Source organism: Odontesthes bonariensis, chromosome 9, assembly GCF_027942865.1.
Source record: "Odontesthes bonariensis isolate fOdoBon6 chromosome 9, fOdoBon6.hap1, whole genome shotgun sequence".
Classification (NCBI taxonomy): domain Eukaryota; kingdom Metazoa; phylum Chordata; class Actinopteri; order Atheriniformes; family Atherinopsidae; genus Odontesthes; species Odontesthes bonariensis.
In genome coordinates, this window is record NC_134514.1 from 2,354,918 (window position 1) to 2,643,275 (window position 288,358).

Below are 288,358 nucleotides of genomic sequence, written 5' to 3' on the forward strand. Positions count from 1 at the left end.
CTTCCTGCTCTCTGCTGGATTCCCCTTCCTCCCATTCTCCCGCAGAGCACGACAGTGTGGGCGGATAAACGTCCACAGACAATTTTAGCCTCGTAAATTCTGCAGCAGCAGGACTGATGCAGCTAAAGTTGGTGTTTTATTATCAAAATAAAGTTGTGTTTAATCAGTCTGCTGCCACCAAACGTGAAAGACATGCACAGCGTGAGGAAGAGGATGGCCAAACACATCATTTTCTTAACCTGTCTGGTTATACCTGGAGACAGGAAGGGCCTACGGTGGGGGTGCAAGGCTAAATGTGGAGAGATGGGAGCTAAAATAGAGCAAGAATCAGTCTGAAGCGCATCCTGTTATCTCCCACACCTCCATTATAACTCACAGCTTGGTGGAGAAATAAGTGTGAACCCATAGAGACCCTCTGAAAGAGTCTAACTCCAGAATCTACTGTGTGGAGGTAAAGGGAAACACTCAAATAGAAAATATATTTAATACCAAGTTTCAGTTTCCAGTGCTGTGGGAACCTTAGAAATGTGCTCATTACTATCATCTAATGCTGAAGTAACTTTTGAGAATTTGGTCATTTTTTCCTTTGGCTCCCCCTACAATTGTGAAACGTAACATCACTGTAATAAAAACTAGAACATTTTTGAAGAAATTTTGATGGGTGCCAATCTACTGCCCGCCCTATCAACAAACCCTTTAGTTCAGTTAAAGCTGAGAGTCTCCTGTCACATATAAACTTTGAATGAGGTCTCTGTGATGTCGTATGGCTGAGTTATAAGGCCTCAAAAATAGGGCAGTTTTTTTTTTTTTTGGCTTAAGTGCTTTTCAATACATTTTCCCATTGCATTGTGGGTATTTTCAAACTTCCCCTCACTATCAGTTTAAAGGAGAAAAGCAGATCAGATTTCTAACATGAAGCTGTTATAACAGGGCAGCCATCTTGGCTCTGCCCTCATAAGCAGTCTTAGAACAGAGCAGGCTAACAAGGCGTTGCCCCGGTAACAGGAGCAGGTGCGGCTCGTCTGTGTCTCTGACATGTACGCTCACTATGGCTTCTTAAAATCGCACTATAATTTTGACTGTAGCCTACTGTCTCGGACAAACGGTCGCTGTTCGAAAAGTAAAAGTCGTATCCGAATAATTCTTGAACTGTCAGCGCCCCAAGAGACGGCAGAAGCCAGCGGTGTAATTTTCATTCGGCTACTATGTGTGGCTCGTTTTTTATGGCAGTTTTAAAATCATTTGGGCAGTTTTAAAATATCTTGGGTTTCTGACCTTGGGGTGACCTTGCTGGGACGTCCACTCCTGGGAAGGTTGACAGCTGTCCTGAATGTTTTCCACCTGTGAATAATCTTTCTCTCTGTAGAACGATGGACTCCAGATTATTAGTATTATGTTTGATAAAAATGTTATTTTCACATCCCAAATGGTGAGATGTAGATATGAGATATAGTTAGTTATAATTATAACAGTTATAAACAGTAAATAAGGAACTTATTCAGATGTCAGGAGTAAAATCTGCATCGTTATCATACCTGCAGATTTCCCAATGATGAAAAGCACAAACAACAAGTTGTAACTTTTTTTTTTTAAACATATAACATATCATGTCAATATAACAACCAAAACACATGGCAGAAAATAAAATAATAGTCAAATGACCAAAAAAGATACAACAAACCACAGTAATTAGCACCAAGTCATTGTGAAATGAATATGAAACGATGAAAACAATAAAAAATAAATAAGTAAATAAACACATATAAATGAAAATAATTATAATAAATAAAAAATACATTTTAAAAAAAGTATTCAAAATGTAGGCTGCAGCCTGTACTCCCAACAACCAACTAAATACTTTTCATTTTCTCATTCTCCCTCCCTCAACAGCTCCAGAAACATCCTCCATATGTCATAGAATTCAGAAGCCCTCTTTTTAACGATATACGTCAGTTTCTCAAGAGCCAAACTTGACGTTAAGTTGTTTAACCAGAGGGTAAAAGATATAAAAACCAACAGTTTTCCAGTAAAGTGCAATATAGCGTTTGACCTGCAATAAACAAATGTCAACCATTTTTCTTTCCTTACAGGATAAAGGCAAGGCAAGCCAAGGCAATTTTATTTATAGAGCACAATTCATACACAGGGCAATTCAAAGTGCTTCACAGCTACATAAAATCACAAGAAGGCAATAAAATCATTCAAAATAAATAAATAATAATAATAATAATAATAATAATAATAATAACAAAAATTAAAATTAAAAATTAAAATAAAAAAAACATTAAAAATAATCATTAATTAATCAATTTAAAAGTGAAGAGTGCAGATAAAATACTTTCAGGTGTCATTGCACAGCTAAATAGAACTGTTTTCAGTCTGGATTTAAACTTTGTCAGAGTTGAGGCCTGTCTCACATCTTCTGGAAGATGTGAGCACAAACAACAAGTTGTAACTCTTATTTACTTCCACTCAGCTGTTTGTTTAGAGTGAACAGAGGAGAGAGAGGGCAGGATGAAAAGTAAAGGAAGTGCAGTCAGACTGAAACAGAGCCAGCTGAACTCCAGCACAGCTGACATCGTACGGAGCTCAGGGCCCAGCTGAGGGAAACATCTGGATGGGCAGCTGAGCGCACAGCTGGCTGTACGCGGTGAGTACGACACCTCCATTAAAACATCAAACAGCTAACAGATAGACAGTCAGAAATGTCAGAAACAAGGGAAAGAAAAGGAAATGTTGAGGGCAGAAACAGGAAATAAACATTATAAGTTGAACAGGAATGTGACTGTAAATGCGGATCAAACCCAGGGAAATATAAAAGTTAAACATCATCACACTTAAACAAACGTAAATGAGAGTAAAAACCTTTAAAGACAAACATTTGGCTCCAGATTTCTGCGGTGGCGTTGCTTCTGTCGGTCTGACTCGTTGTTTACGGGATGTTTTCCTCTTAAATGTGGGCGAATGGGTTTTAAACATGTGCAGAATGCTGCAGGAATCCTGTTTACAGCAACAGCATCTGCGTTAAATCAAGAGGAAATGTGTTCCGTTTGGTTTATTCTGACCTGAAAATGTAAGGAAATAGGACTGTAAAAGAAAAATTAATGTTGTCAGAATAGAGACGCACAGCTGCCTCAGATGACTTTATTCTGTTTGAACTGTTAAAGGTATTAAATTAGACGTAAAAGAATAGGAAAAGCTGTCTTTAATAGCTGAAATGAAGTTTCCTTTCAGCTGAAATGAGGTTTCAGTGGGAGGTGATGATAAAGTGGTCGGTTTTCAGTCATTCTGAGAAATAAGCTTTAACCACAGCAGAGGGTTTGTGTGCCATCAGAACCCGGGCCATCATGCTATCTTTGGACATCACATTTAGTTCCTTTGGTGGTTACTTTTCAGTGCAGACCAGTAAAACTAACCACCAGATACCCAAAGATGTTTTGATAAATAAACACATTTGTGGTTATTTATGAGTTTGAGACCAGCTGGCATGTTATTTATTTCCCCCTTTTATGATTTTCAGTTCAGTTCAGTTTTATTTATAAAGACGTCATCTCAAAGATACGGTCCAATTCAAGCTAAGCTAAAAAACTCCATCAGAACCAGAACCAGGAAGGTTAGCTGGTAAATTAGACCCGTTTACGGGTGTATGAACACACAGATGGAAGAGCTAATCAATCCGTCGGCCAAAAACTGACTGAACCCCTCAAGGTCAAGTCTTTGGATCTGTTAGCAGCTCGGTGGTCCTGGATTTTGGACCACCTGCAGATGGCTAAGACATGTAAAAACGGACCAAACTGGTGCTGGTCCAGGCTCAAAGCCCGACCCAGGTGGGTTTTATTTCTTCATGCTTTTATTATTTCTGTTTCCAGAGAAAGTCACAGAGAGTTGAAACCGGCTTCATGATGCTGAGGATCCAGAACTGAACCTGAAGTGACCTCGAACAGAAGGATCCAGCCTCCCGAATCAAACCGAACCGACCAGCGAGTGCAAACAGAGCGGTAAGCAGATGCGTGTCGCGGTCAGCAGGGGGCGCCGCAGCTCACGTTCAACATGGAGGCGATAAACAGAAACTGTTATCTGCTGTTTGTCATGTTTACTCTCTAAAAGCAGAAACAGCTGATTGATTACGTCATCAGTCACGTGATGAGTCATGTTCACAGCAAGACTAAACCACCGTGGTCACCTGACCGGCACAAACGTTTGGTTTAATTTACAATTTTGGAGCAGAAGCCGGTCCTGTGACCTTTTCCCCAAGTCAGCGCCTCTTTTTGGTTGATTAGTTCGGTTTCTTTGCATTTAAAGACAACCAACATCATCTAATCCATTAAATTTAGGGCTGGGCAACGATTAAAATGTTTAATCTAATTAATCGCATGATTTCCCTGATTAATCACGATTAATCGCATTTGTACGCAGAATCCAAAAATGAATCCAAAAGTAGCGTATAGCTTTTAGCATTTAGCTTTATTTTAAATGTGCTGCCATATGAATGAAAGTGCCATAACATTTGTTGTGCAAACACACTTTTAACATCAGTATCTTTCTGTAGTTTTTATGTAGAAGCCTCGCTCCACTGTCTGTTTCCTTGAATGACTTGCTGCTATCAGTTGTGTGTTTTGCCTTTAAGTGATATTTTAGACTGGAACTACTACGCTGAGAAGACAATTCAACTTGGCAGTGTTTACAGATGACTTTGGTTCTGTCGACTCCGCCGTCTGGAAGAACTTTAAAATGAAAATGGCCGAGTAAAAGTTCCGTACCCTTCTCCATGTTTGGTGGATCCGCCGATTACTTTCTTTTACAAAATAAAAGCCTGTGAGCAACAGACTTTTACAAAATAAAAGCCTGTGAGCAACAGACTTTTACAAAATAAAAGCCTGTAAGCAACAGACTTTTACAAAATAAAAGCCTGTGAGCAGCAGACTTTTACAAAATAAAAGCCTGTGAGCATCTGCTGAGACAGCTTTTATTCTGTAAAAGTCTGTTGCTCACAGGCTTTTATTCTGTAAAAGTCTGCTGCTCACAGGCTTTTATTCTGTAAAAGTCTGCTGCTGTCTGCTGTGGAACTGGAAAAGAAAGTAATCGGCGGATCCACCAAACATGGAGAAGGGTACGGAACTTTTACTCGGCCATTTTCATTTTAAAGTTCTTCCAGACGGCGGAGTGGACAGAACCAAAGTCATCTGTAAACACTGCCAAGTTGAATTGTCTTCTCAGCGTAGTAGTTCCAGTCTAAAATATCACTTAAAGGCAAAACACACAACTGATAGCAGCAAGTCATTCAAGGAAACAGACAGTGGAGCGAGGCTTCTACATAAAAACTACAGAAAGATGCTGATGTTAAAAGTGTGTTTGCACAACAAATGTTATGGCACTTTCATTCATATGGCAGCACATTTAAAATAAAGCTAAATGCTAAAAGCTATACACTACTTTTGGAGTGCAATTAATTGTGATTAATCAGGGCAATCCTGTGATTAATTAGATTAAAAATTTTAATCGTTGCCCAGTCCTACAAATAATTTTATGTGGCTAAAAGATGCTAATCGGTCAGCTTCATCGCTAAGATGCACCAGGTGCATGATGGGAAATAATCTTAGAACAATCTGACCCTGTAAGATCTGCAGTTTGTGACTCAGAGACTTTAGAGGTGTCAGTTAAAGCTCTGTTTCCTGTTTTTTTCAAAGTTGTCTCATCTTTGGGAAGCTTGAGACGACTTTCCAGCCAATTTCAAACCAAAGAGGAATCAATCTACAGTCACTTTTGATGTTTAACATTTAAAAAAAGTGTAAAATGAAGATTTAAACACATTCAACGCAGCTAAATTTAGATTTCATGTTTGTTTCGTGTCTCAAAGAAACTTTGGTGCAAGAATTTATAGCAGAACTCAGATTTTATGTCTGTTTTCAAGTCTTCAGCCACAAAGTAAAGTTAGCCTCCCTGGAAAGCTGAAGAACGAGAGAAACCCGACCACACTCAAACGTTTTCTGTAGGTGGAGGAGTTTGGTGTTTCTGTGTCCTGTTATCTGCCTCAAAGGGAAGGAAGCAGGGGAGATTTGTGATGTGATTTGTGATTTGTGAAAATGTGATGTGCAGCTGTTTGAAATGATGAAAAAATACTGAAAATCAAGCGTTTTATTTTCTGAATTCACATAAAATCCCAAGTCTTATTAAAGACTCGATGGGATCTCTTTAATGAGATGTCAGCTTGGTTTGGTTTGGATCTCTGTGGTGACAAAAGAAGGAAAAACAACCATCAGAAACAGCGTTTAAACAGAAGCTTAAAATAACTGCTTCAGGGCAGGAAAACAAAAGGCAGCCGGGTGTCGTCCTGTTTTTTTAGAGTGGATGAAGGAGGAATGAAGTCGGGCCTCGGTGTGTGTTGGACCGGCTTGAATCGCCTCGGAGGGAAGTGAGCGTTGCACTTATTTGTGCACGTGGCCCAGAGTCAACAGAGCGCCGTGTGTTCATGAACATAAACATAAACATAAAAGGCTTTTTTCAGCAGAGCTGCACAAATAGAAACGGCTTCGGTGATTTATTTGTTTAAATGTAAATAAAGAGGAACTAAAGCTGGAATAGGATTCAATGTACAATGGGGCACCAAAAGCCTGCTTTGGGTTTATCACTCATTTCATAATACAGGGACACACTGAGCTCCACACAACAAGTCAGAGCCCCAAAGATGCTTTAAAAAGATCTTTGTGTTGTGTTTTTTATTGTTCGAGCTGACCACTGCTCTGGTCAGAGCTGGTAAAACAATGAGTAAGAAACTCTTAATAACTACAAACTCCCTCAAACCTGACGATAAATAACTACAAGAGACTAAATAACTACCTCAAAGAGAGTAAAAACAACTTCAAAAAGAGTAAAAACAACATCAAAAAGAGTAAAAACAACCTCAAAAAGAGTAAAAACAACCTCAAAAAGAGTAAAAACAACATCAAAAAGAGTAAAAACAACCTCAAAAAGAGCTGAAAACAACCTCAAAAAGAGTAAAAACAACATCAAAAAGAGTAAAAACAACCTCAAAAAGAGTAAAAACAACATCAAAAAGAGTAAAAACAACCTCAAAAAGAGTAAAAACAACCTCAAAAAGAGTAAAAACAACATCAAAAAGAGTAAAAACAACCTCAAAAAGAGCTGAAAACAACATCAAAAAGAGTAAAAACAACCTCAAAAAGAGTAAAAACAACCTCAAAAAGAGTAAAAACAACATCAAAAAGAGTAAAAACAACCTCAACAACCTTTTGTGTTTGTGTTTCCAGGGTTAGGGTATATGTGTTTGAGCGCATGTTGTGTTTGTGTTTCCAGGGTTAGGGTATATGTGTTTGAGCGCATGTTGTGTTTGTGTTTCCAGGGTTAGGGTATATGTGTTTGAGCGCATGTTGTGTTTGTGTTTCCAGGGTTAGGGTATATGTGTTTGAGCGCATGTTGTGTTTGTGCTTCCAGGGATGGATCTCCTCAACTCGACCCAGCTCCCCTCCAACCAAACAGACCTCAGCAGCGTCTTCACGAGGCTGGTCCTCCCCCCGCTGTACCTCCTCATCTTCGTGGTGGGCGTGTCCCTGAACGGCGTGGCGGCCTGGATCTTCTTCAGGGTTCCCGGGGACTCGGGCCTGGTGGTCTACCTGAAGAACATGGTGATGGCCGACCTCCTCATGCTGTCCACCTTCCCCTTCAAGTTCGCGGTCGACCTGAATCTGGCCAGCTGGCACCTTCGGGCCATCATCTGCCGCTACACCGCCGTGCTCTTCTACTCCTCCATGTACGTGGGGATCCTCTTCATAGGGTTCATCGGCCTCGAGCGCTACGTAAAGGTCTGCCACACCCCCTCCTCCACCTCCTCCTGCAGGTGCAGTTTGGCGTCCTGGTTGCAGCACCTGAGGAGCGCCCCATTCGCCCGGGTGTTGGCGCTCTTCTCCTGGGGGCTCCTCCTCCTTTCCGTCCTGCCCAACGTCGTGCTAACGAGCCGGCCGGCTGACGAGGAAACGTCCCGCCACTGCATGAGGCTGAAGACGCCGCTGGGCGTGCAGTGGCACAAGGCGTCCGCCTTCTTCAACTTGTCGCTGTTCTGGGTGACGCTGGTGGCGCTCGCCTTCTGCTACGCCTCCATCGCCCGCCAGGTGTGCAAGTCGTACCGCCGCGTGCGGCGCGACAGCGGCCACGTGTGCCGCCGGTCCAACCGCAGCATCTTCAGCGTGCTGGCGGTGTTCTTCGTCTGCTTCGTGCCGTACCACGTCTGCCGCGTGCCGTACACGCTGAGCCAGACAGGCGCGGGCTTCGGCGGGGACGCCGCCCGCTTCGTGCTGTTCCAGCTGAAGGAGGCCACGCTGTTCCTGTCGGCGCTCAACGTCTGCCTCGACCCCGTCGTCTACTTCCTGATGTGCCGCACCTTCAGGGAGTCGCTGCTCAGGACGCTGTCGGGACGGGAGAAGAGGAGGAGGCGGTCCCTGACCACCGCCGGGCCCACCCAGAGTCAGAGCAACATCTAGGGGGGGGGCAGAGGGAAGGAGGCAAGGAGACAGGAGGCAAGGAGACAGGAGGCAAGGAGAGAGGAGAGAGGAGGCAAGGAAAGAGGAGACAAGGAGAGAGGAAGCAAAGAGACCGGAGGCAAGGAGGCAGGAGAGAGGAGGCAAGGAGGCAGGAGGCAAGGAGACAGGAGGCAAGGAGACAGGAGGCAAGGAGGCAGGAGAGAGGAGGCAAGGAAAGAGGAGACAAGGAGAGAGGAGGCAAGGAGACAGGAGGAAAGGAGGCAGGAGAGAGGAGGCAAGGAAAGAGGAGACAAGGAGAGAGGAGGCAAGGAGACAGGAGGCAAGGAGGCAGGAGAGAGGAGGCAAGGAAAGAGGAGGCAAGAAGACAGGAGGCAAGGAGACAGGAGGCAAGGAGGCAGGAGGCAAGGAGACAGGAGGCAAGGAGGCAGGAGAGAGGAGGCAAGGAGACAGGAGGCAAGGAGGCAGGAGAGAGGAGGCAAGGAGACAGGAGGCAAGGAGACAGGAGGCAAGGAGGCAGGAGAGAGGAGGCAAGGAGAGAGGAGACAGGAAGCAAGGAGAGAGGAGGCAAGGAGAGAGGAAACATAAAGACATGGAGAGGGGAGGGCCGAGGAAAGGAGGCAAGGAGACAGGAGGCAGAGAGAGAGGAGACTTTATTGCACACCATCATCAGATGATCCAGATCAGTTGCCATGGAGACTCTTTTCACTGTCGAAGCTAAATGTGATTTAAAGACTTTTGATGTTTTCCAGACGTGTGTAAATGTGAAGTTGTCATGTTTAATAAAGCTGAACGTGTTGTTGTTGTTCTGTTCACACGTCTCACACAGTTTTACTTTTGTTTTATTTATTTTAGAGGAAAGAAGGGAAGTGAAACCGGACTCTTTAACTTCTCTGTTAGCTCAGCTGATTTGTTTTTGTTGCCACATGATGATCGTGATCTTCTGTTTTCTGAAACTCGACCGCAGGAAAAACAAAGTCTGCCCACAATCATGTCCCAGTACATCCTGGCATCGTGATAAAATGTTGATATCAGAAGAGAAAATACTGTTTACACTTAATAAATCTTTTGCTTACAGGCTGTGTCCTTTCTGCTTAAAAGGCTAATTCTGCTCCCTGCAAACAAGGTTTTATTGTAACTCTGCTGCCACCCGGTGGTCAAAATATGCAATTACTTCTGTTTCTTTGTCGTTACACACTATGACCTCTGGGGGGCAGCATAGAGACATCATCTTAAGACTTCTTCTTGGTTCTTGAAGCTGCTGAAAAGATAAAAAAAGTGTTGATTTTTAATCAATATTTTTTGTTCTATAAAAAGCATGAAGCCAATCCACAAAGTCAATTCAGAAATATTCTTTTAATGAACAGTAGTACTTTTGAATTGATTAAATATGAACACGCAGCAGTCTCTCGTTGGATAAGAAATACTTTTGAGTTTAACTAACCTATTTGAATTTAACCCGAAGGTTTCCATTTCCACACCCAAAGGAAATTGAGATGTTCTCGAACTCAAAGTTCAATGGATCAGGGGGAACAAGTGGACCCAGCTGCAGACCAGGCAGATATAGAACTTATTGAAGAACTTAAACTTTTTGTTTTTTTACTTAAAGGCGGGGTAGGGGATCTTTTTCTGGAACATTTTTTACATATTGCTTGAAATACTCTTCACACCCCCATTGCAACCAATTAATTAAAAGTTTTGACACAAATATGAAAAGTTTTAGTGGCCTCTAGAACGTACAATCTAGGAAAAACAGTATCCAATCATACTGAACGGACCGTTAACAATGATTGGATTCTGATACGTCTATCAAACTGTAATCTGCTCCTCCCTCCCCCTCCTTCCCCCTGTGCACGTACCCTGCTCCGTGAACGAATTACGCCTCCAGAAGCTTGGCAGGAAGCGAAACTAGAGCCAGCTTGGCTAGCACCTAGCATTATTAAACGTATAGTTAGCATATACTAAATACTAAATACTAAATACGGCAACGATCGATGCTTGCTGTCAGAACAGCGCTCGTGCACCTTCGTGCTCGTGCGCGTTCATGTACTCTAGAGGCGTGGCTTCGGGGGGAAAGTGAAGAAAAGGGTTGGGACTTTTTACCTGTGTATTTTCAAAATGCAGCTTCGCTGGACTCAAAATCCAGGAGATCCTACCCTACCTTTAATTAAACTACATGAGGGATAAATTAGGGACATTTGTCACTGTGTGGAAGCCGGCTGGTTAGAAACACGGTGTTGAGGGGGGCGGTCGGTGGCGTAGTGGGTTGAGCAGCCGCCCCATGTGCAGAGGCTACAGTCCTCGCTGCAGCGGGCCCAGGTTCGACTCCCGCACCGAGTGGCCCTTTGCTGCATGTCTTCCCCCTCTCTCTGCCCCCTGCTTCCTGTCTCTCTCCAGCTGTCCTAACATTAAAGGCATAAAAAGCCCCAAAAAATACTTTAAAAAAGAAACACTGTGTTGAGGCTTGGGTCAATGGATGGATGCCTCATATGCTTCATTTGCTCATATCTAGTAAAAGCAAATCCAATACGTGATAACTAGAACCAGGAACGAAAAAATTCAATCAAATTAATTAGATTCTAAATGTGTCCAAGATAAAAACAAAAGAAGTATAACTAAGGACACTTCTCTCTGATCCAATCCCCCGTCCTGAGCGAGCACGGGGCGACAGTGGAGAGAAAAAAACTCCCTTTGAACAGGAATATGTCTGCTTTTAAAATAAACATTAGTGCAGTACCACCAAGAAAACGCTAGAGGGCAAACACACAATTAAAAAATCCCGGTAAATAAAATAAGCATACAGGTGTAATAACAACACATGAGGGAGTAAAGTTTATATATATATATGTGATGTTTTGGGTGATTCTTGTTTTTAAGGAATGTTCTTTATTTAACTGATAAATTAAATCACATGTACTTCATAAATCTCTTTAAAATATGGACTATTCTCACATTAAAGCTCTCCGATGTGCAGCTGATTTCAAACGTTTATCGCAGACTTGGATGTAATGTAAGGATGTCACCACCAGAGGGCAGCGCACCACCTCAACCCTGACAGCAGCCATTACAGTCTGCCACCATCAGAGGTCCGTTTCACGTAGCAGGTTTAGTGAAAACTCTGAGTAGGTTAACCCTGAAATGAGGGAAACCCTGAGTTTTCCGTTTCACAAAGGGAGGTAACTCAACCCCGAGAAAGAGGGGTAACTCTAGTCTGTTTCACAAAGAGAGGTAACTTAACCTCACGGTCAGTTACCGGAGTAACAGACTCTCTGAACCTAACCTGGTCGGGACCAGGTTTTATTCAAGAAACCTCGAGTTTCTTTCTGTCTCCGCCCTCTTTCAGCCACACACGCCATTTGATTTCCTCATTCATTCAGTCAGCAGAGCGAGTTCTTCTACTTCTAGAAGCCCATTCGGTACAGTAGGAGGCGACTTTTTTACGAACATGTCCTTTGACAACGATCCCGTGGATGAAGGAGCAGCATTATTGTGCAGAGAAATAAATATTCGTCAGAGATGGTTATCAGACCGCGCACAGATTTTTGCATTGACAGACAATTATCTTTTTGAGCGGCACCATCAGAATGTGTTGGGACAAAAGAAAAAAAGACATAAAAGACAAATAAATATTTGTATGAATGGGCTTAAAAAAGATATATAAAGGCCTATTATATTTTATAAAGGCACTCGTGTCTTGGGGGTGGACTCCCTCAGCCACTGGCCTCCCGTTAGAGGTGGTGGTGCTGGGCAGCACCCGTTTTACGGGCATCGGCCTTCTTTCTGTTGGCTCAGTAGAAGTCTGTGTTAGTTTAAATAGGCTTAATTATTTAACAGAACATGATATAGATGATGACTCTAAATTGTCCTTCTGAGTGACTGTGAGTGTGTATGGTTGTTTGTCTCGTTTGTCTCTATGGGGCCCTGTGATGGACTGGCGGCCTGTCCAGGGTGCACCCCGCCTCTCGCCCATTGACCGCTGGGATAGGCTCCAGCCCCCCCGCGACCCGGCTGACGGATTCAGCGGTGTATAGATAATGGATGGATGGATGGTATAGATGAGAAGACATAGTTTATGTGTGTGAAAACAGCATTATGTTGGGAATAAAATAACTGCACAGTCAAATAGCCACTTAATATTTACTTTACAGTGTAAAACATGATCAAAATGAGGTACCTCCATGCCGAGGTCTCACCTGTTTGAACAATGTTTTTATATTTCATCTTAAGCTGCTGCCAAGAGCGCTTCTCTCCTGCGGGATTGCACCTAAATTAAATAAATGAATGGGCTACCATTCAAGCAGTTTCCCTGTAATATTATTGGGATTGCAAAGGATTACATTTAAACTTTTGCTGCTGCAGCGGTGTTGCACTTATTTCTAAAAACGTATTGAAACTCGCCGTATGAGCGCATTAAGATTTCCAATTCGAGGTTGGTGAAAAACGTAGCCCCTCCTCTTCCCCGTTGCCAAGGTGACTTCATTGATGCTGGCTTTTTAAAGTTGTGGCGCACGCGCTAAACTCAAGGTGAACCTACTCAGAGTTGATTAACCTCACTCAAATCAGCGTTTCTGGAACCGAAAACTCAGAGTTTTCTATCTCAGAGTAGATCAACTCAGAGATCAGGAATAGACTCAGAGTTGGTTGAACCTGCTACGTGAAACGGACCCCTGGACTTTATCAGTAACTCACAGACACCTGAACATATCAACACCTGCTTTCCTTTTCCTGCTCAGACGGGGAATCCCTGCACAGAAGCTTCCTCGTACAGAAAAATGTTGCTGCTAAAACTGGCTCTGACAGTTTTCCTGCCAGCACAGAGGAGCATCAGCCAAGAACAACTCGGATAATCACTTGAGTTTAGTGTCGATATTAAACATGCATTAATGTTTAAATCCTCCTGAACCACGCCGGGTACCTCAGGGCCACAGTTAGCACAGAGTTCATTTCTTTCAGGACTCGTGCATCTAGTTAGAATTAGAAGTAGAGTTAGAATGGGACGGCCCTGTGCTGCGTGTCGTTCCCCCTCTCTCTGAACTTTCCATTAAAGGCACAAAACCCCCAAAATAACAAGATTTACAGTTAGAATAACCACAAGCAAACACGAACATGATCTCTGCCTAATGTTTCATAATGTACAGAGAATGTTTGTATTTCTATTAACACGATGAGCTATAAAGTGACAGCCAAGAGTTTAAAGGGACAGTTCGCCTCTTTTGACATGAAGCTGTATGACATCCCATATTAGCAATATCATTTATGAACATTTTCTTACCCCCTGCTGCGTCCTGTGAGCAGAGTTCCAGCCTCGTTTTGGTGTTTGCTGCTCGGTCTGCACAGCAGGCAGTGATACGAAGGGAGAGAAAATAGGGCCAAGAGATTGTGAGAATGACTTTTTCCTGGAGAACCATTTTGTGATGCAAATGTATTACTCTGTTGAACGCATATTGTTTTGAGAAGCAAAACACTTTATTTTTTAACTGAACTATCCCTTTAATATATAAATAAACACAACTTTTATCCTGTTAGATATTTGCTGCCAGCGTAGCTTAAACTGCCGCCAGAGGACGTCCTCTGAATCTATAAATCACATTTTCTGCCCGACTAAAGGCTGAATTAGATCCTGCAGTTTAAATGGGCCGGTTTGGGTACGGTCTGTTTCAAGACCAACGGTGAGGTTTTCCTGAACTTAACCGAGTAGTTTTAAACTCTGAAGCCAGCCAGAGAGTTTAGTTGATCTTTACTTTACCTGAAACTCCTTCCAGGCTAAATAAATCTGTCCTTTTTTCTCCTTTTAAAACCGGTAGATCAGTTTTAAAAGGAGAAAACGTCATTCATATGGCAGCACATTTAAAATAAAACTAAATGCTAAAAGCTATACGCTACTTTTGGATTCATTTTTGGATTCTGCGTACAAATGCGATTAATCGCGATTAATCAAGGAAATCATGCGATTAATCAGTGAAATCATGCGATTAATCGCGATTAATTGCGGTTAATCAGGGATATCACGTGATTAATTAGATTAAAGATTCAATATAAACACAAGAAACTTGTGCTAAAGAAAATAAAAAAATAAAATAAAATAAAGGACCAGATTCAGTGAATGATTCCCTATTATATAGATCAGTGAGCAGTGCTGACCAACATGTCATTGGGGTCATCAGGACACCCCACGACACCTCCAGGAGGCTAGAGAGTGATCACTGGCGTCCAGGAGTCACCCCCCTAATGCCAGCCAACACTGCCCCTCACATCACAACAACCTTAATCTACTTCAGCCTCTCACCAACTGCACACCAGTCACAGCGGGGTGGGGATGCAAACCCTGGTTCGGGTAGGGGAAGAAATAAAAGAACCGGTATACAGCTCTTTCCAACTAAGCTTTTTCTTCTCTACACCTTCCCAATTCAACCACCGTCCCTGCTTAGCCTGAGCCACTGCCTTTGCACCCCTTAACATTTCCTCCTGTCTACGAACCTGCTCAACAGCTAGCTTTCTCTTCTCCTTGGGACCTGCTCTACTCCACATCGGTTTGCCTGGGCCAAGCCCCAAGCCTCCCCGGCCTATTTGCACATTACCCACAATCTCTGCATGTCTAAAGGCTCGTGTATACTTCGCAGCAGTGTGTCGCAGTGAGCTTGTTGCAGACACGACGCAGTTATTTTTGATTTATGCCTTGAAGCGCTGTCTGCGCTATGTTAATCCCACGCCATAACGCAAGAGGGACAATCACGAACAAGCTAGGATTGTGGGTGTTACGGTTACGGAGGTCATTCAGCAACAATGGCGACTGGACGAATGCGCACTTTGATTGAGATGCAGCTGATCGATCTAGAAACAGAAGAAATATTGCTACTACTGGAGCTGGCAGAGAGGCGAAAGAATCGTCACGGTTAGCACGGTTAGCACGGTTAGCGTCAGCCGGTTAGCAAACCGGAAATACGCATAGTGTAGAGCGGATGTAGAGTTGACCAATCAGAGGCCTCCTTTCTCTCCTCCCTGCGGCACTGTCTGCGGCGAGTTACAATTTTGAGGAGGTGCACCAGAGTGTCTGCGTAGTGTCTGCGTAGTGTCTGCGTAGTGTCTGCGTAGTGTCTGCGTAGTGTCTGCGTTAACTGCGACACACACGCAGACGACCTGGTTTCCGAGTATAAATCAGGCTTAAGAGTTGCTTCTGCCTCCTGAGCTGCCATTCTTGGTTTCCACTTCCTCCCCTTGGTTGGGTTTGGAACCACCTTACTAACTCCCACATCTTTACTCCCAGCTAACAGGAGCTCTGTCCCAACTTTAGGACATTTAAACTCCTCTACTAGACTAGATACTGGGAGCTGGAGTATGCCTTTCCCATACAGTGCCACAGTACTTTAGCATCTAGGAACACCCAGCCACTTCCTAATATAAAAACTGACTAATCTTTCCATTTTTTCAGCAACAGATAATGGAATCTCATACACAGACAGTGGCCACATCAACCTAGGCCACTTAACTCTAGCTTTCTGCTCCATATCTCTCTCTCTAACTGGCCTGTTCACCTCAGTATCAGCTGCATCCCTCTTAGAACCTCCTCCTCCCCCTCCGTAGCTGTGTTATTGATATCCTTCGGACTGTGGTTTTCTACCTGCCGCTGGACTCCATCCGACTTACTCGATTCTTAAAAAGTACTGATCGATGCGGCCACACTGCCCTTCCTTTACCACACATCTCTTTCTTCCCTGATGCATTTTAAGGCCTCTAACTGACGTTACTTTCTGCCACAAACCTGGAGCTTACTTCCCTCTAGTCTACCACTTTTATTTTGTCCAACTACGCTCTATTTCCTATTCTACTATTCTGCCCAGTTCTAGCCCTGGAGAACAGGTCCGTGCTCCTATCCTTCACTGAGTCATGTCTCCAGCTCTTAGTCATGTTCGTTCCAGTGTCAGCTGCCATGTAGTCTGCCTGTGAGCCATCTTCCGCCCCTGCTCTCGCTGACCCTAGGGGTTTTCTCTTTAATCTGTTTGTAGCTTATTTTGGTTGTAACAAAGCGGCTAGGCCTCGCTACCGCTACCATGGATTGCGAGCCCATGGCAGCACCTTTGGGGTCTTTGCCTCCTGTCTTTCCAATCTGTCTCATGGTCTTTCCCTTGTTGTCAGCTGCCCTGTTCACAGCAGTCACTAGCTAGGCTAGATTTGGATTCAATATAAACACAAGAAACTTGTGCTAAAGAAAATAAAAAAATAAAATAAAACTAGAAATGCACTCAGAGAGTGCAGATCTCCGCCAATGAAGCTTTGTTTTATAAGCGCATTTTTTTTATCCACCCATATATCGTAGTGAATGGTCTGAAACGATTAACGTCGTAATCCACCACGTCCGAGAGAAAGCGATGCGTCTGCTTAAACTTGTGCATAGATTCAGCTGGCTCGTGTTCCGATTGAAAAGGTTTACAAAGTTAAGATGCTATCTTTCAGATGCGACTTCTCAGAAACGGCAAAGCCGGCTTCCATTTGTGTTTACCTTCCCCCCTGCGCAGTTAGTGAAAGCTTTCCCCCTGCGCACCCCCTCCTACCCCTCCCTCAACGACAACGAAACAACCAAGCCCCGCCACCTTGTGGCAGGTCGCAAGATTGCAGCGAACAGACAAACCAACAGACTCGGGCGATCACATAACCTCCTTGGCGGAGGTAATAAAGGACCAGACTCAGTGAATAATTCCCTACACTCCCTATTATATAGATCAGTGAGCAGTGCTGACTAATCGTTGCCCAGCCCTAATAATAACACATGCAAAGACCCTTCAGAGCTGATTTTTCTGCTCAGAGTCTGTTTTCAGCATCTTATAACCAGCGGATGAACGAACAAGGACGTTCCTCTGAGGCTTTTTGTGTTTCATAAAGACTGTTCTGTCTGGTCTGTCTGGTGTTTTTGAGGAAAAGAGGAACACATGTTTAGTTTTAGACTTGCAAATGTTGAGTGGTGCTGCACCGCAGCAGGTTTTTCTGCTTCCTCCTCCCCACCCGCCCATGTGCATTCAGTCCTTCCTCAAGTGAGCGCCGTGCAGCAGCAAGTCTTTAATCACCAGATTCACCCTGACAGGCGCACACAGGTGAGTCCTGCTTTAACTCTGCTTCTCTTTGCTTTAAAAGTGTCTTTAAAAGAGGGAAAACCTTCAGCTGGTCTGAATCAAAGGTCCTCTGACCTGTTCTGGTCCAGTTATTCTCAGTCAAACCTGTAACTGCAGCATTAAAAAGGTCTTCAAGGCGAGACACTACAGGTGAATAGGGTAATATTTTAAAATAATAGATATCACCATGAAACTTCCTCAGTTGATTACTTATACAAGTGTGAAAAAAAAATGTATTACAAGTTTTAGAAATTTGTATGTTTAATTATGCAAACGATGCATTATCTCATTAAAAAACTGTTTTTACCTCAGTAGAAAGTGATCTCCTACGAATAGTTAACAGCTCACTGGCATCAGGCGTTTTTCCCAAGTCACTAAAGACAGCTGCCATTAAGCCACTCCTAAAGAAGAGAACTCTAGACGCCTCTATGATGAACAACTACAGACCTGTCTCTAATCTCTCTTTTATATCCAAGATTATTGAGAAAGTTGTATTTAACCAGCTCAACGACTTTCTGAATGAAAGTGGAAGTCTTGATAACTTTCAATCAGGCTTCAGACGTCATCACAGCACTGAAACAGCTCTGGTCAAAGTGTTAAACGACATCAGGTTGAATACTGATTCTGGTAATGTTTCAGTCCTGGTTCTGTTGGACCTCAGCGCTGCGTTTGATACTGTAGATCACAGAATCCTGTTGCACAGGCTGGAAAACTGGGTTGGACTTTCTGGAGCGGTCCTTAACTGGTTCAGGTCCTGCTTAGAAGGCCGGAGTTATTTTGTTACAGTTGGCAGCTGTGAATCTGAGCGAGTGGCCATGACTTGTGGAGTCCCCCAGGGGTCCATTCTTGGACCTCTTCTGTTTAACTTGTATATGCTCCCTTTGGGTCAGATATTGCAGAACTTTAACATCAATTATCACAGTTATGCAGACGATACACAACTTTATGTGTCTCTGTCACCATGGCGACTGCAGCCCAGCAGACGTACTGTGTCAGTGTCTGGAGGAAGTAAACACCTGGATGAGAGAGAATTTTCTACAATTAAATGAAGACCAAACTGAGATCATTCTGTTTGGTAGCAAAGAGAAGAGGGTCAGCGTTGGTAAATATCTTGAGACTCGGGACCTTATAATCACTGAGCGAGTTGGTAACCTCGGAGTGTTGATAGACTCAGATCTGACTTTCAGCAGCCACATCAAAGCTGTCACCAAGGCAGCTTTTTACCATCTCAGAAACATCAACAGAATTAAAGGTTTCCAGGAGAAACTCATCCATGCATTCATCTCCAGCAGACTCCATCACTGTAACGCTCTTTTAACTGGACTTCCCACAAAGAGCATTAAACATCTGCAGCTCATCCAGAACGCTGCTGCTGGAGTTTTAACCCGGACTAAGAGATCTGAACACATCACAGCAGCTTTAAAATCTTTACTCTGGCTTCCAGTCAGTCACAGAATAGATTTTAAAAGCCTGCTGATGGTTTACAATCTGTGATGTGTTCAGAGAATATAAAGCCAGCAGAGCTCTGAGATCCAAGGACTCAGGTCAGCTGGTCCAGTCCAGAGTCCAGACTAAACATGGAGAAGCAGCATTTAGCTGTTATGCTGCAAACAAGTGGAACAAACTGCCAGTGGAGATTAAACTTTCACCAAATGGAGACATTTTTAAATCCAGGTTAAAGACATTTCTGTTCTCATGTGTCTATGCATGAAATCTGCACGATATCTTTGAACTTATCTGGACTGTTGCTGGTTTTTAATCATTTAAATGATTTTATTTGTTTCTCTTTATATTCTTTTATGTATTTTAATGCTTCTTCCACTCCCTGCTGCAATGCTTTTATTTGATGTAAAGCACTTTGAATTGTTTTGTACATGAAATGTGCTATATAAATAAATTTGATTTGATTTGATTTAAATATGCACACATTTGCATATATTTCCGGAAGATAGATCTGAACATGTGATAAAGCCAGATGCAAAATTCTTTTTTCATTTTGTTTACACAGAAAATGAAAATAATATTACAGAGGGATTTCAGGATATCTGCTTTCATTTCCTAGGAAATCAAAATATACTGTCCATAGCATAAAAAACATTGATTTTCGCCATAATTGTTTTATTATAATGTCACATAAATCAAGCCAGGAATGATTTATCAACAAATCCTTCAGTAAATATCTTCAGAATACCATTAAGTGTACAACTGGAAAGTTTGGTGTTAGTAGGTGCTATTGATACTGGAAAAATACAAAAAAACTGATTTTGAGAAAACAGCATTTAAAGATTTAAATAGGTGGAATTCGTTTTGGTCAATTTGGGCGAAACGTACTGCCGCGATTAAACAAAATGTGATGAAATAAACATTTTAATTTATGTTTCGAAAGAACACATATTGAAGTTGATTGGCCCAAAATCTAAAAATTGACCACTGCATGAAAAATGTTTTTGTCTCGCCTTAAAAGAGGGAAAACCTTCATTTAGTCTGGATCAAAGGTCCTCTGACCTGTTCTGGTCCAGTTATTCTCAGTCTAACCTGTAACTGCAGCATTAAAAGTGTCTTTTTTCCACGTAATATTTCTGATTGTTGATCATTTCTGCAGCAGAAGGGAAGAAAAACAAACCCAGACAGCAGACAAATGCTTAAACAATCCAAATATTTATGATTATTGAACCAAGCCATCGTGCCTTCCTAATTTATTCACTCAAGACTTTGCTCTTCTTTCAGTTTTGAATTATTTCTCTACTGTAGTTTGAATCTTTACATGTTAAATATGTATTTTAAATGTTCTATAGAGAAATCTGGGCGTATTCAGCCTGATTGTCAGCTCAAGTTAAGCTAAAAAACACTCAGAAACTCACACAGTGACCTTCCTTTGGACAAAGTGTTCATGTGTGACGGTACACAGCTGATAGTTACTGTCTTAATGCATATCGTTGCCGTGGCAACGAGGCACAAAAACGTCCGGTTCAGCTGGACCGTGCAAAGGAGGAAACTAGAAACTGCATGATGGAAATGAACGTCTCATTTTAACAATGCAGCCGTGGCTGAAAGCCGTCGATCGCTCCACTTCATTGTTGTTAAGAATTTAACACCAGGTGCATGATGGGAAATAATCTCTCTTTAGTCTGAGACTTAAAACTCAGGGAGGTGTTACCTTTAGATGTTAGAGGAGTTGGTCTGTTTATCAAAAGTTTGTCTGGTGGATGACGAGCTTCAGGAAAAACGTTGATGTTCATCCTGGAAAAGCTACTTTAAAGGGACAGTTCGCCTCTTTAAAGGGACAGTTTGCCTCTTTAAAGGGACAGTTCGCCTCTTTAAAGGGACAGTTTGCCTCTTTAAAGGGACAGTTCGCCTCTTTAAAGGGACAGTTCGCCTCTTTAAAGGGACAGTTCTCCTCTTTAAAGGGACAGTTCGCCTCTTTAAAGGGACAGTTCTCCTCTTTAAAGGGACAGTTCGCCTCTTTAAAGGGACAGTTCACCTCTTTAAAGGGACAGTTCGCCTCTTTAAAGGGACAGTTCACCTCTTTAAAGGGACAGTTTGCCTCTTTAAAGGGACAGTTTGCCTCTTTAAAGGGACAGTTTGCCTCTTTAAAGGGACAGTTCGCCTCTTTAAAGGGACAGTTTGCCTCTTTAAAGGGACAGTTCACCTCTTTAAAGGGACAGTTTGCCTCTTTAAAGGGACAGTTCGCCTCTTTAAAGGGACAGTTTGCCTCTTTAAAGGGACAGTTCACCTCTTTAAAGGGACAGTTTGCCTCTTTAAAGGGATAGTTCGCCTCTTCTGACATGAAGCTGTGTAACATCCCATATCAGCAACATCATTTCTGAACATCTTCTTACCCCCTGCTGCGTCCTGTGAGCAGAGTTCCAGCAAAAATAAAGCGTTTTCTCCTTTTAAAACTGATCTACCGATTTTAAAAGGAGAAAAAAGGACAGATTTATTTAGCCTGGAAGGAGTTTCAGGTAAAGTAAAGATCAACTAAACTCTCTGGCTGGCTTCAGAGTTTAAAACTACTCGGTTAAGTTCAGGAAAACCTCACCGTTGGTCTTGAAACAGACCGTACCCAAACCGGCCCAATTTAAACTGCAGGATCTAATTCAGCCTTTAGTCGGGCAGAAAATGTGATTTATAGATTCAGAGGACGTCCTCTGGCGGCAGTTTAAGCTACGCTGGCAGCAAATATCTAACGTCTTTCGTCTCAAACGTCCCAGGTTAGGTAAAACGTCCTCTAATGATATTAGTGACATACTGTAGGAATAATCTCCATCTGATGGGGATCAAGGAAATGAAAGTGTTACTGCAGCCAAAGCCGTTCCTGCTACATACAACTGGATGAGAATCGATCAGCGACATCGATAATGGAACGGGAATTGCTGAATTCTTGAAAATTCCCATCCCTATTCCCACATCAGGCTGGAGTGAGATGTCCACTTGGCTGTTTATGGGAGTAAAATCAGGTTATTAACTGATGTTTGAGGCTGTGGAAACCTTCCAGACTTCCTGCTGCCTCTGACCTCTGACCTCTGTGGGAGGTCCTGGTCCATGTGAGTCCAGCTGAGTTCTCTGCTACTCTAACGGTGATTCTGCGGTCATAAAATCAGGATTTTATTAGAGCAGAGCGACAGTCTGGAGACGCTTTCAGTGAGCTGACTCGTCCCCAGTTTCTGACAGAAGAACCAGAAAAATCTGTGAATGAGAGCAGCTTTATGGGGAGTTCAGCTGGATTAATCAACACTTCAGTGTTTTTACTGAAAGATGCAGAAAGATGGAAGTTTGGAGCCTGAACAGAGCAGCTGGGAGTGTTTCCATGCAGGAGGGATTCAAACCCAGCTGCATATATCTGCGTTGTGAGGCTTGATTTCAGTCAGACTAACATGTTTACGTGCATTTTAAAACCCCAAATTTGGTCAGACTAAGTCAACCAGTTGCTGGTTCAATATCTAAATATCTTTAAGCAAGATGTGAAGCAGCCCACCGTGACCACACCTCTCCTGTTGATGCTCGCTGGGTCGCATGTTTCTTTACAGATTACAGAAATATGCCTCAACATGTGACCAGTTTTCTGCTGAGAACATTATGCTTAATGCCTCTTTGTGGCATCCAGAGATCAGATCAATGATATTCAGAGGTTATAAAGGTTATGAAGTGGGTAACCCAGATTAGTTTGAGTTTTAAAACAGCTGCTCTGGTTCAGTGGATATAAAGTGGGTAACCCAGATTAGTTTGAGTTTTAAAACAGCTGCTCTGGTTCAGTGGATATAAAGTGGGTAACCCAGATTAGTTTGAGTTTTAAAACAGCTGCTCTGGTTCAGTGGATATAAAGTGGGTAACCCAGATTAGTTTGATAAGAAGCGTCTCGGTTGTTTGCAGACTGCGAGGAGAAATGCTGAAACAGCCAGAACATGAAGGCATGTGATCAGATGCCAGGAGCTGGCACAGATGGACAGCGTTAAAGTTATTAGAAATGAAAGTAATTGTGTAATTATGAGCCTGCTGACGGTTAGTTGGCTCAGAGATCGCTCCAAACATATTTGTAGAGACTCAGCGGGGTCACATGGCACTGAAAGGATCGGATTATTGGCTCAATTACAATCAGACTGAGTTATTAAGTGCATGTAGACACCTTAATCTGACTAAGAATTGGATCGGATCGGATTAAGACCCCGAGATAACTGGGCTGAAAGTCACTCTAAACCTGCTTGTAGACACTGAAGCACGTGGTGAATCAGACTTTGGGTGTGCTATAAACCGCATACTAAATACTACATACTACATACTGCATACTTACATACTACATACTGCATACTACATACTGCATACTGCATACTGCATACTACATACTGCATACTGCATACTGCATACTACATACTGCATACTGCATACTGCATACTACATACTGCATACTTACATACTACATACTGCATACTACATACTGCATACTGCATACTGCATACTACATACTGCATACTGCATACTGCATACTACATACTGCATACTACATACTGCATACTGCATACTTACATAATACATACTGCATACTACATACTGCATACTACATACTGCATACTGCATACTACATACTGCATACTGCATACTGCATACTACATACTGCATACTACATACGGCATACTGCATACTTACATGCTACATACTACATACTGCATACTACATACTACATACTGCATACTGCATACTACATACTGCATACTACATACTACATACTGCATACTGCATACTGCATATTGCATACTGCATACTACATACTGCATACTACATACTGCATACTACATACTACATACTGCATACTGCATACTACATGATACATACTGCATACTACATATGGCATACTGCATACTTACATACTACATACTCCATACTACATACTGCATACTACATACTGCATACTGCATACTGCATACTGCATACTACATACTGCATACTGCATACTGCATACTACATACTGCATACTACATACTGCATACTACATACTGCATACTGCATACTACATACTGCATACTGCATACTGCATTCTACATACTGCATACTACATACTGCATACTGCATACTTACATACTACATACTACATACTACATACTGCATACTACATACTGCATACTACATACTACATACTGCATACTTACATACTACATACTGCATACTGCATACTGCATACTACATACTACATACTGCATACTTACATACTACATATTCCATACTACATACTGCATACTACATACTGCATACTACATACTGCATACTGCATACTGCATACTGCATACTACATACTGCATACTGCATACTGCATACTGCATACTACATACTGCATACTGCATACTGCATACTACATACTGCATACTACATACTTCCATACTGCCTACTGCATACTTACATACTACATACTGCATAATGCATACTACATACTACATACTGCATACTACATACTACATACTGCATACTACACACTGCATACTACATACTGCATACTAAAAACTTCATACTACATACTTCCATTCTACATACTACACACTTCCTTACTGCATACTGCATACTACATACTGCATACTACATACTACATACTGCATACTACACACTGCATACTACATACTGCATACTACATACTGCATACTACATACTACATACTGCATGCTGCATGCTTACATACTGCATACTACATACTACATACTGCATACTACATACTGCATACTACATACTACATACTGCATACTTACATACTACATACTGCATACTACATACTGCATACTGCATACTGCATACTACATACTACATACTGCATACTTACATACTACATATTCCATACTACATACTGCATACTACATACTGCATACTACATACTGCATACTGCATACTGCATACTGCATACTGCATACTACATACTTCCATACTGCCTACTGCATACTTACATACTACATACTGCATAATGCATACTACATACTACATACTGCATACTACATACTACATACTGCATACTACACACTGCATACTACATACTGCATACTAAAAACTTCATACTACATACTTCCATTCTACATACTACACACTTCCATACTGCATTCTGCATACTACATACTGCATACTACATACTACATACTGCATACTACACACTGCATACTACATACTGCATACTACATACTGCATACTACATACTACATACTGCATACTAAAAACTACATACTTCCATTCTACATACTACACACTTCTATACTACATACTGCATACTACATACTACATACTGCATACTTACATACTGCATACTACATACTACATACTACATACTGCATACTACATACTGCATACTGCATACTGCATACTACATACTGCATACTACACACTACATACTGCATACTGCATACTACATACTACATACTGCATACTTCCATTCTACATACTACACACTTCCATACTGCATTCTGCATACTACACACTGTTACTACATACTACATACTGCATACTACACACTGCATACTACATACTGCATACTACATACTGCATACTACATACTACATACTGCATACTACATACTGCATACTAAAAACTACATACTTCCATTCTACATACTACACACTTCTATACTACATACTGCATACTACATACTACATACTGCATACTTACATACTGCATACTACATACTACATACTACATACTGCATACTACATACTGCATACTGCATACTGCATACTACATACTGCATACTACACACTACATACTGCATACTGCATACTACATACTACATACTGCATACTACATACTACATACTTCCATTTTACATACTACATACTTCCATACTGCATACTACATACTACATACTTCCATACTGCATACTACATACTTCCATACTGCATACTACATACTACATACTTCCATACTACATACTACATACTATATACTACATACTACATACTTCCATACTGCATACTACATACTGCATACTACATACTACATACTGCATACTTACATACTACATACTGCATACTTACATACTACATACTACATACTGCATACTACATACTGCATACTACATACTACATACTACATACTGCATACTTAAATACTACATACTGCATACTACATACTGCATACTGCATACTGCATACTACATACTACATACTGCATACTTACATACTACATATTGCATACTACATACTGCATACTACATACTGCATACTACATACTGCATACTGCATACTGCATACTACATACTGCATACTGCATACTGCATACTGCATACTACATACTGCATACTGCATATTGCATACTGCATACTACATACTGCATACTGCATACTGCATACTACAAACTGCATACTACATACTACATACTGCATACTGCATACTGCATACTGCATACTACATACTGCATACTACATATGGCATACTGCATACTTACATACTATATATTCCATACTACATACTGCATACTACATACTGCATACTGCATACTGCATACTACATACTGCATACTGCATACTACATACTGCATACTACATACTGCATACTGCATACTACATACTGCATACTGCATACTGCATACTACATACTGCATACTACATACTGCATACTGCATACTTACATACTACATACTACATACTACATACTGCATACTACATACTGCATACTACATACTACATACTGCATACTTACATACTACATACTGCATACTACATACTGCATACTGCATACTGCATACTACATACTACATACTGCATACTTACATACTACATATTCCATACTACATACTGCATACTACATACTGCATACTACATACTGCATACTGCATACTGCATACTACATACTGCATACTGCATACTGCATACTACATACTGCATACTACATACTTCCATACTGCCTACTGCATACTTACATACTACATACTGCATAATGCATACTACATACTACATACTGCATACTACATACTACATACTGCATACTACACACTGCATACTACATACTGCATACTAAAAACTTCATACTACATACTTCCATTCTACATACTACACACTTCCTTACTGCATACTGCATACTACATACTGCATACTACATACTACATACTGCATACTACACACTGCATACTACATACTGCATACTACATACTGCATACTACATACTACATACTGCATACTACATACTGCATACTAAAAACTACATACTTCCATTCTACATACTACACACTTCCATACTACATACTGCATACTACATACTGCATGCTTACATACTGCATACTACATACTACATACTGCATACTACATACTGCATACTACATACTACATACTGCATACTTACATACTACATACTGCATACTACATACTGCATACTGCATACTGCATACTGCATACTACATACTACATACTGCATACTTACATACTACATATTCCATACTACATACTGCATACTACATACTGCATACTACATACTGCATACTGCATACTGCATACTGCATACTACATACTGCATACTGCATACTGCATACTGCATACTACATACTGCATACTACATACTTCCATACTGCCTACTGCATACTTACATACTACATACTGCATAATGCATACTACATACTACATACTGCATACTACATACTACATACTGCATACTACACACTGCATACTACATACTGCATACTAAAAACTTCATACTACATACTTCCATTCTACATACTACACACTTCCATACTGCATACTGCATACTACATACTGCATACTACATACTACATACTGCATACTACACACTGCATACTACATACTGCATACTACATACTGCATACTACATACTACATACTGCATACTACATACTGCATACTAAAAACTACATACTTCCATTCTACATACTACACACTTCCATACTACATACTGCATACTACATACTACATACTGCATACTTACATACTACATACTACATACTACATACTATATACTGCATACTACATACTGCATACTGCATACTGCATACTACATACTACATACTGCATACTACATACTACATACTATATACTGCATACTACATACTGCATACTGCATACTGCATACTACATACTGCATACTACACACTACATACTACATACTGCATACTACATACTGCATACTACATACTGCATACTACATACTACATACTTCCATTTTACATACTACATACTTCCATACTGCATACTACATACTACATACTTCCATACTGCATACTACATACTACATACTTCCATACTACATACTACATACTACATACTACATACTATATACTACATACTACATACTTCCATACTGCATACTACATACTACATACTACATACTGCATACTACATACTGCATACTCATCGATCAGACAGTATGCAGAGCGTTTACCCACAATGCATTGCGCTCCTGCCCGAGCCGAAATCAGCCGGCCTGAAGCTGATTTCTCTTAAGCTCTAAACTCTGTAAACTTTAGCAACATTTGAAACATTTTCAGGTGAGAAAGTAGTCGTTTAGATCCCCAACATGTTGAAAACCTGACAAAATACTGGCTGTTTACAATTTTGTTCCCACGAATTCGGCGCTACTAAAGCTAGCCGCAGTGAGCAACGCACTTCCTGTTATTTTCACAAAATAAAATACCCGTTGCCTTTTATCATAGGGAAAGCCATTACGATACAATTGGTGCTTTTGTTTTGAAAACAGGGAGTGAACCTACCCTCGTTGTAGCTAGCTTGAAACTGCCGTTTTGACAGGAAATGACGATCGGCGACGTCACGTTACGTTGCATCTTGGGTAGTTTGAGTATGAGTAGTAACATCATGATGCATACCCAACATTTAGGAGAATCTAGTATGCATCCGGGAACTTCTGCTTACTCAAACTCGCATACTAACTCAGAAAGTTAGTAAGAGTAGTAGGAGAAGTGTGCGGTTTCGAACACAGACTTTGCGTTCTGCGCATGCTCCAGATGTTTTCCCGGGGTCGTGACCCGGAAGTCAAAGGAGACGATATTCCTGTTGTTGTCGCCGTCAGAAAGAAACAAACAACGCGATGGAGAATGCTCCGTTGGGCATCGAGTTTGTGCAACAAGCAGCTCATCACAGACCAAATGTAGAGGGACGTAGCTTCATCTGGCTCTGCGTTCTCCATCTTTCTCCAATGCCTGAGTTTGTTGCTGTTGTTGGTGGTGAAGAGGTCAACAGGAAGTGGCTCTATTAGCAACAGCTGGAATGGGTACAGCGCCACCTATCATACCGGGGTATGACACGCTTTGTGCCTCTGATCTCATTCATTCACCGCCAAATATCCAAGGAGAATTACCCTTACTAAGCTCAGTCTTATTGTAATTTAGCCAATAATCTGATCCTTTCAGTACCATGTGACCCCACTGAGTGAAAAAACATGATAAAGAGTTGGAGATCTTTCAGGGTGTTTGTTTGCTGTATTCAGACGGAAGCAACAATCAGCTGTTTGCATCTTCACGCCGAGCTTAGAAAAAGTACCAGGCGGCTAAATGCTAGCATTTCATCCATAGCAACAGGAGTCTAAGTCTGAAGGTCTTCATTAGAATAATGAGGTGGCATTTTTGTAGGTTTGACTTCCTCTGCAACAGTGTCTGTGGTCACAAACCATCGTGTTAAATTACTCAAAGGTCTGAAATAAAGTCTGCATGTCAAAGGAAAGACGGTTATCATGGAAACGCTTTCAGCTTACAGTATAAGTGCACCTGAGTGTCGGCCATATTTATTCCCCTGAAGCACCAACAGCTGATGTTCATGTTTTTAGTCAGATTTCCTTTCTAATAAGAGGCTGAATTAGAAATGAACTAGATACCTTTGTACATACATTTTTATTATTTTACATTTTATTATTATTATATTTTATTATTTCACATTTTGTTATTATTATATTTTATTATTTCACATTTTGTTATTATTATATTTTATTATTTTACATTTGATTATTTTACATTATATTATTTTACCTTTTATAATTATTATATTTTTTTGTTTTATTGCACCAAACAGACCAGACCAAAGTACTTTGGAATAAAATCTTTTCTGATTCTGATTCTGATAATAATAAATAATGCAAAAAGGCTTCAGACGGCTGCCTGTAAGGAGACTTTTAAAGTTTAAATGTGTCAAAACTCACTTAGTTTTAAAGTGAGTTTAAACCAAATTAACACAAAATTTAGGAGTTTAAAGTCTGAGAGGTTCTGCTGAAGTCTAAGACGATACCTTTAATGCTTAACTGACATCGTGGAGAAGAGAAAGAGTTCAGAAAAATGCTGGTTTGGACTGGTTTGGACTTAGAATACTGTGAGGCTTTATAAGTGACTTTGACACTTTTTTTGTATTTGCGACTGGTTTTACACAAGTGTTTATTGTGTCCACAGTTCTGATTGTATCTTGGATTGCCATATGTCATTGGAATCACAAGACCCTTAGCTTTCCAACGGTATATAACATATTTAGGTACATATGAAGGGGGGCTGAGGAAAACCCCAGATTTGCCCTGAAGTATGCAACGTCTTGCCCGCGGGACATAAAAACGTTAAGGGGTTAACTGACATCGTGGAGAAGAGAAAGAGTTTATAACAATGCTCCGAACAGCTCCAGTAAAGCTGGTTTGGACTGGTTTGGACTAGTTTGGACTGGTTTGGACTGGTTTGGACTGGTTTTGGACTGGTTTTGGACTGGCATTGACTGGTTTTGACTGGTTTTGACTGGTTTTGACTGGTATTGACTGGTTTTGTTGGGTTTGGACTGGTTTGGACTGGTTTGGACTGGTATTGACTGGTTTTGTTGGGTTTGGACTGGTTTGGACTGGTTTTGACTGGTATTGACTGGTTTTGACTAGTTTTGACTGGTATTGACTGGTATTGACTGGTATTGACTGGTATTGACTGGTTTGGACTGGTTTGGACTGGTTTTGACTGGTATTGACTGGTTTTGTTGGGTTTGGACTGGTTTGGACTGGTTTGGACTGGTTTTGACTGGTATTGACTGGTTTTGACTGGTTTTGGACTGGTTAGGACTGGTTTTGTTGGGTTTTGACTGGTTTTGTTGTGTTTGGACTGGTTTGGACTGGTTTTGGACTGGTTTTGGACTGGTTTTGGACTGGTTTGGACTGGTTTTGTTGGGTTTGGACTGGATTTGTTGGGTTTGGACTGGTTTGGACTGGTTTTGGACTGGTTTTGGACTGGTTTGGACTGGTTTTTGGACTGGTTTGGACTGGTTTTTGACTGGTTTGAACTGGTTTTGGACTGGTTTTGGACTGGTTTGGACTGGTTTTTGGACTGGTTTGGACTGGTTTTGAGTGGTTTGGACTGGTTTTGTTGGGTTTGGACTGGTTTGGACTGGTTTTTGACTGGTTTTGGACTGGTTTGGACTGGTTTTGTTGGGTTTTGACTGGTTTTGTTGTGTTTGGACTGGTTTGGACTGGTTTTGGACTGGTTTTGGACTGGTTTTGGACTGGTTTGGACTGGTTTTGTTGGGTTTGGACTGGATTTGTTGGGTTTGGACTGGTTTGGACTGGTTTTGGACTGGTTTTGGACTGGTTTGGACTGGTTTTTGGACTGGTTTGGACTGGTTTTTGACTGGTTTGAACTGGTTTTGGACTGGTTTTGGACTGGTTTGGACTGGTTTTTGGACTGGTTTGGACTGGTTTTGAGTGGTTTGGACTGGGTTTGGACTGGTTTGGACTGGTTTTTGACTGGTTTTGGACTGGTTTGGACTGGTTTTGTTGGGTTTGGACTGGTTTTGTTGGGTTTGGACTGGTTTGGACTGGTTTTTGACTGGTTTTGGACTGGTTTGGACTGGTTTTTGGACTGGTTTTGGACTGGTTTTTGACTGGTTTTGGACTGGTTTGGACTGGTTTTGGACTGGTTTGGACTGGTTTTTGGACTGGTTTTGACTGGTTTTGTTGGGTTTTGACTGGTTTTGACTGGTTTTGGACTGGTTTCGGACTGTTTGGACTGGTTTGAACTGGTTTTGGACTGGTTTTGGACTGTTTGGACTGTTTTGGACTGGTTTGAACTGGTTTTGGACTGGTTTTGGACTGGTTTGGACTGGTTTTTGGACTGGTTTGGACTGGTTTTGACTGGTTTGGACTGGTTTTGTTAGGGTTTATGTTGATTAGAGGTTCATTTGGTGTTGTGCTGGGCTGAAACTCTGCTGCTGCCGGCGTGCGTGCGGCCCAGATGTTTCCCTCAGCTGCTGTGGTTATGGACGCTTCCCTCAGAGCGTTCGCTGGTTCCTCTGTGCGGCTCAGACTCATGCAAACCATTTCCTGACTCGAGCTTTGCTCTTTCTGTGCAGCATCCACAGACATGAGTGACCTCGGATCGGACTGGACCCTGTCCTCGAACCACTCCAATAATAACAGCAGCTCGGCTTCCTGCGAGCCGGCCAACACCGCGGCCCACACCTTCTTCATGGTGGTCTACGGTCTGATGTTCCTGGTGAGTTAGCGTGAGCAGACGAATGCAACTCGGGCTAAAGGTTGTCAAAAATTGAATGTTCAGATTTGTACAGAGATGTGTGCAAAAACCAGTTCTTAATGAGTTCACAAATTCAACACCGAGCTCATTCAGAACTGCTTTTTGCACACATCTCTGCACAAATCTGAACATTAAATTTGCACTACTGTTTATATTTGCACTGCTCCAAATCCACTGCATACCATCATTTTAATCGTAAGAATATATCAAGGACCTTTACATTTACTTTGCACATATAAAAAAAATAAATAAAAATAAATAAAAACATAAACAAATACTTTGCACATATATATTTGCACATAAATATATTTATTTTACTTACTTCTGCATATGCCGCTTTACTTCTGATGTCGATGTCAGAGACTTTGTGTGTATATGTATATATATATGTATATATATATATCCACATTTGTACTGTCCTTCTGTTTACCGGTTACTATAGTGTATTTTTGCTGTGTATTAAAGTGTTAAGTTAAATGTTACCGCTGCACTATTGAGTCTGAGAGTAACGTGATTTAAATCCTGTGTATGTCCTGTACGTATACAGATTTGACATTAAAGTTGACTTTGACTTTGACTTTGATGCTGGTTCCTGACCCCCCCTCTCCTCCTCAGGTGGGCTTGTTTCTCAACGGTTTCACGCTGAGGGTCTACTTCTGCAGAGCTCAGCAGCAGATGTGCAGCAGCGTCACCGTCTACCTGAAGAACCTGGCGGCCGCCGACTTCCTCATCAGCCTCTGCCTGCCCATGAGAATCCTCAACTACTCCAGCGACTCCGTGTCCGTCCGCCGGGCCTACTGCAACTTCGGGGCCTCCGCCTTCTACCTGAACATGTACGCCAGCATCCTGTTCATGGGCTACATCGCTGCCAACAGGTAGGACTGAGCAGGAGCATAAAACCATAAAACATCTGCAGCAACTTCCTCCAGCCTCCATTTCAGCTGTCTGTTAAGACCATGTTAACACATTCGTGTTCACATTTGGCTACTTTAGGTGATTTCTGGACTATTCAACCCTTTAGCAAACAGCTGAGTGTCAATGCTGTGGGACTTTTACCATGTTTTTTTTTATTTATTGGTTTTTCATGTTAAAATAACAACATCCAACAATTTAAACATCCAAAACATATGGCAGTAAAGAAAATAATAGTTAAATGATTAAAAAAGATACAATAAACCGCAGTATTTAGACAGCAAATTACTGTGCAATTAATATGAAATAATGAAAATAATACAAATAAATAAGTAAATAAACACACATATATAAATAAAATATATAAATAAATAAATAATATAGAAATAAAAATAATAATAATGATAATAATAAATTAAAAAAGTATTCAAAATGTAGGTTACAGCTTGCACTCCCAAGAACAAATTAAATAATTTTCATTATCTCATTCTCCCTCCCTCAGCAGTTCCAGTTTTTATTTATTTATTATATATATATATATATATATATATAAAATAAAATATATATTAATATATAAATAAAAATAATGATAATGATAATAATAAATAAAAAAAGGTATTCAAAATGTAGGTTACAGCTTGCACTCCCAAGAACAAATTAAATAATTTTCATTATCTCATTCTCCCTCCCTCAACAGTTCCAGTTTTTATTTATTTATTATATATATATATATATATATATATATATATAAAATAAAATATATATTAATATATAAATAAAAATAATGATAATGATAATAATAAATTAAAAAAGTATTCAAAATGTAGGTTACAGCTTGCACTCCCAACAACAAATTAAATAATTTTCATTATCTCGTTCTCCCTCCCTCAACAGTTCCAGTTTTTATTGATTTATTATTATTATTATATTTATATATATATATAATAAAATATATATTAATATATAAATAAAAATATAAATAAATAATATATAAAAATAATTAATATATAAATAAAAATAATGATAATGATAATGATAATAATAAATAAAAAAGTATTCAAAATGTAGGTTACAGCTTGCACTCCCAACAACAAATTTAATACTTTGCATTATAATAATAATATTTTAATTATCTTATTCTCCCTCCCTCAAAAGTTCCAAAAATATCCTCCAAATAGCATAAAATTCAGAAGCCCTCTTTCTTTTTTCTGTTTTTTTTTTCAAATATATATTTATTGGTTTTTCATGATAATATAACAACATCCAACAATTTAAACATCCGAAACATATGGCAGTAAAGAAAATAATAATTAAATGATTTAAAAAGATACATTAAACCGCAGTAATTTGTCAGCAAATTACTGTGCAATGAATATGAAATAATGAAAATAATAAAATAAATAAGTAAATAAACATGTATATAAATAAAAATAATAATAATAATAATGATAATAATAAATAAAAAAGTATTTAAAATGTAGCTTACAGCTTGCACTCCCAACAACAAATTAAATCATTTTCATTATCTCGTTCTCCCTCCCTCAGCAGTTCCAGTTTTTATTGATTTATTATTATTATTATTATATATATAAATATATATAATAAAATATATATTAATATATAAATAAAAAATATAAATAAATAATATATAAAAATAAATGATATATAAATAAAAATAATGATAATGATAATAATAAATAAAAAAGTATTCAAAATGTAGCTTACAGCTTGCACTCCCAACAACAAATTAAATCATTTTCATTATCTCGTTCTCCCTCCCTCAGCAGTTCCAGTTTTTATTTATTATTATTATTAATTTAATTAATTAATTAATTAATTAATTTTATTATTTTCTTAATAAAATATCTGCAGCATCTCTAGTCAAAACATCCCAGAGACGCAGAACAAAAGCTCCTTTTTTTAAAACATCACAGAAGCTGGTGTCGCATGCAAACTTGGACACGAATTAGTTTGACTAAGCTTCAAGACGCACGCTATGACCACACCGGAGCAAACGGCGCCACCTCTGCCGGCTCAGATTAAAGCGCTTCTTCATAACTCCTGATGCGTATCTGCTGTTACTGATCTAAAGGTTCAGCTTGTTCCTTATCAGGGATCTTTAAAGTTTTAAAGTTCAGAGTCAAAGTTTCCATATTTATCATTTAGAACCCATTCAGCTCCGTGTCTTTGGTTAAAAACACAAAAGACAACGACGACGTGAGTCAGAACGTTGTGCTGCTGGTATTTGTTCATTCAGTTAATTGGAAAAAGAGAAGATTAGTGAAGAACGTCCCAGCATTTGGTCTTAAAGGTTTTCTGCTGGTCCTTTGTGAGTCCTTTCAGTTGAAGGTATAAAAGCCAGCTGGGTGATTCATCACTTCCTGAATGTTCTGAATACCTCAGAGGTGCCTCTACATGCAGTTTATTTATGGTGAGCCGGCAGTGTGGGTTTGACCACATTCAGGATTATACTGGCTGCTGATTGTTATCATTTGTTCTTTATGTGAAGATCCCACCACAGATTGTTGGGGTAAGAAATGTTTTCAGTCATTCCCAGGTTTTACCTCCTGTTCATGTTCTGCTGCTAATCTACAGCAAAGTTAATCAGCCTGCAGCCTCCATTTATCTGTATCTGCGAGGCCCAAAATTCCTAACACAGGTCTGCTGAAGACAGCTATGTCATTTTTATCAAGGTCCTTTTTAAAATACAGCTTTTATGGCATTTTCAAAATGGCCTCGGTAAGTGCTTTTCAATGCATTTTCCCATTGCATTATGGGTATTTTCAAACTTCCCCTCACTAAGGCTGTGTTCGAAACCGCATACTACATACTGCATACTGCATACTGCATACTGCATACTACATACTGCATACTACATACTACATACTACATACTGCATACTACATACTGCATACTGCATACTACATACTACATACTACATACTGCATACTGCATACTGCATACTACATACTGCATACTGCATACTACATACTACATACTACATACTACATACTGCATACTACATACTACATACTGCATACTACATACTGCATACTACATACTACATACTACATACTGCATACTGCATACTGCATACTACATACTGCATACTACATACTGCATACTGCATACTACATACTCATCGATCAGACAGTACTTAGAGCGTTTACCCACAATGCATTTCGCTCCTGCCCGAGCCGAAATCAGCCGGCCTGAAGCTGATTTCTCTTAAGCTCTAAACTCTGTAAACTTTAGCAACATTTGAAACATTTTCAGGTGAAAAGTAGTCGTTTAGATCCCCAACGTGGGAAAGAGGATAAAAATACCGGCTGTTTTGAAGTATAATTTGTCCAGATCGGGCAGATATTTTGGAAGATGAGAGACATTTGTTTGAGGAATTGGTGCAGTATCGAATTTAGAGTGAGAATCTGAGTGGGAGAGACACCTCAGCTGAGATGTAGTCTTCCTAAAACTTAAACTGCTGTTGTGTCAAAGCTGTATAATGTATCAACAAACCCTTTGGTTCAGTTAAAGCCGAGAGTCTAAAACCCACAAAGAGCTTCTAGATTATTCATTTCTGGTGGCATAAAACAGTTTAATCATTTCATTTATATGAATTGTTCCATAATTAGTCATTAGATTATATCTTATATTCCTTTTTTAAGCTTTAAATTTAATCTTATTTACTTTTTCTTGATGTTGAATAACATCTAATTCTTATTATTGTCTGTTTTTTTCCTACTTTTCTACTTTTAGACGTGATAACGTTCATTTTTTGGGGATTAGGATTTTTTTTTAAACTGAATTTCTTATATTAATTTGACTCTTTTAAAGATCCAGTTTAAAACGGCTTCTTTACTAAGTTGTCTGTTCTGTGTGGACACAACACTGGTTCATCCCTTGAGTTAGGAGCCTTTTTCCTGCCTGAACGGTTCACAGCTCAGAGTTAAGTGGCTGAACACAGATAATATCTGACTTCCCCTCTTGTCTGCAGCTGTGTGGCTGCATTTGCTGAAGGCCGTGCACACATTTACAGAAACAGAGTAACACTCTGTAACTGCAGTTTCCTCCCAGGTTCCCAGCTTTTGCACAATACGTGTCAGTGTGGTCTTCGTCTCTTTGGTGCTGTTTCTGTAGGGGAAGTGACATTCTCATGGTGAGATGCTTAAAAAGCACAAGGATGTGGTTTTAGAACACCGACAGACTGAGGGGCGGCTCAACATGAGCTTCCTTTAGCTCTCAGTCTGACCTGATTGGCAGTCGGAGCCTGTAACTCGCTGCTGGGACTCAGCATGCAGTTGCACCCTGTTATTACCTCCGCCCAGGAGGTTATGTGATCGCCCGAGTCTGTTGGTTTGTCTGGATGTTTGTCTGTTCGTGCTACAATCTTGTTTATCTATTCAACTCAATTCAATACATTTTTTATCATGTATTTTTTGTTACACAATACAAAAAGACAATCACCAGTTTTCAGGATTACACTTTTTTTTTTTTGGTCAGTTGGACCAACAGTTTTCTTGTTTTCTCAGTTTTCTTTTACATAATAAAGGTTTATTATTGCTATTATATAAATGTGAAGTAATTACTTCTGAATTAATTATATTGAAAGGGAAAAAAACAGTGAACTTTTTTCTGCTGTTTAAATGTTTTTATAATTCACGGGTCAAAAATGACCCATAAGACAATCTTTGTACCCTAGTGGTGTACAGCCCACATGGAAACATGAACAAAAATAAAGTCTGACTTTTTCTAATGATGGGGTCCTTTCAGGAAAAGTCAGACAATTTCAAGTTGGAAAAAGATAGTTTAAGGTGTTTTTTCTACAGATAAACATGGTGGTGGCTCACTTTGGACCCGCAGGACAACAGGAGGGTTAAAATGTGTCGGAGCTCTCAGAATTTAGATTTATCTTATATTATCTGCTGATTTTTTTGGTTGATCATTAGTATTTTTGTTTAATTTTAGTTTTTTTAGGATAAATTGGTTAATAATTAATTTAATTATTTTTTTGTTTGGGCGTTGGAAATGGGCGTTTCACACATAAATACTTTTTAGGTTTTAGGGGGGCTTTGAATGCACTTGGGTGGTCACATGGTTTTTTACCAGTCGTCAGTTAATCAGTGGGTGAACAGGTGAGGCAATCAGGTAGAAAGTGCTGGAATCAGAGCAGGAAGGGATCCTGGGAAGCTCGCCATGTTTGGTTTTGCCTGCAAACTTGGAATGAATCCATGATGAACTACATTTTTTGACATTGTGGACCTTTTTGTACCGCGTAAACCAGAAACCCTGAAGTGCGTCAAGTGACTATTTGAGTTATATTTATTTTTAGTTTGGTCACCTTTAAGTCAAAAGTTTTTTTTTATCATTTTCATAGACAAATGGTCACTACAAAAGGGTTAAGCACCCGTAAAATGCAGAATTCTAGATATTCAGCTTGTTCTGAAACACAAGAAGGGATGACACGGTGTCACATTCATAATCATAATACATAACAAGAGCATTAAATTCATTGGAAGTTAAGGACCACACCTCCATGACTCAGCTGTTATCGTTGCTGATCAAACTGCCTTCAACTCATGTGCAACGCTGATGGCTTTAAGCTTAGACCTGCATGTTCTGTCTGTGGAACACAAACTTTTGTGATTTCAGGAGTCCTCATTCCAGATTAAAGACATCTTAAAGGGACAGTTCGCCTCTTCTGACATGAAGCTGTGTGACATCCCATATCAGCAGCATCATTTCTGAACATCTTCTTACCCCCTGCTGCGTCCTGTGAGCAGAGTTCCAGCCTCGTTTTGGTGTTGATGAAGGTAGTCCGGCTAGTTGGCTGGGGTTTAAAAAATAAAGCGTTTTGCTTCTCAGAACAATATGCGTTCAACAGAGTAATACATTTGCATCACAAAATGGTTCTCCAGGAAAAAGTCAGACCTCACAATCTCTTGGCCCTATTTTCTCTCCCTCGTATCACTGCCTGCTGTGCAGACCGAGCAGCAAACACCGTGACAGGCGCGGCTGTCGGCAGGCGGCGAAAAAACCCCGACCACCGCTGCAGTGCATGGACATTATTTTATGTAAAGTTGGACGCTGTACACGTTGTAATTGTTTTCATGTGCATACATGATACCCCATGTATCTCACAGTGAGACCGAGACAGTCTTTCAAAGTGCAGATAATGCAGCTAAATTAGTTAAAAATACATTAAAAGTTGAAAACTTACCCTTGTTTTTGTTGGCTGTCTTCCAATGTTACAGCTCCTCCCTGCCGGGGGGGGGGGGCAATGCATGCGCTTCACGTGATCTCCAGCATCTCTACTGGAAGCTGCTGAATGTGCTAATTGAGATCGGCGAAAACGGCCAAATATCGGTCGACCTCCAGACGTTAGCTCTCAGATCTAAATGAGCACAAACTCAAATGAATCATTTACTTCAATAAGCTGCAAAGTCTTCATGAGGAGGGTGGAGGAGGCAGCAGTCCACAGCGCCTTTAAAGGGTGAACAGCAGTTCAAGCCTGGTCAGGGTCACGCCTTCTGGTTAGGTTTAGGTCCTGAAACTAACTGGTTAGGGTTAGTGAAAGGGGCTTTCATGTTGGAGGAAATTTAAAAGCCTTTCTGTCACGGGACTCTGCCATGTTTTTAGTTTTATGTTACATCATGTTTCAGATTTCAGGTCTTGCTTTTGAGTTGTTGTTTTTAGTTTTGCCATTGTTTTCCCCTCACTTCCATGTTCAGTTCATTAGCTTCACTCGTGTCACCTGTTCATTCCCAGGTCCCTATTTAGTTTCCAGTCTCCCCTATCTTTTTGTCAGATCTTTACCTTCGTTCCTTCCCATGTTACCCACTCACCTGTGATATCCCTCATGCCATGCCACGTTGTCTCACGAAGTTAAGTATCTATCCATGCCTTGTCAAGAGTTTTGTTTAACCACGTTTTCTTTTGTGAAATAAACCCAGTTTTCTTTTGAAAGTCCGCATCCGTGTCCTACCTCTCTTAGCCTGACTACGTCATACTCACGATTCTAGTCAGAATGTGAGTCTGATACCGCTCGGTAGAGATTTGAGTATGGGGCGTGTTTCAACCGAACCAGGAGAAAAAATGCCTCTTCGCTCAATCGGATAGACCTACAACCAATCAGAGCAACGTAGTGACGTAGATTAAGCGACACACACGGCAAAAACATCTTTTCTATCGATAAAAGCCTTTATCGCGTTCCTCTGTTCGTCTTTCAAAACGAATGCAATGTGGAGATCCTGTAGAACAGACTCGATGGCAGAATCTACACACCCTAGCTCTCCGGCGGCAGCCATGTTTGTTTCAAACGAATTCAAACCAAGCGCTCTTTAGTGACGTAGTTGATAGTGTCCCTGTTGATCATCTGTCCATCATCGTATAAAGCCCGCCCTGGCGATCTGATTGGGTCGACTGATTCCATGTCGAGCATAGAGATTTCCCAACTGAGCAGAGCCAGACCCAACTTCCCAAACAAAAACTTTATGGGCGGGGCTAAGGCTCTCCAACCCTCTCTGACACTTTCGTAACCATGAGGTTGTCGGGTTCATAAGGCCAGTTTGTCAGTGACGAATGTCTCTGTTCTCTCTGCAGGTACCTGAAGATCGTCCGTCCTTTAGGGACTCACGTCCTGCAGAGAGTCGGCCCCGCTCGCATCATCTCGGCAGCTACCTGGTGTTTCCTCCTGGCGGTGACGGGCTCCTACATCATCTTATCTCTGCTCACCCAGGAAGCCGCAGAGCACCTGCCCAACATGGTGAGCTGCGACAGCCTGCACAGCTACCAGCTGCGGATGCTCTACAAGGTCACCCACATCTGCTCCGCCGCCATCTTCCTCTCCGTCCTCGTCTCCCTGGTCTTCTTCTACTACAGCGTCTCCGGCCGGCTGTCGCTGGCGCAGCAGAAGCAGCCGGCGTCCTCCGGCTCCAGGACGCTCGCCAAGTCCCGCAGGAACATGCTGGTGCTGGTCGGCGTCTTCGCCGTCTGCTTCGTGCCCTACCACCTGGTCCGCCTGCCCTACGCCTTCCAGAAGAGCTGGTGGTGCAGGAGCCGGTGGCTCTTCTACCTGAAGGAGGTGACCATCGTGCTGTCGGCTCTCAACGTCTGCCTGGACCCGCTCATCTACTTCCTGTTCTGCAAGGCGTTCCGGACGCAGCTGAGCCTGAGGAGGGCGGTCAGCACCACGCAGATCCCAACAAAGGCCGCCATCACGGACAGGCGGAGCAGCGACGGGCTGACCTCCGTCAGAAACATCCGGAAGATGTCGCTGACCCCAATGCCCACCGGCGAGCTGTAGCTTCTGTGGGCCAAAAACAGTCCAGAGCTCAACCCAGGCTGGAAGCTTAAAGGGACAGTTCGGCTCTTTTGTCATGAAGCTGTGTGACATCCCATATCAGCAGCATCATTTATGAACATCTTCTTACCCCCTGCTGCGTCCTGTGAGCAGAGTTCCAGCCTCGTTTTGGTGTTGATGAAGGTAGTCCGGCTAGTTGGCTGGGGTTTAAAAAATAAAGCGTTTTGCTTCTCAAAACAATATGCGTTCAACAGAGTAATACATTTGCATCACAAAACGGTTCTCCAGGAAAAAGTCAGAGCTCACAATCTCTTGGCCCTATTTTCTCTCCCTTCGTATCACTGCCGACAGCCGACAGCCGCGCCTGTTACGCTGTTTGCTGCTCGGTCTGCGCAGCAGGCAGTGATACGAAGGGAGAGAAAATAGGGCCAAGCGATTGTGGCCAACCTAAAAACATAATATATTAATATTTTTATTGTTTTCATAAATCTTTTATTCCACTTCAGTTCTGATCATAACCAACAAGTTTTCAATTATTTTCAAAAAATGAACCCTTCAGATGCCAATTTGAACTTTTTAGCCCAAATTTTAAGCCTTTAGGTGCCAGTATTTTCCAAATACGGAATGCAAAGTGGAATTATTGAGAAGTGATAATTATGGTCTGGGATGTGTCATTGATCAGCAACAACATTGATTTTTTTTTTTTTTTTTTTTTTTTTTTTTTTTTAGGGATTTTAAATTTTTTTGCTGTCTGATTTAAAAAAAACAAACAAACAAAAAAAACCCTCAATTTCTTAAAAAGGGACATTTTTGTAGGGCCTTGCGATTGTGAAGTCTGATTTTTTCCTGGAGAACCATTTTGTGATGCAAATGTATTACTCTGTTGAACGCATATTGTTCTGAGAAGCAAGACGCTTTATTTTTTAAACCCCAGCCAACTAGCCGGACTACCTTCATCAACACCAAAACGAGGCTGGAACTCTGCTCACAGGACGCAGCAGGGGGTAAGAAGATGTTCAGAAATGATGCTGCTGATATGGGATGTTACACAGCTTCATGTCAAAAGAGGCGAACTGTCCCTTTAAATAAAGATGAGCCCTGCACCGACTTGTTAGATGGTTTTCTCTTTGACTTTGGCGACCCCTGGTGGTGGCAGCGGGTTCTGCAGAAGTTTCTGAAAGTGATGGACTCCATCACCAGCAGACCCTGCAAAGTGAAAACTGGAACTGGAAATAAACTTCCTCATTTATTTCTCCTTCACTGAAATGATCCCAACTCGCACCGAGGAGCTGGAATTATCCAAACTGAACCGACTAACGTTCATGGAAATAAACCGATAAAACCAGAAAAGAACGAGGTAACTTTGAAAGCTGGTGTTGGAACAATATAACACACAGAAGTTCAGACTGAAACTCAAATAATCGACCATGCAGTTTTCCCTGTTTCTGAAGTTGTGGCTGCTCATAAGCGGCCTGTTTTGGCATTAAGCTGAAGGATTTAAAGGCGGGGTAGGGGTTCTTTTTCTGGAGCATTTTTTTACATATTGCTTGAAATACTCTTCACACCCCCATTGCAACCAATTAATTAAAAGTTTTGACACAAAAATGAAAAGTGTGCACGTACCCTGCTCCGTGAACGTCCAGAAGCTTGGCAGGAAGCTAAACTAGAGCCAGCTTGGCTAGCACCTAGCATTATTAAACGGTTCATTATTTCTTACCTGTGAATCCGCCATGAGAAAAAGTTAGCAAAAGTTAGCCAAACCAATCGATGCTTGCTGTCAGAACAGCGCTCGTGCACCTTCGTGCTCGTGCGCGTTCATGTACTCTAGAGGCGTGCCTTCGGGGGGAAAGTGAAGAAAAGGGTTGGGACTTTTTACCGGTGTATTTTCAAAATGCAGCTTCGCTGGACTCAGAATCCAGGATCTCCTACCCTACCTTTAACACATAAACAGTAACACCTTGTTAACCCTTTGATACCCTGATCTACCGTTGGGTGGAGCCCCTTTTTAAAAGATTAGACCGTATCTTATGGAAAGTTTGTGGAAGTAAACCATCTCCACCACTTGGTCAAAGTATGTAATGTCAAAAGAAATGATATGATATTACTTTATATTACTAATGGCCTTCTAACACGACACAGCCTTAACTTTTGAACCTTGGAAGATCCCGGGATGGATACCCAGGAGCGATATTCTGAGCTTCTTGGGAATCTTCTAGGATGGCTTAAAGGGAAAAGAACGTCATTCCAAAATGGTCGAAGACCAGAAAACTCGTTGTTCTACGCCCGATGGTTTGTTTTCTAAAATGAGGTTTGATAAAGTAACGGATTAAACGCAAACTTTCTCCACCTTTCAGAGATGGTAGATGATTATTGTGTCTTAAGGCGAGACACGGCGGAAAAAAACAGGGATTTTTCATGCAGTGGTCACTTTTGAGATTTCTGGCCAGTCTGCTCCTTCAATATGTGTTCTTTCAACCTGCTATAAAGAATTCTTATTAAATATTAGTATTACTAAGGGCCTGAGCATTTATTCTGTTTTGAGCAATTGTTTCCAATACAAATGTATTGAATTCCCCTATTTAAATCTTTAAATGCCGTTTTCTCAAAATCAGTTTTTGGTATTTTTCCAGTATCAATATCTCAGCCTATGGAGCACCTACTAACACCAAACTTTCCAGTTATACACTTAGTAGTATTCTGAAGATATTTACAGAAGGATTTGTTGATAAATCATTCCTGGCCTGATTTATGTGACATTATAATAAAACAAATATGGCGAAAATCAATGTTTTTCAGGCTATGGGCAGTATATTTTGATTTCCTAGGAAATGAAAGCAGATATCCTGAAATCCCTCTGTAATTTTCTTTTCATTTTGTGTGTAAACAAAATGAAAAAAGAATTTTGCACCTGGCTTTATCATATGTTCAGATCTATCTTCCGGAAATATATGCAAATGTGCGCATATTTAATGAGATAATGCATAATTTGCATAATTATTTTTTTTCATACTTGTATAAGTAATCAACTGAGGAAGCTTCATGGTGATATCTATTATTTTAAAATATTACCCTGTTCACCTGTAGTGTCTCGCCTTAAACACTTTTATTTGCATGTTTTGGTTCCCTTAACTCCGTCCAGATGTTTTCCTAACAGCCTCCTAATGTCCATAACCTATGCAGAACGTTCCGCTTTAGCTGTGTTAACGTTATTAATAATAATAATAATAATGGATTCTATTTATAATGCACTTTACTTTCTTCCGAACCTCAAAGTGCTACAAGACAAAAAAATAACCAAAAAAGCAAGAAAACAAATATCAACTAAGGAAATAGAAATCAAGAAATTCCAGCTTTTTCAGTGCATCGACCCTCAGAAAACCTTACACTGTGCAACACTTAAACCTCTGTGCAATATTCTATTTTAAAAGATTGTTTTTGTGTATTTGGAAAAAATTAATAAACATTTTTTAAAAGCATTTTTTTTTCTTGCATTTTTGGGATTTTGATCGAAGGAGTCCAGCAGATGTGCAGTAAGTCCTTTCTTTACCTTCACTGTTCCGGGTTCACATTTTTATGGGGATGTAAGCTGTCTTTGGGTGGGATCCAGTCCATTTCCACAGAAGCATAATATCAAGGTGCATGAAGTATGTCCACTAAGGTGAACCCATGACTAAGGACAATAAAAGTGCTGCATCCAGCAGCAGCCTAGAAACCATCTAGAAACTGTTTAAAATACAGCTTTTTTGGCATTTTCAAAATGCATTTTGGGGCTCATTAAGTGCTTTTCAATTGATTTTCCCATTGAATTTTGCACCTCTGCGAGTCCCAAAATGGAGAAGACAGATCTGCTGTAAACAGCGATGTCATTTTTATCAAGATCCTGTTTAAAATACAGCTTTTATGGAATTTTCAATATGGCCTCGGTAAGTGCTTTTCAATGCATTTTTCCATTGCATTGTGGGTATTTTCAAACTTCCCCTCACTATGGCTGTGTTCGAAACCGCCTACTACATACTCATCGATCAAACAGTATGCAGAGTGTTTACCCACAATGCATTGCGCTCCTGCCCGAGCAGAAATCAGCCGGCCTGAAGCTGATTTCTCTTAAGCTCTAAACTCTGTAAACTTTAGCAACATTTGAAACATTTTCAGGAGAGAAAGTAGTCGTTTAGATCCCCAACGTGTTGAAAACCTGACAAAATACCGGCTGTTTACCATTTTGTTCCCACGAATTCAGCGCTACTAAAGCTAGCCGCAGTGAGCTAACGCACTTCCTGTTATTTTCACAAAATAAAATACCCGTTGCCTTTTATCATAGGGAAAGCCATTACCATACAATTGGTGCTTTTGTTTTGAAAACAGGAAGTGAACCTACCCTCGTTGTAGCTAGCTTGAAACTGCCGTTTTGACAGGAAATGACGATCGGCGACGTCACGTTACGTTGCATCTTGGGTAGTTTGAGTATGAGTAGTAACCTCATGATGCATACCCAACATTTAGGAGAATCTAGTATGCATCCGGGAACTTCTCGCTTACTCAAACTCGCATACTAACTCATAAAGTTAGTAGGAGAAGTAGGAGAAGTATGCGGTTTGGAACACAGACTGTGGATGTGCAGCAGCCACTTTTCATCCCACTGTTTTAACAACTTGCTCCAGTTCAACGCTGGACTGAAGAAACTGAGTCACAAAGAGGGATCAGTTCCAACTCTCAGAGCCTGAACTTCAGAGATTTTCAAGGAAAGATTGGAAGGAACTTTTTTTCCGTTTGCATATACCGTCCTGTACAGTGCCAAATATAGTTAGACCAAAGATCACCGATACCCACGATCCATCATCTGGTAGACCTGCAGTAAACTAGCCGAGTCCTGTTAACAAAAGGTTTCTGGATCACAGTCAGGACTAAACAAGCTGAGGCTGCGTTTCAGTTTTATGCTCCTAACATCTGGAACAGTCTTCAGAAGATGTGAGACAGGCCTCAACTCTGACAATGTTTAAATCCAGGCTGAGAACAGTTCTGTTCAGCTGTGCATATGACACCTGAAAGTATTTATCTGCACTCTTCACTTTTAAATTAATTAATTAATGATTGTTTTTAATGGGTTTTTTACATTTTTTAAAATTTTTATTATTATTATTATTTATTTAAAAAAAAAACTAAAAAAAAAATTTTTATTTAAAAAAAAAAAATTATTTCTTTTTAATGGTTTCATTGCCTTCTTGTGATTTTATGTAGCTGTGAAGCACTTTGAATTGCCTTGTGTACGAATTGTGCTCTATAAATAAAATTACCTTGTCTTGCCTTCTGGATCAGTCCAGGGGGTTTTCTGCCTCCTGCCCACCAGGATGGGTCGATAAATGAATTAATGATCTCCTCAGTTAACTGTTCATGCTCACTAACTAAACTAACTAACTAACTAAACCAAAAACAGTCGAGACGTGCAATCTTGCAACAGTTACGGTCAAATATGCTTCTTTTGTCACTTATCACCCGAGTCGTCGGCACCTTTGTCCTTTTTGTTTTTTAAAACGCTTTTCCCGAAAATAAACGAGCCCAGCTGCTTTCTCGTAAAGATAACTTATCAGAAAAGGTCATAAAAGGTCACCGCTGACCAAACACATGAATCACTGCTGACACTCACCTCTGGCCCTGAGGGGCGCAGATCAGGTCTGCGGCTTTCGTGGGTTCAGAAAGTAGAAAAGAAAAATAACTTATTGTTCAAGTTTGGAGATCGGCTCCGAGTGATGGTTGAACATTCGTGGATTTCCACATGTTCGGGTACGATTTGTTTTACCGACAGTTTACATAAGAGATGCATTAGATAGGAAACAACAACAGAAATATCTGTTTTCTGATCGTTTTAAGGACATTTGAATGGCTTTAGTTCCACTCTGTGGAAGTTAAAACGGTCTCAGAAGTAAATTATTTAAAAGCGGCTGTTTTTTTTACTGATGAACATGTTTCCCTTGTGTGGAGTATCTCCAGATAAAGTTTTTTTTTTACTGACTGGAGTGAAGGTCTACTTTTTGTTTGGTCTTCGTAAAGAGGTCAGCTGCTGTTTGCATTTCTCAATCAAACATCCCAGCGTTTAAAGGGCAGTTACAGGACTTTACTCCACCAGCTCTCGCCTGTTATTACAGATTGTTCACACCATACGGTGAAATTAAAGCTGCAGTCTGCAGGATTTGTTGTTGTCATGCGTAAAGTCCTAATTTTTGGCATTTTAAGAGTTTACATGATCTATCAGAACGCTTGAAGTTGAAAACGGTGACCTCCGTAGTCGCAAAATGCAAGAAATGCTTATTTTTTAACCGAAAAATAAAAAGTTATTCAACTTCCTGTCCCGCCCCATCAAACTGAACTCGTGCACGTCTACGTGCACGCCAGATGCGCGTACACGACTCCTCATTCATCAACTCACCTGTCATTTGCGATCATGGAAGACACAGTAAGTAGACTAGCCCGTAATGAAGTTCAATAGTCCAGATAAATAAGCGTGGGGACGAGCCTACCTTGTATCGCGCGTGCACAATCGGTGATTGACAGGCAGCAGAGCCCAGCTCGTAACCTGATTGGTTACCTTTTACCGGTCCGGTCTGCAATTTTGTAAACAAACCTGCTGGCTTTGGAGGGACCTAGCGGGACATATAGGGGACCTAGAGAACTCTTTTTTTTTGTATTGGGGTATTTAATGTACTACTTTCAGAATCCCCGGACAGTTCCAGGCATTATGCTTGAAAAAGAGTTGCAGACTGCAGCTTTAAGGGGCAGAAGCACAATATGAACACCTCCTGCCCAGAGGTGGGTAGTAACGAGTTACATTTACTTGAGTAAGTTTTATAAAACATTGTACTTCTAGGAGTAGTTTTAAATCTCTATACTTTTTACTTTTCCTTGAGTAGATGTGTGCAGCAGAAGCTGTCCTCTTACTCCGCTACATTAGGCTACAATGAGCTCGTTACTTCTCTTCTTACCTCTTTGGTATTCTACGCCTCATTATTTTTATCCCCCGCGTACGCCTCATTTTAATGTTTTATTCTGACAGCGAGAGAGACTTCCGCCAAAGGCTCTACCACCTGACTGTGTTCCACCAATCAGACGCAGCCGTGCAGTCTGGTCACGTGACCGTACTCGATCTCAGCGGCGGGACGGGTTAGCTTTAGCATTAGCAGTCGTAGCAAACAAACAAAGAAACGGATGAAAAATGTCAGAACCAACGGTGGGAAATGAAGACGCAGACGAGGCCTCATACTGAAAGCATGTTTACCTTACAAAGAGTGAGAAACAGCAGCTACATTATGTGTCTTCTGTGGCAACCAAAACAAACGCACATTTCAGCAGAAACTCAACATCTAACTTGAGGAAACATGTAGCGCTAAGTTTCCTAAACTCGTTTTTCCCCCCACGGATAGGTGAATGTTTGTTTTTTAGGTTACATATGGGTTACATATGTTTTAAACATTTCCTAAGACTCTTTTATTTTTTATTGAAGTTCTTGAATTTACCTGGATTATTTTAATTTAAGATAATTTGTAATTAATTAATTCATTTTAATTTATTTGATCAATTGGATGAACTCTAATTTGCCTAAAGATGATTATTTAGTATTTTTGTCTGTCTGATTGAATGCTTGTGTTAACAAATAAATCAGACGTTACTCAACAGTTACTCAGTACTTGAGTAGTTTTTTCACCTTTTTTACTCTTACTCAAGTAATTATTTGGATGAATACTTTTTTACTTTTACTTGAGTCATATTATTCTGAAGTTACAGTACTTTTACTTGAGGACAGTTTTTGGCTGCTCCACCCACCTCTGGTCCTGCCCTGCGGAACTCCTTCACCGCTTCAGTCCGGTCTTCGGTTCCAACCTTCTACAGCTGCTTCTCAGGACCGAGCACATTCTGCAAACAGAATTTATCATCATTATTGTGCAAAATGATGTATGTACAGCAGGAACCATTGTGCAAATAAAGAGTGGGAGGAGGATTGGAACAGGGTTAACAACGGAAGCTCCTTCTGTCAAACTTTGGGAATATTTTACACCTTCTCTTTACTATAGATTCATTTCACTCTGCACTCGGTCCTTAAAATCCTTTAATTTAAATGGAATATAATAGATAAAACAACGGATATTTCTTCCTGTGAGGTTTAGACTGCAGACAGAGTCTGAACGGTTCTGACCTTTGCTCTCCCCATCAGGGTAAACACAAAGCCAGCTGATCTGATCTAACTTTAGGCTCAAATTAACTTCCTTTAGTACAGCTTAAATTGTTAAAAAAAAACGGATTACGACTGCAGCGGGTTCGTACTCTAATCACGCAATGTGTCAATATTTGAGTTGCGAGATGTATTGAAGCCTAATATAATCGAAGAGAGTGCTGACCAATGAGCTGTTTAGGGTGAAAGTGGGAGGGGCTTCTGTTCCCTGCAGCCTGTTAACAGCTGCTGAGTCTGAGGATTATCACAGTCAGCCATGGCTCATCCTGGGGTGCCGACATGGCCGCTCTATGTCTTCCTGTGCCTGGTGTGCGTGGATGACCTGCTGGCCGAGCCGTAAGTCAGAGCTGTCTGAAGAAACGTAGAGTTTGTGTTGTGTTTGGTTGTGTTTCAGCACCACCGAGGCTCTGGAATAACCTTCCCTGGCACATTCCAGGCTTTTAAATCCTCCTTAACACACCTTTTCTCCCTGGCTTTTAATCATATTTAAGTAGACTCTTGGCTGATAACCTTGATTTGTTTATATATCTTTATTTTATTTATTTTAATGTATTTTATTTGAACTTTTTTATTTTATTCTATTTTATTGCATTGTGTTTTAGTATCTATTGATTTTAACTGCTTGGAATGGGAGCATTATCAAATCAAATCAAATCAAATTTATTTGTATAGCACATTTCATGTACAAACAGTTCAAAGTGCTTTACATAAAATAAAAGCATTGCAGCAGGGAGTGCAAGAAGCATTAAAAATACATAAAAGAATATAAAGAGAAACAAATATAATCATTTAAATAAATTTAAAAACAAGCAACAGTCCAGATAAGTTCAAAGATATCGTGCATATTTCATGCATAGACACATGAGAACAGAAATTTTTTTAACCTGGATTTAAAATGTCTCCATTTGGTGAAAGTTTAATCTCCTCTGGCAGTTTGTTCCACTTGTTTGCAGCATAACAGCTAAATGCTGCTTCTCCATGTTTAGTCTGGACTCTGGACTGGACCAGCTGACCTTTTAGATAAAGTTTGAGTTGTGTTTCAGCACCATAACTCCTGTATTATGTCTGAATGTGTAGACATTATATGGTGGCCATACCTGCCGTCCTCGAATCCGGAGCTGAGACCAAATTCTGTGCGAGTCTCCTGGAGCCCGACGAGCCTCTGGTCATGACGGTCACTATGAGGTCCCCAAAGAGGGACATGACTCTGCTGGAAAAGACGTTCAGCACAGAGTTTCACGAGTGTTTTCAGTTCCAGGTCAAATCTTTGATTCTGTTGGTCGTTTTTTAGGAGTGTTTCATTTAGATGTTTCATTATTTAAGCTGGAGAATACCTCCATGCACAACTCAACAGTTAATATAATATAATATAATATAATATAATATAATATAATATAATATAATATAATATAATATAATATAGTATAATATAATATAATATAATATAATGTGTCTGTTACAGGCTCCTTCAGTGAAGAATGAAAAGGTGGAGGTGTTTGAGGTGGAGGTCCGAGGAAACACATTTTATTCTAAAGAAGTCAGGAAAGTGATGATCAAACATCGTCAGCCAGCAACGTTCATTCAAACGGATAAACCGATCTACCTTCCTGGGCAGACGGGTGAGTATGAGCCCATCATCGATCATGTTGATCGATCACACACAGAATTCCCTTTGGATGGTTGCAGATAAGGACGAAACTTGAATGTTTCATTTTTATAATAGACAATTCTCATTATTATACCACTTACTTGTATACTTTAAAAGTGATCCATCTGATCTAACGTACAGTTAAAAGTGATCCATTTGATCTAACGTACAGCTAAAAGTGATCCATTTGATCTAACGTACAGCTAAAAGTGATCCATTTGATCTAACGTCCAGTTAAAAGTGATCCATTTGATCTAACGTACAGCTAAAATTGATCCATTTGATCTAACGTACAATTAAAAGTGATCCATTTGATCTAATATGTGTGAATATCAGTTAAAAGTGATCAATTTGATCTAACGTACAGTTAAAAGTGATCGATTTGATCTAACGTACAGCTAAAAGTGATCGATTTGATCTAACGTACAGTTAAAAGTGATCCATTTGATCTAATATGTGTGAATATCAGTTAAAAGTGATCAATTTGATCTAACGTACAGTTAAAAGTGATCGATTTGATCTAACGTACAGCTAAAAGTGATCGATTTGATCTAACGTACAGTTAAAAGTGATCCATTTGATCTAATATGTGTGAATATCAGTTAAAAGTGATCAATTTGATCTAACGTACAGTTAAAAGTGATCCATTTGATCTAACGTACAGCTAAAAGTGATCCATTTGATCTAACGTACAGCTAAAAGTGATCCATTTGATCTAACGTACAGTTGAAAGTGATCCATCTGATCTAATATGTGTGAATATCAGTTAAAAGTGATTGATTTGATCTAACGTCCAGTTAAAAGTGATCCATTTGATCTAACGTACAGCTAAAATTGATCCATTTGATCTAACGTACAATTAAAAGTGATCCATTTGATCTAATATGTGTGAATATCAGTTAAAAGTGATCAATTTGATCTAACGTACAGTTAAAAGTGATCGATTTGATCTAACGTACAGCTAAAAGTGATCGATTTGATCTAACGTACAGTTAAAAGTGATCCATTTGATCTAATATGTGTGAATATCAGTTAAAAGTGATCAATTTGATCTAACGTACAGTTAAAAGTGATCCATTTGATCTAACGTACAGCTAAAAGTGATCCATTTGATCGAACGTCCAGTTAAATGGGATCCATCTGATCGAACATACAGTTAAAAGTGATCCATTTGATCGAACGTCCAGTTAAAAGTGATCCATCTGATCTAACGTACTGTTAAAAGTGATCAATTTGATCTAACGTACAGCTAAAAGTGATCCATTTGATCTAATATGTGTGAATATCAGTTAAAAGTGATCAATTTGATCGAACGTACAGTTAAAAGTGATCCATTTGAACTAACGTACAGTTAAAAGGGATCCATCTGATCGAACGTACAGTTAAAAGTGATCCATCTGATCTAATGTTCAGTTAAAAGTGATCCATCTGATCTAACGTACAGTTAAAAGTGATCCATCTGATCGAACGTACAGTTAAAAGTGATCCATCTGATCGAACGTCCAGTTAAAAGTGATCCATCTGATCTAACGTACAGTTAAAAGTGATCCATTTGATCTAACGTACAGTTAAAAGTGATACATCTGATCTAACGTACTGTTAAAAGTGATCAATTTGATCGAACGTACAGTTAAAAGTGATCCATTTGAACTAACGTACAGTTAAAAGGGATCCATCTGATCGAACATACAGTTAAAAGTGATCCATCTGATCTAATGTTCAGTTAAAAGTGATCCATCTGATCTAACGTACAGTTAAAAGTGATCCATCTGATCGAACGTACAGTTAAAAGTGATCCATCTGATCGAACGTCCAGTTAAAAGTGATCCATCTGATCTAACGTACAGTTAAAAGTGATCCATTTGATCTAACGTACAGTTAAAAGTGATCCATTTGATCTAACGTACAGTTAAAAGTGATCCATCTGATCGAACGTACAGTTAAAAGTGATCCATCTGATCTAATGTTCAGTTAAAAGTGATCGATTTGAACTAACGTACAGTTAAAAGTGATACATCTGATCTAACGTACAGTTAAAAGTGATCCATTTGATCTAACGTACAGTTAAAAGTGATCCATCTGATCTTACATACAGTTAAAAGTGATCCATTTGATCTAACGTACAGCTAAAAGTGATCAATTTGATCTAACGTACAGTTGAAAGTGATCCATCTGATCTAACGTGCAGTTAAAAGTGATCGATTTGATCTAACATACATTTAAAAGTGATCAATTTGATCTAATATGTGTGAATATCAGCTAAAAGTGATCCATTTGATCTAACGTCTAGTTAAAAGTGATCGATTTGATCTAACGTACAGCTAAAAGTGATCGATTTGATCTAACGTACAGTTAAAAGTGATCCATTTGATCTAATATGTGTGAATATCAGTTAAAAGTGATCAATTTGATCTAACGTACAGTTAAAAGTGATCGATTTGATCTAACGTACAGCTAAAAGTGATCGATTTGATCTAACGTACAGTTAAAAGTGATCCATTTGATCTAATATGTGTGAATATCAGTTAAAAGTGATCAATTTGATCTAACGTACAGTTAAAAGTGATCCATTTGATCTAACGTACAGCTAAAAGTGATCCATTTGATCTAACGTACAGTTGAAAGTGATCCATCTGATCTAATATGTGTGAATATCAGTTAAAAGTGATTGATTTGATCTAACGTCCAGTTAAAAGTGATCCATTTGATCTAACGTACAGCTAAAATTGATCCATTTGATCTAACGTACAATTAAAAGTGATCCATTTGATCTAATATGTGTGAATATCAGTTAAAAGTGATCAATTTGATCTAACGTACAGTTAAAAGTGATCGATTTGATCTAACGTACAGCTAAAAGTGATCGATTTGATCTAACGTACAGTTAAAAGTGATCCATTTGATCTAATATGTGTGAATATCAGTTAAAAGTGATCAATTTGATCTAACGTACAGTTAAAAGTGATCCATTTGATCTAACGTACAGCTAAAAGTGATCCATTTGATCGAACGTCCAGTTAAATGGGATCCATCTGATCGAACATACAGTTAAAAGTGATCCATTTGATCGAACGTCCAGTTAAAAGTGATCCATCTGATCTAACGTACTGTTAAAAGTGATCAATTTGATCTAACGTACAGCTAAAAGTGATCCAAATGATCTAATATGTGTGAATATCAGTTAAAAGTGATCAATTTGATCGAACGTACAGTTAAAAGTGATCCATTTGAACTAACGTACAGTTAAAAGGGATCCATCTGATCGAACGTACAGTTAAAAGTGATCCATCTGATCTAATGTTCAGTTAAAAGTGATCCATCTGATCTAACGTACAGTTAAAAGTGATCCATCTGATCGAACGTACAGTTAAAAGTGATCCATCTGATCGAACGTCCAGTTAAAAGTGATCCATCTGATCTAATGTTCAGTTAAAAGTGATCCATCTGATCTAACGTACAGTTAAAAGTGATCCATCTGATCTAACGCACAGTTAAAAGTGATCCATTTGATCTAACGTACAGTTAAAAGTGATACATCTGATCTAACGTACTGTTAAAAGTGATCAATTTGATCGAACGTACAGTTAAAAGTGATCCATTTGAACTAACGTACAGTTAAAAGGGATCCATCTGATCTAACGTACAGTTAAAAGTGATCCATCTGATCGAACGTCCAGTTAAAAGTGATCCATCTGATCTAACGTACAGTTAAAAGTGATCCATTTGATCTAACGTACAGTTAAAAGTGATCCATCTGATCGAACGTACAGTTAAAAGTGATCCATCTGATCTAATGTTCAGTTAAAAGTGATCGATTTGAACTAACGTACAGTTAAAAGTGATACATCTGATCTAACGTACAGTTAAAAGTGATCCATTTGATCTAACGTACAGTTAAAAGTGATCCATCTGATCTTACATACAGTTAAAAGTGATCCATTTGATCTAACGTACAGCTAAAAGTGATCAATTTGATCTAACGTACAGTTGAAAGTGATCCATCTGATCTAACGTGCAGTTAAAAGTGATCGATTTGATCTAACATACATTTAAAAGTGATCAATTTGATCTAATATGTGTGAATATCAGCTAAAAGTGATCCATTTGATCTAACGTCTAGTTAAAAGTGATCCATTTGATCTAACGTACAGTTAAAAGTGATCCATTTGATCTAACATACAGCTAAAAGTGATCCATTTGATCTAACGTACAGTTAAAAGTGATCCATTTGATCTAATATGTGTGAATATCAGTTAAAAGTGATCAATTTGATCTAACGTACAGTTAAAAGTGATCCATTTGATCTAACGTACAGTTAAAAGTGATCCATCTGATCTAACGTACAGTTAAAAGTGATCCATCTGATCTAACGTACAGCTAAAAGTGATCCATTTGATCGAACGTCCAGTTAAAAGGGATCCATCTGATCGAACATACAGTTAAAAGTGATCCATTTGATCGAACGTCCAGTTAAAAGTGATCCATCTGATCTAACGTACAGTTAAAAGTGATCCATCTGATCTAACGTACAGTTAAAAGTGATCCATCTGATCTAATGTTCAGTTAAAAGTGATCCATCTGATCAAACGTCCAGTTAAAAGTGATCCATCTGATCTAACGTACAGCTAAAAGTGATCCATCTGATCGAACGTCCAGTTAAAAGGGATCCATCTGATCTATTATCCAGTTAAAAGTGATCCATCTGATCCAACGTACAGCTAAAAGTGATCCATTTGATCTAACGTACAGTTAAAAGTGATCGATTTGATCTAACGTACAGCTAAAAGTGATCGATTTGATCTAACGTACAGTTAAAAGTGATCCATTTGATCTAATATGTGTGAATATCAGTTAAAAGTGATCAATTTGATCTAACGTACAGTTAAAAGTGATCCATTTGATCTAACGTACAGCTAAAAGTGATCCATTTGATCTAACGTACAGCTAAAAGTGATCCATTTGATCTAACGTACAGTTGAAAGTGATCCATCTGATCTAATATGTGTGAATATCAGTTAAAAGTGATTGATTTGATCTAACGTCCAGTTAAAAGTGATCCATTTGATCTAACGTACAGCTAAAATTGATCCATTTGATCTAACGTACAATTAAAAGTGATCCATTTGATCTAATATGTGTGAATATCAGTTAAAAGTGATCAATTTGATCTAACGTACAGTTAAAAGTGATCGATTTGATCTAACGTACAGCTAAAAGTGATCGATTTGATCTAACGTACAGTTAAAAGTGATCCATTTGATCTAATATGTGTGAATATCAGTTAAAAGTGATCAATTTGATCTAACGTACAGTTAAAAGTGATCCATTTGATCTAACGTACAGCTAAAAGTGATCCATTTGATCGAACGTCCAGTTAAATGGGATCCATCTGATCGAACATACAGTTAAAAGTGATCCATTTGATCGAACGTCCAGTTAAAAGTGATCCATCTGATCTAACGTACTGTTAAAAGTGATCAATTTGATCTAACGTACAGCTAAAAGTGATCCATCTGATCTAATGTTCAGTTAAAAGTGATCCATCTGATCTAACGTACTGTTAAAAGTGATCAATTTGATCGAACGTACAGTTAAAAGTGATCCATTTGAACTAACGTACAGTTAAAAGGGATCCATCTGATCGAACGTACAGTTAAAAGTGATCCATCTGATCTAATGTTCAGTTAAAAGTGATCCATCTGATCTAACGTACAGTTAAAAGTGATCCATCTGATCGAACGTACAGTTAAAAGTGATCCATCTGATCGAACGTCCAGTTAAAAGTGATCCATCTGATCTAACGTACAGTTAAAAGTGATCCATTTGATCTAACGTACAGTTAAAAGTGATACATCTGATCTAACGTACTGTTAAAAGTGATCAATTTGATCGAACGTACAGTTAAAAGTGATCCATTTGAACTAACGTACAGTTAAAAGGGATCCATCTGATCGAACATACAGTTAAAAGTGATCCATCTGATCTAATGTTCAGTTAAAAGTGATCCATCTGATCTAACGTACAGTTAAAAGTGATCCATCTGATCGAACGTACAGTTAAAAGTGATCCATCTGATCGAACGTCCAGTTAAAAGTGATCCATCTGATCTAACGTACAGTTAAAAGTGATCCATTTGATCTAACGTACAGTTAAAAGTGATCCATTTGATCTAACGTACAGTTAAAAGTGATCCATCTGATCGAACGTACAGTTAAAAGTGATCCATCTGATCTAATGTTCAGTTAAAAGTGATCGATTTGAACTAACGTACAGTTAAAAGTGATACATCTGATCTAACGTACAGTTAAAAGTGATCCATTTGATCTAACGTACAGTTAAAAGTGATCCATCTGATCTTACATACAGTTAAAAGTGATCCATTTGATCTAACGTACAGCTAAAAGTGATCAATTTGATCTAACGTACAGTTGAAAGTGATCCATCTGATCTAACGTGCAGTTAAAAGTGATCGATTTGATCTAACATACATTTAAAAGTGATCAATTTGATCTAATATGTGTGAATATCAGCTAAAAGTGATCCATTTGATCTAACGTCTAGTTAAAAGTGATCGATTTGATCTAACGTACAGCTAAAAGTGATCGATTTGATCTAACGTACAGTTAAAAGTGATCCATTTGATCTAATATGTGTGAATATCAGTTAAAAGTGATCAATTTGATCTAACGTACAGTTAAAAGTGATCGATTTGATCTAACGTACAGCTAAAAGTGATCGATTTGATCTAACGTACAGTTAAAAGTGATCCATTTGATCTAATATGTGTGAATATCAGTTAAAAGTGATCAATTTGATCTAACGTACAGTTAAAAGTGATCCATTTGATCTAACATACAGCTAAAAGTGATCCATTTGATCTAACGTACAGTTAAAAGTGATCCATTTGATCTAATATGTGTGAATATCAGTTAAAAGTGATCAATTTGATCTAACGTACAGTTAAAAGTGATCCATTTGATCTAACGTACAGTTAAAAGTGATCCATCTGATCTAACGTACAGTTAAAAGTGATCCATCTGATCTAACGTACAGCTAAAAGTGATCCATTTGATCGAACGTCCAGTTAAAAGGGATCCATCTGATCGAACATACAGTTAAAAGTGATCCATTTGATCGAACGTCCAGTTAAAAGTGATCCATCTGATCTAACGTACAGTTAAAAGTGATCCATCTGATCTAACGTACAGTTAAAAGTGATCCATCTGATCTAATGTTCAGTTAAAAGTGATCCATCTGATCAAACGTCCAGTTAAAAGTGATCCATCTGATCTAACGTACAGCTAAAAGTGATCCATCTGATCGAACGTCCAGTTAAAAGGGATCCATCTGATCTATTATCCAGTTAAAAGTGATCCATCTGATCCAACGTACAGCTAAAAGTGATCCATTTGATCTAACGTACAGTTAAAAGTGATCGATTTGATCTAACGTACAGCTAAAAGTGATCGATTTGATCTAACGTACAGTTAAAAGTGATCCATCTTATCTAACGTCCAGTTAAAAGGGATCCATCTGATCTAACGTATAGTTAAAAGTGATCCATTTGATCTAACGTACAGTTAAAAGTGATCCATCTGATCTTACATACAGTTAAAAGTGATACATCTGATCTAACGTACAGTTAAAAGTGATCCATTTGATCTAACGTACAGCTAAAAGTGATCCATTTGATCTAACGTACAGTTAAAAGTGATCCATTTGATCTAACGTACAGCTAAAAGTGATACATCTGATCTAACGTACAGTTAAAAGTGATCCATTTGATCTAACGTACAGCTAAAAGTGATCGATTTGATCTAACGTACAGTTAAAAGTGATCCATTTGATCTAACGTACAGTTAAAAGTGATCCATTTGATCTAATATGTGTGAATATCAGTTAAAAGTGATCGATTTGATCTAACGTACAGTTAAAAGTGATCGATTTGATCTAACGTACAGCTAAAAGTGATCGATTTGATCTAACGTACAGTTAAAAGTGATCGATTTGATCTAACGTACAGTTAAAAGTGATAGATCTGATCTTACATACAGTTAAAAGTGATACATCTGATCGAACGTACAGTTAAAAGTGATCGATTTGATCTAACGTACAGCTAAAAGTGATCGATTTGATCTAACGTACAGTTAAAAGTGATCCATTTGATCTAACGTACAGTTAAAAGTGATCCATTTGATCTAACGTACAGTTAAAAGTGATCCATTTGATCTAATGTACAGTTAAAAGTGATCCATCTGATCTAACGTCCAGTTAAAAGTGATCCATCTGATCTAACGTACAGTTAAAAGTGATCCATTTGATCTAACGTACAGCTAAAAGTGATCAATTTGATCTAACGTACAGTTGAAAGTGATCCATCTGATCTAGCGTGCAGTTAAAAGTGATCGATTTGATCTAACGTACAGTTAAAAGTGATCCATTTGATCTAATATGTGTGAATATCAGCTAAAAGTGATCCATTTGATCTAACGTCCAGTTAAAAGTGATCCATTTGATCTAACGTACAGCTAAAATTGATCCATTTGATCTAACGTACAATTAAAAGTGATCCATTTGATCTAATATGTGTGAATATCAGTTAAAAGTGATCAATTTGATCTAACGTACAGTTAAAAGTGATCGATTTGATCTAACGTACAGCTAAAAGTGATCGATTTGATCTAACGTACAGTTAAAAGTGATCCATTTGATCTAATATGTGTGAATATCAGTTAAAAGTGATCAATTTGATCTAACGTACAGTTAAAAGTGATCCATTTGATCTAACGTACAGCTAACAGTGATCCATTTGATCGAACGTCCAGTTAAATGGGATCCATCTGATCGAACATACAGTTAAAAGTGATCCATTTGATCGAACGTCCAGTTAAAAGTGATCCATCTGATCTAACGTACTGTTAAAAGTGATCAATTTGATCTAACGTACAGCTAAAAGTGATCCATTTGATCTAATATGTGTGAATATCAGTTAAAAGTGATCAATTTGATCGAACGTACAGTTAAAAGTGATCCATTTGAACTAATGTACAGTTAAAAGGGATCCATCTGATCGAACGTACAGTTAAAAGTGATCCATCTGATCTAATGTTCAGTTAAAAGTGATCCATCTGATCTAACGTACAGTTAAAAGTGATCCATCTGATCGAACGTACAGTTAAAAGTGATCCATCTGATCTAATGTTCAGTTAAAAGTGATCGATTTGAACTAACGTACAGTTAAAAGTGATACATCTGATCTAACGTACAGTTAAAAGTGATCCATTTGATCTAACGTACAGTTAAAAGTGATCCATCTGATCTTACATACAGTTAAAAGTGATCCATTTGATCTAACGTACAGCTAAAAGTGATCAATTTGATCTAACGTACAGTTGAAAGTGATCCATCTGATCTAACGTGCAGTTAAAAGTGATCGATTTGATCTAACATACATTTAAAAGTGATCAATTTGATCTAATATGTGTGAATATCAGCTAAAAGTGATCCATTTGATCTAACGTCTAGTTAAAAGTGATCCATTTGATCTAACGTACAGTTAAAAGTGATCCATTTGATCTAACGTACAGCTAAAAGTGATCCATCTGATCGAACGTCCAGTTAAAAGGGATCCATCTGATCTATTATCCAGTTAAAAGTGATCCATCTGATCCAACGTACAGCTAAAGGTGATCCATTTGATCTATTATCCAGTTAAAAGTGATCCATCTGATCCAACGTACAGCTAAAAGTGATCCATTTGATCGAATGTCCAGTTAAAAGTGATCCATTTGATCGAACGTCCAGTTAAAAGTGATCCATCTGATCTAACGTACAGTTAAAAGTGATCCATTTGATCTAACGTACAGTTAAAAGTGATACATCTGATCTAACGTACTGTTAAAAGTGATCAATTTGATCGAACGTACAGTTAAAAGTGATCCATTTGAACTAACGTACAGTTAAAAGGGATCCATCTGATCGAACATACAGTTAAAAGTGATCCATCTGATCTAATGTTCAGTTAAAAGTGATCCATCTGATCTAACGTACAGTTAAAAGTGATCCATCTGATCGAACGTACAGTTAAAAGTGATCCATCTGATCGAACGTCCAGTTAAAAGTGATCCATCTGATCTAACGTACAGTTAAAAGTGATCCATTTGATCTAACGTACAGTTAAAAGTGATCCATTTGATCTAACGTACAGTTAAAAGTGATCCATCTGATCGAACGTACAGTTAAAAGTGATCCATCTGATCTAATGTTCAGTTAAAAGTGATCGATTTGAACTAACGTACAGTTAAAAGTGATACATCTGATCTAACGTACAGTTAAAAGTGATCCATTTGATCTAACGTACAGTTAAAAGTGATCCATCTGATCTTACATACAGTTAAAAGTGATCCATTTGATCTAACGTACAGCTAAAAGTGATCAATTTGATCTAACGTACAGTTGAAAGTGATCCATCTGATCTAACGTGCAGTTAAAAGTGATCGATTTGATCTAACATACATTTAAAAGTGATCAATTTGATCTAATATGTGTGAATATCAGCTAAAAGTGATCCATTTGATCTAACGTCTAGTTAAAAGTGATCGATTTGATCTAACGTACAGCTAAAAGTGATCGATTTGATCTAACGTACAGTTAAAAGTGATCCATTTGATCTAATATGTGTGAATATCAGTTAAAAGTGATCAATTTGATCTAACGTACAGTTAAAAGTGATCGATTTGATCTAACGTACAGCTAAAAGTGATCGATTTGATCTAACGTACAGTTAAAAGTGATCCATTTGATCTAATATGTGTGAATATCAGTTAAAAGTGATCAATTTGATCTAACGTACAGTTAAAAGTGATCCATTTGATCTAACATACAGCTAAAAGTGATCCATTTGATCTAACGTACAGTTAAAAGTGATCCATTTGATCTAATATGTGTGAATATCAGTTAAAAGTGATCAATTTGATCTAACGTACAGTTAAAAGTGATCCATTTGATCTAACGTACAGTTAAAAGTGATCCATCTGATCTAACGTACAGTTAAAAGTGATCCATCTGATCTAACGTACAGCTAAAAGTGATCCATTTGATCGAACGTCCAGTTAAAAGGGATCCATCTGATCGAACATACAGTTAAAAGTGATCCATTTGATCGAACGTCCAGTTAAAAGTGATCCATCTGATCTAACGTACAGTTAAAAGTGATCCATCTGATCTAACGTACAGTTAAAAGTGATCCATCTGATCTAATGTTCAGTTAAAAGTGATCCATCTGATCAAACGTCCAGTTAAAAGTGATCCATCTGATCTAACGTACAGCTAAAAGTGATCCATCTGATCGAACGTCCAGTTAAAAGGGATCCATCTGATCTATTATCCAGTTAAAAGTGATCCATCTGATCCAACGTACAGCTAAAAGTGATCCATTTGATCTAACGTACAGTTAAAAGTGATCGATTTGATCTAACGTACAGCTAAAAGTGATCGATTTGATCTAACGTACAGTTAAAAGTGATCCATCTTATCTAACGTCCAGTTAAAAGGGATCCATCTGATCTAACGTATAGTTAAAAGTGATCCATTTGATCTAACGTACAGTTAAAAGTGATCCATCTGATCTTACATACAGTTAAAAGTGATACATCTGATCTAACGTACAGTTAAAAGTGATCCATTTGATCTAACGTACAGCTAAAAGTGATCCATTTGATCTAACGTACAGTTAAAAGTGATCCATTTGATCTAACGTACAGCTAAAAGTGATACATCTGATCTAACGTACAGTTAAAAGTGATCCATTTGATCTAACGTACAGCTAAAAGTGATCGATTTGATCTAACGTACAGTTAAAAGTGATCCATTTGATCTAACGTACAGTTAAAAGTGATCCATTTGATCTAATATGTGTGAATATCAGTTAAAAGTGATCGATTTGATCTAACGTACAGTTAAAAGTGATCGATTTGATCTAACGTACAGCTAAAAGTGATCGATTTGATCTAACGTACAGTTAAAAGTGATCGATTTGATCTAACGTACAGTTAAAAGTGATAGATCTGATCTTACATACAGTTAAAAGTGATACATCTGATCGAACGTACAGTTAAAAGTGATCGATTTGATCTAACGTACAGCTAAAAGTGATCGATTTGATCTAACGTACAGTTAAAAGTGATCCATTTGATCTAACGTACAGTTAAAAGTGATCCATTTGATCTAACGTACAGTTAAAAGTGATCCATTTGATCTAATGTACAGTTAAAAGTGATCCATCTGATCTAACGTCCAGTTAAAAGTGATCCATCTGATCTAACGTACAGTTAAAAGTGATCCATTTGATCTAACGTACAGCTAAAAGTGATCAATTTGATCTAACGTACAGTTGAAAGTGATCCATCTGATCTAGCGTGCAGTTAAAAGTGATCGATTTGATCTAACGTACAGTTAAAAGTGATCCATTTGATCTAATATGTGTGAATATCAGCTAAAAGTGATCCATTTGATCTAACGTCCAGTTAAAAGTGATCCATTTGATCTAACGTACAGCTAAAATTGATCCATTTGATCTAACGTACAATTAAAAGTGATCCATTTGATCTAATATGTGTGAATATCAGTTAAAAGTGATCAATTTGATCTAACGTACAGTTAAAAGTGATCGATTTGATCTAACGTACAGCTAAAAGTGATCGATTTGATCTAACGTACAGTTAAAAGTGATCCATTTGATCTAATATGTGTGAATATCAGTTAAAAGTGATCAATTTGATCTAACGTACAGTTAAAAGTGATCCATTTGATCTAACGTACAGCTAACAGTGATCCATTTGATCGAACGTCCAGTTAAATGGGATCCATCTGATCGAACATACAGTTAAAAGTGATCCATTTGATCGAACGTCCAGTTAAAAGTGATCCATCTGATCTAACGTACTGTTAAAAGTGATCAATTTGATCTAACGTACAGCTAAAAGTGATCCATTTGATCTAATATGTGTGAATATCAGTTAAAAGTGATCAATTTGATCGAACGTACAGTTAAAAGTGATCCATTTGAACTAATGTACAGTTAAAAGGGATCCATCTGATCGAACGTACAGTTAAAAGTGATCCATCTGATCTAATGTTCAGTTAAAAGTGATCCATCTGATCTAACGTACAGTTAAAAGTGATCCATCTGATCGAACGTACAGTTAAAAGTGATCCATCTGATCTAATGTTCAGTTAAAAGTGATCGATTTGAACTAACGTACAGTTAAAAGTGATACATCTGATCTAACGTACAGTTAAAAGTGATCCATTTGATCTAACGTACAGTTAAAAGTGATCCATCTGATCTTACATACAGTTAAAAGTGATCCATTTGATCTAACGTACAGCTAAAAGTGATCAATTTGATCTAACGTACAGTTGAAAGTGATCCATCTGATCTAACGTGCAGTTAAAAGTGATCGATTTGATCTAACATACATTTAAAAGTGATCAATTTGATCTAATATGTGTGAATATCAGCTAAAAGTGATCCATTTGATCTAACGTCTAGTTAAAAGTGATCCATTTGATCTAACGTACAGTTAAAAGTGATCCATTTGATCTAACGTACAGCTAAAAGTGATCCATCTGATCGAACGTCCAGTTAAAAGGGATCCATCTGATCTATTATCCAGTTAAAAGTGATCCATCTGATCCAACGTAGAGCTAAAGGTGATCCATTTGATCTATTATCCAGTTAAAAGTGATCCATCTGATCCAACGTACAGCTAAAAGTGATCCATTTGATCGAATGTCCAGTTAAAAGTGATCCATCTTATCTAACGTCCAGTTAAAAGGGATCCATCTGATCTAACGTATAGTTAAAAGTGATCCATTTGATCTAACGTACAGTTAAAAGTGATCCATCTGATCTTACATACAGTTAAAAGTGATACATCTGATCTAACGTACAGTTAAAAGTGATCCATTTGATCTAACGTACAGCTAAAAGTGATCCATTTGATCTAACGTACAGTTAAAAGTGATCCATTTGATCTAACGTACAGCTAAAAGTGATACATCTGATCTAACGTACAGTTAAAAGTGATCCATTTGATCTAACGTACAGCTAAAAGTGATCCATTTGATCGAACGTCCAGTTAAAAGGGATCCATCTGATCGAACATACAGTTAAAAGTGATCCATTTGATCGAACGTCCAGTTAAAAGTGATCCATCTGATCTAACGTACAGTTAAAAGTGATCCATCTGATCTAACGTACAGTTAAAAGTGATCCATCTGATCTAATGTTCAGTTAAAAGTGATCCATCTGATCAAACGTCCAGTTAAAAGTGATCCATCTGATCTAACGTACAGCTAAAAGTGATCCATCTGATCGAACGTCCAGTTAAAAGGGATCCATCTGATCTATTATCCAGTTAAAAGTGATCCATCTGATCCAACGTACAGCTAAAAGTGATCCATTTGATCTATTATCCAGTTAAAAGTGATCCATCTGATCCAACGTACAGCTAAAAGTGATCCATTTGATCGAATGTCCAGTTAAAAGTGATCCATCTTATCTAACGTCCAGTTAAAAGGGATCCATCTGATCTAACGTATAGTTAAAAGTGATCCATTTGATCTAACGTACAGTTAAAAGTGATCCATCTGATCTTACATACAGTTAAAAGTGATACATCTGATCTAACGTACAGTTAAAAGTGATCCATTTGATCTAACGTACAGCTAAAAGTGATCCATTTGATCTAACGTACAGTTAAAAGTGATCCATTTGATCTAACGTACAGCTAAAAGTGATACATCTGATCTAACGTACAGTTAAAAGTGATCCATTTGATCTAACGTACAGCTAAAAGTGATCGATTTGATCTAACGTACAGTTAAAAGTGATCCATTTGATCTAATATGTGTGAATATCAGTTAAAAGTGATCGATTTGATCTAACGTACAGTTAAAAGTGATCGATTTGATCTAACGTACAGTTAAAAGTGATCGATTTGATCTAACGTACAGTTAAAAGTGATCGATTTGATCTAACGTACAGTTAAAAGTGATAGATCTGATCTTACATACAGTTAAAAGTGATACATCTGATCGAACGTACAGTTAAAAGTGATCGATCTGATCTAACGTACAGTTAAAAGTGATCGATTTGATCTAACGTACAGTTAAAAGTGATCGATTTGATCTAACGTACAATTAAAAGTGATCCATTTGATCTAACGTACAGTTAAAAGTGATCCATTTGATCTAATGTACAGTTAAAAGTGATCCATCTGATCTAACGTCCAGTTAAAAGTGATCCATCTGATCTAACGTACAGTTAAAAGTGATCCATTTGATCTAATGTACAGTTAAAAGTGATCCATTTGATCTAATATACAGTTAAAAGTGATCCATTTGATCGAACGTCCAGTTAAAAGTGATCCATCTGATCTAATGTTCAGTTAAAAGTGATCCATCTGATCAAACGTCCAGTTAAAAGTGATCCATCTGATCTAACGTACAGCTAAAAGTGATCCATCTGATCGAACGTCCAGTTAAAAGGGATCCATCTGATCTATTATCCAGTTAAAAGTGATCCATCTGATCCAACGTACAGCTAATTGTGATCCATTTGATCTATTATCCAGTTAAAAGTGATCCATCCGATCCAACGTACAGCTAAAAGTGATCCATTTGATCGAATGTCCAGTTAAAAGTGATCCATCTTATCTAACGTCCAGTTAAAAGGGATCCATCTGATCTAACGTACAGTTAAAAGTGATCCATCTGATCCAACGTACAGCTAAAAGTGATCCATTTGATCGAATGTCCAGTTAAAAGTGATCCATCTGATCGAACGTCCAGTTAAAAGTGATCCATCTGATCTAACGTACAGTTAAAAGTGATCCATTTGATCTAACGTACAGTTAAAAGTGATCCATTTGAACTAACGTACAGCTAAAAGTGATCCATCTGATCTAACGTACAGCTAAAAGTGATCCATCTGATCTAACGTACAGTTAAAAGTGATCCATCTGATCTAACGTACAGTTAAAAGTGATCCATCTGATCTAACGTACAGTTAAAAGTGATCCATTTGATCTAACGTACAGTTAAAAGTGATCCATTTGATCTAATGTACAGTTAAAAGTGATCCATCTGATCTAACGTACAGTTAAAAGTGATCCATCTGATCTAACATACAGTTAAAAGTGATCCATTTGATCTAACGTACAGTTAAAAGTGATCCATTTGATCTAATGTACAGTTAAAAGTGATCCATTTGATCTAACATCCAGTTAAAAGTGATCCATTTGAACTAACGTACAGCTAAAAGTGATCCATTTGATCTAACCTGTGATCTCTCTCAGTGCACTTCAGGGTGGTCACTCTGGACACCAAGCTGAGACCTGCCAGGCAGATGGTGAGTTTTTGAGCTGAAGACAAAGTGACAGAAATTATTGGTTTAATGTCTGATGAGGATTTTTGCATTTTAATTCAGTCTGTAAATGTTTCGGTTGAAATTACGACTGTGACATAGAACATGAAGGTTGGACCCTGATAACCAGTTTGTTAGGGTCCAAATTCAATCAGCTTTTACAGAAGGATCAATAGCACAACCAGGGCCTCTTTACCTGTTTATTTGTCTTTAGTTTCTCCTTTAGATGCTGTAATAATGTCTACTAATATAATATTATTATAAACCATAAAATTACAAAAAACAAGAGATTCTGGCCTGAGTTTCTGATTGTTTAAGAAGCAGTTTTTTAGGTCACAGTCTGGTTGCTGAACACCAATTCAGTAATCAAAGCATAGACTACTAAACTTTTCTGATTTATTAAGCAAAGAAAGATGGAAATGAAAGGCATTTTACATTTTCACTTTCTTTTTTCCCCACAGTATGACGACATCGAATTTGCGGTAAGAAAACACAGCAACACAACCAGTCTTTTGTTAGTTAACAACACAGAGTGAGCTCCTTAAAAGCTGTAAACGTCTCGATCCTTGGATCGTTTGGATCTCAGTGAGCGATAGATACTTATCTACTTATCATTTATCTATTTTCAGGGGTACACATAAGATTTTTGGTCTTGTTCTCAGGAGAGAACCTATAGAGTTGTTGCTTCATGCTCACATTTTAGATACATTTTTTAATTTAGTTTGTCTTTCCATTTGAGTGGACACTGGGTCTCTGGTCCTGACTACCTCTCTGCATGCTTATCAAAAGCTGCCGGACTAAAGTTTTTGGTACCTGTATAAAAGGTGCCATTGTTGGAGCATGCTTCTTTGACATTTCGACGACGTTCTAAAAGACTCAGTGGGGTCACATGGCCCTGAAAGGATCAGATTATTGGCTAAATTACAATCAGAATGAGCTGAGTAAGGGTAATTCTCCTTGGATATCTGGCGGTGAATGAATGGGATCAGAGGCACAAAGCGTGTCATACCCCGGTATGATAGGTGGCGCTGTACCCATTCCAGCTGTTGCTAACAGAGCCACTTCCTGTTGACCTCTTCACCACCAACAACAGCAACAAACTCAGGCATTGGAGAAAGATGGAGAACGCAGAGCCAGATGAAGCTACGTCCCTCTACATTTGGTCTGTGATGAGCTGCTTGTTGCACAAACTCGATGCCCAACGGAGCATTCTCCATCGCGTTGTTTGTTTCTTTCTGACGGCGACAACAACAGGAATATCGTCTCCTTTGACTTCCGGGTCACGACCCCGGGAAAACATCTGGAGCATGCGCAGAACGCAAAGTCTGATTCACCACGTGCTTCAGCGTCTACAAGCAGGTTTAGAGTGACTTTCAACCCAGTTATCTCGGGGTCTGAATCCCATCCGATCCAATTCTTAGTCAGATTAAGGTGTCTACATGCACTTAATAACTCAGTCTGTGTTGAAACCGCATACTTCTCCTACTTCTTCTACAACTCATTCTAACTTTCTGAGTTAGTATGCGAGTTTGAGTAAGCGAGAAGTTCCCGGATGCATACTAGATTCTCCTAAATGTTGGGTATGCATCATGAGGATGCAATGTAACGTGACGTCGCCGATCGTCACTTCCTGTCAAAACGGCAGTTTCAAGCTAGCTACAACGAGGGTAGGTTCACTTCCTGTTTTCAAAACAAAAGCACCAATTGTATGGTAATGGCTTTCCCTATGATAAAAGGCAACGGGTATTTTATTTTGGTGAAAATAACCGGAAGTGCGTTGCTCACTGCGGCTAGCTTTAGTAGCGCCGAATTCGTGGGAACAAAGTTGTAAACAGCCGGTATTTTGTCAGGTTTTCAACACGTTGGGGATCTAAACGACTACTTTCTCACCTGAAAATGTTTCAAATGTTGCTAAAGTTTACAGAGTTTAGAGCTTAAGAGAAATTAGCTTCAGGCCGGCTGATTTCGGCTCGGGCAGGAGCGAAATGCATTGTGGGTAAACGCTCTGCATACTGTCTGTTTATTTTTATTTATTTATTAGTTTATTTGACAGGGACAATACAATCGGACATAGCTACAAATCCAAGCTTGTAGCTGATGTGATGCATATAGAGTTTAGCAATAAGTGCTAATTTGCAACTCCCGTCCCTGGTTAGGCTTTTCTATGCTGACACAAAATTAAAATAGACATTAAAATAAACCTAAAATAGAAACCTAAAATAGACATTAATTTACATAAGAACCTTAATCTATAAATACAACAGTGCAGTTCAAACTTTCATCTCATTCATTTACTCTCTGATCGATGAGTATGTAGTATGCAGTATGCAGTATGTAGTATGCGGTTTCGAACAGTTTTATTATAATTTAGCCAATAATCCGATCATTTCAGTACCATGTGACCCCACTGAGTGTCTCATAGGCTGATCCTGCACTGCAGATCTCACATCTTTCATCAATGTGACACTGTTTATTCGTTGCCCAGTTTTATTGCCGTTGAAGGATTTAAGGCAGGGGTGTCAAACTCATTTTGGTTCAGGGGCCGCATACAACCCATGTGATCTCAAGTGGGCTGCACTAGTAACATCATCACAAAAAAAACTTAATGCATGCTGCAAAGATTTGTTACACAATGTATTCAGTACCACTTAATTTAAACAAGAGTTTTCATTGTTCTGAACTGTCTTTGGCTCACTATGTGTTTGTCGCCCACTAAAACATCAACAGGCAGATGAAAAAGAGAGGAGAATAGAATCATATGAACACTAATGGCCCATTTTTCCTTTTTAAACTTGTAACAACATGGAAATGTTTACTTATGGTACCAAAACACAATTCTTGTAATATCTTCTGAATAACTGTAGTAACATCTGAAAATACTCCAAACATGTCGTCTTATTCAAACGGGGCAGTAGGTGGGGTTTGGAGATAAATTGAGCCGTTTAAAAAAAACTGGATAAAAACTTTTGGCCTTCACCAGAGCATCAATATTAGGTTTCAAATCCTGTGTAGCAACACATTTCACGATGTCATTCAAGTGTGCGTTTGATAATCTTGACCTGTACTTTGTTTTCGCTTGTTCACAAACATAGGTAGTTCCAAACATGGACAAAACCTTTGCAGCCAAGGTTGTTCATCTTGGGTACCCTGGCAAGAGATATTGGTAAAACGTACCTAAGCCCACCGACGCAAATTTCTGCTTTAAATCGGAATCACATTGCAAGTCAATTAACTCAAGTTGAATGTCAGCGGGCATATCAGATGCACTTGACTGTAAATGGCGAGCGAAAAAAACGCAAATTCCTTCTCCAGCTCCCCGAAGACCTGAAATCTGCGCTCGAACTCCTGCAGCAGTTCTGTGATTTTATTTTTGTATTCAGCCAAATCAGGTTGGCTTTGCTGCGAGAAGTGGGAAATGAGAGACGTCACCTTTGGAGAGCTGCGTCTCCCACAGTGACAGCTTCAACTTGAAGGCGCATATGCTATCGCAAAACTGTGTGACGACGCTATGGCGACCCTGCAACGTTTTGTTAAGATTACTCAGGTGCTGTGTAATATCAACCATTAACACCAGATCCCTCACCCATTCCGGACATTTCAATTCTCCTACTGGCCTGCCCTTCTTCTCCATGAACTGCCCAATGTCCCCCCGTAATTCAAAGAAACGTTTGAGTACGGCACCTCGGCTTAACCACCGCACTTCAGTGTGGTATGGTAAACCAGCCGTAATATCATTATCACTGAGAAAACAGTCAAACTGACGGTGATTTAGACCTCGCGCTCGGATGAAATTCACATTTTTGACAACCACACTAATGACATGATCCATTTTTAGTGTTTTACAACACAGTGCTTCTTGGTGCAAAATACAATGAAATGTCCAAAAGTCACGCCCTCCGTTGGCTGCCTGCACCTTCTCCCTGAATTGTGTGGCAACACCTGCCTTTCTCCCGGCCATTGAAGGGGCGCCATCAGTGGCCAGACTGACAGCACGGGACCGGTCCACCCCGACTTTATCCAGTGCTGCAACGACAGAGCTGAATATCAGCTGCAGCATGCAGTATGCAGTTTTTCACCAGTTCACCATCCGAAAATGGTTTGGATGCTTGCACCAACTCGTTTGCAATAAGGTAGCTAGCTTTCACTGCTCCTTCACTGATGTCACGGCTGCGAGTAAATGCAGATGCTGTTTTTTCAGTCCTGCTAATAATTCGTTTGTCTTCTCTTTTCTTAACTCATTGGCTGCCAGCCATTTTCAGTTCAGAGCCACCCATACTGCCAAGTGTTTTTCAGTATTTTGACTGATTTTCCAAGACCCACAGAAAAGTGTGTCTTATGACTATGTACACACCGAAATTACCAAAAGAAAGAGTAGACTCTCTTCTTTGATAAGGAAAAAAAAGTTTGTTTCTACCATTTTCAGTCTTTTAGTAATAGACAGTAGAACATAGGTTGGTTTCACCAAAATCAGCTGTTTGACCCAAAAAATGGAGAAAACGAGCTCTTTTTTTTGTGTGTGCATAGTGGCACTGCTGCCACCTAGCGGGTAATTTTGCCAGTATATTCTCTGTTTAGTGTTTACAAGCCTAAGATTTAGTGACGAACTCCGCTAGATTGTCCCCCAGCCCGCTCCGTTAAAAAACGCAATTGACGTCTATAGACGTCTTTGGCACCGAAAGAGTTAATTGTCCCTGCAAATGATGAAACTTTTCCTTGTGTTGAGTCTCATAGTGGCGCCGAATGTTATATTCTTTGAGCACTGCAACCTGTTGATTACATACCAGGCACACTGGCTTTGCATTCACCTCTGCGAACAAATAATACCCTGTCCACTTCTCCTGGAAAGCTCGGCACTCTACATCAACCTTTCTTCTTTTAGATAGCAACATTTTGCTATGTCACCCCTCACAATTTCGATAGCAAGCAACTTTAACAGCGGCGATGCCCGTGGGAAAGCAGCATCTTTGCCAGGGCTGGGAGCGCTCGCAAAAACATGCTGTTTATTTCTTGATCTCTTGTCATGCCAGGTCTCGCTTTTGCTTTGCTGCCCTCAGTGGCGGAATTGAGCATTTCGGTTATTTTTTCTAAAAAGCATAGCTCGCCACAGGAATGGGCAAGAGATTTGATTTTTTTTCCTAGACACTCATAATTTTTTTCTCTCTACGTCCGGGCCGGATGAAACCCTCTCCGGCCCGCGGGCCATATGTTTGACACCCCTGATTTAAGGAAACATCTTCTGATTTATCTCACTGGACAGGATTCACAAAACAACCGGATCGGACAGTGGCTGAACCAAACCTCCCACAGCAGCATACTGCAGCTTTCTTACTCCTTGAACTCTGAGGCCCGACAGGGAACGTACCAAATCGCTGTGTCTGTGGGGGAAGTTAAATTCTATCATAATTTTAAAGTGGAGAAGTACGGTGAGTTGAGGCTGTATTTTCACACGAAGGTTCGGCCCATTTGTTTCCAAGTTTAAAAGGAAATATTTTCTGAGTTTTCTTTTTATTTTGTCTCCAGTTTTGCCTAAATTTGAAGTAAAAATAAAAGTAGCAGAAGAAGTGAGCGTTGCACAGGAGGAATTTGATGCTGAAGTATGTGGAAAGTAAGTAATGCAATCATTCAAAGCACTTTCAAATCTTCTATTTTTCTAGTTTTACTTTGAAAAATGAATGATTCTGAGATATTTCCCCCTTGTTCTTTGGTTTAATCAGGTACACATATGGACAGCCGGTGTCAGGAAGTGTCACAGTGAAGGTGTGCCGACCACAACAGCGTCATTATTTCACACTCGAAGAAATAACTGCTGCACCAAGCGCCTGCGACACAAAGACTAAACAGGTGGAGATTCTATATTTACAGCATCATCTTTCTACAATGTGCATTCAGAGGATGACTAATGTGTCCTTTCAGACCACGATCTGTTCCTATACTGTTCTAAAGTGTGTTAAACATATCAATCTGTAGCTATTTTAGAGATATTTTAATAATGCAGCAGTTTGATCCTGAAATGTTTGAAATAAGAAATGTACAAACACAGACAGTCTTATAAAAATGAGCCGAATAGGATAAAATACCATCAAAGAGAAATTAATTTCTTCCCTATAAGGTTAAGCTTAAATTTACATTGTTAATGTATTTATGGATTCTTCTTCTTAGAGATAAGTAAAGTGACTTTATTGACTTTAGATCAAAGTGACTCTGAGACTCTGAGACTCTAAGAACTCTAAGAACTCTGAGAACTCTGAGAACTCTGAGAACTCTGAGACTCTAAGAACTCTGAGGACTCTGAGACTCTAAGAACTCTGAGACTCTAAGAACTCTGAGGACTCTGAGACTCTGAGACTCTAAGAACTCTAAGAACTCTAAGAACTCTGAGAACTCTGAGAACTCTGAGACTCTAAGAACTCTGAGGACTCTGAGACTCTAAGAACTCTGAGGACTCTAAGAACTCTGAGAACTCTGAGAACTCTGAGACTCTAAGAACTCTGAGACTAAGAACTCTGAGAACTCTGAGAACTCTGAGACTCTAAGAACTCTGAGACTAAGAACTCTGAGACTCTAAGAACTCTGAGACTCTAAGAACTCTGAGAACTCTGAGAACTCTGAGACTCTAAGAACTCTGAGACTCTAAGAACTCTGAGAACTCTGAGAACTCTGAGACTCTAAGAACTCTGAGACTAAGAACTCTGAGACTCTAAGAACTCTGAGACTCTAAGAACTCTAAGAACTCTAAGAACTCTGAGAACTCTGAGAACTCTGAGAACTCTGAGAACTCTGAGACTCTAAGAACTCTGAGACTCTAAGAACTCTAAGAACTCTAAGAACTCTAAGAACTCTGAGAACTCTGAGAATCTAAGAACTCTGAGACTCTAAGAACTCTGAGGACTCTAAGAACTCTGAGAACTCTGAGAACTCTAAGAACTCTGAGGACTCTAAGAACTCTGAGAACTCTGAGAACTCTGAGACTCTAAGAACTCTAAGAACTCTGAGACTCTAAGAACTCTGAGACTCTAAGAACTCTGAGACTCTAAGAACTCTGAGAACTCTGAGACTCTAAGAACTCTGAGACTGTAAGAACTCTAAGAACTCTGAGGACTCTAAGAACTCTGAGACTAAGAACTCTGAGACTCTAAGAACTCTGATGAATCTAAGAACTCTGAGACTCTAAGAACTCTGAGGACTCTAAGAACTCTGAGGACTCTAAGAACTCTAAGAACTCTGAGTACTCTGAGAACTCTGAGACTCTAAGAACTCTGAGAACTCTGAGACTCTAAGAACTCTGAGACTCTAAGAACTCTGAGACTCTAAGAACTCTGAGAACTCGAAGAACTCTGAGACTCTAAGAACTCTGAGGACTCTAAGAACTCTGAGGACTCTAAGAACTCTGAGGACTCTAAGAACTCTGAGAACTCTGAGAACTCTAAGAACTCTGAGGACTCTAAGAACTCTGAGAACTCTAAGAACTCTAAGAACTCTGAGACTCTAAGAACTCTGAGACTCTAAGAACTCTGAGAACTCTGAGACTCTAAGAACTCTGAGAACTCTGAGACTCTAAGAACTCTAAGAACTCTGAGGACTCTAAGAACTCTGAGACTCTAAGAACTCTGAGGACTCTAAGAACTCTGAGAACTCTAAGAACTCTGAGAACTCTGAGACTCTAAGAACTCTAAGAACTCTAAGAACTCTGAAACTCTAAGAACTCTGAGAACTCGAAGAACTCTGAGAACTCTGAGACTCTAAGAACTCTAAGAACTCTGAGACTCTAAGAACTCTGAGAACTCTGAGAACTCTGAGAAGTCTGAGAACTCTGAGACTCTAAGAACTCTAAGAACCCTGAGAACTCTGAGACTAAGAACTCTAAGAACTTTGAGACTCTAAGAACTCTGGGAACTCTGAGACTCTAAGAACTCTGAGACTCTAAGAACTCTGAGAACTCGAAGAACTCTAAGAACTCTGAGAACTCTGAGAACTCTGAGAACTCTAAGAACTCTGAGAACTCTAAGAACTCTAAGAACTCTGGGAACTCTGAGACTCTAAGAACTCTGAGACTCTAAGAACTCTGAGAACTCGAAGAACTCTAAGAACTCTGAGAACTCTGAGAACTCTGAGAACTCTAAGAACTCTGAGAACTCTAAGAACTCTAAGAACTCTGAGAACTCTAAGAACTCTGAGAACTCGAAGAACTCTAAGAACTCTGAGAACTCTAAGAACTCTAAGAACTCTGAGAACTCTGAGAACTCGAAGAACTCTAAGAACTCTAAGAACTCTGAGAACTCGAAGAACTCTAAGAACTCTGAGAACTCGAAGAACTCTAAGAACTCTCAGACTGAGACTGAGAACTCTAAGAACTCTGAGAACTCTAAGAACTCTGAGAACTCTGAGAACTCTGAGACTCTAAGAACTCTGAGGACTCTAAGAACTCTAAGAACTCTGAGAACTCTGAGACTCTAAGAACTCTGAGAACTCTGAGACTCTAAGAACTCTGAGAACTCTAAGAACTCTAAGACTCTAAGAACTCTGAGAACTCTGAGACTCTAAGAACTCTGAGGACTCTAAGAACTCTGAAAACTCTAAGAACTCTGAGACTCTAAGAACTCTGAGAACTCTGAGGACTCTAAGAACTCTGAGAACTCTAAGAACTCTGAGACCCTAAGAACTCTAAGAAATCTGAGACTGAGACTCTGAGAACTCTAAGAACTCTGAGAACTCTAAGAACTCTAAGAACTCTGAGACTCTAAGAACTCTGAGGACTCTAAGAACTCTGAGACTGAGACTCTGAGAACTCTAAGAACTCTGAGAACTCTGAGACTCTAAGAACTCTAAGAACTCTGAGACTCTAAGAACTCTGAGAACTCTGAGACTCTAAGAACTCTAAGAACTCTGAGACTCTAAGAACTCTGAGAACTCTGAGACTCTAAGAACTCTGAGAACTCTAAGAACTCTGAGACTCTAAGAACTCTGAGGACTCTAAGAACTCTGAGAACTCTGAGAACTCTGAGACTCTAAGAACTCTGAGAACTCTGAGACTGAGACTCTGAGAACTCTAAGAACTCTAAGAACTCTGAGAACTCTAAGAACTCTGAGACCCTAAGAACTCTAAGAACTCTGAGAACTCTGAGACTCTAAGAACTCTAAGATCTCTGAGACTGAGACTCTGAGAACTCTAAGAACTCTGAGAACTCTAAGAACTCTAAGAACTCTAAGAACTCTAAGAACTCTGAGACTTTAAGAACTCTGAGAACTCTGAGAACTCTGAGAACTCTGAGACTCTAAGAACTCTGAGAACTCTGAGACTTTAAGAACTCTGAGAACTCTGAGAACTCTGAGACTCTAAGAACTCCGAGAACTCTGAGACTCTAAGAACTCTGAGAACTCTGAGACTCTAAGAACTATAAGAACTCTGAGGACTCTAAGAACTCTGAGACTCTAAGAACTCTGAGGACTCTGAGAACTCTGAGACTCTAAGAACTCTGAGGAATCTAAGAACTCTGAGACTCTAAGAACTCTGAGGACTCTAAGAACTCCAAGAACTCTGAGAACTCTGAGAACTCTGAGAACTCTGAGAACTCTGAGACTCTAAGAACTCTGAGAACTCTAAGAACTCTAAGAACTCTGAGAACTCTAAGAACTCTAAGAACTCTGAGACTTTAAGAACTCTGAGAACTCTGAGAACTCTGAGAACTCTGAGACTAAGAACTCTGAGAACTCTGAGACTTTAAGAACTCTGAGAACTCTGAGAACTCTGAGACTCTAAGAACTCCGAGAACTCTGAGACTAAGAACTCTGAGAACTCTGAGAACTCTGAGAACTCTAAGACCTCTAAGAACTCTGAGACTCTAAGAACTCTGAGAACTCTGAGAACTCTGAGAACTCTGAGAACTCTGAGACTCTAAGAACTCTAAGAACTTTGAGACTCTAAGAACTCTGAGAACTCTGAGACTCTAAGAACTCTAAGAACTCTGAGACTCTAAGAACTCTAAGAACTCTGAGACTCTAAGAACTCTGAGAACTCTGAGAACTCTGAGAACTCTGAGAACTCTGAGAACTCTAAGACCTCTAAGAACTCTGAGACTCTAAGAACTCTGAGAACTCTAAGAACTCTAAGAACTTTGAGACTCTAAGAACTCTAAGAACTCTGAGACTCTAAGAACTCTAAGAACTCTAAGAACTCTAAGAACTCTAAGAACTTTGAGACTCTAAGAACTCTAAGAACTCTGAGACTCTAAGAACTCTAAGAATTCTGAGAACTCTGAGACTCTAAGAACTCTAAGAACTCTGAGACTCTAAGAACTCTAAGAACTCTGAGACTCTAAGTACTCTGAGACTCTAAGAACTCTGAGACTAAGAACTCTGAGACTCTAAGAACTCTGAGAACTCTGAGAACTCTGAGAACTCTGAGACTCTAAGAACTCTAAGAACTCTGAGACTCTAAGAACTCTGAGAACTCTGAGACTCTAAGAACTCTGAGAACTCTGAGAACTCTGTGACTCTAAGAACTCTGAGACTAAGAACTCTAAGAACTCTGAGACTAAGAACTCTGAGACTCTAAGAACTCTAAGAACTTTGAGACTCTAAGAACTCTAAGAACTCTGGGAACTCTGAGACTCTAAGAACTCTAAGAACTCTGAGACTCTAAGAACTCTGAGAACTCTGAGAACTCTGAGAACTCTGTGACTCTAAGAACTCTGAGACTAAGAACTCTAAGAACTCTGAGAACTCTTAGACTCTAAGAACTCTAAGAACTCTGAGACTCTAAGAACTCTGAGAACTCTGAGAACTCTGTGACTCTAAGAACTCTGAGACTAAGAACTCTAAGAACTCTGAGACTAAGAACTCTGAGACTCTAAGAACTCTAAGAACTTTGAGACTCTAAGAACTCTAAGAACTCTGGGAACTCTGAGAACTCTGAGACTCTAAGAACTCTAAGAACTCTGAGACTCTAAGAACTCTGAGAACTCTGAGAACTCTGAGACTCTAAGAACTCTGAGAACTCTGAGACTCTAAGTACTCTGAGAACTCTGAGACTAAGAACTCTAAGAACTCTGAGACTCTAAGAACTCTAAGAACTCTGAGACTCTAAGAATTTTAAGAACTCTGAGACTCTGAGAATTTTAAGAACTCTGAGACTCTAAGAACTCTGAGAACTCTAAGAACTCTAAGAACTCTAAGAACTCTGAGAACTCTGAGACTCTAAGAACTCTGAGGACTCTAAGAACTCTGAGACTGAGACTCTGAGAACTCTAAGAACTCTAAGAACTCTGAGAACTCTGAGATTCTAAGAACTCTGACAACTCTTAGACTCTAAGAACTCTAAGAACTCTGAGACTCTAAGAACTCTAAGAACTTTGAGACTCTAAGAACTCTGGGAACTCTGAGACTCTAAGAACTCTAAGAACTCTGAAACTCTAAGAACTCTGAGAACTCGAAGAACTCTGAGAACTCTGAGACTCTAAGAACTCTAAGAACTCTGAGACTAAGAACTCTGAGAATTCTGAGAAGTCTGAGAACTCTGAGACTCTAAGAACTCTAAGAACCCTGAGAACTCTGAGACTAAGAACTCTAAGAACTTTGAGACTCGAAGAACTCTGGGAACTCTGAGACTCTAAGAACTCTGAAACTCTAAGAACTCTGAGAACTCGAAGAACTCTAAGAACTCTAAGAACTCTGAGAACTCTGAGAACTCTGAGAACTCTAAGAACTCTGAGAACTCGAAGAACTCTAAGAACTCTGAGAACTCTAAGAACTCTGAGAACTCGAAGAACTCTAAGAACTCTGAGAACTCTAAGAACTCTAAGAACTCTGAGAACTCGAAGAACTCTAAGAACTCTGAGAACTCGAAGAACTCTGAGAACTCTGATAACTCTGAGAACTCTAAGAACTCTGAGACTCTAAGAACTCTAAGAACTCTCAGACTGAGACTGAGAACTCTAAGAACTCTGAGAACTCTAAGAACTCTGAGAACTCTAAGAACTCTGAGAACTCTAAGAACTCTGAGAACTCTGAGAACTCTGAGACTCTAAGAACTCTGAGAACTCTTAGACTCTAAGAACTCTAAGAACTCTGAGACTCTAAGAACTCTGAGAACTCTGAGAACTCTGTGACTCTAAGAACTCTGAGACTAAGAACTCTAAGAACTCTGAGACTAAGAACTCTGAGACTCTAAGAACTCTAAGAACTTTGAGACTCTAAGAACTCTAAGAACTCTGGGAACTCTGAGAACTCTGAGACTCTAAGAACTCTAAGAACTCTGAGACTCTAAGAACTCTGAGAACTCTGAGAACTCTGAGACTCTAAGAACTCTGAGAACTCTGAGACTCTAAGTACTCTGAGAACTCTGAGACTAAGAACTCTAAGAACTCTGAGACTCTAAGAACTCTAAGAACTCTGAGACTCTAAGAATTTTAAGAACTCTGAGACTCTGAGAATTTTAAGAACTCTGAGACTCTAAGAACTCTGAGAACTCTAAGAACTCTAAGAACTCTAAGAACTCTGAGAACTCTGAGACTCTAAGAACTCTGAGGACTCTAAGAACTCTGAGACTGAGACTCTGAGAACTCTAAGAACTCTAAGAACTCTGAGAACTCTGAGATTCTAAGAACTCTGACAACTCTTAGACTCTAAGAACTCTAAGAACTCTGAGACTCTAAGAACTCTAAGAACTTTGAGACTCTAAGAACTCTGGGAACTCTGAGACTCTAAGAACTCTAAGAACTCTGAAACTCTAAGAACTCTGAGAACTCGAAGAACTCTGAGAACTCTGAGACTCTAAGAACTCTAAGAACTCTGAGACTAAGAACTCTGAGAATTCTGAGAAGTCTGAGAACTCTGAGACTCTAAGAACTCTAAGAACCCTGAGAACTCTGAGACTAAGAACTCTAAGAACTTTGAGACTCTAAGAACTCTGGGAACTCTGAGACTCTAAGAACTCTGAAACTCTAAGAACTCTGAGAACTCGAAGAACTCTAAGAACTCTAAGAACTCTGAGAACTCTGAGAACTCTGAGAACTCTAAGAACTCTGAGAACTCTAAGAACTCTAAGAACTCTGAGAACTCTAAGAACTCTGAGAACTCGAAGAACTCTAAGAACTCTGAGAACTCTAAGAACTCTAAGAACTCTGAGAACTCGAAGAACTCTAAGAACTCTGAGAACTCGAAGAACTCTGAGAACTCTGATAACTCTGAGAACTCTAAGAACTCTGAGACTCTAAGAACTCTAAGAACTCTCAGACTGAGACTGAGAACTCTAAGAACTCTGAGAACTCTAAGAACTCTGAGAACTCTAAGAACTCTGAGAACTCTAAGAACTCTGAGAACTCTGAGAACTCTGAGACTCTAAGAACTCTGAGGACTCTAAGAACTCTGAGAACTCTGAGACTCTAAGAACTCTGAGAACTCTGAGACTCTAAGAACTCTAAGAACTCTGAGACTAAGAACTCTGAGAACTCTGAGACTCTAAGAACTCTAAGAACTCTGAGAACTCTGAGACTCTAAGAACTCTGACAACTCTGAGACTCTAAGAACTCTAAGAACTCTGAGAACTCTGAGAACTCTGAGACTCTAAGAAATCTAAGAACTCTGAGACTAAGAACTCTGAGAACTCTGAGACTCTAAGAACTCTGAGAACTCTGAGAACTCTGAGACTAAGAACTCTAAGAACTCTGAGAACTCTGAGACTCTAAGAACTCTAAGAACTCTGAGACTAAGAACTCTAAGAACTTTGAGACTAAGAACTCTGAGAACTCTGAGAACTCTGAGACTCTAAGAACTCTAAGAACTCTGAGACTAAGAACTCTAAGAACTTTGAGACTAAGAACTCTGAGAACTCTAAGAACTCTGAGACTAAGAACTCTGAGACTCTAAGAACTCTAAGAACTCTGAGACTCTAAGAACTCTAAGAACTCTGAGACTAAGAACTCTGAGAACTCTGAGACTCTAAGAACTCTGAGAACTCTGAGAACTCTGAGACTCTAAGAACTCTAAGAACTCTGAGACTAAGAACTCTAAGAACTCTGAGACTGAGACTCTAAGAACTCTAAGAACTCTGAGACTCTAAGAACTCTAAGAACTCTGAGACTAAGAACTCTGAGACTCTAAGAACTCTAAGAACTCTGAGACTCTAAGAACTCTAAGAACTCTGAGACTCTAAGAACTCTAAGAACTCTGAGAACTCTAAGAACTCTATTAACTCTGAGACTAAGAACTCTGAGAACTCTGAGACTCTAAGAACTCTGAGACTGAGCAAATGATCATCGTTCTGGTAATTAAGATGCTTCAGTTTTCTGTAGGTTTGGACTCATCTTAGTCTGGAGAATTAAATTATCTCCAGTTTGTCAAAGCCTCGACAGCAGAGTGAACACACCGACTGTTTCATGCCACCTTTGCTTCATCCTCTCCAGGCAGATAAGAGCGGCTGCGCCACTTTTGCCTTCAAAATGTCGGCTTTCAACAAAACTTACAACAAGATTCTGAGCGACTCTCTGGACGTCAGCGCCTCCGTGGAAGAGGACGGCACAGGCGAGCTTCTTCATCTCACACTCAATCTGTAAAGAAGAAATACACTCAGGCTGCAGATGGCTGAAACATTTTTCTTTTTCAGGTGTTTCACACTCACAAGCGAAGAGAATTGACATCTCATACATTCAGGGAAAACTGTCTTTTGTTGACACCGACAAGCTTTACGAGAAAGGATCAACTGTTCAAGGAAAAGTAAGGGAACCTTTGTATACTAAACTGACAGTTCTACATGTTTCACCTGTTTTTTTATTTATTAATCCATGTACTGACTGTGTAACACCTGAAACTGCTGGTGGTCACTCCGCCTGGTCGTAGAGGAACTAATTACATGCAGGATCTCCTCATTTGTCTACATACAAGCGTTACTTTGGACAATAAGTCACAGGGTCACAAAGCGCTTTACAGTTACAACAAAAACACACAGTTAGGAAGTGGCTACATATAAGTATAAATTAAAAGGCAACTCAGTGACAATCATAGCAGCCTCCAAGAGAATTAAAGGGATAGTTCGCCTCTTTTGACATGAAGCTGTATGACATCCCATATCAGCAACATCATTTCTGAACATCTTCTTACCCCCTGCTGCGTCCTGTGAGCAGAGTTCCAGCCTCGTTTTGGTGTTGATGAAGGTAGTCCGGCTAGTTGGCTGGGGTTTAAAAAAATAAAGCATTTTGCGTCCCAAAACAATATGCGTTCAACAGAGTAATACATTTGCATCACAAAATCGTTCTCCAGGAAAAAGTCAGACCTTACAATCGCTTGGCCCTATTTTCTCTCCCTTCGTATCACTGCCTGCTGTGCAGACCGTGCAGCAAACACCATAACAGGTGCTTTCCTATGGTCCTTCCACTCCCGTTCCCCTTGCCGTCCCTATGGTCCTTCCACTCCCGTTCCCCTTGCCGTCCCTATGGTCCTTCCACTCCCGTTCCCCTTGCTGTTCCTATGGTCCTTCCACTCCCGTTCCCCTTGCCGTCCCTATGGTCCCCCACTCCCGTTCCCCTTGCCGTCCCTATGGTCCTTCCACTCCCGTTCCCCTTGCCGTCCCTATGGTCCTTCCACTCCCGTTCCCCTTGCCGTCCCTATGGTCCCCCACTCCCGTTCCCCTTGCCGTCCCTATGGTCCTTCCACTCCCGTTCCCCTTGGCGTTCCTATGGTCCTTCCGCTCCCGTTCCCCTTGCCGTCCCTATGGTCCTTCCACTCCCGTTCCCCTTGCTGTTCCTATGGTCCTTCCGCTCCCGTTCCCCTTGCCGTCCCTATGGTCCTTCCACTCCCGTTCCCCTTGGCGTTCCTATGGTCCTTCCGCTCCCGTTCCCCTTGCCGTCCCTATGGTCCTTCCACTCCCGTTCCCCTTGCCGTCCCTATGGTCCCCCACTCCCGTTCCCCTTGCCGTCCCTATGGTCCTTCCACTCCCGTTCCCCTTGGCGTTCCTATGGTCCTTCCACTCCCGTTCCCTTTGCCGTCCCTATGGTCCTTCCACTCCCGTTCCCCTTGCCGTCCCTATGGTCCTTCCACTCCCGTTCCCCTTGCCGTCCCTATGGTTCTTCCACTCCCGTTCCCCTTGCTGTTCCTATGGTCCTTCCACTCCCGTTCCCCTTGCCGTCCCACTCCCGTTCCCCTTGCCGTCTCTATGGTCCCCCACTCCCGTTCCCCTTGCCGTTCCTATGGTCCCCCACTCCCGTTCCCCTTGCCGTTCCTATGGTCCCCCACTCCCGTTCCCCTTGCCGTCTCTATGGTCCCCCACTCCCGTTCCCCTTGCCGTCCCTATGGTCCTTCCACTCCCGTTCCCCTTGGCGTTCCTATGGTCCTTCCGCTCCCGTTCCCCTTGCCGTCCCTATGGTCCTTCCACTCCCGTTCCCCTTGCCGTCCCTATGGTCCCCCACTCCCGTTCCCCTTGCCGTCCCTATGGTCCTTCCACTCCCGTTCCCCTTGGCGTTCCTATGGTCCTTCCACTCCCGTTCCCCTTGCCGTCCCTATGGTCCTTCCACTCCCGTTCCCCTTGCCGTCCCTATGGTCCTTCCACTCCCGTTCCCCTTGCCGTCCCTATGGTTCTTCCACTCCCGTTCCCCTTGCTGTTCCTATGGTCCTTCCACTCCCGTTCCCCTTGCCGTCCCACTCCCGTTCCCCTTGCCGTCTCTATGGTCCCCCACTCCCGTTCCCCTTGCCGTCCCTATGGTCCTTCCACTCCCGTTCCCCTTGCCGTCCCTATGGTCCTTCCACTCCCGTTCCCCTTGCCGTCCCTATGGTCCTTCCACTCCCGTTCCCCTTGCCGTCCCTATGGTCCTTCCACTCCCGTTCCCCTTGCCGTCCCTATGGTCCTTCCACTCCCGTTCCCCTTGCCGTCCCTATGGTTCTTCCACTCCCGTTCCCCTTGGCGTTCCTATGGTCCTTCCACTCCCGTTCCCCTTGGCGTCCCTATGGTCCTTCCGCTCCCGTTCCCCTTGGCGTCCCTATGGTCCTTCCGCTCCCGTTCCCCTTGCCGTCCCTATGGTCCTTCCACTCCCGTTCCCCTTGCTGTTTCAATGGTCCTTCCACTCCCGTTCCCCTTGCCGTCCCACTCCCGTTCCCCTTGCCGTCTCTATGGTCCCCCACTCCCGTTCCCCTTGCCGTTCCTATGGTCCCCCACTCCCGTTCCCCTTGCCGTTCCTATGGTCCCCCACTCCCGTTCCCCTTGCCGTCCCTATGGTCCTTCCACTCCCGTTCCCCTTGCCGTTCCTATGGTCCTTCCACTCCCGTTCCCCTTGCCATTCCTATGGTCCTTCCGCTCCCGTTCCCCTTGCCGTCCCTATGGTCCTTCCGCTCCCGTTCCCCTTGCCGTTCCTATAGTCCTTCCGCTCCCGTTCCCCTTGCCGTCCCTATGGTCCCTCCGCTCCCTCCGCTCCCGTTCCCCTTGCCGTCCCTATGGTCCTTCCACTCCCGTTCCCCTTGCCGTCCCTATGGTCCTTCCACTCCCATTCCCCTTGGCGTCCCTATGGTCCTTCCACTCCCGTTCCCCTTGGCGTCCCTATGGTCCTTCCGCTCCCGTTCCCCTTGCCGTCCCTATGGTCCTTCCACTCCCGTTCCCCTTGCTGTTCCTATGGTCCTTCCACTCCCGTTCCCCTTGCCGTCCCACTCCCATTCCCCTTGCCGTCTCTATGGTCCCCCACTCCCGTTCCCCTTGCCGTTCCTATGGTCCCCCACTCCCGTTCCCCTTGCCGTCCCTATGGTCCTTCCACTCCCGTTCCCCTTGCCGTTCCTATGGTCCTTCCACTCCCGTTCCCCTTGCCGTTCCTATGGTCCTTCCGCTCCCGTTCCCCTTGCCGTCCCTATGGTCCTTCCGCTCCCGTTCCCCTTGCCGTTCCTATAGTCCTTCCGCTCCCGTTCCCCTTGCCGTCCCTATGGTCCCTCCGCTCCCTCCGCTCCCGTTCCCCTTGCCGTCCCTATGGTCCTTCCGCTCCCGTTCCCATTGCCGTTCCTATGGTCCTTCCACTCCCATTCCCCTTGCCGTTCCCATGGTCCTTCCACTCCCGTTCCCCTTGCCGTTCCTATGGTCCTTCCGCTCCCGTTCCCCTTGCCGTCCCTATGGTCCTTCCGCTCCCGTTCCCCTTGCCGTTCCTATAGTCCTTCCGCTCCCGTTCCCCTTGCCGTCCCTATGGTCCCTCCGCTCCCTCCGCTCCCATTCCCCTTGCCGTCCCTATGGTCCTTCCGCTCCCGTTCCCATTGCCGTTCCCATGGTCCTTCCACTCCCGTTCCCCTTGCCGTTCCTATGGTCCTTCCGCTCCCGTTCCCCTTGCCGTTCCTATGGTCCTTCCACTCCCGTTCCCCTTGCCGTTCCCATGGTCCTTCCACTCCCGTTCCCCTTGCCGTCCCTATGGTCCTTCCACTCCCGTTCCCATTGCCGTTCCCATGGTCCTTCTGCTGTCCTTCCTCTTATCGGCTCCCCGTTGCCGTTGCTGCTGTACTTCCTTTCTTTCTTTCTTTCCGGTTCCCCGGTTCCCCCTTTACCGGTCCTACTGTCCTTCCTGCATGTCGTTCCTTTCTTTTTCCTCTCCTTCTTCTGTGTCCAACCTACCACCTTACATCCATCCGTCCATCAGTGAGCGCACCTGGTGCCCATTACTCATTACCGGCGCTCATCTCCCCAAGCCAGTGAGACGAGGTTAGGGTGTGGTCAGATCAAACGCTTTTCGAATCAGTTAATAAAAGTCCAACATTAAAATATCAATGGCTTGCAAAATGTCCACCACACATCATGCAAAACAAGCTCCACACAAAAACAACAACCTTCAGGTCACAGATGATGCATGCATTAAAACACACTAAAATACATCCTATATAAAAACACAATAAAAAGCATTGATCTACCAGTTGACATAAACTTGTTTTTTCAACAGGTTAAAGCCGTTTACTACGATGACACGCCCATCCCTGGCATGCCACTGTACCTGTTCGAGGGTGAAAGGTGGACGGCACGCTTGTTACAGAACCTCACGGCCGACAGCAGCGGTGTTGCCTCCTTCTCACTCAGCACGGATGCGTTTAACGGAGACATCCGGCTTCTTGTAAGTCAAAAGCAGCTCCAGAACTACACCTCTGACCAGCTGTGCTAACATCTGATTTACCAGCCAAATGAAAGCTGAGCTCATCCCAAAGCTTCTGTTTACATCGATTGGTCATCTTTTCTGTTAAAATAGGTAAGCAGCACACCGGATACGAGGTACACGGAACCCAGGACTGCTTTCTATGAGGGAGGTGCTCACACAGTGTCCGTGTCCCAGCCTCCTTCCCTGGACACTAAAACCGTCAGCTCTCTGGAAGTGGAGAGCAAGAAAGAACCGCTTCCCTGCGACAAGGAGGAGGACGTCTCCATCAGTTACTCCATCGTGAAAGAAGCCAAGGGCACTGTGGACGTGATGTATCTGGTACGTAAAAGTTTGTGACCCCAGTACCTGGGAAGATGTTTTTAAATTAGCCTGAAATAGTGTTTATGTTTTCAGTCAAAAAGTATAACTATAGTTATATAGTCAAGGATTAAACACACCAGACATCATGCTGAACACCATGAGGCTCACAACAGAGGGAGAATGACGTCATAATTAGGGCTGTCGCGATAACCGCAAAATGCAATCACCGCGGTGCGTGTCCAGGCCACCACCGCCCACCGCACGCCCCCTTGCACGCCCCCTTGCACGCCCCCTTGCACGCGCAGAACAACTCGAGAAACTAAAAGCACAGTAGATACAAAGCGACTGACAGAACTGATACTTTTTTTAAGCCAGCACAGTAATAATTATACATTGTATATTCCCCACAAGGCAGGACAAACACATTAACACAGCTAGGTGCCGCGTTTCTGTCGTCATCTTTGCATATAGGCACCGCACACGCACACACGTCTGCATGCTACTCGTTGTGGTCTCATTCGCCCTCAGCAGCTGATATTACAAGAATATGCCTACTCAGTGTCGTAGCAATAGAAGTTAAAATAAAATGCAGTGGCCTACCTTCATCTCGGCTTTACTCCTCTGCCTAGTCCGGACACTTTATGGCTTTGAATCTTCCTTTATTATCCATGTTTAACGTTGTAAATGTGACCGTCTAACATCAACAATAAACTAGCTTCCACAGAACCACAGCTTGGTGTGCACACTTGCTGTTGGGAAATACCTGATCTTTTCAACAAAACTGTGTAGGTAAAACTATTTAAAAAAAAAAAAATAAAAAAAAAATTTAAAAATGTGCCATGCCAGAAATAAGCTCTAACAACTTTGCGAAAACAGTTAAAGTTCAGCTTGGGTTGGTTGGTCGGCGGCAGTCTGTTTAAAAAAAACTGTATCCCGGACACGTGAGCTCAACTGCTGCACTGATCTGCTTCGTTTTTCTCCGTCATTACTAAACGAAACGTGCGCAGGTCTGCAACAGTGTTGATATTTGCCATGTGGCACTGGCAACAATGTTGCAGAACTGGGGTATGCGCTGCTTGATCTCCACTATGTTGGTCTGTGAGCGAGTAAATGACAGGCAAAGTAAAGTGAAATGTCAGAATCGCTGGGAAAAAAGACGGATTATGCGTTCGATTTTCTCTAACATTGATACGATAACGATTTGATACGATGCGATACGATACGATACGATTCTATACGATTCGATACGATTCTATACGATACGATGCAATGCAATACGATATGATTCGATTCGATACGATAGGATTCGATTTGATTCGATGCGATACGATTCTATTCGATTTGATACAATACGATTTGATATGATTTGATTTGATACGAGTCGATACGATACGATACGATACGATTCAATTCGATGCGATGCGATTTGATACGATTCGATTCGATACGATTCTATTCGTTACGATACGATTTGATACGATTTGATACGATTTGATTCGAGTCGATATGATACGATTCAATTCGATACGATTCTATTCGTTACGATACGATTCGATACGATACGATTTGATACGATTTGATACGATTTGATTCGATTCGATACGATATGATTAGATTCGATACGATTCGATACACTTATTTTCTGGGGAAAAAAGGGACAATGTGCTTTGAGATGAATCGTCGCTGATTGGACTGGTGGTCCGACCTTTGAACCAGAAGGAAAACACCGCCAGACAAACAGAAACAAACGAACATGTCACAAATGTGAGAGCCGTGCACTATATACAACATTTTTATCAACTAATTTATCACTGTTTTGTATAATGTGACCCCCTGGCATTGTATTGTATTACCTTAATGTTCTGTGTTTTCACTAATTTGTAACGTCTGACTTTTCAATTAAGTTTGCTTTAAAAAAAAAATGTAATGAAAAACTCGAACCTGATTTTTAAATCAGGTATGAGTGTTAAGGAGGCTGTTCACACACAGGTCATTAGTCGTATAACCAACGTGTGGCCGTTCAGGCCTCCTTACTTTTAAGTTATTTAACTGTTTGAAAGGGCGAGTTTTGGTCTCCAGATCCAAGGTGCGGATGGTTCTGAAACTGCCTGGTGAGGAGAGACAGAACTGTCTCACATCATTCGTCTTCTCTGTCCAGAATGTGGACATTGACAATATGTGTGGAATATCTGAGACAGAATTTCCCTGCAGGCCTTGCCTTACAGAGTAGATAAAACGGACGATCTTTGGGTCTTTTCCTCCCCAGGTCTTAGCCAGAGGAGCCATCGTCATGCAAGGCCGAAAAAAGATCCAAGCTCAAGATAATTCAGGTGCGTCAGTTGTGGGTTTAATGCTGCAACATTTCTCTGTTTGAGCGGTTCCAGTCGTTGTCTGGAAGCCTTTAGAGGGGACGGCTGATGGAAAAAGATCTCTAATACTTGGTTTGCTCCTTCAGTGGACGAGGGCGAGGTGTCCTTCAAGCTGAAAGTGTCTCCTGACATGGCGCCAGTTGTCCAGGTTGTGGCTTACGCCGTCCTTCCCAGCAAGAATGTGATCGCTCACAGTGCCGACTTATCCACAGAGAAATGCTTCCAGAATAAGGTCAGTGGAAGAAGAAGAAGCTGATACTCATACATGGATCTCTAAGTAAGTGCAAAATCAAATCTGAGGACCATAGCTGGTCATAGTTTCCATGCTGACGTGGACACAAGGGCTCAAATTCATAGTTTTAACGGGAACACTGTTACACATTTTAATTAGGGCTGGGCAACGATTAACATGTTTAATCTAATTAATCACATGATTTCCCTGATTAATCACGATTAATCGCATTTGTACACAGAATCCCAAAATGAATCCAAAAGTAGCGTATAACTTTTAGCATTTAGCTTTATTTTAAATGTGCTGCCATATGAATGAAAGTGCCATAACATTTGTTGTGCAAACACACTTTTAACATCAGCATCTTTCTGTAGTTTTTCTGTAGAAGCCTCGCTCCACTGTCTGTTTCCTTGAATGACTTGCTGCTATCAGTTGTGTGTTTTGCCTTTAAGTGATATTTTAGACTGGAACTACTACGCTGAGAAGACAATTCAACTTGGCAGAGTTTACAGATGACTTTGGTTCTGTCGACTCCGCCGTCTGGAAGAACTTTAAAATGAAAATGGCCGAGTAAAAGTTCCGTACCCTTCTCCATGTTTGGTGGATCCGCCGATTACTTTCTTTTCCTGTTCCACAGCAGACAGCAGCAGACTTTTACAAAATAAAAGCCTGTGAGCAGCAGACTTTTACAAAATAAAAGCCTGTGAGCAACAGACTTTTACAAAATAAAAGCCTGTGAGCGAAAGACTTTTACAAAATAAAAGCCTGTGAGAAACAGACTTTTACAAAATAAAAGCCTGTGAGAAACAGACTTTTACAAAATAAAAACCTGTGAGAAACAGACTTTTACAAAATAAAAGCCTGTGAGAAACAGACTTTTACAAAATAAAAACCTGTGAGCGAAAGACTTTTACAAAATAAAAGCCTGTGAGCAACAGACTTTTACAATAAAAAAATAAATGATAAAACAGGGGTGGTTTGTGGCGTAGTGGGTTGAGCAGGCGCCCCATGTACAGAGGCTACACTCCTCGCTGCAGCTGGCCCCGGTTCGAGTCCCACATCGGACGGCCCTGTGCTGCATGTTGTTCCCCCTCTCTCTGCCCCCTGCTTCCTGTCTCTCTGAACTTTCCATTAAAGGCACAAAAGCCCCCCAAAAAAATAATAGAATTTTTTTTTTTTAAACTTGCGTTAATGCACAATAAAATATTTATCGACGTTAAATAATTAACGAGTTAACTCACCCAGCCCTAATTTTAATACTTTATGTGAGATGTAAGTTCTCTTCCTGTACCCGTTCCATTATGAGTGTAAATGTGATGAATGCCTGTGTGCATGGCAGGTGTCGCTGGAGTTTTCGCCGCCCTCGGCTGTCCCGGGAGAGGAAGCCAGATTGCAGCTTTCTGCCCTGCCGGATTCTCTTTGTGGTGTGAGCGCCATCGATCAGAGCGTCCTCATCAAGGAGCCGGGAAAGACTCTGAATGAAGAGCAGGTAACTGCGATAGATACGTATAGAATGGCTAGATGTCTCGTCCGCGTTGCTGGGTAACGGAGTGGAACGTCCGCAGATGGCCGCCATCTTACCACAGAAAGCTCTCTCGCCGACCACATTGTGTTGATGGTGAAACATTCAAGACATAACTTGCTTAATTCTCAAACGTTTAGGTTATTATAAACATCAAAGTAGTAAGCTAATTATCACACTACAGACGAAGTCCATATTTATTTTTTTGAATAAAAACGTAAATATTTCATGTTTATTTGCCCCATGACTCAACTTTATTTATCCCTTGGGATGACTCCCTCAGGGAAATTCAAGTCCCCAGTAGCTCCAAACACACACATAGGATCTCTATAAATCTAAAATACAGTATAATATAGAATAATTCATATAATATATCATTAAAATATAATTAATATAGAATAATCTAAAACAAAGTGTAAAAAAGAATATAGGATATGCAAGATATACAAAGTAAAGAGAGTTGAATAAAATAAGTTATAGCACTGTGGTTGCGTTATTGCCCATATTGCACTACACTTGTGTTAATTACACATTGTATGCACATAGTCTGACCATAAATAGATAAGATATTGCACAGTAGTGACGTGAACTATTGCACAGATGACCGAATAAATAAAATATCTTTTTGTCATGGGGCCAAAGCCAAAATAAGGAAAAGACTCAAAAGCAGATTTCACCAGGGCAACACAAGTTTATGAATGAGGCTGGGAGGGCGCTGAGAAGAAGTAACCTGGGCTGGAACTGTATGGAGATGATATATGAGAGAGAATGAGTTCAGGTACATCCATGGATAGAACTAGTCCCTGCATTCATCTTCAGTCGGCTTGATTACTGTAACAGCATCTTTACAGGTCTACCTAAAAACTGCAGCTCATTCAGAACTCTGCTGCTCGAGTCCTCACTGAGACCAAAGAAGTGGACTCCATCAGTCCAGCTCTGAGGTCTTTACACCGGCTGCCTGTCCATCAGAGGATAGACTTTAAAGTTCTGATGCTGGTCCATAAAGCTCTGAATGGTCCAGGACCAGAATGCATCAGGGACCTCCTGACCCAGTATGAACCTTCCAGACCCCTCAGGTCATCTGGATCCGGTCTTCTATCAGTTCCCAGAGTCAGAACCAGACATGGAGGAGCTGCATTCAGCTTCTATGCTCCACATGTCTGGAACAAACTCCCAGAAAGCCTCAGATCAGCTGAAACACTCAGTGTGTTTAAGTCCAGGCTGAAGTCACACCTATTTTCAGCTGCATTTGAATAAAGCTGAAAACTTAATCACATTTTAACTTCTGATTTTATCTATTGTTCTTCTTTCTTTCTTTTTTTGTTTGAAATTTAAATCGTGTTTTTTATTTCTACTGTTTTATTTCACCTTGTTGTTGAATTATGCCGTACAGATAAACCTGCCTTGCCTTTGCAGATATTTAGCCTGCTGCCTGTCAGGGCCGTGTCATACACCCCGTACCAGGTTGAAGATCCTGCAGATTGTTTGCCTGTGAGACCAAAGAGATACGTTATACCATATTCTCGTGAAGAGATAAAAGATGCCCATACGATTTTCAAAGTACGTTTTCCATAGCGAACACATATGCTGTGTTCGAAACCGCATACTACATACTACATACTTCCATACTGCATCTTCATCGATCAGACAGTTTGCAAAGCGTTTACCCACAATGCATTTCGCTCCTGCCCGAGCCGAAATCAGCCGGCCTGAAGCTGATTTCCCTTAAGCTCTAAACTCTGTAAACTTTAGCAACATTTGAAACATTTTCAGGTGAGAAAGTAGTCGTTTAGATCCCCAACGTGTTGAAAACCTGACAAAATACCGGCTGTTTGCAATTTAGTTCCCACGAATTCAGCGCTACTAAAGCTAGCCGCAGTGAGCTAACGCACTTCCTGTTATTTTCACAAAATAAAATACCCGTTGCCTTTTATCATAGGGAAAGCCATTACCATACAATTGGTGCTTTTGTTTTGAAAACAGGAAGTGAACCTACCCTCGTTGTAGCTAGCTTGAAACTGCCGTTTTGACAGGAAATGACGATCGGCGACGTCACGTTACGTTGCATCTTGGGTAGTTTGAGTACGAGTAGTAACCTCATGATGCACACCCAACATTTAGGAGAATCTAGTATGCATCCGGGAACTTCTCGCTTACTCAAACTCGCATACTAACTCAAAAAGTGAGTAGGAGTAGTAGGAGGAGTAGGAGAAGTATGCGGTTTCGAACACAGCCACAGGGTAAAGATGTTAAGATGTAAGAACCTCTGAAATAACATTCTTTCCTGTTGGATTGTGTAGAACGTGGGACTGAAGATGGCAACAAACCTGATCATACGACAGCCTGACTGTATCAGATTGAAAGGAATAGACTACTATCGAGGTATTATCGGTATGCCACCGTTACAGCTTTTTTTTGTAATATGCCAGATATTTGTCATGTATGTCACGTATGTGCTTCCCGTTTATTCATTTAAATATCCTCTGATTCTTTTCAGCCTCTAATAGAATGTATGATACCCCAATGTACAGCGTAGCTATGATAGGAGGGGCCTCAGCTCCTGGTCCCCCCCCTCCATTAAAAACGGTCCGCACTTTCTTCCCTGAGACATGGATCTGGGACCTTGTGGAAGTTGGGTGAGACTCTAGAACAAAAGCGTTTGACGGCCATGTTGTTGCTTCTGTTGCATCCCTACAAATGAGAAAGGTTCACCTGGTTGTCCAGATATTTCAAAATGTTTGTGATGATTAAGATGAATGTTTTCAGGATTCTACAAATTGTTGTTTAAGAACAAAAATGCACCTGGCTCAAAATGATGCTCTGAACCTGAATACTGTTGAACTAAACATGCAGTTAGCTGACAACCCTAAACTGACAAAAACCTGCGGTAACCATGACAAGGCTGACGGTAACCATGACAAAGCTGACGGTAACCATGACAAAGCTGACGTGAACAGTGACGGTAACCATGACAAATCTGATGTGAACAGAGACGGTAACCATGACAAAGCTGACGGTAACCATGACAAAGCTGACGTGAACAGTGACGGTAACCATGACAAAGCTGACGGTAACCATGCCAAACCTGATGCGAACAGTGACGTAACCATGACAAAGCTGACGGTAACCATGACAAAGCTGACGGTAACCATGCCAAACCAACGTGAACAGTGACGGTAACCATGACAAAGCTGACGTGAACAGTGACGGTAACCATGACAAAGCTGACGGTAACCATGACAAAGCTGACGGTAACCATGACAAAACTGACTGTAACCATGCCAAACCAACGCGAACAGTGACGTAACCATGACAAACTTGATGATGCTCACGTGTGTGGCAGAGTTACACCGATGTTAGACCTGCTCTCTGCTTAGAGACGGGCCGGCTGTGGATGTATTACCATCTGATACGATGTGTTGATGTTTATCCATTCCAGAGATTCTGGAACAAAGGACATGTCCCTCACCGTCCCAGACACCATCACCACCTGGGAGACAGAGACTTTCTGTTTGTCCCCTCAAGGTTTCGGTTTGGCTCCCCGTACGAAGCTCACTGTCTTCCAGCCCTTCTTCCTGGAGCTCACCCTGCCCTACTCCATCGTCCGGGGGGAGGTCTTCGAACTGAAGGCGACCGTCTTCAACTACCTAACCAGCTGCATCATGGTACGGTTTTATTAGACTGCCTACTTTAGTCTAATAACTCCCACCGTAAAGGCTGTTCTGAACTGATCAAACAGTGTCACACTCAAGCTCAGACCTCCGATCACTGTATTTTCCGTGGTTTCTTTTTTTTAAATATAAGCATTTATGCTTTACATGCTAAACTGACTACCACCTATACAGTAACCGTGCCGTTCGCCAGGTAATCAACTGCAAATGACACAAATATAAAACAAAACCACAACATTAATTACACGGACATGTTATTCACTGTATAATCCGAACACATAAACATATTTATGGTATTTAACGGTATATTTTAAAGTTTCAATCACTTTTTATACATATCTCTTAACTCACCAGCTCAGCTTCACCAGTCAAAACAACGACATCCATAAAAAAGAAGATCCGGCAAGTTACTACATCCGCCCCAAATAAAAACGGGAGTAAATTCTAACAAGAATAAACAAATTAAACAAATGGTAGAAAATAAACCAACATGTTTGAAAAACGGGAGAACTTCACACAGTAATGGATCATTTGCACGACGACACAATGACAGTGGAACAGGTTGTGATTCACTCAGTAGGATAACAGTGATGGATGAGCTTCTTATAAACAGAACCCACATTCTCCTACTGACTCCTACATTCAAATCTTTGGAAATCTTTGTTATTCCACGCACTTTGGACATGCTACCGGTGTGTTTTAAAGTGGATAGAGAATCAAAATCATCTTTTTCACGTTTTTGGTGTTAGTTCTGAGTCTCCCCGCTGTGGGGAGTACACACCAAGTGCCAGCAAGTGTCAGAACCTCTGTTTCAAGTACTCCCCCTTTTTTTGAATTGCCGCCAGAAAATGGGCCAATCCGTGTTTGAGCAAAAGTGATGTCACTTTTGGCACAACCGCCCCCCCACACCCAAATCCACAGCCACCTACTTTCAGACACGCCCCTTCACGGAGTACAGTTTCACAAAGCTTGCACGATTCCGAGCAGGCTTCAGTCGGAATTTAATGCTCAGTAGAGGGTCAGTTCCGACTTTGCAACAAAATCAACCCCAGCAATCAGTACAGCCTGTAAGTATCACATTTTATTTTGTTTTAAATGTGTGTTGTGCCATATTCCTGTTGTAAGAATTGCACGTTAGCTCTGGCTTGTTCATCTAAAGGGAATGAGCTTTCTTTCCAGTCAGTGTATTACTCTATAGCTCTGTTTTCAGTGAAGGCAAGGGCAGCCAATCAAGCAACGGCAACCGAATAGCGCCAACACCTACCTGCATTTCATAATGAGGTTGCCAGATAAGCTCTGAAACGACGCCAATAAGGGCAAACGACGCATTCTAAACCCAGCATAGCAACAGCTGTTTCAGAGAGCCTTTTAGGGAGGTTCTGAGCCATTACAGACCCAACCAATTTTTTTTGGGCTACATATCACATCACAGAACAAGGATTAATGCCCCATTCAACCTTTCTCTATCACCTTTAATTTATTTCCAACAGGTCAAAGTGACTGCCGCCCCCTCCCCAGATTACACCCTCGGCCCGCTCTCAGGTGACCAGTACACATCCTGTCTGTGTGGCGGCGAGCGTAAGACCCTCAGCTGGACCATGACTCCCACAGCCTTAGGTGAGGCTCAGACTTCCCACCTCCACACCTGTGTCGAAGGTCGGCGGGATGGAGGACGGATGAATTCACAGAAGCTGAAATCTGATCTTTTTCAGGCGTTGTGAACGTGACTGTGACGGCGGAGGCCGTGCCGTCCCACGCCTCCTGCGACAACGAGATCGTGAACGTTCCGGAAAGAGGTCGCATCGACGTGGTGACGCGCCCTCTCAGAGTGAAGGTCGGTGCCACAAAATGAGGCGAGGCGAAAGTAGAATGAATTCCCGCTGCAACTCGACGTAAACTTTGTAAACTTTGGCGTTTCTTCCTCAGGCCGAAGGAACCGAGGTGACAAAGACGTACAACTGGCTGCTCTGCCCAAAAGGTCAGCATGCTTACACCAGATTTACAGCCTGGATGTCAAATGATGGCAGCCACGGGATGTCGAGTTTAAAAAACTGTCTCACATTTCATCACAGTGCACTGGAAAAAATCTAAATCTTGCCAAGTATATTTGTCTCATTAAGTATATCATTACACTTGATATAAGACACAACTGCCTAACAACTTCTATTTCAGCCAGATATAGGGACTTGTTTGAAGACAATACATCTGGAATATCTTGTTAAATTAAAAAGTCTTGAAAACAAATTATTTTGAGTCACATTTCACATGAAACAAGCTTTTTTTTTTAACATTTGAAGAGGTTTTTAAGCTAATTTCAAGATCACTTTTATCTCAAAAGTCCTAAATATCACATTTTATTTCAAGAAATCTTGACAAGCCGATTTTCACTAGTTCCATTGGCAGATTTTTTTTGCTTATTTCAAGCAAAAACGTCTTTTCTTTGTTGTTTCTTTACTTATTTTTGGAGGGGCATTTTTTCCAGTGTGTGGGTTCTCCCCCGGCTTCCTCCGACAGTCCAAAAACATGCCTGTCAGGTTAACTGGTGACTCTGAAATGACCCTGTGGGTGGGGTTTTTATTATTCTGCATTTATCAGGCGCTTTTATCCAAAGCGACTTACAAATGGAGATATAGCAACGCAATATGGCTCAGTGGTTAGAGCGGGTCGTCCAATAACCGGTTGATTCCCACTCTCACCACTCAAAGATTGGTGAACTTACAGCTGGAGGGGTGCAGTCCACCTCCTTGTCACGGCCGAGGTGCCTTTCAGCAAGGCACCGCACCCCCACGCTCCCTGGGCGCTGTGATTGGCTGCCCACCGCTCCAGTGTAGGCATCTGTCCCCATGAGTGTGTGACCCTGTGCATGTGCATGTGCATGTGTGTGTTCAACAGGAGCCAACCTGGATGGCTTAAAAGCGGAGGAGTAATTTAACAACAATAAGCTAACAATAAGCTAACATCAAAGCTAAAAATAAGCTAACATCAAAGCTAATATCAAAGCTAACAATAAGCATCTGTCTCCATGAGTGTGTGACCCTGTGCATGTGTGTGTTCAACAGGAGCCAACCTGGGTGGGTTAAAAGTGAAGGAGTACAACAATAAGCTAACATCAAAACTAACAATGAGCTAACATCAAAGCTAACAATAAACTAACATCAACGCTAACATCAAAGCTAAGATCATAGCTAACAATAAGCTAACATCAAAGCTAACAATAAACTAACATCAACGCTAACATCAAAGCTAAGATCATAGCTAACAATAAGCTAACAATAAACTAACATCAAAACTAACAATAAGCTAACATCAAAGCTTACAATAAGCTAACAATAAGCTAACATAAAAGCTAACAATAAGCTAACATCAAAGCTAAGATCATAGCTAACAATAAGCTAACATCAAAGCTAACAATAAACTAACATCAACGCTAACATCAAAGCTAAGATCATAGCTAACAATAAGCTAACATCAAAGCTAACAATAAACTAACATCAACGCTAACATCAAAGCTAAGATCATAGCTAACAATAAGCTAACATCAAAGCTAACAATGAGCTAACATCAATCCTAACAATAAGCTAACATCAAAGCTTACAATAAGCTAACAATAAGCTAACATCAAAGCTTACAATAAGCTAACAATAAGCTAACATAAAAGCTAACAATAAGCTACATAGAAGGAAACCACCGGTCAGACTCTGTCAGAAGGGACTGTGCAGAGATGGAGTTCTCTCTGCAGCTGGGTCTTCAACAGTTTCTTGAAGATATTCAGGGACGCCCTGTTCTGGAAGCACACATGTGGAAGCACACATGAAGAGTCTGGATATCTTGAGCGTGGTGTGGGCACTGCTAGGCCGAGTCGTGACGTAGGCCATAAGTGTTTTGTCTCAGTGTGGCCCTGGACCGGTGGCCCCTCCAGGGTATAGCCATGCCCACTGGAGCTGGGATAGGCCCCCACGACCCTGAACTGGATTAAGTTGGATTTCAGTGAAGAATTGATTATGTTTAGAAAACTCATTTTTATTTAAACTTCCAGCATGTCCTGGGTCGGCCCACGGCCCACCGACACCCTACGAGACGTCTTTGTTTCCGCTGGAGTTCATTTCTTTAAGGGGATTGTTTCCGTCTGTTCACAGGAAACGCTTTGAAGGAGGAAACGGAGATTCAGCTGCCTGCCAATGTGATCGCTGGATCCGCCCGAGCTGCGGTGTCAGTCCTGGGTAAAAAGTCATTTAAGCTTTAATTTAGCCAAACTAATTCTGGCAAGTCAAACGGGCTCCTGCTTCAAGTTCCTCAAGACTTGTTCAATTCGATTCAAGTCAGTTTTATTTATGTAGCTCCAAATATTTATATTATTAGAATATTATTATATTATGTTATATTATATTATTATATCATTATTATTTATATAAATATTTATTTATGTAGCAACAAATATCAGCACAAGCCAACTGATTGTAATACGATCATAATCTAATCAAATCCAGTTACCACAGCACATGACTTGAGGTTGTTGTGTGTTAGACGTGCACCTATCAGACTGTTTAAAATGAAAAGGCTGTGCTCACGTGCAGGAGATATCCTCGGCCGGGCCCTGAAGAATCTGGATGGACTGCTGCAGATGCCTTATGGATGTGGGGAGCAGAACATGGCTCTTCTGGCCCCCAACATCTACATCCTCCATTATCTGCAGAACACTCAGCAGCTGACCCCTAAAATCAAGGAAAAGGCCTTCAACTTCCTGACTAATGGCAAGTCTACCTTAATCCCATAATGCAACCAGGAAGTCAGACATATAGGTCACTCAGAAGTACAATTGATTCAAAAACTAACCTTGGAATGAGGAGCATACACACTCAGTGGGGTCACATGGTACTGAAAGGATCAGATTATTGGCTAAATTACAATCAGAATGAGCTGAGCGAGGGTAATTCTCCTTGGATATATGGCGGTGAATGAATGGGATCAGAGGCACAAAGCGTGTCATACCCCTCAGAAATAGGGGTACAGTACGAGTCCTTTTTTGTCCCCTGAGGTACAATCTATACTAATGTACCCCCTAGGGTTAATTATTGGACCTAAAGGTACCTATATGTACCTTTTTGAGGGTCCAAAAGGTGCATATATGTACTCAAGTGGTAAAAAGGTACTTTTTTCTACATGCTGGGGTACAATAGACAGTCTGTAGGCTACTTCAGTATAAGGGTACAAAACTATACCTTCTGAGGGTACTGCCCCAGTGACAGGCCATCGTACCCCTAAAGGTACAATTCTGTACTTTATTTTCTGAGAGTGTATGATAGGTGGCGCTGTGCCCATTCCAGCTGTTGCTAATAGAGCCACTTCCTGTTGACCTCTTCACCACCAACAACAACATCAAACTCAGGCGTTGGAGAAAGATGGAGAACGCAGAGCCAGATGAAGCTACGTCCCTCTACATTTGGTCTGTGATGAGCTGCTTGTTGCACAAACTCGATGCCCAACGGAGCATTCTCCATCGCGTTGTTTGTTTCTTTCTGACGGCGACAACAACAGGAATATCGTCTCCTTTAACACTGCGGCTAGCTTTAGTAGCGCTGAATTCGTAGGAACAAAATTGTAAACAGCCGGTATTTTGTCAGGTTTTCAACACGTTGGGGATCTAAACGACTACTTTCTCACCTGAAAATGTTTCAAATGTTGCTAAAGTTTACAGAGTTTAGAGCTTAAGAGAAATCAGCTTCAGGCCGGTTGATTTCGGCTCGGGCAGGAGCGAGATGCATTGTGGGTAAACGCTCTGCATACTGTCTGATCGAATGAGTATGTAGTATGTAGTATGTAGTAGGCGGTTTCGAACACAGCCAACTACTTTTTCTACTGAATTGCAAAATCTGGAGCTTGCTCAGAACTCAAAGTCTGATTCACCACGTGCAGGTTTAGAGTGACTTTCAACCCAGTTATCTCGGGGTCTGAATCCGATCCGATCCAATTCTTAGTCAGATTAAGGTGTCTACATGCACTTAATAACTCAGTCTGATTGTAATTTAGCCAATAATCCGATCCTTTCAGTGCCATGTGACCCCACTGAGTGAAATGAAGACGAGGATCTGGCAAGGCAGCAAGGAAACCTGACGGTGTGAGTACTGAGGGAGAAGATGGCCAACGATATGCAATTAGCAACTAGCAGAGAAAAACAAAGGAAACATATCAAGGATACATAAAAGCAACATTAGTTAGGGAATAATCCTAAACTAAACCAAGCATTTGGCAGAAAAGCCTCACGTCTGTGTCACACCTGCCCTGTGATGCTTCTGTTGGTGAACAGGTTACCAGAGGCAGCTGAACTACAAAGATGAAAATGGGGCATACAGCACATTCGGATCAGGACCGGGGAACACCTGGTGAGTGTCAGTCAGGACGTACACGGTGTGGCGTGAATTCATCAGTTAGTATGGTTTACCTGGGACACAACACATGTAAATTACACATTTAGCTACCAGTGAGCTATATCAGTGAGCTATATCAGTGAGCTATATCAGTGAGCTATATCAGTGAGCTACCAGTGAGCTATATCAGTGAGCTATATCAGTGAGCTATATCAGTGAGCTATATCAGTGAGCTATATCAGTGAGCTATATCAGTGAGCTACCAGTGAGCTACCAGTGAGCTATATCAGTGAGCTACCAGTGAGCTACCAGTGAGCTATATCAGTGAGCTACCAGTGAGCTACCAGTGAGCTATATCAGTGAGCTACCAGTGAGCTATCAGTGAGCTATCAGTGAGCTACCAGTGAGCGATATAAGTGAGCTACCAGTGAGCTATATCAGTGAGCTACCAGTGAGCTACCAGTGAGCTATATCAGTGAGCTACCTATGAGCTACCAGTGAGCTATATCAGTGAGCTACCTATGAGCTACCAGTGAGCTACCAGTGAGCTATATCAGTGAGCTACCAATGAGCTACCAGTGAGCTACCAATGAGCTATATCAGTGAGCTACCAGTGAGCTACCAGTGAGCTATATCAGTGAGCTACCAGTAAGCTACCAGTGAGCTATATCAGTGAGCTACCAGTGAGCTATCAGTGAGCTACCAGTGAGCGATATCAGTGAGCTACCAGTGAGCTATATCAGTGAGCTATATCAGTGAGCTATATCAGTGAGCTATATCAGTGAGCTATATCAGTGAGCTACCAGTGAGCTATCCGTGAGCTATATCAGTGAGCTACCAGTGAGCTACCAGTGAGCTATCCGTGAGCAATATCAGTGAGCTATCAGTGAGGTACCAGTGAGCGATATCAGTGAGCTACCAGTGAGCTACCAGTGAGCTATCCGTGAGCTATATCAGTGAGCTACCAGTGAGCTACCAGTGAGCTATCCGTGAGCAATATCAGTGAGCTATCAGTGAGGTACCAGTGAGCGATATCAGTGAGCTACCAGTGAGCTACCAGTGAGCTATATCAGTGAGCTACCAGTGAGCTACCAGTGAGCTACCAGTGAGCTATATCAGTGAGCTATATCAGTGAGCGATATCAGTGAGCTACCAGTGAGCTATATCAGTGAGCTACCAGTGAGCTATATCAGTGAGCTACCAGTGAGCTACCAGTGAGCTATATCAGTGAGCTACCAGTGAGCTACCAGTGAGCTATATCAGTGAGCTACCAGTGAGCTACCAGTGAGCTATATCAGTGAGCTACCAGTGAGCTATCAGTGAGCTATCAGTGAGCTACCAGTGAGCGATATAAGTGAGCTACCAGTGAGCTATATCAGTGAGCTACCAGTGAGCTACCAGTGAGCTATATCAGTGAGCTACCTATGAGCTACCAGTGAGCTATATCAGTGAGCTACCTATGAGCTACCAGTGAGCTACCAGTGAGCTATATCAGTGAGCTACCAATGAGCTACCAGTGAGCTACCAATGAGCTATATCAGTGAGCTACCAGTGAGCTACCAGTGAGCTATATCAGTGAGCTACCAGTAAGCTACCAGTGAGCTATATCAGTGAGCTACCAGTGAGCTATATCAGTGAGCTACCAATGAGCTACCAGTGAGCTACCAATGAGCTATATCAGTGAGCTACCAGTGAGCTACCAGTGAGCTATCAGTGAGCTATCAGTGAGCTATATCAGTGAGCTACCAGTGAGCTATCAGTGAGCTACCAGTGAGCGATATCAGTGAGCTACCAGTGAGCTATATCAGTGAGCTATATCAGTGAGCTATATCAGTGAGCTATATCAGTGAGCTATATCAGTGAGCTACCAGTGAGCTATCCGTGAGCTATATCAGTGAGCTACCAGTGAGCTACCAGTGAGCTATCCGTGAGCAATATCAGTGAGCTATCAGTGAGGTACCAGTGAGCGATATCAGTGAGCTACCAGTGAGCTACCAGTGAGCTATATCAGTGAGCTACCAGTGAGCTACCAGTGAGCTACCAGTGAGCTATATCAGTGAGCTATATCAGTGAGCGATATCAGTGAGCTACCAGTGAGCTATATCAGTGAGCTACCAGTGAGCTATATCAGTGAGCTATATCAGTGAGCTATATCAGTGAGCTATATCAGTGAGCTACCAGTGAGCTATCCGTGAGCTATATCAGTGAGCTACCAGTGAGCTATCCGTGAGCTATATCAGTGAGCTATCAGTGAGCTACCAGTGAGCGATATCAGTGAGCTACCAGTGAGCTACCAGTGAGCTACCAGTGAGCTATATCAGTGAGCTATATCAGTGAGCTACCAGTGAGCTATATCAGTGAGCTATATCAGTGAGCTTCCAGTGAGCTACCAGTGAGCTATATCAGTGAGCTGTATCAGTGAGCTACCAGTGAGCTATATTAGTGAGCAGCCGCGATTCCTTTATGAGTACAACGGAGGCTCAGCCTCCTGTGCGAAATCACGAGAACATGGTTTACCAATTTGTATTATGTAATGCTTTAGCTGACTTTATAACATTGCTATTTCAGATCCAGCTCCATAGAAATGCATGTGCTCTACCTAGAGATGAAATCAGTCAGTAATAAGGATCGTCTAATCTGTGCTTGCGTTTTTTTTTTCCCTCATGACAACGCCAGCGAGTCGAGTCTCACTGGACTTCAATGGCATGTGTGAATATGCGCTTACTCAATGGCAGAATGCTAAACGATTATTGGTTACTGCCGAGAATATTTTTTGCTTCCGAAGACCGAGCCTCACTGGGAGTGAAGGGAGAAATTGAGCGAAGGGCGGGGAGAGGAGACTGAGGCTCCGACTTGTTATTGGGTGAACTGTGAAAGCAGACTGTCGTGTCGGTCGTTCCCATGCGGATACATGATCTGTGATCTCGTCGTGATTGGGTGAACCGAGAAAGAGGCTGTTTTTTTTTTTTCTTCGCAAAAATATAGACAGGCAGCGAGACTCTCGTGTCAGTCCCATGCGGATAATGCGAGCTGAGACGTCTAGTCCTGTGAGCAAGTAGAAGCTATTCATTGCGGTATATCCCAGTTTTGTGTATATATTCTTAATATTATCTTTCGAATAAAGGGTTAATAGTGTTGTCACGTGCGTTACCTTTTTGTATTCCCCTATTCCAAAACTGTGTTTATTTGAGGTACTTTTGAGGGAGCAATCTAGCTTGCAAGAAAGCTGTGTAAAATGCCAAGCATCGTAGATTACAATGTAGGGTGTGTGTCAAAATTGAATTATTTTTCTCGCTTTTTCTTTGTAATCTGGACATATTGTAATTTACCAGCCTCCCCTGTTTGACAGACTGCCAGCCGCCACTGTTAGTGAGCTACCAGTGAGCTACCAGTGAGCTATCAGTGAGCTACCAATGAGCTACCAGTGAGCTAGCAGTGAGCTATCAGTGAGCTATTAGTGAACTACCAATGAGCTATATCAGTGAGCTATATCAGTGAGCTACCAGTGAGCTAACAGTGAGCTATATCAGTGAGCTATCAGTGAGCTACCAGTGAGCTATTAGTGAGCTACCAATGAGCTACCAGTGACATAGCAGTGAGCTATCAGTGAGCTATTAGTGAGCTACCAATGAGCGATATCAGTGAGCTATCAGTGAGCTACCAGTGAGCTATTAGTGAGCTACCAATGAGCTATCAGTGAGCTAACAGTGAGCTATATCAGTGAGCTACCAGTGAGCTATTAGTGAGCTACCAATGAGCTACCAGTGAGCTAGCAGTGAGCCATCAGTGAGCTACCAGTGAGCTGTTAGTGAGCTACCAATGAGCTACCAGTGAGCTACCAGTGAGCTATATCAGTGAGCTACCAGTAAGCTACCAGTGAGCTATATCAGTGAGCTACCAGTGAGCTATATCAGTGAGCTACCAATGAGCTACCAGTGAGCTACCAATGAGCTATATCAGTGAGCTACCAGTGAGCTACCAGTGAGCTATCAGTGAGCTATCAGTGAGCTATATCAGTGAGCTACCAGTGAGCTATCAGTGAGCTACCAGTGAGCGATATCAGTGAGCTACCAGTGAGCTATATCAGTGAGCTATATCAGTGAGCTATATCAGTGAGCTATATCAGTGAGCTATATCAGTGAGCTATATCAGTGAGCTACCAGTGAGCTATCCGTGAGCTATATCAGTGAGCTACCAGTGAGCTACCAGTGAGCTATCCGTGAGCAATATCAGTGAGCTATCAGTGAGGTACCAGTGAGCGATATCAGTGAGCTACCAGTGAGCTACCAGTGAGCTATATCAGTGAGCTACCAGTGAGCTACCAGTGAGCTACCAGTGAGCTATATCAGTGAGCTATATCAGTGAGCGATATCAGTGAGCTACCAGTGAGCTATATCAGTGAGCTACCAGTGAGCTATATCAGTGAGCTATATCAGTGAGCTATATCAGTGAGCTATATCAGTGAGCTACCAGTGAGCTATCCGTGAGCTATATCAGTGAGCTACCAGTGAGCTATCCGTGAGCTATATCAGTGAGCTATCAGTGAGCTACCAGTGAGCGATATCAGTGAGCTACCAGTGAGCTACCAGTGAGCTACCAGTGAGCTATATCAGTGAGCTATATCAGTGAGCTACCAGTGAGCTATATCAGTGAGCTATATCAGTGAGCTTCCAGTGAGCTACCAGTGAGCTATATCAGTGAGCTGTATCAGTGAGCTACCAGTGAGCTATATTAGTGAGCAGCCGCGATTCCTTTATGAGTACAACGGAGGCTCAGCCTCCTGTGCGAAATCACGAGAACATGGTTTACCAATTTGTATTATGTAATGCTTTAGCTGACTTTATAACATTGCTATTTCAGATCCAGCTCCATAGAAATGCATGTGCTCTACCTAGAGATGAAATCAGTCAGTAATAAGGATCGTCTAATCTGTGCTTGCGTTTTTTTTTTCCCTCATGACAACGCCAGCGAGTCGAGTCTCACTGGACTTCAATGGCATGTGTGAATATGCGCTTACTCAATGGCAGAATGCTAAACGATTATTGGTTACTGCCGAGAATATTTTTTGCTTCCGAAGACCGAGCCTCACTGGGAGTGAAGGGAGAAATTGAGCGAAGGGCGGGGAGAGGAGACTGAGGCTCCGACTTGTTATTGGGTGAACTGTGAAAGCAGACTGTCGTGTCGGTCGTTCCCATGCGGATACATGATCTGTGATCTCGTCGTGATTGGGTGAACCGAGAAAGAGGCTGTTTTTTTTTTTTTCTTCGCAAAAATATAGACAGGCAGCGAGACTCTCGTGTCAGTCCCATGCGGATAATGCGAGCTGAGACGTCTAGTCCTGTGAGCAAGTAGAAGCTATTCATTGCGGTATATCCCAGTTTTGTGTATATATTCTTAATATTATCTTTCGAATAAAGGGTTAATAGTGTTGTCACGTGCGTTACCTTTTTGTATTCCCCTATTCCAAAACTGTGTTTATTTGAGGTACTTTTGAGGGAGCAATCTAGCTTGCAAGAAAGCTGTGTAAAATGCCAAGCATCGTAGATTACAATGTAGGGTGTGTGTCAAAATTGAATTATTTTTCTCGCTTTTTCTTTGTAATCTGGACATATTGTAATTTACCAGCCTCCCCTGTTTGACAGACTGCCAGCCGCCACTGTTAGTGAGCTACCAGTGAGCTACCAGTGAGCTATCAGTGAGCTACCAATGAGCTACCAGTGAGCTAGCAGTGAGCTATCAGTGAGCTATTAGTGAACTACCAATGAGCTATATCAGTGAGCTATATCAGTGAGCTACCAGTGAGCTAACAGTGAGCTATATCAGTGAGCTATCAGTGAGCTACCAGTGAGCTATTAGTGAGCTACCAATGAGCTACCAGTGACATAGCAGTGAGCTATCAGTGAGCTATTAGTGAGCTACCAATGAGCGATATCAGTGAGCTATCAGTGAGCTACCAGTGAGCTATTAGTGAGCTACCAATGAGCTATCAGTGAGCTAACAGTGAGCTATATCAGTGAGCTACCAGTGAGCTATTAGTGAGCTACCAATGAGCTACCAGTGAGCTAGCAGTGAGCCATCAGTGAGCTACCAGTGAGCTGTTAGTGAGCTACCAATGAGCTATCAGTGAGCTAACAGTGAGCTATATCAGTGAGCTATCAGTGAGCTATTTAAACTGACTCCTGTTCGTCTCGTGTTCAGAATGCTTGAATTAGCGGCACTTTACCGTAAACTGCAGCGTATGTTTAGCAGTGTTTCCTGTGTTGGCGTCACATTTAGCCAGTAAAGAATAACTTCGCTTGGTTCTTCTCAGGTTGACCGTGTTTGTCCTGAGATCTTTTTCTAAAGCTCAGTCGTTCGTTTTCATCGACCCAATAACGATCGAACAGTCCAGGACTTGGCTGGAGAATGAACAAAAAACAAATGGCTGTTTCAAACAGTCAGGAAAACTCTTCAACAACAGAATGAAGGTAAGCTAACGGCTCTCTTTGCTGTGGTATTATTTTCTGTGAGTCAGCCTACGTTACTTCTGTAACATGCATTTTAAGGAGGTTTTATTAAACAGATATGATTCACATTGTTTTAATTGATCAAAAACCGGACAATGCCACCATTTTGCATTGTTACTCTGAAACTGTTATGGTCACAGGTCTCTGAACTGTGGAGAAACTGTGATGATAAAGTGATGCATTGTCCCTGCAGGGTGGTGTGTCTGATGAAGTAACACTCACTGCTTACATCACGGCTGCCTTCTTGGAGATGAACAGGTCCACAGATGTGAGTAAAACTTACATCTCAATGTTTGACCTTGTGTGATACATTTCTCAAGAATCAACAGAAAGTCAATTTAATGAAATGTCTCATACATCAGTGATCAGTGAGCTAACGGTGAGCTACCTGTAAGCTACCAGTGAGCTAACAGTGAGCTAACAGTGAGCTATATCAGTGAGCTACCAGTGAGCTACCAGTGAGCTAACAGTGCGCTATATCAGTGAGCTATATCAGTGAGCTATATCAGTGAGTGAGCTACCAGTGAGCTACAAGTGAGCTAACAGTGGGCTATACCAGTGAGCTACCAGTGAGCTACCAGTGAGCCAACAGTAAGCTAACAGTGAGCTATACCAGTGAGCTACCAGTGAGCTACCAGTGAGCTATATCAGTGAGCTACCAGTGAGCTACTAGTGAGCTAACAGTGAGCTATACCAGTGAGCTATACCAGTGAGCTATATCAGTGAGCTACCAGTGAGCTACTAGTGAGCTAACAGTGAGCTATACCAGTGAGCTACCAGTGAGCTACCAGTGAGCTATATCAGTGAGCTACCAGTGAGCTACCAGTGAGCTATATCAGTGAGCTACCAGTGAGCTACTAGTGAGCTAACAGTGAGCTATACCAGTGAGCTATACCAGTGAGCTATACCAGTGAGCTATATCAGTGAGCTACCAGTGAGCTACTAGTGAGCTATACCAGTGAGCTACCAGTGAGCTACCAGTGAGCTACCAGTGAGCTATATCAGTGAGCTATCAGTGAGATACCAGTGAGCTACCAGTGAGCTATATCAGTGAGCTATATCAGTGAGCTACTAGTGAGCTACTAGTGAGCTAACAGTGAGCTATACCAGTGAGCTATACCAGTGAGCTATACCAGTGAGCTACCAGTGAGCTATATCAGTGAGCTACCAGTCAGGGACGCATGAACACATTTTCACCAGGGGGTGCTGGGGGGGGATTCATTTTTTTAGATACAATTTCCTGCATTCTAATCAATTTTAGGGTGAGGAATGGCGAATCCTAGGCTATCTGACTTACTCTCGCATGTTTTATGTAGCCTAAACAAGGAGGCTAGATTTTACCATTTTTTTATTTTAAATCTCACGTTGAAATGATCAGGTTCTTCTTGCAGAAGGGAAACGCGCACCTGATGTGGAGACGAGGATGCGCTCAAGAGCAAATCACGCTGCCCTGGCAGTTTGTCTTTTGTGCATGGGCAGTGTGAAATATGTCAAAGTGGTAGTAGCAATGCTTCATCGAGGCTATGCGATGCACTTGCGAGACGTGACCAGGATTTCAAACAGTTTTGATTTTCTTGCGATGACTGCTGATCGCAAGTTGGTCGTGAGGTGAAATCGCTTGTAGGCCAACACTCAGCCAGAGCGCGAAACTGTACCAGAGAGCTTAGCTGTCCATGGTACCAAACATCTAATCTATGTTAGGTCGTACATTTTAGGTGGCAAAAACAAGATAACCATAACCTTAACAAGATTAAGCATGTATCAACAAGGCTATAAGCTTGTATTTAATGAGACACTCACTGTACTGTGGAAGCAGCCGCACTGATTCTCCTCAGACTAAATCTGAAATCCTTTTCTGGCTCATTGCTGCTAGCTTGACACCACAAGCTAAATAAACAAACGTCTCTCCCTTCACACTGTTCTTTCCGGTCTGGTTGAGGTCTAAAAGTTTATCATTCATTTCAGACCAAATTTTTAAAAGACATTTTAAACTACTTATAAGTATGAAAAAAGTAGAAAACATTCATATTTTGTGTTTTTATTTTAGAATAATAATTAGGGGGAGAAAAACTATGCCTGAATTTATGCTAATACACAAGTGGTGTAGTTGTGTCTGTTGTCCAGTGGGGGGTGCTGCAGCACCCGGAGCACCCCACTTCCTGCGTCCCTGCTACCAGTGAGCTACATCAGTGAGCTACATCAGTGAGCTACCAGTGAGCTACCAGTGAGCTATCAGAGACCTACCAGTGAGCTACATCAGTGAGCTACATCAGTGAGCTACCAGTGAGCTACCAGTGAGCTACATCAGTGAGCTACATCAGTGAGCTACCAGTGAGCTACATCAGTGAGCTACCAGTGAGCTACATCAGTGAGCTACATCAGTGAGCTACCAGTGAGCTACCAGTGAGCTACATCAGTGAGCTACATCAGTGAGCTACCAGTGAGCTATCAGAGACCTACCAGTGAGCTACATCAGTGAGCTACATCAGTGAGCTATCAGAGACCTACCAGTGAGCTACATCAGTGAGCTACATCAGTGAGCTACATCAGTGAGCTACCAGTGAGCTACCAGTGAGCTATCAGAGACCTACCAGTGAGCTACATCAGTGAGCTACCAGTGAGCTACCAGTGAGCTACCAGTGAGCTACATCAGTGAGCTACATCAGTGAGCTACATCAGTGAGCTACATCAGTGAGCTACCAGTGAGCTACATCAGTGAGCTACATCAGTGAGCTACCAGTGAGCTACATCCGTGAGCTACCAGTGAGCTACATCAGTGAGCTACATCAGTGAGCTACATCAGTGAGCTACCAGTGAGCTATCAGAGACCTACCAGTGAGCTACTAGAAATTACTATTTTTCTCCAGAACCAGGAAGCTTTTAATGCTGTTTAGTCTTACTTTCAGCATCCATTGAAACCAGTTATACTTTCTTTGGTAATGAACACCAGCCGGTCCAGCTCAGCCAATAAATAATGAAGCATTTCTGTTGTCCTTCTATTTGTTAAAGAATCCTGTGGTTCGGAAGAGCCTCTCATGCCTCAAAGAGTCCATCAATGGCCTCTCGAACACCTACACCACAGCTTTGCTGGCATATGCATTCACATTGGCAGGAGACATGGAGACCCGTGCACACCTTCTGGAGCTACTGGACACAGCTGCGATAAAAGGAGGTGAGTCCTCGTCCTGATTGAAATCATTAAGGTGTCATCACCATAGATATGTATAGAATGGCTAGATGTGGTACGTCTGAGTTTAGAACGTCCGCACAAGTCGGCCATCTTACCACAGGGTGAGATGTCCGGGAGACAGCCAAACCTGAGGTAACCATAGTTACGGTAAGTGATCTGCTCTGACGCTATTACTCTTATCTCGCAGAAATCTCCACGATTTTACACTATTTTATACTAAAAGACCCTGTGCGATATTTTATTTATTCGGTCATCTGTGCAATAATTCACGTCACTACTGTGCAATATATTTTCTATTTATGGTCAGACTATGTGCATACAATGTGTAATTAACACAAGTGTTGTACAATATGGGCAATAACTCAACCATAGTGCTATAACTTATTTTATTTAACTCTCTTTACTTTGTATATCTTGTATAGCCTATATTCTTTTTTACACTTTGTTTTAGATTATTCAATATTAATTATATTTTAATTATATATTATATGAATTATTCTATATTATACTGTATTTTAGATTTATAGAGATCCTAAGTGTGTGTTTGGAGCTACTGGGGACTTGAATTTACCCGAGGGAGTCATCCCAAGGGATAAATAAAGTTGAGTCATGGGGCAAATAAACATGAAATATTTACGTTTTTATTTAAAAAAATAAATATGGACTTCGTCTGTAGTGTGATAATTAGCTTACTACTTTGATCTTTATAATACCTAAACGTTTGAGAATTAAGCAAGTTATGTCTTGAATGTTTCACCATCAACACAATGTGGTCGGCGAGAGAGCTTTCTGTGGTAAGATGGCGGCCATCTGCGGACGTTCCACTCCGTTACCCAGCAACGCGGACGAGACATCTAGCCATTCTCTACATAAATATGGTCATCGCAGTGAATTTAACTCTGTGCTTGGCTGTTTTTAGGCGGTGTCCTCCACTGGTCTCAGACAGCAACAGAAACATCGGCCTCTCTGTCAGTGGAGATCAGCTCCTATGTGCTGATGGCCAAACTCAGCGCCTCCCCCACTGCTGAGGACCTGGGCTACGCCTCGGGGATCGTCAGGTGGCTGACGAAGCAGCAGAACTATTACGGAGGCTTTTCCTCCACTCAGGTACTGCACCCAAGTTTTATCTGAGTAAGAATGCACTTCCTTCCTTCCTTCCTTTGTTTTTGGCAATGTTTTTTAGATGGTAAAAAGCTGCTGATGTTGCTGATTTAATGTGGCTGTTAAAGTTCAGGTCTGAGTCCAATATACCCCGAGATTTCTAACCTGATTATTAGGTGTTAGAGAGACTGATAACACTTTCTCTTTGTGTCTGTGGGTCACAGATGTAAAAGCTGTTGGAAATGATAAATGCATAATTTTACAGTGTTCATAGAGAAAGGCTGTGTTCGAAACTGCACTCTACATACTGCATACTCATCGATCAGACAGTATGCAGAGCGTTTACCCACAATGCATTTCGCTCCTGCCCGAGCTGAAATCAGCCGGCCTGAAGCTGATTTCACTTAAGCTCTAAACTCTGTAAACTTTAGCAACATTTGAAACATTTTCAGGTGAGAAAGTAGTCATTTAGATCCCCAACGTGTTGAAAACCTGACAAAATACCGGCTGTTTACAATTTTGTTCCCACTAATTCGGCGCTACTAAAGCTAGCCACAGTGAGCTAACGCACTTCCTGTTATTTTCACAAAATAAAGTACCCGTTGCCTTTTATCATAGGGAAAGCCATTACGATACAATTGGTGCTTTTGTTTTGAAAACAGGAAGTGAACCTACCCTCGTTGTAGCTAGCTTGAAACTGCCGTTTTGACAGGAAATGATGATCGGCGACGTCACGTTACGTTGCATCTTGGGTAGTTTGAGTATGAGTAGTAACCTCATGATGCATACCCAACATTTAGGAGAATCTAGTATGCATCCGGGAACTTCTCGCATACTTACTCAAACTCGCATACTAACTCAGAAAGTTAGTAGGAGAAGTAGGAGAAGTATGCGGTTTGGAACACAGCCCATGTTTGTAATGGTTCCCTGAACATGCAGTGCAGTGTGACCCATGCGTGTGTTGTATGTAGGACACGGTGGTGGCTCTCCAGGCGCTGTCTCTCTACTCCAGTCTGGTCTTCAGTCCCGAAGGCTCGAGCTCAGTGACCCTTCAGTCTCCCAGTGGCCAGCTGAAGTTTGACGTGAACCCGACCAACAAACTCCTGTACCAGGAGTCGCTGCTGCAGGCCGGGTCGGGAAGGTTCAGCCTGGAGGTGAAAGGAAGTGCGTGTGCTTCGGTGCAGGTCAGTCAAACATCAGAAAATATGTTCGTGTAAATGTTGAATATTGTTGTGCATATTGAAGACGGATGAATTTTTATAGTTTAGTAGACCTTTAAGGCACTAAAGGGTACATTTAAAAAATTGGACCTTGGGTTTCTTATGATAGATCATAACCAGTAGAGGACCTGTTGTTCTGGCAGTGTAGTTTAATCCCTGGTGACCTGTTTCCTAGATTTCTCACCACTTCAACATTCCCACGGTGACCGACGCCACCGCTCTGAGAGTGGAAGTGGAACCAGAGGTCGACTCTTCCGGCCCGAGACTCAAAGTCACTTTGAAGGTCAAGTCACAGTAAGTAATCCACGAGCAACCGTCAGATGGGACGGAGGAAGTCGCTGTTGGATGGACACGGGGGGAGATGTGGGAGTTACCTCCCTGTGCCCGAAAGGGAAAGCTTCTCTGACCTCTGAATCATTCAGGCTTAAAAAAATCCCTGAACTCATGGTATGAACCAGCGCAGCATCGACACAGCAAAGACATTACGTTGGATCTTTAGGCCCCGTGTTAATACCACATCATTTGTTCCCATTTCTTTAGCTGCATCTATGAAAAACAACAAAAATAACACAGTCTGACAAACAGAAAACAAGATTTCTGCAGTAACAAGGTGATTCCCAAAGAGCTGTTAGCTGAAAACTTGGCATATCTCAGCATGGTGTGCAGTGTGTCCTTAAAACATTTGAGGAAACTGGACAAGTGGAGGACAAAAGAAGAAGTGTCAGGCCTAAAGAACTATCTCCAGCAGATGAACAGGATCTGAAAGTGATGTCCTTAAGAAAGAGGAAAAAATCCAGCAAAGACCTGACACAGGAGCTGAGAGATGCATCTGGACCTTCAGCTGATCTATCTGCTGTTGGCCCAAGCCTCATCAGAAATGGGCTCCATGGAAGGGTGGCTGTCAGGAAGCCGTTCTTAAGGAAGGGAAACAGGGAGAAAAGTTCCTTAGAACTGTATAAACTCTATTTTAACTGAAACTAGAAAATTTCGAAATAAATTTTGATGGGTGCCAATCTACTGCCCGCCCTATCAACAAACCCTTTAGTTCAGTTAAAGTTGACAGTCTCCAGTCACATATAAACTTTGAATGAGGTCTCTGTGATGTTGTATGGCTGAGTTACGAGGCCTCCAAAATAGGGCAGTTTTTGGCATTTTTGGCTCGTTAAGTGCTTTTCAATCGAAAATCTGCGAGGCCCAAAATTCCTAATACAGGTCTGATGAAGACAGTTATGTCATTTTTATCGAGGTCCTGTTTAAAATACAGCTTTTATGGCATTTTCAAAATGGCCTCGGTAAGTGCTTTTCAATGCATTTTACCATTGCATTGTGGGTATTTTCAAACTTCCCCTCACTATCAGTTTAAAGGAGAAAAGCAGATCAGATTTATAACATGAAGCTGTTATAACAGGGCAGCCATCTTGGCTCAGCCCTCATAAGCAGTCTTAGAACAGAGCAGGCTAACAAGGCGTTGTCCCGGTAACAGGAGTTAGAACAGAGCAGGCTAACAAGGCGTTGCCCCGGTAACAGGAGCAGGTGCGGCTCGTCTGTGTCTCTGTACGCTCACTATGGCTTCTTAAAATTGCACTATAATTTTGGCTGCGCTCGACTGTCTCGAACAAACGGTCGCTGTTAGAAAAATAAAAGTCGTATCCGAATAATTCTTGAACCGTCAGCGCCCCAAGAGACGGCAGAAGCCAGCGGTGTAATTTTCATTCGGCTACTATGTGTGGCTCGTTTTTTATGGCAGTTTTAAAATAATTTTTACACATTGATTTTATCATTTCAGGCGTTTATAATGTTGGAATGTCCGCTGGAGGGCCGACTCTGCGCTCAGAGGCGATTTGTGAGGAATCTGTGGGGCAGAGCTCAATTAGTGTGACTTTGTGTGAAAGAGGACAAAAATGCCTACATTTTGAAGTAAAATTTGTCCAGATCGGGCAGATATTTCGGACATGAGAGACATTTGTTTGAAGAATTGGTGCAGTATCGAATTTAGAGTGAGAGAGACACCTCAGCTGAGATGTAGTCTTCCTAAAACATAAACTGCCGTTGTGTCAAAGCTGTATAATGTATCAACAAACCCTTTGGTTCAGTTAAAGGCGAGAGTCTCCAGTCACATATAAACTTTGAATGAGGTCTGTGTTATGCTGTATGGCTGAGTTATAAGGCCTCTAAAATAGGGCAGTTTTTGAAATTTCAATGTATTTTCCCATCCACAATTTTCCCACATTTTCCCATTTTGCCGGAATTCCTTTCGACTAATGAGAGCCAAACGTAATAACACACCGATCGAGGTCGTTGATACATCTTTATTGATGTTTACACATATTAATCAATGCTTCTGTCTCACACTATCCTGGTAAAAAATAAATGTATTTACCGTAAATTACGGACTATAGAGCACACCTGAATATAAGCCGAACCCTCTCATTTTAAATCCATTTTGTACTTGTATAGGTCGATTATAAGCCGCGGGTGGCCACATAGTAATATGAGATATTTACACAGAAAGATGTTACACGTGAGAATTTTAAAATTTTTTATTAAATGCATAAGGTAACAGAAACAAATACATACTGCAAATGCTTTTTTTCCACGAACAGTGCCTGTAACACGGCTGGTTTTAAGTAAGTAAGTAAGTAAGTAAATGTTTATTTTTATAGCACATTTACAAGTGGCAGAGCCGTACCAAAGTGCTTTACAGTCAAAAAAAGAGATATTTTTTAGCTATTTTTCATGGAGGAAAAGAAAAAGAAACAAAAGAAAATATCAAATAATAGATAAAAAGAGCTAGAGAACAGTGACTGGTGGAGATTTAAAATATGAAAAAGGAAAAGAAAAAACATTTAATAAGGCAACCAGGGGACACTTTATACAAGTGTTTTAAAACAAGGGAGGACCCTAACTAAAGGCCAGTTTAAAAAGGTGGGTTTTTATCAGGGATTTAAAACTATCTACCGAATCGGCTGCGCGGATGTGGAGGGGGAGACGGTTCCAGAGAGTGGGGGCCACTATGGCAAAGGCTGTCTCCTTTTGATTTTAGCCTGGACCTAGGCACTTCCAGAAGCAGTTGGTCGGCTGAACGAAGTGCTCTAGGGGGGATGTGACGGTGGAGGAGGTCGGACAGATATGAGGGGGCCAAGCCATGGAGGGATTTGTGGACTATGAGTAGCAGTTTGAAATTGATACGGAAGTGAATAGGGAGCCAGTGGAGTGATGCAAGGACCGGGGTGATGTGTTCACGTTTTTTAGTGCGGGTGAGGAGACGGGCAGCAGAGTTTTGAACCAGCTGCAGACGGTGGATTTGGGATTTGTCGATGCCAGTGTAAAGGGCATTGCAGTAGTCCAGTTGGGAAGAGATGAAGGCATGGATAGTTCTCTCAAGAGCACTCTGGGGCAGGTATGATCTTTGCTAGGGTTCTTAGATGGAAAAAGCTTTTCCTAACCACTGCACTAACCTGTTTATTGAATTTGAAGGCACTGTCGAAAATAACGCCCAGATTTCTGACAGAAGGCCTGATGTTCGAGGCGAGAGGGCCCAGGGCATCGGTGGAGAAAGCCGGGGGAGGATTGCCAAAGACAATAATCTCAGTCTTCTGCTCGTTTAGGTTGAGGAAGTTGGCACTCATCCATGACTTAATGTCTGCCAGACAGTCAACTAAAGAATGGATCGCGGCCTGCCCATCAGCCTTTAGGGGGAGATATAGCTGAAAGTCATCAGCAAAGCAGTGGAAGGAGATGTTATGTCTGATCAGGATTTCCCCTAAGGGTAGGATGTATAGCAGAAACAGGATGGGACCTAGTATGGAGCCTTGAGGGACCCCGCAGGTTAGGGGGACAACAGAAGAGACAAAGTCTCCGAGCTGGACAGAAAAGGTCCTGTCGGCCAGATACGACTGGAAGAGTTTCAGGGCTGTACCTTTGATGCCTATACGGTGCTCAAGCCGAGAAAGCAAGATCCTGTGATCCACCGTGTCAAAGGCGGCTGTAAGGTCTAGCAGCACAAGTATCACAGGGCAACCTGCGTCAGCAGCTAGGAGCAGGTCATTTAGCACTCTCAGGAGAGCAGTCTCTGTGCTGTGGGCTGTTCTGAAACCAGACTGGAATTTCTCGAAGATGGAGTTTGTGGTTAGGAAGGCTTGCAACTGGACATAAACTCCACGCTCGAGGACTTTGGACAGGAAAGGCAGTTTTGAGATAGGCCTGAAATTTGGCAGAATAGAGGGGTCGAGATTTGGCTTCTTTAGTAATGGCTGCACCACGGCATGCTTGAAGGCAGCTGGGACGCAACCAGAGGACAGGATGACGTTGAGGAACAGTAGACGGAAGGGGGCAACTGTGACAAAAACGGAGGCATCCTTGAAAAGGCGGGGCGGTAGACAGTCAGAGGGGCAGTTGGAGGGCTTCAGATGTCTGACTGCAGCGGAGAGGGAGGACAGTGAAGAGGGCTCGAACTGCTTGAGGACGGCTGGCGGAGGGTGGGATGGGGGGTGGGTGGTGGTGGGATGGGGGGGGGGGTGTCAGAAGGCCTCAGTGCTGCAATCTTGTCAATGAAGAATTTTTGAAAGCTATCACAGAGGGCGGGGGAGGGCACAACAGGGGAAGCATTACGGGGATTAATGAGAGAATTTAAAGTATTGAAAAGAACCTGGGGTTTGTGACTGCTGTTGGAAACCAGGGTGGAGAAGTACTGGGATTTGGCGGTTTTGACGCATTGGTGGTAATCCGCCAAGCAGCTACGGAGGATTTGGAGGGACACGTGGAGGCGGTCCTTTTTCCATTTGCGCTCAGCCTGTCTACACGCGCGTCTAAGGTCGCGCGTTTCATCGTTGAGCCAAGGTGTAGGCTGTGCTTTTGTGCGTTTGGGCTTGAGAGGGGCGATGGAATCCAGAATGCCAGTGCAGGCTGATGAGAACATGGAGAGGAGCTCATCAGCAGTAAGGTCAGCTCTAAGGCCCAATGACGGGCTACACAAGGGGGAGTCATTAAAGGCGGCTGAAAATTGCCCAGCCGAGGACGCGTTTAGCATGCGCGAGACCCGTTTGGAACTACTAGGGGAAATACCTGAATGTGGGACTGACACAGTGAACAGAATTGGGGAATGATCAGAGAAAGACATTGCACAGATTTCGCTTATGTTGACAGAAACACCATAGGATAGCACAAGATCCAGAGTGTGACCCTTTTCATGTGTTGGGCCGGTGACAGCTTGGTTAAGACTAAAAGAGTCGAGGAGGTTCAGAAAGTCCCGGGACAGAGGATGCGACTCACAACAAACATGAACATTAAAATCACCACATTTTGTTATGTGATCATATTTTACCATAAGCCCAGACAGAAAGTCCGCAAAGTCATGGATGAGGTCTTTGTTGAATTTAGGAGGGCGATATACAACTGCACACAAAATGGGGAAAGATAAAATTATTTCAAACAGCTGCAGCTCAAAGCTAGCAAAGCCAGCGTGAGGAATCTGCCGACAGTGAAAAGGCCGTTTGTAAACAGAGGCCACACCTCTTAAATACTTATCGGTAACGCACAAATACGTGGTGTAAACGCCTCTTTTTTTGTAATGCCTGTAACACAGCTGGTAAAAAAAAAAAAAAGACAGTAGCCCACCAGGAAAAGTCATTGATCGCCTTCAATTTAAAAGCTGCATCATACGCATTTCTTCATTTGTTTTCCATGTTGAGAGTGAGTACAAATGACCGATTTACAATCATTTAGTAGTGTAAGTGTGTTTAATTTATCGCATAATTTTATCGGACCACTATTAGGGATGGGAATCGAAAACCGGTTCTTGTTGAGAACCGGTTCCCAGTGTTTCAATTCCTTCGTTCCAACGTTGCGTGGCGAGTCCAGTGCAGCCAGCAGCCAACAGTAAACATGGCGCCCAAGCTGTACAAACGCTCGAAAGTTTGATTACACATCCCTAAAAATGTGTAATCAATTACATGAGAATCGATAAGGGAACCGACAAAGAACCGAATCGTTAATCAGAATCGAAAATGGAATTGGAATCGTAAAAATCTTATCAATTCCCATCCCTAACCACTCTGAACTATTCCTTAATCTTATTGGTCTAATGTTATGGTGCAAAATGTTTTTGGCGGCATTAAAACAAAAGAAAAAAAGCATATATTAGCCGCACCGTATTATAAGCCGTGGTGCCTGGGAGCCTGGGAAAAAGTAGCGGCTTATAGTCCGAAATTTACGGTATACGTAAATATGAGTGAGGAGGGACGGCTCAAACGGTCTTAAGTAACGGCACATTGTTCCTGTTCCATCCCAGATACAGTGGAAAAGAAGAAGGGACCAACATGCTGATCCTGGATGTCGCCCTGCTCTCCGGATTCGTTCCAGATCCACAGTCGTTGAAGAATGTAAGATTTCACAGTGACTCTCACCTCATAGAGATGCTGGAACAGCATCAACAGTGATAACAAAGCTGTAAACATGATCCTCCCACAGCTGGAGGAACTTCCGCTGGTGGATCGCGTGGAACACCAGGACGGGCACGTGGTGGTGTACTTCGATGGGGTGAGAAGGGTTCAGAACATGCAGCACGGTACGATCCTCTCTGGATTTAAAGGTGTAACGTGTTGTTTCTGCTCCGCTCAGCATGTTAAGGATACGACCTACGACCACAGCCTGGTGCTCCTGCAGCAGCTCCCCGTGCAGAACCTGAAAGCAGCCGTGGTCCGGCTCTACGACTACTACCAGCCAAGTAAATCCTCCTTCTTCTTCCACAGAACTCACGTTCCTGAACACATTCACAGCTGTTTTCACCTTTTTCTCCCTCAGGTGACGCCACAGACACCGAATACATCGTGGCTGCTTAAGGTAACAAACTGTAAAAACACATTTTCAGCCCAACCTGCTCCCTGCCGGGGTTTTTATTATGTTACTGTGATTATTATTTTTTATGTAAAGATGTTACCAGCTTCTTTCAGACCTCACAGGCTCTGTGGTAATGATAATACATACGCGTGTGTGTTTGTTCGTTCTGTTTCGTGCTGAGTGACTTCTTTTCTTCTTCTTTTGCAGCTTGAAGAGTGAACTCTGGCCCCGTGGTTTTCACTACTGACTCCAGCATGAATACATTTATTCTGCCAATCAAGCTTTTTGTGTTAATACACAAATATTCATTAAATTTGGCTGATGGCGTTCTGCCACAACCCCGATGCAGCTGTGTGATTACTGTGATTACTGCATAATGGACGAGACAATAAAGTTATCTGAGTCAAATGTTTGTCAGTCTTATGTCATTTATCACCTCAGCTTAGAGTGGAAATAATAAATGCTTTCACCAAAGCAAAGTAAGATCTTTAAGTTTTAAATCAAGGTTACATTCAGTCAGAAACTACATTTAAGCATCAGTACAGTGAGAAACTCTAAAAGTTTAATCTGTAAGTTACGTCCCATTCTTCTTATTAAAGGACCTCTGACATTCAAAGGTAATCTCCCTGAGTTTAAAGAGTTAACAAAGACTCCGGATCTCACAGGGTCACTAATTGTAAGAACACAGCTAGATTTTGCTGAGATTATTTCCCATCATGCACCTGGTGTTAAATTCTCAACAACAATGCAGTCGAGCGAGTCCGTTCTCTAGACTACGTGTTGCTTTCTGTTCCATATGCCCGTATCGAACTGGGTAAAAACTCGGTATTATCGCGTTAACTCGTTAATTATTTAACGTTGATAAATATTTTATCGTGCATTAGCGCAGGTTTTGTTATTTATATTATTATTTAAAATGTCTGTTGTTCACAGGCTTTTATTTTGTAAAAGTCTGTTGCTCACAGGCTCTTATTTTGTAAAAGTCTGTTGCTCACAGGCTTTTATTCTGTAAAAGTCTGCTGCTCACAGGCTTTTATTTTGTAAAAGTCTGTTGCTCACAGGCTTTTATTTTGTAAAAGTCTGCTGCTCACAGGCTTTTATTTTGTAAAAGTCTGTTGCTGTCTGCTGTGGAACAGGAAAAGAAAGTAATCGGCGGATCCACCAAACATGGAGAAGGGTACGGAACTTTTACTCGGCCATTTTCATTTTAAAGTTCTTCCAGACGGCGGAGTCGACAGAACCAAAGTCATCTGTAAACACTGCCAAGTTGAATTGTCTTCTCAGCGTAGTAGTTCCAGTCTAAAATATCACTTAAAGGCAAAACACACAACTGATAGCAGCAAGTCATTCAAGGAAACAGACAGTGGAGCGAGGCTTCTACATAAAAACTACAGAAAGATGCTGATGTTAAAAGTGTGTTTGCACAACAAATGTTATGGCACTTTCATTCATATGGCAGCACATTTAAAATAAAGCTAAATGCTAAAAGCTATACGCTACTTTTGGATTCATTTTTGGATTCTGCGTACAAATGCGATTAATCGCGATTAATCAGGGAAATCATGTGATTAATTAGATTAAAAGTTTTAATTGTTGCCCAGCCCTAAAATTAAATTAAATTTCTTTCATTTGTTTGTGCTTTTATCTGTGTTTTGTATTTAGAGGTTCTTAATCTCAATGGGATCTTCCTGCTTGAATAAAGGTTATAAAAAGAGACATTCGTGCCGTTTCTATGACGCAGTCGGTTCACCTGAACCGTGCGTTTTTCTGCCTCGTCGCCATGGTTACCGTCAGCCACAGCTTCCCCTGCTTCCTGTTTGGAACTCGTAGGTTGCAGCATGTTGGATTTTGTGTTGAGAAAGACGGCCTTAAAACCAGCCCGGGCGGAGCTTTATGACCACCGTACACCAAACGCTGAGGTCACGGGAACGCGCCGCCGCTCGTGAGTTTCTCCCTGATTTCATTCTGAGATTAAAAACGGTGTGTGGCCATATTCTTTGAGTTCGGTTTGGGTTCTACGACTACGGTTCTGGTCATTATTTATTTATTTATTTTTATTTAAATACTCTTTTTATTGGTTTTTCAGTTGTAAGTGTAAAAACATTAGAAAAACCAAACTGACAACAAAACAAAAAAAACAAAACAAAACAATAAATCCCACCCCAAACTAACACGAGCGCTGCAATATCTCTACATATATATAAAGATATATATCCATGCATACACCAATATATACACACAAGCTATCAGCAGGGCAGTTCCAGTAGTGCGAGGACACCAGTTTTCAAATAAATTTCAAGTTTTAATTGTGTACTTGGGGAAGTTTAACAAAGGGTATCAAAGTTCAGAACTTTAAAGGGGAACTTAAATGAATCTTCTTCAAACCAAAAGTCTTTTCAACAGAAATCTTCACTTGTTCAGCCTCTCTGGCAGAGTTCAACAGAGTCCCTCACACGTATTTCCAGGTATGTTTCCAGGTGAGTAATTCCCAGGCGTTCCACCGTGAGAGAAACAGTCCAGAAGAGTTTCCACAGTGAAAGGATCCGTCCACAAGCCAATCTCTCCCCACAGCAGCTCCCCATCTGAGAGCATGCAACACTTAGTGGCCTCAGCTGTGTGGAGAGGGGTGCAGTTCTCAACTCCACCACCAGATGGAGCCATGGCGAGTTGTGGTTGGAGCCATCTCACTGGAACGTAGCATCCATCAGAGAGTCTCTATTATGAGGAGAGGGAAAACTGGCGGCTATTTCCGGGTGGTACTGCACTCTAGGGGCGCCAACGAAGCAGTGCAGAGCACGCCGAACTCTATGGTGGTACAGTGGAAACCGCTTATAGTGGTCACGGATATAGTAATCAACCGCTTATATAGATCAAAAGGCTTGGGACAGAATCATTTCTATACAAATTCTGTTTAAATAATTTGTTTATAGTGATCAAGAAATCTGCTTATAATGTTCATTTTTGGCCATTTTATGAACGTAAACATGTGCAAAAATAATTTTAAAACTACGTGTAGCTATTTTATTTTTTACTCCCTTGATTCCTTTCTGGACGTCTGCTTCTGCCTCGCTAGCCAACGTAACGAGTTGACACCGGGCAGCAAGCGCGCGAATCATGGCTGGAAAAAGGAAGTCATGGAGGAGCATGTGTCCGAGGATAGGTGCTGGAGAGCGGATTGAATGCGCGTGTGACCGCTGGAAGCTCCAGGCTGGTTCTTGTAAGATGGGAGGCCGGTGTTCATTCGATTTCTCCTACTTGTCGAGAATTGCTACTTTGTGGTTTTGCGCATGCGCCAAGTCGATTTTCTAAGTTTCGTTTTCACGCCAAGTAGCACAAATCGACAGAACACCGGCACGGAGGAGCATAGATCCGAGCAGGGGTGCTGAAAGGCGGATTGAATTCTAACTTTATTTTCTGACTTGTAAGAAAAAAAATGCACCGGCGGCACAGCAGAGAATAAGTTACGTACTGTATTTGAGTTAGCCTACAGTATGTCTGCGCACTGCGCAGTACTGTAATTAAACTTGCATGATAATAAAATTCAGTAAATGCTGAAGCTATCCGTTTCATTTAATTTTTCTCATTGAAAAACGATACAAATGGCATTTAGATGATATTCTCCATAAAAAAATAAGTGAAATACCTGAACTGTAATACAACTTCGGTTTTAGTGTTTTAGTAATCAACCGCTTATAGTGTTCAAATTGGCTCTGGACCAACGTGATCACTATAAGCGGTTTCCACTGTACTATGAAATCCACCTTAGATGCAGCCATTGCTTTTGATAGAATTTTTTATATTTTTTCATTGAAATTTTCCTAAAGGCAGGATAAATTATCCTTTCAAACGGCACTTGGTTTGATTTTTTAGACTCACTAGATTTGTTTAAAATACACATTTATTGTCAGTATTGCATCCCGAGTGACGTCACGCATGTGGCATCACTTTACGGCATGGTCAGTCCTAGCGCTGAGCTTGCAGAGAGGTGTTAGCTCAAATAGTTACAGATTTCAGCACAGCCCTTTTACATACTCTCTGACTAGCCTCTGGTTTAGCTTTGGTTGTTGTTAGCAGCACCAGGTTAGCACTCTGGCACAGTGGACGAGTGCCGTAAAGCAGCCGGTCGTAATCAGCCGTGCGCTCTTCAGATTCCGTTAGCTAGATGCTAGCGGATACTGACTCGCAAATGCCAGACCTGTAAGAAAACAGAAAGCTATAACTCCCAGGTTATTGTACTTTCGATATAAATCCACATCCCTCTGTCAGAAATCACAGTAATATTTTCAGGTTTCAGCCGCTAGCGGGGACATTTTTTGAGTTATTAGCGCCAGCCCTATGGAAAATGGTCATTCTGCACTCGCTCGCCAGCGCCCCCAGACAAAATCAACTGAACTGCAGCCAAATTTTTTATAATGGGGCGAATAGGAAGTGGAACGGCTGTCTGTAAAAGGGCTGTGGTTTCATCCACGATGCAGCCTCTCGTGACATCACAACATACATACACGTACAAAATCAGCAAGATGACAGGAGACGGGTGAGTGAATTGCGTGTTTGAAATAAACAAAATGAAACAAAATGAAAAGCAGTCGGCCCTCCTCTTCCAGGGACAGATGATCAGTTATAGTTTCTGTAAGAAGGAATTCGATGGTTCCCAGATCCCCCAAAACTCGCCTGATTTATGGTTAAAGTCATGAGTCAACTTCTCAAGAGGAATGAGAGCAGTTTAGCCACATGTTGACGGTAGGGACCCGGGGAGTTGACCACCTCAGCAAAATACATTTTTTAGCCAGAAATAAAAGAATTATCAAGAAAGACTTGGAATCTGCATCAAAGAGAGTGTCTGGGGTATGACTGAGGAGACAGAAAGATGTGTGTACCCCCTCCCAGAAAGTCTGGATACGGTCACATGACCAAAACAAATGAATAAATGTCCCGTTATGTATTTTACATTCATAACAAAGGTTAGAGGTGCCAGGAAACGTTCTCTGGAGGGGAACGGGTGTGTAATAAATTAATATTTAAAGTTCTGTTCATGTAAAGAGATGGAGGAACATTTAGGGAAAACCCCGCTACAGATCTGGTCCCAGTCTCTGGTCATTCTTTATATTATATTGTAAGAGGACTGATGCAGAAAGCTCAAAATAAACCTCATAGTTGGTCTCACTTTGAATGATTTGAATGATAAAACTTTATTTCTCCCTCTGGTGTAAAACACGACTTTAAAAACACTTTTTAGTGCCTAAAAACACGAGTAGACGAATGTTTCAGTTCTGGAACAGTCATGACCAAACATGGGGATATTTTTTTTTCTGGTTTTAGGTTCAGTTCTACGGTAAATCTTTGTGGCCATATGTTTGGTTCTGTTCTTCCTTTTTTCCCCGTAGAGCTTCTGCAGAAGAGGAAGTTCCACCCACAGCTGCCTTTATCAAACTGAGCGAACAAACAGGCACTGATGTCCAAAAGTAGAAACAATAAATAATGAGTGAGTTTGCTGTAAAAAAAGTGGAAATATAATCCGAAAACCAGCCATCCTGCAGGTAGCTTTGATAAAAAAAGTTGTGCTCATCTGCAAATATCTGAGAGTTGTGATGAATATCTGTCTCCAGATGAGCAAACACCTCGGTTTCTGCTCCCTGACATTTAAAATCAGCTGATAAACCAGCCTGAAACCACCTTTACTCATCACCCAGTTGCTGGAAGTGACTGTGAGTGTGTGAGGGGGCGGAGCCTGTTAGGGGGCGGGGCCTGTGGTCAGGCTGACGCCAGCAACGTGTTGCTCACACTCAGAAAAAAACCACCTTCCATCAGTCTGCAGCTTCCGCAGCAGCGAGCGCATGATCTGCGGAGACCCTCATCCCCGAGAATCAACACGAGGTCCGAGACCCCCTGAGAGGACGCAGCAGGAGGTAAACGGGCTTACTTTGAACTGTTCTAGAGTTTGAACCATGAAGCTCCTCTGGAGTTAGAGACGCTGGGACAGGAAAGTTAACGTAAATCTGACCCCGAACAGGAGACGTCCCTGTAATGAAGCGTTTTACTCATGTTTGGGGGTGAAAGATCAATCAATCAATCTTTATTTATATAGCGCATTTCATACCACGGGCAACTCAATGTGCTTTACATAAAGACACTCAGAAATACAGGTAAATAAAAACATCAATCAGGTCATCTTAGCTAACAGTAGGATTGGTATAACTATAACAGGTAATTTGAGTAAACTAACAAAAGCTAACAAACATGGATAAACTTTCCTCTAAGAGGAGGCATTTAAAAATATGATTAGTAACAGAACGGTTGATATAATGAATGATAACAGATCTTCAATATATGAATATGACTAAGTTTGCCTCCTAGTGAAGCATTAAAGGGGAACTCCGGGGCATTTGAAGCGCATTTCCATTGCTAGAGGTTGTTAAATACTGACAGTAGGACACAGAGAGGTGCAAATCTGCGCTCCCTGTGTGGAGATCGCTCTGTTCGCTCAGCCTGTCATGCGAGGCTAATACGTGGTGGCTAAGGGGCAAGCGCTAACCCTTCCACGTAAAACAACAACTTGCACACAGCAGAAACGTCACACCACTTTATAACCCATCCGACAATAAAGTCACAAGCCTTACCATCAAAACCATATGCATGGTTCTCACATTACTGGCATGGGGACGTTACAAAACAACTTTATAAACAGCATGGAACTCACCGGCTGGTTGTAGGCTCGCGCATGTGAAAGCCCAGAAGAGTCGATGGACGATAATCCCATATACAAAACAATTATATTCTCTAGAAAAACTGCGTTCAAGTATTTAAAACATTACAACAATATTACTGGGCATGTCACCTCAGTACACTTCAAACAGGCACTCCAATTCAAGCCAACTGCACTCCAATTCATTGTAACACAATCATAATCAAAAGGAATAATTAAGTTCCGGATTGGTTTGGAAATCTGAGGCCCTTTGAGGCCCTTTGAGGCCCCTGAGGCCCTTTGAGGCCCTTTGAGGCCCTTTGAGGCCCTTTGAGGCCATTTGAGGCCCTTTGAGGCCATTTGAGGCCATTTGAGGCCCTTTGAGGCCCTTTGAGGCCATTTGAGGCCATTTGAGGCCCTTTGAGGCCCTTTGAGGCCATTTGAGGCCATTTGAGGCACTTTGGGGCCCTTTGGTGTCCTTTGAGGCCCTTTGGGGTCCTTTGAGGCCCTTTGAGGCCATTTGAGGCCATTTGAGGCCCTTTGAGGCCCTTTGAGGCACTTTGAGGCCATTTGAGGCCCTTTGAGGCCCTTTGAGGCACTTTGAGGCCCTTTGAGGCCCTTTGAGGCACTTTGAGGCACTTTGAGGCCCTTTGAGGCCCTTTGAGGCACTTTGAGGCCCTTTGAGGCCCTTTGGGGCCCTTTGGGGTCCTTTGAGACCCTTTGGGGCCATTTGAGGCCCTTTGGGGCCCTTTGAGGCACTTTGAGGCCCTTTGAGGCCCTTTGGGGCCCTTTGAGGCACTTTGAGGCCCTTTGAGGCCCTTTGGGGCCCTTTGGGGTCCTTTGAGACCCTTTGGGGCCATTTGAGGCCCTTTGGGGCCCTTTGAGGCACTTTGAGGCCATTTGAGGCCCTTTGAGGCACTTTGAGGCACTTTGAGGCCCTTTGAGGCCCTTTGAGGCACTTTGAGGCCCTTTGAGGCCCTTTGGGGCCCTTTGGGGTCCTTTGAGACCCTTTGGGGCCATTTGAGGCCCTTTGGGGCCCTTTGAGGCACTTTGAGGCCCTTTGAGGCCCTTTGGGGCCCTTTGGTGTCCTTTGAGGCCCTTTGGGGCCATTTGAGGCCCTTTGGGGCCCTTTGGGGTCCTTTGAGACCCTTTGGGGCCCTTTGGGGTCCTTTGGTGTCCTTTGAGGCCCTTTGGGGTCCTTTGAGACCCTTTGGGGCCATTTGAGGCCCTTTGAGGCCCTTTGAGGCCCTTTGAGGCTCTTTAGAGGTCCTTTAGGCTACGGCTACACGAAAACGAAACAAGTTTTTTTTTTAAAACGGGTACGAAAATTATTGCGGCCATACGGCAACGCTGCTGTAAAGACTCAGGTCCAGACGAAAACGATGAAAAACGATGAAACGATGCAGTACACACGAAACACCTCTAGGTGCGCTGTAAGCCCCCCCCACCGGTTACACCAGAACAATAGAAGAAGCAATGCGCATGCGTGTACGCCCCTACTTCTACCAGCGCGAAGCTCACGTTGTTCCTTCAACAACGCCGCTGTAGTTAGCAGTGTCTGCAGCAGTGCTGCTATCAATGTTGTGGGGTCCATTATGATCGCTGTCTGTCCTTGTTGTGTCGTCTTCTTCTTCCGGATTTTGAATGAAAGCCGCTTTTTGTTCTGGTCACTGACGTATGTGTATACGTCACTGCGTTAGCCATGTGACTGACGCAGAAACGTTTTGGCTGTAACAATGGAAACGAAACGACCCCGTTTCCAAATCTTCCCACTCTGGAACCCGTTCTCAAAAACTATCGTTTTGGGGTAGTGGGAACGCCGGCTTCGTGTGGCCGCAACAGCCAAACGATAAGAAAAAGTATTGTTTACAGTGAAAAACGTTTTTGTGTAGCCGTAGCCTTAGAGGCCCTTTGAGGCCCTTTCAGGCCCTTTTGAGGCTCTTTAGAGGTCCTTTGAGGCCCTTTGAGGCCCTTTAGAGGAAATTTGAGGCCCTTTGAGGCTCTTTAGAGGTCCCTTAGAGGTACTTTGAGGCCCTTTGAGGCCCTTTGAGGCTCTTTAGAGGTCCTTTGAGGCTCTTTAGAGGAAATTTGAGGCCCTTTGAGGTCCTTTAGAGGCCCTTTAGAGGTCATATGAGGCCCTTTGAGGCCCTTTTGAGGCTCTTTAGAGGTCCTTTAGAGGAAATTTGAGGCCCTTTGAGGCCCTTTGAGGCCCTTTAGAGGCCCTTTAGAGGCCCTTTAGAGGAAATTTGAGGACACTAAGCAGTTCAGGGATGCTCGACATGGTCCTTCAGATTTGAAAGTTTTCCCACGTTCGAACGGATATTCAAGCGTTTACCAAACTGTCCTAATTTCTGAGATTTCTGCAGCTGATTGAACAGCAGCAGCCCTGATGTGTGTCGTTTGCACGGCAGATTGAAGTCGGTTTCTTCTCTGCACTGTTGCATCGCCCTGTGGTTTGAGTCTGCAGACGTTCTGCATTTCTGTGTCTGGATCTGTTCTCTGTTTGCATCCGGGCCTGAAACAGTTTTGTTGCTTTGTTGTTTTTTATTTATTTATTTTTTTAAACACTTTATTTTGGAAGTTTTCATCTTATAAACAAAAATGGTACGGAGCATGTTGTTAAGCCTACAGCATACGGTATAACTAACAATTCTACCAGACTGCCAAGATAAGAGATCTCTTATCCCCCCCACATCCCCTCACAAAGAAGAACAACTAAATAAAAATTACAGTTCCTAACAATGGCGACCAAAAAAAAAATTAAAACAAACAAACAAATAAATACACATAAATATTTTTTTCAAAAAAGGGATCAAAATAATCAAATCAAATTTATTTATAGCACATTTCATGCACAAAACAGTTCAAAGTGCTTCACATAAAATAAAAGCATTGCAGCAGGGAGTGGAATAAGCATTAAAATACATAAAAGAATATAAAGAGAAACAAATAAAGTAATTTAAATGAATTTAAAAACCAGCAACAGTCCAGATAAGTTCAAAGATATCGTGCAGATTTCATGCATAGACACATGAGAACAGAAATGTTTTTAACCTGGATTTAAAAATGTCTCCATTTGGTGAAAGTTTAATCTCCACTGGCAGTTTGTTCCACTTGTTTGCAGCATAACAGCTAAATGCTGCTTCTCCATGTTTAGTCTGGACTCTGGACTGGACCAGCTGACCTGAGTCCTTGGATCTAAGAGCTCTGCTGGCTTTATATTCTCTGAACAGATCACAGATTGTAAACCATCAGCAGGCTTTTAAACTCTATTCTGTGACTGACTGGAAGCCCCCCTGAGAAATGCCCTGTCCATCCAAAGAAAACTGGCCAGAAAAAAGGCCACGATTTATTATCTCTGTTTGTGTCTTGTATTGATAGAATAAATGCAGGTGGTGATTTTAAAAAAGCATATATCTGCTAAGTTTATAGCTTTATTTATTTCTTTGTTATCATGTCCCCCCCCCCCTCTGTAACCTTAACCCCTTGCTGCTGAAAAAAAAAGGCGATTTTCACATTTTCGGATGTTTTTGTTGTATATAATGATCTGAAATGTAGACTTAATGAAGGTAATAAAAAGCTGGAGTTGGCTGGATGTCTTGCCCCAAGTATCTACTTGAATTTAAACCCTCAATGTGGAGCATGTTAAACAAAAGCTATTGCATCCTAAAGTCCTGGACTAAAAACCTCTCCAAATAGGACATACCGGTATTTGCAACATGGCGAAGGGGTTAAGGGGCATCACAACCGTCAAAACTGCTTTCCAGTTGGTTCGTTTGAACAATGCAATGATGGCCCTTTTCCTCCTTCTCTGCCTTAAAATCCTGCCAATGTTGGGCAAACTTCTCATGTACCGCAACACTAGCATCACACCTGTGTCACGTCGTCCATTTGTCTCAGCAGCAGAGTTTGGTAAACACTTCAGTAGGCATGCGCCATGCTTCAGGTGATAGACAAGTGTCATCGCGTGAATCAGATATGAGTCACATTATTAAAGTACGTGTAACCACATGTTAAAACAAATCGGATTTAGGTAAAAAAAATCAGATCTGGGCATCAAGACTTGCAGTGTAAATGTAGCCACAGTGAGCCTCGCTGACACCAGATACCACTTCCTGTAAAGCTGAGGCGCTTCTCGTCAGTAACTCGTCTAATTCTGGAGGGAACAGTTCATATCAAAATAACTACAGATGAATTGGTGCGTTGGCTTTTATTATCACACATCACCTCCCTCGCTGCTGAAAACATGTCGTGTGTTTGAGTAAAAGCTGAAAGCTCGACCTTAGAGACTCATCTCTAAACTGGAAGTTTTCTGCCGCTGGTCCCATTTAAGTGGGATCTTCTGTGGGAGGTTTATCAGAAACGTGTCATCGGAGTTACTAAAACCAAGATTGTGTGTTTTTTTTTAATCATATTTGGAGGAAACAACAAGCTTCTGAGTAGGGATGGGAATTGATAAGATTTTTACGGTTCCCTTATCGATTCTCATTTGGAGAAAAAGGACAACAAACCGGTCGATTAGCATCAACTTTGTTTAGTTTAGAAGTAACACGAGTCATGACCTCACAAACCCAACAACGGTGAGGTCCACATTGGTCTATCCTGGCCTGGGTAATTTAACTCTTCCTCCTCTGGTGAAAGGAGAAGCTGGAGGTAGAGGTGAACTGGGGGTAGTACCACCAGCCTCTGGCTCTGAGCCAGTCAGGCTCTGTCTCTCATGATTTCATCTAAATGTAATGCCTGAGAAGGCATTCATTTAACCTTAACCGTTACTAACAGCAGGTTTTACAATCAGGCAAATGGTGCTAACATGATAGGCAGTGTTTGTTAGTTTGTTAGCTGCAGTGTTAGCCGAGGACATGCTAACGTTGCTAACGTTGCTGGGTTCAGATTCACTGACGTTAATCATTCATTCATAGTTATTGCATGTTGGTAGTATTTCCTCCCTTTGGTGAAATATTCACTTTGCAAGTTGCCCTGTTGTCGTCTTTTTTAGGGATGTGTAACCAAACTTTCGAGCGTTTGTACCGCTTGGGCGCCATGTTTACTGTTGGCTGCTGGCTGCGCCGGACTCGCCACGCAACGTTGCGTGGTGACGTCATTCGCGCCCACTGGAAGCGATAAGGGAATCGTTTGCAAAATCGCCAAACGAGTCCAAGGAATTGAAACACTGGGAACCGGTTCTCAACAAGAACCGGTTTTCGATTCCCGTCCCTACTTCTGAGTGATGCTTTTGGACTGGTTTCGCTGCAGAGTCACCTGTTTAAATCCTGTCACCCATCCCCTACAGATCCCCCGCTGTGTGTTCGTGTTAGCTCGTTGTGTTTCTGAGTTTGCATGCTGTGCAGGAGGCTAAAAACAAAGCTTCCTGCTGCAGACTCGCTGGTGTTGGTGTCTGACCACAACGTTTCTCCACATCCTGTTCAGCACCTCGGTTAATCTCACCATCTGACACCTCCCACTCGGCTCCATCCTTCAGCAGTTTCCTGGTTTTAACGACAGAAACGATGACGCAGAGATGCGTTGCCGCGGCGACCACATGAGAGGCAGAAGTAATGTGCAGAAAGGAGCATCGACCTGTTTAACGTGAGGACAGTTTGATCGTAAGTTAAGGTGGGAAAGGTTTTACCTAGGGCTGGGCAACGATTAAAACTTTTAATCTAATTAATCTAATTAATCGCATTTGTACGCAGAATCCAAAAATGAATCCAAAAGTAGTGTATAGCTTTTAGCATTTAGCTTTATTTTAAATGTGCTGCCATATGAATGAAAGTGCCATAACATTTGTTGTGCAAACACACTTTTAACATCAGCATCTTTCTGTAGTTTTTATGTAGAAGCCTCGCTCCACTGTCTGTTTCCTTGAATGACTTGCTGCTATCAGTTGTGTGTACGTGTTTACATTTAAAATAAAACTAAATGCTAAAAGCTATACACTAATTTTGGATTCATTTTTGGATTCTGCGCACAAATGCGATTAATCGTGATTAATCAAGGAAATCATGCGATTAATTAGATAAAGCCTGGTTTATAATCAGTAACGCAAGACGCAACGCAAGCCCTTGCGCGGTTGCGTGTGTCACCTCAATTTTCTAAACTTTACGCAAGACGCAAGCGCAAGCCACTGGCTGTGTTCGAAACCGCCTACTACTTGAAAACGACATACTCATCGATCAGACAGCATGCAGAGCGTTTACACACAGTGCACTTCACTCCTGCCCGAGCCCAAATCAGCCGGCCTGAAAAGCTGATTTCCCTTAAGCTATAAACGCTGTAAATATATAACTTTAGCAACATTTGAAACATTTTCAGGCGAGAAAGTAGTCGTTTAGACCCCCAAGGTGTTGAAAATCTGACAAAATACCGGCTGTTTACAAGAAGAAGAAGCATGAATCACTCGAAGAGGTCCTGGCGGTGAATTTGCTTTCATCGTAGTAGGCTTGTCATTGAAAAAACCCGCTGCTCCACCTACTGTCCTGGCGGTGAATCGCCACGCAGCACACGCAACCGCCGACAAAGCAAAATGAAGCATAAACGTCTCGAGCCATTAACATACGCGCAAGACGCAAGCGCAAGGGCAGTTAAAAGAAGTATAACTCAGCCTTAAGACTTTTTTTTTTTTTCCCAGAAATGTTTTATTGAAGTTTTCCACAGTGAAAAATACAAACATACAACAAACTGAACAAGCTTGTCACTGTTTAATTCCCCTTCCCTCTCTACTCGTCCGGGGGACAAGAACAAGGTGAAAGTGAGTTAACCAACAGAAAAACTGAAAAAAAAAATAAAAAATAAAATAATAATCCCCACAAACATCGCTTCTCTAACTAAGGTTATTCTGGGCTTTACCAGTAGACTCGAAATTTCAATACATGTCTAATTAAGTTAGTGAACCACAGGTACTGTAATCCTACCGTCAAGTCTGAAGCTTAATAAAATTAATGAAAGGACCCCACACCCTCTCAAAGAGGTATTGTTTGGATTTCCTGATGTATGCTACTCTTTCCGGTGGTAAGTTGGACAACAGCTGGCTTAACCATTGGGAGGCACTAGGTCTGTTAACATTTCTCCAGGCTAGAGCTATACATTTCTTTGCAGATGATAAACTTAGATCTATAGAGGTGCGTTCTGTTTTACTAAAAGTATGTTTTCCGGGGTATAAAGCTTACAGGAATAACTTTGCATCCCATGGGATTTGTTTTGAGAGAATTTTTTTCAACTGTGTCCTTCACCTCCTTCCGAAACGCCTTCATCTGTCCGCATTCCCACATGCGCTGTATTAAAGTCCCCTTAGAATGGCACTTTACACAAACGTCTGGGATGTTGTTGTTGTATTTATTCAAGTGACAGAAACTCGCATCAGCCATTTAAATTGTACCAATCTAAGACGGCTATTTGTAGACATTGTATGGATTTTTGTGCAGGCCCTTTCCCCGTCTCTATCAGTAATAGTTGATGACAGATCTGTATTCCAGTTCGTGAGCCTATTGCTTGAGTTCTCTGGTGATTTAGAAGTCAATACATTATAGAAATCTGAGATAATGCCCCTTCTTGAACCACCTTGAGTCAGTAATTTCTCAAGTAATGTAAGGGGAGGCTTGTTAAGATTACTCTGATTTGCTTTAACAAAACTTCTCAGTTGAAGAAATTTAAAATAGTGCTTTTTATTAAGCTTGAACTTGGTTTGTAACTCTCCAAATGATAAGAGTGTATCGGAATTTGGTGAGTAAAGGTCACTAATTCTTTTAACCATAGTTTAAATGTTCCATCTGCCCTTCCTGGAACAAACTGCTGGTTACCCCATATCGGGCTGAAGATTAAACGTTTTAATCGTTTCCCAGCCCTCCCTAATTCCCATCAGGATGTTTCAGAAGCACACAGAACCCATGAATTCTTTGACATTACTTGTAATACTTGCCTGAAAACGTGAGTATTTGTTCTCTCGACACCATGAAAACAACAAACTGAGCGTTAAAGGGAAGTTGTTGCTCACTGGGAGAGTTTTCAGAAATGCGTTGTTTCAGTTATAAAACCCAAAAACTACCCGATGCACCACGAGTAGGAAGGAAAGTTCCCACATTAGACATGTGTCAGCGGTCAACACAGAGCTAAACTGATCTGTTGGTGTGAGTGCAAACCGGAGAGGAACTTTCCTGGGTATCAGGGGATGTCCGACACGTCGCAGGTTAGCATCACCGTGATAACGTGTTCCTGTAAAGGGAAGCAGGTCCATCACTGTGGAGTTTTCTGCTTTCATTTCCTACAGCAGGCTGAACAATCCAGCCTGAAGAAGGTTAAAGAGTCGTCTGGAAACACGAAGAAACACCTGCGGCCGTCACACTTTCCAACAGAGCCGAAATCTGACGGTGCTTTCATCATGTGGAAGACCCCCATGAGGAAAAACACTGGATAAATAAGTGTATAATAAGTATATGATAAAATAATTTAAAAATAACATTTAAAACAATGGATGAGTAGATAAAAGTAAACTAAACCAAAACAAAACAAAAAATAAAATAAAATAAATGATAAAAAAAATATGTATATATTTAAAATAATGTATGAATAGATAAAAGTAAACTAAAACAAAACAAACAATAAATAAAATAAAATAAATGATAAAAAATATATATATATATATATATATATAAAATAATGGATGAATAGATAAAAGTAAACTAAACCAAAACAAACAAAAAAATGAAATAAAATAAATGATAAATATATATATATATATATATATATATATATATATAAAATAATGGATGAGTAGATAAAAGTAAACCAAAACAAAACAAAAAATAAAATAAAATAAATGATAAAAAAAATATGTATATATTTAAAATAATGTATGAATAGATAAAAGTAAACTAAAACAAAACAAACAATAAATAAATAAATAAATTAATAAATGAATGAATGAATAAATGAATGAATGAATAAATGAAATAAAAACTAAAAACTAAAACTTAAAATCCCTGAAATCTGACGGCCTTCATCATGTGGGTTTCTGATCTCTTCCTGTTTGCAGTCTGACGCTGAAGCCGACTGAGCAGAAGTCGGCCGAACCACAGTTGTTCTCTGAGGCTTTGAGGCTTCGTTTCATCGCCCTCAGCGGAACGCCGGAGCTCCTCACGATGCTTCCCTCCGACAACATGAGCGCAGGAGGGGCTACGGGGGGCAACCGGTGCATCGTCAACGACCAGATGGGACCCTTCGCCGTCCTCTACGTCCTCATCCTCATCGTGGGTCTGCCCGGAAACCTGCTGTCGATATGGGCCTTCGTCTGCCGCCGCAGAGCCAAGGCACGTCTGAAAGCGAGGGTCACATGACCCGAACCCTTTAATGTCACATGACCCCGAACCCTTTAATGTCACATGACCCGAACCCTTTAAGGCTTTAAGTAGGGCTGGACGAGTTAACTCGTTAATTATTTAACGCTGATAAATATTTTATCGCGCATTTACGCAGGTTTTTTTTTTGTTTATCTTATTTTATGGCTTTTTATGCCTTTATTAGATAGGACAGTGTAGAGCAGGGATGTCCAAAGTCGGTCCTCGAGGGCCGCTGTCCTGCCGGTTTTAGATGTTGCCCTGCTTCCACACACCTGATTCAGATTAAATGGACCTCTCAACCAGATTGGTAAGTTCTGCACAAACCTGTTAATGAGGTCTTGATCTGAATCAGGTGTGTTGAAGCAGGACAACATCTAAAACCTGCAGGATAGCGGCCCTGGAGGACCGACTTTGGACATCCCTGGTGTAGAGAGACAGGAAGCAGGGGGCAGAGAGAGGGGGAACAACACGCAGCAAAGGGCAGACCGATGCAGGACTGGAACCGGGGCCAGCTCCAGCGAGGACTACAGCCTCTGTACATGGGGCGCCTGCTCAGCCCACTACGCCACGGACCCCCCTGCACTCGTAATAACTTCCCATTTCTTGGCTTTAGCAGGTCCCGGAATTCCACTGGATCTCTGAAAGCAGAACTCAGAGCCCCTAAAGTTATTCTTTTTGCGCCTTGATGCCATTCTCATGACTCAACACTCAACACTTTCTGGCACAGCAGAGAGGAAGCACAGCCTGATATGGTATCATTTTGGGCGTGGAGTGTGCACACTTTTTCCAAAGTTAAGAGCGTTTGTTGAATCTGACGTGGCGTGTTCGTACGAAAAAAGTGAGAAATTTAGAATAAAAATACGAAAATGTTCTTGCATGAGGCCCATTGTTTCCATCTCTGATGACAGATTCATGTCCTTTGTTGGTATGTCATGGCGGGACGTATCTAACTAAGTTTGGTTGTGCCTCCGCAGAAGCAGAGCTGCACCGTCTACCTGGCCAACCTGCTGGTGGCCGACATCCTGCTGCTCATCGCTCTGCCCTTTAAGCTCCTGAAGGACCTCGAAGCGGCGCCGTGGAAGCTGATGGTTTTCCACTGCCAGGCCAGCGCCGTCACCATCTACATCAGCCTGTACGCGTCCATAGCCTTCCTCGCCTTCATCATAACCGACCGCTACCTGCAGGTAAGGTTGCCCGGCTGGTCGGACGCAGAATCAGTGGGTCGTGAGGGTTTCTGTCGGCGGTGGTTTCACGGCTCTGTTCTCCTGCAGGACCGCCACTCTGTGCACTCTCTGCGGCTTCAGGAACCCGGGTTCGCTTGGCTGCTGTCGCTGGTCGTCTGGATGCTGCTGCTTCTCATCATGGTGCCCAACATGGCTCTACCCATCCAGCAGGTCAAGGTACGGGAACGCCTCTGATGGGCTACAGATACCGCACAATGTCACCGTCACCACTGCTACAGTCTCCGTTTAAACGTCCTCAGAAACACTTCGGCTGTGTTCGAAACCGCATACTTCTCCTACTACTCCTACTACTCATACTAACTTTCTGAGTTAGTATGCGAGTTTGAGTAAGCGAGAAGTTCCCGGATGCATACTAGATTCTCCTAAATGTTGGGTATGCATCATGAGGTTACTACTCATACTCAAACTACCCAAGATGCAACGTAACGTGACGTCGCCAATCGTCCTTTCCTGTCAAAACGGCAGTTTCAAGCTAGCTACAACGAGGGTAGGTTCACTTCCTGTTTTCAAAACAAAAGCACCAATTGTATGGTAATGGCTTTCCCTATGATAAAAGGCAACGGGTATTTTATTTTGTGAAAATAACAGGAAGTGCGTTGCTCACTGCAGCTAGCTTTAGTAGCGCCGAATTCGTGGGAACAAAATTGTAAACAGCCGGTATTTTGTCAGGTTTTCAACACGTTGGGGATCTAAACGACTACTTTCTAAAGTTTACAGAGTTTAGAGCTTAAAGCGGCACAATGCAACCTTTTCATGGTCATAAAATTGCTTGGCAATCATCAGATTGCTTGGCTGACCCGTTCCGATGAAAACGGTGACATTTCCATCTCCATCTGGTGGCCCTAGACCGAAACAGCGCTTGCAACTTTGCCTGTGGCGCCGCGTGCTTTGTTTAGCTCTGGAAGTCTCGCGACACACGAGAGCCGAGAACTACTGCTTCACAGCAGGTCGTAAAGGGCTCTGAGCCGAGCCAGGTAGCCTGAGAGACACCCCCCCTCTCCATTAGCTGTCGACGGCTCTCCAACTCTCTGCCAGTGTCTTGAAAAATAAACCGTAAATTGCCTCTGGTGGGTTTACGACAGTCTGGCTAGACTGTCGCCTTATTTTCTACGGAGCTCCCCCTACAGCTTTGGGGTGTGTATTGAATGGTAAACAAACCCCTTATTACTGAAAGTTGCATAGCGTCGCTTTAAGAGAAATCAGTTTCAGGCCGGCTGATTTCAGCTCGGGCAGGAGCGAAATGCATTGTGGGTAAACGCTCTGCAAACTGTCTGATCGATGAGTATGCAGTATGTAGTATGCAGTAGTATGTAGTATGCAGTATGTAGTATGCAGTATGCAGTATGCAGTATGTAGTATGCAGTAGTATGTAGTATGCAGTATGTAGTATGCAGTATGCAGTATGCAGTATGTAGTATGCAGTATGCAGTATGCAGTATGTAGTAGTATGTAGTATGCAGTATGCAGTATGTAGTATGCAGTATGTAGTATGCAGTATGTAGTATGCAGTATGTAGTATGCAGTATGCAGTATGCAGTATGTAGTAGTATGTAGTATGCAGTATGTAGTATGCAATATGCAGTATGTAGTATGCAGTATGCAGTATGCAGTATGCAGTATGCTGTATGCAGTATGCAGTATGTAGTATGCAGTATGTAGTATGTAGTATGCAGTATGCAGTATGCAGTATGCAGTATGTAGTATGTAGTATGCAGTATGTAGTATGTAGTATGTAGTAGTATGTAGTATGCAGTATGCAGTATGCAGTATGTAGTATGCAGTATGCAGTATGTAGTATGCAGTATGTAGTATGCAGTATGTAGTATGCAGTATGCAGTATGCAGTATGCTGTATGCAGTATGCAGTATGTAGTATGCAGTATGTAGTATGCAGTATGCAGTATGCAGTATGCTGTATGCAGTATGCAGTATGCAGTATGTAGTATGCAGTATGCAGTATGCAGTATGCAGTATGCAGTATGTAGTATGCAGTATGCAGTATGTAGTATGTAGTATGCAGTATGTAGTATGCAGTATGCAGTATGTAGTATGTAGTATGCAGTATGTTTTATGTAGTATGTAGTATGCAGTATGCAGTATGCTGTATGCAGTATGCAGTATGTAGTATGCAGTATGTAGTATGCAGTATGCAGTATGCAGTATGTAGTATGCAGTATGCAGTATGCAGTATGCAGTATGAAGTATGTAGTATGCAGTATGTAGTATGCAGTATGCTGTATGCAGTATGCAGTATGTAGTATGCAGTATGCTGTATGCAGTATGCAGTATGTAGTATGTAGTATGCAGTATGCAGTATGTAGTATGCGGTATGCAGTATGCAGTATGTAGTATGTAGTATGCAGTATGCAGTATGTAGTATGCGGTATGCAGTATGCAGTATGCAGTATGTAGTATGCGGTATGCAGTATGCAGTATGTAGTATGCAGTATGCTGTATGCAGTATGTAGTATGCAGTATGTAGTATGTAGTATGCAGTATGTAGTATGCAGTATGCAGTATGCAGAATGCAGTATGTAGTATGCGGTATGCAGTATGTAGTATGCAGTATGCAGTATGTAGTATGCAGTATGTAGTATGCAGTATGCAGTATGCAGTATGTAGTATGCAGTATGTAGTATGCAGTATGCAGTATGCAGTATGTAGTATGCAGTATGCAGTATGTAGTATGCGGTATGCAGTATGCAGTATGCAGTATGTAGTATGCAGTATGTAGTATGCAGTATGCAGTATGCAGTATGTAGTATGCAGTATGCAGTATGTAGTATGCGGTATGCAGTATGCAGTATGTAGTATGCAGTATGCAGTATGTAGTATGCGGTATGCAGTATGCAGTATGCAGTATGTAGTATGCAGTATGTAGTATGCAGTATGCAGTATGCAGTATGTAGTATGCAGTATGCAGTATGTAGTATGCGGTATGCAGTATGCAGTATGTAGTATGCAGTATGCAGTATGTAGTATGCAGTATGTAGTATGCAGTATGCAGTATGCAGTATGTAGTATGCAGTATGCAGTATGTAGTATGCGGTATGCAGTATGCAGTATGTAGTATGCGGTATGCAGTATGCAGTATGTAGTATGTAGTATGTAGTATGTAGTATGCGGTTTCGAACACAGCCATAGTTTTTAACAGAATTACGTGTTTCCAAGGAGTTTAGAGACCTTTAATATCTGAGAAAAGACCCGTTCCTAGTTCCTGGTGTCTCTGAGCGAGCTGTTCAGCCGCTGATTAAAGAGCCTAAATTATAACGTTGCTGCCTCACATTAGTATTTGCTCCTCTTTGATGTTTGAGTTCATGCTCTCCTGGAACTGGACGGTCTGAAGAAGTTTTAATGGCATCTAAATATCCAAAATAAATAAAATAACAGATTTTTACTCTTATAAACCAACATTTGTTCCAATTTAAGCCTAGAAGTCTAAGGACCTTTCAGATTGAGCTATTTTTAAACATGCTCAGAGAAGGTGGACACTTGCAGACTGATTTCCGTCACTTAGAGCTCCCGCTTGGACAAACGTAGTCATTTATTTCAGTATAAACTGGTATATAACTGGTATAAACTGGTTTGTAGGCTGATTTCCATCACTATTAGCTCCATTAGAGCTTCCTCTTGGACAGAAGTAGTCATTTATTTCAGTATAAACTGGTATAAACTGGTATATAACTGGTATAAACTGGTTTGTAGGCTGATTTCCATCACTATTAGCTCCATTAGAGCTTCCTCTTGGACAGTCGTAGTCATTTATTTCAGTATAAACTGGTATATAACTGGTTTGTGGGCTGATTTCCATCACTATTAGCTCCATTAGAGCTTCCTCTTGGACAGACGTAGTCATTTATTTCAGTATAAACTGGTATAAACTGGTTTGTGGGCTGATTTCCATCACTATTAGCTCCATTAGAGCTTCCTCTTGGACAGACGTAGTCATTTATTTCAGTATAAACTGTTTTTTTGGCTGATTTCCGCTCACAGATGATGTTTTTCTTGTTTCCTTACGGTTATTAACCGTGTGATGGCGCCCTCAGGAGCAGCGGTACCTCAGCTGTTCCTCGCTGAAGAAGGACATCAGCCTCCACTGGCACGCCCTGACCGTCTTCCTGTGCACAGCGCTGTTCCTCAACGCCTCCGCCGCCGTGCTCCTCTTCAGCAGCCTGGCTCTCAGGAGGCTCCTGCACAGCCGCAGCGACCCCAAGCTCTGGGTGGACGCCCGGCGGGTGGTGGCCACCATCACGGTCATGGCGTTGGCCTACATCCTCAGCTTCGTTCCGTACCACGTGGTGCGCACGCCGTACACGCTGACCCAGACCCGGGTCATCACCGAATGTCAGACCAAGCGGCAGCTGTTCCTGGGGAAGGAGTCCACGCTGCTGCTGAGCGTGGCGCACGTCTGCTTCGACCCTCTGCTCTTCTTCTACCTCGACGCGCCGTTCAGGGAAATAATGGCGAAGACGATCCCGTGCATCAGAAAGCAGACTGCGGGCGCCGCGGAGGAAACGATGCTGCAGGCGGCGTGCACACGGCAGGATGCTGCAGGCCAACCACAGATCTGACAGAAGCAGAAATACGTCGTGCCAAAGAGTGAAAGATGAAAAGCAAAAAACACTCCAGGATGTGTTCAGCAGCCGAGCACAAAGACGCGAGTTACACGTTCAAAAAGACTGCAAATACAGACAAAAAGAGTCCTGAGAGGAAGAATGAAATGTCCCGGGAGACGGTTTCTTTATCAAATACTGGACTTTCTGGTGTTTTTATACAGAATACAAAAAGCTTTTCTCTGTATAAATCAACGAAGAATCCTGAGGAACTAAATGAAAACACCCCGACTCGTCATTTTACTAATACAGTGGAAACCGCTTACAGTGATCACGTTGGTCCAGAGCCAATTTGAACACTATAAGCGGTTGATTACTAAAACCGAATTTGTATTATTTTATTGTTTTTGCTATTTTATTTTTTACTCCCTTGATTCCTTTCTGGACGTCTGCTTCTGCCTCGCTAGCTAACGTAACGAGTTGACGCCGGGCAGCAAGCCGAGATGCTGCGGCGAAGCTTGGCGTTCCTCAGGCTACCTGGTGTAGGCTAATTAAGCAACGAGAGACAGTCATGAATGCTAACGACAGAGAAAGAAAACGACGCCGCAGCATCTCGTTGGCTCGTTTTTGGTAATTTGTCATACGCCTCGAGGAGACTACGTTTTTCATTCAGAGAAAATGACTTCCTTTTTCCAGCCATGATGCGCGCGCTCGCTGCCCGGTGTCAACTCGTTACGTTAGCTAGCGAGGCAGAAGCAGACGCCCAGAAAGGAATCAAGGGAGTAAAAAATAAAATAGCTACACGTAGTTTTAAAATTATTCATAAAATGGCCAAAAATGAACATTATAAGCGGATTTCTTGATTACTATAAACTAATTATTTAAACAGCATTTGTATAGAAATGATTCTGTCCCAAGCCTTTTGATCTATATGAGCGGTTGATTACTATATCCGTGACCACTATAAGCGGTTTCCACTGTACTTTGTACATTTATTTTATTTTATTTTATTTTATTTTATTTTATTTTATTTTATTTTATTTTATTTTATTTTATTTTTTTATTGCACCAAACAGACCGGGCCAAATTCCTTGTAATTACTTGGCAATAAAATCTTTTTGATTCTGATTTAAAGGTGTGTAAACTGAAGCCTGTTGTTCTGTGATGGAACCAGCAGAGGGCGGCGTTACCCACAATTACATTTATTTATTCACACACCTATCCGTTCAAATGGTTTGTTTTTGTGGTATATTTTACTGTAACGTTCAGTTTAACAACGTAAAAGGATGTAAACAGATCAAACTATCAGCTTTGTTGTTGTAAAAAGGAAAAATTAAACAGCTACAAGTGAACAAAAGAAGAAGAAACTTTTAAATCTGGTTTTTACATGTTTTATTTGCATTGTACCCTGAACTAAGATTCTACCAAAGATGAATAAATGTAGTTTTATTTGTTTTCTGAACACTTTCTGGGAAAAAAAACTAACCTTTTCCTGTGAGGAACGTTTCCATGGTAACACTGGACCGAACTGCAGTTACAGCTCAGTGATCTGATGGCGTCCGGGCCGATCCACGTTCTGATTGTGAGATTACACGTTGAAAATGAACCGCAGCAGTTTGTAATTATTTTAATGGTGAAGCAGAGAACAAATTCCAGCTGAAAAACGATGCCATAAAAAAAAAAATCTGAAAAAAGAATCTGTCCTTTACGATGGAGTATTGCATTCACTTAATAATAAAAAATTCACCACGCTATCTCATAATTACGAGATAAGATCTCATGAGATGATATGTCCGCTAATAGACTCAGCAGCTAGTTCGACTAGTGTCTGACTGATTTGCAAGACAATAATGGACGTCTCTCGTAGAATTAGTTTTTATTTCCTTCTTGGCATGAGGCTACGGCTGGGCGATATGGGAAAAAAAGTATATCACGATATGGATTACTTTATATCCCGATAGCGATACATATCACGATATACCACAACAGAGGTTGCATTAGACTTTTTCATAGTCCGTTATTTTGACGGACGGGGTCGAAAAAAATCCGCCATCGCCTATTTTAACCAGTCATCTCGTTTTCCAATGTGGGAGTCGCAACCCCGAACCGGGAACAACACAGCGCAACTCGGGGCCATAAGAGTAAACAAACAGCTTTGTGAATACATGCTCTTTTACTCGACATTCACAACTTTGAGGATGGAGTCCATTTTGCTGCGTCTGCTGTGTCTCGTTGCATTGCTTTAACAAAAACTGCAGATCTCTCTCTCTCACACTGACGTGCGTCTGCTCAGTGTTCAGCGCTTTGGTCACCACAAGCACTTAAAAAAACAAAAAAACAAAGACACGTGCAGAGATTTATCCAACAGATCAGGCTTTATCCTACTGTTTTTCGCGATGACAGTCAGGAAAGGTTGCGCTGTCAGCAGTGTTGAGCGTGAACGAGTTCAAAAGAACGCGTTCATTGAACACGCTAACTTTTTTTGTGAACGTTAAACTGAACGCAACACATTTTTTAATAAAGAACTTGAACGTGAATGAGGTCACATTATGTGTCATGAACGGCAGACATCACTGTAAATGAACGTTGGAATTTGTTTTCCATTGAAAACTGAGTGACATCTGTTTTCTCTTTTGAAACCCTCCTGTATTCTCGCTGGTGCCGCTTAAATCATGTATCACCAGACAGAAATGGTTTTGACATTGGGTGCGCAATGCATTGCGGGCAACGTAGTGTCCGGCTGAGAATAGTTGAATAACATACTGGCTTCCACACGACGTTACCCGTGATGAATTGCGCGCGGAGGGCTGGAAGAGCGAGAGAGAGAGAGAGTGACAGACCAATGACGAGAGTGAGAGAAAGCACTGCAATTAAAAAAAAAGGCTAGTGGAAGTGATGGCACGGAGACAGACACCGATTCTCCTTATGAACATTTAAAACAATTTTACACTCTTGCAAACCAAGACCCCGGCGGCAAAAATCTTACCTTTCTGTGTAAGATATGTCCACCTGCGCAGCAAAAACAAGTTAGGGCATCAACAACGTCCTTCTCCAATTTGAAACGGCACATTAAGTTAAAACATCCATCCAGTGTGAATGCAACTGGTCTACCTTGTCTGTACTGCTGCAAGTTTCATCACCTGGTAAGAAACCCACAATTGCAGTGTCATGAGTCTACAATGAGCAGTTTCAAAGAACGTATAGTGATTTCTAGCTCGTAGTGTGAAAAAAAGTATTTATTTGAATATCTCACGAAAAAAGTAAAATGAACTGAACTTTGAACTAGTTCAGAACTAAAATTGTGAACTTTGAACGTGAACTGTTCACTTTGAGCATGTATGAACTGAACTTGAACTAGTTCAGAAAAGCTGTGAACTGGCACAACACTGGCTGTCAGTACAACTAACAGAGGAAACAGTAGTTCTTGGTATTCTAAAAGCCGGTCTGCAAATAGCCATAGCACTAGAACCTCCCTGGTAGTTCTACTCTGCACGGCTACTAGAAGGCTAGGCTAGCTTCAGTCCATCGGCCACGACTCAAAACCAGCACATGTGTGCTAAAATACCCGCGACAGTAAACAACTTGATTTGTTATCAGTACCAAAGCAGTGTAGAATCATTGAACACCGTGCACTCGCCGGTGCGATTATTAAGTAAACATGACTGACTTACCGGTACCCTTCCTTCAAACTTCCAAAAGTCCGTGAGCCTCTATTAGTATCAGGCGCGGGAACAGCTTTGCTACACAGTTTACATATCGGCTGTGTTTGTTCTGTATCAGATGGCTTAAATCCGAAATGAAGCCAAACAACCGAGCTGCCCCCCCTTTTAGGCAAAAGTGGTGTTTGTTGTGTCTGTGTCCTGGCAACCGTTTCGGACTGTATAACAGCTGTTGTGGTAACACCTTCTTGGAACGCGTCCATCATTCATTTTTTTTAAGCCAGAAAGAAATTTCGCGGGCTCTCTCCGTCAGTCATGTCGCAAACGTATGATGCAAAGCCGCGTTCTCTAAAAATATAATTTTATTCTCTTTTTTACAGTTTTATAAACTTAGAGTTTGCATAGCAAAAACGCAAAATGTTATATTAACATGTGAAATTATATTATGTATATCAGCTGTAATGATTAAAAAAAAAGTTTATCACGATAGAAAAAATAGAGGAGAGAGGTCACGATAGACATGTTTCTATCGTCCTCACGATATATATCGTCATATCGCCCAGCTCTACATGAGGCATTGGGAAATATTAGCATTTCTCAGGATGGATGAGATTAAAATAAGCATGTCAACGCTACGAAGGCGACTGAAATCGTTGGGGTTGTACAGGAGGAAAGCCCAATCTGACCTGCTGGAAGTTGCGCTCTTCGTGCAAGAGCAACTAAACCAATATGGTGTGTTGCATGGCTACAGATTCATGCATTTGAATAAATCCAGGCTGGCTTAGTAGTTAGTCAGTACACTGTTGGGGTTCTACTGAAGATTAGTTCGGTAAAGTTGGAAAGATATTGGCAGATTCGGACTTCCGGGATCAATAACTCAGAAGTGAGACGTTGTTAAAACACAAAACAAGAATATTTCCAACCGTAGTAATACAGACAAGGAGCTAGCAGCGGACACATCTCTAGAACAACTGTTAAGAGGAGACTGTGAGAATCAGGCCTTCGTGGTAGAATAGCTGCTAGGAAACCACTGCTAGGGACAGGCAACAAGCAGAAGAGACTTGTTTGGGCTAAAGAGCACAAGGAATGGACATTAGACCAGTGGAAATCTGTGCTTTGATCTGATGAGTCCAAATTTGAGATCTTTGGTTCCAACCACTGTGTCTTTGTGCGACGCAGAAAAGGTGAACGGATGGACTCTACATGCCTGGTTCCCACCGTGAAGCACGGAGGAGGAGGTGTGATGGTGTGGGGGTGCTTTGCTGGTGACACTGTTGGGGATTTATTTAAAATTGAAGGCATACTGAACCAGCATGGCTACCACGGCATCTTGCAGCGGCATCCTATTCCATCCGGTTTGCGTTTCGTTGGACCATCATTTATTATCCAACAGGACAATGACCCCAAACACACCTCCAGGCAGTGTAAGGGCTATTTGACCAAGAAGGAGAGTGATGGGGTGCTGCGTCAGATAACCTGGCCTCCACAGTCACCGGACCTGAACCCAATCGAGATGGTTTGGGGTGAGCTGGACCGCAGAGTGAAGGCAAAAGGGCCAACAAGTGCTAAGCATCTCTGGGAACTCCTTCAAGACTGTTGGAAGACCATTTCAGGTGACTACCTCTTGAAGCTCATCAAGAGAATGCCAAGAGTGTGCGAAGCAGTAATCACAGCAAAAGGTGGCTACTTTGAAGAACCTAGAATATAAGACATATTTTCAGTTGTTTCACACTTTTTTGTTAAGTATATAATTCCACATGTGTTAATTCATAGTTTTGATGCCTTCAGTGTGAATCTACAATCTTCATAGTCCATCCATCCATCATTCATCTTCCGCTGGTCCGGGGATCGGGTCGCGGGGGCAGCAGCTTGAGCAAAGAGACCCAGATGTCCCTGTCCCCGGCCACTTCCTCCAGCTCTTCTGGGGGGACCCCGAGGCGTTCCCAGGCCATTCTGTTATTCCACTTTAATGTGAGAGCACAAACACCCATGGCAGTGAGTGTTGTGGTTGGTGTTGGATCTAATGGGAAACGGAAGGTCTTTTTCACCATCTGGAGATTGCCGTTTTCTCGTGCCAGTGACTCATATAGATCTTTACTGATTGCGGATTTATCAGCCCATAAAGCTATAATCACATCATCTACCTGCGACTTTTGCAGTTCAAGACCCCCGAGCACCTGTGGACAGCACTCGTCCTGCGTGGCTGACGGTTGTAATGCACACAGGAAAGTGTCTCGTTGTGTCGCGAGCTGCGTCACCAGGTTGTCAGGGTCGGCCTGAGCGGCTGGACTGCTGTGGACAACCTCATCGTGTGTTACGGTTTCGGACGGCTCGAGTGAAGTTATCTGTTGGACAGAGTTATGCTTTTCACTTTCAAGGACATAGCAGCTAAAATCTTCATTGTACGGAAAAGTAATCGTCAGAGGTTCTCGCACTTGTGCCCACACTTTCAATCGTTTGAAATCGAGCAAAGGCTCAAAACGGTTCAGAAGATCTTTTCCGACAAGCAAAGGAATGGACTCAAGCGATGACACATACACGGGATGAATCAGAGTCATTGGTCCGATTGACAGTTGTATCAGAGATACCGCTGACAGCGTAGTGTTATTAGAGGCGTACGGGCGCACCTCCAGAGAGCAAGGTTGGAGTTTTAACTCTTTATTGCCGTGGTTTGCTGCCTTACGAAGTCTGTTAAAGAGAGATAGAGACATTAAAGTTATATCCGCGGCGGTGTCGAGGAGAGCTTCATGTCTCAGCACATCTTCCAAGGTTAGTGAGATGTAAAACTTGCGTGCGACTCCCTTTTCAGAGAGGTTGCACAGAAATTGGTGTACAGGTGGTTCAACTTGTATCAGAGAGGCATCCTGGTCAGAGGAGATCTCTTTTTGATCCAGCTGTACAACCAAGACTGCGCTAGGTGGGAGAGGATCTTTTGCCTCTTCTTCTGTGCTGTTCACAGGAGTTTGTGACTCTGTTTGAGCCTGTTGTGGGTCCAGCTCAGATTCTGGAGTTGGCTCGGCTGCTCGTTCTGGCTGTGAAAGGGAATCAGCTGGCAGGGCCAGGTTCTGTGTCACAGTGGTTATGGACAGAAGATCAGACTTTTTGTTAACTTTCTTTTCTTTCATTTCTTGCAACAAACGTTTAATATTGTCTATCTCATCCTGGCTGAGACCAAAGGCTTCTTTTTCCTTTTCAGGTCTCATGCCTGGAGAGTCTTTGTTGCTCCTTTTGTGTGAATCATTCGATTCCTGTTGGGATAATTTGGACCATTCCGTGCGTGGATGTCTGTCCCGAGGCCTATTTTTATAGTCACTCTGGTTCTCCTGAGCTGGGTATTTGGGGAACCAGTTTGGGAAGAACTTTCCTCTGTGAGGGTTAAAAGGAGGTTCGTTGTGTTCTGCACGTGAGTGAGATCGCTCTTTACTGGGCCAGTGAGGTTTCGAGTAGCCGTCTCTCGGATGAGACGGTTGAGTCTGTGATGTCTTGTGACTCTCACTAGACCGCTGTGGCCGGGTGTCGTGACCAGGTGCCTTACCCCTTTGGGCTCCTTCGAGCTCCATAGGTGGGTGTTCGGCATTCAGCGTCAGAACAGTGTTATGCTCTGGATGTTTAGCTTGTCTGTGTTTCTGGAAACCTAAAGTGGCCCACTCACGGAGCTGCACAATTGTGGCTGTTCGCGGATTAGCCATGACCCCCAAGTGGTGACTAGTAACGGGATGGAGATTTTGGATGAAGAGAGTTTTGTAATTTATATCTTCCTCCATTCCCTTGTCGTTGCGTGAGCCAAAATAAGCTTTGAGGAGACGGTAATAGTACTGCTGAGGCAGCTCACTACGTCCCTGTTTAACCATCATGGCGGTACTTAGACCAGACTGAGACAGCTCATCTGAAAATTCCCTCTCCATCGTTTGACAGAGAAGTGCATAATCATTTTGGATGGAATCAAGCTGACGTTCGATGAATCTACTTACTTCACGGCTGGACGTGATTTTAATCAAGTAGATTTTGTCCGTAATGGATGCGTTTGGAAATCGACGCAAATAGAAGTCAATATCATTTAAGTAAGCTCGGGTGTCGTGCGGCCCCCCAGGAGTGGGTTCGAACCTTGGCACGTTGCGAGCGATTTTGTCTAATTCTCGGTCAGAAGGTCCCAACGGTGTGTGGTTTCCCAGAGCAAGGACCGACTGATCCAGTCTGGTTGGTTCTGGGGACTCACCGTGGGCTCTGAAAGGATTTGGGGTAGCTGGCCCTGTTGGGGGAAAGAACGACTCCCCCTGGGCTCCCTTATAGCTAAAACGGCCTTCCTTTTCTGGTTGAGAGGGATCAGGCATTTTCAGTTTGCGTTCAGCCTCCAAGGACTGACGTAAATCTCTTTTGGCATTTATCAACTTTGCTGTTAGGCGTTCGTTTTGCTGATACGCTTCATTGATTTTGTCTTTAGCTTCACCGAGGTGTTCCTGCAAAAGCTGTATCTGTTTTTGTTTAGCACTGAGATGCGTCTCATAGGATGCGACTTCAGTGTTCAGATCCTGCACTGTCTGCAGGGCATCGTGGAGAGGTTGGTGCGAGTCCTTATGGGCTTTATTAACCTCTTCCAGTTTAGCTTGGTTAGCCAGCAACTCTTGTTGGCACTGCTGGAGCGATTCCCCAAGCTCCCCGTTTATCCCTTTTAGTTGATTCATATCTCTGTCTGATTGTTCAACCTGGGTTGTTAATTTCTTTATTTGGTCAGCAGCCTGGCTTGCTGTCCTTTCAGAGACGTCTAATTTATGTTGGAGGAATTTCTTTTCCTCCTGTAATTGCGTTATCGTTTGCGACCGAGTTTTGAGTTTTTCAGCGGCTTGCTCCACCACCTTATGTGCATGTTTGAATCGCGCGGAGAATACGACAGCTAAGCTCCCCAATAACTTTGTTAAAGTTTTGTCTTTGGGCGTCTTCTCTTCCACTCCTGCAATAAGTTCTGACACTATTGCCCCGAGCTTGTTGGGGTCAGTGCCTGTTATTTGGTTGACATAACCTGGAATTAGCTCTTCGGTCAAATCCATCAGGGTGTTTTCCATTGCTTCGAATGGATCGTCCTGACTGGACGTGTCAGAAGTCATGTTGATTTGTCGAGAAAAGTTTTGTTAATCTATTTGTTTAGGCGTAACTGTGGTAAGCAGTTAGGCAAGTTATAGACTAAGTTTGGCGTGTCTGGAAGAAGGGAAGAAAAGTGAAAAAAATTGAAAAAAACCAAAACATTTAATGATCAAAATAATATTAAAATTAAAAATTTATCGCTTAAAATTATTTAATTCAAAATTGATTTTGAAATTAAACTTAAAACAAAAATTAAATAACAACAAGATGGAAATAATCAACCAAAACAAAATTCAAAAAGAAGTATTCCTTAATAAAATTGATCTTACTTGATTAAGCCAAATTATTGATAAGTTCTTTCCTTCTTCCAAGTGTCGTTCCTTTTCTAATGATGTTAATTTTGGGGTTGCTGATTGGGGTGTCACAATTTAGGAGTTGTGGGTATACTCCACCGTTTTAGGTTGACTCTCTTTTAACCTTAAAAATCAGTTACTGTTGAGTTTTCTGATTTTAAATTCCCTATTTATTTAAGAATCGTTTTTCTCTTAAACCCTTAAACAAGTTATGCAAACAGTCATTGTTAGTACAGGAATTAGTTGTGAACCACGTGATTGCTTTTCAATTCAATCACTTCACCACAAGTTACAATGGCGCTGGTCAGATTTGTTAGTCAAACACCATTTCCCAGAATTCCTTCACTTTGTTGTAATTAACCAAGCTACCAGCAGATGACGCTAAGGCTCGTTCTTGTGTTATTTGCAGCGGACTTCCGGGGGAAGAGTGAGAAAGTGCTGACGTCAGATGTTGACGACTTTGGCACCTCCCACTCAGGAAGACTCGTCTTAGTGTGTGGCTTTTAGCCCACAGCAATTTAGCTTCGTAGCATCAACGCTAAAGCCTTAAACATCAGCGTTCATGTCACAAGCAAAAAGAAACACGGCGGTTTCCAAAAAAAACAGCTTTCAGCAACAGCTTTGCAGAAAAGACAACAGTGCTTGCGAGACGCGGCGGTCTCCAACTTTCCACCTTAAACCTTTAAGGGGGCTTCTCGGCACGTCGGCTCTTCTACCGACGTGCTGACTCAATTGGGCTCGTGAGCGTTATACGAACACCAAGTTACAACAGACTTGCCTTTAGGCACTTCAACTCTTCAAAATTGACTAAATTACCCTCTCTTCGGGGAGTCACAGTACACGCCGTAGGCGTCACTTTTCGGTCACGGGAAGCTTCGCCGTGCCGTATACTTCTCCTGGCTGATTTGTAAACAAACCAGCTGCTGGCTAGGTAGCTATACTAGCTTCTCTTGGAGTTCCTAAATTCAGCAGACAATACCGGAATTTCGCGGATAATTATCTCTGTCTTCAGGGTGGTTAGATCAATGTTGGATACTCGCAATCATTAATCCCCACTTGGCCATATATTATTGAGCGTTTTTAACACGCTCCTTGCATGCAATATTACTTCAGGGGGAAGCACACACAGGCGGCGCTGGTGTGTTCCGTTTCTGTGTTTTGTAATACTTTCTTACTACAAAAACAATCAAACAACAAGTTTATGCATCCATAAAGTTCGTTATTTGGCTCTTCTATCTTCACTCTCCGTTAATTCTCAGCCTACTCTCGATGCAGGAAACAACAGTTTGTAAAAATGCTCACACACAGACAGCTTTGCTAAGCGCGGTTATTTTGCAAAAGCCTCACGCGGACGCACCATAAATATGTAGCGTTATTGGGCGTTTATATATGTATTAAATATAAGGATTTATAAGATCTTCTCACAGTCTCAATAAACCTTAAACCTCGAATTTAGGGCACCACCTCCTGTAATTGTTTAACTTGTTTAAGTTACAGTCCAGAGAGGAAAACTGTTAAGATAATAAAATGGGTAGTCTCACTGAAACGTAAATTCTGTTTGAAGTGACAACCGGCTTAATAAACTGTCCGTGACGCGCTTAAATGGATTAATACAAACATTTATTCAACATTGCACAGGTATATAGGTGTATAAACAATTGATAAGAGACAGAAAATGGGTATTTTGCAATAGTTATAAGGAAACACGGTTGAAAGGGAGAGATAACTTAACTAAAAGGGATGACTAGTGACATGGGGTTAAGACGTTAATACTAAGCCTGGGCCTTCACACGGAGCTGCTATGGCTAATCACTTCGGCCGGTTATTTCCTACGGATCTCTGCACAACCATCACTTCCAGAGGAAGGATTCAGCATTCAGAGTTCAGCAGAGTTCTCTGCTTCAAAGATCTCAGAATTCAGCACCTTACTTTGTGGAAGATCGCGTGATACTGTTGTGCTGAGCGTCGTTGTTGGAGACCACGTTTCCTTGGTGACCAGCTGAGTAACGTTGAGTCGACTGCTTCTTCTTCTTTCCTTCCTGGATGGAAAGTGGTTGCTTGGGCCGGGCTGTATGAGTTAGCAAACACTCGCGTGTATCGGACCACACTTTAAAAGGGGGAAAGTCTAAAAAAATGGGAATTAATAGTTACGGAGTAAAACAGAGAGAGGACCTTAAAGGCACAATGTGCGATTTATATGCCAGGAGGTGGCGATATAGAGTAAAATCAACCTCCGTTCAACCCCAGGCAGTAGAAGAAATCGCTGGTCTGGCGCTGGCCCCGCCCCCACCCCACTCACTCCTCCTAGCATCTGCCATCTCGTTAGCCTCTCTGAAGCCACTAGCAGAGAGTCTCTACTATGAGGAGAGGGAAAACTGGCGGCTATTTCCGGGTGGTACTGCACTCTAGGGGCGCCAACGAAGCAGTGCAGAGCACGCCGAACTCTATGGTGGTACAATGAAATCCACCTTAGATCCAGCCATTGCTTTGGATATAATTTTTTATATTTTTTCATTTTAATTTTCCTAAAGGCAGGATAAATTATCCTTTCAAACGGCACTTGGTTTGATTTTTTTAGACTCACTAGATTTGTTTAAAATACACATTTATTGTCAGTATTGCATCCCGAGTGACGTCACGCATGTGGAATCACTTTACGGCATGGTCAGTCCTAGCGCTGAGCTAGCAGAGAGGTGTTAGCTCAAATAGTTACAGATTTCAGCACAGCCCTTTTACATACTCTCTGACTAGCCTCTGGTTTAGCTTTGGTTGTTGTTAGCGGCACCAGGTTAGCACTCTGGCACAGTGGACGAGTGCCGTAAAGCAGCCGGTCGTAATCAGCCGTGCGTTCTTCAGATTCCGTTAGCTAGATGCTAGCGGATACTGACTCGCAAATGCCAGACCTGTAAGAAAACAGAAAGCCATAACTCCCAGGTTATTGTACTTTCGATATAAATCCACATCCCTCTGTCAGAAATCACAGTATTATTTTCAGGTTTCAGCCGCTAGCGGGGACATTTTTTGAGTTATTAGCGCCAGCCCTATGGAAAATGGTCATTCTGCACTCGCTCGCCAGCGCCCCCAGACAAAATCAACTGAACTGCAGCCAAATTTTTTATAATGGGGCGAATAGGAAGTGGAACGGCTGTCTGTAAAAGGGCTGTGCCACTAGCACCTGCTCTGAGGAGGAGTGAGTGGGGTGGGGGCGGGGGTGGGCCGGCGGGGGTGGGCCGGCGGGGGCGGGGCCAGCGCCAGACCAGCGATTTCTTCTACTGCCTGGGGTTGAACAGAGGTTGATTTTACTCTATATCGCCACCTCCTGGCCAGAAAAACTGCCGGTCCTGCGCTATCAGTTTAGCATGCTAAACTGATGTAAAACTCAGCTATGCTGCGTATAAACTTTGGTTAGGACATGCCAGTAGGATTATTTCTGCACACTCTTATGGTATGTATAGGTGTTTTTTGTATGCAATACACTTCAAAATGACATAAAAATCGCACATTGTGCCTTTAATAGGAGGGTTTGATGAGGAAGAGTTTGAAGACAAGAGAGTTGCGGGGTGAAGATAAGAGAGCGAATCTCCTGTGCGCCTCTGCCTTTAAGCTTGAGGTCACGTGTCAGCTTTCGTCCAATCAGCGTTTAGCTGGCTTTTTAACCCAAAGGTTAAAAAGGGAGGAGGGAACCGAGCTGAATTCATGAGACAAAAGGGAAGAATCACTGCTTTTCCCTTACAGACGTATTTAACCCATATTGCATTGATTTAAAAACATACACGGTTCATAGCAGTTGATAATGTTTGCATGAGAGCAGCATAAACACAAATATGAGCATGAAACGGTCATCAGCATATAATACTTCATATTATCATGATAAAAATGGTATGACAAACTTTTGCTTACTGTTAACTAGAACAATCTGCAGCTCTTTGAGTAATACCTGTGGAATTAACACCATTGGGTTACGCATTGCACATAATGAGAACATTAAAACATCCATAGTTGTAATTGACCCCTATGATGAGAAAGAAAATTGGACACCGTGTTCCTTCGCCCGGACGCGGGTCACCGGGGCCCCCCCCTGGAGCCAGGCCCAGGGGTGGGGCCCGCCGGCGAGCGCCTGGTGGCCGGGTCTGTGCCCGTTGGGCTCGGTCGGGCACAGCCCGAAGAAACGACACGGGTCCCCCTTCCGACAGGCTCACCACCCGTGGGAGGGGCCATGGGGGTCGGGTGCAGTGTGAGCTGGGCAGCAGCCGAAGGCAGGGACCTTGGCGGTCTGATCCTCGGCTACTGAAGCTGGCTCTTGGGACGTGGAACGTCACCTCTCTGCTGGGGAAGGAGCCTGAGCTGGTGCGCGAGGCTGAGCGGTTCCGGCTAGATATAGTCGGACTCACCTCGACACATGGCTTGGGCTCCGGAACCAGCCTCCTCGAGAGGGGTTGGACTCTCTTCCACTCTGGAGTTGCCCGCGGTGAGAGGCGTAGAGCAGGTGTGGGCATACTTATCGCCCCCCGGCTGTGCGCCTGTACATTGGGGTTCACCCCGGTAGACGAGAGGGGAGCCTCCCTCCGCCTTAGGGTGGGGGGACGGGTCCTGACTGTTGTTTGTGCTTATGCACCGAACGGCAGTTCAGAGTACCCACCCTTTTTGGATTCCCTGGAGGAGGCACTGGAGAGTGCTCCTCCGGGAGACTCCCTCGTCCTGCTGGGAGACTTCAATGCTCACGTGGGCAATGACAGTGAGACCTGGAGGGGCGTGATTGGGAGGAACGGCCCCCCCGATCTGAATCAGAGTGGTGTTTTGTTGTTGGACTTCTGTGCTCGTCACGGACTGTCCATAACGAACACCATGTTCAGGCATAAGGGTGTCCATATGTGCACTTGGCACCAGAACACCCTAGGCCTCAGCTCGATGATCGACTTTGTGGTTGTATCTTCGGACTTGCGGCCGTATGTCCTGGACACTCGGGTGAAGAGAGGGGCGGAGCTGTCAACTGATCACCACCTGGTGGTGAGTTGGCTCCGCTGGTGGGGGAGGAAGCCGGTCAGACCTGGCAGGCCCAAACGTATTGTGAGGGTCTGCTGGGAACGGCTGGCGGAATCCCCTGTAAGGAGGAGTTTCAACTCCCACCTCCGGCAGAGCTTCAACCATGTCCCTGGGGAGGTGGGGGACATTGAGCCCGAATGGGCCATGTTCCGTGCCTCCATTGTTGAGGCGGCCGACCGGAGCTGTGGCCGTAAGGTGGTCGGTGCCTGTCGTGGCGGCAATCCCCGAACCCGCTGGTGGACACCAGTGGTGAGGGAAGCTGTCAAGCTGAAGAAGGAGTCCTGTCGGGCCTTTTTGGCCAGTGGGACTCTGGAAGCAGCTGATGGTACCGACAGGCCAAGCGGAACGCAGCCTCGGCGGTTGCTAAGGCAAAAACTCGGGCTCGGGAGGAGTTCGGGGAGGCCATGGAGAACGACTTCCGGACGGCCTCGAGGAGATTCTGGTCCGCCATCTGGCGGCTCAGGGGGGGGAAGCGGTGCACCGTCAACACCGTGTATGGTGAGGGCGGGGCTCTGCTGACTTCAACTAGGGACGTCGTGAGTCGGTGGGGGGAATACTTCGAGGGCCTCCTCAATCCTACCGACACGCCTTCCGATGAGGAAGCAGAGTTGGGGAGCTCGGACGTGGGACCTCCCATCTCTGGGGCTGAGGTCGCCGAGGTGGTCAAAAAACTCCTCGGTGGCAAGGCCCCGGGGGTGGATGAGGTCCGTCCTGAGTTCCTCAAGGCTCTGGATGTTGTGGGGCTGTCTTGGTTGACACGCCTCTGCAGCATCGCGTGGACATCGGGGGCAGTGCCTCTGGACTGGCAGATCGTGGTGGTGGTTCCCCTCTTTAAAAAGGGGGACCGGAGGGTGTGTTCCAACTATAGGGGGATCACACTCCTCAGCCTCCCTGGTAAGGTCTTTTCGGGGGTACTGGAGAGGAGGATCCGCCGGATAGTCGAATCTCGGATCCAGGAGGTGCAGTGTGGTTTTCGTCCTGGCCGTGGAACAGTGGACCAGCTCTATACCCTCCGCAGGATCCTGGAGGGAGCATGGGAGTTCGCCCAACCGGTCTACATGTGTTTTGTGGACTTGGAGAAGGCGTTCGACCGTGTCCCTCGGGGACTCTTGTGGGGGGTGCTCCGGGAGTATGGAGTGCCGGACTCCTTGATACAGGCTGTTTGGTCCTTGTATGACCGTAGTCAGAGTTTGGTCCGCATTGCCGGCAGTAAGTCGGACATGTTTCCTGTGAGGGTTGGACTCCGTCAGGGCTGCCCTTTGTCACCGATTCTGTTCATAATTTTTATGGACAGAATTTCTAGGTGCAGCCAGGGCGTTGAGGGGGTCCGGTTTGGCGACCTCAGAATTGGGTCTCTGCTTTTTGCGGACGATGTGGTTCTGTTGGCGTCGTCGGGCCGTGACCTTCAGCTCTCACTGGAGCGGTTCGCAGCCGAATGTGAAGCGGCTGGGATGAGAATCAGCACCTCCAAATCCGAGACCATGGTCCTCGGCCGGAAAAGGGTGGAATGCCCTCTCCGGGTCGGGAATGAGATCCTTCCCCAAGTGGAGGAGTTCAAGTATCTCGGTCTTGTTCACGAGTGAGGGACGAATGGAGCAGGAGATTGACAGACGGATCGGTGCGGCGTCTGCAGTGATGCGGGCTCTGCACCGGCCCGTCGTGGTGAAGAAGGAGCTGAGCCAGAAGGCGAAGCTCTCGATTTACCGGTCAATCTATGTTCCTATCCTCACCTATGGTCACGAGCTGTGGGTAGTGACCGAAAGAACGAGATCGCGAATACAAGCGGCCGAAATGAGTTTCCTCCGCAGGGTGTCTGGGCTCTCCCTTAGAGATAGGGTGAGAAGCTTGGTCATCCGGGAGGGGCTCGGAGTAGAACCGCTGCTCCTCCGCATCGAGAGGAGTCAGATGAGGTGGCTCGGGCATCTGGTTAGGATGCCTCCTGGGGCATCTGGTTAGGATGCCTCCTGGGGCATCTGGTTAGGATGCCTCCTGGGGCATCTGGTGAGAATGCCTCCTGGACGCCTCCCCGGTGAGGTGTTCCGGGCCCGTCCCACTGGGAGGAGGCCCCGGGGAAGACCCAGGACACGTTGGAGAGACTATGTCTCTCGGCTGGCCTGGGAACGCCTCGGGGTCCCCCCAGAAGAGCTGGAGGAAGTGGCCGGGGACAGGGACGTCTGGGTCTCTCTGCTCAAGCTGCTGCCCCCGCGACCCGACCCCCGGACCAGCGGAAGATGATGGATGGATTGATGGATGGATGGAGTTGTAATTGTCCTTGGTCATTAGGCTGACATAGTGAAAAGTGTCCGTCATCCATGTCCTCTGGATGGCGCTGTGGCTCCACCGGAGAATTTCTATAAAAATCAAATAATCGTAATTCCTGGGATATTCCATGTAGAAGAACGGAAAATGTCTTGAAAAAACCTGTGGATTTGTCCAGTAACGATTTTCACACTTTTAGTCCAAGAAAAGTGAAGTTTGTGGTCTATTTTCATTCTCTGGAAAATAGAGGATCGGCACATTCCTGGGATTGGGTGAGAAAAAGGGAGGTAGATGTGGCTGGTTTTTCTTATCAGGAGGTGTCAGCATACATAATTTATCATGCGTAGCTGGCGTGGGGGAGAGCAACTCAAACAATGAACCCCTGTTGGCCAGAATTCACATCTGGGTCCTTATCTCCTTTGAGCTAGTCCGTTAAAAGAGTCGTAAAAAGGGAATGTTTTTTGATGTCAAGAAAGGTTGGATCTTTATGTAAACATTCTCGTCCTCTCTTCCTGAGAGCACGCTACAGAGGTGTGGAAGATTTCCATCCTAAGAGAATCCTGCGCCGCGCAAGCAGTGAAGTAAAAGCAATGACATCAGACTGGGTTTTTGTAACTGTGTCTAGATCTAAAGGTATACCAAAAATTGCAGTAATGGGGTTTGGTTCGATGGGTATGTCCAATGCATCAGACAAGGTTTTAAACACTCCAGACCAATATGATTCAAGGGAGGGACAGGACCAAAAACTATGTGTGAGATTGGCAGGAGAAAATGAACACCTGCTACAGCTTGCGTCTGCTCCTGGGTATACTTCAGCCAATCTGGCTTTACTATAATGTACCCTGTGAAGGACTTTAAACTGAATAAGAGATAGACGTGCACAGGATGATGAAGAATTAACTCTTTCAAGTGCACATTCCCAATGATCTCCCAGATCTACTCCCAACTCATCTTCCCAACGACTTTTAATCTTAGTTAGGTTTTGGTCATCCAGAGACATAAGTCTGCCATATATAAGAGATATTATACCTCTCCTTGGTTTTAAGAGAGTTAGCTCTTCCCAAGCTCCCAATGTTGGTAATGTGGGGAAGGATGGAAAACTAGCCTTAAGGAAGTGTCGGATCTGGAGATATTGAAAAAACAGTTGTCTAGGTAGATTATGATGTGTCTGCAAATTTTCAAAACTGGCCATGGTCCCAGCCTTATAAAGATCATAAAAACAGTGGATATCTCTCCTCAACCACTCCATAAATGACAAGCCGATGGTAGATGGGGGAAAAGGGTGTTTTTTATGAATGGGGCCCAAGACAGAGGCAGAAAGAAATTTGTAATGTGAACGAAACTGGTTCCAAATTTTTAGTGTAGAAAGAACTATAGGATTAGAGGTAAAGCGAGAAGGCCGCGATGTAGTGATGAGTAGATCAAAGCCCAGATACTGGACTGCCGACATGATTGTTCCTCCAAAGCACACCAATTTGTGTCAGGGGAATGCAACCAATAAAGTATTTTCTGGATGTTTGCAGCCCAGTAGTAGTGAATAAAGCTGGGCAGTGATAGTCCACCTGTACTGCGTAGCCTTTGTAAAAGACTCATCTTAACTCTTGGTAATTTGCTACCCCATATAAATGAGGTCAAAGCTTGACCCAACTGTTTAAAAAAGGTCTTGGTAAGAAATAAAGGTAGACATTGGAAGACATATAAAAACTTTGGGAGAATGTTCATCTTTACTGTATTTATACGGCCTGCTAAAGTTAAAGGTAGGGCAGACCATCTTTTGAAGTCCTCTTTCATTCGATTAACTATTATTGTCAAATTTGACGACAGAGATGAGAAGGATTTGGTAATATTAATTCCTAGATAGTTGAAACCTGAATTAGTAAGTTGAAAAGGAAAAGAGGATGTCAGACCAGGTGGTGATGTAGAATTCAAAAGGAAACACACACTTTTCTAAAAGTTTAGTTTATATCCAGAAAACCTTCCAAACTTTTCTAATAGGCACACAATTTTAGTTGCGCATGTCACTGGGTGACTGACATATAATAACAGATCATCAGCGTACAATGAAACCCTGTGTTCTATTCCCCCTCTAGTTATACCCTGAAATTCTGTCGTAGTTCTTAAGGCTATGGCAAGTGGTTCGATCATTATGGAAAATAAAAGTGGGGAGAGGGGGCAACCTTGTCTTGTACCTCTACTCAAGGGGAAGAAATTTGATCTCAAGTCATTGGTTTGAACGCTTGCTTGTGGATGTTTATACAAAAGCTTAATCCAGGAAATGAAGGTCTTGCCAAAGCCGAATTTATCCAAAGCTGCAAATAAATACAAAAATTCTACTCTATCAAAAGCTTTCTCGGCGTCTAGAGAAATAATAGCTTCAGACAGGTGAACGGGGGGCTTGGTATATGCTATATTAATAAGGCGGCGTATGTTTGAAAATGAATGACGGCCTCTAATAAAGCCAGTTTGATCCTCAGAGATCATTTTTGGAAGAAAATTTTCCATGCGTATGGCCAAGACTTTAGCTAATATTTTTGCATCTACATTCAGAAGAGATATCGGACGATATGAACCACAGTGAGTTGGATCCTTGTCTTTCTTGAGCAGAAGTGAAATGGACCCCTGAGAACATGTGGTGGGTAAGGAACGCCTCTCCAGTGATTCAGTAAAAACTGCCAAGAGAAGAGGGGCAAGCTGAACTTTAAACTTCTTATAAAACTCTACGGGGTATCCGTCCATGCCTGGAGTTTTTCTGTTCTGCATAGCCATTATGGCATCAGTAAATTCCTGTGCCCTCATTTATCAAGCGTTCTTAGGAACAGATCTGTGCGTAAAGCGTGCGTGCGATCATTCCTGAGCAAAGTGTGGGATTTACGAACATGTACTTGAACTTAGAAATGTTCCTAAATCTACGCACAGCTTTGACCATGCTTACACACATTGCCTAGTGGTAGAATTACGAAACTGCAAATGGTGTTGATCGCTGCACAGGGGAATATTACAATGTTCATTCAATTGTTGCATTACAGTGTGTCTGACGGCATTTGGGTCCGTGTAGCCTATGCAATTCCAAAGCACGGTGCATTAGACCTACCTGGCGTTCATTGCATTTCATTCAGAGTGTAACAATAATTGTTTCACCAGAAGACCTGACAATAATCAGCCTAGTTTAATTGATATGGGTATAAAAGGCACACGTAGGACATGCCATTCAGAACGCAACATGGCCCATCTTGCATTGCTTGAGGATCTGGAAAACCGTGCGCTACGGAGGGAGCGCGTGTTTAGGGAGCGTGCAGATTTATTGGCAGAAAGTAGTGAGTGGCTTCTAAGCAGGTTCAGATTTCCAAAACATATATTGCTCGACCTCTGCTGTGAATTGGGGCCATTTCTCTAGCGAGAAACTAAGCGCACGCAAGCCATACCTGTGCATACAGGTGCTGTCCGATTCCTTTATTTTGCAGAACAGCTCCGTGGGCCTTCGTTTACAAGAAGGAGCTGTTGAAGATGGATGGCTTATTGGTGAGTGTTGCGCAGCATGTTTGCAACATTGGTTATATGTATGGTCAGTGTTCGAACTACGGGGGGACTCGGGGGATCCGAGACCCCCTGAAATTGACACGAGACCCCCCGAAAACATGATTTGGGAAATGTTGGGGGGTCTCTAAAATATGGGCAAAATGTGATTTCCCGTAATGAGTTATGATTGCAGACGCGATGTGCGTGTGGAGCCTGTGTGCGTAATTGGCATAAAGCTGTGCTGTCCGCCGCGTATGATTCTGTATTGCTTCTCATGTGTCTCATGAGTCAAGCGCAAGCAAGCAAGTTCCGGTGGCTTTTAAAGGGAATGTTGGTGCCATATATGGTTACTTGGGGGCGTTCCATGATGCAAATTAGTCTGATCGTGCCCGCGCAAGGTGAACTGGCAGGTGTGGTATTTATCATTGCAGATTACCTACCGGTGTGCATACGACCTGTCTAAGAACGTTTGATGAATGCTGATTTTTTTGTACTTGAGCACATTCTAAATTTCACTCATACGACAGGATTTAGAAGGGATTCTACGCACTAATGATGAATGAGGGCCCTGGACTTCCAAGTCCCGTTCAAGAATGGTTGCGTCACTATCACTAAATCGTTCAGAAAATCAGTCATAGGGAAGGTGTCAGTGGGGAAAGCTTTACACTCATAAAGCTTCCCTTGGCATAGCAAATGTGTTTGGCATAAACGGTATTCAGATTACAATTCTGCTGCCATAATGCTGGACAGGACAAGGGAAAAAAATAAATAAATAAGGAAATGAATAGGACCATGTACAGGACTAATGTCACGTATCAAGCCAAGAAGAAGGAAATGAGTAAGAACATGTGCAGGACTAATGTCAGGTATCAGCCAAGAAGAAGGAAATGAGTAAGAACATGTGCAGGACTAATGTCAGGTATCAAGCCAAGAAGAAGGAAATGAGTAAGAACATGTGCAGGACTAATGTCAGGTATCAGCCAAGAAGAAGGAAATGAGTAAGAACATCCATCCATCCATCCATTATCTATACCGCTGAATCCGTCGGTCGGGTCGCGGGGGGGCTGGAGCCTATCCCAGCAGTCAATGGGCGAGAGGCGGGGTACACCCTGGACAGGCCGCCAGTCAGCAAATAAATAACGTTTAAGATGGGCATACACACATGTGGTCCATGTAAGACAGTAAATATCGTATTATAGACTGCTCTAAAATGAAAATGTCAGCCCAAATTAAAGTTAAAAAACAGTGCAAAATATAAGTTTATAGCTGACTTTAAAAATAAGCTTTAAGTAGAGACATACATTGTATAAACAGGCAGCAGTTTGAGTTCTTCACAAAATTATTCATATATATGCATTATAAAGTTTGCATATGATATAAATGCCATAATCAGGAAGGTGTCATTGTATATATATGTGTTTATGTTCATATAATTATGTATTTTTGCTCTTTCTGTAAGTCATGTGACTTCTCAGAAATTGTTCTGATCCTCCTTTGGGAGGAGTTGGTGGGCGGGTCTCTCACAGGTGATATAAGTGTTGAAGTGCAGCATTCTCTCAGAGGCTGTGAGGTGGTTCTGCTGTAAGTAACAATCTTCTTTTGATTATATTTAGTTTCCTGCAGTGCTGGGTATCTGTTTTGTGTAATCTGACCTCTGCTGATGCTCCTTATTTCTGTGTAAAGTTTGCATATGATATCAATGCCATAATCAGGAAGGTGTTAATGAATGTCATGTGTAATGTTTGAATCTCGGGTATATTCATGTTTCTGAAAGAAAGATTATAATTAAGATGATAGCATATATTATTCCTGGGCAAATTATTCCTGGACTGATTCCATGGATCAGGAACAAAAACTGCTATAAAGGGCGCTGGTTCTGACAGGAGTTGTGCTCCTCTAGTTCATGTGTCCAATGGAATAGTTCATTTAAGTCAGCTGTTTAATTTAATGTGTGTAAAAGACTCCCCATGTTGTCCAAAGAACTGATCAAGGTAAGATCATGTGTATTGTTAATTTAGGAAACATGTAACAAAGATTTCTCATTTTAGTTTGAAATCGAATGAGAATCATACCAGAAAGAGATGCAATGTCCGTTTATATTTCCTCTTGGTCTAACTGGAATATTTCCCCCTCTTCTAAACAGAATTTTATGAGCATCTTTAACTCATTATTCAGCTTATATGAAAAAAATAATCTTTTCAGAGCACATTCAGCAGCATTGTTCTTTGAATGGAAATTTCCTTCCTGAAGTCAGTCCCTGAATGTAACGGAGACATAGCCTAACAATAGATATTATTATAGATATAATAGCCTTAAGGGTAAAAGCCCTGAGACATGTTGCTGGTCCACCACAGTTCTGTCACTAAAAGACAACCGGACACACTCACAGTTTAATTTCAATTTAGAATCCCCATTTAATGAAGACCGTTCCCCTCCCCTTTAGAATTTTACATCAGTTGTTTGTTCACGAGTCAATAACAAGTTACACTAGAAAGCTGCAAGCAGCTGTATGCGGGACCGAGGTGTGCGTACGTTGGATGTGCGCACATTGGGGCATGCGCTGGACGCCGTAGTCGATTAGCTCTGCCCACACGCACGATACCCTCTGCGTACGTACGAGCACATAATAACCCCAATGCGGAGGGGTTTTTGAAAATTTCTATGCTTTCAAATCACAAACGCCATATTAAGATTTTCACCGCCTAGCCACGCCCACACCGTTCAGAGTTTGGAAAGGTTTTTCAATGATTTTTTCCCCCCATGTCTTAAGAGCTACCTGGCCAAGTTTGAAAGTTTTTTCATGAAATATGTAGGACGAGTTCGATCAAATGCGAGGTGCGGAAAAAAAAAGCCGTTTCCAACCACCAGCAGATGGCGCTGTAGGTGGATGTCACTATTTTATGTGTGCGCATTCAGGCTGGGTCCAGCATTTACCGTAAGAAGTTTGGGAAAGATTGGATAATGTATGTGAGAGTTATAAGGGACTACATTTTTTGTGGCGAGTGATGGCGAGTCATCAAACTTTGAGGCGTCGCCACGGCCACGCCCTTTAAGTTTTGAAAAAGTTTCTCCATGAAATTTTTCCCCCCATGTCTTAAGAGTAACCTGGCCAAGGTTGAAGTCTGTAGCATGAAATCTGTAGGACAAGTTCGATCTTAAGCAAGGCGTGGAATCGGTCAAAAATGGCACGAAAATGCACCTTCCATCCAAAATGGCCGCCTTCCTGTGGACGTGGCACATTGGCGGCAAGAGACATTTTTGTGCGTCTGGGCATGATGAATGAGTGTACCCAATTTTGTTGTACAACGCGAAAGTAACCCATTGCGGGGACCATTTTTAAGCATCGTAGGGGGCGCTACAGAGTCAATGAGCGACTCCCAAAAATATAAAGTTTAGATTCTTTCATGTCGTCGACTGGCAGGTGGCGCTCGCACAATTTCAAGAGTTTTCGCATACCTTTTGCAAAGAATAAGGCGGAAGACGGAATAATAATCCTTACAGATACAATAGGGTCCTTGCAGTTTCACTGCTCGGTCCCTAATAATGTTTTATGGCCCTATCCATTAGTGTGTTCTCGCCCTAACCAAGTGATATTTTCCTAAGCCAATCAGATTGTGACCACATTCCTTTCTAATATGTTGTGTTTACATGTAACCGAGGCAACTAGTAAAATGAGAATGATGGCCATGTTGTATAAAGAAGTATTTTCACCTAACCATGATCAACTTATAGCCCTAAATAAGTAATATTACTGCCTAAATCCACCCAGGAAGTGACACAAGTGTTTTAGTTAATTGTTGTTGTGTTATTGACGGATCATATGTTGATTTTAATCTTACGTCACACTTAAAAAGCCCATGGCTGAAAGTTCGGCTCTTAGCTACTACGTCAAAGCCCTTATTTCTTCCCTTCTTCCTTACGAGTGCTTGGTGGCCTCTTGAACAAAATACTTGAAAATGACGTCAGCGCTGATGTGGAAATACTCATGAGTCGTGCTTCCCTTCCTGACCTACAGAAAATGGATGGATGGGGTTTTTTCGCGCTTGGAGTGTTTAACTCATTGGCGCCTAAAGCACCTGCAAAAAAGGCTGCTCAATGCCTAAACCAGTTTTTTAGAAAAGGTCCCCAATGCCTGAGGGTTTTTTGAACTAAAAACAATTAATTGAAAACACCTAAGAACAATTCAATAGTCTCAGCCTCTGAAACACATAAAGACATTTTCTCAGAGGCGGTGCAGGGGGATATTGCACTGCCTGCATCCCATCAGTGTAGTCCCTGGGTGCTTGGTGTTCTCTTTGGCACACTCCCTGCAGGTCTTTCTCTTTTCAGTGATCTTGGCCAGATCATGCCCAGCTGAAGCTGTAGATGTAGATGCAGGATCAGTGTTGTCTTAGAGATGTAGATATCTAAAAATATGAGTGAAGATTCAAAATTCAATTTTTTTTCGCTGGCTGGATTGTATTACTTTTTTTTTTATCAATGTTGGACATTTGGTTCATGTAGTTTTGCTTTATGATTCAGGATAATACCCAATGCTGCTATTTATTATACTACTATTACTATACTATAACTAATCATCATTACTATTATTATCATCATCATTATTATTATTATTATTATTAGTAGTAGTAGTAGTAGTAGGCACCACTTCAGCTACATTACTGGCCATGATAGAGACGTCATTGCAAAATAATAATATCAGCAATAATAATGAATGATAAAAAAACCCTGCAATATATCTTGCATTGTGCAGTTATACTGTATACTTCAGTGACACGACTTCTAAAACATCATAGTTGTCATACTGCAGTAATTCGCACCGGGCTCTCTTTTTTTTGACATAACGCCACTCAAATAAGAATGAGAAGTCGTCAGAATGCAGCGCAAGAATAAATAATTACATCATGTCGAAACGATCTCGTGCCATCACTCGGGCGACATTTGTCTGATACAGCCACTTGCTCTGCCTCCAGTAATCCCGGCGAGTTGGTAGTTTGATTATTCCAAAAGTTAGGCAGAGACCGATGAAAGATTTCATCTCCTGCTTTGACACGGGGCTCCACTTCGAGTTGGGTGGTGTGTGGCCGCGCGCCTGATCCGCATATAAGTTTGTCTGTGTCACCAACATATCCCAAACTTCATCAGTGAAAATATGCGAGAACACTAAAGGACTTGCATCTTCAGATATTGGCACCTTCAGCCCCGGTGTACGAGTAAACTTTTGTTGACGTCGGGGGCGAAATCCAGCGGACTGCCAGTCTACTTGAAAGCCAAAAAATTCCTCGTCCTCGTCCTCATCCTCTCCAAACAAATACCAATCATTGTGCATTACATGCGTCTTGAAAATAATGATAAATGAACAATGTTGCGCTACGCAACATCTGGCGTCAATGGGTTAAAAGAACAGTAGAGACCCAAATATGAACACAAAGACCCGCAAAAAGTGAGTTTTGCATAATATGTCTCCTTTAATTCACAACTCAGGTCTGGAAGAACTAAATTTGGTCCGGGACGAAAAAAAAGTGGATTCTAAATAATGGCTGAAGGTAAGAAGATCTCTCTGACTAAACACCAAACAGTATTCATCCTTATACTGTAGCACTGTGATGTGACACATGGAGTAGAGCACAAAAGAGAAATGAAAACTAAATGCAAATGTTGATAATGATGATGGTAACTAATATTTTTCTGTCTTTTCTTTCTCGCTGGTCTAATTTTGACATCATAGAAATACTACTTCCAGAAAAGCCAAAAACTCGGTCTGATTGGTTTGGTCTGAAAAAGGATGACGGTATGCTTTTTGATTCTTTCAATTCTCATGAAACCATTGTAATTTAACATATTTTCTCTAGATATGGTTACCATATTCCAATAAGGATTTCTAATTTAAACTATTTGCTATTGTTATAAACATATACCATAGCAGTGCTAATAGATAAGTTAGTTTTTTTTTTAGTTGCTTCGTGTTTATTCTTTCATCCATTTTTGATGCAACAGCAAATAAAAAAGAGTCTAGTTTTATTTGCTATGAACATGTTTTATGGAGTTGGGCTTTGGGTTGTCCCCTTTCTCTTAGCCTGATGGATAAAAACTCCTCCTGAACAATGGAAGCTGCTCTAAATGCTGTTGTTTCTCATTTAGGCACACTTGTATTAGAAAAGATCAAATAGTTCAATTTAAAAGAAGATAAGATTTAAATAGATTGCTCTCATAGTAGTTATATATTGAAAATTGTGCAATTATTTGAGTGTAAGATGGTAGGTATTCATTTGAATGCTGAATGAAATTCTTCCAGGTAAACAGAAATGATGGCAAAAAATATATATATAATAAAAAAAAGAAATTTTTACAAAATGCTGTAAGTAGTAATTTATCTGTTTGAGGTCTTTCAAAGAGTATCTCCAAGTAGCTCCAAGAGTTCTTCACCTTTAAAGGGATATGCCACCCCCAGGCCAAATTAAGTGTATCCCCGCATTCCCGAGACATAAATAAGTGTGTGGGAGCGTTTTCCTGGCGACCCAGGCATTGTCCGAATCTCACAGCACTGACCACTGCTTGGTTGCGCGTAATACATACATGCTAGCGTCGCCAGCGTCGCCACTCGAAATATTTCGCCCAACGTGAATTAATTAACTTGATTTATCTTCTAATTACTGTGTGAGTGGTGTACTTTCACATCGAGTGCAAATGACTGTGTAAATCTACACGGAAGGCTTGGTTTGCTCATGTCGGTTTGGGAACTAGTTTCCAGTGCGGAAAACACAGCCGAAGCACACTCCCCGCTACGTCTTTGGGAATCCCCCCCCCCGACTTCCTCAAACAAACCAGCGTGCAGTAGCCAGGGACAACCCAGACAACCGTGGCTAGCTAGCTAGAGTATTGGTGTGGTTTGAATCAGTGTGGTTACTACGGTAGTTGTTTGATTTCACTGAGAAAAATGATGAATACGTGCATAGCAAGGGGCTGCGAGAACATGCAGAAGAGACACCAAACGACAATGTTCCACAGAATTCCGAAGGATGAGCAAAGAAGAAGACTTTGGCTGGCTGTCCTTGGAATTCCTGAGACAAGACCGGTGGAAAAATAAACCAATACCGTGTTTGCGAGGAGCTAGCTAGCCACGGTTGTAGCGGGGAGTGTGCTTCGGCTGTGTTTTCCGCACCTGAAACTAGTTCCCAAACCGACATGAGCAAACCAAGCCTTGCGTGTAGATTTAGACAGTCATTTGCACTCGATGTGAAAGTACACCATTCACACAGTAATTAGAAGGTAAATCAAGTAAATTAATTCACGTTGGGCGAAATATTTCGATTGGCGACGCTGGCGACGCTAGCATGTATGTATTACGCGCAACCAAGCAGTGGTCAGTGCTGTGAGATTCGGACAATGCCTGGGTCGCCAGGAAAACGCTCCCACACACTTATTTATGTCTCGGGAATGCGGGGATACACTTAATTTGGCCTGGGGGTGGCATATCCCTTTAACCACGAATTTAACCTGTTTTTCACTCCCAGCACATTGATTCAGATGCTTATTTGGGACCTTTTGTGCCACCTTTGAACACACAGCCTTTGACTGTGCAGGATAAAATGACAAATGCATTTGAGGGGTACTCTTGTGTGTATTACCTGCATTGTAATGGTATAATAACATGAAGGGATGGTATGACGCTGTATACTGCAGGCAGTGTTTTCAGGTCAAATCAATCAGTCTTTCCTTTTTTTCTAGTGGTCATTGCAGTCAGTTTCAAGGCCTCCTTGTGAGATATTATGGTCATTAAACATGTGTTATACAGAGAAAAAAGTTAGCTATATGCACTCTTGTAGTGTGAAACCCTCCCTGAAAATAGCGCGTGCATCTGGCAGTTCCAACCGCATCAATGCCGATCTGGGTCGATAAATACCCACAATTCCCATCGTCATTTGAAGTGGTGTTAAATGCAAATGAGAAGCACTCAACAACTATATGTTTGTAGGCGAAGGCGAGGTTTTGAGCAGTGTGAAAAGGGCGATACACACATTGCTTCTTTATGCTGCTATTGAGCAAAAAAACTGCATGATGCCTTAACAGGGATTAGTTACGAGATAAAGCAAAGCACACTAAAATGAAATACAAATATTTTTTTCCTTAAAAATAAATAAAACAATTTGCTGTCTACCATAGCTCTGAGGATCATCCTGGTGGGCAAGACTGGTTCAGGAAAGAGTGCAACAGGAAACACCATCCTCGGAAGACGTGCCTTCAAAGAGGACCCAAGCCCGGTGTCTGTGACCAAACTCTGTGAAACACAGGGCGGGGAAGTGGATGGGACTCCAGTCCAAGTAATTGACACTCCAGGACTGTTTGATACAGGCATCACGGAGGAAAAATTGAAATCCCTTATAGAGCACTGTGTCGAGTTGTCAGCACCCGGCCCACATGCATTCCTTCTGGTGATCAGGCTTGGTGTCAGGTTCACAAAGGAAGAGAGGAATGCTGTGAAGTGGATCCACGACAACTTTGGAGATGATGCCTCCATGTACACTATCATGCTGTTTACTTGTAAGGATCAAGGTAATGCTGAAGATGCTCTGAAGGAGTGCAAAGAGCTGAATGATATAGCGAATAGATTTGAAGACAGATACCATGCCTTTGACAACAAAGACAAAGAGGACAGCGAGCAGGTCACCGAGCTGGTCAACATGATCAAAAACATGGTGCAGAAAAACGGAGGGAACCACTACACAAATGAGATGTATCAGAAAGCCCAGAAGAAGCTGGAAGAGGAAGAGGAAAAAAGGAAACGGAAAGAGCATGAGGAGAAAGAGAAGGAGAAGCAACACTGGGAGGCAGAAAGGAAAAAGAAGAAGAAAGAGGAGAAAAAGGCGAAAAAAGCTCAGTTAAGGAATATGCTAGTGGCCTCAGCTGCTGCTCTTGTTCTGGTGTTAGCAGGGGTGGTTATAGCTGTGGCAGCTGATTGGCCAGTATCTCTGGGTTTAGGAGGTCCTGTACTTGTCCTGGGAGTGCTGTTCGTAATTGCTGCCATTTTGATATGGAAGGGCAAAATATGCAAACCTAAACCAAACAGTCCAGTTTAATCAGTCTGCAGTTTTTAACACTTAATTTACAAATAAATGCAGATATAGACTAATAGGGAATAAAAATGCCATTGACAATACTATACTGTTTAGAACTATATAGATATTTACATGTATTGGTCTTTTGCATTGTGGTTCTAAAGATAAAGCGTTTTGAATCAGAAATATGTGAATTTAAAGGTGATGGTAATCAGATGGTGTGAAAAACAAACCTTGTCTTATTTTACTTTGGTTTTGTTTTCACCCATTTCTTGTTTGAATGTAATTTATAGTTGAATTTTTTTTTTCTGGCACACAAAAAAAAGCAAAATTTTTATAAATATTTTTTTCTTACAGTTTCAACTTAACTTTATAATTGCTCAAATGTAATTTCTCTGCAGATAAATTGTGGCATGTTTATTAAACTATGACAGGCTGTTTCCCATGCTTTATTATTAGTGACATGACAAGCTCAAAGGAAATGGGAAACAATCATTGTTCATGTACTTATATATGTACACCAGACCTTCAGTTGCAGCTTTCAGTATGAGAGTTCATACACCACATTACTGCTATATCCAGTCATGTTAATGATTTTATTGCCTTCTTGTGTAGCTGTGAAGCACTTTGAATTGCCTTGTGTATGAATTGTGCTCTATAAATAAAATTGCCTTGCCTTAAATAAAGTTTTCTGAATCTGAATAAATGGTTGTACAATGAGTTGTGGGTATAGCTCTTAAATTGCAGTAACAACATCTTTCAAAACTTCGTTTGTTTCCACCTGTAAGGGCTGCAGTGGATGCAGTTAAAACTCCGGCTAGCCATAGAATCTATGCCTACTATCAGATGCTCCTCGAGGCCTAAGCTTTAGTTTTGTTTTTTTTAAAGTATTTTTTGGGGCTTTTTATGCCTTTAATGTTAGGACAGTTGGAGAGAGACAGGAAGCAGGGGGCAGAGAGAGGGGGAACAACATGCAGCACAGGGCCGCTCGGTGCAGGAGTCGAACCGGGGCCGGGACTAGGACTATAGCCTCTGTACATGGGGCGGCTGCTCAGCCCACTACACCTACACATATGTAGTAGAGATGCCATCAAAAACCAATCACACTGAGTATCATATTCTGTGCTACTCTGCAAGATCAGCATCATTATGGGGGCCAATGCCGAAGGCATTAGACACACATCTTACTCCTGTGCCAGACTCTATTCTTCCGTTTCCGCCCTAAAGTTCGGCGCGTAACTAGTCTGGCAGCGATGGTCCCACCGACATAAAAAGCGCACCGTTAGGTGCGTATTGATCGGGAATAGTGTGCAAAGACTTTTCTCTCTCATTAGTCAAAAGGAATTCCGGAAAAATGGGAAAATGTCGGAAAATTTAAATAGGGAATCCCCATCAAAAAGTCACAAAATGGCGATTTTGGGCCTTAACGAGCTTGAAAAAGGCATTTTTAGAGGCCTTATAACTCAGCCATACAGCATAGCACAGACCTCATTCAAAGTTTGTAAGTGACACGAGACTCTCGGCTATAACTGAATCGAAGGGCTTGAATATATTTAATACGGCTTTCACACAATGACAGTTTACGTTTGAGGGTGCCAAAATCTCAGATCTGGCGTCTCTCGCACTCAAGCTCTCACTCTAACAATCATTAATCACGGTTTCGTCAAACAAAACTCTCTCATGTCTGCAATATGTGGCCGATCTGGACAACTTTTATCACAAAACGTAGGTATTTTTGTCCTCTTTCACACAATGTCACACTCATTGACCTCTGCCACACAGATTTATCACAAATTGCCTCTGAGCGCAAAGTGCCGTCCCTCAAATCCATTATAAATGGCTAAAATCCTAAAATCAGTGTTTAAATGTGATTTTAAAACTGCCATTTAAAAGGAGCCCGAGGGGGTAGCCGAATGAAAATTACACCGCTGGATTCGGCCGTCCCTTGTGGCGCTCACGGTACAAAAATGATACGGATACGAGCTTTACTTTTCGAGCTGTGACCGCTTGTTCGAGAAAGTAGGCGGAAATCAGAAATGCTCCATTTTTAACAGGGACAAGTGTGTGTCATTTGCAGCAGCTGTCAGTTGGAGCTGCGCATGCTGACGAGCTGTCTCCTAGCAACAAGCTTAACAGCCTGCTCAGGGCTGAGACAGAGACTGTGTTCGAAACCGCCTACTGCATACTACATACTACATACTACATACTACATACTTGAAAACGGCATACTCATCGATCAGACAGTATGCAGAGCGTTTACACACAGTGCACTTCACTCCTGCCCCATCCGAAATCAGCCAGCCTGAAAAGCTGATTTCTCTTAAGCTCTAAACTCTGTAAATATATAACTGTAGCAACATTTGAAACATTTTCAGGCGAGAAAGTAGTCATTTAGACCCCCAAGGTGTTGAAAACCTGACAAAATACCGGCTATTTACAAGTTTGTTCCCACGAATTCGGCGCTACTAAAGCTAGCCGCAGTGAGCAACGCACTTCCGGTTTCGCCGTTTTGACTGCTCTTGTCCCGTTAACGGAATTTGACCGTTCAAATCGCGATGGCCGACGTCACGTTATGTTGCATCTTGGGTAGTTTGAGTGTGACAAGTAACCTCATGATGAATACTCAACATTTCGGCAAATCTAGTATGCATCTAGTGTACATCCGGGAACTTAAAATAGTATGACAAGTAGGAATAGTAGGAGAAGTAGGCGGTTTCGAACACAGCCAGAGACTGCTTAGGAGGAAAAAGCCAATATGGAGCCATTATGGAGCCATATTGTACCTTCCAGATGCCTTATCCAAGTACCCACAATGCATTGGGAAAATGCATTGAAAAGCACTTAACATTAAGCACTCAAGCTTATTTAAAATGGCATAAAAACTGTTTTTTACACCGGACCTTGATAAAAATGACATAAATGTCTCCCCCATTTAGGAGCTGGCAGAGGCGCAAACTTGAATTTGAAATCGATTGAAAAGCTCTTAACGAGCCCCAAAATGCATTTAAAAATGCTAAAAAAACTGGACCTTGATACAAATGACATGGCTGTCTACAGCAGACCTGTCTTTGGAATTTTGGGCCTTTCAGAGGCCCAAAATTCAATGAAAAAATCGATTGAAAGGCACTTAATGAGCCAAAAATGCCAAAAAAAATGCCCTGTTTTGGAGGCCTCATAACTCTGCCATACAAAATCCCAGAGACCTCATTCAAAGTTTATATGTGACAAGAGTCTCTCATATTTATAGATTTCTTCCAGGCATATGCATCAGGATTAAAACTCATGGTCATAAGAAGAGAAAAAGAAGGCACTTTTGCCTCAAATGCCGGAAACTGCCCTATTTTTGAGTTGCCATAACTCAGCCTTACGACATCACAGAGACCTCATTCAAAGTTTATATGTGACAGGAGACTCTCGACTTTAACTGAACTAAAGGGTTTATCGATTGGGCGGGCAGTAGATTGGCACCCATCAAAATTTCTTCAGGAATTTTCTAGTTTGACTTTACTCTTGTAAAAGAAAGACTTAGCAGCAGTAGGCATTACTGATGATTGAAAGCCTTAATATTCTTGTTATGAAATCGTATGGTAAAAACAAAAAAAATGGCTTTATTATCAGCACATTGATTTGATTTTCTTACCAAAGATAGTCTGGAGACTAGAACAGTCTTTCCATAATGCAATTTCCTGCTAAGGCCAATGTCTTTTATATGTATTCCAGCTGTATAGACAATAATCCAGAGCCACTCCAAAATTCAACTGCTCCACTTAAAATTTACCTTTGAAGATTTCCTTTAGTCTTTGTTACAATCACCAACTATGAAATGCAAACAAACACCATATAAAGCATATCTCTGCCAGGGTTATGCCTCACTGCTGTCAGTAAATTTCACACCTGCCTGAGGAGAGCTGCCACGGTTACTGTAGTGGCTGTTCGCCCTCTTGTGTCGATAATCAAAACAAAAAAGATGTCAAAACCATAATAAACTAAATGAAATCAAACGGCCACTGAGACACCTGGGGAGTGAATTTACGCAGGTAATTGAGTCCATTGTCCAGGCAAAAAATTAGCTTTCTTTCGGTTTCTTTCTCCAACCACAAGCAAACAAACAAAGAACAATGGCCTTTGCCGCCTCTCTTGCCCTGGTAAAAACCTATTTGCCCTCCCAGGTGCCTGCTCATTTAAATAAACTCTCCCAGTGTGCCAGCTCAGCCGCGCTTTCAAAATAAAAGCATAATTAAATACCCAAATTAACTCAAACAATACTAAATATCCTAAACAACCAAAAAAGGTGTATTCCCCAAACTAAACCCCCAAAAGATAACTAAATAATAAGTAGCTCCTACAGTTACAGTTTCTCAAATGTTGTGGCAATACTGTCCCACAGGAACTTTTTCTGGTTCCAACCACAGTTTTTTTTGCCGTCGTCACGTGAGTCTCAGAGCCCTGACTGGGATTAGAAAAAACATCATGCCAGCAGTTTTAGAGACTGTTGCTTTCATCAAATAATCATTTTCATAAATTCCTTATATATATGATATGTATATATATGAAATGTAGTACAACTGAAGAATCTTTGCTTTCTACCAGAACACTTTCACACAGGTATATCTTATAACTAGAAATAAAACTTGAAAATCTCCTTAGTATTTTCAAGCAAAATCATCTCCAGAATCAGAATATGCAGCATCTAATTTAAAAGATTAACAAAAGGTTAATTCAGTTGGTTATCGATAAAAGCAGACAAGATGTGACAAATATGTCATATTGCACACGCAAAGGAGATTCATGGGTGACTTCAAAGGTTGCATTGCTCAACATGACTTAGCTGTTGCTTGTTTTAAGTCTGTTCCACCACCCGACAACAGCAGCAAACAGTGCACCTCCGAGCATCGACATTAGGCGTCTGGTGAATATCCCAGTACGTAATGTAGGGGCAGCTGCTGCTCCCCTCACATAAGGACTTGCAGAGCTCAGATTAACATCATTAACATCCTGATATTCCTAATCCATCCTCATCAGGGGTCCAAGTTCATCCATTCTATCCTCATCCTCCTAGACGTGTCTGCAGCCTTTGACACTGTCTCCCACACCATCCTCCTCACCCGTCTCTCTAAAACTCATTGGCCTCACTGGCACAGCACTCTCTTGGTTCCAGTCTTACCTCTCAAGCAGGAAACAAAACATCACTCTGAAAGGTTCCAACTCCATCACTGCAGCAGTTAACCATGGCGTCCCCCAGGGGTCTGTCCTGGGTCCCCTTCTTTTCACCATCTACATGCTCCCCCTAGGACAAATTATCTGTAACCATGGACTCAGTTTTCACTGCTATGCTGATGACACTCAGATGTACATCAGCACAAACCCCTCCTCTCAGCTCCCACCCACGCAACTCAACAACTGCAGCAAATTAAAGCTTGGTTGACCTCTAACCTTCTCAAACTCAACAGCAGCAAAACGGAGCTCATGGTGGTGGCCCCGGCACCATCAAGAGCATCACTAAATCTGCCTTTTTTCACCTCAGAAACATCTCAAGACTCCGGCCCTCATTATCCGACTCAGTAACAGAGACCCTCATCCACTCATTTATCTCCTCCCGGTTGGACTACTGCAGCGGTGTCCTGTCTGGGCTGCCCAGTAAGGCCCTTGACAGGTTGCAGTATGTCCAAAACTCAGCCGCCAGGGTGCTAACTCACACCAAGCCCTGGCAGCACATCACCCCCATCCTAAAGGAACTTCACCGGCTCCCAGTCAGAGAACGCATCACCTATAAAATCCTTCTCTTGACCTACAAATCTCTCCACTCACAGTACATCTCTGATCTCCTCCACCCCTACTCCCAGTCGCTGCTTCTGCGCTCCTCAGACAAGGACCTACTTTCTGTTCCTCGCACCAGACTGAAAACATATGGAGATAGGGCCTTCTGTTCAACTGCCCCTACCCTATGGAACAATCTGCCACTTCACATCCGTTCTGCCCCCTCTCTACTACAGTTCAAAAAGAATCTAAAAACACATCTCTTCTCCATGTCCTACTCTTCTTAAACCCACCCCTCCGGCCCTACCCTTCCCCCCTTCTTTTCTTTTGTTAAAGCGACCTTGGGTACCTTGAAAGGCGCTATATAAGTCCAAGTTATTATTATTATCCTCCAGTGATCTCTCACTTCCCACGATGATAGAGGGAAAGACTGGTTTAAACTTCTTACTCTTTTTTCTCTGTTTTGTTCCTGCTCTGTATCATTAACATCTCCAACATCCAAACAACTTTCCAGTTGCCATGGTTATGCTAAGGAATCTTTTTATGCTGAAGATAAAGGTTTTGCATGCATAAAATAACACTTTTCATAAATGTGCTTTTTAAAAAGATCTTTATTCACAAATGTAAAACTGAAGAATTTGTGTTCTCTACCAGATTATTCAAATAACTTGAATATAGAGAATCAACATTCAATAACATGAACACTTTTACACTTTTATTTCTACTTTTACTACTAGAAATAAAAACTACCATAGTGTTTTATACACAAAATCATCTACAATCAGATTATGCAGCATGCGTATGCGCAAAAGACTCATAATAGGTTCAGTTGGTTATCATTAAAAGCAGGCAAGATGTGATAAATACTGTATGTCATATTGTATGCAAAGGAAAATCATGGCTGACTTCACGTGCCACTCCTCAAAATGACTTAACTATTATTTGTTTTAGGTCTGTTCCACCATCCGATAGCTGAAGCAATCAATGCACTTCCAAGCATCAACATAGGGCGTCTGGTTACTACTGCCTTAGCCGCAGAACTAAAGACTGGTGCAGCTGCAGCTGCTGCTCCAATCACATAAGGACTTGCAGAGCTCAGATAGTCTCCGACCTTGCGCCACCATAATTTCCTCTGGGCCTCTTCGTAGATGCTGCTTGTGTAGTGGCCCCCATTCATTTGCACGGCCATGTCGATTTGTTCAAACAGATCAGCAACCTGAGTGCGGTTTTTCATGCAAGTATTGTCAAAGACAACAGACCCAGCTTTACATTCATCAGTGAGCTCCTTCAGATCAGCATTTTTATCCAGATATTCTTCAACAGTAGATTCCATGAGCTCATCACCCCTGGTGAAAAGCACTAGTGTATACTTAGCAGCTTCCTTCCCAAAGTTTTCTGTGATCCACTTGACAGCTTTCTTCTCTTCCTCGGTGAAGCGTATACCCAGCCTAACTACCAGCAGGAATACATGTGGTCCTGGGACAGACAGGATGATACACTTCTCTATTTCACATCTCAGCTTCTCCTCTTCAGTCGACGTGTCAAAGATCCCAGGGGTGTCGATGACACTCACAGCCCGATCATCAAAGTGGACAGTTTCTTTGGAGCAAGTTTTTGTAACAGAGTTTGGAGACATCTCTGCAGCAAAAGCTGGCTTTCCCAGGATGGTATTCCCCGTTTCACTCTTTCCTGATCCAGTCTTTCCCACCAGGACAATCCTCAGGTCCTTTACAACAGGAAATAAGGCTTCTGTAGAAAAAGCAATAATTTCATGAATAATATGAGGTGTTGGGTTTTGAGTCAACTCATCTAAAAAACATGCGTATCCCCTGTTCAAAAGTGTAAAATACTTGCCTAATCCCATCATTTTGCAGAGAGAAAGAACTGCTGTTAAACCACAAAAATCTGACTTTGTATGGCTCCAACTTCTTTGCCTCTGATCTCAAAATGTCTGTTTTTCTGTGTGCGGCTATAGTTACCCCTCCCTCTTCCCCAGTCTCTCACTCAACCACCGTTCCAGTGAAATGAAACTCACCACTGTGGCTACACAGGAAACGAAACTCAAAAGAGCCGCTGATACAGGGTTGGAAAAATAAGTCAGAACTATGCATATTTAGGCTCTGTTTACATCAATTCATTTCACCATTTCTTCGTGTCGGCGTCTTGCAAACTATTTACATTTACACACAAAGTTGCTGTCCTCTCAATAAAAGCCTAACTGTTTACTCTGAAACGGGGATCGGCTGATTCGCTAGTCACATGACTAATCAGCCATCACATCACATGATCGCCCTTGCATCTGGAGCATGCGCAACTGCTTAGAAAACACGACCTACAGGCGCATGTTGCCTTACACACATGACGAATGATGAGAGAGACACTTGGACGGGAAAGTCCAAAGGCATTTGCAGTTTTCCGTAGTCTCCCTTCATCACTCAAGTAGTATAAGGTGCAAGCAACCTTAGTAAAAACGTTGATGGGCCGTCTCATTCTTGTTGTTTTCTTTTCCAGCTGTGGACGTTGTCGCTCGGACAGATTTATCAGGGCTGCTCTGGACATTCGAAAGTTCTCGCGCCATTCTTCGGCGACAACAACTTGGTCCACGAAATTGTCCCACCATGCGCTGCTTCTTCCCGGTCTAACCCAAAAGCGGCGCTCCATGTACGGCTTGCACTGCGGATCCCCGTTGCTCACCGTTTACAACTGCTAAAATCAGCATCGTATGCGAATGCTTACGTGGGCTCCGGCGTCTTTGAATCCTTCCACCTATGAAGTCGTATTCCAGTATTTTAATGTAAATGGACAGTGCATCCGCGATAGAAACAATATAGAAACAGATTAGTATAAACGGCACCTCAGGGGCCGTTTACACGGAAAGGAAAACGGGTTAAAAACGTAAAACCTTTTTGCGGATGCACTATATCGTTTAGATGGAAACGGGTTTTGGGGGCATGAAAACCGCCCTCCAGAGTGGAATTCTTGAAAACGCTCCACTGTCGCGCCACCGTGTAAAGGATGAAAACGCAAAACTGCGTTTCTCGTCACATAGAAATGACGTGACGAGCATAATAAAGCGCCAGGAAACCGTGGAAACGCATCAGTAGGCTATCAACATGTCCGTCCCTGCGGACTTTCAACTCGCCTTAGGCGTTCAAGAGTCATTTCATCAGATAACAGCGATGATGAGCGAGAGCAGTAAAGAACAGACCAAAGTATGAACTACGTTCTCCAAATTCTTGAAGTTCATAGAGAGAGCAGACAGCTGTGGGTGAGACCTGGGAGGACTTCTCAGTGGTGGGATAACTTCATGAATGGAGTGGTAGACGACTGTGTTTACTGCATCGATAAATATGAAACGTCACACACTTTTGCGTTTCCGTATGCACGCAGATTTTCACCCTGAAACGCTCGTCTAAACGCAGATTTAAAAGTGAAAACGAAACGCCACTTTAGCGTTTTGGTTTCAGATCGTTTCCGTGGAAAGGTAGCCTAATGCAGGAGACATTTTAATCTCACTTTTGGCACCACACTTTTAAAGTTTCTGCATCCTACTTCACTTGCATTACCCCAAATAGAGACAGAAATCCAATAAATTTTTTAAAGCTTTTCCACTAATCTGTTATGTTTATTATTAAATAATACTAAGTTAAAATTACACCCTACAGCAATTTACAACAAAACTATGATGTTTTCCCAACTTGTTGCACACAGAAAAATTGTATGAATAAGACATGGAAATTAAATAAAAATAAGAATTTTTAGAAAAAAATTACTTATTTAAAGTACACGTTGAATTACTTTGATAAAAATGACTAATATGCAGTGAGCTGTGGAGCAATGGCAAAGTAAAGCTGAGAAGCCAGAGAGAAGAAACTGGTCTGAGATTGTCTAAATGTAAAATCCTAAAATAAGCAGTTGGACACATGTGCCTCAGCACGCTGAAAGCTGCAAATATGGAGCTCACTGCTCCAAAGTGCAGAAGAGAAATGTTAAGGCCTGTGTGGAAATGGAGGCAGCGTCTGTTCTGCCATCTAGTGGCAAGTAGTCAGTTCAACATTTCTCTTTCACACAACAGACATTAGTTTGAGGAGCCGTTTATACCAACTATGGATGTTTTTCAGGATCTATGTTTGCGTCACAAACTAATCATCTTCCAACTACTCCCCCATGTTTCATCCTTTGCCTCAATCTGCTCACTTAAACACCGTGACATGACAACACAGTGGCAGCCAGTGTTGTTTTTGACAACCATCTTAGATTTAGCCTTAGTCTTTTGGACTAAAATGCTTATTAGTTTTAGTCACATTTTAGTCACTTCTATATGTGATAGTTTTAGTCTAGTTTTAGTCAAAAAGAAAAGAAAAAATAAGTATAGTCTACCGTGTTAAGAAAATAGTATGGTCTTAACTTAAAAAAAGCAGAACGAAAATACAGAGCTTATTAACTGACCCTGTACTAAAGCTTTCTGATTTTTCATTCTGTACTGTGCGTGTGTCCCAACTTTACTGTAAGCGCACTAAACGCACAGGTCCTGGTTAGGGCTGCACAACGTCACTTGTGACTTTTAGGCTAAAGCTAGCAGACTCTACGTATAACAGTAACTCGACCTGTTTAACATATCAAGTTACGTGCTGACAGAACGTACACACAAAGAGATAACCACACCGTCACTGAATGTAAACATGGCTAAACATGCTGCTAAAGTAACACACACATAATGAATTGACGTTAGCGTAACAAAAGCTAACTTTAGCCTGAAGTTAGCAGCCCATTTGCGCCAGGAGTATGTGGAAAACGTACTAATGTATTAGCTTACTATGAAATTTATCGATTATGTTAACAGCATTTGTAACTTAGCTTTGAAAAAATATCCCTGTGGCGAGCCTTAAGGTGCCGCAGCAGATACTTTTTAGGCTTTAATTGACACACACAATAAGCAGAAATGTCATGCATTTTAAACGTCTGACAGATCACCCACTAACATTTTCGTCCATTCTCGTCTCGTCAACGAAAACTCACACACGTCTCGTCATGTTTTCGTCATCAGAGAGCTATGTTTATCTCGTCACCGTCTCGTTATCGTCATGAAAAAAAGTGGCGTCAACGAAATGATTTCGTCATCGTCATCGTTGACGAAAACAACACTGGTGGCAGCCAACAGTCTCTGTAACAAAGTGTTCTTGTGTCCTTGTACTGTCATGAAATAGCATTTCATTTTTTTGTATAACCATGCTGTGTGTTTGTGTGTGTGTTTAGTATGCAGTATAACATTGCTGGCCTCCCACCCACACCCTTGTTTGAAATCTATGGGACAAGCTTCCCAGTCATGACACTACAGCCACCAGCCACTCGCATCTGATGGCTGCATTGCACCTAGAAGCACACAGAGGATACATCAAGACGTCTGTGGACATCTGGCTAAAAAGTAAGTTTTATAGAAATTTGCTGGAATGGAAGAACTGAGCTAAAACTGAAAAATGTACCTGGCTTACTGCTGTAACTGCTAAATATGGAGTCAAGCTTAAAATTGTTCTTCGATGAGGTAAATTTGATATAGAGGATTTCTTCTTTACAGTATATCTTGGTGTTAAAGAAGAAAGGGTACCGAAGAGCACAAGGGACTCGTCTCCACAACTCACAAATCAGTGAACATCTTACCGACTAAGCAATAATCTCTAGTTTGTAAAGTTATTGTTAATCCTTGAGTGAGAAAGGCAAGTAACAGCTTTGACAAGAAATATTTTTTGACAGTGAAATTCCTTCAGCAACGATGGCATCAACAGGTCTGCAGCTGCATGGGTGATATACCGCTCTGGGCTTCCGTAGTTTTACTAATACTTTGTACATATATTTTTTATTATTTTATGTTTTATTATTTTATTTTATTTTATTATTATTTTATTTTTTGTTTTATTGCACCAAACAGACCAGGCCAAATTCCTTGTGATGTGAAAATTACTTGGCAATAAAATCTTTTCTGATTCTGATTTAAAGGTGTGTAAACTGAAGCCTGTTGTTTTGTGATGCAACCAGCAGAGGGCAGCGTTACCCACAGTTACATTTATTTATTCACACACCTATTCATTCAAATAGTTTGTTTTTGTGGCATAATTTACTGTAAGAGTTCAGTTTAACAACGTAAAAGGATGTAAACAGATCAAACACTCAGCTTTGTTGTTGTAAAAAGTAAAAAATCTGAAAAACGAGTCCATTGGCTATGTGAGTGAGACTGCATTTGCATACAGATAAGCTACATAGCAGACTTTTGTGGTGATTATTGTGTATTTATTGATTGATACTGTAGTCATGGGACTAAAGTGACCTTGCCATGACCTTAGCTTTGGCTGAATTGACGCCGCTGCCTCCGCAGAAGCAGAGCTGCACCGTCTACCTGGCCAACCTGCTGGTGGCCGACATCCTGCTGCTCATCGCTCTGCCCTTTAAGCTCCTGAAGGACCTCGAAGCGGCGCCGTGGAAGCTGATGGTTTTCCACTGCCAGGCCAGCGCCATCACCATCTACATCAGCCTGTACGCCTCCATAGCCTTCATCATAACGCACTAATATGTGTGTAGTTAATTAATCGAAATTAACGCGCTAAAGTCCCAGCCCTAGTTTTTACCCATCTTTACCCCCTTTCATTGGACACTGAATAAAGTCGCCTATGAATCAAACATGGAGCGTTTGTGAAAATGCACAAAGCAAATCCTGCTGGTGTGACGAGCATTTCGTTTTCTTAGAGATAACGAGTTATTTATCTCGTTATCTTGAGAAAATGATAACGGCACCTCTCGTGCATCATTCGGTAACCATGGATAAATATATATAAACACATATAAACACACTGGGCTTCTGTAGTTTTACTAATACTTTGTACATATATTTTTTTATTTTTTTATGTTTTATTATTCTATTTTATTTTATTTTATTTTATTTTATTTTATTTTATTTTATTTTATTTAATTTTTTATTGCACCAAACAGACCAGGCCAAATTCCTTGTAATTACTTGGCAATAAAATCTTTTCTGATTCTGATTTAAAGGTGTGTAAACTGAAGCCTGTTGTTTTGTGATGGAACCAGCAGAGGGCAGCAGAGGGCAGCAGAGGGCAGCGTTACTCACAGTTACATTTATTTATTCACACACCTATCCGTTCAAATGGTTTGTTTTTGTGGTATAATTTACTGTAACGTTCAGTTTAACAACGTAAAAGGATGTAAACAGATCAAACTATCAGCTTTGTTGTTGTAAAAAGGAAAAATTAAACAGCTACAAGTGAACAAAAGAAGAAGAAACTTTTAAATCTGGTTTCTACATGTTTTATTTGCATTGTACCCTGAACTAAGATTCAACCAAAGATGAATAAACGTAGTTTTATTTGGTTTCTGAACACTTTCTGGGGATAAAACGAACCTTTTCCTGTGAGGAGCGTTGCTATGGTAACACTGGACCAAACTGCAGTCACAGCTGAACGACCTGATGGCGTCCGGGCCGATCCGCGTTCTGATTGTGAGGTTACACGTTGAAAATGAACCGCAGCAGTTTGTAATTATTTTAATGGTGAAGCAGAGAACAAATTCCAGCTGAAAAACGATGCCGTAAAAAAGAATCTGTCCTGAGACTCGGAGCGAGATAATCTGATTAGGTCGTTTAAAACGGGTCGATTAGATTAGGCTGGAAAAGCCACAAAGCAGAGAAAATCCACCGGATATATCCGTGTTACACGGAGGACTCGCAGCTCATGGAACCAGAGCAAAGGTTAAACGGCTGATTCCACATTTACCGACTGTTTTCTAACTTAAATATGATACATTCTGCTGTAATAAACCGGACATTTCCCTCAAAGAAAAGCAGAACAAGGAGGCAAATGAATTACATGTTGATGGGATTGGATAATATAATCCAAACAAAGTCCAAGAGCAGGCGATGGAGGATATTAAAGGGATAGTTCGCCTCTTTTGACATGAAGCTGTCACACGAAGGGAGAGAAAATAGGGCCAAGAGATTGTGAGGTCTGACTTTTTCCTGGAGAACCATTTTGTGATGCAAATGTATTACTCTGTTGAACGCATATTGTTTTGAGAAGCAAAACGCTTTATTTTTTAAACCCCAGCCAACTAGCCGGACTACCTTCATCAACACCAAAACGAGGCTGGAACTCTGCTCACTTTTAGTTCATTTCTGCCTAACAGAACGGTCTTTGGTCCCTGGAACATCCCTGGAACATCCCTGGAACATCCCTGGAACATTCCTGGAACATCCCTGGAACATTCCTGGAACATCCCTGGAACATCCCTGGAACATTCCTGGAACATCCCTGGAACATTCCTGGAACATCCCTGGAACATTCCTAGAACATCCCTGGAACATACCTGGAACATTCCTGGAACATCCCTGGAACATCCCTGGAACATTCCTGGAACATCCCTGGAACATTCCTGGAACATCCCTGGAACATTCCTGGAACATCCCTGGAACATCCCTGGAACATCCTTGGAACATCCCTGGAACATTCCTGGAACATCCCTGGAACATCCCTGGAACATTCCTGGAACATCCCCGGAACATTCCTGGAACATTCCTGGAACATTCCTGGAACATCCCTGGAACATTCCTGGAACATTCCTGGAACATCCCTGGAACATCCCTGGAACATTCCTGGAACATCCCTGGAACATTCCTGGAACATTCCTGGAACATCCCTGGAACATCCCTGGAACATCCCTGGAACATTCCTGGAACATCCCTGGAACATCCCTGGAACATTCCTGGAACATTCCTGGAACATCCCTGGAACATCCCTGGAACATTCCTGGAACATCCCTGGAACATCCCTGGAACATTCCTGGAACATTCCTGGAACATCCCTGGAACATCCCTGGAACATTCCTGGAACATTCCTGGAACATCCCTGGAACATCCCTGGAACATTCCTGGAACATCCCTGGAACATCCCTGGAACATTCCTGGAACATCCCTGGAACATTCCTGGAACATCCCTGGAACATCCCTGGAACATCCCTGTGTCCAGTACTTAGTGATAATGCAGCGTTAGCTCACAGGCAGGAACAGGCAGAATCGGACGCCTGCAGGTGAATCTGAGGGAACGTTTTAATCGTCCTTTCTGTGTGGAACTCTGACATAAAACTGCGTTAAACACCAATAAAGAAGCAGCTGTGACTTTCTTTTTATGATCATTATTATAACCTAAACTGAGAATAAATCAGTCAGAAAACACCAGGTACATAAAGTCATGAAAATAACTTATGAATTAATGTTACTCACCATTATCAATGAGATCTGTTTGTTTGCTTCGCTTTTTTTTAAATTGGACTCATTTAGATTTGAAATAATCTGATTTGTTTGGATTCTAACTGGCTTGAATTGGACTGAAGTTCCTTAACATGTCACTTGTTATGATTTGGTGCTTTATAAGTAAACTAAACTGAATATCAACAGTGGCTAAGACTGTTTCTGGAGCCACGTGGTCATCAGGATAATGTTTGAACCTTAACTCACCTGGAACATGGGTAGGTATGTAATATGTTCACCCAAGCTTTGAGGACCACTGTGAATAAACGATGAACTACTGGACATATTTAACGCCTGAATCCTTTTCAGGGCAGCTCAGTCAACACCAGACGTTACGAAAAAGCTTCTCATGTGTAGCGTGGTACCCGGAAAGGACCTTGGAGCTGTGCCACACTCCTCCCTGCCACAGCATCTAAGGAACGCTCTGTGGGGCCAAACAGTTGTGCCGAGGCTCGGCTGAATGGTATGTGGCGATGCCGACAGAGATGGTCCGACAGCGTTGCGTTATCTGCTGAAAGGGTGTGATGGGGCCGGCAGGCGGCCGGCTTTTTATACCTGCTGCAGCTGCTGTTTTAGGCCAAAGAGTTTACAGAGTAGAGGCTTCAAAATCTGACTGGGGGGAGCTTTTAATTAAAAAAAAAGGCACAAACAGCCAGTTTGAGCAGTCAGAGGGAGTTTATTACCAATAAATGTGGTGTATATATCTATATATATTAGGGCTGGGCAACGATTAAAATGTTTAATCTAATTAATCGCATGATTTCCCTGATTAATCGCGATTAATCTCATTTGTGCGCAGAATCCAAAAATTAATCCAAAAGTAGTGTATAGCTTTTAGCATTTAGCTTTATTTTAAATGTGCTGCCATATGAATGAAAGTGCCATAACATTTGTTGTGCAAACACACTTTTAACATCAGCATCTTTCTGTAGTTTTTATGTAGAAGCCTCGCTCCACTGTCTGTTTCCTTGAATGACTTGCTGCTATCAGTTGTGTGTTTTGCCTTTAAGTGATATTTTAGACTGGAACTACTACGCTGAGAAGACAATTCAACTTGGCAGTGTTTACAGATGACTTTGGTTCTGTCGACTCCGCCGTCTGGAAGAACTTTAACATGAAAATGGCCGAGTAAAAGTTCCGTACCCTTCTCCATGTTTGGTGGATCCGCCGATTACTTTCTTTTCCTGTTCCACAGCAGACAGCAGCAGACTTTTACAAAATAAAAGCCTGTGAGCGACAGACTTTTACAAAATAAAAGCCTGTGAGCAGCAGACTTTTACAAAATAAAAGCCTGTGAGCTACAGACTTTTACAAAATAAAAACCTGTGAGCAACAGACTTTTACAAAATAAGAGCCTGTGAGCAACAGACTTTTACAGAATAAAAGCCTGTGAGCAACAGACTCTTACAAAATAAAAGCCTGTGAGCTACAGACTTTTACAAAATAAAAGCCTGTGAGCAACAGACTTTTACAAAATAAAAGCCTGTGAGCTACAGACTTTTACAATAATAAATTAAAAATAAAAATATATTTTTAAAACTGCGTTAATGCGCAATAAAATATTTATCGGCGTTAAATAATTAACGAGTTAACTCGCCCAGCCCTAATATATATATATATATATATGTATATATATGAGTATAAAACATGAACTCTCTTCTGGTATTGTAATGATTTATAAACAGTTCTGCAGTATCCTAAACCAATCGAGTATCCTATCCCCAACAGCTCATAAAAGGGAAATATGACACAAGCAGGGATTCAAACTCATGTCACCACATATGAAAGCTATAGATTAGGTGAAATTTGTTTATTTTAAAGTAATTTTTTTTGGTGCCTTTATTGGAGAGGGACAGGAAGCAGAGAGAGGGGGAACAACATGCAACAATGGACTTCCGATGCTGGACTTGAACCAGGGCCACTCGTACATGGTACGCCTGCTTAACCCACTACACCACAGACCACCCCAAAATGTATTTTAGAAAGGTGATTTTTAAGCTTCATCTCAAAGGCAGAGACAGTTTCTGCCTCCAAACTGAGGCCTGTTCCCACTGGAGATGAGCCGAGCCCTGCCTCCCATTCTGGTCCCCGAAGTTCCAGGAACTGGGCCGAGATTCAGAGGATGAGGAGTTCAGGTAGGAACTGGGAACTCAGATGAGAAACACAGCCACAGTGTCGCTGTAACCTCGTTGCCTTCAGGGTGAACCACGGCTCTGTGGCGCAATGGACAGCGCGTTGGACTTCTAGCTATGTTCAGGTGAAGGCATTCAAAGGTTGTGGGTTCGAGTCCCACCAGAGTCGACTCTACTCTTTGCACAAAGTTTATAGAAGGTCTTTGTTCTTAACCTGCGTGTTATATGTGAAGCTGAACATCAACCTTATACCACTTTAAAGAAATGGGCACTGCTGTTGGGTAATATGTCATTATCAGCTCTTCCAGATCTGAGGCCTCGGTTCTGATCCTCTGGATCCCGGGAGGAGTCTCTGTCTCAGGGGGAGGAGTCTCTGTCTCAGGGGGAGGAGTCTCTGCCTCAGGGGGAGGAGTCTCTGTCTCAGGGGGAGGAGAGGAGTCTCTGCCTCAGGTGGAGGAGTCTCTGCCTCAGGGGGAGGAGTCTCTTCCTCAGGGGGAGGGGAGGAGTCTCTGTCTCAGGGGGAGGAGTCTCTGCCTCAGGGGGAGGAGTCTCTGTCTCAGGGGGAGGGGAGGAGTCTCTGCCTCAGGGGGAGGAGAGGAGTCTCTGTCTCAGGGGGAGGAGTCTCTGCCTCAGGGGGAGGAGTCTCTGTCTCAGGGGGAGGGGAGGAGTCTCTGCCTCAGGGGGAGGAGTCTCTGTCTCAGGGGGAGGAGTCTCTGCCTCAGGGGGAGGAGAGGAGTCTCTGTCTCAGGGGGAGGAGTCTCTGCCTCAGGTGGAGGAGTCTCTGTCTCAGGGGGAGGAGTCTCTGCCTCAGGGGGAGGAGTCTCTGTCTCAGGGGGAGGAGTCTCTGTCTCAGGGGGAGGAGTCTCTGCCTCAGGGGGAGGAGTCTCTGTCTCAGGGGGAGGAGTCTCTGCCTCAGGGGGAGGAGAGGAGTCTCTGCCTCAGGTGGAGGAGTCTCTGCCTCAGGGGGAGGAGTCTCTTCCTCAGGGGGAGGGGAGGAGTCTCTGTCTCAGGGGGAGGAGTCTCTGCCTCAGGGGGAGGAGTCTCTGTCTCAGGGGGAGGGGAGGAGTCTCTGCCTCAGGGGGAGGAGTCTCTGTCTCAGGGGGAGGAGTCTCTGCCTCAGGGGGAGGAGAGGAGTCTCTGTCTCAGGGGGAGGAGTCTCTGCCTCAGGTGGAGGAGTCTCTGTCTCAGGGGGAGGAGTCTCTGTCTCAGGGGGAGGAGTCTCTGCCTCAGGGGGAGGAGTCTCTGTCTCAGGGGGAGGAGTCTCTGCCTCGGGGAGGAGTCTCTGTCTCAGGGGGAGGAGTCTCTGCCTCAGGGGGAGGAGTCTCTGCTCAGGGGGAGGAGTCTCTGTCTCAGGGGGAGGAGTTTAGATGGATGGACGGACGGATGGATGGTAAAGTCTACATGTATAACAGGGTTCCCACATCTAATCTCTCAGGAGTGAAAGTGTTTTCCCTGTAAAACTGGCCCCTGGCTGTTCACTCCTCACAGCTCAAACTCTCGGTTCTCTGAAGGCTCGGCTTTATAATGCTCGGCGTATAATTAGTCTCAGCAGACGCAGTTTGGTGAAGCAGCTTCAACATAAAGCTGGAGCATGTAAATCCTCTCTGCTGTGGTTCCCATGTCTCCTGACGGGTTCTCCGTGTGGAGGACCGGGCCCAGCTGGCTGACTTCAGCCCAGCTTCGGCCCCTGTGGACCCGGGCAATAGGAAACATCTGGAAACATCTGGGCCGTGTGTGTGAGACAGACTTTGTGCGTTCACTGTCCTTGGTATTGCAATAAAACACACAACTCTAAAATTAGACCCCGAAGACTCTGATATGAGCTCATTTCCCAGATATGGAACCAAACACACACACATACAGCGATGGCTGTGCAGTGAGTCAGCTGTGTGTGTTTTTTGTCCTGACAGAAAAAGCAGCAATCATCCATCGCTGACATCATCTGAGCAGCAGGGAGGAGCAGAGGTGAGGCGGTTCAACAATTATCAAGACTGCCTGCAGCCGTCCAAATGTTCAGAGCCTCAGAAAGGCCTGATGCTGCTGCAAAGCCTGAATTACATGTGATGTAAGGCTGAGAAACTTTAACAGTCTGAGGCTGTGTTCCAAACCGCATACTTCTCCTACTAGTCCTACTACTCATACTAACTTTCTGAGTTAGTATGCGAGTTTGAATAAGCAGAAGTTCCCGGATGCATACTAGATTCTCCGAAATGTTGTGTATGCATCATGAGGTTACTACTCATACTCAAACTACCCAAGATGCAACGTAACGTGACGTCACCGATCGTCATTTCCTGTCAAAACGGCAGTTTCAAGCTAGCTACAACGAGGGTAGGTTCACTTCCTGTTTTCAAAACAAAAGCACCAATTGTATGGTAATGGCTTTCCCTATGATAAAAGGCAACGGGTATTTTATTTTGTGAAAATAACAGGAAGTGCGTTGCTCACTGCGGCTAGCTTTAGTAGCGCCGAATTCGTGGGAACAAAATTGTAAATAGCCGGTATTTTGTCAGGTTTTCAACACGTTGGGGATCTAAACGACTACTTTCTCACCTGAAAATGTTTCAAATGTTGCTAAAGTTTACAGAGTTTAGAGCTTAAGGGAAATCAGCTTCAGGTTGGCTGATTTCGGCTCGGGCAGGAGCGAAATGCATTGTGGGTAAACGCTCTGCATACTGTCTGATTGATGAGTATGCAGTATGCGGGATGCAGTATGTAGAATGTAGTATATAGTATGTAGTGTGTAGTATGTAGTATGTAGTATGTGGTTTCGAACACTGCCAGAGTATTCTTCTTCTTCTTCTTCTTTTTCTTCTTCTTCTTCTTCTTCTTCTGCTCTTTTGTCCACAACAAACAATGCCGGCCGACCAGATTGCAATACAACAACTTCCATGTTTATCCATGATTGCAAACTGGCCCTGAAAGTGTTTTTCCACACACACAATAGTTGGAAAAGGAGGGGCTTTTTGGTTCAATAACATTTGGAAAGTCTACAAGAGCTTTGTGATTATAAAACTGAATCCCTCTCATGTGTGCAGGAAGCCAGCAGGAAGTCAGCTGGTAATGGATGCACTGCTCTGAGTTAATGAGCGCGCTCAGTCCGGCCTCACAGTTACATGGGAAACAGCCCTGTTTCACCCATGGATGGATTATATTAACTGGATAACGGACCACAAAATGAATGGCCGCCGTTGATATCAATGGCGCATACGCCGAAAAAGTTTCTGACTTCCGGGTTTACTTCCGCGTTATGTGGCCCATAGAGCATACGCTGTAGAATCACCCCCCATGATGCTTTGGGGCCTCCCCTCATGCCCCGGGGTGATGAGGACGTGCACGTACTGTACACAACTGTGTAGAGACTTTTCTGGGGCTTTTCTGGTCGTTGGGAAACTTTTTGACGGATAAAAAGTCTTAAGAGACTTAAAAATATAGAATACAAAGATTAGTAAATAACAGCGGTTACAGCTGGAGGTGTCCTGTGAACAGTTTTACAGGCGTCTCTTTTACTATTGCGGTCTATGGGAAAAACGCTTTTTGGGCCACAGTGGATTTTTGGTTGCAATACCACGAGTGGCCACTGGGAAACATCGACGTGCCGGCTGAGAGGCGGCGCCGTATCCACTTATAATCTTAACACAAGCATTCAATCAGACAGACAAACATACTAAATAATCATCTTTAGGCAAATTAGAGTTCATCCAATTGATCAAAATGAATTTAAATGAATGAATCAATTACAAAATATCTTAAGTTTAAATAATCCAGGTAAATTCAAGAACTTCAATAAAAAATAAAAGAGACTTAGGAAATGTTTAAAACATATGTAACCTATATGTAACCTACAAAACAAACATTCACCTATCCATGGGGGGAAAAACGAGTTTAGGAAACTTAGCGCTACATGTTTCCTCAAGTTAGATGTTGAGTTTCTGCTGAAATGTGCGTTTGTTTTGGTTGCCACAGAAGACACATAATGTAGCTGCTGTTTCTCACTCTTTGTAAGGTAAACATGCTTTCAGTATGAGGCCTCGTCTGCGTCTTCATTTCCCACCGTTGGTTCTGACATTTTTCATCTGTTTCTTTGTTTGTTTGCTACGACTGCTAATGCTAAAGCTAACCCGTCCCGCCGCTGAGATCGAGTACGGTCACGTGACCAGACCGCACGGCTGCGTCTGATTGGTGGAACACAGTCAGGTGGTAGAGCCTTTGGCGGAAGTCTCTCTCTCTGTCAGAATAAAACATTAAAATGAGGCGTACGCGGGGGGGTAAAAATAATGAGGCGTAGAATACCAAAGAGGTAAGAAGAAAAGTAACCAGCTCATTGTAGCCTAATGTAGCGGAGTAAGAGGACAGTTTCTGCTGCACACATCTACTCAAGTAAAAGTAAAAAGTATAGAGATTTAAAACTACTCCTGGAAGTAGAATGTTTTAAGTAAATGTCACTCGCTACTACCCACCTCTGCTTATAATACATCCATGGTTTCACCTCACCTATTCAATTCAAAGTTATTTATAAAGCGTCAAATCTCAACTGATGTCATCTCAGGGCGCTTCATAGATACAGTCCAATTCATTGTAATACAATCATCCTCCAGTTTATTAGATCTACAGTCAGATTTTCTCCATCTTGGCTCCCTGAAATGACGAAACATGTGAAATAACAGCTTTAGATGGATGTTTACTTGGACATGCACATCTTTTTTGATGTTATTAGACACACATTTACCGGTGTTTGATCTGACTCTGGCAGTTATTATTCATCACAGCATCACAGAGCTGATCACTCCTGGAAAGTAAGGATTTCTGCCCTAAAGCTGTTCCTTTAATGGAGCTTTTTGCTTCCTGCGACTGTTTTTTGGTGAATATTTTGCCTCTCTTCTCATTTTTCCCTCCGTCTGCCTCTCTGTCCTTTTTAAGTCCGACTGGTCACCCAAACGCCACCAGACGATCCATTTATAGCGAGAGAGAGGAGGACCGGGGGTTCGTTTGGTGTCGTGGGAACAGCTTTAAGAAAACACAGGCCTCCTATCTCCTCACATCACAAACACACAGAAACACGACGGCTCGTTCACATTTCTGCGACACACTGATACACATCTCTGCTTTCTGCCTTCCCTCCTTTAATCACAGCATCTTCTGATGTTTGAGGATGTTTTACACCAGGATCAAGATGCTTATAATCCTTCACAAACGCTCGTTCAGAGCCTCGAACAAAGAAACAACAAAGAAAATAATCCAGAGTTTCCTTCAGCTAAACAAAGACAAACAGAGAAAGAAGAAGAAGAGTTCAGTTTCTGATGTCAAAAATAGGGCTGGGCGAGTTAACTCGTTATTATCGCGTTAACTCGTTAATTATTTAACGCCGATAAATATTTTAACGTGCATTAATGCAGGTTTTTTTCTTATTTAAAAAAATAATTATTATTTTTTTGGGCTTTTGTGCCTTTAATGGAAAGTTCAGAGAGAGGGGGAACAACATGCAGCACAGGGCCGTCTGATGCGGGACTCAAACCAGGGCCAGAGGACTAAGGCCTCTGTACATGGGGTGCCTGCTCAACCCACTACGCCACGGACCCCCCCTGTTTTATTATTTATTTTATTTTGTAAAAGTCTGTTGTGTTTGCTTTGTCACAGGAATTGTCTTCTCAGCGTTGTAGTTCCAGTAAATCATGTGATTAATTAGATTAAACATTTTAATCGTTGCCCAGCCCTGGTTAAAAACCACAAACGATACTATCAAATATAGAGCCGCAGAGGCATTAAATCACTGTAAGAGGAGACACAAAAGGACCTCCGTAGCAGGAATCTGTTTTTATGGACTCAGACCTGAACTCCAGCCGTCCGTCACCTGGAGAATATTTCCAGGATTAAAGGACTAATGTGTCAGAGTGATTCAGAAAAGCTGCTTTTCCAGGTATTTCCTGCTGGACTTTATAAAGTTTATGAAGCTTTCAGGGTATTAATCTCAGATCTTCTGGAATGTTCTGAACCTTCAGCATCTCTCAGGTCTGCAGCTACTGTCACTGAACTCTGATTCACCGTCTGCTCCATCAATAGTTTGTCTCAGTTTGGAGTCGGCCAGCTTCAGCATGACGCTGGTGTTGGTTGAACAGCAGGAGGAGGGCGTAACCGCTGGATTTAGCATCAGTTTGGGTCCTTTTTGGGCAGTTTTCTTTCTTTGTGGGCACTTTGCATGTACGGTGGTCCCTTTGTGTCTCCTCTTACAGTGATTTAATGTCTCTGTGGCTCTATATTTGTGCTCATTTTGAGTCTTGAAAACAACTTAAGTAATAGCAGAAAGGAAGCATCTTTCCTAACCGCTCAGCTTCCACTTTTTATCCCAAACTGTGCAGGGAGCAGTTGAACTTAGAGGTGCGATCTCTACCACTTCCTGTTGTCATGCCTCTGCACCAACGCACTCCCATCTAACTCCTCCTTAGCATCACATCCTTTGGTTGGTGCGGGTCTGCGTGTTGCATTGAAAAAAGCTTATTACCACAGACGTGGCTCTGTGGTGTAGTGGACAGCACATTCCTTATGGGTTTAAGGCCCACCAGGGTCGATGTTTACAGAAAGGTCTTTAAAACACTTCATGTCCCACTTTCCTAAGGCTCTGTGGCGCAATGGATAGCGCGTTGGACTTCTAAGAAAGAACACAGTCATTCAAAGGTTGTGGGTTCGAGTCCCACCAGAGTCGAGTCTTTAGAGCTTTAGTTTTGGTTCAGTGAGGAGTTAATTTTTGAGGCAACCCTAACCACCAAAGGTCCTATTCACACAACCAATGAGGGATTTCACATGTCTGCTAAGTTTTGGTCTTATGGGGCTCAAACCCACAACCAACCAATGTTTAAGTCTTTCACTAAATCCAGAGCACTAACCATTGTCCACGTTTGACAACAACTGTCACATCTGTGCAACTAAAGCTCTAAAGATTCGACTCTGGTGGGACTCGAACCCACAACCTTTGAATGACTGTGTTCTTTCTTAGAAGTCCAACGCGCTATCCATTGCGCCACAGAGCCTTAGGAAAGTGGGACATTAAGTTTTTTAAAGACCTTTCTGTAAACATCGACCCTGGTGGGCCTTAAACCCATAAGGAATGTGCTGTCCACTACACCACAGAGCCACGTCTGTGGTAATGAGCCAATGGTTTATCAAACACAGGCTATGAAAAAAAGGCCAAAACTTGGTTAAAAGTCATTATTTGCTGAATGTGAGCAAAGTTGACGACACACCAGAAGTCTAAGAGCCGACTCTGGTGGGATTGAACTCACAACCTTTCAAACACTCCTCCTCAGATCAACTGGAAACCTAAAGCACAACAGAACCATTTCCATCATATCAAATTTTTAGAAGCTGTGGTTTGGTGAGACATCTGTGCAACTAAGGCTCTAAAGACTCGACTCTGGTGGGACTCGAACCCACAACCTTTGAATGACTGTGTCCTTTCTTAGAAGTCCAACGCGCTATCCATTGCGCCACAGAGCCTGTGTCCTCATCAGGGCTACAAGCTCGTCCATTTTATTCATCAGTGATCTCACATTTCCCCTGATGATGGAGGGAAGAAATGGTTTAAACTTCCTCCTCCTTTTCCTCCATTTTTGTTCCTGTTCTACATCCTAGACGTCTCCTCTTTACTCCTTTGGATTTCAAGTCTCATTCCCAGAAACATGGTGTTATTTAGCAGATTTTGCAGGTCAGGGACTCCCCAGAGCCTCAGGGCAGGCCGCCACGAATGCAGGCGTCCGGAGAAGAAGCCCAGGAGGACGGTTTGACCACGAGGAGCCTGTCGCCGCGGCAACAGCTGCATCCAGCTCTAATTTCTGCTGCCACTCAGACGCTTCTGGGTTGATTCTCTCGGTTAAGACGTTTCCTGAGCACAAAGAGCTGTTCAAGCCAACAATAAGCAATGGAAACAAGCCTGCTGGTGTGTTTGCTTCGTGCTGGTTAGTGTTTCTTCGTATGAATTAGTGTTGTTGGGACTGACTTTAACCTGCTGACTGGTATGTTTGTTCGTCTGTAACTCGTTTCCAATCTTTACAGTGTTGGCATCAGAGTTGTTTTAACCCGAGCATGAAACTGTATATAAATGTACTTTATTTATACAGCCCTTTACAGACAATCCTTACGGTGTACCAAAGTGCTTTACAGCAGGTAATAAATAAAGAGAAGAAGAAGTAAAAACAAATAAAAACAATAAAAGAACAGTGAAAGCAATAAAATACAACAAAATCGATTAAGATAAAATAAAATAAAAGTGTCATCATATCTATTTTCTTTTGATATTTGATTTTTTTTATTCTGTATGGATTGTACATCTGAATCTGTATTTTTGAACCATATAGGTACAATAGCCAAATAATATGGGCTTATTGTTGACAAGATAGAGAAACGTTTATTGTTCTGGTTGTTGTTGTTTCTTTTCTTTTTCTTTTTTAATTTTTGTTTTTATACTTGTACTAAGTGTTGCTCTATATTATCTCATAAATATCTGACTTGCAAGGAAGGACAATTTGAATGTTGGATAATAACGTTGCCCCTGATGTCTCCTGGGATATGAGAGCACTCTTATTTCTGCATATATGTGTGTTTTGGAAACATGTTGAAAACTCAATAAAGATAATGTGGGAAAAAAAAAAGTGTCATCATACTACTGGGTATTAAAGCCATCCTAAATAAGTAGGTTTTTAGCCTGTATCTGAAGAGGCCCAGGTCAGAAATAAGAGGCAGCTGGACGGGGGGCTTATTCCAGAGCCTGGGGGCAGCTTTGGGAAAAGGCTCGCTCACCCCAGGGTTTGTATTCTGACATGGGCACTTCCAGCAGAAACTGATCTGCTGACCTCAGAGCTCTACCAGGACTGTTAAAAGCTCAGATAAATACGATGGGGCGAGGCTGCTAAGACTAGGGATGCAGCGATACCACTTTTTTTCAAACCGATACGATGTTTTCATGTGTTTGTATGTGTTTTCATTAACTTTCATTAACATTTTTGTTAACGAGGCTAATGCTAATGCTAACAGGGAGACGGAGACAAGTCCACTGTTATGCTAGCGGCTATGTGAGTGAGACACAGATAAGCTACATAGCAGACTCTTGTGGTGATTATTGTGTATTTATTGATTGATACTGTAGTCATGTGACTGTAGCGACCTCGCCGTACCTTAGCTTTGGCTGAATTGACGCCGCTGGTGTTCTGTGATGATGTGCAGTGTGGAGAAAAAACTAGTTAAAAACCAGAATGCGCTCATATTAAAATGCTCGACGAGGACGTGACATTAAAATCTGGCTAAAGATAGCGACAGAGAGAGAGAACCAAGAGGGAGAGAGAGGTTTTTCTATAAAAAGCCTGAGAAATATCAAAGCTCTGCGATGGAAAATACTTGAGTGTTTCTCTTGAGTACCAGCCGTCTGACCTCTGTAAGCGTCTGGCTGAACCACAGAGAATAACAGGCAGATAGCCGCCGTGAGTCATCAGATTCAGAGAGATCTGCATCTGGCCCCGTTTAAACCCGTTTAACCCCCCGGCATCTGAAAGCGTCATCACACCTGATCCGTGCTCACCTGAGGCCTCCCGGCTGGTTTTAAAGCGAGACACGGCAGGCAAAAACAGTGATTTCATGCAGTGGTCAATTTTTAGATTTTGGGCCAGTCTGCTCCTTCAATATGTGTTATTTCAAAACATAAATTAAAATGTTTATTTCATCACATTTTGTTTAATTGCAGCAGTACGTTTCACCCAAATTTACCAAAATGAATTCCCCCTATTTAAATCTTTAAATGCCGTTTTCTCAAAATCAGTTTTTTGTATTTTTTCCAGTATCAATATCTCAGCCTATGGAGCACCTACTAACACCAAACTTTCCAGTTATACACTTAGCAGTATTCTGAAGATATTTACTGAAGGATTTGTTGATAAATCATTCCTGACCTGATTTATGTGACATTATAATATAAAAAAATGGTAAAAATTGATGTTTTTTAGGCTATGGGCAGTATATTTTGATTTCCTGGGAAATGAAAGCAGATATCCTGAAATCCCTCTGTAATTTTATTTTCATTTTGTGTGTAAACAAAATGAAAAAAAGAATTTTGCACCTGGCTTTATCATATGTTCAGATCTATCTTATCTGCAAATGTGCGCATATTTAATGAGATAATGCATAATTTGCATAATTAAACATACACATTTCTAAAACTTGTAATATATATTTGTTTTATACTTTTATAAGTAATCAAATGAGGAAGTTTCATGGTGATATCTATTATTTTAAAATATTACCCTGTTCACCTGTAGTGTCTCGCCTTATGCTGATCCACAACATGTTTCAGAAGGGAATGATAAGAGGAGGTATGAGGCTTTGTGATCATCCTGTTCCAAACTGAGGCAACAACAAAAAACTTTACCTGCCGCCGCTCTGTAATCTGCTCAGTTGTGATTAGAAGCCACGAGTCCCGCAGGATCCTCTCAGCCAATCAGCTCGCAGCTCACCTGGCTGTGAGGACATCAGCTGACACTGTCATTACTGTCTCTGAGGTCACCGAATCAAGTCTCTATTCCAGCTAATTGTTTTATTTTTTTGCACCGAGGAGTTAAAATGTTTTCATGTTTTAAATCAGGGACTCTGGTGGGACTCAAACCCACAACCTTTGAATCACTTCTATGGTGTTTTGCTAGAAGTCCAATGCGCTGTCCATTGTGCCACAGAGCCTCTCAACCCTCCAAACTATCTGTTAAATATATATTTTTGCTATTTATCTTATAGTGAATGTAACCCTGAGATGGACTGTTACTACTACTTCTTTATTTATAAAGAACTTTAAAACAAAGTGCTGTACAGACGAAAACAGAAACAATAAAACACCGTAACAGAAGTAAGAGCAAAACTCTCAACGTGTTTTAAAATCCAAAGAATAAAAATGTGTCTTAAGATGAGTTTTAAAAGTGGACAATAAAGGGGCCCTTCTAATATGTAACGGCAGATCGTAATCGTAAGCAAATAAAGAGAAAAAAGCAGGGGGCCGAGGATTGAGCCCTGTGGAACCCCATGAAGTAGAATTCTCCACCTATGATGGTTGGAATTGGTGTGTTTAAAACAAAGTTCCTCAGAGAAAGACTGGAAGGGATCTGCATATTTCTCCCTCTGCAGAGCAGAATATCATGAAAGCATTCAGGGAATCTGGAGGAGTGTTTTCATGTGTTTTCATGTGTTTTCACATGTTTTTACGTATTTTTATGTGTTTTCATGTGTTTTTACATGTTTTCATGTGTTTTCATGTTTTTACGTGTTTTTTTATGTTTTTTTACGTGTTTTTACGTGTTTTAATGTATTTTTATGTGTTTTCATGTGTTTTTAACATGTTTTTAACATGTTTTTATGTGTTTTCATATATGTTTCACATGTGCTGCCTTCAGGACCACATCTGTTCCAGGGACGTCCGTGCATTGTTCAAGCAGACCATGGAAAAGCACATTCTGCACACGTTCCAAAGGCCCGGCTGAGGAAGAGGAGGGTACGCCTGCAGTCCTGGCCTGTCCCCAAACTCTGAAACAACCCCCCCCCCCCCCCCCCCATGCTGCTGCACACCTGAAGAATCCTCACTGTCAGCTGCACAGAGAGCTGAGAATGTGTTCAGCTCTTATTTTGTTGAATCACGGTGGTTAAAGATGACTGGTGCTGCTGTGGGGGGGGGGATAACAGTGCATGAGTGAGTTGCCCCTCAGGGCTGGAACAACTGAATAATGATGAGACGGCGACACACAGGATGATGGTAAACATGACTTTCTGTTCCTTTCCTGGATGAATTCTGCCTTCAGCACCACTCGGTCTCATTTTAAACCAACACTGACCCTTAACCTTTGACCTTTAACCTCGTCCTCACCCCACAGCTTATTACTTCTTGTCCTCAGGACTCGGGCTCACAACCATAACGTGTGTTTAAACGTCTAAACAGACGATTAAAGAGCGCATTAACGCACACTGACTTCACACTTTGGTGTAAAAAGACATTATACTCAGGGGGGCTGAGTCAGCAGAACCTGCCTGATCCATGAAGTCACTTTTCTGTCTAACACATGAAGCAGTTAGCGTGGCCGTGCTGTGAGACGGCTGCCAGGAAGCAGAAGTTGTGCTGACATGTCTGGAAGGAATGTCAGCTCGCACACACCGACACATCGTTTAAACCCCACAGATCTGTTATTGATCTGTCAGCGTGGGATTAGCTCTGGTAAACAGTTAGGAAAGTTTATAACAGTTTTGGTTCAGAAACGACAGTCAAAGAGGTTTTTTACCCCATTTTTACACAAAATACCAGAATTTATGATCAAACCTTCATCTGAGACTCATTCATAGACATTGGCTGTGTTCCAAACCGCATACTTCTCCTACTACTCCTACTAACTTTTTGAGTTAGTATGCGAGTTTGAGTAAGCGAGAAGTTCCCGGATGCATACTAGATTCTCTGAAATGTTGGGTATGCATCATGAGGTTACTACTCATACTCAAACTACCCAAGATGCAACGTAACGTGACGTCGCCGATCAGTTTCAAGCTAGCTACAACGAGGGTAGGTTCACTTCCTGTTTTCAAAACAAAAGCACCAACTGTATGGTAATGGCTTTCCCTATGATAAAAGGCAACGGGTATTTTATTTTGTGAAAATAACAGGAAGTGCGTTGCTCACTGCGGCTAGCTTTAGTAGCGCCGAATTCGTGGGAACAAAATTGTAAACAGCCGGTATTTTGTCAGGTTTTCAACACGTTGGGGATCTAAACGACTACTTTCTCACCTGAAAATGTTTCAAATGTTGCTAAAGTTTACAGAGTTTAGAGCTTAAGGGAAATCAGCTTCAGGCCGGCTGATTTCGGCTCGGGCAGGAGCGAAATGCATTGTGGGTAAACGCTCTGCATACTGTCTGATCGATGAGTATGCAGTATGGAAGTATGTAGTATGCAGTATGTAGTATGTGGTTCGAACACAGCCTTTGTTGCTTTTCTACAGCAGATGAACAGGAGGAAATCTGACCCAAAGCCACCAAATAAAACAGAAAAAACAGAAAATAAAACAGAAAAACACACAAAAGAAAACAAAAGAAAATAAAAAAACACAAAATAAAACAAAAGAAAACAGAAAAACACAAAATAAAACAGAAAAAAACACAAAATAAAATAGAAAAACACGAAATAAAACAGAAAAAAACACAAAATAAAACAAAAGACACTAAATAAAACAAAATAAACACAAAATAAAACAGAAAAACACAAAATAAAACAGAAAAACACACAAAATAAAACAGAAAAAACAAAAAATAAAACAAAAAAAAACACAAAAAGCACAAAAAGTGTCAGGCCTAAATAACTGTCTTCAGCAGATGAACAGGATCTGAAAGTGATGTCCTTAAGAAAGAGGAAAATTCTTAACCCTCTGGGGTCTGAGCCCATTTGGACTATCAGGTCTATGATCTTTCAAAGTTTGTACTGCAAAAAAAACCCAAAGTTGAACTATTTATTGAGCCTCAGAGTCCCAGCCTGAGAGTTCCAGGTCACTTCCTCTTGTTTTCCTGATTATTAGCAGGTCATAGAGGGGGGGAATGCCCTTGGGGGTCAGAGCCTGAGGGGGAATGCCCTCTGGGCTCTGACCCCGGGGACTCGATGGAGGCAGGAGGAGCAAGAAGGGACGAGTTTAGAGACCAAACAGTGGACAAGATGGAACTAAAGAACGATGACGGTAAAAATAAAAGTACACAGAGAAGACTGGGAGGAAGGAAATGTGGGGACATGGATGGGGAGGGGAAGTAATATGAAGCAAAGAGGGAGAACACGAGAGAGTGCTGAGAGAAAACAGATGTCAGTGGAAGCAATTAGATGCACAGAAACATCCTCCGACTGACCGTTTCATGCAGCCGTAGAATCAGGACGGATGTTTCCGTCCACCAAGAACCAGTTCTTATGTCTGTTAGTGGTAACGAGAGCTTCGTAGTTATTTAAAGGTGGAATCATGCCCTTTCTGAGGTTTTATTGAGCTGATCAAGTGAGCTGAGCAGCTTCAAGAAAACTTCCAAACTGAAAGTATTTTAATGCAGAAACACAGACATAATGAAGCTGTTCCTCCAGTCAGACCAACAACTCCAGCTCTACTTACAGATATGTAGAGATACCGCATACTACATACCGCATACTGCATACTACATACTGCATACTACATACTGCATACTGCATACTACATACTGCATACTACATACTGCATACTGCATACTGCATACTACATACTGCATACTACATACTACATACTGCATACTACATACTGCATACTGCATACTGCATACTGCATACTGCATACTACATACTGCATACTGCATACTGCATACTGCATACTGTATACTACATACTGCATACTACATACTGCATACTGCATACTGCATACTGCATACTACATACTGCATACTACATACTGCATACTGCATACTGCATACTGCATACTGTATACTACATACTGCATACTGCATACTGCATACTGCATACTACATACTACATACTGCATACTACATAATACTGCATACTGCATACTGCATACTACATACTGCATACTGCATACTGCATACTGCATACTGCATATTACCTACTACATACTGCATACTGCATACTACATACTACATTCTACATACAACTTACTACATACTGCATACTGCATACTGCATACTACATACTGCATACTGCTTACTGCATACTACATACTACATACTGCATACTACATACTACATACTGCATACTACATACTGCATACTACATACTGCATACCGCATACTACATACTACATACTGCATACTACATACTACATACTGCATACTGCATACTGCATACTACATACTGCATACTGCATACTACATACTACATACTGCATACTGCATACTACATACTACATTCTACATACAACTTACTACATACTACATACTGCATACTGCATACTACATACTGCATACTACATACTGCATACTACATACTGCATACTACATACTACATACTGCATACTGCATACTACATACTACATACTGCATACTACATACTGCATACTACATACTGCATACTGCTTACTGCATACTGCATTCTGCATTCTACATACTGCATACTGCTTACTGCATACTGCATACTACATACTACATACTACATACTGCATACTGCATACTGCATACTGCATACTACATACTACATACTACATACTGCATACTACATAATACTGCATACTGCATACTGCATACTGCATACTGCATACTACATACTACATACTACATACTGCATACTGCATACTACATACTACATTCTACATACAACTTACTACATACTGCATACTGCATACTGCATACTACATACTGCATACTGCTTACTGCATACTACATACTACATACTGCATACTACATACTACATACTGCATACTACATACTGCATACTACATACTGCATACCGCATACTACATACTACATACTGCATACTACATACTACATACTGCATACTGCATACTGCATACTACATACTGCATACTGCATACTACATACTACATACTGCATACTGCATACTACATACTACATTCTACATACAACTTACTACATACTACATACTGCATACTGCATACTACATACTGCATACTACATACTGCATACTACATACTGCATACTACATACTACATACTGCATACTGCATACTACATACTACATACTGCATACTACATACTGCATACTACATACTGCATACTGCTTACTGCATACTGCATTCTGCATTCTACATACTGCATACTGCTTACTGCATACTGCATTCTGCATTCTACATTCTACATACTACATTCTACATACAACTTACTACATACTGCATACTGCATACTGCTTACTACATACTGCATACTGCTTACTGCATACTGCATTCTGCATTCTACATTCTACATACTATATACTACATACTACATACTACATACTACATACTACATACAACTTACTACATACTGCATACTGCATACTACATACTGCATACTGCTTACTGCATACTGCATTCTGCATTCTACATTCTACATACTACATACTACATACTACATACTACATACTGCATACTGCTTACTGCATACTACATACTGCATACTACATTCTACATACTACATTCTACTTACTACATACTACATACTACATTCTACATTATACATACTACATACTGCATACTACATTCTATATACTACATACTACATACTGCATACTACATTCTACATACTACATACTACATACTACATACTACTTACTACATACTACATACTACATTCTACATACTACATACTACATACTGCATACTACATTCTACATTCTACATACTACATACTACTTACTGCATACTACATTCCACATACTACATACTACATACTACATACTGCATACTACATTCTACATACTACATACTACTTACTACATACTGCATACTACATTCCACATACTACATACTACATACTGCATACTGCATACTACATTCTACATACTACATTCTACATACTACATTCTACATACTACTTACTACATACTACATACTACATACTACATTCTACATACTACATTCTACTTACTACATACTGCATACTACATTCCACATACTACATACTGCATACTGCATACTACATTCTACATACTACATTCTACATACTACATACTACTTACTACATACTACATACTACATACTACATACTACATACTACATTCTACATACTACATACTACTTACTACATACTACATACTGCATACTGCATACTACATTCTACATACTACATTCTACATACTACATACTACTTACTACATACTACATACTACTCACTACATACTGCATACTGCATACTACATTCTACATACTACATTCTACATACTACATTCTACATACTACATACTACATACTACATACTACATACTACATACTACATACGGCATACTGATCGATCAGACAGTATGCAGAGTGTTTACCCACAATGCATTTCGCTCCTGTCCGGGCCGAAATCAGCCGGCCTGAAGCTGATTTCCCTTAAGCTCTAAACTCTGTAAACTGCATACTGCTTACTGCATACTGCATTCTGCATTCTACATTCTACATACTACATTCTACATACTACATACTACATACTACATACTACATACTACATACTACATACTACATACTGCATACTGCTTACTGCATACTACATACTGCATACTACATTCTACATACTACATACTACATACTACTTACTACATACTACATACTACATTCTACATACTACATACTACATACTGCATACTACATTCTACATACTACATACTACATACTGCATACTACATTCTACATACTACATACTACATACTACTTACTACATACTACATACTACATTCTACATACTACATTCTACATACTACATTCTACATACTACATACTACTTACTACATACTACATACTACTCACTACACACTGCATACTGCATACTACATTCTACATACTACATTCTACATACTACATTCTACATACTACATACTACATACTACATACTACATACTACATACTACATACGGCATACTGATCGATCAGACAGTATGCAGAGTGTTTTCCCACAATGCATTTCGCTCCTGTCCGGGCCGAAATCAGCCGGCCTGAAGCTGATTTCCCTTAAGCTCTAAACTCTGTAAACTTTAGCAACATTTGAAACATTTTCAGGTGAGAAAGTAGTCGTTTAGATCCCCAACGTGTTGAAAACCTGACAAAATACTGGCTGTTTGCAATTTTGTTCCCACGAATTCGGCGCTACTAAAGCTAGCCGCAGTGAGCGACGCACTTCCGGTTATTTTCATAAAATAAAATACCCGTTGCCTTTTATCATAGGGAAAGCCATTACCATACAATTGGTGCTTTTGTTTTGAAAACAGGAAGTGAACCTACCCTCGTTGTAGCTAGCTTGAAACTGCCATTTTGACAGGAAATGACGATCGGCGACGTCACATTACGTTGCATCTTGGGTAGTTTGAGTATGAGTAGTAACCTCATGATGCATACCCAACATTTCAGTCAATCTAGTATGCATCCGGGAACTTCTTGCTTTCTCAAACTCGCATACTAACTCAAAAAGTTAGTAGGAGTAGTAGGAGTAGTAGGAGAAGTATGCGGTTTCGAACACAGCCATAGTTTAGCAGTGTAGCTGTAAGCTAGCAGCAGATGCTAGCAAACGATGCTTTCTCATCAACAGTGATGGACCAAGCCATGCTGCGAATGCTGGTGCAAATGTTAGAAAAAAGAGAATGTAGTTTTACATCAATATACAGTATCTGCCAGTTTTCTTTATATAAGCTACTGTTGAGTCAACTATCAACTGCCTCCAATTATCAAGAATTACTTCATGAAATTCTTAAAGGACCTATGAAACGAATTTTAATTGTTGGAATTTCACAGTTTTTGCTGCTGATTCTAAAGGTTCCAAGCCTTGCGATTAAAATGAGATATTGTCTGGATAATAATTTATCCGGGAAGTCATGTTAAAACAGGCTCAAAAGGAGCCACATTTTGTCTTTTTGTGCGAATTCATTTTTTTATGCTGGCCGTCTACCTCTGCTAGCTTTTTTCGTGTTTTGGGGCCGCGGCGGCGGCACTGTAACACCATTCAAAGGATATCTGTTGGAACAGGGAAACACAAGTTAATGACCACAATAATATCACATATACATAAAATAATATCACATATACATAAAGGGAGTCAACCCTATGACGTCACGGTCACGTGGCCAATTTCGCACCAAAGGCCATGTAATTCACACTTTTAAATGGCCGTTTTAACAAGTTATGCCCGGAAAATTTAGTTCAAGTTGGATTGATGGTTTTAGAAAAAGACAAAAATTTTATTTGAATGATAGATGAACATTCATTTCAGTTCATCTTTAAAAGAACAACAACTTTGAATAATTGTTTGCTAAACTTGTTTCTATGTGGCCTAGCCTAATTTAAGATTTTATTTAAACATTGGATGGACATCACAAGTTGACTATATTTATTTATTTATTGGGCAAAAATACTAATATCAATGTTTTGCAAAATTATTTTTTCTGTGTTCTACCCTATTTGAAGTCACAAAATCCAACTCACCATACTTGAAAACATAGGAATGGCCACCAGGATCAAACAAAGGAGATTTTGGGGGCTAATTTGGCAGCCATCTTGAAAAAATGGCAGCCATCTTGGATTTTCAAATGTCCAATCGGATAGATTTAATCAGAAGCCTTTAGAGATCAAATACACCAAATTTCATGCTTGTATCATAATTTGCACAATTCCACTCAAATTCTGCTTTTATCCGCTCTACTAGCTAGAAAGCAAAGTAATGTAACAATAATGTTCATCTTTCAGAAAGGAGCAGCAATAACTCCTTAGAAGCTGGTTTGCGTCACCTTCATTAGCTAAGCTGTTAGCGTTAGCTGCTAAATACATCATAATAATACAGAAAACAACATTTCCTCTTGGTCAAAAGAAATTTTCAGAGACATCTTTGTGCAAACATTTGATGAAAGCAGGAAAAGTTGAATGAGCTTCCTATTTACAAAGGTACATTTAAGGCTCCTTTTGTATCCAGGACCAAAGAGCAGTGGCCATCTTGCTCTTTATTTCGGGTGTTGGGGACATTTGGGTGGATAGATAACACCAAAAAAGAAAAGGGGCACCTTATCCCTTCAAAATGGAGGATAGGACCAAGGGGGGGATTTGGGATTTATGTATGTTGGGGTCTTGTGTTTTGGGAACGTTCCCTGAACCACGGCTCTGTGGCGCAATGGACAGCGCGTTGGACTTCTAGTCATGTTCTGAGGAAGACATTCAAAGGTTGTGGGTTCGAGTCCCACCAGAGTTGACTCTAATCTTATCAAGCAGAAAAGGTTGTAAATGCACAATCTTTGTTCTTTAACTGTCCAATATGAAAAGATCTCCCACTTTAAAGAGATTAATTGGAAATATATTGTGGGTTATACTCTGTCATGATCAGCTCTGAAGCTGTGGTTCTGGGTCGGGATGAGTCTCTGCCTCAGGGGGAGGAGTCTCTGCCTTAGGGGGAGGGGCTTCTGCTTCAGGGGGAGGAGCTTCACCATCCAGGGGGAGGGGCTTCACCATCCAGGGGGGGGAGCCCCACCATCAGGGGGGAGCTGGGAGTAGAGCCGCTGCTCCTCCACATAGAAAGGAGTCTGCTGAGGCGGTTCCTCTGGTTAGGATGCCTCCTGGGAGGAGGCCCCGGGTCAGAACCAGAACCCTCTGGAGGGATTATATATCCCATCTGACCTGGGAACACCTCAGGATCCTCCAGGAGGAGCTGGAGAGGGGGGCTGGGTTTAACTCCTGGATCTGTTGGTTCTGAGACCCGAGCTCAGATAAGAGGGAGATGATGGATGGAAAACATATGATGGAAGAATACATTTAAAAGAACATTGATTCTTTAAAAGGTTTGGTGGATGTCCCATCCAGTAACACTCAGAGGACTGGTGTTAAACCCAAATTGAGGCCTGATACATGTATCAGGAAACCTAACCTCTGGCCAGATGTTGTCTGTGTTCCACCGATTATTCAGTGAGATGCAAAGATCCCCAACGAGACCAACAGCCTCGAAGTTATGATGATTTAATCTATGTGCCGCCACGACTCGTGGTGACAGCCATGTTGTGTTTAGATAGAACAGTGACGAAGGTGCACCAATTTAAATGGAAACAATTATTTCAATGAAACAGAATTATGATGTTCAACAATCTTTAAACTTCCTGGATCTGAAAGGAGCATTTTGGGATCGGCCTGGACTCGTCATAGATCAATTTTACTGTTATTAAACTGTTATTAAACTGCTGTTAAACTGTTATTAAACTGTTATTAAACTGTTATTAAACTGCTGTTAAACTGTTATTAAACTGTTATTAAACTGCTGTTAAACTGTTATTAAACTGTTATTAAACTGCTGTTAAACTGTTATTTAACTGTTATTAAAGTAATGTTTTGTTGTATTTGTCCGTATTATGGGATTATTGATTTATTTTGCTGCTGTTGTTTTGTTTTTCTTCTTCTTCTGAGCCTGAGTTTCCCATCAATAAACTGACTGAACTGAATCTGAACTCGGCGAACTTAATAAAAAAACACACAAACACTCACTGCTAATTACAATGAAACAATGAGGACGGCTCACATCTAGTTTCTGTTAGAAAGACCCAGCCTCCAGCCAGCAACCGCAGACGGCTCAGACTACGAGCCTCCACATCTTTTCTTTCCGTTCTTTTCTACTTTTCTTCTCCTTCGTTTCATCATCATTTTCTGTCTCTTTTTCCTCGTTGACTCTTTGTGCTTCACTTCTCTTCCTGTTAGCCTCCGTTTCAAACTTTCACCTCTCTTCCTCTTTTTCTTCTTCCTTCCTACTTTTATCTTCTTTTGTACGAGCAGATTTTCAGTCATCTCAGTCATGACCTTTTCTGTTTCTTTATGTCAGTTCGAAGCTTTCGGCCTCTTCAGAAGTCATCAGAAGACATTAAAGTGTCTTTTACTCATCATACAGATTAATGTGGCTGATAAAAATCCAGCAAAGACCTGACACAGGAGCTGAGAGATGCATCTGGACCTTCAGCTGATCCATCTGCTGTTGGCCCAAGCCTCATCAGAAATGGGCTCCATGGAAGGGTGCCATAAAGCATAACTCAGCCATACAGCAGAACACAGACATCATTCAAAGTTTATATGTGACAGGAGACTCTCAGCTTTAACTGAACCAAAGGGTTTGTTGATACATTATACAGCTTTGACACAACGGCAGTTTACGTTTTAGGAAGACTACATCTCAGCGGAGGTGTCTCTCCCACTCAGATTCTCACTCTAAATTCGATACTGCACCAATTTCTAGAACAAATGTCTCTCATGTCCAAAATATCTGCCCGATCTGGACAAATTTTATTTCAAAACGTAGGCATTTTTGTCCTCTTTCACCTAAAGTCACACTCATTGAGCTCTGCCACACATATTTCTTACAAATTGCCTCTGAGCCCAGAGGTCGCCTCTCCATTTCCATTATAAAGGCCTAAAGTCATCAAATTCAGGTGAAAAATTATTTTAAAACTGCCATAAAAAACGAGCCACACATAGTAGCCGAATGAAAATTACACCGCTGGCTTCTGCCGTCTCTTGGGGCGCTGACGGTTCAAGAATTATTCGGATACGACTTTTACTTTTCGAACAGCGACCGTTTGTTTGAGACAGTCGAGTGCAGTCAAAATTATAATGCAATTTTAAGAAGCCATAGTGAGCGTACATGTCAGAGACACAGACGAGCCGCACCTGCTCCTGTTACCGGGGCAACGCCTTGAGCCGCACCTGCTCCTGTTACCGGGGCAACGCCTTGTTAGCCTGCTCTGTTCTAATTTTCCAAATTCCAAAGAAGAGCTTTGGGATGTCCTTCAAGAAGCCTGGAGAACTATTCCTGAAGATTCCTTAAAGAAAGGACAGAAAGCTCGAGAGGGTTCAGGCTGTGTTGGAGGATAAAGGAGCTCAGAGCAGATATTCACTTTAAAGCTGCTCAGAACTGAACTAACTCTGGTTCTGCCTCAGATTCTGGGTTTATGTTCATGTTGGAACATGTTTCAGTGAATCTCTGCAGCTGTTACCATGGAAACATCTGCAGATATTCACTTTAAAGCTGCTCAGAACTGAACTAACTCTGGTTCTGCCTCAGATTCTGGGTTTATGTTCATGTTGGAACATGTTTCAGTGAATCTCTGCAGCTGTTACCATGGAAACATCTGCAGATATTCACTTTAAAGCTGCTCAGAACTGAACTAACTCTGGTTCTGACTCAGATTCTGGGTTTATGTTCATGTTGGAACATGTTTCAGTGAATCTCTGCAGCTGTTACCATGGAAACATCTGCAGATATTCACTTTAAAGCTGCTCAGAACTGAACTAACTCTGGTTCTGCCTCAGATTCTGGGTTTATGTTCATGTTGGGACATGTTTCAGTGAATCTCTGCAGCTGCTTCCTGTTTTTATGGAGAAATATAAAGAAATCAGGGCTGGATGTAGATTTTTTTGTACAATAACATACATAAAAATCATATCTGTGTCTTTTATACTGCATACTAGAAACTAGAAACTGACCTTGTCTCCGGTGTAGAGAAAAGATCATGATTCCTGATCATTAAAGTATAAACTTTAATGATCAGGAAAGTAATCTGAAACTTTTCGGATCATCTGGACGTCACAGACGTCACTGAAGCTCGGTCATGTGATCATTCGTGATGAAGAGCTGCAGCCTTTGGTTGCTTTGTGTGGGTTCATGGGCTGTGTTCGAAACCGCCTACTTCTCCTACTACTCCTACTACTCCTACTAACTAACTTTTTTTAAGTTCCCGGATGGGGATCTAAACAACGACTTTCTCGCCTGAAAATGTTTCAAATGTTGCTAAAGGCTGATTTCGGCTCGGGCAGGAGCGAAATGCATTGTGGGTTAACGCTCTGCATACTGTCTGATCGATGAGTATGCAGTATGGAAGTATGTAGTATGCAGTATGCAGTATGTAGTATGCAGTATGTAGTATGCAGTATGCAGTATGCAGTATGCAGTATGTAGTGTGCAGTATGCAGTATGTAGTATGCAGTATGTAGTATGCAGTATGCAGTATTCAGTATGTAGTATGCAGTATGCAGTATGTAGTATGCAGTATGCAGTATGGAGTATGCAGTATGCAGTATGCAGTATGCGGTATGTGGTATGCAGTATGCAGTATGCAGTATGTAGTATGCGGTATGCAGTATGTAGTATGCAGTATGCAGTATTCAGTATGTAGTATGCAGTATGCAGTATGTAGTATGCAGTATGCAGTATGCAGTATGCAGTATGCGGTATGTGGTATGCAGTATGCAGTATTCAGTATGTAGTATGCAGTATGCAGTATGCGATATGTGGTATGCAGTATGCAGTATGTAGTATGCGGTATGCAGTATGCGATATGTGGTATGCAGTATGCAGTATTCAGTATTCAGTATGTAGTATGCAGTATGCAGTATGCGATATGTGGTATGCAGTATGCAGTATGCAGTATGTAGTATGCGGTATGCAGTATGCAGTATGCAGTATGCAGATAGTATGTAGTATGTAGTATGTAGTATGCAGTATGCAGTATGCAGTAAGTAGTATGCAGTATGCAGTAAGTAGTATGCAGTATGCAGTATGGAGTATGTAGTATGCGGTATGCGGTATGAGGGTATGCAGTATGCAGTATGCAGTAGGCAGTAAGCAGTAGGCAGTATGCAGTATGCAGTATGCAGTATGTAGTATGTAGTATGCAGTATGCAGTATGCAGTATGTAGTAAGTAGTATGCAGTATGCAGTATGCAGTATGGAGTATGTAGTATGCGGTATGTGGAATGCAGTAAGTAGTATGCAGTATGCAGTATGGAGTATGCAGTATGCAGTATGGAGTATGTAGTATGCAGTATGCAGTAAGTAGTATGCAGTATGCAGTAAGTAGTATGCAGTATGCAGTATGCAGTATGTAGTATGTAGTATGCAGTATGCAGTATGTAGTATGTAGTATGCAGTATGCAGTAAGTAGTATGTAGTATGCAGTATGCAGTATGCAGTATGAAGTATGCGGAATGCAGTATGTAGTATGTAGTATGCAGTATGCAGTATGTAGTATGCAGTACGTAGTATGAAGTATGCGGTATGCAGTATGCAGTATGCAGTATGCAGTAAGTAGTATGCAGTATGCAGTAAGTAGTATGCAGTATGCAGTATGCAGTATGTAGTATGTAGTATGCAGTATGCAGTATGTAGTATGTAGTATGCAGTATGCAGTATGCAGTAAGTAGTATGTAGTATGCAGTATGCAGTATGCAGTATGAAGTATGCGGAATGCAGTATGTAGTATGTAGTATGTAGTATGCAGTATGCAGTATGCAGTATGTAGTACGTAGTATGAAGTATGCGGTATGCAGTATGCAGTATGCAGTAAGTAGTATGTAGTATGTAGTATGCAGTATGCAGTATGTAGTATGTAGTATGTAGTATGGAAGTATGTAGTATGCAGTATGCAGTATGTAGTATGTAGTATGTAGTATGGAAGTATGTAGTATGTAGTATGCGGTTTCGAACACAGCCATGGCCTCAGAACATCTGAACTCTGCCCCATAGTGCATTGCAGTAGCTGGTTCTGAATGCTCCAGTGGATGGAGCAGATGTTGGTCTGTACAGATGTTCTCTGGGTTCTGATTCAGTTTGCTTCATGTACAAACTGGACCTGATATTCCTTCTTTCCCCTCCCGTATCATCTGTTTGTCTGGCCTCATCTTCTTTATTTCCATCCTTTTCTCCCTGGTTTCTGTCCTCCTTCTTGTCGTTTATCCCCCTCTCCTCCTCCTCTCTCATGTTAACAGCAGGAACAGTGTTGCTGAAAGCTGACTCTTATTCTGGTGGCGGCCTGCTAACCGTCCCCTCCTTTCTCCGTTGGCCGGCGCGTTGCTTGTGGCGCTGAGGCTCGCTCGTCTGGTCGGGGTCCAGAGACCGCAACGCCACCAACATCTAGGTCACAAACACACACATACGTGCTGGTACTTCTGCCTTTGTGAGGACCCCGACCTCCGTCCCAACTCTAACCCGAACCCGAGTCAAACCCGAACCCTCAGACTGAGTGTGAACCCCGTGAGGATCCGTCCCGAAGCAAAAACCGGACCGAACGTCCTCAGTCCCAGGGTCTGAAAGCCAAAGTGGTCCTCAGAAGGACACACACAGCACATACCACAGCTGTAAGTGCTTATTGGCAGAGATGCAGAGAGATTAGGCCAAACCCAAACACATACACATGCTCCTTCAGTCTGTAATAAGGAGCAGGGAAAAGGAAAGCCTCTCCTCCTCTCTGCTAATTAAAGACCATAAAACGATCTGAGCCGGGCTCGGATTTAATGAACAAAATCTGCAGCTTCTCCGACCAACACGAGGCCGAGCGAGCCGGAGCTGGGAGCAGAATCCTGACACTTTGGTAGAAACATCTCTGAGCGGCAGGTGAGCCGCGAGGAGACGGGAAAAAGCACCTTTTCCATCACCGACGCACATCTGAGCAGTGTTGGTCAAGTTACTTTTAAAAAGTAATTAGTTACAGTTACTTGTTAGTGCTCCCAAAAAGTAATTGCGTTAGCAACTCAGTTACCACATTGTAAAAGTAATTAGTTACTCAGCAAAGTAATTCTGGCGTTATTTTTTTATGTTCTATAACATCTTTAACATCAAATATGTTTATATTAATCAAATCAAATTTATTTGTAGCACATTTCATGTACAAAACAATTCAAAGTGCTTCACATAAAATAAAAGCATTGCAGCAGGGAGTGGCAGAAGCATTAAAAATACATAAAAGAATATAAAGAGAAACAAATAAAATCATTTAAATGATTGAAGAATAAAAACACTACATTCAGTCATTTAGAACATTCGGTATTTATTTGAACTCAATAGATTGCAGCCTGCCATATGATGCATAGAAATAAAAACATAAACATTGAATATAAAATGGTGATGGTGGTCACCTGTTTGTTTGTTTTCGAGTGGCTCCGGGGTTGGGTTAGCTAGCTGCCTTTGGGCTTGGGCTTGGGTTAGCTAGCTGCATTTGGGCTTGGGGTTGGGTTAGCTAGCTGCATTTGGGCTTGGGCTTGGGCTTGGGTTAGCTAGTTGCCTTTGGGCTTGGGGTTGGGTTAGCTAGCTGCCTTTGGGCTTGGGGTTGGGTTAGCTAGCTGCATTTGGGCTTGGGGTTGGGTTAGCTAGCTGCATTTGGGCTTGGGCTTGGGTTAGCTAGCTGCCTTTGGGCTTGGGGTTGGGTTAGCTAGCTGCATTTGGGCTTGGGCTTGGGTTAGCTAGCTGCCTTTGGGCTTGGGGTTGGGTTAGCTAGCTGCCTTTGGGCTTGGGGTTGGGTTAGCAGCTGCATTTGGGCTTGGGCTTGGGTTAGCTAGCTGCATTTGGGCTTGGGCTTGGGTTAGCTAGCTGCCTTTGGGCTTGGGGTTGGGTTAGCAGCTGCATTTGGGCTTGGGCTTGGGTTAGCTAGCTGCATTTGGGCTTGGGCTTGGGTTAGCTAGCTGCCTTTGGGCTTGGGGTTGGGTTAGCAGCTGCATTTGGGCTTGGGCTTGGGTTAGCTAGCTGCCTTTGGGCTTGGGCTTGGGTTAGCTAGTTGCCTTTGGGCTTGGGGTTGGGTTAGCTAGCTGTATTTGGGCTTGGGGTTGGGTTAGCTAGCTGCCTTTGGGCTTGGGGTTGGGTTAGCAGCTACAGAAGCAACAAGTGCTTCATATTCGCATGGGTTGGTGTAAGGTGCTTCATTAGATTTGAGTTACTTGATGTAGACGTGGATAAAGTTTTTTTCCCTGGGCATAGCGTGCATGTTACATACACATTCTTGCCTTTTATCTCCACGAGTGAGAAGTAGTGCCGGTACTTCCAGTTAGAGAACGCTACCTTTGAACTTCCCTGGCTCGTCGCCGCTGTCACTGTCTCGTGTGTGTTTAGTCGTCAGCGCGCGCAGGCAGCTAATGTGTAGCCGAAAGCCTAACACCAAACTGTAGTAACGCGCCACTTTATATTCTCAGTAACAATAACGGCATTATAACGATGGGAAAAGTAATTAATTAGATTACTCCGTTACTGGAAAAATAACGCAGTTATTACTGCATCTGAGATGGTTGAAAGTTCACCTCCACACCCAAACTAAAGCACCAACACACAGGGGTGGAGCAGTGATTTTAAATGTGGGGGTGTTCCAGGGGTGGCACATGAGCACCACATCAAGTCGAAAGACTGTATAAAAAAAGGTCAAGCCTCACAATAGAGATACGGTATCATAATTTACACATTTTTAATCACAAAATGTAACATTTAATCGCTATCACGGAGTTATCACCGTAGATTTACTGCAGGCTACGAAGTTCCTGAAACAAAATCTGCACTTCATGGCTTGATTGAAAACTCTCAAAAAGATATACAGTAATTACCCTCTTAAGAGTAAGATTCTGATCACTATTTTTTTCCCCATTAAGTTCCGATGTGTTGCTTGGGGGGGGGTCTCACTAATACAAAATTATTATGACTTGATCAGGTGCAGTGACAATGCATCCTTGTTCATATTTCACAAAAATCATTCCTTTCCAAACATCAAAACCAATCAGATAAACTCAAAAGTCCACTGTCGTAACATTTAAACAAACTATACACTTCTCTATAGCTGAACACTATTCTAGCATACTGTGTTAGATATAAAGTATATAAATATCACTGCAAATATTCAATATAATTTTTTTGGATGAATGTAATTTTAAATCATTCAACAAAACTTGGATTTAAATTCTTCTTTTTGTTTGACAGTCCACAGGTCTGGCCAGTCACTACTGATGTTTACAGAAAAACAACTAAAATGATGCTTGCATATCTCTCTATGTCACACACTCACACTATTGTGATCACAATATTCACCAGCAGGACATACGCGTCCCCCTCTTTACATTAACAATCTGGGCAAAGTGAGGCTCCACTTCTATAAACTGGAGATGCATTTAGCTGCCTTTGAATACTCTGACCTGGTGGTGGTAGCCTGGCTCCTTGTGTCTGCCCACACTGACCTGCTTCGGGTTGGGGGCTGTCAGGGCTGCTGGTTTCATGGCTGGGGTCTGATCTGGGCCTGATCTGGGTCTGACTTGTGCTTCTTTACAAAGAAGTCTTTTCATTGTTATCTGTCCCTACACAAAATAAGACAGCCTGGTTAAACCAATATTGTGTTAATCTTAAACTATTTGTCTCCATTCTTGTGCTTTAACTTACTTTAAAACCAACTCCAAGCCTAGCTGCTATAAAATTAAACTAGATCATGTAGGTCAGTCAGTTAAAATACCCCGGCTAAAGTTATACTTTTAGACCTTTATAATAACAAACAAGCTTCATGGACATTGTAACAAATGCCCAAAGATTATATCAGTTTCATCTAACGTTACGGTTATGAAATCCTTATGAACTGTGTTGATTACACACTTACTGAAAACAAGTGCACAAATGCGAGCCCAAAACACGAGATGAGGGATTCTGGCCGGATTCACTCACCAAGCCAACTAGCTGCGGTGTTTCTGAAGCTTCATAACAAGTAACTGAAATTTCTGCTCGTAAACCAAAGCAAGAATTTAAAAAAAATAATTATCTAATAATAATAATAATAATAATCTTAAAAAAACTCATATGTCGGGACACTCTTAACTCAAGGTACCACTTTAAAGTGCTACATAGCTTCATGCTAACGTGACATTAGCCTTTCATAACTTTAGCCTACTCGTTTAGCCTAACAATTGGTAACAAAATCTCTTCTCTAAATGTGCAGTCTTTAAAAACAATGACTCATTTGGATATCATATTAAAACTTAACTCAAAATGATGTATTCCACGAAAGTAGGTTCACTCTGACAGTACAACAGGACACTCTCTGCCCCTGTCACTCATTTCAAAGACTCCGCGTTTCTCACTCATCTTTCAACGAGACTTGCCTGTCAATCAACTGGAGTGACACCTGAGGTGTCCAATCAGGTTCCAGAGGCGGCCGTTCGGGAGCCGGCTCTTCTTTGGGAGCCGAGTCAAAAGAGCCGAGCTTCCCATCACTAGCTCCGGCTGTTCGTCTCTTTCCCGGGCCGTGCCGCGGACAACAGTCTGTGATTGGGTGAATGTCCGTTCAGTTTGACCAATGCCTTTTCGTGCAGCGTAAGGGAGCTGAGGTGCGCTCCTTTTTTGTATGTTGGTGCACTAGGAGGGTGGGCAAACGGGTTTACCTTTGGAAAATGTGGGGGGGATGAAATCACCTTACTGTAAAAGTGGGGGTGTCGAAACACCCCCATCCCCCAAGGGTGCGACGCCCCTGCCAACACACCACCTTTCAGCATAAAGCTGTGCAGTCAGAAGACTCGCAGAAACTCCAACTCAGAAACCAAACTGGAGCAGAAGTTCAGCTCTCAAATGTGATTTTCCATCCATTACTGCGATGTGATTTTAAAGGGTTGGTTCATCAGGGCGAGCGGTGAAGGAGTCAGTCAAACCTCAGGCGAAGGAAAACGAGCTGTGAGAAAGTGCTCATGATGAAAGCTGCTGACAGAAACCACTTAGATCACAGCTGTGAGCTTTGGACGAGGTCACACTAACGGTCCCGTTTTTGGGATAAACTTCTGTTTTATTCACAATAAAGACTTTATTGTGAGACTTTACTGAGGAAGCTGTGTTTTTGTGTTGGAAGAGGGATTTCACCTACATGGTGACACACCTACGAGCTTTTGTAAAGCACTCTATCGGTTTATGTTTCTGAATTTATGCAAATTTTCCACCAGAACACATTAGCTTGGATTTAAATAGATTTTTAGACTTTTACATTCAGTATTATAAAGTACAAACTACGTCATATAGCACTAATCAAAAAGCCGAGCCTTGACCCATCTATCCTCGCTAACTTTCGGCCTATCTCTAAACTTCCCTTTCTGTCAAAGGTGTGGGAGAAAGTAATGGCCACCCTCATGCTGCTCCAGTCCTACCTGACTGACACGAGCTTCTATGTTCATTTGGGAGATTTCTCTTCTAGTGTGACCCCTCTAACTTCCGGGGTGCCTCAAGGATCTATCTTAGGCCCTTTATTATTCTCCCTGTACATGTTGTCCCTTGGATCCATTCTCCGCAAACATAATGTGTCTTTTCATTGCTACGCTGATGATGTTCAGATTTATCTCCCCGTACAAATGAACTGTAAAAACTCAAACTCTACTCGCCTGTATTACTGACATCAAGACTTGGACGAGCCTCAGCTTCCTAAGCCTGAATGACAGTAAGACAGAAGTCACAGTGTTTGGGTGCCATGGACTCCACAGTGACTGTGTTGAGGCTCCGCCCCCTTCCCTTGGTTAATAACTGCTCTGTCATGAAGAGCCTCGGTGTCAGTCTAAACAGGGATTTTAAATTTGACAGGAAACCTGGATCTGTAGTTCAAAGTGCCTTTTTCCAGCTGCGACTTCTGGCCAAAAGGTAAAACCTCACCTCTCTCCTAGTGACCTGGAGAAGCTGATTCATGCTTTTATTTTTTTACCGACTTGTTGTACGTAGGTTTAGTTTAAAATGCTTCTGCTCGGCCTTTAACAGGTCCAGAGAGACGGGAACATGTAACCCCGGCTCTGGCCTCTCTGCACTTTCTTCCTGTCCACTTCAGAACTAATTTTAAGATCCTGATGTTTGTTTTTAACATTTTAAACGGTCTGGCCCCCCTGAGTATTTAGCTGAACTCATACATGTTCACAGACCGATCAGAGCTCAGAGGTCGGCTAACAAACTTTACCTGGATGTGCCTATAAATGCAGGCTGAAAACGAAAGGCTTTGGAATGGGTTACCATGGTTACCGCTGCATATTCGTTCATCAGAAACTCTGGAAATTTATTTATTGGATTTTATTGTTATTTATTTATGTAGATAAACGTGACCTTCCCCTTACCCCTCACAAACCTCCTGCTGATGACCTCTGACCTCCTGATGTGCAGAGACACACTGACGCTCCGCGCCGCCGCCGCCGGCTCAGATATCCTGTAATGAGACGGCAGGCAGAGCCAAGATGGCTGCCGCCGTGTCATTAGCAGTGGAAATGTGGTCGGTTATTAGAGATGGAAAATCAATCGGAGCTCCGCTGACTGCATGCTGTGAGCTGATCCTGCAGGAAGCAGCCGAGACACGGAACTCAGAGGAGCTGCAGATGTTTCAGGAGCTGCAGATGTTTCAGGAGCTGCAGATGTTAGAGGAGCTGCAGATGTTTCAGGAGCTGCAGATGTTAGAGGAGCTGCAGATGTTTCAGGAGCTGCAGATGTTAGAGGAGCTGCAGATGTTACAGGAGCTGCAGATGTTTCAGGAGCTGCAGATGTTACAGGAGCTGCAGATGTTAGAGGAGCTGCAGATGTTTCAGGAGCTGCAGATGTTAGAGGAGCTGCAGATGTTACAGGCGCTGCAGATGTTTCAGGATCTGCAGATGTTACAGGAGCTGCAGATGTTAGAGGAGCTGCAGATGTTACAGGCGCTGCAGATGTTAGAGGAGCTGCAGATGTTAGAGGAGCTGCAGATGTTAGAGGAGCTGCAGATGTTACAGGCGCTGCAGATGTTAGAGGAGCTGCAGATGTTACAGGAGCTGCAGATGTTAGAGGAGCTGCAGATGTTACAGGAGCTGCAGATGTTTCAGGAGCTGCAGATGTTACAGGAGCTGCAGATGTTAGAGGAGCTGCAGATGTTACAGGACATGGCTGCCACAGAGCCTCCAACGTAGCTGCTGGGGGAGCTCCCATGATGCACCTCTCCATTTAAATATGACATCATTGTTGTCATTAACTTGTTTCTCTCTCTCAGCAGGTGTCTCTGGCCTGGTGTTACGCTGCTTGTTGTCCCCTCTTTCCTGTCCTCTCAGCCCCAGCTGGTCCAGGCAGATGGTTCCTGGTTCTGGTTCTGATGGTTTCTTCCTGTTCAAAGGGAGTTTTTTCTCCCCACAGTCGCCTCGTGCAGCTCTGGACGGGGGATTGGACCAGAGAGAAGTTTCAGTTAATCTGTTGGTTTCCTGAGCTGGTATGAATTGGATTTGTTTAGGGCGGGCAGCGATTAAAATGTTTAATCTAATTAATCACATGATTTCCCTGATTAATCCCGATTAATCGCATTTGTACGCAGAATCCAAAAATGAATCCAAAAGTAGTGTATAGCTTTTAGCATTTAGCTTTATTTTAAATGTGCTGCCATATGAATGAAAGTGCCATAACATTTGTTGTGCAAACACACTTTTAACATCAGCATCTTTCTGTAGTTTTTATGTAGAAGCCTCGCTCCACTGTCTGTTTCCTTGAATGACTTGCTGCTATCAGTTGTGTGTTTTGCCTTTAAGTGATATTTTAGACTGGAACTACTACGCTGAGAAGACAATTCAACTTGGCAGAGTTTACAGATGACTTTGGTTCTGTCGACTCCGCCGTCTGGAAGAACTTTAACATGAAAATGGCCGAGTAAAAGTTCCGTACCCTTCTCCATGTTTGGTGGATCCAAAGATTACTTTCTTTTCCTGTTCAGCAGCAGACGTGTGTGTGTGGTGGGTTTTAAGATTTATTATCCGAGTTAACATGCACTGACGGCTCATTGGTCAGCATTTCCGTGTGATAGTTGAGATTATTCTGCACATTCTGATGGTGTCAGGTTATATGAAGTGCCTTAAAAGGTCATTATAAGCATTTAAAGCAGGGACATTTTATTACTAACGACCACAACGTGAACCAGAATCTAAAACAGAATAAGTTTATTTGAGTTTAAATCAGTTTGATTTGAGTGCACGTTAGAGATCATCCATAACCCTGAAGCCTTCTCAGTGTTACAACATGTGTCGTATAAAGAGTAAAAGCTGTTAAACGGCATAAAAAAGTCTCGTAGAAACTCTCTAACGGATCCAAACACGCCAAACCAGACGAGACTGAAGTGTCTCATAAAGTCACCTTACATCTAAATCTGCTGAAAAGCTCTTAGAGTCGAGCCGGATGGAACGACTGCGTCACATCTGGCTGGTTTCATCACACCTGGAGGTGGGATGATGTCATCATTAATGGTTACAGTCACACCTGAACTCCAGCTGTGACGTGTGAGGCAGATCTGTTGTGATCGGCCAGGTGTGTTTAAAGGTTTTTACGGGTTCTGTGTTTTATGACGGTGAGCCGGAGCGGCTGCTGGATGACTCAAATGCTCTGTAAACAGAGTCGGTAACCATGGCGACCGACCAGGTGTGAAGCACAGAGCGGTTTACGTCTGATCCTCAGCTGCCGGCAGGTTCGGCCAGGACGCCAAATCTGAGTAAACATGGGGGAGAAAAATGAGAACGTGAAGATCTGTTATCAGGAAGGAACGTTTGGTTGGATTCGCTCGAGCTAACGGATCAACAAACGTGAACAGAAATCATTTATTAAGTTCAAACAACCATAAAAGTAACTCAGAAACACCAACAGATCCAACAGGTCCAACGTTCTGTGTCCAAATTAAACAAAAGAGTCTTAAAAAAACAAATCACATTCTTTGTTTGGAACAGGGGCGGTGCCGGCATACAGCTGTACGGGGGCCCAGGCCCCCAGCCAGAACCCCACCACCAACACTGCCTTACTGTATACAGAAAACGAGCCTGTACTGGATGTGTACGAACATTTATTCACATGTGCATGAACCTCAGCGGGTTTAACGGAGCTACAGGCTATCCAAGCAAATAAAAACACCTTTGAGTTCGGCCATTTAGCTTTTCGATTCCTCCTTCTGTAGCTCAAACATAATCAAGTCAGCCTTTAACAAGAGGAAATATTACTAAAAAACACAGTATGCAACAGAATAATGAACAATATTTCAGTCCAGGTACTGAACATGTTTTAATCTTACTGCAGCACAGTCAATAAATACTTCCACAAGAGGGAATAAAACAAAATAAAAAGTCAAAATCTTAAATTAAGAGTACCTGATATGGTCTGATAAGTTATCATAAGTAGCCTTTTAAACTAGCCTACCCACATTTTAGCCATTCATAATGCCTAAGATAGTTTAGTAAATAGACTATAACAGGCAGAATAGGATATTAGCTGCATTCCCACTGTAGGAACCTTCTGCAGTTCCTAAAACCTTTTCAGGAACTGGGCCGTTTTTTCCCGCATTCGGACATACAGGAACTAGGGACCACGGCCCTCGGGAACTAGGGACCGCGGCCCTTGGGAACTCGGGACCGCGGCCCTCGGGAACTAGGGACCACGGCCCTCGGGAACTAGGGACCAAGGCCCTCGGGAACTAGGGACCACGGTCCTCGGGAATTCGGGACCACGGCCCTCGGGAATTTGGGACCACGGCCCACAGGAACTAGGGACCGCGGCCCTCAGGAACTAGGGACCACGGCCCTCGGGAATTCGGGACCACGGCCCTCGGGAACTAGGGACCACGGTCCTCGGGAACTAGGGACCACGACCCTTGGGAACTAGGGACCGCGGCCCTCGGGAACTAGGGACCACGACCCTTGGGAACTAGGGACCGCAGCCCTCGGGAACTAGGGACCGCGGCCCTCGGGAATTCGGGACCACGGCCCTCGGGAGTTCGGGACCACGGCCCTCGGGAACTAGGGACCACGACCCTCGGGAACTAGGGACCACGACCCTCGGGAACTCGGGACCACGACCCTCGGGAACTCGGGACCGTGGCCTTCGGGAACTAGGGACCACGACCCTCGGGAACTAGGGACCGCGGCCCTCGGGAATTCGGGACCGCGGTCCTCGGGAATTCGGGACCACGGCCCTCGGGAACTAGGGACCGCGGCCCTCGGGAATTCGGGACCACGGCCCTCGGGAACTAGGGACCACGGCCCTCGGGAACTAGGGACCGCGGCCCTCGGGAATTCGGGACCACGGCCCTCGGGAACTAGGGACCGCGGCCCTCGGGAATTCGGGACCACGGCCCTCGGGAACTAGGGACCACGGCCCTCGGGAATTCGGGACCACGGCCCTCGGGAATTCGGGACCACGGCCCTCGGGAACTAGGGACCGCGACCCTCGGGAATTCGGGACCGCGGCCCTCGGGAACTAGGGACCGCGGCCCTCGGGAACTAGGGACCGCGGCCCTCGGGAACTAGGGACCACGGCCCTCGGGAATTCGGGACCACGGCCCTCGGGAACTAGGGACCGCGACCCTCGGGAATTCGGGACCGCGGCCCTCGGGAACTAGGGACCGCGGCCCTCGGGAACTAGGGACCGCGGCCCTCGGGAACTCGGGACCACGGCCCTCGGGAATTCGGGACCGCGGCCCTCGGGAACTAGGGACCGCGACCCTCGGGAATTCGGGACCGCGGCCCTCGGGAACTAGGGACCGCGGCCCTCGGGAACTAGGGACCTCTGCCCTCGGGAACTAGGGACCGCGGCCCTCGGGAACTAGGGACCGCGACCCTCGGGAATTCGGGACCGCGGCCCTCGGGAACTAGGGACCGCGGCCCTCGGGAACTAGGGACCTCTGCCCTCGGGAACTAGGCACCGCGGCCCTCGGGAACTAGGCACCGCGGCCCTCGGGAACTAGGGACCGCGGCCCTCGGGAATTCGGGACCGCGGCCCTCGGGAACTAGGGACCACGGCCCTCGGGAACTCTGGACCACGGCCCTCAGTTCCTGGAACCATTGAATGGAACCATGGAACATCAACCAAGGAACGTTTGGTTGGATTCGCTCGAGCTAACGGATCAACAAACATAAACCGAAATAATTTCAACAACCATAAAAGTAACTCAGAAACACCAACAGATCCAACAGATCCAACAGATCCAACGGTCTGTGTCCAAATTAAACAAAAGAGTCTAAAAAAAAAATCACATTCTGTGTTTGAATGGGCCCCATCTGGACCAGTCAGAGCTTTATGGTGGACAAACACAAACAGAGACAGAAGTAAGAAACACACTGACGCTCGGGGGTAAACAGAGCTCCGTGCCCTCAGGGTTTTTCTGAACATTCCAGCCCTCACTTTCCTCCCAGCAGTTACCCTCCAGACTCATCAGCAGGGGTCAGAGGTCATCCTGAAACAAAGGGACAGCAGCCTGAACAGGAACTCTGACTCCTGTCTGGCACCGTTTCACAGGAAAACCTCAATAAAAAGAGATTTATCAACCTTTCAGTGTGATTCTGAATGATGTATTATGATATATAATGATTTATATACATCATATATATATATATATGATGTGTATATATATACATCATATATATATATATATATATATACATATATATGATGTGTGTGTGTGTGTGTATATATATATATATATATATATATGTATATATATATATATATATATATATATATATATATATATATATGATGTATTCACACTGAGAGCGTTTTTAAGATGAAGATGTTTCATTTTGACCACAGGAGCCTTTTCCAGGAGATCGGTTCTCTGACAAGTAGAGATACAAACCATCCATCCATCCATCCATCATCCGTGGAAAACATATTTTTATTTATTTGCCATAAATCAGCTGCTTAATCCACATCAGAATAATCTTATTTCCATGGACAGTGTCAGAGTCTGGATGTGTGAATAAAAGCTGAATTCTGTGGGACTAAAAATGGATTTCAGGGTGAAACAGTTTAGTTCTCAAACAGCTTGACGTTTGTCAGAAGTTTTCTTTCTTTCGGACCTCCCTCCTCTCCTCCCTCCTCTCCTCCCTCCCTCCTCCCTCCCTCCTCTCCTCCCTCCCCTCCCTCCCTTCCTCCTCCCTCCCTCCCCTGCTGCAGTGAACGGGGTCGCGCCGTCTCTCCGCCGCCCGGAGCTCATCTCCAAACAGCCCCAGAAGCAGAAACCTTTCGCCGGGACGCGGACTTTCTAAACTCTCCGAATGTGAATATTTCTGCTTCTTCTTTAGACTCTGATTCTGAAGGCGGCGGACAGATGTGCAGCAGGACACATGTGGATGGAGACTTTTCTGCCGTCTGTGCGTAAAAGTTGGACAGCGGACTGTGTGTTTTTGGTCTGGAAATACGGTTTAAGCGCGAGGAAGGGTGAGAAAGAGTGAGAAAGAGGAGCAGCTGAGAGTTTGGAGGTTTTCTTTTTTGCTTGGATGCGTCCGGATCGGCCGCTGGAGAAAGACGGATAGAAGCCGGCTGCTGGACGTTCATGTCTCCTCTCCCCTCCGGCACCGAGGTACGCGCACATCCCTCACACACTCACCGTGCACTTCTGCTTCTGCGAGCTTTTAGTTTAATGCAGAAAAGTACATTCAAATAGCTTTAAAAAGCTAAAAAAAAAAAGCTTTAAAAAGCTAAAAAGGAAAGTTGTGGTGAAAGTCGTAAAAGCTTTGGTGTCGGTTCTGATCATCAATGAGCTTCTTTCATCCTGAATCCATGATTTTTTTACACGTGTGCACGCGCTTATCGCGCACTTCTGTAAATGTTATGCGCGTGCACGTGTCCTACAGCTGTACCAACAGCATCACAGCTCCTTATTAACTGATGATCGATTATCAGCTGATTGATGACGGAGCCTCCCGTCACCCCGCGGATGACGTCACCTGATGAAACAAAGGAAACGCTGAGGTGTAGCCTTCTCGCTGTAACTGATCCCATTCCTGCTCCCCAGAGGTTGAACCCTGCAGTGACCCCATGAGCTCCGTCACCGGGCTGCATCAGCACCTCTTTAGTAACGCCTGTAGCGCGCATCGCAGCCTGCAGGGGGCGCTGCGGTGGTCTTCACTGACAGATTCTCCTGAAGTTAACTGGACTGACAGATTATTTGTTCCAAAAAATCTAAAGAAATTTGGGTCACGTGTGGTTTTCTCTCCTCTTTTTTTGTTCATAATGTGTCCAAATCTTCGGTCACTTTAACACGAATCTGAAGGAGGAGTCAGAGACACCGAGAAGCTGATCTGACCCTCATCCTGTTTGCTCTCTGTCTCATCTTTCAAACACTTCTTCTCACATCAAACTTCCCACAAGCATCGAAAAATGTGGAACGTCAGCAAGATGGTGGGAGACAAAGAGATTCAGAGAGAGATTCAGAGAGAGATTCAGAGAGAGACTCAGAGAGAGACTCAGAGAGAGATTCAGAGAGAGATTCAGAGAGAGATTCAGAGAGACTCAGAGAGAGATTCAGAGAGAGATTCAGAGAGAGACTCAGAGAGAGATTCAGAGAGAGATTCAGAGAGAGACTCAGAGAGAGATTCAGAGAGAGATTCAGAGAGAGACTCAGAGAGAGATTCAGTGAGAGATTCAGAGAGAGATTCAGAGAGAGACTCAGAGAGAGATTCAGAGAGAGACTCAGAGAGAGACTCAGAGAGAGACTCAGAGAGAGATTCAGAGAGACTCAGAGAGAGATTCAGTGAGAGATTCAGAGAGAGATTCAGAGAGAGATTCAGAGAGAAACTCAGAGAGAGACTCAGAGAGAGACTCAGAGAGAGATTCAGAGAGAGATTCAGAGAGATTCAGTGAGAGATTCAGAGAGAGATTCAGAGAGAGATTCAGAGAGAGATTCAGAGAGACTCAGAGAGAGATTCAGTGAGAGATTCAGAGAGAGATTCAGAGAGAGATTCAGAGAGAGACTCAGAGAGAGATTCAGAGAGAGACTCAGAGAGAGATTCAGAAAGAGACTCAGAGAGAGACTCAGAGAGAGACTCAGAGAGAGACTCAGAGAGAGATTCAGAGAGAGATTTAGAGAGAGACTCAGAGAGAGACTCAGAGAGAGATTCAGAGAGAGACTCAGAGAGAGATTCGGATCACAGAACTCCTCACGTTGAGTCTGAGATAGAAAGCGACGCATGCCTGAGATGTTAAATCTTTGGTGTCGGATCAACGTGAGGGAACTGCCTGTTATGAGACAAGAAGAAGAAGACTGAAGGCTGTCGGGTTATTTTGTCTCCACTGAAGCGCTGGGAGTTGCATCTCTGGATGTCTGACTTTAGGCTGCATCGATCAGCAACTAAGAAAAACTCTAATGACAGCTGAGGCCTTCTGGGCATCGATCTCATTAATAACTCATCATTTGTGTGACTTATGAGGTCCGTTAAAGCCTCAGTAGAAAGACTCTGGAATTAAATATATAGAAATAGAAACTTCTTTAGTTTATGGACGATTAAAGTGAGTTAATTCTGCCAGATTTCCTTAGGCTCCGCCTCCTCTGGTGATCTAATTTAATGATCTAATCTCACAGGGGCTTCTGGGAGATGTAGTTCAGGAAGTGTTTGTACGAAACAGCTTCTTTTTGACATGTTTGATGAGAATAAAGAGAAATTCAGAGGCTTGAGCATTTCTGGGTTTCTTATTAAGTAATGAAAAGTTGGAGGAAAGTTTTCATAACATTAGCAGGAAGAAGCATCTTTTAGAAGGAGTTAGAAAAAGATCCTCAATAAGATTTCTAAGAACATGAACCATGACCTCTGAGGTGAGATATCTGAGGGAAGCATCCTGTTCAGCCCTCAGTTTGAGGCTCTTTGGACAAAGGTTGTGTGTTTGAATCAGATCTGCTAATTTATCACTAAAGTATTTTAAAATGTCCGTCTTTAGGAAGTAATAAGCCCAGAATCCACCACATATCTCTTATTACAGCACATCAGGCTTCCAATAAAACTCTCAAACAGTGATTCAGACTCATTAGGATTCCTGTGAAATTAAGCTTTTGATTCTGTGGATGAAAATGAGCAGATTTGTAAAAAGCTCTTTGTTTAACTCTAAGTTGGATGTTGTTGCTTTTAAGTTGAATGAACATTTCTATGAACATTGGATGAACATTTATTCATTAACTATATAACTAACTACTTTTAACTCATCGACAACCTCGTTGATGAGTGAATCTTTCTGATTGTGGGATGCCCCAAGACGTGGTACTGGGACCACTTTCTCTTTGCTAAATACACGTTTTTCACGTCTTCTCATATCACATCTACACCAATGAGTTCTGATGAATCCATGCTATTATTCATATTCAGGCTCTGTGGCGCAATGGATAGCGCGTTGGACTTCTAAGAAAGAACACAGTCATTCAAAGGTTGTGGGTTCGAGTCCCACCAGAGTCAGAGCTTTAGTTGCACAGATGTTACAGTTGTTGTCAAACGTGGACAATGGTCAGTGCTCTGGATTTAGTGAAAGACTTAAACAGTGGATGGTTGTGGGTTTGAGCCCCATATGACCAAAACTTAGCAGACATGTGAAATCCCTCTGGTTGTGTGAATAGGACCTTTGGTGGTTAGGGTTGCCTCAAACCTCAACTACTCACTGAACCACAGCTTCTAAAAAAATTATATGAGAGAAACCTTTCTGTTTTACATTGAGCTTCTAGCTGATCTGAGCAGGTGATCTTGAAAGGTTGTGGGTTCAATCCCACCAGAGTCGGCTCTTAGACTTCTGGTGTGTCGTCAACTTTGCTCACATTCAGCAAATAATGACTTTTAACCAAGTTTTGGCCTTTTTTTCATAGCCTGTGTTTGATAAACCATTGGCTTATTACCACAGATGTGGCTCTGTGGCGCAATGGATAGAGCGTTGGACTTCTAAGAAAGAACACAGTCATTCAAAGGTTGTGGGTTCGAGTCCCACCAGAGTTGAGTCTTTAGAGCCTTAGTTGCACATTTGTGACAGTTGTTGTCAAACGTGGACAATGGTCAGTAAGGAAATTATGCTTTTAGCAGCAAATGCATGTCTTTGCAGTGCTCATAGAGGGTTTGAGTCCCACCCCAATCAGCCTGAACTCTTTCTTATAATCAGCTTTTCTGTTTTGCTTTGTTCATTGGAACTCATAGAGCTCAGACAAGAACGGAGCTCATAAAAACAGTACCAAGAACAAACTGGACCAATCAAAACGATAAACTGCTGCTTGTTGTGTTGGCAAGAATTTAGATATTTTCATTTAATCAACAAATTGGGTTTGTGAAAAGCATTTTACTTCCATGTTTTAAAACATCTCCTTTATTTTGTTGTAAATCAGTTCATTTCCCTGTGTCCCAAGTCCCTGTGGTGCAATGCATTGGACTTCTATCGAAACACCAACAGATGCAGAGATTCAAGGGTTGTGGGTTGAATCCCACCAGAGTCGGCTCTGAGACTTCTGGTGTGTCGTCAACTTTTCTCACATTCAGCAAATAATGATTTTAACCAAATTTTGGCCTTTTTTTCATAGCCTGTGTTTGATAAACCATTGGCTTATTACCACAGGCGTGGCTCTGTGGTGTAGTGGACAGCACATTCCTAATGGGTTTAAGGCCCACCAGGGTCGATTCTTTAGAGCTTTAGTTGCACAGATGTGACAGAACGTGGACAATGGTCAGTGCTATGGATTTAGTGAAAGACTTAAACAAATCCCTCTTTGGTTCTGTGAATAGGACCTTTGGTGGTTACAGTTGCCTCAAACCTTAACAAACCACAACTAAATCTCAAAAGACTCGACTCTGGTGGGACTCGAACCCACAACCTTTGAATGACTGTGTTCTTTCTTAGAAGTCCAACGCGCTATCCATTGCGCCACAGAGCCACATGTTTGGTAATAAGCCAAAGGTTGTGGGTTCGAGTCCCACCAGAGTCGGCTCTTAGACTTCTGGTGTGTCGTCAACTTTGCTCACATTCAGCAAATAATGACTTTTAATCAAGTTTTGGCCTTTTTTTCATAGCCTGTGTTTGATAAACCATTGGCTCATTACCACAGATGTGGCTCTGTGGCGCAATGGATAGCGCGTTGGACTTCTAAGAAAGAACACAGTTATTCAAAGGTTGTGGGTTCGAGTCCCACCAGAGTCGAGTATCAGCACCTTTAGTTGTACTGAAACAGGCAGTTTTGTAGTTGTCATAAGGAAATTACCAGCAAAATGTATGTCTATTGCAATGAAATTGGCCAGAACGTTATTCTTAGTGAAAGACTTCAACAGTGGTTGGTTGTTGGTTTGAGTCCCATTGGCCACAAAGTGTCTGAAAGATTCATATGAGAGAAACCTTTCTGTTTTACATTGAGCTTCTAGTTGATCTGAGCAGGTGAGCTTGAAAGGTTGTGGGTTCGAGTCCCACCAGAGTCGGCTCTTAGACTTCTGGTGTGTCGTCAACTTTGCTCACATTCAGCAAATAATGACTTTTAACCAAGTTTTGGCCTTTTTTTCATAGCCTGTGTTTGATAAACCATTGGCTTATTACCACAGACATGGCTCTGTGGTGTAGTGGACAGCACATTCCTTATGGGTTTAAGGCCCACCAGGGTCGATGTTTACAGAAAGGTCTTTAAAAAACTTAATCTCCCACTTTCCTAAGGCTCTGTGGCGCAATGGATAGCGCGTTGGACTTCTAAGATGAACACAGTCATTCAAAGGTTGTGGGTTCGAGTCCCACCAGAGTCGGCTCTTAGACTTCTGGTCTGTCATCAACTTTGCTCACATTCAGCAAATAATGACTTTTAATCAATTTTTGGCCTTTTTTTCATAGCCTGTGTTTGATAAACCATTGGCCTATTATCACTGACGTGGCTCTGTGGCGCAATGGATAGCGCGTTGGACTTCTAAGAAAGAACACAGTCATTCAAAGGTTGTGGGTTCGAGTCCCACCAGAGTCGAGTGTTTAGAGCTTTAGTTGCACAGATGTGACAGTTGTTGTGAAACGTGGACAATGGTCAGTGCTCTGGATTTAGTGAAAGACTTAAACATTGGTTGGTTGTTGGTTTGAGCCCCATAAGACCAAAACTTAGCAGACATGTGAAATCCCTCATTGGTTGTCTGAATAGGACCTTTGGTGGTTAGGGTTGCCTCAAAAATTAACTCCTCACTGAACCAAAACTAAAGCTCTAAAGACTCGACTATGGTGGGACTCGGACCCACAACCTTTGAATGACTGTGTTCTTTCTTAGAAGTCCAACGCGCTATCCATTGCGCCACAGAGCCTTGCCTTTGGTAATAAGCCAAAGGTTGTGGGTTCAATCCCATCAGAGTCGGTTCTTAGACTTCTGGTGTGTCGTCAACTTTGCTCACATTCAGCAAATAATGACTTTTAACCAAGTTTTGGCCTTTTTTTCATAGCCTGTGTTTGATAAACCATTGGCTTATTACCACAGACGTGGCTCTGTGGTGTAGTGGACAGCACATTCCTTATGGGTTTAAGGCCCACCAGGGTCGATTCTTTAGAGCTTTAGTTGCACAGATGTGACAGAACGTGGACAATGGTCAGTGCTCTGGATTTAGTGAAAGACTTAAACAAATCCCTCTTTGGTTCTGTGAATAGGACCTTTGGTGGTTAGAGTTGCCTCAAACCTTAACAAACCACAACTAAATCTCAAAAGACTCGACTCTGGTGGGACTCGAACCCACAACCTTTGAATGACTGTGTTCTTTCTTAGAAGTCCAACGCGCTATCCATTGCGCCACAGAGCCACATGTTTGGTAATAAGCCAAAGGTTGTGGGTTCGAGTCCCACCACAGTCGGCTCTTAGACTTCTGGTGTGTCGTCAACTTTGCTCACATTCAGCAAATAATGACTTTTAATCAATTTTTGCCCTTTTTTTCATAGCCTGTGTTTGATAAACCATTGGCTCATTACCACAGACATGGCTCTGTGGCGCAATGGATAGCGCGTTGGACTTCTAAGAAAGAACACAGTTATTCAAAGGTTGTGGGTTCGAGTCCCACCAGAGTCAATTGTCAGCACCTTTAGTTGTACTGAAACAGGCAGTTTTGTAGTTGTCATAAGGAAATTACCAGCAAAATGTATGTCTATTGCAATGAAATTGGCCAGAACGTTACTCTTAGTGAAAGACTTCAACAGTGGTTGGTTGTTGGTTTGAGTCCCATTGGCCACAAAGTGTCTGAATGATTCATATGAGAGAAACCTTTCTGTTTTGCATCGAGCTTTTAGCTCTTAGACTTCTGGTGTGTCATCAACTTTGCTCACATCCAGCAAAGTTTAGTCCTTTCATTTCAGAGCCCGTTTTTGAGAAACCTTTTGGCTCATAACCAAAGACTCAGGCTCTGTGACATAGTGGGCAGCACATTTCTTGTGGGTTTGAGGCCCACCAGAGTCGACATCTAGAGAAAGCACCTCAACAAAGATATGCCTACAGCTCACAACATGTGGCTCTTTGTGTTGGACCTCCAGGGAAAATAAAGAAGTGATTCAAAGTCGCAGACAAGCAGCTTTTAAGTGGGAAGTGTGGGAAACTTTTCATATGAAGTCAGAAGCAGACGGCACAGATCATCGAAACATTTTCATGTTGAATGACCTCAGCTGGGTCACGTGTAACAGCATCAAACTCAGACATTTCAGGTTTCTAGCAGCTCTCTTCTTCGCCTTCTGCCCCGTCACAGACACAAGGAGCCATTGATTCCCCAGGCAAACAGAAATCAAACGCACCCCAACCATCTCAACTATTTGGACGCAGCTTCAGTATTGAGCCCATGCAGGGTAATTATGGGATGTGGGAGGACGGTTTCCCGGGTTACCAGTGTTTGCCGGTTATAATAATTATTCTGACAATTTAGCATCCTCTGAGGTTAGACGCAGGCTCTGCTGTGACGCATAGCTGGGTGTGTGTTTGTGTGTTTGTGTGGCTCAGGCGACAGATGTATACCACAGTGTTTCTGACCTCAGAGCACACACTTAAATAAATGCACAAATACAGGCAGTAAATACACGTGTTCATTACATGCACCAGAATCTGGGTGCAGGAAGGGTTTATTAACACAGCCTCGTACACAAGAGTGGGACCTCTAGCGGTTGGGGGAGTAACTGCATGTAAATTGTCAAAATGGCTGCCATGTAGCACAAAGAGCTACAAGTGTGCCTCATGAATGTAAACTTCCCTGCAAACTTTATCACAACAACACCTGGTTGGGCTCAGGGGGTCCCATCCAGGGCTGTGTTCGAAACTGCATACTACATACTTCCATACTACATACTGCATACTGCATACTGCATACTGCATACTACATACTACATACTGCATACTACATACTGCATACTGCATACTACATACTACATACTGCATACTACATACTGCATACTGCATACTACATACTACATACTGCATACTACATACTTCCATACTACATACTGCATACTACATACTGAATACTACATACTTCCATACTACATACTGCATACTGCATACCGCATACTACATACTTCCATACTACATACTGCATACTGCATACTGCATACTTCCATACTACATACTGCATACTACATACTGAATACTGCATACTACATACTACAAACTGCATACTACATACTACATACTACATACTGCATACTGCATACTACATACTACATACTGCATACTACATACTTCCATACTACATACTGCATACTACATACTGCATACTACATACTACACACTACATACTGCATACTACATACTGCATACTACATACTACATACTGCATACTACATACTACATACTGCATACTACATACTACACACTAGATACTGCATACTACATACTGCATACTACATACTACATACTGCATACTACACACTACATACTGCATACTACATACTGCATACTACATACTGCATACTACATACTACATACTACATACTGAATACTGCATACTACATACTACATACTACATACTACATACTGCATACTACATACTACATACTACATACTGAATACTGCATACTACATACTACATACTACATACTGCATACTGCATACTACATACTGCATACTACATACTACATACTACATACTGAATACTGCATACTACATACTGCATACTGCATACTACATACTACATACTGCATACTGCATACTACATACTGCATGCTACGTACTACATACTACATACTGAATACTGCATACTGCATACTGCATACTGCATACTACATACTACATACTGCATACTGCATACTACATACTGCATACTACATACTACATACTACATACTACATACTGAATACTGCATACTACATACTGCATACTGCATACTGCATACTGCATACTGCATACTACATACTGCATACTACATACTGCATACTACATACTACATACTACATACTACATACTGCATACTACATACTACATACTACATACTGAATACTGCATACTACATACTGCATACTGCATACTACATACTACATACTGCATACTACATACTACATACTACATACTGAATACTGCATACTACATACTGCATACTGCATACTACATACTACATACTGCCTACTGCATACTACATACTGCATGCTACGTACTACATACTACATACTGAATACTGCATACTGCATACTACATACTGCATACTGCATACTACATACTACATACTGCATACTGCATACTACATACTGCATACTACATACTACATACTACATACTGAATACTGCATACTGCATACTGCATACTGCATACTACATACTGCATACTACATACTGCATACTACATACTGATCGATCAGACAGTATACAGAGCGTTTACCCACAATGCATTTCGCTCCTGCCCGAGCCGAAATCAGCCGTTACAGTTTTACTTCACAGAACACATTTATCCCTTTTGACCTCGTTTTGGTTTGAGTCCCTTTTCTTGTCATCATGAGGCTCTGTGGTGCTTTGGACTTCTAGCTAGCATCTCTACAAAGATATTCAAAAGCTGTGGGTTCGAGTCAATCCTCAGGCTTAGTTTTACAGCTTAATATTGTAAGGGCTAAACGTGGTGGACACGGATCGAATAAATCGGTTATTAAAAGACAAAGTGAAGCAGTAGCTACAACACCACTGTGTTTCATGGAGATGAAACGTTTCCCTGAAACTCATAAAATGAAGAAAAAAATTGAAAATGATAGTGTTTTCCTCAACCTAACCAAGTACCCATGAAGCAGTTTTTGACTGAAAAGACGTCATAAAGGCATCTGTCTATGGTACATCGACATTCAGGTGAAACTTAAGCTATAATTGGTATTAAAGTCAGAGTTGTGTTGATGGTGGTTAGGGCTCCACACACACTTCAGAATTGAACTCATGACCTTCACATTTCCAACAGCTTAACATCTGCCAGTGATCTCACATTTCCCATGATGATCAGGGGACAAAGTGGTTTAAACTTCCTCCTCCTTTTCCTCCATTTAGTTGCTGCTCTGCATCCTGGACATTTCCTCTTCAACTCATCTTGATTTGGGGTCTAACTCCAGGCGTTACTTGGGCTTTGAAATGCTCAGTTCTAATAACAGAAGTCCTTCCAGCAGCAAAGCATCCAAACCAGGCACAGAAACATGTTTCAGAAACCACTCAGTGGGGTCACATGGCCCTGAAAGGATCAGATTATTGGCTAAATTACAATCAGACTGAGTTATTAAGGGTAATTCTCCTTGGATATCTGGTGGTGAATGAATGGGATCAGAGGCACAAAGCGTGTCATACCCCGGTATGATAGGTGGCGCTGTACCCATTCCAGCTGTTGCTAATAGAGCCACTTCCTGTTGACCTCTTCACCACCAACAACAACAACAAACTCAGGCATTGGAGAAAGATGGAGAACGCAGAGCCAGATGAAGCTACGTCCCTCTACATTTGGTCTGTGATGAGCTGCTTGTTGCACAAACTCGATGCCCAACGGAGCATTCTCCATCGCGTTGTTTGTTTCTTTCTGACGGCGACAACAACAGGAATATCGTCTCCTTTGACTTCCGGGTCACGACCCCGGGAAAACATCTGGAGCATGCGCAGAACGCAAAGTCTGATTCACCACGAGCTTCAGCGTCTACAAGCAGGTTTAGAGTGACTTTCAACCCAGTTATCTCGGGGTCTGAATCCGATCCGATCCAGTTCTTAGTCAGATTAAGGTGTCTACATGCACTTAATAACTCAGTCTGAATGTAATTTGGCCAATAATCCGATCCTTTCAGTGTCATGTGACCCCATTAAGTGAGTTTACAGGAAAAAGCTGAAGAAGAAGCAGAGAGAGACTCAGAACGTGTCCAGAGCTGCAGCTGTAAAAGTCTCTGAAGAAGGACGGATGCTCCTCGTCTGTTGCTTCATATTTCATATTAAACCCAAACATAAACAGACACACTTCCTCCGTCCGACTCGGAGCAGTGACGGCGTATTAGTGTGTCTCATAAACACATTCGCTTCATCCCCATATGTAGGCCGGAGCGCCGTGTGTGGCCTCCCTGAGTCTCTCCACACAGAAGCAGGACTGGACTTCAGCCTCAAACACAAAGGAAGCCCACTGCTGTCCTGCTGCTTCTTTTGTGCTGGTGGCGTCGGCCGGCTCCTCGTGCACGCTCTCAGCGGCCGACAGTTGGTCGTGTTCACGTCTGAGCGCAGCTGCGTGGACGCAGAGCGCGCTGAGGAGGCCGACTCACAGCTGCTGCTCACGTTAATCCGCCCGCAGACGCAGAGGCTTTCCCTTTTAACACCGACTCCTGTGGAAACACCAGCTGACTGCAGGCTGACGGGCAGCGCCTCGGACCCCCGATTAAACAGGAAACAGAAAGGCTGTGGGTCCGACTCCCACCAGAGGGGCCCTTTAATGCTGAAACAGGATGGAAAACTTATCTGCCGTGTAAAACTTCTGTTCGTAAAGTCCAAAAGTCGAGACATTCTAAATTGCAATCATTTGCAAGTTAAATAATTGTTTGAAAGGTGACTTGCTTGGATCTCCAGTTGGTGCTTAAAGGGACAGTTCGCCTCTTTAAAGGGACAGTTCGCCTCTTCTGACATGAAGCTGTATGACATCCCATATCAGCAACATCATTTCTGAACATCTTCTTACCCCCTGCTGCGTCCTGTGAGCAGAGTTCCAGCCTCGTTTTGGTGTTGATGAAGGTAGTCCGGCTAGTTGGCTGGGGTTTAAAAAATAAAACAATAAAACAATAAAACAAACAATAAAACTTCTCAAAACAATATGCGTTCAAAAGAATAATACATTTGCATCACAAAATCGTTCTCGGAGGGCCTGGACTGAACTGTTGTTAATTTCTGGGTCTCTTTTGGACTGTTTTAGGTCTCTTTGGGACTGTTTTAGGTCTCTTTGGGACTGTTTTAGGACTCTTTGGGACTGTTTTAGGTCTCTTTGGGACTGTTTTAGGACTCTTTGGGACTGTTTTAGGTCTCTTTGGGGCTGTTTTAGGTCTCTTTTGGACTGTTTTAGGTCTCTTTGGGACTGTTTTAGGTCTCTTTGGGACTGTTTTAGGTCTCTTTGGGACTGTTTTAGGACTCTTTTGGACTGTTTTAGGTCTCTTTGGGGCTGTTTTAGGACTCTTTGGGACTGTTTTAGGACTCTTTGGGGCTGTTTTAGGTCTCTTTGGGGCTGTTTTAGGTCTCTTTGGGACTGTTTTAGGTCTCTTTGGGACTGTTTTAGGACTCTTTGGGACTGTTTTAGGACTCTTTGGGACTGTTTTAGGTCTCTTTGGGACTGTTTTAGGTCTCTTTGGGACTGTTTTAGGACTCTTTGGGCTGTTTTAGGTCTCTTTGGGACTGTTTTAGGACTCTTTGGGACTGTTTTAGGACTCTTTCGGACTGTTTTATGTCTCTTTGGGACTGTTTTAGGTCTCTTTGGGACCATTTTAGGACTCTTTGGGACTGTTTTAGGACTCTTTGGGCTGTTTTAGGACTCTTTGGGACTGTTTTAGGTCTCTTTGGGACTGTTTTAGGTCTCTTTGGGACTGTTTTAGGACTCTTTGGGCTGTTTTAGGACTCTTTGGGACTGTTTTAGGTCTCTTTGGGACTGTTTTATGTCTCGTTGGGACTGTTTTAGGTCTCTTTGGGACTGTTTTAGGTCTCTTTGGGGCTGTTTTAGGTCTCTTTGGGACTGTTTTAGGTCTCTTTGGGACTGTTTTAGGACTCTTTGGGACTGTTTTATGTCTCTTTGGGACTGTTTTAGGTCTCTTTGGGACCATTTTAGGACTCTTTGGGACTATTTTATGTCTCTTTGGGACTGTTTTAGGTCTCTTTGGGGCTGTTTTAGGTCTCTTTGGGACTGTTTTAGGACTCTTTGGGACTATTTTAGGACTCTTTGGGACTGTTTTAGGACTCTTTGGGACTGTTTTAGGTCTCTTTGGGACTGTTTTATGTCTCTTTGGGACTGTTTTAGGTCTCTTTGGGACTGTTTTAGGACTCTTAGGGACTGTTTTATGTCTCTTTGAGACTGTTTTAGGTCTCTTTGGGACTGTTTTAGGACTCTTTGGGCTGTTTTAGGTCTCTTTGGGACTGTTTTAGGACTCTTTGGGACTGTTTTAGGACTCTTTCGGACTGTTTTATGTCTCTTTGGGACTGTTTTAGGTCTCTTTGGGACCATTTTAGGACTCTTTGGGACTATTTTATGTCTCTTTGGGACTGTTTTAGGACTCTTTGGGCTGTTTTAGGACTCTTTGGGACTGTTTTAGGTCTCTTTGGGACTGTTTTATGTCTCTTTGGGACTGTTTTAGGTCTCTTTGGGACTGTTTTAGGTCTCTTTGGGGCTATTTTAGGTCTCTTTGGGACTGTTTTAGGACTCTTTGGGACTGTTTTATGTCTCTTTGGGACTGTTTTATGTCTCTTTGGGACTGTTTTAGGTCTCTTTGGGGCTATTTTAGGTCTCTTTGGGACTGTTTTAGGTCTCTTTGGGACTGTTTTAGGACTCTTTGGGACTGTTTTATGTCTCTTTGGGACTGTTTTAGGTCTCTTTGGGACTGTTTTAGGACTCTTTGGGACTGTTTTATGTCTCTTTGGGACTGTTTTAGGACTCTTTGGGGCTGTTTTAGGACTCTTTGGGACTGTTTTATGTCTCTTTGGGACTGTTTTAGGTCTCTTTGGGACTGTTTTAGGACTCTTTGGGCTGTTTTAGGTCTCTTTGGGACTGTTTTAGGACTCTTTGGGACTGTTTTATGTCTCTTTGGGACTGTTTTAGGACTCTTTGGGCTGTTTTAGGACTCTTTGGGGCTGTTTTAGGACTCTTTGGGGCTGTTTTAGGACTCTTTGGGGCTGTTTTAGGTCTGTTTTAGGTCTCTTTGGGACTGTTTTAGGACTCTTTGGGACTGTTTTATGTCTCTTTGGGACTGTTTTAGGACTCTTTGGGGCTGTTTTAGGACTCTTTGGGACTGTTTTATGTCTCTTTGGGACTGTTTTAGGTCTCTTTGGGACTGTTTTAGGACTCTTTGGGCTGTTTTAGGTCTCTTTGGGACTGTTTTAGGACTCTTTGGGACTGTTTTATGTCTCTTTGGGACTGTTTTAGGTCTCTTTGGGACTGTTTTAGGACTCTTTGGGCTGTTTTAGGTCTCTTTGGGACTGTTTTAGGTCTCTTTGGGACCATTTTAGGACTCTTTGGGACTATTTTATGTCTCTTTGGGGCTGTTTTATGTCTCTTTGGGGCTGTTTTAGGTCTCTTTGGGGCTGTTTTAGGACTCTTTGGGCTGTTTTAGGACTCTTTGGGACTGTTTTAGGTCTCTTTGGGACTGTTTTAGGTCTCTTTGGGGCTGTTTTAGGTCTCTTTGGGACTGTTTTAGGACTCTTTGGGACTGTTTTATGTCTCTTTGGGACTGTTTTAGGTCTCTTTGGGACCATTTTAGGACTCTTTGGGACTATTTTATGTCTCTTTGGGACTGTTTTAGGTCTCTTTGGGGCTGTTTTAGGTCTCTTTGGGACTGTTTTAGGACTCTTTGGGACTATTTTAGGACTCTTTGGGACTGTTTTAGGACTCTTTGGGCTGTTTTAGGTCTCTTTGGGACTGTTTTATGTCTCTTTGGGACTGTTTTAGGTCTCTTTGGGACTGTTTTAGGACTCTTAGGGACTGTTTTATGTCTCTTTGGGACTGTTTTAGGTCTCTTTGGGACTGTTTTAGGACTCTTTGGGCTGTTTTAGGACTCTTTGGGACTGTTTTAGGTCTCTTTGGGACTGTTTTAGGTCTCTTTGGGCTGTTTTATGTCTCTTTGGGACTGTTTTAGGTCTCTTTGGGACTGTTTTAGGACTCTTTTGGACTGTTTTAGGTCTCTTTGGGACTGTTTTAGGACTCTTTGGGACTGTTTTAGGTCTCTTTGGGGCTGTTTTAGGACTCTTTGGGACTGTTTTAGGTCTCTTTGGGACTGTTTTAGGACTCTTTGGGACTGTTTTAGGACTCTTTTGGACTGTTTTAGGTCTCTTTGGGACTGTTTTAGGACTCTTTGGGACTGTTTTAGGACTCTTTGGGACTGTTTTAGGACTCTTTTGGACTGTTTTAGGTCTCATTGGGACTGTTTTAGGACTCTTTGGGACTGTTTTAGGTCTCTTTGGGACTGTTTTAGGACTCTTTGGGACTGTTTTAGGACTCTTTTGGACTATTTTAGGTCTCTTTGGGACTGTTTTAGGTCTCTTTGGAGCTGTTTTATGTCTCTTTGGGACTGTTTTAGGTCTCTTTGGGACTGTTTTAGGACTCTTTGGGACTGTTTTAGGACTCTTTGGGACTATTTTAGGACTCTTTGGGACTATTTTAGGTCTCTTTGGGACTGTTTTAGGTCTCTTTGGGGCTGTTTTAGGTCTCTTTGGGACTGTTTTAGGACTCTTTGGGACTGTTTTAGGTCTCTTTGGGACTGTTTTATGTCTCTTTGGGACTGTTTTAGGTCTCTTTGGGACTGTTTTAGGACTCTTTGGGACTATTTTAGGACTCTTTGGGACTGTTTTATGTCTCTTTGGGACTGTTTTAGGACTCTTTGGGCTGTTTTAGGACTCTTTGGGACTGTTTTAGGACTCTTTGGACTGTTTTATTTACAAAAATAAAGCGTTTTGCTTCTCTTCGTATCACTGCCTGCTGTGCAGACCGTGCAGACCGAGCAGCAAACACCGTAACAGGCGCGGCTGTCGGCAGGCGGCAGTGATACGAAAGGAGAGAAAATAGGGCCAAGAGATTGTGAGGTCTGATTTTTTCCTGGAGAACCATTTTGTGATGCAAATGTATTACTCTGTTGAACGCATATTGTTTTGAGAAGCAAAACGCTTTATTTTTTAAACCCCAGCCAACTAGCCGGACTACCTTCATCAACACCAAAACGAGGCTGGAACTCTGCTCACAGGACGCAGCAGGGGGTAAGAAGATGTTCAGAAATGATGTTGCTGATATGGGATGTCACACAGCTTCATGTCAAAAGAGGCGAACTGTCCCTTTAATGTTGGGAAAACCCAGAATCTGTGTGTTTTCATTGTTCTAAATGAGTTTTTCTGAACTGTACCTTTAGTTTGGCTGGTGTTTGTCTGATCTGTCTGAAATGCAAACACATGAACCAGATTCCCTTCCCAGTCGAACTCAGATGAAATTAACACCTTCTGCTCATTTATCACCAGAAGAACCATTTAAAAACCCGGCTGTGAACCTGATCCAAAAGGAAACATAAAGTCTGAGGGAGACTGTCCGACCTTTGACCTCGCAGCTAAATCTGGATTTATGTATTCTAACTTCAGCCTGAGAGGTGGAAGCAGGATGAAAACACCTTTTACAAACTGGGAGATTATCTGTTTACCAAAGAGGATCAGGAAACATCATCAGGTAGATTCCCCCGGGTCCTGGTGGTCCTCAGAGCTGGAATAAGGGCAGCTGGACTTCTTCTTGCATCTTGAAGAAGAACTGGAGCAAAGAGCCAAAGCAGCATCCAGCCTGCTGCCAGCAGCCAGCCCCTGCAGCCAGGCTCTGGGATGGGAGGGGCTTGGATCAGGGCCCCAATGAGCAAAGCTCATTTCCACTTCTGTGATGGCAGCACTGATGCAGAAAAGCTCGCTGAGGTTTTACAGCTTGAAAACGGTTGAAAAACAACCAAACACAGAGAGAAATGTGAAGAAATAATCCGAAATCTTTCCAGTGTTTACGGAAACGTCTCAGTTCCATTAAACTGGAGTTCAGAGCAACAAAAGAATATAAAAATAGAGCAGCTACAACCCTTTATTCTCCCGTGTTCTCTTTATTTCTGCTTCATTGTCCTGCGTTGAATCGTGGGAAGCTGTGTCGTCTCAGTGGACAGTCGGAGCATCAGAATGAGACTCCATGAATGTGTCATCAGGCTGTAAAAGTGCTGGTGAGCAGCGTGGAAACTCCACACACCTTCTGAGTGACTAACAGCATGCAGATAAGATGTGAGCGTGTTATTATTAGTGGGAAGAGACAGAAGGACAGCGGCTGGAAACAGTGATTCATGATGGGAGACACATCAGCAGACACCTGGTTTACTGCCCCCTGCCCCACATTTCTGCCCCGGTGGGTTCTTTGTTTGATGCTCCCAGCTTCCAGCCTGAACCCTCTTCTGTTTGCACTCGGCTGTAAAACATAAAAGACTTTTTTTGGTGTTGCACAAAGGCCAAAAACAAGCATGTGTCTGTGTGTGGAAGCCAGCTGCTGAAGCCACTCCTGATGGGCTCAGCTGTTCATTCAGGGATGTCCACACGGCTTCCCAACAGCCTGCTGGATCAGAAACTGTGTTCGAAACAGCATACTGCATACTGCATACTACATATTACATACTGCATACTACATACTGCATACTGCATACTACATATTACATACTGCATACTACATACTGCATACTGCATACTGCATATTACATACTGCATACTACATACTGCATACTACATACTACATATTACATACTGCATACTGCATACTACATACTGCATACTGCATACTACATACTACATACTGCATACTACATACTACATACTGCATACTGCATACTGCATATTACATACTACATATTACATACTGCATACTGCATACTGCATACTACATACTACATACTGCATACTGCATACTACATACTACATACTGCATACTACATACTACATACTGCATACTACATACTACATACTGCATACTGCATATTACATACTACATACTACATATTACATACTACATACTACATATTACATACTACATACTGCATACTACATACTGCACACTACATACTGCATACTGCATACTACATATTACATACTACATACTACATACTGCATACTACATACTGCATACTACATACTGCATACTACATACTGCATACTGCATACTACATACTGCATACTGCATACTGCATACTACATACTACATACTGCATACTACATACTGCATACTACATACTGCATACTACATACTGCATACTGCATACTGCATACTACATACTGCATACTGCATATTACATACTGCATACTGCATACTGCATACTACATACTACATACTGCATACTGCATACTACATACTACATACTACATATTACATACTACATACTACATACTGCATACTACATACTGCATACTACATACTGCATACTACATACTGCATACTGCATACTGCATACTACATACTGCATACTGCATATTACATACTGCATACTGCATACTGCATACTACATACTACATACTGCATACTGCATACTACATACTACATACTGCATACTACATACTACATACTGCATACTGCATATTACATACTACATACTACATATTACATACTACATACTGCATACTACATACTGCACACTACATACTGCATACTGCATACTACATATTACATACTACATACTACATACTGCATACTACATACTGCATACTACATACTGCATACTGCATACTACATACTGCATACTACATATTACATACTACATACTACATACTGCATACTACATACTACATACTGCATACTACATACTACATACTACATACTGCATACTACATACTGCATACTACATACTACATACTGCATACTACATACTGCATACTACATACTGCATACTACATACTACATACTGCATACTACATACTGCATACTACATACTACATACTGCATACTACATACTGCATACTGCATACTGCATACTACATACTGCATACTACATATTACATACTACATACTGCATACTACATACTACATACTACATACTGCATACTACATACTACATACTGCATACTACATACTACATACTGCATACTACATACTGCATACTACATACTACATACTGCATACTCCATACTGCATACTACATACTGCATACTGCATACTGCATACTACATACTGCATACCACATACTACATACTGCATACCACATACTACATACTGCATACTACATACTGCATACTACATACTACATACTGCATACTACATACTGCATACTGCATACTGCATACTACATACTGCATACTACATACTGTATACTACATATTACATACTGCATACTACATATTACATACTGCATACTACATACTGTATACTACATATTACATACTGCATACTACATACTGCATACTACATATTACATACTGCATACTACATACTGTATACTACATACTACATACTGCATACTGCATACTGCATACTACATACTGCATACTACATACTACATACTGCATACTACATACTACATACTACATACTGCATACTACATACTACATACTGCATACTACATACTGCATACTGCATACTACATACTGCATACTGCATACTACATATTACATACTGCATACTACATACTGTATACTACATATTACATACTGCATACTACATACTACACATTACATACTGCATACTACATACTGCATACTGCATACTGCATACTACATATTGCATACTGCATACTACATATTACATACTGCATACTGCATACTGCATACTACATACTGCATACTACATACTGCATACTACATACTGCATACTACATACTGCATACTGCATATTACATACTGCATACTACGTAATACATATTACATACTGCATACTACATACTGCATACTGCATATTACATACTGCATACTGCATACTGCATACTACATGCTGCATACTGCATACTACATACTGAATACTACGTAATACATACTGTATACTGCATACTACAGACTACATACTGCATACTACATACTACATACTACATACTGCATACTACATACTACATACTGCATACTACATACTACATACTACATACTGCATACTACATACTGCATACTGCATACTGCATACTGCATACTACATATTACATACTGCATACTACATACTGTATACTACATATTACATACTACATACTACATACTGCATACTGCATACTACATATTACATACTGCATACTACATACTGCATACTGCATACTACATACTGCATACTGCATACTACATACTACATACTACATACTGCATACTACATACTACATACTGCATACTACATACTACATACTACATACTCATTGATCAGACAGTATGCAGAGCGTTTACCCACAATGCATTTCGCTCCTGCCCAAGCCGAAATCAGCCGGCCTGAAGCTGATTTCCCTTAAGCTCTAAACTCTGTAAACTTTAGCAACATTTGAAACATTTTCAGGCGAGAACAGACAGCAACAGACTTTTACAAAATAAAAGCCTGTGAGTAACAGACTTTTACAAAATAAAATAAATAATATAACAGGGGTGGTCCGTGGTGTAGTGGGTTGAGCAGGCGCCCCATGTACAGAGGCTTTAGTCCTCGCTGCAGCTGGCCCCGGTTCAAGTCCCGCATTGGATGGCCCTGTGCTGCATGTTGTTTCCCCTCTCTCTGAACTTTCCTATCCATGAAAGGCACAAAATTATTTTTATTTTATTTTATTTTTTAAAAAATAAATAATGCTAAAAATAATTTTTATTTTATTTATTTTATTTTTTAAATAAATAAATAATAATAATAATAAAATTTTTATTTATTTATTTTATTTTTTAAATAAATAAGATAAAAGAAAACCTGCGTTAATGCGGGATGAAATAATTATCGGCGTTAAATAATCAACGAGTTAATGCGATAATACATAAAACATATTGATAAGTATACGTCAGGTTACCCTGGAACTGGGGTCCAAAAGTTAAAGCCTCTGTGGTGCAACGGACTTCTAGTCCACCAGAGTCATTAACTTAAATAAACTTTCTGCTCGACTGGTGGAGAAAGAGGTGTAGAAAAGGAGCTGAAGCTGGGGGAACTTTCTGAAAGTCGGATTAAAAATAAGCTGAGTGTCCCTGAGAGAAGGTTCAGCCGGAGGCAGCAGGCAGAGCTGGATCAGCTCCAACTCTGTGGTTACGTTACGGGGAGGTTAAACACACACATGCAGCCATGTTTCCATGTTTCCGTCACCTCTGAGGACGCTACGCTAACCGTCTTCCCTTTCCTGGTGACTTCCAGGCTTTAACGTTGCTTTATTAAGTTGATTTTATTTGTTTCTCTTTATATTATTTTATGTATTTTTAATGCTTCTTGCACTCCCTGCTGCAATGCTTTTATTTTATGTAAAGCACTTTGAACTGTTTGTACATGAAATGTGCTATACAAATAAATTTGATTTGATTTTGATTTGATTTAAAAAGCTGGAGGCACGCTGGTGAACAGTCAGAGGAGTTTCACTGAAGTGTGACCAGAGCAGCATCTGTGGCTCTGTGGCGCAATGGACAGCGCGTTGGACTTCTAGCAAAACACAAAGTAGGCAATTCAAAGGTTGTGGGTTCGAGTCCCACCAGAGTCAAGCTTTAACCCGATGACTTTTGGATGAAGTCACACTGTCACCATCTGACCTTTTTTCCCGATGACTTTCCACGGTAATGAATTCAGAGGCAATAACTGCACAAACTAAGTTAATGGCTGTGTTCCAAACCGCATACTACATACTGCATACTACATACTATATACTGCATACTACATACTACATACTGCATACTCATCGATCAGACAGTATGCAGAGCGTTTACCCACAATGCATTTCGCTCCTGCCCGAGTCGAAATCAGCCGGCCTGAAGCTGATTTCCCTTAAGCTCTAAACTCTGTAAACTTTAGCAACATTTGAAACATTTTCAGGTGAGAAAGTAGTCGTTTAGATCCCCAACGTGTTGAAAACCTGACAAAATACCGGCTATTTACAATTTTGTTCCCACGAATTCGGCGCTACTAAAGCTAGCCGCAGTGAGCAACGCACTTCCGGTTAATTTCACAAAATAAAATACCTGTTGCCTTTTATCATAGGGAAAGCCATTACCATACAATTGGTGCTTTTGTTTTGAAAACAGGAAGTGAACCTACCCTCGTTGTAGCTAGCTTGAAACTGCCGTTTTGACAGGAAATGACGATCGGCGACGTCACGTTACGTTGCATCTTGGGTAGTTTGAGTATGAGTAGTAACCTCATGATGCATACCCAACATTTCAGAGAATCCAGTATGCATCCGGGAACTTCTCGCTGACTCAAACTCGCATACTAACTCAAAAAGTTAGTAGGAGTAGTAGGAGAAGTATGCGGTTTGGAACACAGCCAATAACTGGTGTTATTAAAACCTCCTATAATAAAACCTCTTTCAGAGAGAGGATAAAGTTATCTACCTTTTCTATTTACCTTTTTTCATCCACACTTTCTGAATGGTAGTCAATTATAGAGCCTTCTGTTTTTATTGTTTGGTTCAGTTTTCGCGCTAAAACTACTTGGTTGGGTTTAGGAAAGTATTATAGTTTGAGCTAAAATACATCTTTTTACCTTTTTACACCTTTTTTCGGGGGATTTTCCTCCATTTTATGGCAGTTTGCGTTTGTTCTCAGTGGAAACCAATTGAAGTTTTGTAGAGACTGAAACAACAGTCAAACATCGAACCTTCAACAAAACCGAATATTTGATGATTAAAGCTTTTTATGAACCGGTTCTGACATTTTGGGCCCATTACAGAACATGTGTGACTAATCATCCACATCGTCCTCCAGAATAATAAATACCAGTGAAACTCTTACGATCCTGTCTCTCAAAGTGATGGACAGGGAGAACATCTGGAGCAACCTCTGGTTCAAACAACTGGTGTAGGAATGTGTGTTTGGAGGGGAGAAATAACAGCGCTCCTTAAAGCTCCTTAACCCTCATACCTGATTTAAAACACAACTCAATTTCTGAAAGGCGACATTTTTGTCTCCTTTTTAAATAACTTAAAAACATCATATGTTAATATTTTTTTCCACTTTTTTTTTCATAAATCTTTCCTTCCACTTCAGTTCTGATCATAACTGAAGGGGAAGAAAAGATTTATGGGAAAAAAAGTGGAAAAATATATTAACATATGGTGTTTTGGGGATTATTTTAGAAGGGGACAAAAACGTCCCTTTTCAGAAATTAAGGAGTTCTTTTTTTTTTTTAAATCTGGCATAACAAAAAAAATAAAAAATCCCTAAAAATTAATGTTGTTGCTGATCATTGACATATCCCAGACCATAATGATCTCTACTCAATAATTCCACTTTGCATTCCATATTTTGAAAATACTGGCACCTAAAGGCTTGAAATTTAGGCTAAAAAGTTCAAATTGGCATCTAAAGGGTTAATTTTTCATTTTAATTTTTATTAAATTAAGGAGGTTTTTTTTTACATAATGAAAAATTGCATCGTATATGATCGATATATATCGATGTGTGTTTGAAATTTGAAAAAGTAGTTAAAAATGCACAACTGGACCAAATATGATGAGCTCATTTGTACATATATTTTTTATTATTTTATATTTTATTTCATTTTTTAATTATGTTTTTTTTTGTTTAATTGCACCAAACAGACCAGGCCAAATGAAAATGACTTGGCAATAAAATCTTTTCTGATTCTGATTCTGATGTTTGGAACTTTCCAACGGCGTTGACGTTAGCTTGAGGATGATTAGCGCGAGCTAGCTGTGACAAACCGACGTGAAGCGACGATGCTTATTGTTCATTAATGCAATGAAATCAGCCAAAACCAGCATGTTTTCGGTTTGATTTGAGTGAATCAGCTCTTCATGTGTTCACACCCAGGTCTGGTCTTCCTCCCCCGGTTTTAATTGGAGCCTTATTGAGTTAGTTTGAGGGGATTTCTCCTCCTCGGTGGTGAACACGAAGCCCAGCGACAGGAATTATGTGTTGGATGACGGCGCTCACACGGGAGGCAGAAGGCGCCGGGGCGTCTCTCCTCTTTAACATTTACATCCAGCGTCAGTGTTTGTTTAGCCTGGACCAATAAGTGTGTGTGTGAGTGTTTCCCTCTCTGGGTCAACGAGGCCTCGGCACGTCTGGAACAGGAAAAGTGGGCAGCAGCCTCTTTTGTTTCGTGTTTACTTCCTAAATTCAGTGTTTCTGATGTGTAAGAAGTTACTTCTGGTTTGTTTTTACCTCTTTAGGCGTCAACCACTTCACAATCTTGATGTTCTCAATAAGATTAGGGACGGGAATTGATGCATTTTTATTGATTCTTGACCAAGTTTCTTCATAAGAAAACAATAATCTTTAGATGAATGTTGGTCAGATGCATGTTGAAAAACGTGTCCTGATCAGTAGTTCTCCAGTTTCCCGAAGCTCTTTCAGAGTTTTTCTTTGGACATTTGTACCTGAGCATCTTCAGAGGAATGTGTTTTTTCTTTGTTTAGCCACTTAAATCTTAGCTATGAACCATTCAGGCAGGAAAAAGGCTCCTAACTCAAGAGATGAACCAGTGTTGTGTAATCCTGTCCAAATTACTAAGCATCTATAGCCATACTAGCAGCTAACATCCTGTGCTAACACTCAAAGCACTTCGAATTGCCTTGTCTACGAATTGTGCTCTACAAATAAAATAAACTTGCCTAACATGCTAGTAGTTGCTAACACGTTAGCAGTTAGCATAACTTATACATCATCCTTCCTCTGTTATGTTAAACCTGTTTAAATGGGCTTTAAGCATCTATAGCCATGCTAGCAGCTCAGAGATCCTGTGCTAACATGCTAGTAGTTGCTCATCTGCTAGCATGTTAGCACAACTTCTTATCCGAACATTCATGAACTTTGGTATAAAGTTACAGAAACTGACTGGAGAAACAGCTGTGTGTCAGGGGCATTGACCTTTGTTCAGCCACTTAACTCTGAGCTGTGAAGCATTCAGGCAGGAAAAAGGCTCCTAACTCAAGGGATGAACCAGTGTTGTGTCCACACAGAACAGACAACTTAACAAAGAAGCCGTTTTAAACTGGATCTTTAGGCACTTTGTTCCCAGCAGCCTGTCACAGAGACACATCATTTGTTCCCATTTCTTTAGCTGCATCTGTGAAAAACAGCGTCATAGTTTCAACTTTTTTGTACATTTACGTTTAAAACTGCTTTCAGTTACCAAAAGAGTCAAATTAATATAAGAAATTCAGTTTAAAAAAAATCCTAATCCCAAAAAAATGAACGTTATCACGTCTAAAAGTAGAAAAGTAGGAAAAAAACAGACAATAATAAGAATTATATGTTATTCAACATCAAGAAAAAGTAAATAAGATTCAATTTAAAGCTTAAAAAAGGAATATAAGATATAATCTAATGACTAATTATGGAACAATTAATATAAATGAAATGATTAAACTGTTTTATGCCACCAGAAATGAATAATCTAGAAGCTCTTTGTGGGTTTTAGACTGGAATTAAGATTTGTTCCCATTTCTTTAGCTGCATGTGTGAAAAACAGCAAAGATAACACAGTGTGACAGACAGAAAACAGGATTTCTGCAGCAACAAGGTGATTCCCAAAGAGCTGTTAGCTGAAAACTTGGCATATCTCAGCATGGTGTGCAGTGTGTCCTTAAAACATTTGAGGAAACTGGACAAGTGGAGGACAGAAGAAGAAGTGTCAGGCCTAAAGAACTATCTACAGCAGATGAACAGGATCTGAAAGTGATGTCCTTTGAGTGTTAAAGCACCGTGTTAAACATCTGGTGGTTCGCTGTTTCTCTGCGGGCGTCACCGGCCTCGTCACCTGGTCCAGGAGGAGCGATGTCATGTAAACATCAAGCCCCCTGAAGCCCCCTGAAGCCCCCTGAAGCCCCCTGAAGCAGGGAAACGTAAACACTCTCATACTGTGGTTCCCAGGCTCTGAGCTCTGGTTCTCATGTTGCAGCCGTGCAGACCTGCAGGCTCATTATACAATAAGTGTGACTAATAATTCAGATTATTCTCCAGAATTACTGCCATCAATCTCTATTTTCTCTCTTTTCCTTTTCCACCCTGTTGTGTTTCAACCCAAACACAACAGAGAAAGCATGATGTTACATTTTATAGCAGCTTTAAACTCTCTAACCTGTCGATTATCAGACAGACTCTGAATTATTTTTGTTTTCACTGTTAGTGAAGCCAATGTTTTAAGCACTGATGGGTAATTACTGCTTATTACAAGTCCAACACTTTGTCCTCTGAGCCACTCAGAGTCACTTTAAAACAGGACGAGCTGAAGAGATTAAATGGAGGTTTCCAAGATGTTTTCATTATTTTCAAAAAGCCAAATGTAACTGTGAAAGAGAAACACTGTAAAGAATTCCCCTGTAAAATAACAGTAAAATACTGTGGACGCCGGTATTTTACTGCAACTACTGTTATTTATTTTAACAGTATAATAACGTATTTATCTACTGGTATTGTTAAATAACTGATTTAACTGTTAATTTACATGTGAGGGATGAATATTCAACAGTATTTTACATTTACGCCCAGGGCGTAAATCTAGCCAGGATTGCCTGTGGCCGTAATAATCTTGTGATGATTCGTCGTGCTGCTCACTTTGACGTTTTAAACACGAGTCGGGCTTGAACACGGGTTTATGTTCATGTTGGAACATGTTTCAGTGAATCTCTGCAGCTGTTACCATGGAAACATCTGCAGATATTCACTTTAAAGCTGCTCAGAACTGAACTAACTCTGGTTCTGTCTCAGATTCTGGGTTTATGTTCATGTTGGAACATGTTCCAGTGAATCTCTGCAGCTGTTACCATGGAAACATCTGCAGATATTCACTTTAAAGCTGCTCAGAACTGAACTAACTCTGGTTCTGTCTCAGATTCTGGGTTTATGTTCATGTTGGAACATGTTTCAGTGAATCTCTGCAGCTGTTACCATGGAAACATCTGCAGATATTCACTTTAAAGCTGCTCAGAACTGAACTAACTCTGGTTCTGCCTCAGATTCTGGGTTTATGTTCATGTTGGAACATGTTTCAGTGAATCTCTGCAGCTGTTACCATGGAAACATCTGCAGATATTCACTTTAAAGCTGCTCAGAACTGAACTAACTCTGGTTCTGCCTCAGATTCTGGGTTTATGTTCATGTTGGAACATGTTTCAGTGAATCTCTGCAGCTGTTACCATGGAAACATCTGCAGATATTCACTTTAAAGCTGCTCAGAACTGAACTAACTCTGGTTCTGCCTCAGATTCTGGGTTTATGTTCATGTTGGGACATGTTTCAGTGAATCTCTGCAGCTGTTACCATGGAAACATCTGCAGATATTCACTTTAAAGCTGCTCAGAACTGAACTAACTCTGGTTCTGTCTCAGATTCTGGGTTTATGTTCATGTTGGAACATGTTTCAGTGAATCTCTGCAGCTGTTACCATGGAAACATCTGCAGATATTCACTTTAAAGCTGCTCAGAACTGAACTAACTCTGGTTCTGCCTCAGATTCTGGGTTTATGTTCATGTTGGAACATGTTTCAGTGAATCTCTGCAGCTGTTACCATGGAAACATCTGCAGATATTCACTTTAAAGCTGCTCAGAACTGAACTAACTCTGGTTCTGCCTCAGATTCTGGGTTTATGTTCATGTTGGAACATGTTGCAGTGAATCTCTGCAGCTGTTACCATGGAAACATCTGCAGATATTCACTTTAAAGCTGCTCAGAACTGAACTAACTCTGGTTCTGCCTCAGATTCTGGGTTTATGTTCATGTTGGAACATGTTTCAGTGAATCTCTGCAGCTGTTACCATGGAAACATCTGCAGATATTCACTTTAAAGCTGCTCAGAACTGAACTAACTCTGGTTCTGCCTCAGATTCTGGGTTTATGTTCATGTTGGAACATGTTTCATGTTTCAATTTGCTTTTGTTCTAGAATGCGCTGCTGAGGGTGGCAGCATGTTGGAGTAGCTCTGTACCTCACATTGAGATTTTTCTTTTTTTTTCTAAATTTCATTCCTGTTATTTCTTGGAAGAAATTGCATTTTTTGGACAACTGTTCCTTCCTACCTTGGATGCTGTGCAGCTGGATTAATTTTTCCCAATACTTTTGTATATTTTACTCTTTTGTCATGATGCATCACCATAGCAACAAGGTGGTTTACAACAGGGAGCAGCTGAATAACTTTGGAAAAGCAGAAATAATTCGACAACTGAAGCCAGAAATCCCACTGGAATTGAAAAGGAGGCGTCGTGGATGCAGAGCAGGAGCAAAGAGGAGAGAAAAAAAGAAGAAGTTCAAACCATCTCTGCCATCCTGCATCATGGGAAATGTAAGATCGTTAGCTAACAAGTTGGATGAACTTTTAGCCTTGATAAGGACTCAGCAAGAATATCGGGAATGTAGCATTATGTGTTTTACTGAGACATGGCTGCAGGATCATATCCCCGACTCCAGCGTCTCTCTGCCGGGCTTCCTGACTGTACGAGCAGATCGAGATTTAAAGAGTAGCAGGAAAAGGAAAGGGGGTGGATTGGCAGTGCTTGTCAACAACAGATGGTGTTACCCAGGACATGTTACTGTGAAGAGTCGTCTCTGCAGTCCTGACATTGAACTATTGGCAGTAAGTTTTCGTCCATATTATTTGCCAAGAGAGTTCACCAGTGTTGTTTTGGTGGCTGTTTACATTCCACCCTCAGCTGTTGCCGACACTGCATGTGATGTCATCAGTTCCGTTGTTGCTAAGATACAGACACAACACCCCAATTCTTTTGTGGCAATATCTGGTGATTTTAATCATGCCTCACTCTCTGCTACACTGCCAACTTTTCAACAGTTTGTCAGCTGCTCTACCAGAGAAAACAAGACATTGGATTTGTTTTACACAAATGTCAAGGATTCATACATTTCCAAATCAAGACCTCCCCTGGGAAAATCAGATCACAACCTTGTTTTTCTCTGTTCAGCATATAAACCCCTTGTCCAGAGACTACCTGTCACAAAAAGGACTGTTAGAAAGTGGTCAGAGGAAGCTGAAGAAGCCTTACAGGGTTGTTTTGATGCAACCGATTGGATTTCTCTTTGTAAGCCACATGGAGAGGACATTAATGCCATGACTGAGTGTGTGACTGACTATATAAACTTCTGTGTGGACAACACCATCCCCACCAGAACAGTGAGATGCTTCCCTAATAACAAACCCTGGATCACCAGTGAGCTAAAGGAACTATTGAACAAGAAAAAAAGAGCCTTTAGGGAGCGAGACAGGGAGTTACTGAGGAGTATACAGAAGCAGCTCAAAGTCAAGATCAGAGAGAGCAAGGAGGTGTATAGAAAGAAGCTTGAGAGTAAACTGCAGAGGAACAATATCAGAGATGTGTGGTCAGGAATGAAGAAGATCACAGGCCTCAAGCAGAGGGAGGATCGGATGGATGGAAGTCTGGACAGAGCAAATGAGCTGAACACATTCTTCAACAGGTTCAGTTCAGGAACAAGCTCACCATCCTCCCCTCCTGTTCCCAGCCAAAGAGACATCCCACCCTCCTCTGACCCACAGCTTTCCTGTAACATCTCCATCTCCACCTCAGTCATGGATTCTTCTGCTTCCAATAGTTTGTCATCAACCCAATCAGGAGATGCTGCTGTCCCCTTTGCCTCCCCCTCCCACTTTTCTGTTTCTAGAAGTCAGGTGAAGAGGCAGTTGGAGAGACTGAACCGGAACAAGGCTGCAGGTCCAGATGGTGTCAGCCCCCGAGTCCTGAAGGCCTGTGCAGAGGAGCTCTGTGGGATTCTGCAACACCTTTTCAACCTTAGCTTGACCCAAGAGAAGGTACCACTGTTGTGGAAGACATCCTGTCTGGTTCCGGTACCAAAGAAAACTCACCCTTCAGACATCAATGACTACAGACCTGTTGCCCTGACATCCCACATCATGAAGGTCCTGGAGAGACTCCTGTTGACCCACCTGTGTAAGCAAACCAGCACATATCAGGACCCCCTGCAGTTTGCTTATCGCCATGGAGTTGGAGTTGAAGACGCTATCATACACCTGCTTCAACAAACCCACTGTCATCTGGATAAAGCAGGCAGCACTGTGAGGATCATGTTCTTTGATTTCTCCAGTGCATTTAACACAATCCAGCCTGATCTGCTTAGTCTGAAACTCCAGAAGACTCAGGTGGAGGCCTCAACAATCACCTGGATTAATGACTACCTGACAAACAGACCACAGTTTGTCAGACTGAAGAATTGTGTGTCTAACCAGGTGATCAGCAGCACAGGAGCACCACAGGGGACTGTACTCTCACCATTCCTTTTCACTCTGTACACTTCAGACTTCCAGTACAAGTCAGACTCCTGTCATCTACAGAAATATTCAGATGACTCTGCAGTTGTCGGGTGTATCAGAGATGGACAAGAAGCTGAGTACAGAGAGCTGGTGGACCGCTTTGTGGCATGGTGTGGGAACAATCATCTCATCTTGAATGTTAACAAAACAAAGGAGATGATTGTAGATTTCAGGAGAAACAAGGTCAGATCAAACCCTGTTTCCATCATGGGAGAAGAAGTGGAGGTGGTTGAGGAATATAAATACCTTGGTGTTCATGTGGACAACAGACTGGACTGGAGACACAACAGTGAAGCAATCTACAAGAAAGGACAGAGCAGACTGTACTTCTTGAGGAAGCTAAGGTCCTTCAAGGTTTGCAACAAGATGTTGCAGATCTTCTACAAGTCTGTTGTTGAGAGCGTCATTTCCTCTTGCGTCATCTGTTGGGGCAGCAGCATCAGAACCAGGGACCTAAAAAGACTCAACAACCTGATAAGGAAGGCTGGTTCTGTTCTGGGGACGACTGTGGAACCTCTGGAGACAATAATGCAAAGAAGGATTTTGCATAAAATCAAGAGAATTATGGACAACCCTGAACATCCTCTCCATGAGACTGTTATCAGAAAACAGAGTCTCTTCAGTCAAAGGCTTCTTCAGTTTGGATGCAAAACGGACCGCTACAGGAAATCTTTCCTGCCCACAGCCATCAGCATCTATAATAACTCTTTGATTTAATTGAGCTACATCAACATTTAATTTCCCTCTGGGATAAATAAAGTATTTTTGAATTGAATTTGAATTAGAATTGAATTGAAGTTTCAGTGAATCTCTGCTGCTGTTACCATGGAAACATCTGCAGATATTCACTTTAAAGCTGCTCAGAACTGAACTAACTCTGGTTCTGCCTCAGATTCTGGGTTTATGTTCATGTTGGAACATGTTTCAGTGAATCTCTGCAGCTGCTTCCTGTTTACATGGAGAAATATAAAGAAATTAGATCTGGATCAGGAGTTTTTCACAGTTCTCTAAATTACTTGTCAGGAAATTTAAAAAAAAATACACCTTTATGCTGATGACACTGTTTTATATAGTGACTCAGGTGGATATATATATAAAATATATATATATATATATAATAGGTGGATGAGAGCTTTTGTTCACTTTATGGTTAAATCCATCTTCACACAGACTGCATATACATAGCATCACACTTAAAGAGAAGTACAAAAACAGTGTTGAAACTCTACTAACAGTATGAAGAAGGTGTATAAAGATACAAGTTCAGAAGGAGGAAACCTGCTCTCTGCTGCATAAATTCAGACAGAGTTGTTGTGTAATGCATCACAAAGCAGTAATTTTAAATGGAGATGTAGTCCAGATGGTCATGGCACCATCTTGGCTTGTAGTCTGGTTACAATAGCTCAGAAAAGATGCTGTTGGTGGAGGTTTACGGCCTGAGCACATCAGCTGTGGGGGGACTTAAAGTTCGACTGATCACGTCCTGAAGTGGAAGCCTAATGATGTGTTGTTAACTTTAGCGTTAGCGTTAGCTCCGTACCAACAGTCTGACCCTGTGAGGCAGAGTGAGCTTTAAGCGTCTTCAGACACGCTTGTTTGAGGGAAGAGAAGCCGCATCAGTTCGGGTCGGATTACTCGCTGCCAGCTGAAACTTATCAATCACTGCAGGATCTTTCCATCTGCAGACTCTGTGAAGGTTTAAAGAATCGACTGATTCTGGAACCTTTCACAGAGTCATGAGGAGCCAGATGAGCTCTCATCGTGTCATTGTTCTCCGTCTGAAAGAAGCTCGTCCAAACTTTTAAAGGATTAAACTGACTCAACTCTGCAGTCTGTTCCAGCTTCATCTTTCTTTTCTCCAAAGCTATTTCATCCGTCCATCCATCCATCCTTTCTTCTGTTCAGGCTCATAAATGGGCGGCAGTGGATCCCAGCTGTCATGAAGTGAGATGTGAGGTACCTCCCAGGTCACAATCACAAAAACGGGGAATCATTCTAGTCTTTTTCTTTGTTTTATGACGTGTTTGAGTTGATATTCTGACGAATGTCCAGCTGGAGACGGCTCTGTGGGCTCCTGGTTATTTAAATGGCTTCGGCAGCCCATCACCGGGCTGTGGGACGGCTGAATGTTTGAGCCGTTACACGGTTAGTTTGATGTTAACCGTCGACAGCAGGGTTCATGAAAGGCCGTAAAGAACAAACGTTTGTTGTTGGTTTTTTTTAGTTGTGGGTGATGCTATAAAGCTTGGTTTGGTTCTGAATGTTGGAAGAGAACCCGGAAGTTCTGGTTCCACTTTTAAACTGAACTGCGGACGTTTTTGGGCCACTGCAGCCTGTTAAATTTAATGTCAGCTGATGTGTGTGGGGTTGCCGTGGCAACGAGATACAGCATCGATAACACACACGCGACGCTCCAAACAGAAATCAATAAAGATTCATTTTAAGGAGAAAACCTCTTTTCAGATGCTGAAATAGTTGAAAATAAGATGAAGTTTCTTTCTCTAAAGTTGTTCCCCATCTTTATTTTTTTGTTCTTGCCTTTGGCAGATGCGTGTGTTTTGTGTGTTTTGCCTTTAAGTGATATTTTATGCTGTAAATGCAGGATTTTGTTTTTAAATTTATTTTGAAATGCGTGCTTTTATGTTGAAACAAGTAAAACAGGAAGTAGCGCCGGTTAGCTCCGTGAGCTCCGTGAGCTTCACACCTGTAGCGGTGATGTTAGCTGCTAGTTTATCTTTATTTTATTGCTCCATGCTTCGTGGTGTTTGCTGTAACTGTGTGAATGTGATGCATTCAACAGACTCTTACTATAATAAAACCTGCGTTAATGCGCAACAAAATATTTATCGGCGTTAAATAGTTAAATAGTTAACAAGTTAACGCGATAATAACGAGTTAACTCGCCCAGCCCTAGTTATTACAGAGCTTTTGTTGTGCTTTTGTGTGTCGTATTTACGTGTTTCGGGGAAACTTTTACCCTCTTGCACAGTAACTGATGGTATGTAGTGTGATAGGAGGAGACGGTACATCACACCGTTCTGTTGTTTTAATGGCGTAAAATGACACAAAGTGCCGAAAGCAGCCTGTTATTTAATTATTATGTTATTACTGAGCTCTTCTGTCCTGGAATGAGACGTCAGCCTGTTTCCAGTTATGCTTTTTGTTTTATGATGGAGCCAAAGTGTTCTGGGCTGTGTTCCAAACCGCATACTTCTCCTACTTCTCCTACTAACTTTTTGAGTTAGTATGCGAGTTTGAGTAAGCGAGAAGTTCCCGGATGCATACTAGATTCTCCTAAATGTTGGGTATGCATCATGAGGTTACTACTCATACTCAAACTACCCAAGATGCAACGTAACGTGACGTCGCCGATCGTCATTTCCTGTCAAAACGGCAGTTTCAAGCTAGCTACAACGAGGGTAGGTTCACTTCCTGTTTTCAAAACAAAAGCACCAATTGTATACAAGAAAATACTTTTAAAATTCCTTAATGGGATCAAAGTGTAGAGCTTCAGATCCTCGTAGTCAAAGGGGCAGAATGATAAGATGGATAATGATGAGCAGTTAACCAGAGAGCACACAGTGGTGGTGAGTGAGGCCTTTTATCAGCCTTATTATTACCATAAACAATAAGAAAAACTGAGCTTTACAAAGCCCAACTAATGCCTGGAATAAGACCCTAAAGCAAGAGAAGTCGAGGAGCAGGAACCAAATAGAGAAAAAGGAGGAAGTTTAAAGCATTTCTTCCCCTGAACATCAGGAGAAATGTGAGATCACTGGTGGATAAAATGGACGAGCTTGGAGCCCTAATGAGGATTAATTGAATTGAAAATATATTTATATGGGTTAGGGTTTGTGTGGATTTAATAGTAGGGAGAGCCTTCTGCTTTGTTGGCGTTAAGTAACAGATTAAGCTGTCAAAGGTGCATCTGTGAGCAGAAAGGTTTGACTCTGGTGGGACTCGAACCCACAACCTTTGAATGACTTCCTCATTACTTTTCTAGAAGTCCAATGCGCTATCCGTTGCGCCACAGAGCCACTTGCAGGTGTAGTTCTCACCATAATTCCCATTCCCAGTATGTATACTGGGCAAAAATAGGGCAAAAATACCAACTGTGGATTTTTATAATGCATATTTTGATATTTCAATGATATTAAAATAAAAAAAATAACAAAAACAATTCGGTATTGGCTATTGGACAAATTATTTGTATTTTTTAAAATATTTTTAACATTGCTATCGCTATCGGCTCACAGTTTCCCAACCGATGCATCTTTACTGTGAACATAAACCGGAAAATGTTGCCACGATACAAATAAAACAACAAACAAAACGAGGTGTTAATGTTAGAGATTCCAGGTGGTCTCAAGAGTTTCTCCAGTTCAGAATAACAGTGCCTTACAGTCGATCCAAAGGAAGGGAAATGACTGGAGAATCTCCTCTTTTACTCAACTTTCTCCTGAAAGCAACATGAAATATTTAACACATTGGCTGTGTTCCAAACAGCATACTTCTCCTACTTCTCCTACTAACTTTCTGAGTTAGTAAGCGAGTTTGAGTAAGCGAGAAGTTCCCGGATGCATACTAGATTCTCTGAAATGTTGGGTATGCATCATGAGGTTACTACTCATACTCAAACTACCCAAGATGCAACGTAACGTGACGTCGCCGATCGTCATTTCCTGTCAAAACGGCAGTTTCAAGCTAGCTACAACGAGGGTAGGTTCACTTCCTGTTTTCAAAACAAAAGCACCAATTGTATGGTAATGGCTTTCCCTATGATAAAAGGCAACGGGTATTTTATTTTGTGAAAATAACAGGAAGTGCGTTGCTCACTGCGGCTAGCTTTAGTAGCGCCGAATTCGTGGGAACAAAGTTGTAAACAGCCGGTATTTTGTCAGGTTTTCAACACGTTGGGGATCTAAACGACTACTTTCTCTCCTGAAAATGTTTCAAATGTTGCTAAAGTTTACAGAGTTTAGAGCTTAAGGGAAATCAGCTTCAGGCCGGCTGATTTCAGCTCGGGCAGGAGCGAAATGCATTGTGGGTAAACGCTCTGCATACTGTCTGATCGATGAGTATGCAGTATGCAGTATGTGGTTTCGAACACAGCCATTAACTTAGTTTGTGCAGTTAATGCCTTAGGAAGGAAGGGAAGTTCCCCTAAGTCATCGGGAAACAGGGTCAGATGGTGACAGTATGACTTCATCCAAAAGTCATCGGGTTAAAGCTTGACTCTGGTGGGACTCGAACCCACAACCTTTGAATCGCCTCCTTTGTGGTTTAGCTAGAAGTCCAACGCGCTGTCCATTGCGCCACAGAGCCACAGATGTTGTCCTGGTTACACTTTAGTCGAACTCTGCCCATCTTTGCTTTCATTGATCCGTGACTCCTGAGTTTTTCCTGCTATGACCAGTGGACGCGTCCTCTGACTGTTCACCAGCGTGCCTCCAGCTTTTTAAAGCAACGTTAAAGCCTGGAAGTCACCAGGAAAGGGAAGACGGTTAGCGTAGCGTCCTCAGAGGTGACGGAAACATGGAAACATGGCTGCATGTGTGTGTTTAACCTCCCCGTAACGTAACCACAGAGTTGGAGCTGATCCAGCTCTGCCTGCTGCCTCCGGCTGAACCTTCTCTCAGGGACACTCAGCTTATTTTTAATCCGACTTTCAGAAAGTTCCCCCAGCTTCAGCTCCTTTTCTACACCGCTTTCTCCACCAGTCGAGCAGAAAGTTTATTTAAGTTAATGACTCTGGTGGACTAGAAGTCCGTTGCACCACAGAGGCTTTAACTTTTGGACCCCAGTTCACAGGCTTTTATTTTGTAAAAGTCTGTCGCTCACAGGCTTTTATTCTGTAAAAGTTTGTTGCTCACAGGCTTTTATTTTGTAAAAGTCTGTTTCTCACAGGCTTTTATTCTGTAAAAGTCTGTTGCTCACAGGCTTTTATTTTGTAAAAGTCTGTTGCTCACAGGCTTTTATTTTGTAAAAGTCTGCTGCTCACAGGCTTTTATTCTGTAAAAGTCTGTTGCTCACAGGCTTTTATTTTGTAAAAAGTCTGTTGCTCACAGGCTTTTATTTTGTAAAAGTCTGCTGCTGTCTGCTGTGGAACAGGAAAAGAAAGTAATCGGCGGATCCACCAAACATGGAGAAGGGTACGGAACTTTTACTCGGCCATTTTCATTTTAAAGTTCTTCCAGACGGCGGAGTCGACAGAACCAAAGTCATCTGTAAACTCTGCCAAGTTGAATCGTCTTCTCAGCGTAGTAGTTCCAGTCTAAAATATCACTTAAAGGCAAAACACACAACTGATAGCAGCAAGTCATTCAAGGAAACAGACAGTGGAGCGAGGCTTCTACATAAAAACTACAGAAAGATGCTGATGTTAAAAGTGTGTTTGCACAACAAATGTTATGGCACTTTCATTCATATGGCAGCACATTTAAAATAAAGCTAAATGCTAAAAGCTATACGCTACTTTTGGATTCATTTTGGGATTTTGCGTACAAATGTGATTAATCGTGATTAATCAGGGAAATCATGTGATTAATTAGATTAAACATTTTAATCGTTGCCCAGCCCTGGTTTTATGTCAGCCAGTAGATTCCAGATGGCTTTTTAAAACAGATTTACAATAGGAAGGATTGGATCGTGTGAACACGAACATTAGTTTGGATCATATCTTTGACATGGAGTCCAGAAACCGATCGCACGTCGCTGTGTTAGAGAGTCTGTAGATGTCATCCAGCAACCTGCAGGCTTCCTCTGCATCTGGTTCCCATTACCACCAACCAGAGAGGCCGGCCTCCCCCCTGACATGCATCCACCAGCGTTCCAGCAGACAGCTGCAGAAACACTTGTTTATGTACGATGAATGAACTGGGTCAACCTGTGTAACTGTATCAATGAAGCTGGCTGGCTCTGCGGCGGACACATGCACTCACACACATGCACGCTCGCAGGGTAATATGAAGAGGCCGCATTCTTGTCCTCCGGCCAAACATTACATATGTGCTCACGCTTTTACACAAAAGAGGAGTCGAGTCCTCCTCTTCGCTCCCCTGAAAAATACCCAGAAACGAATGTTTCATCCTTAATTTCTGCGTCTGCTCGGACGACTTCTGCAGCATTTTATTGACAGAAGAAGAAGAAGAAAGGCAGCGTTGGGTGGGTTGTTTGCAAGGGTGAGACGTGAGTGGTGACAGCAGAAGCTAACCAGGTTTTCTCCTGATTCTCACCAGGTTTCTGCTTCCTGTGACATCATCACACCATGCCTGAGGGGTCACGGCGTGGCAGCCAGAGATCGCCCAGTAACACAGGTAAAGGTAAGCTCCTCCCCTTCTGTAAGCTCCTCCCACCGGGTCCCCTTCTGTTAGCTCCTCCCACCAGGTCCAATAGATTGGTTTCTCGTGACGTAACAGTGCTGCATCGCGAACGCGCGAAATTCAGATGGATGTGTTTTGTGCTGTTTACAGCTGCTCCAAAAGTTCTATTAGAATACCAAAGGTTGTCGTACACAAAGGTGAGAAATGTAAAAAGCTAACAGAACAACAACAAAAAATGGATTTCAAACCTACGTCTGCAGTCGGGAGGAGCAGAGTCTGTTTACTCTCGTGTCTGCAGCGACCACTTCGTCAGAGGTATGTTAGCTAACTGCTAACTTTGTTTTTGTGGCTGTGTTTATATAGCATTGGGGTGTTGTTAAATACTCATTTACTTAGTAATGATTATTGAGTTTCCGGTAGTCTAATATGGGCTTCATTGTGGGCTTGCATCTTAACACATAAAATAATATAACAACAATATAACTCACCCTGCCGAAGACCAAACAATATCCGTCGTGGAGCCGTTTAGTACCAAGGTTGTGGACCCATCCGCTTACCAAAAAATTGTACGCCTCCATACTTTTGTAGGCCTTCATTTGTTGTTTTGTGTAGTATGATGTTTGAAGGACCAGATAGTTGGTTATGTCCACAGCCTCGATGGTCGGCAAATCCTTATATTCTCCAGAAAATTCACTCATCTTCATGAGGTACGGGTCCCGCCCAACATATTTACTCACTAATTGTTTGTATCGTATTCTAGAAACTGGCTCTAAATCTCTACAATACGGACTCTCTGGAACGGTTTCCTCCATAGACGTAGTCGCCATATTTACTTCCTGACAAACATCTGAAAACCGCGCCCTCTTACGACCACGTGACTGAAACCAAGCTATTCCGTAAGCTCCTCCCACCGGAAACTGTGCTAAACCACAAATGAATCGATAAAATCGTGTAATTTATTTATAAATTAGATCGGTCAGTCTGGGCCCTGATGACAGAGCTTATTAAGGCCGGCTGACTTTCTTTGTTTTGGGGGATTTTCTTACATGTTGGAATGCCCTGCGAGGAGATAAAGCTCCTCAGATGTATGTTGGACTTTAAGCCCTGCAGAAGGCATTCAGAGGTTAAAGGTTCAAGTCCCAGCAGAGTGAAAAAGGAGGATGTTTGGGTCGCCCTGCTGTCAGAATAAGGACAGAAGGGGTTCGTTTCTACAGCAGAAACACGACTTCAGTCACAAGCTGTGATTTTCCCACGAAGCTGCTGCCACTTACACTCACTTTGAGCAGATTTATTTCAGCGTTTTGAGTCTGGCTCGACTTTCGCTGTGAGCTGTGACTTCCTGTCAGCAGAGCTGAGAGGCCCGGCGCACACACATACATATATAAATATATAAATCTATATATGCACAGGCTCAGTAATGAGCTGTAATTACACACAGCCACCATGCTGTTTAGCTGCTCTGCTGTTATATGGGCTCCAGAGTTAGCATCACACATACAAACACCTCGAAACACACCAGAGGAGGGTCACATGTCTGCTGAACCCTGCAGCTATAAAGGAAGCAAAGAAGTGAACTCTGTGAACAGAGTCTGCTAACACAAACAGAGTCAGTGAACAGAGTCTGTGAACGCAAACAGAGCCTGTGAACAGTCTGCTGAGTGCTGCAGCTATAAAGGAAGCAAAGAAGAGAACTCTGTGAACAGAATGTGTGAACAGAGTCTGTGAACGCAAACAGAGTCTGCTGAGCGCTGCAGCTATAAAGGAAGCAAAGAAGAGAACTCTGTGAACAGAATGTGTGAACAGAGTCTGTGAACGCAAACAGAGTCTGTGAACAGAGTCTGCTGAGCGCTGCAGCTATAAAGGAAGCAAAGAAGAGAACTCTGTGAACAGAATGTGTGAACAGAGTCTGTGAACGCAAACAGAGTCTGTGAACAGAGTCTGCTGAGCGCTGCAGCTATAAAGGAAGCAAAGAAGAGAACTCTGTGAACAGAATGTGTGAACAGAGTCTGTGAACGCAAACAGAGTCTGTGAACAGAGTCACAAACAGAGTCTGTGAACACAAACAGAGTCTGTGAACAGAGTCTGCTGAACCCTGCAGCTATAAAGGAAGCAAAGAAGAGAACTCTGTGAACAGAGTCTGTTAACACAAACAGAGTCTGTGAACAGAGTCTGTGAACGCAAACAGAGTCTGTGAACAGAGTCTGCTGAGTGCTGCAGCTATAAAGGAAGCAAAGAAGAGAACTCTGTGAACAGAATGTGTGAACACAAACAAAGTCAGTGAACAGAGTCTGTGAACGCAAACAGAGCCTGTGAACAGAGTCTGCTGAACCCTGCAGCTATAAAGGAAGCAAAGAAGAGAACTGTGTGAGCAGAGTCAGTGAACAGAGTCTGTGAACGCAAACAGAGTCTGTGAACACAAACAGAGTCTGTGAACACAAACAGAGTCTGTGAACAGAGTCTGCTGAACACTCCAGCTATAAAGGAAGCAAAGAAGTGAACTCTGTGAACAGAGTCTGTGAACACAAACAGAGTCAGCGAACAGAGTCTGTGAACGCAAACAGAGTCTGTGAACAGAGTCACAAACAAAATCTGTGAACACAAACAGAGTCTGTGAACAGAGTCTGCTGAATCCTGCAGCTATAAAGGAAGCAAAGAAAAGAACAGAGTCTGTGAACAGAGTCAGTGAACAGAGTCTGTGAACACAGTCTGTGAACACAGTCTGTGAACACAGTCTGTGAACACAGTCAGAGTCCATGAACGCAAACAGAGTCTGCAAGTTTGCATTCACAGACTCTGTTTATGTTCACAGACTCTGTTTATGTTCACGGACTCTGTTTGTGTTCATGGACTCTGTTTGTGTTCACAGACTCTGTTTATGTTCACAGACTCTGTTTATGTTCACGGACTCTGTTTGTGTTCACGGACTCTGTTTGGGTTCACGGACTCTGTTTGTGTTCAGAGACTCTGTTTGTGTTCACGGACTCTGTTTGAGTTCACGGACTCTGTTTGTGTTCACGGACTCTGTTTGGGTTCACGGACTCTGTTTGTGTTCAGAGACTCTGTTTGTGTTCACGGACTCTGTTTGTGTTCACGGACTCTGTTTGAGTTCACGGACTCTGTTTGTGTTCAGAGACTCTGTTTGAGTTCACGGACTCTGTTTGTGTTCAGAGACTCTGTTTGTGTTCACGGACTCTGTTTGTGTTCACGGACTCTGTTTGAGTTCACGGACTCTGTTTGTGTTTACAGACTCTGTGTTCACGGACTCTGTTTGAGTTCACGGACTCTGTTTGGGTTCACGGACTCTGTTTGTGTTCAGAGACTCTGTTTGTGTTCAGAGACTCTGTTTGTGTTCACGGACTCTGTTTGTGTTCACGGACTCTGTTTGAGTTCACGGACTCTGTTTGTGTTCACGGACTCTGTTTGTGTTCACAGACTCTGTTTGTGTTCAGAGACTCTGTTTGTGTTCACGGACTCTGTTTGTGTTCACGGACTCTGTTTGAGTTCACGGACTCTGTTTGTGTTCACAGACTCTGTTTGGGTTCACGGACTCTGTTTGGGTTCACGGACTCTGTTTGCGTTCACAAGCCCTTTTTCCATCAGATTCTGTAGCGAATTAAAAGTTATATCGTATTACTTTGTTGCGATATAAGATGCGTTCGGTTGGTTTTCCATCAAACAGGACGATTCTAGCGAAATAAAATGACATCACCGGAACGTGCTGATGCGCATTATTCTGACTCGACCAGATGATTTTCCATTACAAAAGTGGCGAATTGTAGCGAATTAGAATGCTCGGTAGCGGGAATTTAATTGCTCGCGCTGTTATTGTCAGCCTCCTGTTATAACAGTTGCTATAACTTTCAAGGCTACGTACCTTTTCACCACCGGCTTTCGTTTTATTTATTAGGCTAGTTACTTATTTAGAGTTATGGACCGTAGGATAGGACTAAACATGCTGCTAGTGCTGCTATGTCAGCTTATAATAGCCGTCAGAAATTTAAGAAGGAGGATCCTTCATCCGCAGGATCCGAGAGCGAGGCGAGAATTAATTATGCTGCTTCAGGACCTCCCGAATTGTGTTTAAAAAAAGCAGAGTCTCTGCTCTCGAGCAGTTGTTTCTTTTATCATCGGACATTGTTGTTACTAGTTGTTGCTGCTGTTTTGATACCGACAGGATAGGTGAAATGGGGCGGCTGAGCGGCTCAACAACAACATTCGAATCCTCGCGCTTTACCAATACCATCTGCGCATGCGTGGCTAGTCTGAATCGCATTAACCTTTTCCATCACTTCTGTAGCGATACAACTTAGCCCTGAACCACCTATTTCGAGCGAATTGATTTAATGCGACAAAACAGGCGTTCTAGCGATTTAACCGTTTTCCATCACATGTATCGCACTAACTTCTTGATGCGCATCAAATTAAAGCGAATCATGTCGTTGATGGAAAAAGGGCTACAGACTCTGTTTGCGTTCACAGACTCTGTTTGGGTTCAGAGACCCTGTTTGTGTTCAGGGACTCTGTTTGAGTTCACGGACTCTGTTTGTGTTCACAGACTCTGTTTGTGTTCACGGACTCTGTTTGAGTTCACGGACTCTGTTTGAGTTCACGGACTCTGTTTGTGTTCACGGACTCTGTTTGAGTTCACGGACTCTGTTTGTGTTCACAGACTCTGTTTGCGTTCACAGACCCTGTTTGCGTTCACAGACTCTGTGTTTACAGACTCTGTGTTTACGGACTCTGTTTGCGTTCACAGACTCTGTTTGCGTTCACAGACTCTGTTTGCGTTCACAGACTCTGTGTTCACAGACTCTGTGTTCACAGACTCTGTGTTTACGGACTCTGTTTGCGTTCACAGACTCTGTTTGTGTTCACAGACTCTGTTTGCGTTCACAGACTCTGTTTGTGTTCACAGACTCTGTTTGCGTTCACAGACTCTGTTTGCGTTCACAGACTCTGTGTTTACGGACTCTGTGTTTACGGACTCTGTGTTTACGGACTCTGTTTGCGTTCACAGACTCTGTTTGCATTCACAGACTCTGTTTGTGTTCACAGACTCTGTTTGCGTTCATAGACTCTGTTTGCGTTCACAGACTCTGTTTGCGTTCACAGACTCTGTTTGCGTTCACGGACTCTGTTTGCGTTCACAGACTCTGTTTGCGTTCACAGACTCTGTGTTTACGGACTCTGTGTTTACGGACTCTGTGTTTACGGACTCTGTGTTTACGGACTCTGTTTGCGTTCACAGACTCTGTTTGCATTCACAGACTCTGTTTGTGTTCACAGACTCTGTTTGCGTTCATAGACTCTGTTTGCGTTCACAGACTCTGTTTGCGTTCACAGACTCTGTTTGCGTTCACGGACTCTGTGTTTACGGACTCTGTTTGCGTTCACAGACTCTGTTTGCTTTCACAGACTCTGTTTGCGTTCACAGACTCTGTTTGTGTTCACAGACTCTGTTTGCGTTCATAGACTCTGTTTGCGTTCACAGACTCTGTTTGCGTTCACAGACTCTGTTTGCGTTCACGGACTCTGTGTTTACGGACTCTGTTTGCGTTCACAGACTCTGTTTGCTTTCACAGACTCTGTTTGCGTTCACAGACTCTGTTTGCGTTCACAGACTCTGTTTGCTTTCACAGACTCTGTTTGCGTTCACAGACTCTGTTTGCGTTCACAGACTCTGTTTGCTTTCACAGACTCTGTTTGCATTCACAGACTCTGTTTGCTTTCACAGACTCTGTTTGCGTTCACAGACTCTGTTTGCGTTCACAGACTCTGTTTGTGTTCACAGACTCTGTTTGCGTTCACAGACTCTGTTTGCGTTCACAGACTCTGTTTGCTTTCACAGACTCTGTTTGCGTTCACAGACTCTGTTTGCGTTCACAGACTCTGTTTGCGTTCACAGACTCTGTTTGTGTTCACCACACACTGAGCAGGAAGCTGGTTTCTGGTGATAAAGTGCAGCTCTAAAGCTCTGAACAATGTTTCTGCTACAAACACACTCCCCATAAAAGGCCGCAGCAGATCTGCTGATTATAACCGTAGAAAAGAAGGAGGCAGAAAATAGAGAGAACGCCCAAGATAACGACAGAACAGAAACAGAGCGGAGGAAGAGAAGGAGGCCTGTGATTGGCTGGTTTCTGAAGCCTCCCTGCTTCTATTCCATCTGATAATCAGAAATAATTAAAGTTCGACTGGAAACAAAGAACAAAACACTGAGAAGGAGCAGAAAACTCAAAGAGGAGTTAAACTGAAATAAGAAAGAAGGAAGGAGGGAAACGGCTTCTTGGAGCCGCAGCTCTACAGAAAAATGTGTAATTTTAGCCCAAAACAGTTTGGTTTTTATTTTTTCTTCATGCTCAGGGCGAGCGGGTCCCAACCAACCGAATGTGGGTCAGAGTGTGGGACGCTTTAGGGCTCGCTGCCAAGGCGAGAAATTAGATATAACGTTGGATTTAAATAAAGCAGCCGTCTAATCTGTTTCACAGAAAATGTCCAGGATCTCGCTTCTGAAATAGAGATCTGGGGTCCGATATCATAAACACTTTAAACTGGATCTTTAGGCACTTTGTTCCCAGCAGCCTGTCACAGAGAAAAACAGCTTCATAGTTTCAACTAGTTTGTACATTTACGTTTAAAACTGCTTTCAGTTACCAAAAGAGTCAAATTAATATATGAAATTCAGTTTAAAAAAAATCCTAATCCTAAAATAATGAACGTTATCACGTCTAAAAGTAGAAAAGTAGGAAAAAAACAGACAATAATAAGAATTATGTTATTCAACATCAAGAAAAAGTAAATAAGATTCAATTTAAAGCTTAAAAAAGGAATATAAGATATTATCTAATGACTAATTATGGAACGATTAATATAAATTAAATGATTAAACTGTTTTATGCCACCAGAAATGAATAATCTAGAAGCTCTTTGTGGGTTTTTACTGGAATTAAGATTTGTTCCCATTTCTTTAGCTGCATGTGTGAAAAACAGCAAAGATAACACAGTGTGACAGACAGAAAACAGGATTTCTGCAGCAACAAGGTGATGGAAATTGTGAGGAAATTTAAACAAAAACACACCTTTATGCTGACGACACTCTTTTATATAGTTTCACTTAACATTTCACACTCTATATGAAACTATACTGAGTTTAAAATACATTTTAAATGCTGAGAAAATTAAGTTTTTTTAGCTTGTTTACAGTCTGGTGATGATTAAGCTTTTACATCTGCTGGTAAAAACATTCTGAAACTGAAAACTTGACACATTGTTGTATGTTGAAGACTCGGTTTGGGAGGAAATGAGGTGAAACCAAAGGCTGGAATGTAAAGTTCAGAGGGTCGGTCAGCTGTCAGACGCAGAGTCAGCCGACTGTCGGAGGGAGTTCACTTATCACACGAGGAATGAATGTAAACACGAGGAAGCCGTGCGGGTGTGTGTCAGAGGTCAGAGGTCACGTGGGTGGGCCGTGACATCAGAGGTTTGGATCATGAGCGATGATGTGAGAGAACTCGCTTCCTGGCTTTGTCCCGTCGACGTGTCGTCGGTTTTTATCTCTGCGGCAGACTTCACTTTCACACTCGCTCTAAACATTTGTTTCCGTCTTTGGTTTAGATTTTTGTTCTGGATAATTATGTGTTTAGATTCAAATCAATTAAAGAAGAAGGACATGCATATGGAGCACCGAGGCAAACTGTGAATAAATGGATAAATTAAAACAGTAATTCACATTATATACGATAATTTTTGCATAACTCATTTAAACTTGTTTATTTTTTCATTTATACATTTTCAATTTGTCAGATTTCGGCAGTTTCAGTCCTCCATATCCTGGTTAATCAAAGAGAAAGTCGGCCATTTTGAATTGAGGTGTGATTTTAGGTTTCATCCATCCATCCATCCATCCATTCATCCCTACATCCATCCATCCATCCATCCATCCCTACATCCATCCATCCCTACATCCATCCATCCATCCATCCATCCATCCATCCCTACATCCATCCATCCATCCATCCATCGTCCATCCATCCATCATCAATCGTCCATCCATCCATCCATCCATCCATCCATCCATCCATCCATCCATCCATCCATCCATCCATCCATCCATCCATCGTCCATCCATCCATCCATCCATCCATCGTCCATCCATCCATCCATCCATCCATCCATCCATCCATCCATCCATCCATCCATCCATCCTTCCATCATCCATCCATCCATCCATCCATCCATCCATCCATCATCAATCGTCCATCCATCCATCATCAATCGTCCATCCATCCATCCATCCATCCATCCATCCATCCATCCCTACATCCATCATCCATCCATCCATCATCCATCCATCCATCCATCCATCCATCCATCCATCCATCATCCATCCATCCATCCATCATCCATCCATCCCTACATCCATCCATCCATCATCCATCCATCCCTACATCCATCCATCCATCATCCATCCATCCATCCATCCATCCATCCATCCATCATCCATCCATCCATCCATCATCCATCCATCCCTACATCCATCCATCCATCATCCATCCATCCCTACATCCATCCATCCATCATCCATCCATCCATCCATCCATCCATCCATCCATCGTCCATCCATCCATCCATCCATCCATCCATCCATCCATCCATCCATCCATCCATCCATCCATCCATCCATCCATCCATCCATCCATCCATCGTCCATCCATCCATCCCTACATCCATCCATCGTCCATCCATCCATCGTCCATCCATCCATCCATCCATCCATCATCAATCGTCCATCCATCCATCCATCCATCCATCCATCCATCCATCCATCCATCCATCCATCCATCCATCCATCCATCCCTACATCCATCCATCGTCCATCCATCCATCCATCCATCCATCCATCCATCCATCCATCCATCCATCCATCCATCCATCATCCATCCATCCATCCATCCATCCATCCATCCATCCATCCATCCATCATCCATCCATCCATCCATCCATCCATCCATCCATCCATCCATCCATCCATCCATCGTCCATCCATCCATCCATCCATCCATCGTCCATCCATCCCTACATCCATCCATCCATCCATCCATCCATCCATCCATCCATCCATCCATCCATCCATCCATCATCCATCCATCCATCCATCCATCCATCCATCCATCCATCCATCCATCCACCCTGAGTCTATCTCCCAGCCATCATTTAAGACACCCCAGATGAGCCGGTCCTTGTCCTCCTTTCTTCACTCGATACTCTTTATCGAAGCAGTAAATCCACGTTGTTGTGGTGCGGTCGTAGCCAATAAATCGGTTTCAGCAGGCGGGCTGTACTAATCACATCAGGAATGTTTACTTAACTTCAATCTGAAGAATATGTGAAAGATGAGACATGGATGGAACTCATGCATTAACAACCTGTGGGAATATATTTCAGGGATGATTTATATCCATCTTTAGGTGCCTCAGTTGGCTCGTTTGGTTTCAATCATTGATTGTTCCCATTGTGGTCATCAGATCATAATGTGGTTCGTATCAATGGAATCACAACAATCCCAGCTTTCCAGCGCTGCGTCCCACGTGCACTCACTTCTACACAACGTGCACGCAGCAAAGCTTTGCAGGAACAGTCTGCTGGTCTCTATGAAAGCTGGGAGTCGATTGATTTACCTCTTTTTTTCAGCTGAAAGCTTGGAAGCGTTTGGTTTTTCAGGCTCTTTGGGGGGAAAGTCGAAGAACAGAAACATGCTGTTAAACTGATGTGTGCGGTTCTGGTATCTTAAAACGGGATCATGAAAATATTTGCTGTGAAATGATGTATAATTGATCGAGTTAAGAAAGGATGGTGGTGAGTTTTAGGAGCTTTGTTGTGTCGGCCCACCACAGATCTGTAGGTGCACGTATAAAACGTTAGCAGCGCTTTAATGGCCCGCTCGGCTGCAGTTTGCTGCAGTTTCTCAGAAGCCGAGACGCGTTTCGTCAGTCGAACGCTTAATGACAGCCGGCGGCTGCTCTCTTATTACTGTAATCACACACGCTCTGGAATCCTCTCCACCTCAGAGTTTCATAGCATGTGTTTAAAGGGAAATTCCACCTCAAAAATGGCATTCGCAGCTTTCTGCCTGGAGGCCAAACTGCGTGTTATTGGAACAGAAAGACACCACACAGACGTGTCCCTTCTGCAGCTTCTCGTTTGTCAGACTGACGAGTTAATGGATGATTTTTCATGTTGGTGCCGTCGCCTCCCAGCAGGACGCCTCCTGGCTTGGGTCTCAGCTTCCTCCAACAGTCCAAACACATGCGTGCCGGGTTATCTACTGGTTAGGGATTGGCTGTGTTGGAAACCCCATACTACTCCTACTACTCATACTAACTTTAAAGGGATACTATGTAATTTCTTCCCCCATCTAGTGGTGCAATTTTATTTTGCAAAGTCGAATGAATTTGCTCCCTAGCGCCTCGCGTTTTCAAATGTGCGTTGAACTACGGCAGGCGGTATGTGTCAAGATTCAAGAAGCTCACGTTGCCTTTTCAATTCTCTTTTTGGCTTTTTTTGGCGATGAGGATCCCTTCTCCTGTGGCGTGGCATAACTATGGTCTTCCATTGCAAACAAAAGTGCAAAAAAACAGGCCGTTCAGGCTGGTTTATACCAGAGAATGTCTAATGGCGTAGACTGGCTCTGTTTTTACCTGCGTGCAAACGTGCGTCAAAATGGGGAAAACGCGATTCGAAGTGCTTTATGTCCCTCTCGGCACTTCGTCGTTTTTCATAGACCGGAAGGACATGGCAGCCTCCATAGAGCTTACCTGCTCTATGTAGATACAGACAAGTTATTCTTCACTCAGGAGGATAAGTGAGATTTTTCACAGAGATAATTTTACACCAATGAGGACTAATTTATGAATGAATATTATGATTTGAGCTAATAAATTACTTAATATATTACATAGTGTCCCTTTAACTTTTTTTAAGTTCCCGGATGCATACTAGATTCTCCGAAATGTTGGGTATGCATCATGAGGTTACTACTCGTTTTAGCGTAAAAAGGTGGGAGGAAATAGTAAAAAAAATAAACTTTCACTCATCCACTTCAACTCAAAAAGTTCCCAGATTCCCGGAGAGGAAGTCTGATCTTCTCCTGTTTAAGAAAATAAAGCGTGTGACAGAGATGATTTCCATTTTATTACGATTGTAAATCATAATAATAAAAGATCATTCCTGAAGATGCGCTCTCTCCATTTTCCTCTTTTAAATGTCCACCACAGCTGTTGTTTTTTGTCCTTCTTTGAGGTTTGCTTCCTTCTAAGACAGCGGCTGTGTTCCAAACCGCATACTACTCCTACTACTCCTACTAACTTTCTGAGTTAGTAAGCGAGTTTGAGTAAGCGAGAAGTTCCCGGATGCAAACTAGATTCTCCTAAATGTTGGGTATGCATCATGAGGTTACTACTCATACTCAAACTACCCAAGATGCAACGTAACGCGACGTCGCCGATCGTCATTTCCTGTCAAAACGGCAGTTTCAAGCTAGCTACAACGAGGGTAGGTTCACTTCCTGTTTTCAAAACAAAAGCACCAATTGTATGGTAATGGCTTTCCCTATGATAAAAGGCAACGGGTATTTTATTTTGTGAAAATAACAGGAAGTGCGTTGCTCACTGCGGCTAGCTTTAGTAGCGCCGAATTCGTGGGAACAAAATTGTAAACAGCCGGTATTTTGTCAGGTTTTCAATACGTTGGGGATCTAAACGACTACTTTCTCACCTGAAAATGTTTCAAATGTTGCTAAAGTTTACAGAGTTTAGAGCTTAAGGGAAATCAGCTTCAGGCCGGCTGATTTCGGCTCGGGCAGGAGCGAAATGCATTGTGGGTAAACGCTCTGCATACTGTCTGATAGATGAATATGCAGTATGGAAGTATGTGGTATGCCGTTTTGAACACAGCCATTGTGTGATGAGCGTGCATGCTTGTTTGTCTCTGTGATGGATCGGTGACCTCACCAGGATGCATCCTGCCTCCGCTGGCAGCTGGGAGAGGCTCTGCAACCCTGAATAGCAGGAAGTGGGTATAGAAAATAATTTATCAAACAAAACGTTTTCTTTTCTTTGCTTTTTTTAATTCTACCGTCGAGGTTTAAGAGAACAAAATGACCGCTGACGTAGATGAAAACCAAAGCATTATCGTGGTATTTAAATCTATGAAATATTAAGATATTAAAAGTCTTTTCTTGATCTTAACCCTCATACCTGATTTAAAACACAACTTAATTTCTGAAAGGGGACATTTTTTTCCCCTTTTAAAACAACTTAATATGTTAATATCTTTTTCCACTTTTTTTTCCATAAATCTTTTATTCCACTTCAATTCTGATCATAACTCCCAAGTTTTCTATTATTTTCAAAAAATTAACCCTTTAGATGCCAATTTGAACTTTTTAGCTCAAATTTTAAGCCTTAAGGTGCCAGTATTTTCAAAATATGGAATTTAAAGTGGAATTATTGAGTAGGGATCATTATGGTCTGGGATATGTCAATGATTAGCAACAACATTGATTTTAGGGATTTTTAGTTTTTTTGTTATGCCAGATTTAAAAAAAAAAACTCCTTAATTTCTGAAAAGGTACATTTTTGTCCCCTTCTAAAATTATCCCCAAAATACCATATGTTAATATTTTTTTCCCCTTTTTTTTTCATAAATCTTTTCTTCCACTTCAGTTCTGATCATAACTACCAAGTTTTCAATTATTTTCAAAAAATTAACCCTTTAAATACCAGTGTATATGATGTAAACACCAATTTCTGTTAAAACACACACACAAAAACTGCTGTATTTTCAATATATGCAATGCAAAGTGAAATATTCTATGGGGGATTATTAGGTCTGGGATGTGTCATTGATGAGCTACAACATCAGTTTTATCAGCTTTTTAGTTTTTAAACACTAAATATTTGTTTTAGTTGGAGTTTCTGTGAATACGTGTGTTAATATTTAATTGCTGTAACTTTTTAAATGAAAGCTGCCAAGTGGCTGCAGATGTATATTAGCTTAAAAGGCAACTTTTATTGGTAATATTGTACATTTTGAATGAAATTCTATAAAAAAAACTTTGGATATCGTGCATAGTTAGGATTTTACATCTAAAGGAAAGAACTTTTCCCTTCATAGCTGTGTGGTTTCTCTTTATACGCTCATCTGCACATTTAGCTCTGTGCTAATGATGCTAATGATGCTAATGATGCTAATGATGCTAGCTCCCAGACGGCCACAGTTCCAGTTCCACTGACCGTTACGCAACTTGTTACGTGAGGAATGAACATGTAGACGAGTACTGTTCAGCCGACAGCTCCTCTGTAAAAGCAGAAGTTCTGTCAGTTAAAGGTTAAAGGTCACCCCAAGGTCAGAAACTCCAAGAGCTACATCTCAGACTCTGCGGGCCTCAGTTAGCATGTTAAAGGTTAAAGGTCACCCCAAGGTCAGAAACCCAAAGAGCTACATCTCAGACTCTGCAGGCCTCAGTTAGCATGTTAAAGATTAAAGCTGAAGAATTAGAGCTAATTGTAGCTGTAAGGTTTAAAATCAGTGAAATATTCTCTGAAATCTTCAGTCTGAACTGGTTTGTCTGTGTTTGTGAGGACTCGTTTACATTTTAAACGTCAGGATGACGCTTCCAGATCTGACCGAGCTTCTGTTTGGGGGTCCGGACTTGGTTTTCCAGCTGGTGTTTGAAGCTCAGAGCATCGCGTCACAAAGACAAAAGCACAGAAAGGTGTGAGTTTGTGTCTTAGTGTACGAGACGAGGGTTCGACATAAACCCACATCCTGTGTTTCAAAACAGACAAACACACACACACTCAGAGATTTGTTCTTATCTTGTGAGGACCGCGGCGCTGTGGTTGCTGTTCTGAATCTGAACTTGAGTCCACCTGAAGAAGCAGAGAAAACCGTCTCATGAGGACATAAGGTCCTCTTAAGAGAAGCGTCATGAGAACAAGCACACGTGCACACACACGTGCACACCCATACAAATTCAAAAACAGGAAATCCATCATGATGAGAGGCAGTATTTTCTGAGTCTGTGTGACTCAGACTTTAACGTTGATCTGACAGTTGATGTGGAGCGCATGAGCCGTGCACACTCAGAACCCGTACAAGCTGTAAGTACGTTATACCTATATACTGTAGTATCTATATCTATAGTATCTGTTATAGCTTTCTGATCTGTTTTCTGATCTGTGTTCTGAGGGTTCGAGGTGGAACTGATGAGTTGTCCATCCTCTTCCTTAAACACCTTATGTGCTGGCTCTGTTAATGGTTGATTCGAGCTCGTTCCTTCAGACTTTCTGCTCAAACGTTTGTTTCTTTGGACGCAACAAAAGGAAAGTTTTAAGAATCACAGAACCACCTAAAAAAAAGGCTTAGAAAATGAGATTTATGTCACTAATGTCAGGTGGGGGGGGGGGGGGGGGCGGGGGGGATACGGATGCAGAAACTTTAAAAACAAAACTTGGTTTATTTCCAACAAGAGAAGGGCGGCTGAGCCGGATACCAAAACTAAACTGTGACGAAACAAAACAGGACTATGGCAAAGGAAAGACTCAACTTTAACTTAACTTTAACTTAACTTAAACTTAACTTAACATTAAACAACTTGACTTGACCTTAACTAAACTAAACTAAACTAAACTAAACTTAAACTTAAACTAAACTTAAACTTAAACTTAAACTTAACTTAACTGGACTTAACTTAACTTAACTTAACTTAACTTAACTTAACTTAACCTTAACTCATTGGCTGCCGGCCATTTTCAGTTCAGAGAGACCCATACTGCCAAGTGTTTTACAGTATTTTGACTGATTTTCCAAGACCCACAGAAAAGTGTGTCTTATGACTATGTACACACCGAAATTACCAAAAGAAAGAGTAGACTCTCTTCTTTGATCAGGAAAAAAAAGTTTGTTTCTACCATTTTCAGTCCTTTAGTAATAGACAGTAGAACATAGGTTGGTTTCACCAAAATCATGACCCAAAAAATGGAGAAAACTAGCTCTTTTTTTTTGTGCATAGTGGCACTGCTGCCACCTTGCAGGTAATTTTGCCAGTATATTCTCTGTTTAGTGTTTACAAGCCTAAGATTTAGTGTCAAACTCCGCTAGATTGTCCCCCAGCCCGCTCCGTTAAAAAAATGCAATTGACGTCTATAGACGTCTTTGGCACCGAAAGAGTTAAACACTTGACTTGACCTTAACTTAACTTAACCTTAAACAACTCAATTTAACTTAACTTAACTTAACTTAACTTAACTTAACATTAAACAACTTGACTTGACTTGACCTTAACTTAACTAAACTAAACTAAACTAAACTAAACTAAACTTAAACTTAAACTTAAACTTAAACTTAAACTTAAACTTAAACTTAAACTTAAACTTAACTTAACTTAACTTGACTTAAAATTAAACTTAATTATGACAGTGACGGGTGAGGATCTGATATTGAACATGAACAAACTGGGAGCCTAAGTACTGTGGAGGGTGATTGGTGAGTGAGTGCAGCTGATGGGTAAAACAGGTGAAGCTGATGAGCTGAACATGGGGACTGAGGAAAGAACATGAGCAAAACATGGTGAGACTTAACTAAACATGAACTTAAAAACTAAGACGTGAAATAACCTAAAACGCAGAACTAAAAACATGGGAAAACCCCATGAACGTGACAATTAAAGTGTCAATAAAAGCTTTTATTGTTGATGATGAACACTCAACAGACATAAAACTGCTGTGTTATTTAACCCCATTTCAGTTTCACGTCTTTGGAGCAATAATGATCAGAATTAATGCTTTTTTTAAAACGCTATGGGTGACATTTTATGGCCTAAACCCGGGTTTAGAGACGGTTTAGGTAGGTTCAACCTCCGCTAATCTGTGGTGAGAGAGTGCAGTCTAAAAAATGTGCTCTACCAAATGACAGAGCGGAGGTCAAACCACAGATTTAAGTTCATTTGCTGTGTTTTCCCAACCAGTTAGCTGGTAATAAGCCTGTTAAATGACCCGGAGCGAATTCAGCTCTGAATCATCTGCGATGCTGCACTGGAGAAAAGGTGCACGCTGTGTTCGTGCTGAGCGGAAGCAGCGTATCTGATGCGGTGAGGCGTCTGGGATGGTTCGTCTCTCTGCTGATTCGATGGTGATGGCGTTGGGAGGCGGTGGGCCGTGTCAGCGCTGTTTGTAACAGGGCAGGCGATGAAGTTTCTGAGTTCTGAGCCGCAGCAGATAACAGAAGAGCGGTTGTTTGTTGCTGGAAGTTTTAGTAAAACGCGCCAAAACGCTTTGAATCAGCTTCTCCTTCTTTGGATTTCGTGTTTTTGTGTTTGGTCCTGCAGAGAAAGAAGAGAAAGAGAAGGTTTTGAACTGATAACACACTCAGACTCTTAAATCTGAGTGAATCCTTTCTTTCAAAAATGTTTTTGTTGAATTTTCCATATCAACAGCAATGTGAGGGCACATCCAGCATAAAGAGTAGAAGTAATAACAAAGAAATAAAATAAAGTAAAAACAAAACAAACACCTTGGGTGTTCAGAAAGTAAAATAAAATAATACAAAACAAATACTTTGAGTATATAGATAGTAATAAAGCCAAGGTCATACAGAGTATTTTTTTTCTTTTTTAAAAGGACCCAAAAAAAGCAATTGAAATAAAATAGTCATGAGAGAAACAAAAAAAAAGTTGGAAAAGAAAAACTAAATCTGAGTGAATCCTGACCACATGCAGATATCTGACTCCACAGCCGGATCTGATGCTCGGAGATCGTTTTATCGGCTGTGTCCTGTCATGTGACACACTCAGAAAACTGATTACTTTGCCTTTATTGGGACTTTAAGTCGATCCAAAGCTCTGTGTATTTATTCCATCTTTATGTTTGCACTGGAAAAAAATGCCCCTCCAAAAATAAGTAAAAAAACAACAAATAAAAGACGTTTTTGCTTGAAATAAGCAAAAAAATCTGCCAATGGAACTAGTGAAAATCGGCTTGTCAAGATTTCTTGAAATAAAATGTGATATTTAGGACTTTTGAGATAAAAGTGATCTTGAAATTAGCTTAAAAACCTCTTCAAATGAAAAAAAAAAACCTTGTTTCATATGATATGTGACTCAAAACAATTTGTTTTCAAGACTTTTTCATTTAACAAGATATTCCAGATGTATTGTCTTCAAACAAGTCCCTATATCTGGCTGAAATGGTGCTTGTTAGGCAGTTTTGTCTTATATCAAGTGAAATGAGATACTCAATGAGACAAATATACTTGGTAAGATTTAGATTTTTTCCAGTGTAGTGATTTTCTGCTTTAGTTTGTGATTTTTGTTTCTGTTTATTCAGTATTTTGATTTGTGTTTCCTGCCTTTTGTTCTCGGTGTTTGGAGCCTTTGATCTTCATATTCTGCTTTATTCTTTGCTCTGTTTAGTTTCTTTATTCCTCGGTCTTATTCCCCACCTTTTTCTATCACAGTCCGTGAGCCAGAAATCACATAATACAGAAAGTTTCAGTTTATTTCCAGCTCCAGGAGACATTAGAATAGGTTCCCATGCAGTCTTTAGCAGCATGTCTTTCAGGATTAGTTCATTTTGAGATTTTAAGATCCAGAACATCCTCTGATGGGCTAATCAGAGTTTTATGCACTCGTGCTGTTTTACCTTCTTTCTCTGAGGTCTATTTTCCTTTCTATGAAAGGTGTTCTTGATAAAACATGTGGAATGAGGTAAAACAGTGTGTTAAAGGCTTTGGGTTGGAGGTTTTACGGCTTTACAACACGACTGGCAGCTGTGTTCCTGTAAGAACCTGCGGTTGTGTTGTGAAGCTGCGCAGATTCCAACATCAGCTAACCAAGAGACGGGAAAACTCTCGTTTAACACCGTGTGGAAATTCCTCCTGCCAGCAGGTCTGGAATTTAAACACTAAAAAGAACTTTAACTACTTCTCCATCTCAGCGAGGCTCTGAGTCAGGGCAGGTGTGTTGGTTTCTGACTGGAAACTGGATGAGAAAATCACCAAAAATCCCAAAATCAGACAAAATCTGACCTCAGAGACACAATGTGACCAAAAATCAGACAAAAACTGACCTCAGAGACACAATGTAACCAAAAATCAGACAAAAACTGACTGCAGAGACACAATGTGACCAAAATAACAGCTGAAACTCTTCTGCACCAGTTGGTGTCCTTACTGTCAGAACGTCTGCAAGTGTTGGGAGAAGGAAACGTTACAAAGTGGATCGTAGAACATGAAACTGGTAGAAACCTTTTGCTGAATGTCAGAGATAAAAAGACTCTTGTTGGCTTCTTTTACAGGTAGAGATGGTCGAGTTCCACATGGATTCCCTGCAGTTTAAACCCATTAATAGATATAAAGTGTCATGTCTAGGGATGGGAATCGAAAACCGGTTCTTGTTGAGAACCGGTTCCCAGTGTTTCAATTGCTTGGAATCGTTTGGCGATTTTGCAAACGATTCCCTTATCGATCCCAGTGGGCGCGAATGACGTCACCACGCAGCGTTGCGTGGCGTGTCCAGCGCAGCCAGCAACATGTCAGGTGCTCACCACCAGTTTCCTGTCAGAACTTCTCATCTTGCAGCATCTTTTTGGTTCAGCTTTCAGGAAACGTGTTGTTTTTTTTAATACAGAAAAATTACAAAATAAGTTCCTGAATCTGCTTAAAATCTGATCTAATGTGGGCGTTTCAAGCTCCATCCAGGCAGCAGGTAAACCGTGTGACTGTAGATGGAAGTCACAGGCGTACTTTGATCCACTCCTGATCACAGGACACGGAGACACTTTAAAGTGTAATCTGCACTGGAGGAAAAGTAAAGAGCAGAAAAGGAAGATGACAAAAAGAGGAAGAGGGTTGATGTGATGCTCCGCTGTGCACACTTCCTGTTTACCCTGAAAGATGGCAGGTTTACGGGTTAACCTTGTAGCACCCAGCATATGAATAATCATTGAAAAAAATCATTTTGGCTCTTCTTGCATCTTTTTGGGTGGGAATAAACCAATATTTTTGGAATTTTTGGAATTGGGCTATTTTTGATCATTTTAGGCAATGTTGCATATTTGCAGCTGTGGGCTTTCCTGATTCATTTAGTGCACAAAACCAAGTCATTAACTGCTGCTACCACAATAAAATGCATATAATAAACCTTTATTGAACATTCTTAATACAAAGTGCGGAACGCAACCATCATAAACTTTCCATTCAACAACAAATCAAACAGATTTCACAGATCTTTGTTGTGAGAAAGTGAAGCACATATAAAATGCAAAAAATAATGTAATGTAAATAAAAAATGTGCACATGAATGTAAATAATGTATGTAAATTTAAAAAATCAAATAATGTAATATAAATAAAGATATAATGTAAATAAATAATGTAAATAAATAAAAAGCTTGTTGCATATCTGCAACTGTGGGTGCTACAAGGTTAATTTACCGAATATTATCTATATATTTTCAAACTGATGAGCTTTGTGAAATAAATAGTTTTCTTTAAGTTTTTCTGATGGACTAACTCATGCTCATCTCTGTCTCTCCACAGCCGCCAAGCGTCCCTCCTCGGTCTCGTCTCTGAGTGGGATTGTGGGTAGGATGATGTCATCTGGCGAGCGAGGAGCGTCGTCCTCGTCGTGCACCTCCGTGAACACCGTCTGCTCGGACGGCGAGCGCCCCTCCTCCCTCTCCCTCTCCTCCTCCACCTCCTCGGTCTCCCTGCAGGACGCCTCCCACTCCTCCTCCTCTTCCTCCTCCTCCTCCTCGCTTCCGTATGGCGCCGTGCCGACGTACAACGCCTCCTCCTCGTCCTCCACGCCGAAGAGGAACGGCTCCGACATCAGCCTGGACCTCACTCCCCTCGTCACGCCACACGGAGGCGGAGCACCAGGCGGAAGAGGCGGGGCCGGTGCTGCCAAGGCGACAGCAGGAAGCCACGCCCCTAACGGGCATGTGGCCAATCCGGTGGCGGCCCCAGCGGTGGCTCCACCCAGGCAGCTTTCACGGCTGGAAAGAGTCGTTCTGGAGATCGTAGAGACGGAACAAGCCTACGTCAGAGACCTGAAGAGCATCGTGGAGGTAAGAAATGAGAGTTCAGACATGATCTGTGGGGACACAGGCTGTGTTCCAAACCGCATACTGCATACTGCATACTGCATACTACATACTACATACTACATACTATATACTGCATACTGCATACTACATACTACATACTACATACTACATACTATATACTACATACTACATACTGCATACTGCATACTGCATACTACATACTGCATACTGCATACTGCATACTACATACTACATACTACATACTATATACTGCATACTGCATACTACATACTACATACTACATACTACATACTACATACTGCATACTGCATACTGCATACTACATACTGCATACTGCATACTGCATACTGCATACTACATACTACATACTACATACTATATACTGCATACTGCATACTACATACTGCATACTGCATACTACATACTGCATACTGCATACTGCATACTACATACTGCATACTACATACTGCATACTGCATACTGCATACTACATACTACATACTACATACTATATACTGCATACTGCATACTACATACTGCATACTGCATACTACATACTGCATACTGCATACTGCATACTACATACTGCATACTACATACTGCATACTACATACTATATACTGCATACTACATACTGCATACTGCATACTGCATACTACATACTGCATACTGCATACAGCATACTGCATACTACATACTGCATACTGCATACTGCATACTACATACTACATACTGCATACTGCATACTGCATACTACATACTGCATACTGCATACTGCATACTACATACTGCATACTACATACTGCATACTACATACTACATACTACATACTATATACTGCATACTATATACTGCATACTACATACTGCATACTACATACTGCATACTACATACTACATACTGCATACAGCATACTGCATACTACATACTGCATACTGCATACTGCATACTACATACAGCATAATGCATACTACATACTGCATACTGCATACTGCATACTGCATACTACATACTGCATACTGCATACTGCATACAGCATACTACATACTACAGACTGCATACTACATACTGCATACAGCATACTACATACTGCATACTGCATAGAGCATACTACATACTACAGACTGCATACTACATACTACATACTGCATACAGCATACTGCATACTACATACTGCATACTGCATACTGCATACAGCATACTGCATACTACATACTGCATACTGCATACTACATACTGCATACTGCATACTACATACTGCATACTACATACTGCATACTACATACTACATACTACATACTACATACTATATACTGCATACTATATACTGCATACTACATACTGCATACTACATACTGCATACTGCATACTGCACACTGCATACAGCATACTACATACTACAGACTGCATACTACATACTACATACTGCATACAGCATACTGCATACTACATACTGCATACTACATACTGCATACTGCATACTACATACTGCATACTGCATACTACATACTGCATACTACATACTGCATACTGCATACTGCATACTACATACTACAGACTGCATACTACATACTGCATACTACATACTGCATACTACATACTACATACTGCATACTGCATACTACATACTACATACTGCATACTGCATACTACATACTGCATACAGCATACTAAATACTACAGACTGCATACTGCATACTATATACTACATACTGCATACTACATACTGCATACTGCATACTACATACTGTATACTGCATACTACATACTACATACTGCATACTACATACTGCATACTACATACTGCATACTGCATACTACATACTACATACTGCATACTACATACTGCATACTGCATACTACATACTGCATACTGCATACTACATACTGCATTCTACATACTGCATACTACATACTACATACTGCATACTGCATACTACATACTACATACTGCATACTACATACTGCATACTGCATACTACATACTGCATACTGCATACTACATACTGCATTCTACATACTGCATACTACATACTACATACTGCATACTGCATACTACATACTACATACTGCATACTACATACTGCATACTACATACTACATACTGCATACTGCATACTGCATACTGCATACTACATACTGCATACTGCATACTACATACTACATACTACATACTGCATACTATATACTACATACTACATACTGCATACTACATACTACATACTGCATACTACATACTGCATACTGCATACTACATACTGCATACTGCATACTACATACTGCATACTACATACTGCATACTACATACTACATACTGCATACTGCATACTACATACTACATACTGCATACTACATACTGCATACTACATACTACATACTGCATACTACATACTGCATACAGCATACTACATACTACATACTGCATACTACATACTGCATACTACATACTACATACTGCATACTACATACTGCATACTGCATACTACATACTACATACTGCATACTACATACTGCATACTACATACTACATACTACATACTACATACTGCATACTACATACTATATACTACATACTACATACTGCATACTACATACTACATACTGCATACTACATACTGCATACTACATACTACATACTGCATACAGCATACTGCATACTACATACTGCATACTGCATACTACATACTACATACTGCATACTACATACTGCATACTACATACTACATACTACATACTACATACTGCATACTACATACTGCATACTACATACTACATACTGCATACTACATACTGCATACAGCATACTGCATTCTACATACTGCATACTACATACTACATACTGCATACTGCATACTACATACTACATACTGCATACTACATACTGCATACTACATACTACATACTGCATACTGCATACTGCATACTGCATACTACATACTGCATACTGCATACTACATACTGCATACTACATACTGCATACTATATACTACATACTACATACTGCATACTACATACTACATACTGCATACTACATACTGCATACTGCATACTACATACTGCATACTGCATACTACATACTGCATACTACATACTGCATACTACATACTACATACTGCATACTGCATACTACATACTACATACTGCATACTACATACTGCATACTACATACTACATACTGCATACTACATACTGCATACAGCATACTACATACTACATACTGCATACTACATACTGCATACTACATACTACATACTGCATACTACATACTGCATACTGCATACTACATACTACATACTGCATACTACATACTGCATACTACATACTACATACTACATACTACATACTGCATACTACATACTATATACTACATACTACATACTGCATACTACATACTACATACTGCATACTACATACTGCATACTACATACTACATACTGCATACAGCATACTGCATACTACATACTGCATACTGCATACTGCATACTGCATACAGCATACTGCATACTACATACTGCATACTGCATACTACATACTGCATACTGCATACTACATACTGCATACTACATACTGCATACTACATACTACATACTACATACTACATACTATATACTGCATACTATATACTGCATACTACATACTGCATACTACATACTGCATACTGCATACTGCACACTGCATACAGCATACTACATACTACAGACTGCATACTACATACTACATACTGCATACAGCATACTGCATACTACATACTGCATACTACATACTGCATACTGCATACTACATACTGCATACTGCATACTACATACTGCATACTACATACTGCATACTGCATACTGCATACTACATACTACAGACTGCATACTACATACTGCATACTACATACTGCATACTACATACTACATACTGCATACTGCATACTACATACTACATACTGCATACTGCATACTACATACTGCATACAGCATACTAAATACTACAGACTGCATACTGCATACTATATACTACATACTGCATACTACATACTGCATACTACATACTGCATACTGCATACAGCATACAGCATACTGCATACTGCATACTACATACTACATACTACAAACTGCATACTGCATACTGCATACTACATACTGCATACTACATACTGCATACTGCATACTACATACTACATACTGCATACTACATACTGCATACTGCATACTACATACTGTATACTGCATACTACATACTACATACTGCATACTACATACTGCATACTACATACTGCATACTGCATACTACATACTACATACTGCATACTGCATACTACATACTGCATACTGCATACTACATACTGCATACTGCATACTACATACTGCATTCTACATACTGCATACTACATACTACATACTGCATACTGCATACTACATACTACATACTGCATACTACATACTGCATACTACATACTACATACTGCATACTGCATACTGCATACTGCATACTACATACTGCATACTGCATACTACATACTACATACTACATACTGCATACTATATACTACATACTACATACTGCATACTACATACTACATACTGCATACTACATACTACATACTGCATACTACATACTGCATACTACATACTACATACTGCATACTGCATACTACATACTACATACTGCATACTACATACTGCATACTACATACTACATACTGCATACTACATACTGCATACAGCATACTACATACTACATACTACATAC

General features: G+C 42.0%; 7 protein-coding genes and 17 non-coding genes across 24 annotated transcripts in view; 16 read left to right on the top strand and 8 right to left on the bottom strand.

The window, feature by feature from the left end:
- The first annotated feature begins 2,550 nt into the window (after window positions 1–2,550).
- Window positions 2,551–8,610, top strand: LOC142388737 (P2Y purinoceptor 14). Its single transcript, XM_075474286.1, has 3 exons — window positions 2,551–2,650; window positions 3,870–3,998; window positions 7,453–8,610. Exon 3 carries the CDS (start codon window positions 7,455–7,457, stop codon window positions 8,493–8,495), a length of 1,041 nt encoding a protein of 346 aa, XP_075330401.1. The 5' UTR covers window positions 2,551–2,650; window positions 3,870–3,998; window positions 7,453–7,454; the 3' UTR covers window positions 8,496–8,610.
- Window positions 8,611–17,515: 8,905 nt separating this feature from the next.
- On the top strand, window positions 17,516–41,844 carry LOC142388738 (P2Y purinoceptor 14-like). The gene is made up of 4 exons (XM_075474287.1): window positions 17,516–17,578; window positions 32,378–32,520; window positions 33,175–33,434; window positions 41,071–41,844. Exons 2-4 carry the CDS (start codon window positions 32,389–32,391, stop codon window positions 41,771–41,773), a joined length of 1,095 nt encoding a protein of 364 aa, XP_075330402.1. The 5' UTR covers window positions 17,516–17,578; window positions 32,378–32,388; the 3' UTR covers window positions 41,774–41,844.
- An 8,400-nt stretch (window positions 41,845–50,244) lies between these two features.
- On the top strand, window positions 50,245–120,872 carry LOC142389000 (alpha-2-macroglobulin-like). Its single transcript, XM_075474550.1, has 36 exons — window positions 50,245–50,324; window positions 51,066–51,246; window positions 51,451–51,607; window positions 67,998–68,050; window positions 68,527–68,547; window positions 73,323–73,488; window positions 73,586–73,670; window positions 73,780–73,906; window positions 82,465–82,582; window positions 82,665–82,774; window positions 86,953–87,120; window positions 87,253–87,480; window positions 89,729–89,792; window positions 89,918–90,063; window positions 91,403–91,552; window positions 93,002–93,145; window positions 93,886–93,986; window positions 94,093–94,221; window positions 95,025–95,250; window positions 96,747–96,873; window positions 96,969–97,090; window positions 97,183–97,234; window positions 99,393–99,476; window positions 99,831–100,007; window positions 101,561–101,636; window positions 107,932–108,088; window positions 108,321–108,395; window positions 111,137–111,299; window positions 112,237–112,424; window positions 113,390–113,602; window positions 113,814–113,932; window positions 119,928–120,018; window positions 120,107–120,184; window positions 120,266–120,362; window positions 120,440–120,478; window positions 120,683–120,872. The coding sequence occupies exons 1-35, from the start codon at window positions 50,245–50,247 to the stop codon at window positions 120,475–120,477; spliced, it is 4,311 nt and encodes a 1,436-aa protein (XP_075330665.1). The 3' UTR covers window position 120,478; window positions 120,683–120,872.
- Window positions 120,873–126,288: 5,416 nt separating this feature from the next.
- Window positions 126,289–142,592, top strand: gpr171 (G protein-coupled receptor 171). The gene is made up of 5 exons (XM_075474288.1): window positions 126,289–126,381; window positions 136,186–136,459; window positions 137,464–137,673; window positions 137,761–137,889; window positions 141,779–142,592. The coding sequence occupies exons 2-5, from the start codon at window positions 136,292–136,294 to the stop codon at window positions 142,301–142,303; spliced, it is 1,032 nt and encodes a 343-aa protein (XP_075330403.1). The 5' UTR covers window positions 126,289–126,381; window positions 136,186–136,291; the 3' UTR covers window positions 142,304–142,592.
- Window positions 142,593–167,730: 25,138 nt separating this feature from the next.
- Window positions 167,731–171,271, top strand: LOC142389001 (GTPase IMAP family member 9-like). Its single transcript, XM_075474551.1, has 3 exons — window positions 167,731–167,740; window positions 167,923–167,985; window positions 170,358–171,271. Exons 1-3 carry the CDS (start codon window positions 167,731–167,733, stop codon window positions 171,269–171,271), a joined length of 987 nt encoding a protein of 328 aa, XP_075330666.1.
- Window positions 171,272–177,882: 6,611 nt separating this feature from the next.
- LOC142388740 (GTPase IMAP family member 7-like) lies at window positions 177,883–179,312 on the bottom strand. The gene is made up of 2 exons (XM_075474290.1): window positions 178,862–179,312; window positions 177,883–178,756 (listed from the first exon to the last, which is right to left on the bottom strand). Exons 1-2 carry the CDS (start codon window positions 178,872–178,874, stop codon window positions 177,939–177,941), a joined length of 831 nt encoding a protein of 276 aa, XP_075330405.1. The 5' UTR covers window positions 178,875–179,312; the 3' UTR covers window positions 177,883–177,938.
- A 9,214-nt stretch (window positions 179,313–188,526) lies between these two features.
- Window positions 188,527–188,618, top strand: trnar-ucu (transfer RNA arginine (anticodon UCU)). Its single transcript is given in 2 exon segments — window positions 188,527–188,563; window positions 188,583–188,618. It is a non-coding gene; the product is annotated as a tRNA-Arg (tRNA).
- A 6,443-nt stretch (window positions 188,619–195,061) lies between these two features.
- Window positions 195,062–195,149, top strand: trnar-ucu (transfer RNA arginine (anticodon UCU)). The gene is given in 2 exon segments: window positions 195,062–195,098; window positions 195,114–195,149. It is a non-coding gene; the product is annotated as a tRNA-Arg (tRNA).
- A 237-nt stretch (window positions 195,150–195,386) lies between these two features.
- trnar-ucu (transfer RNA arginine (anticodon UCU)) lies at window positions 195,387–195,474 on the bottom strand. The gene is given in 2 exon segments: window positions 195,387–195,422; window positions 195,438–195,474. It is a non-coding gene; the product is annotated as a tRNA-Arg (tRNA).
- Window positions 195,475–195,852: 378 nt separating this feature from the next.
- Window positions 195,853–195,940, bottom strand: trnar-ucu (transfer RNA arginine (anticodon UCU)). Its single transcript is given in 2 exon segments — window positions 195,853–195,888; window positions 195,904–195,940. It is a non-coding gene; the product is annotated as a tRNA-Arg (tRNA).
- Window positions 195,941–199,070: 3,130 nt separating this feature from the next.
- trnar-ucu (transfer RNA arginine (anticodon UCU)) lies at window positions 199,071–199,162 on the bottom strand. The gene is given in 2 exon segments: window positions 199,071–199,106; window positions 199,126–199,162. It is a non-coding gene; the product is annotated as a tRNA-Arg (tRNA).
- Window positions 199,163–208,232: 9,070 nt separating this feature from the next.
- trnar-ucu (transfer RNA arginine (anticodon UCU)) lies at window positions 208,233–208,324 on the top strand. Its single transcript is given in 2 exon segments — window positions 208,233–208,269; window positions 208,289–208,324. It is a non-coding gene; the product is annotated as a tRNA-Arg (tRNA).
- Window positions 208,325–225,802: 17,478 nt separating this feature from the next.
- The window catches only part of plekhg2 (pleckstrin homology domain containing, family G (with RhoGef domain) member 2), a 161,045-nt gene continuing 98,489 nt past the window's right edge, over window positions 225,803–288,358 (top strand). Inside the window, exons 1-3 of the mRNA XM_075474552.1 lie at window positions 225,803–226,196; window positions 263,413–263,496; window positions 283,092–283,621. Coding sequence (XP_075330667.1) covers window positions 263,442–263,496; window positions 283,092–283,621 — 585 coding nt within the window. The 5' untranslated portion in view covers window positions 225,803–226,196; window positions 263,413–263,441. The remainder of the gene's footprint in view (window positions 226,197–263,412; window positions 263,497–283,091; window positions 283,622–288,358) is intronic.
- On the top strand, window positions 228,972–229,059 carry trnar-ucu (transfer RNA arginine (anticodon UCU)). Its single transcript is given in 2 exon segments — window positions 228,972–229,008; window positions 229,024–229,059. It is a non-coding gene; the product is annotated as a tRNA-Arg (tRNA).
- Window positions 229,500–229,587, top strand: trnar-ucu (transfer RNA arginine (anticodon UCU)). Its single transcript is given in 2 exon segments — window positions 229,500–229,536; window positions 229,552–229,587. It is a non-coding gene; the product is annotated as a tRNA-Arg (tRNA).
- trnar-ucu (transfer RNA arginine (anticodon UCU)) lies at window positions 230,423–230,510 on the bottom strand. Its single transcript is given in 2 exon segments — window positions 230,423–230,458; window positions 230,474–230,510. It is a non-coding gene; the product is annotated as a tRNA-Arg (tRNA).
- Window positions 230,686–230,773, top strand: trnar-ucu (transfer RNA arginine (anticodon UCU)). Its single transcript is given in 2 exon segments — window positions 230,686–230,722; window positions 230,738–230,773. It is a non-coding gene; the product is annotated as a tRNA-Arg (tRNA).
- On the top strand, window positions 231,274–231,360 carry trnar-ucu (transfer RNA arginine (anticodon UCU)). The gene is given in 2 exon segments: window positions 231,274–231,310; window positions 231,325–231,360. It is a non-coding gene; the product is annotated as a tRNA-Arg (tRNA).
- On the top strand, window positions 231,485–231,572 carry trnar-ucu (transfer RNA arginine (anticodon UCU)). The gene is given in 2 exon segments: window positions 231,485–231,521; window positions 231,537–231,572. It is a non-coding gene; the product is annotated as a tRNA-Arg (tRNA).
- On the bottom strand, window positions 232,296–232,383 carry trnar-ucu (transfer RNA arginine (anticodon UCU)). The gene is given in 2 exon segments: window positions 232,296–232,331; window positions 232,347–232,383. It is a non-coding gene; the product is annotated as a tRNA-Arg (tRNA).
- On the top strand, window positions 232,559–232,646 carry trnar-ucu (transfer RNA arginine (anticodon UCU)). Its single transcript is given in 2 exon segments — window positions 232,559–232,595; window positions 232,611–232,646. It is a non-coding gene; the product is annotated as a tRNA-Arg (tRNA).
- Window positions 247,307–247,398, top strand: trnar-ucu (transfer RNA arginine (anticodon UCU)). The gene is given in 2 exon segments: window positions 247,307–247,343; window positions 247,363–247,398. It is a non-coding gene; the product is annotated as a tRNA-Arg (tRNA).
- Window positions 260,120–260,211, bottom strand: trnar-ucu (transfer RNA arginine (anticodon UCU)). Its single transcript is given in 2 exon segments — window positions 260,120–260,155; window positions 260,175–260,211. It is a non-coding gene; the product is annotated as a tRNA-Arg (tRNA).
- Window positions 261,407–261,499, bottom strand: trnar-ucu (transfer RNA arginine (anticodon UCU)). The gene is made up of 2 exons: window positions 261,463–261,499; window positions 261,407–261,442 (listed from the first exon to the last, which is right to left on the bottom strand). It is a non-coding gene; the product is annotated as a tRNA-Arg (tRNA).

Bases quoted from the DNA above. Each gene is read 5' to 3' on its own strand.
- LOC142388737 (XM_075474286.1), top strand. From the start codon at position 7,455: ATGGATCTCCTCAACTCGACCCAGCTCCCCTCCAACCAAACAGACCTC.
- LOC142388738 (XM_075474287.1), top strand. From the start codon at position 32,389: ATGAGTGACCTCGGATCGGACTGGACCCTGTCCTCGAACCACTCCAAT. The intron at 32,521-33,174 runs GTGAGTTAGCGT...TCTCCTCCTCAG, and splicing joins TCTACGGTCTGATGTTCCTG to GTGGGCTTGTTTCTCAACGG. The intron at 33,435-41,070 runs GTAGGACTGAGC...TTCTCTCTGCAG, and splicing joins GGCTACATCGCTGCCAACAG to GTACCTGAAGATCGTCCGTC.
- LOC142389000 (XM_075474550.1), top strand. From the start codon at position 50,245: ATGGCTCATCCTGGGGTGCCGACATGGCCGCTCTATGTCTTCCTGTGC. The intron at 94,222-95,024 runs GTGAGACTCTAG...TATCCATTCCAG, and splicing joins TGGGACCTTGTGGAAGTTGG to AGATTCTGGAACAAAGGACA. The intron at 101,637-107,931 runs GTGAGTGTCAGT...GGTTCTTCTCAG, and splicing joins TCAGGACCGGGGAACACCTG to GTTGACCGTGTTTGTCCTGA.
- gpr171 (XM_075474288.1), top strand. From the start codon at position 136,292: ATGCTTCCCTCCGACAACATGAGCGCAGGAGGGGCTACGGGGGGCAAC. The intron at 136,460-137,463 runs GCACGTCTGAAA...GTGCCTCCGCAG, and splicing joins TCTGCCGCCGCAGAGCCAAG to AAGCAGAGCTGCACCGTCTA. The intron at 137,890-141,778 runs GTACGGGAACGC...TGGCGCCCTCAG, and splicing joins TACCCATCCAGCAGGTCAAG to GAGCAGCGGTACCTCAGCTG.
- LOC142389001 (XM_075474551.1), top strand. The intron at 167,986-170,357 runs GTATGCTTTTTG...TGTCTACCATAG, and splicing joins TGGTCTGAAAAAGGATGACG to CTCTGAGGATCATCCTGGTG.